General features: G+C 36.4%; 3 protein-coding genes and 3 pseudogenes across 11 annotated transcripts; 2 read left to right on the forward strand and 4 right to left on the reverse strand.

The window, feature by feature from the left end:
- Nucleotides 1-59,836: 59,836 nt before the first annotated feature.
- Nucleotides 59,837-133,789, forward strand: TMC5 (transmembrane channel like 5). Of its 3 annotated transcripts, XM_074200249.1 has the most exons (23): nt 59,837-60,629; nt 61,323-61,486; nt 64,458-64,526; nt 69,434-69,526; nt 71,616-71,715; nt 75,838-75,925; nt 78,337-78,585; nt 81,142-81,293; nt 83,846-83,990; nt 87,211-87,366; nt 94,402-94,553; nt 96,748-96,826; nt 99,676-99,773; nt 101,983-102,078; nt 103,309-103,384; nt 103,754-103,887; nt 107,498-107,671; nt 113,901-113,979; nt 115,630-115,725; nt 119,323-119,388; nt 119,469-119,531; nt 129,934-129,976; nt 133,396-133,789. In XM_074200249.1, exons 1-23 carry the CDS (start codon nt 59,908-59,910, stop codon nt 133,482-133,484), a joined length of 3,183 nt encoding a protein of 1,060 aa, XP_074056350.1. In that variant the 5' UTR covers nt 59,837-59,907; the 3' UTR covers nt 133,485-133,789. The 3 variants fall into 3 exon arrangements, with proteins under 3 accessions (XP_074056350.1, XP_074056351.1, XP_074056352.1); XM_074200250.1 differs by lacking the exons at nt 59,837-60,629; nt 61,323-61,486; nt 64,458-64,526 and adding an exon at nt 66,238-66,858; XM_074200251.1 differs by lacking the exons at nt 59,837-60,629; nt 61,323-61,486; nt 64,458-64,526 and adding an exon at nt 66,238-66,780.
- Nucleotides 133,790-135,057: 1,268 nt separating this feature from the next.
- LOC141498829 (cytochrome c, somatic pseudogene) lies at nt 135,058-135,444 on the reverse strand (annotated as a pseudogene).
- A 4,316-nt stretch (nt 135,445-139,760) lies between these two features.
- Nucleotides 139,761-144,172, reverse strand: LOC141497616 (protein C1orf43 homolog pseudogene; annotated as a pseudogene).
- An 832-nt stretch (nt 144,173-145,004) lies between these two features.
- Nucleotides 145,005-166,673, reverse strand: GDE1 (glycerophosphodiester phosphodiesterase 1). The gene is made up of 6 exons (XM_074200354.1): nt 166,332-166,673; nt 154,435-154,610; nt 151,922-152,027; nt 149,764-149,856; nt 146,572-146,783; nt 145,005-145,954 (listed from the first exon to the last, which is right to left on the reverse strand). The coding sequence occupies exons 1-6, from the start codon at nt 166,590-166,592 to the stop codon at nt 145,807-145,809; spliced, it is 996 nt and encodes a 331-aa protein (XP_074056455.1). The 5' UTR covers nt 166,593-166,673; the 3' UTR covers nt 145,005-145,806.
- Nucleotides 166,674-168,788: 2,115 nt separating this feature from the next.
- Nucleotides 168,789-213,991, forward strand: CCP110 (centriolar coiled-coil protein 110). Of its 7 annotated transcripts, none has more exons than XM_074208373.1 (16): nt 168,789-169,020; nt 173,214-173,369; nt 178,358-178,486; nt 194,732-196,379; nt 197,286-197,416; nt 199,478-199,655; nt 200,248-200,390; nt 200,618-200,734; nt 201,324-201,425; nt 202,301-202,417; nt 203,208-203,281; nt 203,817-203,909; nt 208,757-208,816; nt 209,369-209,454; nt 210,446-210,581; nt 212,042-213,991. In XM_074208373.1, exons 2-15 carry the CDS (start codon nt 173,229-173,231, stop codon nt 210,532-210,534), a joined length of 3,108 nt encoding a protein of 1,035 aa, XP_074064474.1. In that variant the 5' UTR covers nt 168,789-169,020; nt 173,214-173,228; the 3' UTR covers nt 210,535-210,581; nt 212,042-213,991. The 7 variants fall into 7 exon arrangements, with proteins under 7 accessions (XP_074064474.1, XP_074064476.1, XP_074064477.1 ...); XM_074208375.1 differs by having other exon boundaries at nt 168,790-169,020; nt 203,847-203,909; nt 212,042-213,989; XM_074208374.1 differs by lacking the exon at nt 168,789-169,020 and adding an exon at nt 169,167-169,227.
- LOC141503177 (adenylate kinase isoenzyme 6-like) lies at nt 207,998-208,497 on the reverse strand (annotated as a pseudogene).
- Nucleotides 213,992-215,286: the final 1,295 nt, after the last annotated feature.

Genomic DNA, 215,286 nt, shown 5'->3' on the forward strand with positions numbered 1-215,286 from the left:
TTGCCTGAAGTAAGAACTCTCAGTAAGATGGTTTTCTCCTTACTTTTCGAAAACTACAATGCACATTATCTTCGCTGTTAGAATTGAAATCTGTCTCGAAGTTTCTACATTATAAAGTTGGCATGGTTGGTGTGTCAAAAAGTATCCTCTTTGAAGATGTGCATATCATCACCTTAGCTAGTTTACACCTGTAGTTTCACAAGTTTCCTGCCACGTAAGTAGCAAGGTTACCCCCCCCCCCGCCCCATTGTAGTTTTTTTTTTCCTTCCCTTTTTAATTCACAGCTCAAATAATCTCCCGACCTCTTTCACTTGGAAACCAAATTAGACACCTACTCTTAGAGCCTCCAAAACTACCATACTTGCGAGCAGAATAAAATCCATCACTTTAGGTAAATGCTGTTCTGTCCTAGCTAATGGAGAGTTGTTTTGTAAAACCTTTCCAGGGATGGAAGTCTTCTTTAGAAGGAAATAAATATTCAAATATTGCCAGGCATTGTACTAAGTGCTTTACAATTATTAATTATCTCCTTTAATTAGTCCTGGGAGGTAGGTGATATTATTAGCCTCATTTTATAGGCTCACAGAAGTTAAGTGACTTGCTCAGGGTCATACATTTTGCCGTGGCATGCTAGATTTTTTTTAGATTTTTCAAGGCAGTGGGGTTAAGTGGCTTGCCAAAGGCCACACAGCTAGGTAATTATTAAGTGTCTGAGGTCGGATTTGAACCCAGATACTCCTGACTCCAAGGCCGGTGCTCTATTCACTATGTCACCTAGCCGCCCCGGCATGCTAGATTTTAATTCAGTTCTTCCTAACTCCAAGTCCAGCTTCCAATCCATAGAACAACCCATCTTTCTCTGCATTGGGAAGAAAGACTCCTTGTATTGTTTCTAATGAGGATGGGTATGAGAAAATAGAGAAAAACTGGGGTATCTATTGTAGGATACCAATTTGATGTCTCTTGCCTCTCTCAACTGATGAAAAATAGCTAGAGTTTGATGGTGGTAAAGCAACTGATATGGTTATCTGGCTGCTTTGCAAGGGATGACTTAGTCATTTTAAACAAGGAAACGACTTTAAAAAAATCATCATTTCCTTTCTCCGGGTCTCAATTTTCCCATTTGGAAAAATGAGAAAAATGATAATACCTACATGGTCTTCTTTTAAGTTACCTCATAAGTCTGTGATGAGAAAAAAAGGCCATGGGCTCTTCTTACTGTTGATTGTTTCCCAGTGAGTTGTTTTTGTTTTTGCAAGGCAAATGGGGTTAAGTGACTTGCCCAAGGCCACACAGCTAGGTAATCATTAAGTGTCTGAGTTCAGATCTGAACTTAGATCCTCCTGACTCCAGGGCTTGTGCTCTATCCACAGCACCACCTTGCTATCCCTCAAAGGTGAGGGGTAAAGTCTTCCCAGATTCTGTAGCTAATTTAGACTGTAGTGAAAATGTGATGGAAGGGGTGGCTAGGTGGCGCAGTGGATAGAGCACCACCCCTGGAGTCAGGAGTACCTGAGTTCAAATCTGGACGCAGACACTTAATGATTACCTAGCTGTGTGGCCTTGGGCAAGCCACTTAACCCCATTGCCTTGCAAAAAAAACTGAAAAAAAATGTGATGGAATTAAACAAAGGGAAAACAAACTGTACCAATAACAACAACAAAATGTACCTTTAAGTTCATTTTCATTTTTTTTTTTAGGTTTTTTGCAAGGCAAATGGGGTTAAGTGGCTTGCCCAAGGCCACACAGCTAGGTAATTATTAAGTGTCTGAGACGGGATTTGAACCCAAGTACTCCTGACTCCAGGGCCCATGCTCTATCCATTTGCCACCTAGCTGCCCATTAAGTTCATTTTCTACTATTTCATTGAGCATGTGTCATTGTTGAAAAAAATTGTCCTTTTGCTTAAATAATGAAAATTAGCTCAGCTAGGGCATTCTGGAAAGAGGTTAGGTTCTTTATGTTCTATGACTACAAGTTGTGCTACTAACCCAGACCACTTTGCATACTTAGAAGGGGGAGGAGAGAGGAGGAGAGGAAAATGCAACCAAAGAAGAATTACAGTATTATATGATTTAAAACTAAAAAACCTCAGAGATTATTCTTCTTCTTCCACATGTATGCACTTGCAATCTGCTCTCATACTTGAGATACACTCCTTCTTCATCTTCATATTTAAAGTCCTCATCTTCCTTCAAATGCTCAGCCCAGATGATGCTTCCTCTTTGCAGCTCTTCCTGATCCCTCCAGTTGCTTAGTTTTTCTCCCTCTTAAAATTCCTATTTCCTTCAGAGACCAGCTTAAACACCACCATCATCATGCAGACTTTTCTAGTTCCTTCTTCCCCTTTTAGTGCTCCTCCCCAAATACTTTTCATTTCCTTTGTCTGTCTAGGCATACATCATTTTATTGCTTCAAAGATAATGCATTTTTTTTTAACAAATTGAATGTTCATGGCAACTATGACACAAGCAAGCCAATGGACACCATTTTCCAACAGCATAGACTTATATCTTGTCTCTATGTTACATTTTGGCAATTTTCACAATATTTCAAAATTTTTCATTATTATTACATCTGTTATGATCTTTGATCAGTGAGTTTTGATATTGCTATTGTAATTGTTTAGAGGTGCCAGCACCACACCTAGAGAAGACAGAGAACTTATTTTATAAGTTCTGACTATTCCATCATTGGCCAATTCCCCATCTCCTCTTCTCAGGCCTCCCTATTCCCTAAGACACAACGATATAGAAATTAGGCCAGTTAATAATCCTACAATGATCTTTAGGAGTTCAAGTAAAAGAGTGGCAAATTACATTGTTTTCTTATTTTAAGAAATTGCTACAGCTATTCCACCCATCAGCAACCACTACCCTCATCAGGCAACAGTCATCAATATCAAGGAAACATCCTCCAATAGCAAAAAGATTGTGACCTGAAGGTTCAGATGATGGCTAGCATTTTTTAGCAATAAAATTTAAATTTAGGTATGTACTTTTTTAAGGTATAATATTATTGTACATTTAATAGACTTCAGTATAGTGCATAAATAATTTTTATATGCGCTGGAAAACTAAAGGATTCTCATGACTCACTTTATTTAGATATTTGATTAATCATGATGGTCTAGAACCAAACCCACAAGATCATCTCCCAAGTTATGACTGTACTTATTTGCCCACATATACTTCTGGGATCAAATGCAAGATTTATCATTTATTATTTATTATTTATTATTTCTTTTCTTTTCTTTTTCTTCCTTCTCTCTCTCCTCTTCTTTCCTTTTTTTCTTCCTTTCTTCTTTTCTCCTCTCCTCCTTCCTTCTTTCTCTCCTTCCTTCCTTCCTCCCTTCCATCTCTTTCTTTCCCTGAATGTGCAACTAGCACAGTGACCTGTACCTAGTTAATAGACACTTAAATAGAGTTCCACAAATGCTGCATATGGCTTAAAAGTGTAATTTTTTTTGTCATATTGGCTCTCCCAAGAGACTATGTACTTCTTGAGGTTCGGGTCCTTGTGTTTTTTGGGGCTTTTGTTTGTTTTTTGCCTTTCTTTGTATCTCCAGCTTTTAAGCACAGAATGATCACTTACTACATGCTTCTTGACTGGATTCTCAGTAATACAACAATCCAAGCCAATTCCAAAGGATTCCTGAAAAATGCTATCCATCTCCAGAGAAAGAGTTGATGGGGATTAACACATATTGAAGCATACTATTTTTACTGTATTTTTTTTCACGATTTTCTTTTCTTAGCCTTAGTTTTCTTTCACAACATGATTAATATGGAAATATATTTTATTTGATTGTATATGTATAAATTATATCAAATTGCATACTATCACAGGGAAGGTAGAGAGACGAAGACAAAATTTAAAATTAGAAAACTAATGTTAAAAATGGTTTTTATCTGTTATTGGGAGAAAATAAGATATCATTCAACCCCCCCAAAAAAAATTAATACATGAAATTAATACTTGAAAATCTCATTCTGAACCTATCATTTATCACCTCTCTGTGAGAAGGAAGATTAATTCCTGGTTTTGTAGAAAAAATGATTGGTTATTGCATTGATAAAAGTTATTTTAATTGAATTTAATCCAATATCTCCTAAATCTCCACAGCCAGACTCTCCTTGGTACAAATGCAAATATTTGGGCCCTAGTGATAATATATTCTGACCAATAATTTTCAAAATTGGAGCAAAATAAGATCAGAACTGTGCATAAAGTGCCTCAGTCTAGAGAGAAGAGAAGGTACTCACAAAATCTTTTTTTTTTTTTTAGGTTTCTGCAAGGCAAATAGGGTTAAATGGCTTACCCAAGGCCACACAGCTAGGTAATTATTAAGTGTCTGAGACCAGATTTGAACCCAAGTATGCCTGACTCCAGGGCCAGTGCTTTATCAACTTCGCCACCTAGCCAACCCCTCACAAAATCTTTTTAATCTGCCTTCCTTTCTGCATTCATTTAGCTACTACTGTTCTTTAGGTGCATTTCAATTTTACCTTTACCTTACCTAGCTTCTCAGTTGAGGACTCTTCAACTTACCAATATTCCTTAACAGTTAAAAGAAGATGCTTTATTTTTTTTCCTGTATACTCTTTTTTTATATATTTTTTAAAATTTAATATTTATTTATTCTTATTTTGTACAATGTTTTGTTATACATTAATAAAATATTCTTGTTTAAGAGTAAACAAAATACCCCCTCCCCCAAAAGAATATAGAGTAGCTTGAGTGATAAAGTAAAGGGGAGAGAAAAAAATTAAAATTGAAATTAAAAAAATTATAGAAATAATTGTGTAGCAGTGGACAGAGCACCAGCCCTGGAGCCAGTAGCACCTGAGCCCATATCCGGCCCTGTACACCCAACAATCACCCAGCAGTGTGACATGCAAGCCACCCCAACCCCACTGCCCTGCAAAAACCAAAAAAAAAAAAAAGACAAAAAAAGACCCAAACTAAAATAAAATAGTAATAATAGTAGGGGCAGCTGGGTGGTGGACAGAGCACTGGTCCTTGAGCCAGGAGCACCTGGGTCCAAATCCGGCCTCAGAAACCCAACAATCACCCTGCTATGTGGCCCCAGGCAGGCCACCCAGCCCCATTTGCCCTTCACCCCCCCCCCAAAAAAAAATAATAACAATAAAAAATGTGCTTCACTCTGTGTTCCAACACCACCAACTCTGTCATGGATGTATCACATTCTTTATGATAAGTCCATCACAAAAGTTACTTCCATATTTTTCCACCGTTGCCATTGCTGATAGCAACTCTCTCCTTTCATACTTCTCCACTACCTTGTACTATATTTTCTCTCTCCTTTTACTCTGACTCTGCTGTAGGGGAGCTGAGTGGCACAGCAGACAGATCCCCAGTCCTGGGGCCAAGAGGCCCCGGGCCCCCATACCACCCCATGGGCCCAGCATCTACCTGGCCCTATGGTCCCGGACAGGCCATCCAATCCCAGCCCCTTGCAGGAAATAAAAAAGAAAATGTGTTATATCTGACCACTCTCCCCCCATGGTCCATCCTCTCCTCCATCACTCACATCACCCCCCCTTCCCCCTGTCCCCCACTTCTTACTCCAGATGTCTATACCCCATTGAGTATATATGCTGTTTCCTCCCCTAGCCACCTCTGATGGGAGCAAAGATTCCCTCATTCCCCCTTGCCTTCCCCCCTTCCATATCATTGCAATAGCTCATTGTAATGGAGAAAAATGTTATTATATGAAATATCTTGGCCTATTCCCGCTCTCCTTTTTCTTTCTCCCATTACATTTCCCTTTTATCTATTGACTCCATTTTTACACCACAATATATCTTCAAATTCAGTTTTCTCCTGTGCTTCATCCATAAAAGCTCCTCCTACCGGCTCTGTTAATTGAGAAGGTTCATATGAGTATTATCAGTGTCACTTTTTCTATACAGGAATACATGCAGTTCATCATCATTAAGTCCCTCATATTTTCCCCTTCTCCTCCAATCTCTTAGCTTCACCTGAGTCCTGTATTTGAAGATCAAACCTTCTGTTCAGCTCTGGCCATTCCAACAGGAATATTTCAAATTCCCCTGGTTCATTGAAAGTCCATCTTTTTCCCTGGAAGAGGACATTCAGTTTTTTTTTTGTTTTTGTTTTTTTTGTAAGGCAAACGGGGTTAAGTGGCTTGCCCAAGGCCACACAGCTAGGTAATTATTAAGTGTCTGAGACAGGATTTTAACCCAGGTACTCCTGACTCCAGGGCCGGTGCTTATCCACTGCGCCACCTAGCCATCCCTGAGGACATTCAGTTTTGCTGGGTAGTTGATTCTCGGTTGTATTCTAAGCTCTTTTGCCTTGCGGTATATTATATTCCAAGACCTATAAGCTTTTAATGTAGTTACTGCTAAGTCCTATGAGATCCTGATTCCAGCTCCACATTATTTGAATTGTATCCTTCTGGCTGCTTGTAATATTTTCTCTTTGACTTGGGAGTTCTGGAATTTGGTTATAATATTCCTGGGGGTTGGTTTTTTGGGATCTCTTTCTGGGGGGGGTGGGGAATCTGTGGATTCTCTCCATTTCTATTTTGCCCTCTGCTTCTAGGATATCAGGGCAATTTTCCTGTAGTAATTCTTTGAAAATGATGTCAAGGCTCTTTTCCTGGTCATGACTTTCAGGTATTCCAATAATTTTTAAATTATCTTTCCTAAATCTGTTTTTTATATTGGTTGTTTTTTCAATGAGATGTTTCACATTTTCTTCTAATTTTTCATTCTTTTGGTTTTGAAGTATTGAGTCCTGATTTCTGGCAAATTCATCAATCTCCCTGAATTCTATTCTTTGTCTGAAGGATTTGTTCTCCTCAGAGAGTTTTCTTATCTCTTTTTCCATCTGGCCAATTTTGCTTTTTAAAGCATTCTTCTCCTCAATAACTTTTTGAACTGTTTTATCCATTTGACCTAAGCTGGTTTTTAGCATACCATTTTCTTCAGCAATTTTTTGGATTTCCTTGACTAAGCTGCTGACTTCATTTTCATGTTTTTCCTGCATCTCTCTCATTTCTTTTCCCAGTTTTTCCTTCTAACTCCCTCATTTGATTTTCAAAGTCTTTTTTGAGCTCTGCCATGGCCTGAGCCCGATTTCTGTTTTTCCTTGGAGTCTTTAGATGCAGTATCTTGTGCCTCCTCATCTTCAGACTGAGTGTTTTGATCCTTCTTGGGCTCACAGGCAAAATATTTCTCAATGGTTTTCTTCTTGTTTCTCTGCTTGCTCATTTTCCCAGCCTAAGTCTGTTTTGGGCGTGTTTCCTGAGCCTTTGGGACACTCCCACAAGGATCTCAGTGTGTGTGAGGCTCTGTCTTCCCTCCTGGTCTGTGAATGACCATAAGTGCCCTCCCCTGCCACAGGGCTGAGGGGGGGGGGGGGCCCTGCTGTTCTATGGGGGGGCCTAGACTGTGATCAGGATCTGAATGTGGTCAGAGCCCCAGAGTCCTGTTCCAGGGGTAGAGGACAGAGCTCTGCAGTCTCTCTCTCTCTCTCTTCACTCTCCTCCCTAGGTTCAGTGGGCTCATGCCCAGGGAGCTCCTGCTTACCGTCTCTGCCTGCTTATGTTTCTTGGATTTGGACTGCCTTGGCCATGCTGCTTGCTGTGTGCCCTGAGGGCTGGGCTTCTTGTGCTCACTCTGGCAGAGGTCCCCTGCTGTTCCCCCAATTTGTGCTTGGTGCTCCCCAGTGTGTAAGTCAGCAAACTTCCTGGCTGCTGTGAGCTGCAGCTCCCAGCACCCTGGGGCTACCTCCAGGAGGCTGAAGTGCTTTCACTCTGGGGCCACTCCTCTGGCGGGCCGCCCCTCCGACCCCGGGGAGCAGAGCCTTTCTGCTCTCTCCCAGGTTACCTGGAGTAGGAGAGCTGCCTCATTGGGGCCCTCTGTGGGTTCTGTCTCTCGAAAATTTAGTTAGAGTCCTTAGTTTATAAATTTTATGAGAGAGTGCCTAAGACACGATCCTCTTTTGTCGCCATCTTGGCCCTGCCCCCTCGATGCTTTATTTTTTGAAAATTATTTATATCTTTTTGTTTTTATAAAAGCTAAATTTCTCCTAACATTTCTCTTCTTATCCATCTCTCAGAGAATCATTTGAGATAACATAGAATATTAAAAGAGACAGACAGAGAGACAAAGTCAGACACAAAGACACAGGGAGAAAGGGGGACAAAACAGCAAAAAAAGTATATTTTATGTTCCATTATCCAGAGACTTCCTACCTTGAAAAGTCCTTTGACTTTTCCTTTTGGGCCACCAGGTCGTACCTTAGTTCCAAGGTCTTGGTTGGCCCCACATGGACACGGCCAGGCCATCGTGTTCAATAATGAGAGCTCAACCATGAGAGATGCGTAACAGATTTTGTTAACAGGATACTACATCTCTACATCTCTAACTCACATAGTTGAGTAAGGGTATAATATAAGCCTAGTCCCCCTGTTATCAGCATTCCTCATCTCCAGGCACTGGGAAAGAGTAATGGGCATGCCACAAAAGGTGTGTATACTGGCTTAAACAGGATGAAGATGATAAGGACCAAAGCTCCTTCCTGAGTTCAGAACACTCTGGTATGGACATTCCTGTTGTCCCTGGTCTCATGACTCTCAGGATGAACTCCTCATGGCCATGTACTGTCTATTAACCCCTTACACTACCTCTGCAAAGGAGTGAAATGGGATGTGTTTTCTTATGTCTCTTCTTTGGGTCAGGTTGTTTTTGTTTTGTTTTGTTTTTTTGTCATTCTGCAACATTCATTTAAAAAAAAACAAGTTGTTATTTAAATTTTCCATTTCTTACATTACGATAGTATCTCATGTATCTCACCTTCTCTTACTCTCATAGAGCCAACCTATATGAAAACTAGTATTTTTTGGAGAAGAAAAAGAGGGGAATAAAAAATCAGTACAACTAATTGATACATTAAAAAATTCCCCTTACTTCCCTAAAGGGATAGGTTGGGGGATCTTTTCCCATATCTTTCCATTTGATTTCCACTTGATCTTTATAATTTTGTTTCATTTACTTTTGATTTTTTTTTGGTGTATTGTTCTTCCCATTTTAAATTGTAGTTACTGGGTATATTGTGTTCTTGGTTCTGCTTATTTCACTCTTCATCAGTTCATAGAGATTTTGCCATGTTTCTCTATATTCATTACACAAATAATTTCTCACATCAAAGTAATATTCCATTACACTTATTTACCACAATTTGTTTAATCCAATTACAGGAAATTTACTTTGTTTCTAAGTCTTTTGCTACATAAAAATTGCTGCTATAAATATTTTGGAGTAATTTTTTTTCTTATCAATAGCTTCCTTGGGGTATAAGCTCATTAATAGGATCCTCTGGTTCAAAGGGTATGGTCAATATAGTCACTTTAATATGCATAATTTCAAAGTTCTTTCCAAAATGATTGGATTATTTCATAATTCCATCTCTGGGCCAAAACCTATGAGCATGCAAATATTTTCTAAGTGATTTAGTAACAGTCCAGCAGCCATGTCAAAAAATATGAAAAACAGCTCTTAAATTTCTGAAGTCAAATTTATTGGGGCAAAATTTTGAAATGCAGTCTACTGGATCTTGGTCTCAAGGTGGATGCTAATTTATTCCTTGAGTACTTCTAATTAGGAAATATTCTTTTACAGAAAATTTTTCGAACAAATTTTTTTTTTCTCAACTCTCCCCTCCATTGTAAGATTAAAAAAAAAAAGCTTTTTAAGAAGGTAGGGGGGAGATGAGAGAGGGAGAAGAGAAGGAAACTAGCATTTGTTAAGTGCCTGTTATATGCTTTACATATATCATCTTTTTTGATCCTTACAACAATCTTATAAGGTAGGTGCTATTACCCTATCTTTTTATGGTAGAAGAAATTGAAGCAGACAAAGGTTAAATATTTTTCCAAGGTCACACATCCAGGAAATAACTGAGACTAGACTCAAATTCAAGTCTTTTATTTATTTTTTAATTTAAAAAATTTATTTATTTATTTTTTTAGGAATTTTTTTGTTTTGATTTCTAATTGTCTCCTCTCTAACCCCTTTCCCATCCACTGAAAAAAAGAAAAGAATCAGAATGTCAATTACACATGTGAAATAACACAAAACCTACTTACATATTATGCACACTACCAAAATAAAAAGCAAAAAAAGTAAAAGAAAGGTAGAAAATTATACTTCAATTTGCAATCAGAAACTCACAACTTGCTCATTCCAGCCCTAGCAATATATCCACTGTGCCTAGCTGCTTAATAACGACTCATAGTATGCAAAGGAAATTTATACATTGGCCCTTGCTCATTCTGCACCCTGAGTCTATCACCCTTCTGTTAGGGGGCAGGTAGCATGTTTCATCACTGGTCCTCCAAAATTAGTGTTGTCATTGTATGCATCCTAGTTCTTAAGTCTTTCAAAGTTTTAAATTTTTACAATGTTGTTCCTCACTTTGCATTAGTACATATGTCTTCCCAAGTCTCTCTGAAACTTTCTCTTTCCATCATTTCACACATCCCAGTACATTCCTATACCATAATTTGTCCAGCCATTCCTTAATTGATAGACTTCCCCTTAGTTTCTTTTTCTTTGCAATTATGAAAAAAGCTGTTACCAATATTTTTTTGCACAAGTGGGCCCTTTTCCTCTTTCTTTGATCTTTTTGGTATAAAGATCCAGTATTGGTATTTCATTAAATTAAAGGCTATATATGGTATATTCTTGTGGGACATAGTTCAAATTACTTTCCAGAAAGTCAAGGCTGATGGGTTGGGGAAGGCACGGGTGGGGGGGGAGGAGGAAGATGTTATACAAGGTCTATTGAGTCTCTAGCTTCAGCTCTGCTGCCAATCTCACCAGTGACTAGAATAGAGGTCCATAAAGAAAGGAGTGCCCCAAGGTAAAAAAAAAACTTTTGCTTTTATTTAGAACAAACCTCAGCTTTTCATGGAGGCTAAAAAGTTTAAAAACATCTTTTCCCTGATATTTATGCATCATAGAACATGTATCACTCAAGGTCAGAAGCTATGTTTACATTTAAATTTATTTTCATTACTTTTAAATATCTTGAACCTGGGTTTGAGAAGACATTCTCATCTGCCTACCAGCCTAGGGTAGCAGATTAGTTCTTCAAATTGATTGACTAACCCAATTGATGGACTCCCTAGTTTCATTTCAACTATGAAAGGAGCTTCTATCAATATTTTTGAACCTAGCACATGTTGTTATTGTTTTTCAGTGATATCCTACTCTTTATGACCTCACTTGGGATTTTCTTGGCAGAATTACTGGAGTGGTTTGCCATTTTCTTCTCCAGATCATTTTAGAGATGAGGAAATTGAGACACGCAGGGTAAAGTGATTTGTCCAAGATTTCATAGCTTAGGTTTGAGCCTGAGTTTGAACTCACAAAAATGAGATCTTCTTGAATCCAGGTCCAGCATATCTAGTGCATCATCTAGTTGCCCCCTTGCACTTAGTAGTTTCTTTTTTTTTTTGGCAAGACAAATGGGGTTAAGTGGTTTGCCCAAGGCCACACAGCTAGGTAATTATTGTCTGAGAACCAATTTGAACCCAGGTACTCCTGACTCCAGGGCCGGTGCTTTATCCACTGTGCCACCTAGCCGCCCCTAGTAGGTTCTTTTTCAAAAAAATTTTTTTAAATTTTTTTTAAGACAATGGGATTAAGTGACTTGCTTGAGGTCACACAGCTGGGCAATTATTAACTGTCTGGATTTGAATTCAGGTCCTCCTGACTACAGGGCCAGTGCTCTATCCACTGTACCACCTAGCTGCCCCACTTAATAGGTTCTTAAAAAATATTTATTGACTGACTGACAGTCACTATCTTAATTCAGGCCCACCTCTCACCTGGACTATTACCATAGTTTCCAAAGTGGTCTTGCTACTTCCAATCCATTCTCCACACGGCTGCCAAAATGATATATTTTTTTTGCAAGGCATATGGGGTTAAGTGGCTTGCCCGAGGCCACACAGCTAGGGTAATTATTAAGTGTCTGAGGTCGTATTTGAACCCAAGTACTCCTGACTCCAAGGCTGGTGCTTTATCCACTACACCACCTAGCTACCCCATAAAATGATATATCTAAAACACAGATTTAATCATGCTTCTTTTCTATCCAAAAAGTTTCAGTACTTCCCTGCTGCTTCTAGGATAATTCTTCTGTCTGATTTAAAGCCCTTCACAGTTTGGCTCTTCTCTGCCTTTCCACATTACGAATTATACACTCTCACACTCTATGATCAAAGCCTTCCTTCTTCCATCTGTTCTCCATGTCCAAAAACTTTTTCTCCCTGATCTTCTCCTCAAAGATTTCTAAATAATATGACACTACAGAAATCTCAGGAAATTTTTGTTGGTCACACCATTCTATGATGGTATTACTTTCTACTCATTCTTTCTATTTACATTCAAGTCATTTTGTTCAGGCTCTTCCTCCAGGGTAAAATGAAAAGACAACTTCCTTATTGCATCTAAGAAATCATATCCACAATGGTCCTTCAGAGGACTTTGGTCTTTTCATCATGCTGATGCTGTTATCCTTTGTTCTCATATCTCACTTCCTATTTGTTATCTCGTACTCTGAATTCTACCCTTGTGTTTATCACTAGAGTCATGAGAAAAAAGGGACCTGTTGAACCCAAGTGTCCTGACCCCTTGATCAATGTTCTTTCTATCCTATTATATAGGAATACAGCACAGTGGATAGAGAGCAGGGCTCAAAGCCAAGAAGACCTTTGTTGGTGCAGATTGTCAGATCTGGAGTCAGAAAGACTGAATTCAGATTTGGCCTAAGATATTTATTGAGTGTGTGGACAAGTCACTGGACTTGTATGCCTCAGTGTCTTCATCTTTCAAATGAGGATAATACTGCACCCACCTTTCAGGGATGTTGTGAGGATCAAATGAGATATTTGTAAAGTACCTGGTACACAGTAGACCCTATTTGAATGTTAGTTATTATTATCCAGACCTCCCCCAACATAGAATGATTGAGATCCTGAGCAAATTGTATTGTTTTAACCCTCAGTGCTCTAGTTCTAAGGTGTCAAATTCAATTAAAAAAGAGTCATGAAAATATACATGAGGATCTGTATGAGCCATTCATTGACACAAAACCAGAGTATCAACATTATCCATGTTCTACAGTATTTTGGGGCAGTTAGGTGGTGCTGTGGTTAGAGTGCCAGCCCTGGAGTCAGGAAGATTTCCTTTTTAAATTCAGTCTCAGATACTAGTTGTGTGACTCTAGGCAAGTCTCTTAATTCTGTTTGCCTTGGTTTCCCCATTTGCAAAATGAGCTGCAGAAGGAAATGACAAACCATTCCAGTATCTTTGTCAAGAACCTCCCCCAATAATAGAGTAAAAAAAAGTTGGACATAATCAGCAAAAAATTTTATTTTTATTTGTATTTTTTCTTTTTTGGCTTTTGCAAGGCAATGGGGCTAAGTGACTTGTCCAAGGTCACACAGCTAGGTAATTATTAAGTGTCTGAGTCCGGATTTGAACTCAGGTCCTCCTGACTCCAGGGCTGGTGCTCTATTTCCCAATTTCATTTTAATTTGCTTCTGATAGTCTGCAGACTGATTGTAGATTTGACACCTCTGTTCTAGACAGTTCTCAGGATTATAAATTGTAGAGAAGGAATCACATGTATTGGAAAAGGGAGCTTCTCTAAGGGTTCTTTTACGAATGAAATCCTAGGGGCTCTGCCTCTTCTCCCCAACTTACAAAAAGAGATTTTCTCAGTAACTAAAGTAAATATCTAAAAAATTTACTATGTTTCTTTCGTGAAATATAAACTTGACAAGTTAGATTAAGTATTAATCATTTAAATTGATCTGTTTGAGGCATGGAAGTACAAAGGGAAGGGCACTTGTCCTGAGTATGAATGGGTATAAAAGGAAGGAAACAAACTTTTTACTAAGCATGTCCTCCTGGTTAGGCATTGGGTGGCTCTACAAAAGTGATCTGTAGTTCTCATAAAAACTCTGAGAAGTAGTGCTGTTACTAACTACATTTTATAGCATAGGAAGTTCTGGGGTCAGACAACTGATAAGGGTCTAGGAAATCAGGTCTGGACCCAACATTTATCCACTGTGCAACCTAGCCTTAATTAAAAGACCTAGGGGGAATCTGGGAATCTTGGCTACCACCACCACCACCACCACCACCACCACCACTACCATTACTACTACTACTACTACTACTACTACTACTACTACTACTACTACTACTACTACTACCACCAACACCACCACCACCACTACCACTACCACCACTACATTACCACTACTACTATTACTACATTCAACTGCTATCACCATCACTTCTACTACTCCTACTCTTTTTTTCTCTTCTGCTACTACTATTTTCTCTGTGTCAAAGATTGTACTAAGTGCTTTACTGGGCCTTAGTGCTCCATCCATTGTACTATTAAAGAACCTGGCTCATATCCCATTCTTTACATCTAGTTTTTAAAAAGCACATATTTTTAATTTGTTGAATTATGTAGCATTGGAATTGCTTGACTGAATTTTTTATAATTTTTTTCCTTCTTTCTCATTAATCATAAAATAGTACATATTACCCAATGTGAGAGAACTTGGCTCCTTGGGAATTACTCTCCTTTTTTTGAAGACTTGGTTTTTGTTTCATTTCCCTGTTTTTATCACTTCTGTGAATTAAAGGCCTCTCCACTTATCTATTTATCAGGGAAGACAGATAATAGCTTGGGTAATAATTAAACCAAAATTACAGCTATGTGAATAGTAAAACCAGTAAAATAATTAAAAGTGACCTTACATACACTGTATTTTCATAGTCAAAAGTTAGAACCAGTGGTGGCTAGGTGGCACAGTGGATAGAGCATCAGCCCTGGAGTCAGGAGTACCTGAGTTCAAATCAGGCCTCAGACACTTAATAATTACCTAGCTGTGTGGCCTTGGGCAAGTCACTTAACCCCATTTGCCTTGTAAAAAAAAAAGTTAGAACTATTTGTGACCAACTGGACAGGAGTTTATACCTGTATGTGTATTAGAATTGGCAGGAGTCATTTTTCTATGAAGCCTTTGTTTTTCATAGTTTTCTGAGATCAGAAAAATGGATGAAAATGAGGAAAAATGATTGGATGCTTCCAGATTTATTTTAAGTCAATGTTCTTATGCCCTAAGAAAGACAGAGAATCATGCATAGAGTGTAAAAAGACCTTATTCATTCCTTTCATTTAACACATGAGTAAGTCTTTTGCCAGGTAAGAAAGTATCATCCAGTTCAATGATTAGAAGCAGGAGTGGGAAGTTCTTTCCTCTCTTTTAAGATTAGTTCATTTAATCCCAAAACAGGTTCAGTATTTTCTTCCTTAAGAGTGAGGCCTGGGAAAAGGAGGTATGAGAAGAGATAGTTAAGGCAAAGTATAGGACAGAACTTCACACCCCCAAGGAATTTGGGGATAGATTTCAGTGATTTCATAATTTTAAAAATATATATTTTTATCATTGTATTTTAATAGAATTGCTTTCCTTTGTCATCTTATGTATTTTAGTGCTATGTATTTGTAATTCAATGTATTTTAATTTTATGCATTTCAAAACATTCTGTGAAAGGGTTCATAGACTTTACCAGATTGGCCAAGGAGTCTATGACATAAAAATTGTGGGGGGTGGCTAGTCGGTGCAGTGGATAAAGCACCGGCCCTGGAGTCAGGAGTACCTGAGTTCAAATCCGACCTCAGACACTTACTAATTACTTATCTGTGTGGCCTTGGGCAAGCCACTTAACCCCATTTGCCTTGAAAAAACCTTAAAAAATGCTAGAGTGAAAAATGTGGAGTACCCCTGTAAAATTTCTTTTATCACAACTTTTCAGTTGTGTCCCAAGTAAGCTCCTCTTAGGCTTTGCCTCCAACTCCCACCCTGAGGGTGGTTCTGCAGTAGTGTCCTCACAGTATCCTCTCCAGGAGACACACACACACACACACACACACACACACACACACACACACACACACACACAAGCAAACATGAGCGCACGATGAGCAGAGTGCTAGGCTTGGAATCATGAGTTTAAATGCAGCCTCAAACACTGATTGACCTTAGGCAAGTTACTTAATCATTTTTGCCTCAGTTCTGCATTTGTAAAATTAGTTGGAGAAGGAAATAGCAAACCACTCCAGTGTTTTTGCCAAGAAAACCCTTAAAAAGGGCTCATGAAAAATTGGATAGAACTGAACAACAGCAAAGCTCCCTAACCAGAACTCTTAAGATAAAGATGAACCTGAGCATCATCATAATAATTTGGTTAAGAGGGAAAACCTCTTAATTCAATATCTATTAATTGCATACTTTGATCAAGTTCCTGGGTATCAATAGCAGATCGATCTCTTCACTTCTGTTTTGTAACCTGGTACTCACTAGATTGATAGATAAGTCTTTGGTTTCCCAGAATGGGGCCCTATTCTTGCTTCTGAGCATCAGAATAGAAGCTTTGGTCATGAAAATGTTTATTTATTTATTTATTTTACTGGCTGGTACTTTGTGCAACTGCTTTTACTTGTTTTTTCCAGGATGCAGTTCTCCATGTTCAATGTTTCAATCAACAAATTCAATATGCTTGTTTAGAGCCTCTAAGAAAATGATGTGACTCTAAATGTTCATTACGTGAATTTAAATTGTTGCTGACTTTTTAAAAAAGTTTATTTTTTATTTAAGACAATGAGATTAAGTGACTTGGCCAGGGTCACACAACTAAGTAATTATTAAGTGTCTGAGGTCAAATTTGAACTTACTTATCCTTCCATAACTTCTCTAACATTGACTAGTGTCATTTTTTGTCATCTCTGTCAATTTGCAGGGTATGAGGTGAAGCTGTCAGATTGTTTTGAATTGCTTTTTTAAAATTTTTAATGATTTGACATTTTCATGAGGTTGTTTATACTTTATAATTCTTTTGAAATCTATTTGTTCATATCCTTTGACCTTTTATCTATTGGAGAATGGTTATTAGTTATACACATACACATACACATACCTTGGATAATAAATACTTACCAGAAAAATTTGACACAAGATTTTTTCCTATTCAACCACTTCTCTTATTATCCTATATTCATTGATGTAATCTAAGCAGAAGTTTTTCAGTTTCAGGTAATCAAAACTATCCATTTTATCATTTGTAATTGCCTCTATATCTGTAGTTAAGAATAAATTTCTTACATATACCTGTGAGAGACACATGATCTGTTTCTCTTCTAATCGAATAATCCAATTTGATCTTTAATATTAAGATCATTTATCCATTTAGAATATTCTGTGCTGTGTGTTATAAGTTGTAAGGCTAAGCCTAATTTCTACCAGAATGAATTCCAGTTTTTAGTCTTTATCATATAGGGAGTTTTTACTATGGAACTTAAGTTTTACACTATATCAAATACTAGATTATTGAGGTCTATTGTTTCTGAATCTCCAAAGTCTGATCTGTTCCATTGATCTATTCTCCATTTTAAAAATTATTTATTTTTTCTGCAAGGCAATGGGGTTAAGTGACTTGCCTAAGGTCACACAGATAAGTAAGTATTAAGTGTGTGTGAGGCCGATTTTGAACTCAGGTCCTCCTGACTCCAGGCAGTATTCTATTCACTGTACCACCTTAGCTGTCCCCATTCTCCATTTTTAAACTAATATCAGATGTTTTTGATGACTGCTGATTTATAATATAGTTTATAGTTTAATATAATATTAATATTAATAATATTAATATAGTTTATAGTTTTAATATAATTTTATGTCTAGAAGTGTTATTCCTCCATCCATCCTTTCATCATTTCCCTTGATATTCTGGAACTTTTGTTTTTCCAAATTATTTTAATTATTTGATCAAACTCTGTAAAGTATCCTAAGGGCAGCTAAGTGGTGCTTTGACTAGAATACCCAACCTGAAGTCAAGATAAATTTGACCTCAGACACTTAATAGTGACGTGGCCCTTGGCAAAGCACTTAACCCTGTTTGTCTCAGTTCCTTGGCTATAAAATGAGTTGGACAAGGAAATAGCAAACCATTCCAGTATCTTTGCCAAGAAAATTCCGAATGGGAGTTAGACATGATTAATTGTTAACCAACAGCAACAATTTTAAAATATCCTATTGATAAAAGTATAAGTATAAATTAATCAGTAAAAGTATAAATTAAATTTGACAGTATTGTCACTTTTTATTATAATCACACAACCTAGCCATGAACTAATCAGAAATCTGGCCATTTCTAATATCACCCCCTCACCACTATTTCTTGCACATAATTACTTTTCTCTCTGGTTAATAAATGTTTGTTAACTGACTACTCCAAAGCTACCACCTTAGTTAAGACTCTTATCACCTCTCTCATAGACCATTGCAATAGGTTCCTAATTGATCTCCATGCCTCAATTCTCTCATTTCTCCAATCTGACTTCCACACAGCTCTCAATATAATTTTCTTTAAGCATAGTTATAACTATGTCACTCTCCTTCTCAATGAATTCTAATACTTCCCTACTAACACTAGGTTCATGTATCATCCCCTCTGTTTTGTTTTCTTTTAAAGTCCTTTACAACCTGGGCCCAGACTCTATTCCTAAACCTTACTAGATGATGTACCCCTTTCCACATTCTAAGTAAATTGGACTCCATTCTCCAAAGGAAACATCCCATCTCCTTTTTCTGCACCCTTGTATTGACTGTGCTCCCTGCCTAGAATATACTCCTTTGTCATTTGTATTTCATAAAATCCCTGATTTCCTTAAGCATCACCTTCTTTATGAAACCCTTCCTGATTTCCCCAGTGCCAGTGTTCTCCTTCCCTTGTATTTATTTTAAGTTTATTCTGTCTATACTGATATATGGGCATACTATTTTCTTCAATAGAATATAAACTCTTTGAAAGAGTGTTTTCTCTTTTATCTCTATATTCTGGGTGTTTAAAACAGTGTCTAGAATTCAGTGCTTAATTAATGATTGTTTTTAAGAAAAATTATTGTTCTTTTTTCTTTTTAAATCACCTATTTCCCTCTGTATCCCTCTCCCACCACACTCCCTGAAAGCCATCTCTTATAACTAAGAATTTTTTTAAAAAATAAAAAAAATCAGTAAAACCAATCTGTCTGTCTGTCAATCAATCTATCTATCAATTTATCTTTAAATCTTTGAGTTTATGTAATGATCCATACCTAAGGATATCACACATCTGCAAAAGAGTCAGGAAGGTATCCTCTCAAATCTTGTTTTTGGAGTCAAACTTTTTTTTAGTAATTTTGCACCATTCATTTTTGATCATTTTGAGATTATTGTTCTTTCTACTTACATTGTTGTATTCATTGTGCTTATTATTTTCTTGTCTCTTACTTCATTCTGCATTAGTTCAACCTTTCCATGCTTCTCTTTATTCTTATTGAATTATTGGTTGATTTTCCTGCATTGTATAAAGTTTGAACTCTTGAATTGTTTATAGGTCAAATCTTCAGTTCTTTGCAATTTTTAGAAAATCATTTTCATGCTTTTGCTATAAAATGATATACATGATGCTTTGTATGTCTTTGTATCTAACATAAAAAACTTTGATTTTGCTCATTCTTATTATTTTATATACAGGTTTTTTATATTTATACAGATTGAAAATAATCCACATTTTGCCCTATAGTTTATTATTTTTAAAGTTATCAGTTCTCTTGTATATAACCTATAGAAAAATTAGAAATTATGGACTCATATTGAGTCTTATTTAGTTGGCCCTTGATTTAGTTGGAAAAAAATTTTGTTTCACAAGGAAGTGGTTTTTTACTGTCTTTCCAGTAAAGAATAAACTTGATTAGCAAAATTAACTTTTGTTCATTTCTTTCATTTTATGGTTCTCAATGTTCTTGCCAGCTCCTAGTGAAAGAGTTGGAAAAGGGAGATAAGAGAATAATTATCTATATATTAAAGGGTAAGGTCAATGGTCTAATCAGCTCATATTCAAAGACAGACTTGGATACTGTGAGCTCCACTCAAGTTAGATCAGTTTGGTCTTACTCTTCCTGTTAGACAGAAACTGAGATGGTAGGGCTGATGGAGATTTTTGATGGTTAGTAGGAACAGAATGGCAGCAAAGCTTGGCAGTCATATTTCCACTGTCTCATTGATTTGTGGAAAAAATGGTTCTGTATTTTGACCATGAAACCCAAACCAAGGTACCAACTCAACTACTGCTGCCTCTCTCATATTTTGGTCTTAAGTCACTCTTAAATATTTCTAACTTTTTTAAAGGAAAAGAAATCTGTTCAAGATTACAACTCTATTTAAATGGTCTATTTTCAGGTAACAATCACCAATGAGTAACATCATGACTAGTCCTCTTCAAGAAGCGCATCGGGGCAGTTAGGCTGCCCAGTGATAGAGCACTGGCCCTGGAGTCAGGAGGGCCTGAGTTCAAATTTGACTTCAGCTCTTAAAAAAAATTACCTAGCTGTGTGATCTTGGGCAAGTCACTTAACCCCATTGCCTTAAATAATTAAAAATTTTTTAAAAAGAAGTACATCAGAATAGCTATGGACATGGTATTAAAGTCCACAGTGATCATCCTATAGATATTAATATGAAAAAGAAATCAATGAAGCTGTTTTTGGTTAATATGTTCTAATTTTTAGTACTCTATATTTTTTAATCAGCATTCTTATATCATTCGTTTTCTCTAGTTGAGTTGTGATGAGTTTTGAGTTGAGGCCTATTGTGTGTAACTACACTCTTTTTGTTGTATTTGTGGGATTTGATCAATATTGTTGCTAAATGTTTTTCAGTGTATGACAATAATCATCCAACAGGGTCAAACTCAAATAAAAAGAATAAATAATGATTAATAAATAGCTATTATTATTGTTAGTTTTTACTATTAACATCCTCTGTCACTTTTTAAAATCTCAACACAGAGCTCATCCATCAAATCTTAATTTGTAGCATTTGCTGTTTTCTGAGTTATTAATGTTCATTTTGAAAATATAAAAATCAGATCAATTCCAAGCTGGTATGAGTTGGCTTTAGTGCACCTATGGTAGATGTGCATCTACCCTGGAACTTCCACCACCTCTGCCTTGTAAAGCTAGATTAAGCACAGCAGGAAGGAACTGAAAGTCTGTGTTAATTTTGGATCAAGGAAATGGACAAAAACTCATCCTTAGTAGCTAGATAGTGCAATGGACAGAATCCTGGCACTTGAGTTCAAATCCAGCCTCAGATACTTAACTAGCTGTGTGACAAGGCATTTATCATCTGTCTACTTCAGTTTCCTTGGTAAAGTTTATTTCTTTATTTTCTTTTTCTTGATGGTAAAAATGATAACACTGTGTCCAAGTCAAGGCACAATGGGTTCCACTGTGACTGATCAAAGTAATCAAACTCAGACTCTCCCACAGACTGGGCACAAATAGTCCATATGGACATTTGGAGTGAAGAGGTCTCTAAATTTACACATCTCACATTTAGCAAACTTATCTGATTAACTGGTTTAAAAAAGAATGGAAGACTATGAAGTATCTACAATCAATTCAAACATCAAGAATATACAAATAACTTTCAAAAAATTCACAAGAGCAACTGTTATCTGATAACAGAAGATAAGAGAATAACTATCTAATACTATAGGCTCAATAGACTCATATTAAAAGAAAGACTGGTATAGTGAGCCCCAATCAAGTTAGACCAGTTTGGTTGTATTCTTCCTTTTGGACAGAAATTGAGGTGGTAGGACTGTTAGAAATTTTTAGAGATTTTTAATGTCAGTAAGGACAGGATGGCAGCAAAGTTTGCCACTGAATAAATGATCGAAATGTAGAAAACATTTATAAAAAAGGGAAATGCAAATTTTAAGTTGAAAAACTCTTCAACATCAATACAGATCAGAGTATCACCTTACACTTTTTTCAATATCTTCCTAAAGCTCTTTGAGGATGACTTTTTAAAAAAATATATTTCTTTGCCAATTTGACAGTAAATCAATGCCCATTTTAAGGTGCTTAACTCTTCCCCATTTTGTTTGCAAAACCAGTTCTAGAAAATCTGCTTAAGGGCAACTAGGTGGCGTAATGGATAGAGAACAGTCCTGGAGTCAGGAGGACCTGAGTTCAAATTTGACCTCAGACATTTTTTTTTTTTTTTTAGTTTTTGCAAGGCAATGGGGTTAAGTGGCTTGCCCAAGGACACACAGTTAGGTAATTATTATGTGTCTGAAGCCAGATTTGGACTCAAGTACTCCTGACTCCAGGGCTGATGCTCTTTCCACTGCACCACCTATTCACCCAGGCTTCAGACTCTTAATAATTATCTAGCTGTGTCACCTTGGGCAAAGACACTCAACCCCATTGCTTTACAAAAACAAAGGAACAAAACCTGCTTATTATCTGTCTAGTTAGCATGCAAGTAACTTTAAATTGTTTACAATAGACATTAGGGAAGCATAAGAAAGGTTTAAAAGATCAAAGATTTAGAACTGGAAGGGGACTCAGAGGTCATTTACACCAGCCTTCTCATTTTGCAGTTGAGGAAACTGAGGACAATAGAGATGAAATGATGAGTAAGGTCAAATAATCAGTAAGGAATAGGACAGGGTAGGGCAAGAAATGGAGTAGTATTGAATATTTTAGAGAAAGATTCATGAGGAAATGTGAGAAGCATGGTGAAACTCATTTGGATAGTGATTAATGGAAGCAGAAACAGAGGCATTATTGTCACCACAAAATATTATGGATTATCCAAACAGAAAGAGGAAATAAATGTAGTAAACAGAACACAAGCTTGGCCCAGAGGCATGCTATATTAGAGATGTAAATCTTCAGTTATCCAGACCAGAGCATTTTCTCTGTTTCCTTCTATGCCTGTCTGTCTGTCTCTTACTCCCCCCCTCCCTTCTCTCTCTCTCTCTCTCTCTCTCTCTCTCTCTCTCTCTCTCTCTGTGTGTGTGTGTGTGCCTCTCTCTCTCTCTCTGTCTTTCTGTCTTTCTGTCTTTGTCTATCTGTTTCTCTCCTTTTCTCCTCCTCTCCCCAAAGTTGGATAGCTAATAATTTTTTCACTTGATTTAATGATTTCATCCTCCATAAGTTTCTCTTGAACAAGGAAGCATTGATTGTTGAAATAGAAAAGAGGCAGGGTGGTGGCAAAGATCAGTTTGTATCTGAGATTATGATGGTCTGGATATTTTCTTCTATCATTGATTTCTTCTGCAATTTACAGTCTAAAAGAGATTCTTAGGAGCACTAAGAGGTATTTGCCTGGGATCAAATAACCAACACTCATCAACAGGCAAATTTCAGCCTGGGTCTTCTTGTCTCAAAGACCAGCTCTCTATCTACTACTTTAGCATTGCCTCTCAAATGTAAGTTGTTGTTGTAGTTATGATTAATAATATATTATTATGTGCACATATGTATAATATACAGAGAGATATATTGTACATGCACAAATATAACATAGCACTAATAACTATTATCATTTTTCATCTAGTTTGATGTTGCTTAGAGAGAAATCTCTTATCTAGGGACAGGTTGATCTTTTGCTTTTGGTCTTTTATAAGCAGTGCTATAGTCAGTGTTCTTTGAATGGAAAAAATGATCTCTTTTGTAATTAAACAAAAATATTTAGATATAAACTCATTTTTCAAAGGTTCTATGAAAGCACATTCAGTAAACACTTGGAGTAGGCAGAAAGACTGAGATGATGTTTTTGTTGTTGTTCAACCATGTCTGATTTTTCATAACTCCATATTGGAGTAGTTTGCCATTTTGTTCTCCTGCTCATTTTACAGATGAAAATGCTAAATTTAAAGAGAGTTAAGTAGCTTTTCCAAGGTTATCCAATTAATAAGTGTCTGAGACTGGATTTGAACTCAAGTCTTTCTGATGACATGCCCAGTGCTCTTGCCACTGTACCACCTAAGTACCCTGGGATGATGTACCTCATCCTATTGCCATATGGTCTTGATTTCTTTCACTAAGTTTCTGCTTTTCATTCTGAATGATGGAGAAATTTGGAAATGATGTATATTCTATAAGGTAATACCTATTTTTAAAAGTTCTTAAATTTTTATGGATTAAATTTTTATGTCTGAGTAATAATGGGTAGCAATAGGGAAGGCTAAGTGGCATAGTGGATAGTGCACTGGCTCTGGAGTCAGGAGATCTGAGTTCAAATCCAGCCTCAGACACTTAATAATTATCTAGCTGTGTGACCTCGGGCAAGTCGCCTAGCCCCATTGCCTTGCAAAAACAAAACAAAAACCAATAATGAGTAGCAATCTTATGTGTGAAAATGCTCTGATTACAGTTACAGTTTATTTGTTGAATTCTCAGCAATATTTTAAGGTCCATATTTGTCATGGGCATTTGCTTCTGATAATTTATTAAATTAAGGTGGTAGATTTCTGATATGTAGTTCTGTCCTATTTGTGTCTTTCAAGGTATTCATTCAGTAAGTGCTAAATTTTTGTAAACTGCAGTGATATGTTGCAGTGTCTACCATTTCTTTGTTCATCTATTAATTAACACTCTTGAATACTAAAGAATAGTCCTCTGTCATTTCTGATGTCAATGACCAATTATGAATTGTTCCCTTCCAATAAACAAATCCATGTAATTCTACTTATTTGAAAATTTATTTTTTGATATATTGATGGTTGAAGTCATATGAAGGTCAGAGGACCTTTCATGTTTCACCCTTCCATCTTTTTCATTTTATAGACTTCATCTTGAGCTAAATTTATATTTATATTTAACTTAAATTTATATTTATTTATTTATATTTAACAAATTTCATTTTATATATATATATATATATATATATATATATATATATATCTTTTGTTGGCCATTACTCTTCTTCTATGAAATGGTGAATATCTGGTGTTATTCTAACACAGTAGCTAGTTGGGGACCTCTACACTACAAGGCCTGACTACTTTTATCAATCTCTGACTTTTTTAGTGATAGGCTAATAAGCATTTAACAATTGACTTACTTAAAAAAAGTGCCATACTTTTAAGTTAAATAATATTAATGTTTTCTCCATCAATTTTATAAGACAGTGTTATCAGTATATCAATGTTTTTCTCATCCCTTTCTTAATTCTAGATAACAGACAAAAACAATAAATCTAACTCTGATTTGTTCAGGTTGGTTCTTTTTTGAAGGGTAAATTCTCACAGTGAAAATTTAACTTGTGGGGGCCAGTAGAAGCAATATTCAACACACCATAAGTTTACCCATAAGTTTGCCCTAGGTTTGTTGCTCTGGAGTTACATTCCAGGGCTCCATTTTCATTTCCACCTTAGATTCCTGAAAAGCAATTCAATTTTTGGCTTTAACCTAAGAGGTCTTTTCAAGTAAGAGAAGAGTCAGAAAAAAAAAATACCTAGGTAAGGATTCAGTTCTGAATAAGAGGCAGTTTTAATCCCCACAGAAAGGGAGCTAAGTGAGAAAGACTTACAGGAAGGTTACAGTCAGTTGACCATGCAAGCTCCTTGGAATATTTGCAGCATGGCTGCTTATTCAGTATTTTATATTTCACCTCTCTTAAGGCTGATCAACATTCAAGGGGCTCTTATTTTGCCTATGACTTTTCTTTGAGTAGACAATTCTTTGCCTGACAGTCAACTGCTTTATCAAAATGGTGAAGCTCTTCTGGAATTCATAAAACCTAGAGGTCAGCAAGGACAGCTCTGAGAATTGGGTATTGCCTTTTTTTTTTAATTTAAATTTTCCTTTTTTCCAATTACATTTATAGTTTTCAACATTAATTTTGTATAAGATTTTTGAATTTCACATTTTTCTACCTCCCATGGATCCCTTTCAGGGGTACCTGGGTTCAAATCCAGTCTCAAACACTTAATAAAACCTAAAAAAAAAAAATCTGATATAGGTTTATACATGGTCCAGAGAGCCAATGGATTTTAAGAAAAAGAGCAAAATACCATTTTAAAGGATCTCAACAAGATGTTAGCTGTGCATATGTTAAAAGTATCTAAGAGTATTTGAATTACATTTTTGTAGAAATTACATTTTGTAGAAATAACTTTGTTTGACTCTCTGATTTTTAAAATTAACGAACACAAGATAGGGAGATATATGTACAGTGGAGTGTTTATCTTTGATATTCTGTTCAGGTGTAACTAGAATGCATAAAAGAAGGCAACAAAAGAAGGAAGAAAGAAAAAATATAGGAAGGAAGGAAGGAAGGAAGGAAGGAAGGAAGGAAGGAAGGAAAGGAAGGAGGGAAGAAAGGAAGAAAGAAAGAAAGAAAGAAAGAAAGAAAGAAAGAAAGAAAGAAAGAAAGAAAGAAAGAAAGAAAGAAAGAAAGAAAGAAAACACAGTAAACAGTTGTCATATGCTAGGCACCGGGCTAAGGTCTAGAAAAACAAAAAATAAAGGTGAAAGTCCTTTCCCTGAAGATTAGGGGGAGATAAAAACTATAGAAAGATGATGACCAAGGAAGTTCTTTTGAACTTGGAAGTCCTAGGGATGGTGTATTCTGGTAAGGAGGGGAGGAAAAAAAAAAGAGAACTTTCAGAATAAAGACCTTGGAAAGTTATTTAGCAGGTTATTGCAATAGATAAGCTGAGAGTTGACACAGTACTTAATTAGTGTGAGTATGGTTTGGATTAAGAGAAGGACAAGAAAGTTATTTAGGAGGTTATTGCAATAGATAAGGTGAGAGTTGACACAGTACTTAATTAGTGTGAGTATGGTTTGGATTAAGAGAAGGACAAGAAAGTTATTTAGGAGGTTATTGCAATAGATAAGGTGAGAGTTGACACAGTACTTAATTAGTGTGAGTATGGTTTGGATTAAGAGAAGGACAAGAAAGCTATTTAGGAGGTTATTGCAATAAATAAGGTGAGAGTTGACACAGTACTTAATTAGGGTGAGTATGGTTTGGATTAAGAGAAGGACAAGAACAAAGATCATCAAGATAAAATTGACAAGATTTGGAAACTGAGGTGAGGGAAAGTGAAGAGTTGAGGAAGACTCCAAGAATATAAATCTGGAAGTTTCAAAGAATGGTAGTGTCCACAATAGAAATAGGGAAGGTTGGAAGAGAGATTGGATAACTTCATTTCGAAAATCCAATGAGATATTCAATTAAAAATGGACAATAGGCAATTGGTAATAAGGATTACAAATCACTATGTAATTAGAAGCCTTCAGAATGCCAACCAGGGGTGGCTAGGTGGCGTAGTGGATAAAGCACCGGCCTTGGAGTCAGGAGTACCTGGGCTCAAATCTGGTCTCAGACACTTAATAATTACCTAGCTGTGTGGCCCTGGGCAAGCCACTTAATCCCATTTGCCTTGAAAAAAAAAAAACAACCTGAAAACAAAATAAAACAAAAAAACAGAATGCCAACCAATTCAAGTCCAAATACTTTAACCTGGCATTCAAGGATTTGCAAAATTTCGAGGGGATTTTTTCAGTCCACTCCCACTACTCCTCTACAACAACCACAGACTCCAATCAGATGTAATATACCTTGTGGTTTCCTACTTTTGCTCATGGTGTTCTTTTCACCATTACATTTCATTCCTCCCAAATATTTCAATATCCTCAAGATCTAACCTCACTGTGGATTTTTCATTTCTCTTAAGAACTCCTAAATCTTGATATTGGTATTACTTATCATATATTGCTTTGTAATGATGTTTTATATGTGTCTTTTCCATTACTAGATTGCAGGATCCCTATGGTCATAGACATTGTCCTCCATCTTCCTTAATTACTGAAGTCAAGTTAAGACCTGGGAAAGACTAGCTTAAAAAGGTCGTCTCCCACTGCATCTGGGATCATCTTTAGTTGTCCTAATCCATGTCAGGTCACTGGACCCAGATGGTCTGTGACTTTGCACAGTCTTGCCTCACTTAAATCCAATTCACTTTCATGTCATGATATCACTTCCCTGATGTGATCCTCTTCCAGAACAAAGGATAAAGGACAATAACCCATAGCACCTAGATCAGTGCCTTTGCTCAGAGTAGGACTCAATAAATTTTCAGAAACTATAAATGAATAAATCAAAATTATGATATAATTCTGTTTTGTTGTGGATTCTATTTACATTTTAAAACTCATTGTGTTTAATGTTTTCCTGGGTTTGCTTACTTCACTTTGCCTAAGTTCATAAAAGTCTTTCCATATTTATCTGTATTCATGATATTAATAATTTCTTTTGGCACAATAATATTATATTAATTTCTATGCCACAGTCCTCTTAGCCATTCCTCAATCAATGGGTATTTACTTCATTTATAGCTCTTTGTTGCCACAAAAAGTGCTGCTTTAAATATTTAAGTATATACGGGCCCTTTCTTTATCACTGCTTTTCTTAGGAGTACCTACTTATCAGTGGGATCTCTGGGTTCAAGGACATAGACATTTAAACATGCAGAGCTAGATATGGAGAATCCTTGATTAATAGATTTAGAAGATATCAAATTTAACAACTTGGGAAACCTGTTTGGAAATGATAAGTATAAGGAACTGGGTAACCTTAACCAGATCATCAAAGGAATTCTAACTCTTAAAGCAAATTCTAAAGGAAAACACAAATTTTCTCATTAAACAGGTACAAACAAAGGGCAGAAATTTTTTTTGCTTAATGCTTTTATTCAAGGATAACACAAAATACTAATTCTTTTATAAGCACCTGATATTTAATCTTGTTATGCTATCAGAGATAAGGCTTGATAGACTAATGGTCTTGATAGATCATTCACTTTTCCTTAGGCAGTACAGAGAAATTTCTTAGTTCTTTTTCTCTATTTCTTCTTACCTTTTCAGCTCCACCTTTCTTTTAGCCAGCCATTGTGTGTTGGTTTTTTGTTTGTTAGAAAATTTGTTGTGAAGTCAATGGTAGTAGTTATAGAATTCTATGTCTCAATTATGAAAATACTTGCAGAGCTTTTTGACACTCCCTGAACATACACACACACACACACACACACACACACACACACACACACACATACTTAAATGAAACTAATACACAGGTTTATAGTGAGGATAAAAAACTTTAATAACTTCAAACCAATATAAATATTATCTTTTATTAGAACAGAGAACCATCTACTCATAGTTAGATGGTGCAGTGAATCAGGTGCTCTGCTTAGAGTAAGGAAGACCCGTGTTCAAATCTACCCTCAATATACTTCTCAGTATCAATTTCCTCATTTATAAAGTAGGGAAAATAATACTTGCCCTACCTCACTGGGAGATGTGACATTGATAAATAATCAAGCCCTGATTTTTAGTTTCTGAAATGTAAATGTTCACACTGAAAATTTAACAAATGGCTCGCCTGAAATGGTTCCAAATGACTTCAACAGAACCTTGGAGCTATGACGAAAGTACCTTGCAAAATTCAATATGCTATATAATTTGGTGCCATTATCATCATACATGCACTACATCATATCAGTATATATGCACATCATATCAGCACTATTCCAGGGAAAAGTGGAAATGAGGCATGAGATATATGTTCTCTACTCTTGGGAAGTTTCTAATTTCATTAGGAAGGTAAGGTTTATATGTAGAAATATATTATACATTAGAAAACAAGACATTCAATTCAATAAACTCATTTATTAAAAATGTATCTTTTGTTTTTTTATTTTACATTTTAGGATATTTAGTGGATCATTTCTTGTAACAAAGATATTAAAATAAAGGGAAAAAACAACTTATCAAAACTTACTAATACACCCACTCTTTCTGACAGCATATACAATATTCCACAGTCACAATATACCACATATAAATGATAGATTTTATTCTAAGTGGTGGGGAGGAACCCTATCAAGGAGACAATGAAAGTTCCTAGGTGAAGCAAAAGGTTTATACCGGATCATATTGGCCAAGGTATGGTGGCCTAATTGAAGGAACATTAATTAGAGTCATTAGTAGCTGGACACTTATCCTGTGTCTATCATTGAACTGAAAAGTAATAATGACAGTAACTAACATTTATGTGGTTCATTAAATGTTCAAAATGCTTTACATTTTTCATTTGACCTTCACCACAAACCTGTGAAGTAAGTGCAATTTTACAGATGAAGAAATCCAGACTGGGTAACAGTTAAATGAATTACACAGCTTGTAAGTGTATGAGATAGGTTTTAAACTTGTGTTCTTGACTCTCAGTCAATCCATTAGTCTAAAATTTCCTCTAAATCAAATGAAAGAAAAAAAAAAACACTGCCCAACTCATTCTTACAACTGTGAGAAATATGAGGAAGAGACTTTGTAAACTTTAAAGTTCAATGCAAACTTTTGCTTTTTTGTTGTTTTGTTTTTATAGGTAACATGGGATCAAATCCCTGTTGATGAATGACAGACAAAAAAATGTATATAGACTTGATCTCACAGACAAAAGATTGTATAGGGTCTGTCAACAGAAATAACATCAAATTAGAATCTCCTTAACCTCCAAATACTTGATCTAAGATTCCATTACTTTACCTCTCTGAATAATACTAACCACCACCCTTCTCTTCCACCCTTAGTAATTGTTTTGTTTTATTGTTCAGTTGTATCTGATTCTCCAATACTCCATTTGGGATTTTCTTGTTTGCCATTTCCTTCTTCAGCTCATTTTACAGATGAAGAAATTAAGGTAAAACAGAGTTAAATGCCTTGAGCAGGATGACATAGCTAGGAAGTATCTGAGGTTGGATTTGAACTCATGAAGATGAATCTTCCTGCCTCTATGCACTTTGGCACTACCAACCCATCCAAGTCGAATTACTGCAGTTTTGGAAATGAGTGCCCTTAAACTTCCTTGTTAGTGATTACCTCCTAGTCATCCTAGATGGGTTCAAAGAACTTTAAGTATCCTCTTGCAATTCCTACTCCTTAGCTTCATTGTTAATAAATTTGTAAGAAAACGAGAGGATGGTGAGCAAGGAACCTCGTTTCCTCACTTGCCTTAGAAAGTATGGATTTTTAGTTTCTGGAGTATAACAATTTTGGTTTGGTCGTGTGAATCAATAGCTCCGCTTGGGGTTGAATCTAAAAGTGACCTAAACTTATTAATTTGCAGTTCTTACCTTAGAGATGAAAAGGGTTTTATTTCCTTGTTGCTGTTATTGTTTGAACTGTAACTTAAGAAGGAAAGTAGGTTTTATTTCTGTATTGTGAAACATAAATTGTGATGCAGTTGGTGCTTTCTCAATCACTCTCTTGGACTTCAGGTATCAAGTGTCTCTGTTTAAGAGATTAAAGAATATGAAATCAAATTTGGCAAGTAACTAACACAAGATCACAAGATATGGCATTACATCAAAAGTAGAGTCAGAATTTTTGTTTCTGAGATTTTTAACTAAAATACCAACTGCGTCCTTTAGTTTTCTACTAACAGTTATTGATAAAAATAAAGTATTAAATTTGGATTTAGCACAGAAAGCGATTAGGCAAAGGTGTAGCAAGATATTAATACTATTGCTTAGTAACAAGATAAAGAAAGAGAAACAAGTTGGGTAGATGATTAAAGAACTTTGAAAATGAACAAATTAATCTATAAAAAGAAACCAGTAAAAAGAAACAATGATTTTTTAAAAATAAATTAAAAATAAATATTAAAATATTTTAGAAATTAAATTTGTTTTATTGATATCTTTTGTTTTTAAATCACCACTTTCACTGTTTCCTTCTTTTTTCCCTTTCTAGAAAGTCAAAATTTGACATAATGAATTTTTTTAAGAGGAAGAAAGAAGAAAAAAATTACACAAAACTGACCAACATATCAAAAAGGTCTGAATTTATATGCAGTATACCTCCTTTTGCAATGAAACAAGGAACATATCTTCTACCTTGATTATAATTTCACATCATTCACTTCTTATTTTCATTGTTATCATTGTATATATTGTTTTCTTGATTCTGCTTACTTTTGCTTTATATTCATTCAAATATATTTTCAGATCTTCTCCTTAGTCAATATAGTTACTCATTTCCTACATTATCTAACTATGTAATACAATATATTATTACTTTACATTCATGTCCTACAAAAGTATTGTGATAAATATTTTCACATATGGGGTTCTCCTCTGTGAGATATTTACATGTAATATTCTTTTTGACTCTTTTCTGACTCTGTCCAGTGGTACCACTATCTTCTTACTCAACCAAATTTGAAACCTTGGAATCACCTTTAACTCATCCTTGTTTCAATGGAGGGCATTATCTTCTTAATCACACCCAGTTTTATAACCTTGAAGTTAGCCTAGATCTTTTCTCTTCCTCACTATCCCATATCTAATTTGTTGCCAAGTCTTGTCTACCTCCAAAGCACATCTGGGGGGGGGGCCATGCCTTTCTCTTTACTCCCAGGACCTTTAATTCAAATTCTTAGCACACTGCTTCTACCCTATGGAAATAATTACCAAATGACCTCTGTCTTTTTACTGTTTCCCCTCTCCTCCACATAACTGCTCAATAAGTTTCCTAAGACAAAGGCCCCCTTATACTCAAAAAACTTTGAAGTTTTCTAATGTCTCTATGATAAAATATGGATTCCTCAACCTAGAATTTAAGATACTTAACAATCTAGATTCTACCTATCCCTCCAGACTTTCTTTCATATTATTTCAAAGATTATATTTCACTCAAAGACTACTAGCTATGCTCTAAATTTGACTCCTACAGAAAACATCTTGGATAATAAATTATATACTATCTGAATCCACTATTTATCTTTCTCCTTTACTTTTTTTGAGCTTCTGAAATTTTGATTCCCTGGGATTTATGGTGTTTACCAAATACCCTTCCCTTGTCTTTTTTTCATTCCTTCCCCAGGACCCTTCCCTTTATGCCCAGGACAGCCTTTGAGAGGAATCCTTCTTCATTTGACAAGTTTGCTACCTCATGGGGGAAATAGGATAAATAGTGCAATCTGGTTATTTATTACTATCTTTTATTTATGTGATGGCATCCCCTAATTAGAAAGTGAACTAATTCAATTCATTTTTTCTATTTATATCCTTCAAGCTTAGCTGAACATAGTTAACACTTGATAAAATGTTTTTTTCAAGTGGTCACTCTCATTCCTCTCCTTTGGCCTTTCAGTCTCCAATCAACCCCATTTCCAGCCCCTATGAACCTCAAAAAATGCAGCCACATAGAGTATAGTCCCTACTACAGGCAGCACTACTGTTTGAGCAGAATCTTGTCTCCGTTATTCCCACCCTCATCATCTGCAAAGAGATTTATTTTAATCTATTTGCTAATTAACTCTTTAATTCTGCCCTCTCCTTTTTTTACCCCATAAGGAAAAAATGTCTCACTTCTTCACGGAATATTTAAGTGTCAGGAAATAGTTTTAGAAGTAGCTCCTGGCCACTGGTGGTTTGAGAAACCAACCTGAAAATTGTGAATAAAGTATCCTGGGTGAAGATATCATGTTAAAGTGGTGTCAGTAAGTATGAGTTTAGGATTATTTAGGGAAATAAAATTAATTGGAGTTCACTCTCAGTGGGGAAAATACCAACAGGTACAGAAATTTTAGAACTGTGAAATTTGGGAATCTTCTTCCTGGGAGAGGAAGTAGGTATGGATCTTTACACTGTTTGGACTGGTTATTTAGAATCTAATAATGTCCACCACACTCCCTTAACACACATGGATATTGATTGGACACCAGTGCAGAGTGAACAGTACTGAAAGATTTTTAAATAATATTTTGTCTAATTCAGTGTATCTGAGCTCTTCTGGGATTGTTGCTATAGAATGTTCCCCACAAACAGGGAGAAGTGTGTGACCTGGGAGACAGAACCCTAGAAGTGAACAATTTTTTTTTTAGGTTTTTTGCAAGGCAAATGGGGTTAAGTGGCTTGCCCAAGGCCACACAGCTAGGTAATTATTAAGTGTCTGAGACGGGATTTGAACCCAGGTACTCCTGACTCCAGGGCCCGTGCTCTATCCACTGTGCCACCTAGCTGCCCCGAAGTGAATAATTTTTATATACTTTCTATAAGTAGGTATAGGTGTGTGTGTGTATCTATTTTTTTTTTACGTTTTTGCAAGACAATGGGGTTAAGTGGCTTGCCCAAGGCCACACAGCTAGATAATTATTAAGGGTATGAGGTCAGATTTCAACTCAGGTACTCCTGACTCCAAGGCTGGTGTTCTTATCCACTGCGCCACCTAGCCGCCCCTAAGTGTATCTATTTTACAAAAAAATTAATTCCTTATTTTTCTTATTTATAGTGATTGTGTATATCTTTTAAGCTCATTTTATTCAATATCTTTTAAAACCACTGACTTTTATCTTCTTGTCATTGATCTGTAATATTTTGATTTTAATGTAATTAATATCTCCCATGATGATTTTCTATTTATTTTTCTAAGCCTGTGAGCTTTTCCTTTATAAATATAACTGCTATTTTATTTGATGCACAGATTTGAAAAACCTTATAGTCTTATTTTAAATATAACATGCTTTTCTTTATCATTCTGTGATTTAAGAATCAAAATCAACATTGTTAGATGTCATCAGTGAAGTATCTGTTTTTCATGAACTCACTATAACCTGATGAATTTTGGTCCAATCTTTCAATTTTTTTTTATAATAGAGTATTTTTCTAAAACAAAAGCAAAATAAACAAAGTGTATGTTAGCTAGATGAAATAGTGCATAGAGAGCTGGGACTAGAGTTAGCAAGACTCATCTTTCTGAACTCAAATCTAGCCTCAGACCTTTACTAACTGTGTGGCTCTGGGAAAAATCACTAAATGAGCTGGATAAGGAAGTGGTAAACCATTCCAGTATTTTTGTCAAAAAAACCCCAAGAGTAATCAGGTATGAATAAAACAATTCAATAACAACAATATAGGTCAGAAATCCAGAGCAACTAAGAGTGCTTCTATGCTAAATCTGACATCTCAAGGCTCCTGGACTTTATTTTAGTTTGCAATGTGAGCTTTAAAATTCCTGAACACCAGCACATCCCCATTCTTATTAAGATCTGAAATATAACTTCCTGTGACTAGTCTTTGAAGCATGATGTTTCCTGTCCGAATGTCTTTTTCTCAGAAAATGTTATCCGATGTATTAATTTTAAAACATATAAAAGATTGAAGTTGCCTGTTGAAGCATATGTATTTGTGATGTATAATTGATATTATATTGCTTCCTTCTCAGTGGCTGGGGGAGGAAGTGGGAGGAAGGAAAAGTATATGGAACTCAAAATTTAAAAAGAAAAGCATTTTATTTTATTTATTTATTTTTTGAGTTTTTTGCAAGGCAAACAGGGTTAAGTGGCTTGCCCAAGGCCACACAGTTAGGTAATTATTAATGTCTGAGACTGGATTTGAACCCAGGTACTCCTGACTCCAGGGCTGATGCTTTTATCCACTATGCCACCTAGCCGCCCCCTAAGAAAAGCATTTTAAAGTAAACAGTAAAATATTTTTTCTAAGGAAAGTGTATTCATTTGTGGGAGAAAGTGTTCCACATTTATAAAGAAAATGCCTTGCTGTTTCTACTAAGGCATGCCATCAAATGCTATTAATGCAAATTAATTGTGTCTTCTGCATGACCAACATGTCAGTCACATGGTGGTGGGGAGCAACAGAGAAACTTTATGAACTAATGATATCCATCCCACTCATATACAGCAATCAAGACATATATTGAGCTGTTCACAAGAGTTGTCTCTGGCATTTTCTCCCTGAGATCTCCCAATCATTTTCTGACACTTCCCAATGTTGAAAGACTGAAAGAGCAACTATCCAACCCTTATTCTTTTAGTTTATGGCTATTTAAAATTTTCTCAATTAAAAATTAGATGTTAGTTTGTTAGATTTTATTTCTTAATCCTTTCTACAATCTTTTTGTTTAATTGGGAATTCAGTCCAATTATATTTAATGTTACAGTTCTATTTTTTTAATTCAAAATATTTGGCTTTTAAAAATTCATCCTTGATAGTCATCATATACAAATAAGGAAAGAAAAAGAGAATTACATATAATACTATAATGTGTCACAAATAGCTTTGTAGAAGATAAATAAAATTTAACACAATAGTGACACCACTGTCCTTCTTGTCCATGTTCCCTTCTGAACTTCTTTATGTTATTTTGTTAATATGTTTCTTTGATTTTTTCCTTCCTTTTGTTATTTTTCCTATCATTACTACTTCCTCTGTAATATAGTATTCACATGTTCACAAGTAAATACCCTCCCTTGTAACAGATATGCTCAAGCCCCCCCAAATTATATTGAATTGTTGTATTGAACTTGTCTGAAAATGTCTCATTCTTTATCTAAAGCCCACCCTAAAATGGTAAACATTTCATCATTAGTCATCTAGAGATGGGACCATTGTATTGGTCTTTCAAATTTGTCACCTTTTCAGTGTAAACCAATATGTAAACTGGTCTTTAGGTTGTTCTTCATTCTGTATCAGTTTATACAAGGCTTCGAAGATTTCTCTGAATACATTCCTTATCACTCAATTATATGCAATCACATTAAGGTACCATAATTCATTCAGCCAGCCCCTGATTGATGGGTACCTACTTTGTTTCTAGTTTTTTGCAACTACAAAATATTTTTGTTTATATAGGTTCTTTTTGTCTTTGATCTCTTTAGAGTATAAGTTGTGTATAACTGGGTCAAGGTTACTTTTTTTGCATTTGAATTTCTTTTTTTTTTTAGGTTTTTGCCAGGCAAATGGGGTTAAGTGGCTTGCCCAAGGCCCCATAGCTAGGTAATTATTAAGTGTCTGAGACCGGATTTGAACCCAGGTACTCCTGACTCCAAGGCCGGTGCTTTATCCACTGCGCCACCTAGCCACCCCTGAATTTCTTTTTAAAATTTCTAAACTGACTTCCAGATTGATTGGACCACTCTACTGCTCCACCAACAATGAATGCATTAGCCTTCCTACAGATCTTCTAAACAACTGTCATTTTCTTCAGCATCTTTACCCAACTAACAGATGTGAGGTAGAACCTTGGAGCTGTTTCAATTTGCACTTCTCTTATAATTTAATTCTCCTACTGTGAGTGATTTGGAGCATTTTTTTCATGTGTTTGTTGATAGTTTGCATTTCGCCTTGAGAATTGCCAGTTAGTAGCCTCTGACCATTCATAAATGACTCAGATCTGATGAAGAATAAATAGGACCTGGTATCTGAGGCTCTTTTCCTGTAAGGGAAGAACCTGAAGTAAGAGAATCTTGTCCTTTAGAAAAGAGATTGGTGTCTGAGGTTTTATAGGTGGACTGATTCCAAGTAAACAAAAGGAGATTTTCTTCATTTCAGTTTATGTGTAATGAAATTCTATAGTTTTGTTGTAGTGACAAATGGATGGGGGTAGATTAGAGACACAAAGGAAGGGAAAGAAAAGTCCAAGGCCCTTCAGATAATGGCACAGACTATAATTCTTTTATCCCTTGAGACTGCCTTACCTGCTGTCCTTCTTTCTTTCTTTTCTTTTCTTTTTTTTTGGGGGGATTTTGCTAGGCCATGAGGTTGAGTTGTTGAAGGTCACATAGTCAGGTAATTATGAAATGTCTGAGTTGGATTTGAACTCAGGTCCTTCTGACTAGAGGGCTGATGCTCTAATCACTGCATAACCTAGCTGCCTCCCCAGCTGTTGACCTTTCAATCTTCTTTTCCCATTTAAAATCTTTTCTGTAATAGGAATTTAGCTAATAAAATATTATGAATAGTCTTACATTTAGTTAAATAATTTATTCCAATTTAAGAGTGTATATTGTTCGGAGTATTTATTATCATCAGCTTTGAAGGTTCCTTTTCCCTTCAAAAACTTGAAATTTGCATTTTTAATTTTTTTGTAAATTCTATAAAGAATTTTTAATTCTTAAATATCCACTAATTTCATAAAGAACTTTTGATGCTCAAACAACTATTTCATATCTTGAAATCATATTTTGATTTGCTAGAAATATTCTAGATTAATGACTCATTTTTTTTCTTTAATAAATTTTTCTTTTCTTTTTTTTTTTTTTTTGCAAGGCAAACAGGCTAAGTGGCTCGCCCAAGGCCACACAGCTAAGGTAATTCTTAAGTGTCTGAGACCGGATTTGAAACCAGGTACTCCTGACTCCAGGGCCGATGCTTTATCCACTACACCACCTAGCCACCCCTCTTTAATAAATTTTTAATTGATCTTTTGAATCACTATAACACCCACCCTCCCCGTCATCCTATATGACAAAATTTTTTTTAGTATAAAAGAGAAAGAGAAAAATTAGCATAATTAATCAACACATAGAAAAAGTAAAAAATGTATTCAATGTGAAGTACTTGTTGAACTCCTACTTCCAAAAAGGAGTAAGCCAGGGATGTCTTACATTTCTTTTTTTCAAGTAATACTTATCCTTTAAAATTTTTGCTACATTCATTTTTTATCTGTGAGTGTGTGTGCCCACTTCAAACTTTTCTTTCCATTTGCACTGTTGTAAACAATGTATATATTGGGTTCTTGACTCTCCTTACTTCATTCTGCATTAGTTCTAGATCTTTCCACACTTGTCTGTTTTCATCATATCTGTTGTTTCTTTTTTAAATTTTTTCATGCTTGTTATTTCTTACAGCAAATATTCTAATTAAATCTTGTACCACAGTTTATTTAGCCATTCTCCAATCAATGGGTGGCTCATTTTTTTAAAATATTATATTGTAGTTAATGTTATATTGTAATCCTGCATTTTCAGTGGTTTCTAGTTTTCATGGAAAGAAGGGAAACCTGATTGGCACTTTTTAAATATATATATGAAAGACTGAATATTTTTCCTTGTCATTGAGTGTGGTTATTTTTTAAATTATAAAGATTTTATTTATTTTGAGTTTTACAATTTTTCCCTAATCTTACTTCCTTCCTCCCCACCCCCCACAGAAGGCAATTTGCCGGTCTTTACATTGTTTCCATGGTATACATTGATCCAAAATTGAATGTGATGAGAGAGAAATCATATCCTAAGGAAGAAACATAAAGTATAAGAGATAGCAAGATCAGACAATAAGATATCAGTTTTTTTTCCCCCTAAATTTAAGGTAATAGTCCTTGGTCTTTGTTCAAACTCCACAGTTGTTTCTCTGGATACAGATGGTATTCTCCATTGCAGACAGCCCCAGATTGTCCCTGATTGTTGCACTGATGGAATGAGAGAGTCCATCAAGGTTGATCATCGCCCCCATGTTGCTGTTAGGGTGTACAGTGTTTTTCTGGTTCTGCTCATCTCACTCAGCATCAGTTCATGAAAATCCTTCCAGGCTTCCCTGAATTCCCATTCCTCCTGGTTTCTAATAGAACAATAGTATTCCATGCCTTGTCATTGAGGTTTTTTTGGTTTGTTTTTGGTCTTTTGGTTTTTTCTTTTTTAGTTTTTTGCAAGGCAGATGGGGTTAAGTGGCTTGCCCAAGGCCACACAGGTAGGTAATTATTAAGTGTCTGAGACAGGATTTGAACCCAGGTACGCCTGACTCCAAGGCTGGTGCTTTATCCACTACACCACCTAGCTGCCCCTGTCATTGAGTTTTAAAAATTTAATGATAACCCCCAAAAATTTAATTTTAAGTTGAAGCTGAACCATTTTAATACCTTGTTGCCATTTCTTTTATAACTTTGTAAAAGAATTTTTTTTTAACTGTAATTTATTCTTTAATGTCTTTTAGGAATTCCTCTTAACTTTAAAGCCTTCTCTCTTTTATTTATTTCCTTTTATCTTGTATATAGCTAGCTTGTACCTACTTGTTTGGATGTTGTCCCCCCCCCCCCCCATTAGACTGTATGCACCTTGAGAAAGGAATTGTCCTTTGCCCCTTTTTTCATCCCCACTGCTTAGCACATAGTAAACAATTGATAAATGTTTTCTGTCCGACTTTATTGACTATCCTTCTCTTTACTTGATCTAGTATCTAAAACCATGAGTTTTAGTGGCATTCTTTCTAAATCTTTTTCCCTCTGGCTTATTTTCTGGGCTTGTTTTCTTCTTTCCACTATTTTTTTTTTTTGGCAAGGCAATGGGATTATGTGATTTGTCCGAGGTTACACAGCTAGGTATTTATTAAGCGTCTGAGACCACTTCTGAACTCAGTTCCTCCTGACTACAAGGACAGTGCTCTATCTACTACACCACCTAACTCCCCTGCAACTATTTAAAAAAAAATCATTTTGCCTTCTACCATATTAATTCCACTTAATTCTGTTAAAGGACATTTTCATGATTTCTATTATGTTGTTCAGTCTGACTCTTGAAATTTGGAGTTTTCTTGGCAAAGATACTGCAATAGATTGCCATTTCCTTCTCCAGCTCATTTTACAGATGAGGAAACTGAGACAAATATAGTTAAGGGAAACTTGCCCAGGGCCACACAACTAGTTCTCAGATCAGATTTGAACTCAGGAAAATTAATCTTCCTGACTTCAGACTCAGCACTCTAATACACTAGGCCACCTAGCTGCCTCTTTTACATAGAGATAATTATAACCACTATATTTATGATTTTATAATTATTTTATTCTAGTCATTTTTAGTCTTATTAAATGTTTAACAATAAACATTAATACAACCAATTAAATATGCTTAGTACTGCTTTAATTTAGTGTGATTAATGTCAACACTTAACGAATCAATAATTTTTCAGTCTCTCTCCCTCTAAATCTTTCCCAGGATTCTTAGTCCATTCAATTTTCCTCTTTATATGGTCATGGTGACTATTGTATTCTTTTAATTCTGCTTTTTATCACTTTATTATTTCATTATAGGTTCTACAGATTTATTTTTTAATATACTTGTTCATCTTAATTATATTATAGGTTATCATTACATTAATGTATGATAATCAATTTGACCATTATTATTATTACCTTCATTCTCTTTCTGAATGTCTCTGTCTCTATTACAGACATAGATACACACACACACACACACAGCACTTTAGTCTTCCCCATCTATTGGTGTCTTCCCTGCTACCTGCAGATATATTTAAGTCTCTTTATCTTTAAAAAGCAAAAAACAAAAACAACAAAAAAAAATCACCATATCCTACCATACCCTTTTTTATTTCTTGGCATTCAACCTCAGTATCAACTTATTCTGACTTTTGTCACCCTTAATACTATTTTTATTTGATCATGCCATGTGTTTGCTGTATTTATCTTCCATTATCTCTTCTTTCTTCCACCTTTAATCACACTTTTATTATTGTCAAGTTATAATAATCAGATTTTTTTCTATTTTTGTCCTTGGAGTTTTATGCCTTAGAGATCAGCTCTTGATAAAGTTTTTCATGCTATTCTTGTGGAGAAGGTAGAGAGAGCTGTGAGCTAGACAGTAAACAAATTAGAGAGATGGAGAAACATTTGGATATCTGGGCATAATTGTTGTTAATAGTTCTTGTCAATGTGTACAAAAGAATGCTCCAGTGGATCTGTTCTTGGCTCTGTGTTATTTAACATTTTTGTCAATGGAAGAATATGATGACCCGTGCCTGGAATCTCTGCTAACCAGGAAGATTGAAACCAGCAAAGCTCTGGAGCTTACATTCATCATTGATATGGGGAGTCCTCAGGAACAAGGCACCATCATGATGCCTAAGGAACAACTAGTTCAAGTTGGAAACAGGGCAGTCAAAATTTCCTTACTGATTGGGAGTAGATTCCAGTCTGTTGAGTAGTCACTGTATTCCCATTCAATGTGAGATAGAAGAATGAGTGGTGAAAAACTACTTTTGTCATTAACTTGAATAAAGGCATCAAAGAAAGACATGTCCATCAAACTTACAAATGACACAGATTCTAAGATGAAGTTCAGCTGAAATACATCTTATGTTTTCTACTTGGTTACAAAAGGATCAATTTCTCTAGTACAAGCTGGAAAATTTATGAATAGTTTGTTTGATAAAGACCAGGTAGTTTTAGTGAACTAAAAGTGCAATACTGGTCAGCAGTGCTGATATGATAGTCACAAAAGCTAATACAATATTGGACTGTATTAATCTTCAAGGAATAGGGAGGAGTCAATCCCACTGTACTCTGCCCTCATGAGACCTAATCTGACTGTAGAGTTTCATTTTGTGTCATAGTTTAAGAAACACTGATAAGATGGAAAGTTCTCAGAAGAGACCAATCAGGATGCAGAAGGTCTTGAATTTATGTCATATGATGATTGATTAAAGGAACTGGAAATGTTTAGTCTGGAAAAGAGGAGACTTCAGAAGAACATGTTCATTTTATTCAAGCATTGGAAGAGCTGCATTGTAGAATGATTGGGAGTATTGTTTGGCTTCAGAGGGAAGAACTAGGAACAATGGATGGATATGGCAAAGAGGTAAATTGAGGCTAGATATTGGGGAAAATTTAAAGCTTTTCAAATAGAGAATGTGTAGACTCCACAAGTAGATTTCCCTACTTTGGAAGTTTTCACGTAGAAGGGGATGCCTTTCACATATGGGTTAAATTTGATAGTTTGAGATTCATTTCCAGTTGCCAAATGTGATTCTGTAAACTTTCCATGTTTTTTACTGTCATCCCCTATAGAATTTTTAAACCAGTGGATTCTCCCTTTGGTTTCTTTTCCTGAATTTGAAATCTATTCTCTCAAAATTTTGGTTCTATGTGAGACTATGCCATGTTTTCCTCTCCTTGTTTCTTTGAGGAGGATGATACACTGTGTTGTAGGCAAACAGTATTATTGGTTTATTTCCTGAACATGCCCTGAATGGACTTCGCGTTAGAAATGTATTTTTTTTTCACTTGGGGCAAAGCAGAGGTTTGGTTAGGAGGATACTGGGTTGAAATCCTTTGGGGACAGAAGCCAGGCTGAGATATACTGCTATGAACTATGTAAATCCTGGGGAGAGATGGTCTTAGAGGGGTCTTTAGGAACAAAGCTCAGGTAGGGAGAATTGATTTTTATGATCAAGGTGTTGCCTGAAGAAACAGGGTATTTCACTGAATAGAGACCTCTGGCAATAGGCCACTAGTGATCTCAGGAGGCAAGAGGTGCTTCATTTGTCCGGGTGCTAATAAGCTTCAATTGACTAGGAGCTGCCAAAGCCCAACAAGGTCTCTAGAGCATTATATCACTGCCTATTACTCATCTCTCAGTGGCAGTGAGAATGTGGGGTTAGGGATGACCATTTTCCCACCCTGACTAGAGTCTCCTTCCAACCAGGTTCCTTACCTCCTTTTTTTTTGCAAGGTAATGGGATTAAGTGATTTGCCCAAGGTCACACAGTTAGGTAATTATTAAGTGTCTGAAGGGGGATTTGATCTCAGGGCCTTCTGATTCTACTGCTGATGCCACCTAACTGGCCCCCCTTACCTCTTTAAAAAAAAAAACTCAGGTTTTTTTGTAAAAACAATTTTTAACATTCATTTTAAAAACTTCGAATTCAAAATTCTCTCCCCTCCTCCTTCCCAACCCACCACTCTCCAAATTGAGAAGGCAAGCAATTTGATACAGGTTATATAAATATAAAGATATATAGGGATTGCAAAACATTTCCATATTAGTCATGTTATGAAAAAAAAAAGACAGGGGGCGGCTAGGTGGTTCAGTGAATAGAGTACTGACCCTGGAGTCAGGAGTACCTGAGTTCAAATCTGGCCTCAGACACTTAATAATTACTTAGCTGTGTGGCCTTGGGCAAGATACTTAATCCCATTGCCTTGTTAAAAAAAAAAAAAAACCTAAAAAAACGACGCAAAAAAATCTTCAAGAAAAATGCAGTAAATAAAGTATACTTCAATCTGAATTCAGACATCATCAGTTCTTTCTCTCTGGATGGATAATTTTTTTTCATCATTAAGTCTTTCAGAGCTATCTTGGATCATTGTATTGTTGAGAATAGCTAAGTCATTCACAACTAATCAATCATCTTACGATGTCATTGCATTTCACTTTCAGTCCAGGGTTGGGTTTTTTTTTTTTGAGAGAATATTGCTCTTTTCTTAGCACAATAATATTCCATCATAATCACATATCACAATTTATTAAACCACATGGGCATCCCCTTAATTTCCAAATCTTTGCCACTAGAAAAGAGCTGCTATAAACATGTTTATACATATAAGTCCTTTTTCTTTTTATTCTTTAAATCTCTTTTTGGATGTAGATCTAGTAGTGCTATTGCTAGGTCAAAGAGTATGCAAGGGTTTTTAGCCTTTTGGGCATAGCTCCTAATTGCTTTACAGAATTTTTTTAATCAATTTGCAACTTCACCAAATGTGCATTAATATCTCATTTTCCCTATATCCCCTTCAATATTTGCCATTTCCCTTTTTTGATCCTATTAACCAATCTAATAGATATGAGGTAGTACCTCACAATTGTTTTAATTTTCATTTTGCCAATCAATAATGGGTTAGAGCATTTGATTAGTTAGATAGCTTTGATTATTTATATGAAAACTATTCATAACTTTTGATCATTAATCAGTTAGAGAATGGCTCTTATTTTCATAAATTTGACTTGATTCTCTATATTGTTTGAGAAATGAGGTCTTTATCAGAGAAACACTTCAAAATTTTTTTCAGTTACTATTACTAACTGTATTTCCCCTATCCTATTTCTCCCTCTGTTATGGATTAGTGCTTCTGACTGTTCCCTCCCCAAATCTGTCCTCCCTTCTTACCCTCCCCCTTATCCCCTTCCCCTCCTATTTTCCTGTAGTGTAAAATAGATTTCTATACCATAATGAGTGGTTATGTTATTCCTTCTTTTAGTCAATCCTGCTAAGATTAAGGTTCAATTCCTTTTCATTTTAGCATTTTCTTGTCACTTTTATGTAAATAATTTCCTTCATTCTACCTCTCCCTTTCCATTTCTCCCACTACATTCCTCTTACTCTTTAAGTTTATAGTCAGCTCACACCTGTGCCCCCTGCTATATATATTCCCTCTAACTGCCCTAATAATGAGAAAGTTCTTATGAGTTACTAATGTCATCTTCCCATGTAGAAATTTAAACAGTTTGACCTTATTAAGTCCCTTATGATTTTCCATTCCTATTTATCTTTTTCTACCCCTCTTGATTTTGTTTTTGAAACTCAAATTTTCTCTTCAACTCTGGTCTTTTTCACAAAGAATACTAAGAAGTCTTTTTCCCCCTGAAAGATTATACTCAAGTGTTGCTGCTTGGTGATTCTTGGTTGTAATCCTAGCTCCTTTGTTCTCTGAAATATCACATTCCAAGCCCTCCAATCCTTTAATGTAGAAGTTGCTAAATATTTGTTGTCCTGACTGTGACTCCTCAAGACTGGAATTGTTTCTGTTGCTTGCAGTGTTTTCACCTTGACCTAGAAGCTCTGGAATTTGGCTACAATATTCCAAAGTTTTCATTTTGGAATCTTTTTCAGGAGTTCACTTTTTTTAATCTTTTGGTTCTAGGATATCAGGGTGGTTTTCCTTGATAATTTTCTGAAAAATATCTTGACCCTTTTTTTTAATCATGACTTTTAGATGGTCTAATTTTTAAAATTATCTCTCCAAGAACTATTTTCAAGGTTAGTTGCTTTTTCAATGAGATTATTTCACATTTCCTTCTGTTTTTTCACTATTTTGTTTTTGTTTCATTGTTCCTTGATTTTTTTTCAAAAAGTCATTAGCTTCCACTAACTCAATTTTAATTTTTTTTTTAGGTTTTTGCAAGGCAAATGGGGTTAAGTGGCTTGACCAAGGCCACACAGCTAGGTAATTATTAAGTGTCTGAGGCTGGATTTGAACTCAGGCATTCCTGACTCCAGGGCGGGTGCTCTGTCTTCTGTGCCACCTAGCCGCCCCTCAATTCTAATTTTTAAGCAACTATTTTCTTCAGTGAGCTTTTGTATCTCCTTTTCTATTTGTTCAATTCTACTTTTTTTATTCAATATTTACTCTCATTTTGTACAATTAATGTTATTTTTACATTAGTAAAATATTCTTGTTTAAGAGTAAACGAAATACTTCCCTCCCCCCATAAATATAGATTTGCTTCAGTGATAAACTAAAGGGGAGAGAAAAAAATTAAAATTAAAAAAATAGTAGTAATAATTGTAGGTATGGCCAGGTGGCGCAATGGACGGAGCACCAGCCCTGGAGCCACGAGCACCTGAGCCCACATCCAGCCCCATACACCCAATAATCACCCAACTGTGGGATATGCAAACCATCTAAACCCCACTGCCCTGCAAACCCCCCCCCCAAAAAAAGACCCAAAATAAAATAAATAGTAATAATAGTAGGGGTGGCTGGGTGGTGGACAGAGCATTGGCCCTTGAGCCAGGAGCACCCGGGTCCAAATCTGGCCTCAGACACCCAAAGATCCCCCTGCTATGTGGCCCCAGGCAGGCTACCCAGCCCCATTTGCCCTGCACCCCCCCAAAAATAATAATAATAATAAAAAATATGCTTTAGTCTTTGTTCCAACACCACCCACACTGTCATGGGTGGATCACATTCTTTAGGATAAGTCCATGGCAAAAGTTAATTCCATATTTTTCCACCTTTGCCATTGCTGATTGCAACTCCCTCCTTTCGTATTTTCCCACTACCATGTACTATATTTTTCTCTCTCCTTTCACTCTGACTCTGCTGTAGGGTAGCTGAGTGGCAGCAGACAGATCTCTGGCCCTGGGGCCAAGAGGCCCCGAGCCCACATACCACCCTTTAGGCCCAGCATCCACCTGGCCCTATGGTCCCGGACAGGCCATCCAATCCCAGCCCCTTGCAAGAAGTAAAAAAGAAAATGTGTTATATCTGACCACTCTTCCCCCATGGTCCATCCTCTCCTCCATCATTCACATCCCCACACCTTCCCCCTGTCCCACCCTTCTTACTACAGTTGTCTATACCCCATTGAGTATATTTGCTGTTTCCTCTCCTAACCACCTCTGATGAGAGCGAAGTTTCCCTCATTCCCCCTTGCCTTCCCCCCTTCCATATCATTGCAATAGCGCATTATAATAAAGAAAAATATTATTATATGAAATATCTTGGCCTATTCCTCCTCTCCTTTTTCTTTCTCCCATTACATTTCCCTTTTTTTTCCTATTGACTCCATTTTTTACACCATATTTTACCTTTGAATTCAGCTTTCTCCTGTGCTTCAACTATAAAAGCTCCCTCGACCTGCTCTATTAACTGAGAAGGTTCATATGAGTACTATCAGTGTCATTTTTCTATACAGGAATACATGCAGTTCATCATCATTAAGTCCCTTATATTTTCCCCTTCTCCTCCAATCTCTATGCTTCACCCGAGTCCTGTATCTGAAGATCAAACCTTCTGTTCAGCTCTGGCCATTCCAACAGGAACATTTGAAATTCCCCTGGTTCATTGAAAGTCCATCTTTTTCCCTGGAAGAGGACATTCAGCCTTGCTGGGTAGTTGATTCTCGGTTGCCTTCCGGTATATTATATTCCAAGCCCTATGAGCTTCCAATGTAGTTGCTGCTAAGTCCTGTGTGATCCTGACTGTAGCTCCACAATATTTGAACTGTGTCCTTCTGGCTGCTTATAATATTTTCTCTTTGACTTGGGAGTTCTGGAATTTGCCTGTAATATTCCTAGGGGTTGGTTTTTTGGGATCTCTTTCTCGAGGGGATCGGTGGATTCTCTCCATTTCTATTTTGCCCTCTTCTTCCAGAATATCAGGGCAATTTTCCTGTAGTAATTCTTTTAAAATGATGTCAAGGGGCAGCTAGGTGGCGTAGTGAATAAAACACTGGCCTTGGAGTCAGGAGTACCTGGGTTCAAATCCAGTCTCAGACACTTAATAATTACCTAGCTGTGTGGCCTTGGGCAAGCCACTTAACCCCATTTGCCTTGCAAAAACCTAAAAAAAAATGATGTCAAGGCTCTTTTCTTGATCATGACTTTCAGGTATTCCAATAATTTTTAAATTATCTTTCCTAAGTCTGTTTTCCATATCAGTTGTTTTTTCAATGTGATATTTCACATTTTCTTCTAATTTTTCATTTTTTTGGTTTTGAAGTATTGATTCCTGATTTCTGGCAAATTCATCAATCTCCCTGAATTCTATTCTTTGTCTGAAGGATTTGTTCTCCTCAGAGAGTTTTCTTATCTCTTTTTCCATCTGGCCCATTCTGCTTTTTAAAGCAGTCTTCTCCATAACTTTTTGAACTGTTTTATCCATTTGACCTAAGCTGGTTTTTAGCATGCTATTTTCTTCAGCATTCTTTTTGGATTTCCTTGACTAGGCTGCTGACTTCATTTTCATATTTTTCCTGCATCTCTCTCCTTTCTTTTCCCAGTTTTTCTTCTAACTCCGTCATTTGATTTTCAAAGTCTTTTTTGAGCTCTGTCATAGCCTGAGCCCAATTTCTGTTTTTCTTGGAGTCTTTAGATGCAGGAGCTTGTGCTTCCTCATCTTCAGACTGAGTATTTTGATCCTTCTTAGGCTCATTTGCAAAATATTTCTCAATTGTGTTCCTCTTTTTTCTCTGCTTGCTCATTTTTCCCAGCCTGCACCTGTTTTGGGGGTGCTTCCTGATCTTTTGGGATACTCCCACAAGGGTCTCAGTGTGTGAGGCTCTGCCCTCCTTCCTGGTCTGTGAATGACCATATGCGCCCCCCCTCTTCCATGGGGCTGAGATGGGGGGGGCTGTTGCTCTTCTGGGGGGGCCTAGACTGGGATCAGGATCTGGATGTGGTCAGAGCCCCAGATTCCTGTTCCAGGGACAGAGGACAGAGCTCTGCAGTCTCTCTCTTCACTCCCCTCCCTCAGCTCAATGGGCTCATGCCCTGGGGGCTCCTGCTTACCAGCTCCACCTGCTTCTGTTCCTGGATCTGGGCTGTGGAAAGACCAGGTTGTGTGCCCTGAGGGCTGGGCTCCATGTGCTCGATCTGGCAGAGGTCCCCGCTGTTGCCCTACTTTGTGCCCGGTGCTCCCCGGGGTGCAGCTCAGGAGACTCCCCTGCTGCTGTGAGCTGCGGCTCCCAGTGCCCTGGGGCTGCCTCCAGGAGGCTGAAGTTCTTTCGCTCTGGCGGGCCACCCCTCTGGCAGGCCTCCCCTCCGACCCCGGGGATCAGAGCCTTTCTGCTCTTTTCCAGGTTACCTTGAGTAGGAGAACTGCCTCACTGGGTCCCTCTGTGGATTCTGTCTCTCGAAAGTTTAGTTAGAGTCCTTAGCTTATGAGTTTTATCAGAGAGCACCTAAGACTCGATCCTTTCTTGTCTCTATCTTGGCTCTGCCCACCTCAATTCTACTTTTTTTTTTAGTTTTTTTTTTGCAAGGCAAATGGAGTTAAGTGGCTTGCCCAAGGCCACACAGCTAGGTAATTATTAAGTGTCTGAGACAGGATTTGAACCCAGGTACTCCTGACTCCAAGGCCAGTGCTTTATCCACTGTGCCACCTAGCCGCCCTTCAATTCTACTTTTTAAGGAGTTTTTCCTTCAATGAATTTTTGTGCTTCATTTTCCATTTGGCCAATTCTACTTTTCAAAGCATTCTTCTTTCATTGGCATTTTATACCTCTTTTAATATTTGGTCTAGTTTGTTTCTTCCTTCAGCAGTTATTTTCTTCAGTATCTTTGATGATAACTAATTTTTCATGATTTTCTCACATCACTCTCATTTCTCTCTTCCCAAAATTTCCTCTACCTCTCTTACTTGATTTTTAGAATCCTTTTTGGACTCTTCCATGGCTAAGACCAATTTATATATTTTTTGAAGGCTTTGAATATAGGAGCTTTGATTTTGTTTTCTTCTTTTAAATATGTGTTTTACCTTCCTTGTCACCATAATAAGTTTCTAGGGGAGGCTAGGTGGCACAGTGGATAAAGCACCTGCCCTGGAGTCAGGAGTACCTGGGTTCGAATTTGGTCTCAGTCACTTAATAATTACCTAGCTGTGTGGCCTTGGGCAAGCCACTTAACCCCATTTGCCTTGCAAAAACCTAAAAAAATAAAATAAAATTCTAGTCAGAATTTTTCTGTTTGCTCATTTTCCTAGCCTTTTTCTTGACTTTAATGCTTTGTTAAACTAGGGCTCTGCTTCTAGGGTGGAGGGCATACTGTCCCAAGCTCTATAAGTTTTCAATTCTTCCAAAATGGCATTATCTAAGGAAAGGTCTACTATTCTCCTCGCCTGTGATCTTGTTTCTGCGCAACTACAAGTACACTTTTCTACTCTGGAACTGTGAGGAGGGTCCCTGAACAGTCACAAGTTTTGGTGAGCTGTTGTTCCTCCTTGCCCTGGTACCATCACACAGAACTGTTATCCAGATCCCAATATGAGCAAAATAACAGATTCCTGCCTCAGTGCTAGCAAAGAGACCCCTATACTCTCCTTCTGACCAGTTGTTTGATTCCCTTACTTTCTTGGACTGAGAGCTCTGGAAGCAGCAGCCTCTATCACTGCTGTTGATGATACTGATTCAATGACTCTTAAATCCTCTTCTTGGGTTTTCTGGATCTGTATCTTTGCTGGTACCATCTTCATTGGACTGTGCTCCTCTCTAACCCTGGTGTGACAGATCTTCCCTACTGACCTTCCACGTTGTCATTGACTGGAAAATCATTGCACCTCATCTTTTTGTGAGTTCTGTTGCTCTAGAACTTGTTTTATGTTGTTATTTAAAAGTCTTTAGAAGGATATGGGGAGAGGTCAGGGGAGTTGCTTTTTCTGCACCATCTTTGCTCTGCTCCACTCCTTACTTCCTTTTCCTTTTTTCCCAAAATCTACTTTGCCTCTACCTTGGGATGGGGGGAGAGGAAGCAGGAGAAAGAGGTAGTGGAAGGAGGAAGAGATTCCCCATGGCTGGTAGAAAATCTTTTGCCTGCTTAAGGAATACATCTAAGGGGAGAAGGATACCACTCCTCCCATGTGAGCACCTAAGGAAAAGTGACCATCTTACTGACCCTGGTGAGTACTCTATTTAGTGCCCTGGAATAGCCTTCACCTCAAAGTTCTATCTGACCAATTCCTCCTGAGAGAGGAAGGAGGAAGAGTAGGAGGAGTAATCACAATTTTTTAATAATTAAGGTCTATATATATATATATTTCTTTTGTAGGTTTCCTTATTAAGGTCTCTCTATATAATATAATATGATATGATATAATATAACATGACATAATATAATATAATGTAATGTAATATAATATAACATACATATATATACATATAAATATTTCTTTTGTAGATTTTCATCTTTGAATTCCCCAATTCCTTGTACACTCCCTAGTAGAAGATGCTCAAAAAATTCTTATTGGTTGATTAATTGATCCTCCTACCTACTGTATACATTATTATGTCCTTTTTACAGTGAAAGTTGTAAAATGAGGATCAAGTGAAAGAATGACTTACTTAGGATCACACAGCAATCCTAGTATTTTTCCTACTATACTATAATTTCACCCCCCCCCCCTTTTTTTTAACTCTCATTGTGTTTTAGACCAGTAATTCTTGGGATAGAGGTTTTCTATTATTACTTCTCTGTCTCAGTGTTCTCCTCTGGGTAAAACCTGGAAACTTCAGAACCTGGCATTCTTTTTCCCCTCCATTTTTTAAATATTTTAATTTAAAGTCTTGAGTTCCAAATTCTATCTTTCCCCTGAGATGATAAATTAAAAATATTTTGTCCATGTATAATTATGTGAAACATTTTTATATTAGTAATTTTGTAATAAGAAGACTCAAATAAAAGGAAAAAAGTGAAAATAGTATAGTTTAATCTGTATGCTATCAATATCAATTCTTTTTTTCTGGAGGCAGATAGTATCATTCATCATTTGCCTTTTTGGATTGCCTTGAATCATTATATTGCTGAGAATAGCTAAGTCATTTATAGTTCTTCATTAAACAATACTGTTGTTACTTTGTATGGCATTCTTCTGGTTCTGTTCACTTCACATGCATCAAGAACCTCTTGTTCTTAAGGGTATATATGTACCTTTACAAGTAGTCAGGCACACAAGGCTTCAAAGCTTAGAATGATTTTATTTATGTTATAAAGGACAAAGGTAGGATTCATATCCAAGTCCATAGGGTCAAAAGATATTCATCCATCCATTTGAGTTCCCCCATACCTATTCTCTCTGATTGATGTTTTTCCATGAATCTTTACCCTCTGCTATTGCTACCTTCTCCATTTGAGAGAGCCTTCCTGAGTCTTCTTCACTGTCCCACTAATTACCATATCCCTATATTGATGGTTTTCAAATCTACTTTTTTTGCCTTAATCTCTCTACCAACTTTTAATCTTAAATCTTACACTGCCTTTCAGACATCTCAATCTGGATGTCCAGTAGACATCTTAAAATCAACATATTCTATCATATGCTATTATCTTTCCCTCTACTCTTCCTTCCCTCTTACCTTGCCCATTATGGTTGAGGGTAATAGTATCAAACACCTTCACTGAGGATGAACATGGCCTCAAGTTCAGCTACTGCACTGATGGCAAATTCTTCAACTTGAAAAGACTACAAGCCAAGACCAGAGTAGAGGGAGTGTTGGGGCATGATCTTCTGTTTGTAGATGGATTGATTCTCTGTTGCTTGTGCTAATTTTGGTCTAGCAATTAACACCAAGAAAACCTCAAACAGCACCACACCATCCATATGTGGAAACATTGATTACAGCAAATGGAGAAGTTTTGAGTACTATGGACAAGTTCACTTACCTTGGTATTATCTTTTCCAAGGAGGTACACATTGCTAGTGGAGTGGATAGAGCTAGCTCAGTATTTGGGAGGCTCCAAAAGAAAATGGGGGAGAGAAGTGTTAGATTGACTACCAAAATGAAGGTCTACAGAGCTGTTGTGCTGACCTCATGGCTACATGCCTGTGAAACCTGGACAGTCTACCAGCACCATGTCAGGAAACTGAATCTCTTCCATTTAAAGTGTCTCAGGAAGATTCTGAAGATCACCTGAAGGAGAAGATACCAGACTCTGAGGTCCTTTCATAAGCTAAACTGCCTAGCATTCCAACATTTCTTCTAGAGAGTGCAACTATGATGGGTTGGTATGTTGTTAGAATGCCAGACATACATTTGCCAAAAAAACTATTTTACAGAGAACTCTCACAAGGACAAGTACTCACAAGGGAGTCAGAAGAAGCAATTCTGTGACACCCTGAAGGTCTCATTGAAGAACTTTAGAATTGACTATACAGCATGGGAGACACTGGTTCAGGAATGCCCAGCATGGTGTGCCCTCATCAGTGAGGGTGCTGCACTCTATGAGGAAGGCAGAATTGAAGCAGCTCAAAGGAAACATGATGTAAGTTTAGAATACCCACCCCAGGTGTTCACATGGACTATTTGTGCCTAACCTGTGGCAGAACTTCCCAAATTCATATTGGTCTGATCAGCCACAGTTGGAGACACTGCAATTTGTCTCAAACATAGTGATGTCATTTTGGTGTTCTTCTATAATGAAGGATAAGAACCAATCAAAAGAGTATGCTCCCAGGCCCTCAGACTCACAACCTAGGAATCATTCTGGACTCCTATCCATCTCTTTCCTCCCATGTACAAACTATTGCCAAGGTCTATTGATTTCACCTAGCAATATCTTTAGAATATACTGCTTTCTCTTTGACATGGTCATGGGTCTGGTATAAGCCCTCATCATCTCCTGACCTGATTATTGCAAAAGCTTTCTTTTGGGCCTCCAATTCATTTTTCATTCAGTTATCTATATGATTTTTTAAAAATGTAGGTCTGATCCTGTCACCCTCCAACTTAATAAACTCCACCTTTAGGATCAAATATGAAATCCTCTGCTTGATACTCAAAAGTGCTTCATAATCCAGCCTACATTTCCAGTCTTCCTGAACCTTTCTCTCTATCACATAATCTTCTATTAAGTGACAACTGGCCTTGGGCAGTTCTGTAATCTAGACACTTTTGTTTCTGGATTCTGGAACTTCTCAGGCATTCCCTATGTCTGGAATGCTCTCACTAGTCATTCATGCCTACTGCCTTCCCTGTCTTCCTTTAAATCCCACCTAAAATCCCATCTTTTACAGAAAGCCTTCCCCATTCTCTCAGTTCTAAGACCTCAGTCTCTAATTATTTCCCATTTAGACTATATTTAGCTTGTTTGTACAGATTTGTTTGTTTGTTGTCTCAACTGTTAGATAGTAAACTCCTTGGGGGTAGGCACTGTCTTTTCTTTGTCTTTGTATTCTCAGTGCTCAGCAGTGTAGGTATACTAGGTATATAGTAGGTGTTTAATAAAAGTCAATTGATTGTCTTCAGCTCCCAGCAAGCAAGTTCTCAAAACTCCACTTGCTGTTTGATTCTCCTCCAGCAGATGGTGATAGTCCCTAGCACTCAAGGGATGGACCCACAGAAAAACCATATTGGAAACTTTGCTATCCCTTTTGAAATTCTTTATGCCACTAGGGCATCGTGAGTCTCTGACTGACCTCAAGATAAGAAGCATGGAGAGCCTCCTCAGATGTAGGGAGGGATGTAGAGGAGGAACAGAGGAGTCTCCTTGCCAGCCAAATTGTTGAAGGGTTGTCAGTGTCCTTGAAATTCAGTGTTTGAGGGCAAGGCACTGCTTGCCTCACCCCAGTTGTGTCCTTTGTCAGCTATAGAAACCTCCTACAGTTTATAAACAGGACCCAAAGGCCCATCCTCCAAAAGGAGGATATCTATGGGGCCTATAGAACACATACTTCTCTCTTAATTTTATACTTAAAGGTTTGGTTTCTGTTTTATGCATCAGGTCATCTCGTAGTGAGTTTATAGCCAATTTTCTCCTGGCTCCATATTCCTCCAAAGTGTCTAGCACCTTCCAGAGATTTGTTTGTGGTTTGGAAAAGTAGTCAGGTGTGCACTGATAAGCCTAGCTTCGGGGAGGGCAAAGGGGAAAATGAATTCAGAAACTCACTTTTAAACTTAATCTGCATTATTAGCACTTTTGAAAGTTCCTAGACTGTAAAGCCCATCAAGGAAACAGTAAATCCTAATTTGTAGTGCCTCCCCATTTCCTAAGTGTAAATGTTTATAATGAAAATATATGCAGCCTTTCACCTGTATGAACAATTATACTTCATAAATTAGCAAATGGGGGCAGCTAGGTGTCGCAGTGGATAGAGTACTGACCCTGGAATCAGGAGCCAGAAAAAAAATGGAAACAAATTAGCAAATGCCACCCATCAGGGCTTGATTTGGTTTTGTTGAATGCCTAAACTTTGAAAAGTATTAATAATGCAAATTAAACTTAAAGCTAAGACTTATAAACATTCCCTCATCCAGAACATACATTGTTAAACATTTACCAGCACATTCCAGTAAACCTTTTCCCACTTCTTTTTCTATCTTCCAACTTCCTGTTGGTCAAGAAAGTCAAACCTTTCAAAATACTCTAGGGCCATTCTTTTTTTCTTTTTTGCAAGGCAAGGTGGTTAAGAGGCTTGCCCAAGGCCACACAGCTAGGTAATTATTAAGTGTCTGAGGTCGGATTTGAACTCAGGTACTCCTGACTCCAGGGCCAATGCTCTACATCCACTGTACCACCTAGCTGCCCCTCTAAGGCTTTAAGAGATTTAAAAGGGAGAGGATGAGGGTCCTCAGGTGAGTCAGAGAAAAGCAAAATCTGGCATGCCATCTTTATTGAACTTTCATAGTTTATCCTGGTATAGACATATCTTGGAGGTTCTGTTCCAGATCACGTCAATGAAGTAATTATTGTAAAAAAGTGAGTCAGAGGAATGTTTTGTTTTCTCAGAGCATATATTTACACTATCTATAGTCCATTAAGAGTGCAATAGTATTATGCCTAAAAATATATGTGCCTTAATTAATACTTTATTGCTAAAAAATCCTAACCTTTATCTGAGCCTTCATTGTCATACATAATCTTCTTGTAGGAGGAGGATCTTTACTCGGAGTTGGTGGCTGCTGACTGATCAGAGTGGTGGTCTTGCTTTTGGCCTATCCTGACTTTGCTTTCTCACTAAGGTCAATTATTTCTAGTTTTTGATTTAAAGTGAGAGATGTGGGACTCTTCCTTTCACTTGAACACTTAGAGACTATTGCAGTGTTGTAAATTAGCCTAATTTCAATTGTGACTCTAAGAATAAGGAGGCCAGAGGAAAGGGAGAGAGAAGGCGGGAAGCCAGGGGAGGAAGCAGTTGGAATATGATTAGCATTTATTGATTAAGTTCATTGTCATATATATGGATCTATTTGGTGTTTGATGCAAAGTTCATTGACCACAAATCACCATGACAGAAATAATAATATTGATAAAATTTGAAATATTGCTAGATATCACAAAAATATGACACAGAGACAAGATGGGAACACATACCACTTGGAAAAACTGTACCAATAAGACATTCAATGCAAGGTTGTCAGAAACCTTTCAATTTGTAAAAAGCAAACCCCAAAATATCCCATAAATATGCATTATCTAAAAATGAGGTATGCGTATTCTTAATTGGGTTTAATTACTCCTAGGTCCTATTACCTTTTCAAAAATGTAGAAATAATTCTCCTTTACTAAAATCTTCCCTTCCTCTTCCTCTCCCCCTCCAGGTTAGTCTAACTCATGTGACTGGCCTTCTCTTTTTCATTATTTGATTTAGTTTAGACGCATAATATTATTTTCCTTACTGATATAAGTGGTGCTGTCTTTTACTTATGTATGTCCATATGAGTCTCTAGAAATGGCTCACAGGGAGACAAGAATAGAGATCCTCCATCCACCATTCTCAGAGGGGAATTACTTTGTTCTAATAGAGAAGCAAGGGGTTGGGGCATCTGTGTGTGTGTGTGTGTGTGTGTGTGTGTGTGTTGAGCATTATGCCAGGCAAAGTGGTTGGGAACTACTAAACTGTGCAAGAAATAATCCCTGTCCTGAGGGTGTTTACAATTTTATTTCTCTGCATAGCAATTTCCTCCATGCAGAGGTTATATTGGTTATATTCCAGTAGGCTCATATCAGCTGCCCCCTGGTTTTCTCTCTCTTCCCTCTTTGAATTAACATAATTGACCTGCAGCTCCATCTTGCTGTTGAGTATGAAGATAGATGCATTAAAACTGTTCTTTTGTTCTTAGGAGAGAATAACTAGCCCAGAAAATTTGCATCCTGCTTTTCCTTGATTTTCAATGCTCTCCTTTTCAGAGATTATATTTATTGTTCTCCAAGTCCCTAAGAGAGTATCCATTGTCCCAGTTCTTGAACTCTTTGTACTTGAGTCCTGAAAGGCTTAATGCAGGTGGAAACTAGGGTGGAGAGGTTGGGAGGTGGGAGAATCTTTCTCATGTGCCTCTTGTCTCTCAGAGATGCTATTGAGTCTGCACTTTTTCGTCTACTGAAGTTTCATGTTTTTTCAGGAATCCAGTTAAGACTAATAATCATTCTTGGAACTAGTTGCCATAGTAACAACAGCAATGATACATAATAATAATAATATAACATTATATAGAACTTTAAAGTTTGCAAAGTATATTACATATTTAGCTCATTTCTCATGATCACTCTGGGGGAGAGATACAATTTTAATCCTCATTTTACAGATGAGAGAGGGGTGAAGTGACTTGCCCAAAGTTACATAGCTAATGTATTTTAAGGTAGGATTTGAACTTGGAACTTCCTGACTCCCTCAATTCATGGTACAACCTAGCTGCCAGGATCTCTTTTTAATTTTTAAATTTTATTTAAGGCAGTGCCGTTAAATGGTGTGCCTACAGTCACACATCTAGGTAATTATTAAGTGTCTAATTTCAGATTTGAACTGAGGTCCTCCTGACTCCAGGGCTGGTGCTATATTCACTGTACCACCTAGCTGCCCCCTGGCTCTCTTCTTGAAGAACATATTTGTGATCTCTACCATGAATTTTCTCTGTAGTTTCTGCAAGTTCTTTTTCACTCTAATTTTTTCTACTGAAATATTTTTTCTCTGTAGTATTTTTCATTAACCATCATTTTCTCTCTTTCTCTTCCACCCTCTTCACTGAAAAGAAAAATAATCCTATATATATACTCAAGAAAAACAAATTCCCTTCTTGTGTATATCCAAAAATATCATTCTGAATCTGAGTTCCTTTCTGGGGGGGGGGGTAGACACTTGCTTCAGCATCAGTCTTTTGGATTCATGAAAGTTCATTGCATTGATCAAGAGTTCTAAAGTCTTTCCAAATTGGTTGTCTCTATAATATTTTTAATTTTATAAATCGTTTTCCTGTGAACCACACTTTGCAACATATTTTATTTAAACCATCTTCACCTATGAATCACTTTGCAATGAAGTCAAATAGGTTATCTATCTATTGATTTAATTTGGAGGTTGACTTTGAGTTCTTTACATAAATTTTCCACCCCATTATCCTCTGCAATAAATATTGGCCCCCAAATTGGCAACTGCATTATCATGGTCTTCTGTTTTTTAGACTTTTGCAAGGCAAATGGGGTTAAGTGGCTTGCCCACTTAGGTAGGTAATTATTAAGTGTCTGAGGCCGAATTTGAACTCAAGTACTCCTGTCTCCAGGGCCGGTGCTCTATCCACTGCACCACCTAGCAGCCCTATCATGGTCTTTTTTGCAAATACTTATCATGAGATGATTACATATCTATTTAAATGATGTCTTTTGTTGATTCTGAAATGATGCTTTTTTAGAGATAAAATCAATTCTACAAACCTGTTTCTATTTGCACTTGTGAATCAATCTTTGGTTTACAAAAGCAACTTTGTCATTTGGTTTCATTTAGAGGTGAGATTATCAAAACTGATTTGATCCATTTTCTAGACCACTGTGTCTCCTGGACATATATCTCATATGTAGAATACCAACAGGTATGCTAATGTGTATAGCTAACCTAAAATCTGTGACTCTAAGCACTCTGTATTCTTTTGTCCACCACTCTTCCTGATATCACTGAAGAAGTTAAAGGAAGGCACATGGGACTGAAACCCACCTTTGTTTCTTGGGATTTTCATGACCAAAGAAGTCTAATAAAAAATGACCAGACTTGGAGTGATGAGTCTTTCTATATTTATTGGCTAGGACCATGGAAAGCAGATATATTCTTTTTTTTTTAGGTTATTTTTGCAAGGCAATGGAGTTAAGTGACTTGCCCAAGGTCACACAGCTAGGTAATTATTAAGTGTCTGAGGCTGGATTTGAACTCAGGTACTCTTGACTCCAGGGCCAATGTTCTATCCACTGCATCACCTAGCCACCCAAAAGCAGATGTATTCTGTAGTTGGGATTATCTTCAAAGCTTTTCTATCATGGTAGAATCTGCTTGAACTTGTGCTTTTACTGCCATAACCTTAAAAACTCCACAACACTAGACTGGGGAGTAGGTTCCTGTAGAATAGAATTTTGTAGAAAAATATGTACACAATCAAATACAAGGTAATTTGAGAAGTACAAAAGAATTAACAAATGGGGGGTCTGGTAGAGTTCCAGGAAAGGCTTAGGGGAGCAGGTGGTGTTTCAGGTAGATTTTGAAGGGAAGCTAAGGATTCTAAAAGGCAGAGATGTATAGGAAGGTGGAACATCCTGTACAAAGGAACAGAAGTAGGGGATGCACTTAGAAAAATCTCAGAGTATTCACTGAACAATTATGGAATTTAAATGAATCCAGTTACCAGGTACTTAAAGCCTTCTGGTTCTTTCCTAGTTCTTTCCTTGTCTTTCTAGCTGATACTTTGATAAAGTGATTTAGGGCTCTCTTGAATTCTTTCCTGTTTTATGGAGAATGCTTGTCTGATTCATATAGAGTCTATATTGTCAGTGAGAGAAAATAAAACTGGGTTTCCTTTCTCACTCTCTCTTTTTATCTTTCTTTTTCCAGATATAGAAGTAATAACCATTGACTGAGAAAGATCTTGGTTTAATAAAGTGTTATTACAGCATTGTAAAGAATCATTCTCCAACATGTCTGCCTTCTATAGAAAACAAGGATATGAAGAAGATCCTGATTACCCAGACTTCCCCAACTCCCGGGTAAACCTAGCCTCCCAGAATAGTCTAGATTATCCATATTCCAGGAAGAATTTCAACAACCTGAAATCCAAAGACGATGCAAAGTATTCAGGCACTCACAATTATTCTGACTATCCTGATACACTGAATAGTCCAGATTATCCTGGAGTTGAGGACTACTTAGACAGTCCAGGCATCAGGAATCAGCAGGGATATCCAGGATCTCATACAAATCCAGCCTTTTCAAGATCCCAGAGGACTTCTGACTACCCAGGCCCTGGGAATAATTCCCACTATTCAAGATCCAAGCACAGCCCAGACTCCTTGGGCTTCCAGATGGTTCCAGACTATGCTGGGGCTCAGAATTACCAAGACTTCAAACAGGATTCAGATATAGGTCTTGGGAACAATGCATACAGATCAAGTTCCAAGCACCATCTAGACAACTCAGTTTCTCTGGGAATTCCAGGTCATTTGAGAGACAAAGACTCCAGGAACAATCTAGACTCTGAAAGAACCAGAAATAATCAGAGCTATCCAGGATTTGGAATTCCAGACTATCCGGGTGCTGAAGATAACCTGGATGCTCCAGATAATTGGGGGGATGCATATAGCTCAGATAGTCAGAATAATCGTGACTTCTTCTACTCAGAGAACCAGAATATGGGCAGAAGGTAAGTGTAAGAGCCTGATCAGATTCTAAAGTCATTGGAAAACACTTATCAATAAGAAAGAAAGAGAAAATCAACAAAATGGGCATGTATCTAAAAAGAATCTGGAAAAAACAAGTTAAAAAAGACCTTAAAATAGAAATTCTAAAAATCAAAGGACAGGTGAAGAAAACTAAAATTTTTTAAATATAAGAAATACAACTAAAAACTAGTTTTTTTTGGAAAAGAAAACAATAAAATAGTTTAACTATTAGCTGACTTGATTTAGAAAATGCAAAGAAGAATACTTAATTACTAGCATCAAAAATGAAAAAAAGGTTAATTTACAACTCACAAAGCAATTATTGGGAACCATTTTGTTCAACTTTATGCCAATAAAACTGACAATAAATTCTGTGGGACTGAGCAAAATTATTTGACTTCAGTCAAATACATCCACTTATATAGCCATATAATAGGGTCATTTTTATACCCACAAGATGGACTTCTTAAGAATCCTTTTCCTCAGAGTGAGCATCTAAAATTTTTATCAGTCATGCCTTTCAATCTACATGAGACTCAAGCCAGGAAGGCAGATGAACCCTTCCCCCAACCCCCCAAGAAAATGTGCTTCTTCTTCAGTACATTTATTAATTTTATCAAATCATAATATAGGACGGGTAATGAGGGTAGTCATCATTCTGGGCTTTCTCTCAGGTTGAGCAATAGAGCCCTTCAGAGTCATCCTTCCTTCCATCGGACCTCAGGTTCTACTGGAAGAGGTAATCAAGGTTACCCAGAATCCTTCCAAATGATGTCAAGAAAGCCTACATCTGCATATAGCGAACACCTTGTGCCAGATCCTGATGGTGGTGGATACAGTAAGTATTTGTCAAATTTAGGATCGTGGCGTACTAAGAAATTTAACATATTGTCCTCAGGGAGGACACTGTTGAATACTAGTAACTTACAAATGTATTATTATTTTCATCATCTTAGTTTAATATAATTTAGTTGTATTCAATTAGCCAACAAATACTTATTATTGACTGCCTTCTGTATGAAGATTGTGGTAAAAGGCACTCCAGTAAAGATACAAATGAGGTAAGATCTAGCCATCTCCCCAGCTGTGTGGTGCAATGCATGGGGTACTAGTTTTGGAGTCCAAAAAGAACTAAGTGGGGCAGCTAGGTGGTGCAGTGGATAAAGCACCAGCCCTGGAGAGTCAGTAGTACCTGGGTTCAAATCCAGTCTCAGACACTAAAATAATTACCTAGCTGTGTGGCCTTGGGCAAGCCACTCAACCCCATTTGCCTTGCAAAAACCTAAAAAACAAAACAAAAAAACCCAAAACAAAACAAAAAGAACTAAGTTCAAAACTGACCTTATAAGCACTTACTTGCTACAAAACCCTAAAAGATCATGTTAGTTTGATCTGCCTCAGTTTTTTCACCTAATATTCATCTATTCCTATAAAATGGGAATAATAATGACACCTACCTCCCAGGGTTTATATGAGGATAAAATAAAAATATTTATAAGATAATTTTCAAATCTTAAATCAGCAGTTCCAATCAGGAATCCATGAGATCAAAACGCTTTTTATAATAATGCTTATAAGATGTTATTTACTTATTAAAACACTCCTCCCTTTTTCAACTACATGTCTATTTGACCAGATTTTCTTGATAAACATCAACCAACAATATATGATAACATATCATAACAAGTGAGTGCAGAATTAGTTATAAGATTTCAGTTGCCTTCCTTTATCGGACATTAAAGATTTGCAAAAAATAAAATAATACTACTATTCTTGCTAAATTTTTTTTTGAAAATATAGATATTTTCATTAAAATTTATGTTAACATATAAGGGGTTTGTTATTTAGTTTCAGAACTTATCAGCTTTCATTTTTAATACAATAAATGTTGATATATATTATCCATATAAACAAATTCTTTGGGACCCTGAATAATTTTAAGAGTGGAAAGGGAACTTGAGAGTAAAAAAATTGAGACTCACTACATAAACTACTATGTAAATGCTAGTTATTATAGTCTAAATAGGAAGATGAAATAGACACCTTGAAAAGTCATTTCAAGAAGGATTACAGTGATTATATTCAATAATGTTTCTTAAATGAATTACAAAATATCATAGTACATCATTTTCATCTTTCTTGCCAACTCATAATAAGCATGTACAAGGCACTCTGGAGGTCCTGTGGATGAGGAAACAAAAATGTACAAGACAGTCCTTTCCCTTTCAAAGCTTAAAATTGAATGGAGAAGACATCTAAATGTAGAAACAAGAATAGTGGGGCAGCTAGTTGGCTTAGTGGATAGAGCACTGGCCTTGGAGTCAGGAGGACCTGAGTTCAAATTTGAACTCAGATACTTAATACTTACTTAGCTGTGGGACCTTGGTCAAGCCTTGCAAAAAACAACAACAAAAAAAAATAGAAACAAGAATAGCTCCCTCTTATCACAGAATAGGACCTCCTTCAGAAAAGAAAAATTTTGTTTTAGTCTGGTCCAATCTAGGAAGTCCACATTCCTAGAAATAAAGAACATCATAGTTGAATGGGAGTGAATGAAGGAAGCATTTGAAGAAGGTGAAGAAGTTTCAAGGAACAGAAAAGGGAGTAAGGGAAAGAAATTTTTCCTTTCTTTTCATTTTTTAAAAATGTAAGTTATTATAAATATAATTTCAAACAAGAAAATTCATTAAACTTTTATTTACAATAATTTGATCTTGGAAAATGACATTTTAACATAGAAGCTCTAAAAGTTCTATCTCCCTTCTTTATCTTTTGTCCATTGGCCCCTGTGTGTATATTTTCTTTTTATTTACTTATCTCTGATCTCTATAACGACCTCTAGTTTCCCATTTTCAAACTACCTTTTGAATAGCTTGAATTGATGTCCCAATCTTAAATTCAATATGTCTACTAGAATTCATACTTTTCCCCTAAACCCTCTTGTCTTCCTAACTTTCCTATTATTGTAGAAGCCACCACTATCCTCCCAGGCACCCAGGCTCACACCCTGTGTCAGCCTCAACTCTTCTCCTATCTTATCTTCCATAACCAACCTGTTATCATGATCTGTCGATTTTTACCTTCCCATTATTGATCCCATATGTCTTTTCTCTTTTGACACTGTCCGAGCCCTGTGTAGACCCACATCTCTTCACACCTGGACTACAAGTCTCTCTCCATTCAGTCTATTCTCCACTCATCTATCAAAGTGATCTTCCCAAAGTGTAGGTCTGACAGTGTCTAGTGCATTCCATCCTGTTCAATCAACTCCAGTGGCTCCCTATCATCTCCACAATAAACAACATACTCTGTTTGTTGTTCAAAGCCCTTTATAATAACTTTCTCCCTCCCTACTTTTCCAGTCTTCTTAAATGGCCAAAATTTTCCCATCCACCCTCATGTTTTGTGATCCAGTGGATTTTGTGATCCTCTGAATTTTATTTCATGCATTTAAAAACAACATTCTGAGAAGGTGTCCCTAGGCTTCACCACTGTCACAGGGTTGCATGACACACACAAAAAAGGTAAGAATACTGGATCTAGTACACCTCCTTTATTTCATAAAGGGATGAACTAAACCCAGGAAATGAAGATAAATGCTATAGCATTTATTAGAATCTTAGAGAGAATTCATTTCCTAAAAGATTAGCCTTAAGTTTGAAAATTATTCACTAATTTTTATATTTAACATCAGTAGTTTTTTGCTATTGTCCCATTGACATCAATTACTTACTTAACAGAATTGTACCTAAAACATACATATCATTCATGTGATAGCATTTTTTTTCCTTTATTCTCCACACTAACAGGAAATTTTGCTTATGAGGCTGAAAGCAGTCTAGATGGAAATTCTAGAAATCAGCACTTGGGAAGAGAAGGTAAGCATGTTGGAGATATAAATATGTTTCAAATAGGAAATGACCAAACAATTAAAAACTGGAATTGGATTTTAAACTTATTTTAATCAGGCCATCTCTAGTTGTCCCTAGACTTTGATGACTCTGGAGGAGAAAGTGAGGCTGATGACTTTGTGAAACTCTGCCCCTTTTAAATTCAGTTCACTCAAAAGTCAAGACATTGTCCTCATGATGTTATCAGTCCTTTTCAAGAATGAATGATAGGGGCTGCTGGGTCATGCAGTGGATAAAGCACCAGCCCTGGAGTCAGGAGTACCTGGGTTCAGATCCGGTCTCAGACACTTAATAATCACCTAGCTGTGTAGCCTTGGGCAAGTCACTTAACCTCATTTGCTTTGCAAAAAAAACCTAAAAAAAAAATAAAAAAAATAAAAAGAATGAATGATAAACAGTGATTTAAAGCCACTGATGAACATTCAGTTCAGCTAGTATATTTTTTTAGGTTTTTTTTTTTTGCAAGACAATGGGATTAAGTGGTTTGCCCAAGGCCACACAGCTAGGTAATTATTAAGTATTTGAGGCCGGATTTGAACTCAGGTACTCCTGACTCCAGGGCCAGTGCTCTATCCACTGCATCACCTAGTCGCCCCCTCAGCTGGTGTATTTTTACAAAGAAGATTATTGACCAGAAGGTATTGGGCCTCAAATATTAGGTCTACATAAGATAGTGAAGAATGATCAGAAGGGGTGTGTTAATGGAAGGTTTGGCTTTATGAATTGGTAGCAATTTATAAGCCTATGCTACAGTCACAGGTTCATAAAAATTGGTCATAATGGTAAAACTATGTTGCATGACTTGAGGTGACCCAAGGACCTGCCCCAGCTTCCTGTGACCAAAAACATCTCATTCATCTGCCTGCTACAACTGAAGTGATGATTATTAACCTTAAGAACAGAGATTTTTAACTGAATCAAGACAATACATTACATGAAAAAGAATAATTAATCATGAAATAAGTTACATGATAAATTCTTTAGAACATAATATATCAGAGATCATTTTTGGTAATTTGGGGATGTGGGCAGAGTGTATCAATACATCCCTTTAAAACTATCATTATGAAATGCCTCCTAGTTTTACTGCAAATAGTATAACTGATGATATATTTTTTTAATCATGTAACCTTTGTACTTTCTCTCCTAGCTTTCTTGATTTCCTTCAAGCCTCATCTAAAGTTCTACCTTCTAGAAGAAGTCTTTCTCGGTCTTTCTATACCTTTTAATATAATTTTTCTTTTCAGTTCCAAATTCTCTGCCTCCCTCCATCTCCTTCCCATACAGAAGGCAAGAAACATGATACCTATTATGTATATATGATGTCTTCCAGAATGTATTTCCACAATAGCCAAGTCTTTTCTCTCAATCTTAGTACCTTCCTTGTCTCCAATTTGGTCTGTATATTTCCTATTCGTTTAAAACATTTTAAAATTTCCTGCATGTGGTTTCTTCCCTTAGACCATGAGCTCCTTGAGAGTCTAGACTATCTTTTTGCCTTATCTTGTACTCATATCTCAGCATAGTGCCAGGCACATAATAGGCACTTAACAATTGTAAGATGACTTACTATTAGAAATAGTTTATAAGTTCTATCTTCTGTTTCTAGAATCCTGTAGTGTATAATGAAGAATTCTGTTTCAGACTTTCTTCCCTAGATACTATGAAGTATCCTGAAAGAAGGCCAGCTCATGGTTGTTGGTCTTTGGAGCCATTTTAATTTTCTGAATTGTTTTTAATATTATTTTTTACCGTTTGGTAAAATATAGATGATTTAAACTTCTTTGATACTGTAACTTTATCTGGGAGTAAAATTGAAGGAACTGAGTGCTAGCCCTGATAGAGCAGAGGATCAGAGCCCAGAGAGAAAAAATGTTTTCTGAGTTTTTTGGAAAGAAGAAAGAGAGGAAGGTTGTAGAGAAAAGACCTAAGAAAAGAAGTCATAGAGATCATGCCGAGTGCCTTATAAATGTCGAAGATCTTAGTCCAACAACCAGCATGCCAGAATCTCTTTTACATAGTTCATCCCCAAACAAATGGCAGAGAAAAATTATTAACTTTGAGGATATGGACGTTGAAATGACAGAGACTGAGCCTCCGAAAGTTCCAGTCTCCAAAAAGGGGAGTCGGTTAAGCAGGATTTCAAATTCCATCTCAGTATCTTTTTCTCAAGCTTTGCACATTCATGATCACTCAAATGAATGTTGTACAAATTCACTAGGTAATGCTACCCTGCAGGACTTGGAGGGATATCTGAGAATGAAGGGGAACGTCCTCTACTGGAACCTGTGCCGTAAGGGTACAGTTCCTTTGCTTTATTCAGTTCATGAGACAAATTCATCATTGTAAATTCTGTAAGAGACCTCAAAGGAAGGAATATCAAAATAAGAGAGGAAGGAGGAGGGTTCTTGATAAGTTTGGGTACAATAATTAACTTCCTCTATTGTAATGCAGTAGAAAGATCATTGGAATTAGTAGAACAAATGAGGGTTTGAGTTTAAATTCTAGTGCTTCACCTTTTTAGACCTGTTTCCTCATTTATATAATAGAACTAAATGGCTTTCAAGATCCTTGCCTACTTCAAATCTATGGTTTTAATTCTCAATCTGACTCTGTCTTTGAATCTGTCTGTCCTTCCTCTCTCTCTGTCTCTCTCTCTGTCTCTGTCTCTCTCTGTCTCTGTGTCTCTGTCTCTCTCTGTCTCTGTCTCTCTGTCTCTCTGTCTCTCTCTCTGTTTCTCTGTCTCCTTTCTCTTTCTGTGTCTTCCTTCCTTCCTTCCTTTCCTTCCTTCCTTCCTTCCTTCCTTCCTTCCTTCCTTCCTTCCTTCCTTCCTTCCTTCCTTCCTTCCTTCCTTCCCTCTCTGACTTGGAATCTGTCCATACCTCCCTCTCTGTCTTTGACTCTCACTGTTTCTCTCTCTCTTTTTCTTCTCTTTCTCTCAATGTCTTCTCTCTCTCTCTCTCTCTCTCTCTCTCTCTCTCTCTCTCTCTCTCTCTCTCCATATATATTGCCAACATGGACATATATATATATATATATATATATATATATATATATATATACATATATGTCTATCTTTCTATCTACCTGTCTATCTATCACCTATCTAAACAAAGAAAGAACTATATCTATAAACTATACATCTAAAGAAACAAATAAGTATACTTAAAAATGTATAGAAACAAATATATCAATATGTCTATAGATATCTATAAACAAAAACTATATGCCTGTCTATAGATAGATATACACACATAATGTGTATACGGAGACAGATATACACATATTTGTGTTTAGACATAAAATGTATATATATTCTGTGTATATATACACTCTGAATTATTTTTACTTATTTCAAGGTGTGGTAGTAGATTATTTTTTTAATTTCAAAATTTATTTCAATTTATTTCAATTTTAAACTCAGAAGAAACATATATGTGTATGAGTGTTAGGTATGGGTATATATATATATATATATATGTATATTATATGTGTGTGTATACATATATACACAGTATCTATCCCATATGGTATTACTTCTAGTTTTAGAAGTTATTGGCAAGAATGGAATTTAATTTTTTAGACAATATCTCTATAGAGGAAAATGTGTGTGTCATATAGTATTTTTAGATATAATTTATAATCAAATCCTGCCTATGTGTTCACATGCATATATATTTTACTTCAGGATTGAGTATTTTTGCTTTGTTATTGAACTCCAGAACTAAAAGTTGTTAAACTCCAAACCTCTCCTGCCAGAGGAATCCATAATTAATTCAGAAAACCAGGCACCTGTGAATGCAGTGTGATGAAGAGAAAGACCACTTAAATTAAAAGGTCTTGAGTTCTACTCCAGGCTCCACCATTCTGCTTCTGGGATGCTCTGGGAAAATTTCTTTAATCTCTCTGCTTCTTTGATTTTTGTTGTTGTTGTTGTTGTTAAAAGGGGAATGAAGGAGATTATCTCCAAGGTTTGCTCTAGCTCAAACATTTTATAGTACCACGACTAAGATATGTAAATAATAAGATATAGACCAGTTCCATTAATACCACCCCAATTCCTAAAAAACCATTCTCCTAAATATTATGAGTTCTATCCAAATCAATATTGGAACCAGTCAAGACTTTATCAAGACAGAGTCTTGAGGACTGGCTCTGGCTTTCTTCCTGGGTAAATAACCTGGGAAAACAGAACCCTGGATCATTTAGAGATATATCCATATCATAGTTAGCAATGAGAGAATAGATTAGGGTGTGGCTTAAGATGAGCAGAAGATAAATTTTATAGAAGATTAATTATAGAAGATAAATTTAAGGGTCAGTTGAGTTGAGGAAAGAAGAAAAGGATATAGGTCAAGCATATACTATGATTCTCCTTTCCCAATTTTTCAAAATCTATAAACCAGAACAGAACCAGTCTTCCTGGGTAGAAGTCACATGTACAAAACCTATATATTTTGAGAAAAGTATTTTCATCATTTTATTATTGACTAATTTTTTTGGGGGGGAGGGAGGTTTAACAATTCTAAAATGTTGAGAAAAGTAGTAGGTATTTTTAATAATTGGGATTCTTTCCTATTGATAAAATTCTACAATTTAATAATACATATAAAATAATACATTAAATTAAAATTCATCAAGCTTAACAACAAAATATTGATTAAATAAGGGCGGCTAGGTGGTGCAGTGGATAAAGCACCGGCCCTGGAGTCAGCAGTACCTGGGTTCAAATCTGGCCTCAGACACTTAATAATTACCTAGCTGTGTAGCCTTGGGCAAGTCACTTAACCTCATTTGCATTGCAAAAACCTAAAAAAAATGTTGATTAAATTGTTATTAATAATCTGGATAGTTATTTACATCTCTTTTTACAGTTAATACTTTTGGATGGAGAAGAAACTGGCATGAAGATGGCCTTCAGGCTTGCAATCCTACTTTTGTGACTATTGCAGACAAAAACAAGCAGGGTAGGTTTCTGTGAACTGATTCATCAAGGTGAAGAGAAGAGAATCATTTAGAAAATGATTTCAGGAACACATTAAAATTCTGAAGCATGCTTTCTCTTGGTATGCTTTGATAGATTTCCTTTTCAAAGGCAAGGAACTTGCTACCAATGTCCAAATGTCTAGCTTACTATCAGGATGGTCTCTGATTTGTTTTTCTGAACTATTATGCTCTAGGCCCAAGCTAGACGTTGCAGGAAAGCATTTTGGGATTCATATTGTTCCAAGTGTCATTTTGTTGATGAGTTTAGAAGTCAGTCCATTGGTCTAGAAGTTTCATGTCTGCCTAGAATTTATGCATTGGATGCTATGAAAAACAAGATCTGTTTGGATATGTTTTATCACAGATTTTTGGTTTTGGTTTTGGCAAGGCAATGGAATTAAATGACTTGCCCAAGGCTACACAGCTAGGTAATTATTAAGTGTCTGAGACCAGATTTGAACTCAGGTCCTCCTGACTCCAGGGTCGGTGCTCTATCCACTATGCCACCTAGCTGCTTTTATCATAGATTCTTTCCTTTTTTTTTTTGCAAGGCAATGGGCTTAAGTGGCTTGCCCAGGGCCACACAGCTAGGTAATTATTAAATGTCTGAGGCTGGATTTGAACCCAGGTACTCCTGACTCCAGGGTCAGTGCTCTATCCACTGTGCCACTTAGCTGCCCTGTCATAGATTCTTAATAAATAATAGGTGCTTAATAAATGCTAGTGAATTGATTTAGTGATCCTGATTTAAAAAGTTGCCTAGCAGAGTTATAACTAGCAATTTTGGAGTAAACATCATCAAAGGCAAGCAACACTGAATATATCTAAAATCAACATTCTCATTGCTTATTTGAAAATAATACAAGAGGGCAGATAAATGGTACAGTGGATGGATAGTTGTGTGACCTTGGGCAAGTCACTTAACCCCATTGCTTTGCCAAAACAAACAAAAAGAATAATTAAGAACAATTCAATTAATTAGGTAGGGAGACTGAGGGACACAAATCTGAGGGGCAGTTATCAACTATAGGATTTTCATAAGAAAAACAGATTCTTAATATTCTTTAAAATTAATGTTAAGAATTTTACCAGCCAGGGAAAGCAGAGCCAGAATGGAAAGAAATTCAGTTATTATGATGCCCCTCTGGGGAGAAAATAGACAAGAATATCTGGTGGCTTATTAATTTTGCTCATTGTTCTTGCCTATTAGTTGCTAAACTCAATTGTTTCTAACTTCTATTGGAGTAAAGGTTCTGTCAAAATATAAATATTACAAAGTTTGCATGATCTTTTAACATTATCACTTTCAATGTTGTCCCCCCATACATTTTCCTTGGTGTAAATCCCTAGTAATGGCTTTGTTGTAGAAAATAGATAATTTTTCTAAGTCCCTTCCAGTCCTAAGACAATGCAATTCAACAGAAGACTAAAACTAAAATTACAAAGATGAGAAATTTAACCAAAAACATTGTCTACCTTTATTCTCCTTGGAGATTCCAACTGAACAAAATGTAAAATCTTTTCAGGTTCATTTTAGAGAAATATTTTGATGTTCTAGCTCAATAATTTCAGAAAATATATAAACTGAGTTTCAGTTCTGGCTAATTGAACAGATTTTTTGAGAATCTTTAATTTATAGTTTGGTTAAAAAAGAATACATTAATTATACAAACATTTTTAAGTTAACTGTATTATATCCTTTGTTAAAGGGACTGGAAGAGTTAGTGAAGAATGAGGCTCAAGGACTGCCATCATAAAGTTTAGAGTCTAGTAGAAGATCAAAATGTGGGCAAATAACATAAATTAAAATGTTCTAACTACCTGAGAGGAGTATGAAAACAGTGCTCTGAGTTTGGAGTTAATATTAAATTCGATTGTGGAGTTCAGTAATTGATTATGATTTATTTTGTTGTATGATTCTGAATTTTTTTGAGTACTTGACTCCAATCCATTGGAGCCATTCTCATTTCTTACAACTCTCCTATGATGTGGTTCTTTTAGATGTTGTTTTATAGGAGATTGTTTATTTTTGTAAACTAAGTGAAATTTTTTTGTGTGACCCCAATACAGAGGAAAAGTTGGTTGCATCTCTTATAAAGTTAACAAGTAAAGACAGAGCCAAAATCATCCGGAATAAGCCAGTGCCCCTGCAGGAAAAGAGGAAAATTAGGTAAGTATTGAGGCTTTTTCTTCTATCCTTAGTTGAATATGAATTTCTAAGATGTACTTCAGATACATCTTTTTTTGTCTTAATAGTATTTTTTCAATTACATGTAAAAATAGTTTTGGGGGTGGCTAGGTGGAGCAGTAGATAGAGCACCAGCCCTGGAAGTCACAAGTATCTGAGTTCAAATCTGGGCTCAGACACTTAATAATTACCTAGCTGTGTGGCCTTGGGCAAGCCACTTAATCCCATTTGCCTTGCAAAAACCTTAAAAAAAAAAGATATTTTTCAACAATCATTTTTACAAGATTTTGAGTTCCAAATTTTTCTTCCTCCCCCCTTTCCTTCCTTACCTCCCCAAGACCTCAAGCAATCTTATTTCAGCTGCATCTTAAGAGGATAAGAAAAATTCCTAGTCCAGGAATCCCATAAGAATCATGGGGAAGAGATATTCATATTTTACACTAAAATTCTCATGTTTGATGTCCATTATGAAATTGAAGAGAGCTAACTTCAAGGTCGAGTTTCTGCTACTGTTTGGCCTAGAGTAAATCACTTTACTTTTCATGGGCTTGGTTGCCTCATCTATAAAGTAATAAGGAAGGATGAACTAGAGTATTATAGAAATTTTTTCTTTTTTTAAATTCTGAACTTAAATCAAGTATTTATAGTATACTTTAGGATTTGTCAAAGTCCTTTCAAGTCTTATATTCCATTCCTACAATTAGATAACATCCCTGAGTTGAGCATGACTTTTAGTTTCAGCTTCCCAGGGCTATTTATTTATTTTTATTTTTGTTTTTTCTTATTTGGCAAGGCAATAGGGTTAAATAACTTATCCAAGGTCACATAGCTAGGTAGTTCCAGAGGTATTTAAAGCATGAGTACGAATTCTTTCTTAATAGTTTTTAATTAAAAAATAGTAGAATTTTTTTAACAAACCCTAGTTAGCACCAGTTCCTTTTTGAACTTGATACTAAGATTGGTAATACAATTTAAAGAGAATGATTGGAGATGTTTTGTTTTGGTTTGGTTTTTGATGAAGACACAAGTCTAGCTGCAGGATTCTCCCTTTTTTAGAATATATGATGGTGTATGATGTAGGACTGGGATAAGGTGAAGTTCCCATATTTTGGGCAGGAAATTGCCACTTGTCTAGGCATTAGTAAGCTGCTGAGTTGTAGCATTTTTTGACAGCCAGATATTTTTCTTAATTCATTCATTTCAGATGATTTTTGCTTTTTTCAACTACAATTACTACCTGATATAATGCAACTTCTTGTCTTTTTTAACAAGGGAAAACAGTCAAGTTAGAATCCAACCAGCATCTTTAGTATATATAAACCAGCCAGCACCCTGAAGCCATCTGTTAGTAGATGCAAAATTCTTTACCAAGGTGAATTAAGTATGTTGTATCAATAATCCTCTCGAAGTAATATTGAGCATTGCATTTAATCCAAGTTTAGCTGTTCATGGCCTGATCATGAGAACTATTGAACACATTGTTTTCCTTCAAGTACCTAGAGGTTGATGAGATGACCAGTCTGACTGGTGAAACAAAACAAAACAAAATATAAAATGTCTCTTGTTGGCTGCTTTATTCATGCAATAACCAAGACAGAGTCACACAAAATAGTATAGAAAGGGCAGGCATTCACATAGTTTTTAGACTAGAAGTATTTATTTGTTGATATACTAAAATCCTTGTTTACTTATCTGCAACTATTTGCATTCTCAATATCAGTGAAACAAAAATACACAAGGAAGTTGTAACTAAATGAAAAAGAAAATGGTTTATGAGTTTTTTCTTTGAAAGAAGAAATAAAGATTTCATAGTATACACAAATGCAACAAAAAACATGCCAAAAAAAAGAAAGGAAACAACATGCCATGAAATATTTGACTCCCCTTGAGTTCTTGTGAACAGGATAAGCAAAAAGACCAATATAAAGATAGAGTTTATATATAAATGGCTGTTGAAGAGAATGAAAAAGCAGACATGTTTTATGGAAACTCAACAAAATCCTTCAATCTATTCAACATATACATTGACACTGACTTTAATGTGACAGTCACAGAAGAAAAACATTTGTTGCAAAGAAAATTATGAGATTAAGAATTGAAAGCAATCCAAGGATGGTAGAAGATACTAAGAATTCTTATATTATGAATACTTTATTTTAAAAAGAGAGATAGAAGGCATTTCCCCTGTTAAGTACTCAACATAATAAAAAATAAAAACATTTGTTGACAGGGGCAAGTTAGGTGGTGCAGTGGATAGAGCACCAATCCTGGAGCCAGGAGGACCTGATTTCAAATCTGACCTCAGACACTTAATAATTGCCTAGCTGTGTGACCTTGGGCAAGTCACTTAACACCATTGCCTTAAATAAATAAAATTAAAAAATGTTTAATTTCACAATAAATATGTTACAGAAAAAGACAGTTGGTGATATTAGATCAACATTACTTCACAAAAATATGAAGATCTTTGGAGGGGAAAATAATATCTTAGAAAATCTTGGTAAGAGAATCAGCTAAGCTAAATTGCTTCAAGAGGATTTAGAGATAGTAGAGGGAGAAGTGTAATGAATAGACAAATAATAGAACTGCCAACATTTCTGTAGAAACCTCTGGAGCTATGTATGATGAATTTCATTTGGCATATCACCAAAAATGACATGCATGCAAGAAGTGGCATAAAAAGATATTCAGGATATGTATAATTAAAAAAGGAGGTGATCAGGGGCGGCTAGGTGGAGTAGTGGATAAAGCACCAGCCTTGGAATCAGGAGTACCTGGGTTCAAATCTGGTCTCAAGACACTTAATAATTACCTAGCTGTGTGGCCTTGGGCAAGCCACTTAACCCTGTTTGCCTTGCAAAAACCTAAAAAAAAAAATTTAAAAAAAAGGAGGTGATCAGTCAGATAGTGAGAACTAGAGAAAAATATGTACAGTCTGAGAGATGCCAAATTACCTAGAGAATGAGGAAAGCTCTCAGCACACTGGGTAGATCAATAGGGGACTTCTAGAATAATATGGGGGAAAAAATAACACAGGATGACAAAAAAAAATGGGTTTGTGATCTGCCCTATGATTGGTTAATCCATAGTAGTAAAACAATGAAATTGGTAAAGTAAATGAAGAATAAACACACATAACCAAGGATTATTACCTTTAATTTAAAAAAAAATACTGATATTTTACTGTCTGATTTTACTATCTCTTATACTTTGTTTCTTCCTTAAGGATATGATTTCTCTCTCATCACATTCAATTTGGATCACTGTATACCATGGAAACAATGTAAAGACTGATAAATTGCCTTCTGTGGGGGGTGGGGGGAGGGAAGTAAGATCAGGGGAAAAACTGTAAAACTCATAACAAATAAAATCTTTATAAAAAAAGAATAAACACACATAAAAAAGCAATCATTTCATCTAAAGCTTCAAAACAATATACTGGAATCATAGACCTTAGAAATGGTATGGATCTTTTTTTTTTTAGATTTTTTCAAGGCAATGGGTTCAAGTGGCTTGCCCAAGGCCACATGGCTGGGTAATTATTAAGTGGTTGGATTTGAACCCAGGTACTCCTGACTCCAAGGCCACTGCTCTATTCACTGTGCCACCTAGCTGCCCCAAGTATGGATCTTTTTAAAAATATTTTTATTTATTTGTTATTTTTCCAATTATATGTAGAGATAATTTTCAGCATTCATTTCTGTAAAATTTTCTACTTCTCACTCTTCTTTCTCCCCATCCCAGGACAGCAAGTAATTTGACATAGGTTGTAAATGTACAATTCCATATTAGTCACACTGTGAGCAAAGAATCAGAACAAAAAGGGGAAAAGCAAATGATGGGAAAAGCAAAAAACAAAATTAAAAAGATGAAAATAGTATGCTTTGATCTGCATTCAGATTACATAGTTCTTTGGGACATGGATGGCATTTTCATCATAGGTCTTTTAGAATTGTCTTTGATTGCTATATTGCTGAGAAGAGCTAAGTAGAGATGGTATGGATCTCTTTAACTCATGTAATTTTTCTCCTTTTCAAGAAGCTAATATATTACTAACAAGGGTGACTTGCTTAGTTTATAACTCTCTTCTTCCATTTCACATAGGAAAAAAGTGAATGCAGAGAAGCAGAAATCTACTAACTCTACAATTCCATTAAATTGTTGTGCTCAATGCATGAATGCAGCAACCTTGGTAAGCCTGCTTTTGCCTCACCAGTCTATTTATTTATTTATTTTTATTTTAGGTTTTTGCAAGGCAATGGGGTTAAGTGGCTTGCCCAAGGCCACGCAACTAGGTAATTATTAAGTGTCGGAGACCAGATTTGAATCCAGGTACTCTCCAGGGCCAGTACCAGTCTATTTATTGGGGAAGAGAGAACTGAGGAGGAGGAGGAGGGGAAGAGGCTGATGAATAAAAGGTACAAGGAAGGAGATATCCAGTAAAGGGAGTTGCCAAAGAAAAACTATCCTGATTTCCCTTTGAGAGTCAGTAGGCTATAGGAGAAAGATCAGCCACTTAGAGTCAAGCGAACTCTGTCAAGTCACTGCTGTCCCTGAGCTTCAGTTTCTTTATTTATAAAATGGGACAAGATACCTGAAGTATTAGTCTACTGACCATACTAATCAAAGTATAGTTATTGGAGAAGATCAAATGAAATAATGTATATGAATTGCTCTGTACATCTCAATGCATTACACAAATATTGTTTGGAAACAATCTATTATTTCCATTTAGGAATGTAGAAATTGGAATGTATCAAATAGAAAAATAGGAATGGTTCAAATCACTTTCAATGTATTTACAATACTGGAGTTGGAGTAAAAGGATATACAACAGATTTATCTATTTATTTGGGGGGGGGAGTTTTTTTTTTGCAAGGCAATAGGGTTAAGTGATTTACCCAAGGTCACATAGCTAGGTAATTATTAAGTGTCTGAGTTTGGATCTGAACTCAGGTCCTCCTAACTCCAGGGCCAGTACTCTATCCACTGGGTCACTTAGCTGTTCCCATTATTTATTTATTTATTTTTGGCTCAACAAACTTTGTTGTACATAGCTAACATTCATCTAGAGCTTTATTTTTACAAATCACTTTTTTTTTAGGTTTTTGCAAGGCAAATGGGGTTAAGTGGCTTGCCCATGGCCATACAGCTAGGTAATTATTAAGTGTCTGAGACTGGATTCAAACCCAGGTACTCCTGACTCCAGGGCTGGTGCTCTATCCACTGCACTGCCTAGCCACTCCCTACAAATCACTTTCAATAGGATATCTCATTTATTTCCCAAACTAATACTATGATAGAAGGTTCCAAAAAAGATATCACTTCCAACTTGAGAGATGAGGAACCTGAGACCCAGATAAGTTATGACTTGCCTGGGATCACTCAAAAATGGTAATTGAAAGAGCTCCAATTTCAGCATAAATTCAGGGATGTCACTTGTTCTACCTAAAATCATAGAACTTGAAAAGACTTTAGAGAGGATATGATCTGAATTTAGAAGGAACCTTAGAAATCACTGACACCACTTGTATGACTTGATGCTAGGTGAGAACCAGAAGAATATTATATACACTATTGACAACATGGGGTAATGATCAAACTTGATGGACTCGTTCATTCCAACAGTGCAGTAATCAGGGACAATTTTAGAGGATCTGTGATGGAGAATACCATCTGTATCCAGAGAAGAGACCAAAGCATATTATCTTCAGTTTTTAAAAGTTGCCTATGTATTGTGTCATCTTGTTATCTCTGTTTTCTTTCTTTTTTTGGATCTGATTCTTCTCTCACAACATATCCAGTTTAGATGTATGCTTATCATGGATGCACATGTAAAGCCTATATCATATTGCATTCTGCTGGGGGGGGAAGGAATGGAAGGAGGAAGAAAAACTGTAAAATTCAAAACCTTGCCAAAAAAAGATTGGTAGAAACTACTGCTGTATATAATTGGAAAAAAAATAAATATTTATGTAATAATTTTAAAAAATCATCTATTTTCCAGGATTATTATGAGGATAAAATGACATAACATTTATAAAACATGTTTAAGACCTTTAAGAGTAAAAAATGATAGATGTTTCAAATTTTTTTTAAAAAAGAAATCATCAAGAACAAATCTTTCAGGGTGGCTATGTGGCACAGTGGATAGAGCACCAGCCCTGGAGTCAGGAGAACCTGAGTTCAAATCCAGCCTAAGACACTTAATAATTACCTAGTTGTGTGGCCTTGGGCAAGCCACTTAACTCCACTGCCTTGCCAAAAAAAACCTAAAAAAAAAAAAGAGAAAGATAACAAATTTTTCTTGTAGATGAAGAAATTGAGGCTTAGAGAAGAGATTTGTCCAAAGTCAAATACAAAGTCAAATTAACAGCACCTGAATTCTGGTCTTCTTGATGCAAAAGGTATTAAGATTATGCCCAGACAGGTATAGCTACTGTGTCTCTCTCTTAATGAAATTCAGGATCAAATTCACTATTTTGACCACCGTATCACAGTTTTGTTTCATGATGAATTTGTAATCTACCAAAACCCCCAGTTCTCTTCTAGATAAAATGTTATCTATCTTATCACTTGTTTTGTTTTTTTTTTTAATTCTAGTACTTCCGGCATTTTAAAAACATCATGTCAGAATTTTTCCAGTCACTGCAGGTGTGGCAGAGGACCCTCAAGATCATTGGTAGCAAATTTGGAACAAGTGTACTTTCCTACTTCAGTTTTCTGACATGGCTCCTCAAGTTTAATGTATTTTCATTTATAGTGAACTTTAGCTTCATCATCATCCCTCAGCTCACAGAGTTGAAGCCAAATGATCTTTCCTTCACCAGTCTGGAGCTTCTTACTGGAGCAGTATGTATTTAAACAACATTCTGATTTATAAGCTGTGTTTGGTGGGATTAAATATTTTTATCCCCTAAGCCTAAACTCAAACAAATGTGACAGATCATTTGTGATTCCAGGTGTAACAACTGGGCAACTCCCCAGAGAAATGCACATGGAAGAGTCTGAAGCAGGGAAGAAAAGGTGGGGAGGAAAAAGAGGAGGGAAGGAGAAGGAGGAGAAGAGGAGGGAGGGAAGGAGGAGGAGGAGGAAAAAAGAAAATAATGATGATGATGATGAAAATTGTTGGGGGGGAAGACCTTCAGGGTATGTCAGTGATTAAGGTAGGTGAGAAAGAAAATAAACAAGGACCTTATTTTGCATAGCCAAAAAAAATCAATCTGGGAAGGGGAAGATCCTTTGGGTTTCTGAGCAAAACAGAAACACTTGCTGTTTGAATGATCAATATGGATCTATTTTTAACATGGTTATAAATGTAGAACCTAAAATAGATTGCTTTTTTAAGGGGGGAGGGAAGGGAGGGAGAGAGAAAAATATAAGACTCAAAACCTTGCAAAAAAAATGAATAGAACACCAACCCAGGGGTCTGGAGGACCTGAATTCAAATCCAGTCTCAGACACTTAATAAATACTTAGCTGTGTGACCTTGGGAAAGTCACTTAACCCCATTGCCTTGCAAAAGAAGAAAATTTTATGTCAAACAAATGTATTTATTTTTCATACATTTATTATCTATTCCTTCCACTATCCTTCCCCAATTGAACAACCACAAAACCAAAAAAAGGAAGGAAGGAAGGAAGGAAGGAAGGAAGGAAGGAAGGAAGGAAGGAAGGAAGGAAGGAAGGGGAGAGAAAGAAGGAAAGAGAAAAAGAGAAAGAAAGAAAAGAAAAAAGTCCTAATCATAGACATTTGTTGTTCAGCAGAGCAAACTTTCAGACTGACTATGTGCCAAAATGTAAATCTCTTTGTTTTTTATCACTTCTCTGACAGAAGACGTGTTTCATCTTTTGATTTCTGGATTGCTAGTTTATCATTGCATTGAGAAGATTTCTAAAGTTTTTCAGAGTTGTTTTTCTCTATTATATTGTTGCTATAGTATATTTTTTTCTCTTAATTATGTTTATTTTACTAGGCAATCAGAAATCTCTCCAATTTTCTCTAAAACTGTCTCTTTAATCATTTATTAGGGCACACAAAATTCTATTACATTCATATACACTGCATATTACTGCATATACTGCAATTTATTTATCCATTTCCCAATGGGACACACCCTCTGGACTTCCATTTTTTTCAACTGCTAGAAATAATTTCATATATGGATATACATATAGATAGAAATATGTAAATCTCTATCTATCCATCTTTTTTTTTAGGTTTTTGCAAGGCAAACAGGGTTAAGTGGCTTGCCCAAGGCCACACAGCTAGGTGATTGCTAAGTGTCTGAGACCAGATTTCAACCCAGGTACTCCTGACTCCAGGGCTGGTGCTTTATCCATTATGCCACCTAGCAGCCCCTCTATCCATCTATCTTATCTACCTGCTTATCTACCTATCCATCAAGACAAAGACAGATTTCTTTTTCTCTTCCTTTGATCTCTTTGGGGTATAGTCCTACTAAGAGAATATTTGGGTCAAATGGTATTCACAATTTAATGACTTTTGAGGCATACTTCTGAATACCCAGTTTGTTTTTGACAAAAGTCCACATTTTGAGGACTTGCTAAGTGTCTATTCTCATATTAAATGATGTGTGAGTGATTGAGTAGCAAAATATAAGAAAAATTAAAGATGTAGTCTTTGTCTTTAGATATCACAAAACATGTCTAAAGCTATTTAAAGATAATTACAAAGAAATAGAAATATATATAATCATAAGCACAAATTAATACAGAAGCACTGGAATAATAGAGAATAAAGCAATAAGGACTTAGGGAACTTGAACTTTGAGCTTATTACTTTCCTTACTCCAGTACAGAAACATCTTTTCTATCATTGATATAGAATAATAGTTTTGTAACCAATAAGAACCAAGTGGTTGTCCAATGCACTTTATATGTGTTAGGGGAAAATTTCTTAATCTATTCTCTAACTTAGTCCTTAGTCCAGTCAAGTCAACAAGCATTTGAGTTAAGTACTTACTGCTTGCCAGGCACTGTGCAAGGGGACAAAAAGGGGAACACTGTGTTGGAGACAAAAAAAGATAGAGAAAAAACAGTTCCTGGACTCAAAGAGGTCATAGTCCAATAGAAACTTAGCTTGACTTAATTAGAGTTGATTTAAATATTTTTCTTAAGGGGGCGAGAATGGGGGTGGGGAAATCAAGTTCCCAAAGTCTGTTCATCATACAAGTCTTTAGGTTTTTATTTTCAGTGACAACTGGATTCCTTTGTAGCCAAAGCTTCATAATAACAAAAGTTTCTTTAGGTTTTGGAGCTGTGGAAGGGTAGGAGAGGGTGGACATTTAAAAAGCCCAGTTGCCCAATTTCCTGCCAAACTGAAAAGAAACCAGTCCAAACTACTCAGTTCACTGTCTCATTTCAAGGTTCTCTTCTTTTCTTTCAGGGTTATTTTGGAGAAACAGTATTGTACTATGGCTTTTATACCAATTCAACTATTAAGCATAAAGGAATCAGCTCCTCTTACAACATGCAACTGGCATATATTTTCACGATTGGACTGTATTTGGTCATCTGCTTCTTTTGCTTACTCTATAGGTAAGGCATTTCTGCATCTTTATGTTCAAAGCTTCCTCTCACACTTGGAAAAAAATTCAAGAACACATTATTATATAGGATGTCTAAGATGTGTGCTCTGAACCACTTTCAGTAGCCTAGAACTTAAAATGTCAGTTCAGAGTAAAAAAAATAAAACATTTCCCTGTTTTCATATCTTCTTTTTACTTTAATATTTAAATTTTAAAAAATATTTTATTCTTTTTTAATATATTCCTCCCATCCTTTTTCCTATTTAAAAATATTAAAACAAATCTTTTCAAAGGAAAAAACCTGCATGGCAAAACTTGACAGTCAAGCATTATATTTTGATCCTACTTTTCATCATCTTTTGAAAAGGAAAGAAATATAGAATCTGGATCATATAAGTTCAGTTAAACAAAACAAGTTCTTATTATTGGTCACTTCCAAAGTGTTTCTTATTCTGCATATTTATCCATCAAATTTCACCATTTGATTTTTTAAAAATTATTTCTTGTTCCCTCCCTTTTCCTCCCTTCAGCCCACAGAGAATGTCAAGAAATACAGTACCCACTATACATACGCAATATATATTTTCATAGTAACCATGTTGCCAAAAAAAACCTCTGAAACACAAAAAAAATTAAATAAAATATATTTCTGGTTCACACTCATCTCTAGAGTTAGTATCTTTCATCATGAGTCCTTTGGAATTGTTATTGATCAGAGTAGCTAATTCTTTTACAATTGATTATAATAGCAAAATTGATGGTACTGTGTAAACTATTTTGGTTTTGCTCATTTCACTTTACTTCAATTTATATATCTTCCCAATTTTTTTTTCCTGAAGTCATCCCCTTCATTTCTTATAGCACAATTGTATTCCACTACAGTTATATATCACAACTTGTTGAGCCCTTCCCTAATTAATGAGTATTCCCTTAGTTTTCAATTCTTTGCCACCACAAAAACCTGCTATCAATGTGTTTGTGCTCTTGGGTGCTTTTCCTCTTTTTAAAAATTTTTTGATCTCTGTAAAGTTTCACCACTTATTATTCACCATTTCACCTACTTTAGGGTGGTGGTGGGGGAATGAAAGAGGAAGAAGTGTATTCTGTAAGATTAGCTTGAACTGTTGAATCTTTTCTTTTAAAAAGACTTGCAAGGGGCAGCTAGGATAGAGCTAGGTCCTGGAATTGAGAGAATCTGATCAAATCCAATCCCAGATACTTGATACTTTGCTGTGTGACTGTGGGCAAGTCACTTAACCCCATTACTTTGTAAAAACTAAAAAAAAAAAGGTTTGCAAAATACTTTCTTTCCATCTGTATGATAGTAGAAATTATTTTGACCTCCCCTGTCAGTTTCCTGATTTTCATAAAGAGAGGATTGGACTACATGGTCTCTGACATCCCTACCAACTTGAAATCCTAGAAAAGTAGATATATAATACATACTGTGTGGTGTGGTGAATTCCTGGTATGGGAGCTGTCTTTTAACCAGCCTGACTTACTGAGTCAATCCTATAGAATTTCTTAAGCTATGCAGAGACTAAGGGACTTGCCAAGTCCACTTGTCTAAGTTAAAATTTATAACTTTTTGGGGGAAGAGATAGTCAAGCAAGAGAGGTGAGAAGGCTCTGGAAGCTGCCTACCTCAGAAACCTTGCCAAAGTCAATTCCTGGGCTTCATCTGGGGTGGGTAATTTTGTCCTCTTCTCCCACACATACGATGGCATTACCTTACAAGGTAAACTTTATGACAAAATTGTTAGGATAATACAGTATAAGAGGTACCTACTCTAAATTCTCATGATATTTTGTTTATATCCCTTTTGTACTTAAATACCCTTTGCTTTGTATTATAGTTACATATGTACCTTATTAGACTGTAAGCTCCTTGAGAGCAAGTACTGATTTATTCATCAGTGCAAGGGCCCTCTTCCAGAACAGTGGTCTGGATAGGCTTTTTTTTATGTTAAATTGAATTGAACCAAATATAGTTGGCACACTTCCTTTCCCCAATAGAGGTACATATCTATTCCATGGCATCACTTATATATGTAAACAACTACTCTGGGGGTTCTGCCAGTTAAAATGTTTTTTCAGAAAATCTTTTAAAAGTGAATGAAAAGGGGCAGCTAGGTGGCACAATGGATAAAGCACCAACCCTGGAGTCAGGAGTACCTGGGTTCAAATCTGGTCTCAGACACTTAATAATTACCTAGCTGTGTGGCCTTGAGCAAGCCACTTAACCCCATTGCCTTGCAAAAAAAAAAAGTGAATGAGAAGTAGGCAACCCTAAGGTGAGAGAGTTCTGAAAGAAATGCTATCATTCTCTTCTAGATAAGGGATTTGAAAGAAATACCTTCATCTCACCTTACACACACATACACACACACACACACACACACACACACACAGACACGTGTGTGTCTATATATATATATATATATATATATATATATATGTATATATGAATTTTTTCTATTTTTGTTCTTTATTTCTCCCATTGCATCAAGCTCCAGCATTTTGGTAGAAATTACATTCGATGTATTTTTTGTGCCTCTTATAGCATGGCCTGTTCTTTCCGGAATAACTTCATTAACCCCCACATCTACTCCAGAGGGACTGCTAAACTTGTCTTTTCCTGGGACTTCACCATAACCCAAGAGAAAGCTGTGAAGTTGAAGCAAAGAAACCTTACCACTGAACTCAAGGTATAGTTAAAACCTTCTAAGCAAATCCTCCCTCCTTCCACCTCTCATTTATCTGTAACTTTTCCTGCATGATGTCTTATGACTTAAGCCTCTCATGCTTGGTCTCTATGGTACTGATGGTTGTCAGCAGCTTTTACAACCATCATGCTCCATTCTTCTGATTTTTCATAGACTTGTACAAAAGTGGCTTAGTATTCTTGTTGTTTGTGGTCATTTTTCAGGTATGCTCAACTCTCATAACCCCATTTGGGATTTCTTGGCAAAGAAACTGTAGTGGATTGTCATTTCTTTCTCCAGTTCATTTTATAAATGAGAAGTTGAGGTAAACAAGATTAAGTAGACCAGGTCTCACCTCACAGCTAGTGTCTAGGAGAGTTGGATATGACTGAAAAATGACCACAAACAACCAAAAAATGCTAAGCCATTTTTTGTACACTTCCCGATGCCATGATCTTTTTCAAGAAAGAAGGACAAACAACAATTACAATAATCCATTGCACCACATAGTACATTTTAAAACACCTCTAATTTTCTTTACTGCCTGTGAGTGATAGTTGCTAAGGTCTAGGCAGCTACCAACTAATTTTCTTGTGATCAGGAAGATAAAAACAACATTGTTTAAGATATCTGCCTATCTTCTGATCAAATCTCAACTACTCAATTGTATGATTTAGATGGCTCTTCCCCTAAAAAAACAGGTATCATTACATCCATGCCTGCCTATCAGATTGTAAAAGAAAAATACTTCATCCATTAGAGTCAGTATTTTAAAAAATAGATCATGAAATTCTATTATGCACATTGGCTCTAGTTAGTGAAATTTTTGATTCAGACATTTACGTTTAGAACTGCTTCATTCATCTGTTTATTACAGATGTTGGGGGATGTAGGTGTAGAACATCTCTTTAAAGGATCAGACCAAAGGAACCCACATTTGGGATGGATCTATATTCCAAAATTCTTATATAGATCTTATTAAAGGCTGTCCTTTCATTCAATCCTACTCATTCACATCTGGACATGCTACCCAAGCAGTCCTTTTATCATAGGGTATTATATCTATGAAGAGGTCTGCATTACTTTGTTTACTTTGCCCTTCTTAGATTTTAGACTAAGGTGAAACTTAGATGGATGAAATTTACAACTCTGTATAGGATTTTGGAGATAGGAAAAAAGGTTATATTTAGGGCTAATATCTGGAAATATTAGCCTAGGATATCCCATAGATGATTTTAGATTATAATAGAAAAGGTTTAGATGGATTGGGAAGTGATTGGCATGAAAATAAAATGAATTCACCAAGAAATACTTGAATTTCTTTAAAAAAGAAATTATCTAAGCTTAATAACCATTAACAAAAATGTTCAAACAGCACAAGGAATAAAAAGAATGCATGGGATTATAATCTTTAAACAATGTATGGGGTGGCTAGGTGGTGCAGTGGATAGAGCACCAGCCCTGGAGTCAGGAGTACCTGGGTTCAAATCTGGCCTTAGACACAAGGCCATGTGGCCTTGGGCAAGCCTCTTAACCCCATTGCCTTGAAAAATCTAAAACAACACCACCAACAACAAAAAAATGTATAATAATCCAAAAGGAAGAGAATTTAATATTTATATGACTAATATAATTGTTTCTCTAGTTTTTTCTAATCTCTTTTTTAGATTATGTTGCTATTTTCATATGCACATATATTGCTATGATTTCTTATTTTGTGGAAATCAGTTTATATTTTATGTTGATTTTCTTCATCTATGTTGAAAAGCATTCATTTTCTTCGTCCTTTACTCCTGCCACAAATGGGGCTTTTCTTTCCAATTTACCTTCCTTTTTTCTCTACCACAGGCTTTGACCTCCTTAGAACCTATATAGGTTATTTGACCACTCATATCTTCTATATGAGATGGAAGTCTCACCACAGTCTGGTGAGATGGAAGACCATCAGACCTCTTTTCTTTTCTGACACTGAATGACAGAGTCCTCTAAAGACACAGCATGTGCCTGCCTCTCTTCCCTCCACACCTCAGCACTTTAATCTGACCAATTAATATAAGAACTCTTTAATCTAGTCATCTTCTTAGTCACTGCCCTCTGGCTGGATTCTTAGGACTTCTAGGTTTTTCATTGATCCTGTGGCTGAACTTTCTTTTATGAGTTATTATCTCCTAGTTAGAGTGTCTATTCCTTTTGAGAGCAGAAACTGATCTTTCTTTTTTAATTAAAAAAACCCATATAGATTAAAAGAAAAGCAAGCTATATATAAATATGGACCTATTGTTTCTTGTTTGGACCTCTTTTTTTCTGCTCTACTTTGTATATGGAAGTTTCTATTTCATTTCTTTTTTGTAAAGTAAAGAGAAAATTTTTTTAAAGAAAAAAGAAGTTTGGGAACATGTGGTTGTGCTTTCACCCCATCCTTAAACCCCTTTTTAGATTCCAAAATTGAAAAGAACATTACAGATCATCTGATGCAAACTCCCTTACTTTATCTTATAATCCCTTCTAAATTTTTCAGTTCACAAGCATTTATTTTCTCTTCCTCCCATTTCCCCAAGTCAATGAAAAAAAGAAAATAAAGGGAAAAATTTGAAACAAATATGCATAGTCAAGTCAAACAAATTCCTGTGTCCAAAAATGCTTGTCTTGTTCTGCCTCTTGAATATCTCATCTTTCTGTTTCAGGAAGCATGATTTGTTTTTTCTGTTTGCATTCCCAATATTTAGTACAGTACCTTCAAGTACTTCATTTCAGAAATGATTTTCATTTTTAAAATAAGTTTTTTATTGATCTTTTTTTGTTCTTATACCACCATAGCTATCCCAAATATTCTTTTCATTTATTTTCACATTCATTTCTGAACATGGCTGTGTAGGAATTTTTTTGCCAGATTATGTAGAGCAATATTGAGGAATTTTAAAAAATAGTGGAGAATTGCAAGGGACACACTGATTTTTCTTAATGCCATTTTAAATTTTTAAAAAATTATTCTTAAGTAATCATTTTTTCTTCTCCCTTTCTGTCTGGCTATATAATTTAATAATTTCCTTTCCAATCTTTCTTTATTCTCTGAGCACAATATCTGATTCTTTTACTCTCCTTAGCTTATTTGGTTCCTGGAAAACTGTTTCCTCTTGTCTTCTGGATATGGGAATGACTTGTCTCTTGGGGAGGCTATTTGTTGCTAACATGATAGACCCACCTGAATTTCTTTTGATTGCAGGAAAATCTGTCAGAAATCCGGCATGAGAAGGTGATTGTACCTCTCAAACAGAGGTTATCTCATCTTGGCGTCCACCTGGCAGCCTGGATAGTTTCCACAGGGGTGGCTATTGCCTGCTGTGCAGCTGTTTATTGCCTAGCTTTTAATAACATGAAGGTAACTTCTGAGAAGGGGGAAAAGACAACATTAGATACAGGGAAGAAGGAGTACCAAGCTAGGGATGAGGACATTGGAGTTTTAATTCTGACTCTGTCATTAGCTAGCTGAGCATTAGCAAGTTTCTTGATTTCTTTCTGTTTCAGTTTCTTGGCTTGTAAAATAGAGATAATGAGGCGAGGCATGTGGCACACACCTGTAATCCCTGCCCCAGGTAAACTTGAGAATGGATTGCATGAACTCAGGAGTCCACACTAGCCCCCAATACCTTTATGCTGAGTCCTTTAGAGTGGAGGGGAGAAGAGTACCTGGCTACCTAAGGAAGGGTCAAGTTCCCATTTGGAACAGCAATAGGGTGGGTCAATGAATGACTACTGCACTTCCAGCCTAGATGAGATAGGCAGATTCAGTCTCAAGAACACCAGTTAATTTGGATTAATAAATAAGTACCTGCCCTATGAGCTGTTGCAAGACTCCCATAGATCAAACAAAGAGAGTGAGAGAATACAAAAGATGAATGGAAAAACTATTTATTAAGTGTTTCCTATATACCATTCACTCCACTAAGTATTGGGGATACAAATTAATTAATTAGTCAATCCCTGCTCTCAAGGGAATCTGATATATAGGAGGTTACAGCAGAGAGTCATTTAAAAATGCCCTGTGATCTTTAGGGGATGTGAACACATGTGCTGAGTATAAAGCATTGAAAAATACAAAGGATGCTATTATTAATAATAATAAAAAACCCATTCTTATTCCTCTGAAGAAGAGAAATCTTATAAATCCCCTTTTGGGGAGTTACATTCATTTCAGGGCCTGTGATTATGGAGAAAAATGTTTCATAAAATTCCCATTTCCTTCTTGATAATCAATACAGTGAAGGTACTTGGGGATTTGGGAAAAGTTCCTGTAGAAGGTGAGATTTTAGCTGAGATTTGTAGGAAGTCAAAGAAGTCAGGAGGTGGAGATGAGGAAAGAGAGCATTCCAGGCATGGGGGTCAGTCAGTGAAAAATGCCCAGAACTGAGAGATAGCAGTGTCTTGTTTTACCTTATTACCCCTCCCCCCCCAATAAAATCCAAGAAGACCAAAAAGGTATGAGGTAACCATGCTATGGAAGGCTTTAAACACCGAATGGAGAGTTTTATAGTTGATTCTTGGAAGTAATAGTGAAATATTGAAGTAGGGTGGTGATAGTCATTCCAGTATTTTAGGAAGATCACTTTGGCAGTTGAGGAAAATGTGAACTGGAATGAGGAAAGACTTGAGGCAGGCAATCCCACTAGCACACTATTGCCCTAGGATAGGCAAGAGGTGATGTGGTCTTGCACTAGCAAGGTGGCCGTGTCAGAGAAGAGAAGGGGGCATATAATTGACAGGTCTTGGCAAAAGGTTGGATATGGGGAATGAAAGATAGTAAGGAATTGAGAGTTACACCTAGGTTGTAAATTTAGGAGACTAAAAGAATTACTTTAGAAGTGATTTACTAAGAATAATTACTTCTCTATTGCTCAACAGTAATAGAGAAGATAAGAAGAGGGAAGGTTTTGATGGGAAAGATATTGAGTTCAGTTCTGGACCTTTCAAATCTAAGATATTTCCAGAACACGTACTTTGAGAAATCTAGTACACAATTGGAGATGTAAGACTCGAGGTCAGCAGAGAGGTTAGGGTTGGATAAGCAGATTTGAGAATTATCAGCATAAAAATGATAATTGAAACCATGAGCTGATGAGATGACCAGGTGAAATAGTATAGACAGAGAAGAAAGCCTAGAACAGAACCCTGAAGGAGACTCAACATTAGTGGGTATGACTGATGAAGATCCACTAAAGGAGACTAGAAGAAGTGGTCAAATAGGTCAAAGAGAGTCAGGAGAGTAGTAGTGTCATGAAAACCTAAAAAGAAGAGAATATCTTGAAAAGGATGATTGAGGGTGGCAAAGGCTGTAGAGAAGTCAAGAAGGAGAATTGAGAAAAGACCATTAGATTTGGCAATTTAAACATCAGTGGTAACTTTGGAGAGATTAAGTTGAACAATAAATTTGCCATCCTGAAGAGAGCAAGAGGATAAAAATGGAGATATCTATTGAACATAGAGTGATGATAGGAGCTACCTATTGCAGATAGGATATATGAGATTACAGCTCTTTGTGGATAGATCCAGTGTTTTTGAGTCAGGGGTATGTTTGTAGATAATAGGTAATGACAGATTGAAGATAAATGAAAGATTGAGGGTGACAGAGGGGGGAAATGGGAAAATTGGGGTAGAATGTGATTACATATACATGTGAAAAAATTGAGGAGAAATGCTACCTTATAATGTAAGACAGAATTGAATGAGGAGATAGTGGTAGAAGGCATCTGAATGATATGGGATGAAGATTAGAGAAGGAGTTCATAATGAACAGTTTCAATTTTTTCAGTGAAATATGAGACAAGGCACTGAGGGCAGGGTAGTGGAAAGGAGGGAGGTGGAAAATGTGTAACTTATAAATATGCAGGTGGATGAATGTTGAAAGAACTTTCATGACATGTAGTTGGAAAAATAAAAATAAAAAAGAAATATGAGTAAAGGTTATCAATTGAGAGTTGAGGGGGAAGGGAAGCTAGGGGTGATTTGAGGAGATTTTAAAAAGTTTGAAAGAGCACCTGAAAGAGTGGGTAATCATTTAGGGAGGTATAAAAGGATTGTCTTGTCAGTGAAGATCAAGTCAAGATTAGGTAACATAAATTTGCAGTGGAGCCAATCATAATGATTTTGGGGTTTTCTCTGGCTCCAATCAGCAGCACAAGAAGAGGAAAGGTAGCATAATAGGAGTAATCAAGAACTGAAATTTGAAAGATCTTGATAGGATAAGAGGATGAGGGATTTGAGAGAAGAGGATAGTATATGCTAAAACTGGCTTACTAAGATGAGGAAAGGAAGGAGAGTGTAGCCAGTGTAGTGGTGATAGCCTGGAAAAGAACTAAGGACTTAAGGGAACTAAAGGTCATGGTGAAGAAAAAGAGCAGGATTAATATCAAATTACATTAAAAGGCAGAGGGAGAGATGGAATTATAATAGACTGTGATCAAAGAAGAGAATTTCAGAGTTCATAAATATGGATATGGTGCATCTGAGGGAGATGGCAAGATCTCGATAGTTGAGGATAGGACCATTTGTATAGTTGAGGTGGCATGGAGGTGTTAACAAATTGAAGAACTGACAGTTTAAGGGTTTGAGGGATCATCACATTGTATATTGAAGTCTCCAAGTATGACAGCAGGAGTTGAGGAGGTAAGAAACACTGAGTGTGGCACTGAATTCATTGGAGGAAAAAAAGGGAGTATCTAGAAGGTCAGTAGGTAATGTTTACTAGGATTTTAATTGGGTAGTAGATATGGATTATGTAAACCTCAAAGGAGAAGTGGTTACTGGGTGATAGAGGATAGAGGAAGAGCATGGAAGTGACAGTTGGGAGCAAGACATTTCAGCTCCTCTACCTTGACCAGTGAGTACAAGAACAAATGAAATTGTAAGCCATTACTGCAAAGGGTGATCAGGGAAGCTGTGTCATCAGAAAGACTTCAGGTGAGAGGCAGAAGATTAAAAAGAAGGGAAGAGATTTAAAATGAAAGCAAATTTGCTATCTACAGAGCAAGTATTCAAGAAATCACTTTGAAAGAAGGGATGTTTAGTTTTAGAGGGAAATATTTTCAGGGTGCATTGTGAAGAATGAGTATAAGAGTGGACATTGGGAGATAAAGAAAAAAATTTGAATAATGACAAGAAAAATCATTGGAAGGGAAGTGGGATTTCTTTAATCATTGATGAATGAGTTCAGATGGGTTATTAACCCACTCACCATCAATTAATAAGCATTTATTAAAGCACATATTCCAGACATAGTGCTAGTTGATGATAACACAAGTGCAAAAAACTGAAACTGTCTCTGCCCTTAAGGAACTTCTATATAGAAATATTCTATATATTCTACAACACAAGAGCCCTCTACTCAAATAATACCAGAAATAATTTATTTCCAAATTCTCAAAACTCAAAAGACTTCCACAGTATCTCTATTCCCCTATGTACATCAGCCATCTATCAGTCAGCCATGACAGAGGCCATTTTAACAATGAATTCATTAAAAACCTACAGTTTTCTGAAAATGTTTATAGTGACACTCCAATGATGTTTGAAATATAGCCGCCTATCAGTCAGCAATGACAGAGGTCATTTTTAACAATGAATTCATTCAGGCAATATCTAGAAGTTGTTTAAGAGGCAAGGTCTGAAGCAGGATCACTCACTGTACAGCACTGAAATTGCAGGGAGGTGTTGACAGGAAAGCCCATGGGGCTGAAAGAAAACATATTTTGTAATAGTGTCTGGAAAGGGAGAGGGTGTCAGGAAAGGAGAGAAGTTTGTCAATCCTGTCATTGACTCTGACCACAGGAATGTTTGAAAAGGAGGGAAGGGAAGGAAACAAACAATAATTATTATAAATATTATCTCAATTCTCACAACAACTCCAGGAAAGATGCTAAGATGATACCCATTTTACAACTATGGAAACTGAGGCAGGCAAATTAAGTGACTTGCCCAGTGTCTCATAGAAAGTAAGTGTCTGAGGTGAGATTTGAAGTCAGGTCGTCCTGACTCCTGAACCAAGACTCTATCCACTGAACCACTTTGCAACCTCTATATTTGAGCTCATGTATAAAATGTTTTCTTGAAAAGGAATAGACAGCATGAATGAACATAGTTGCTTTGTACCAGGAATGTGCTTGTGAATGTGGATTTAATTGAAATTTAAATCAGGAGATGACTTCTAATCTCTGTTTTGCTGCTAACTAGCTATGTTAGGCAGTCTCATCTCCTATTCTCCTCTATTACTGTATGATTTCTCAGTTACTTTAGTATAGTGTCTCTCAAATGGTGCCCCAAGTTATTTTTTAAATGACTCTTATGTTGTTTGTTAATAGTCATTAAAATGTTAATTTTAGAGGATTTTACCAAGAAAGGTGTTGACAAGAAGTTTCATTTAAACTGAAGAGTTCAACCATTAAGGGAAAATTAAAAACACTGGTTTGTTGAATAGAAGCCCTTCAGTGACCCTATTCTTCATGACCCCATGGACAATAACACACCAAATACTGTCCATAGGGTGTACTTGGCAAAGATACCGGAATAATTTGCCATTTCCATCTCCAGTGCACTAAGACAAACAAATCTTAAATAATTTGCCCAAGGTCAGTAAGTGTCTAAGGCTAGACCTGAACTCACATGTTCCTGATTCCAAGCCCAGTCCTCTATCCCTAGAATTACCTTAGTTGCCCCTGGGAAGTCAGGAAGACCTGGTTTCAAATTCTGCTTCAGATACCTATTAGCTTTGTCATCTTGAATAAGTTATTTAATATCTCTGTAGCTCAGTTTCCTTATCTATAAATGAGATGTAACTTCTAAAACTTAATTTATTTTTTCAATATCATGTAAACAAAAGTTTTATAACATTTATTTTTTCTTTATTTTGAGTTTCAAATTCTTTCCTACCCTTGAGAAGACAAATAATTAAATATACATTGCACATGTGTAGTCATGCAAAACATTTCCATATTAGCCATGTTACAAAAGAAAATACAGTCCAAAAAAAGAATAATAAAGGAAAATTTTAAAGTATGTTTCAATCTGCATCCATACTCCATCAGTTTTTTTTCTCTAGAGTCAAATAGCATTTTTCAACATGAGTCCTTTGGAATTGTCTTATTATCATTGCACTGCTGAGAATACTCAGTTGATTATTGTATACTGTTGCTATTGCTTTGTACACTGTTCTCCTGGTTCTGTTCGTTTGAGGAGACAGAACTTGATGAATTCTATAGTTCCTTCTAAGTTAAGTGACTTGCCTAAGGTCACATAGCCAATTTGCTTCAGAAGTGGGACTTGAACTCATATTTTTCTGGTTTTGGAGCTGATTCTCCAACCACTATATTTAGGCAGTTATGGGTTGCTCAGGAGGACTAGCTCTTTTGTGTGAGGGCTTGCTGAGCCTGTTACAGGGCTCCTCAGTCATCTTTAATCTCCACCTGTCAACCAATTTTCAACTGTGGTTCCAAGAAGCTATAGCATGCACAACAGCCACACACCCCAGTAAACCATCTTGATAGACAGGCTAAACCAGGTTGAGGGTAATCAAGAGGCTTGTCTGTGAGTTGGGGAGGTGTCTACCCCAAATAGGTGAAGAATGTCCCTGGCAGAGTAGATGGATGAGAATTATTTGTTACAATGGCTATGATGGTGTTATGAATTGCTTATTGCTAATCAGACACTGAAGACTCCAGGGTCACCCACTGCATCCCCACCAGTAGTACTGACTTTTGTCAGTACTGGGTTGAATGACTCAGGAAGAGAGAGTGAGGCTAAAGAATTTTGCAACTCTACCTCAAGTAGATCCAATTTGCATGCAAATCAAGACATCACCCCTGATGTCATTGTTCCTTTTTGACATGAAGGACAAACAATAACAACCATTCTTTTGATATGAATCATTAATCATTGCTTCAGGTATTATCATAGATGAGAATCTAGGCTATGTCCCCTTAGATGGGAGATCCTGGCAGCCCTCTCATAGTGGTGATACTCACCAAGACCCTCCAGCATCTGGGGGTAACTTTCCCAGTTTTTGATTTCCTCCTGCTGATTCCTTTTCTCTTTTCCTTAAGACTGGTGTGAGAAGTAGATGAGTCTAATGACTTTTCTCAGTTTCCTCTTTTGTGAAATTGAGGATAATCAGAGTTCTTATCTAATGAGGTTGTTGTGAGGAGCAAAAGAAGCAAGACAAATTAAGTTGTGTAAATGCCAGAATTTCCTAGAATTTAGCTTTTGGGGGACTTTCTTACTCCAGATCAATGACTGGAGTAGTAGGGAGTTGGAGGGTATAGTATAGATTTGACTGGGCTGCTTTTCCTTCTTGCTTTGATATGGTAAGACTCAACCAAGTGAACCACTGAATAGTGATCAATTTTTTGATTTTCTTCTCTGACCACAGTTTCTGTCAGAACACAGAAACCAGGCAGCCACTCTATTGCTACCTTTCGTGGTGTGTTGCATCAATCTATTCGTACCACTATTTTACTCTTCCTTTGGGTTGGTGGAAAAGTTTGAAATTCCTCGACATCAGGTTTTAGTTATCATTACCAGGTAAGTCACAACTTCCAGTCTTGCTGCTTACCTTGAGGGTAGAGTAGGATGGGATAGAGGGTGAGACAGAGGGAAGGCCATGGAATGATCTCAAGTCTGTCATCCACTATGATCTTGCTTATCTTGAAGGGTGGAGAAAAGGACCTGGGTAAACAATCATGAACCCCATTCCCACCCCACTTTTCTAGAGTAGGTCTCTAGATTCCTTAGGCTATAAAGATATTTACCCAACCTTTAATGTAAAAAAGACTTCTTAAGTTCAGTACCTAACCACCTCACTTAAATTTCTAAATTTCTAAATGAGACAGCTAAATATGAATTGGATAAAGTGATGGGCCTGGAGTCAGGGACACCTGAATTCAAATCCAGATATTTAGCTAAACTGGACAAATAAATCACTTAACCTCAGTCTGTCTCAGCTTTCTTAACTATAAAATGGTGATCATAATAGCACCTACCTCTCAGAGTTGCAAGGATCAAATGAGATACTATTTGTAAAGCACTTCCCTAAAGGAAAGAAAATGAAGAGTTTGCTGGGGGGGGGGGTGTTGTAAGAGTGGGGGCAATGAGAGATCCTGATGAGCTATCGTTATAATTTAGCTGTAGGTTAAACAGAATGGGTCCCATGTAGATCATCCTTTAAGGAACTGATGATCAGAGGCAGATAAATGGTACAGTAGACAAGAGTGCTTTTAGCCTGGAATAAAAAGACTCATTTTCCTGAGTCTTGTGACCCTAGGCAAGTCACTTAGCTGGAGCTGGAAAAGAAAATTGCAAACCACTCTAGTATCTCTGCCAAGGAAACCCCAAATGAGGTCATGGAGAGAGACATGACTGAACAACCAAGGTGGGAATTGAGAAGTCCCAATATTGTTCTCCTTTCTTCCTATTGAAGTTTCATAATTGTTCCATCATTTTTTAGTGGTCCTGTGATTTTTATGATGTAATAAATTCTTAATAAAGAATTCCTACTATCCATAAAGACCAATCTGCTCAGCAACTTATATAGTCTTAGAATATTGACCAAGACCCTGAGAGATTGAATTGCTAGGTCACTGCCCACTTAGAGGTGGGATCTATGTTTGGTGTGCATGCTGGCTTTCATTCTTTGCAGTGGTTTTCACATTGTGTAGCCCTTTTTGGTTGCCTATAAGACCCAGGTTATTTGTCCCTTTTATCTCTCCAAGGGTAGAGGAACTAGGAACTGCCCAGTATTTCAGTATTTGGCTTCCTAACATCACTGGTTTAGGCCATTGGTACAGTACAATGGCCATTGTTCTGTTAGAATCTTGGGATAGGGCAACTAGGTGACACAGTTGATAGAGCACCAACCCTGGAGTCAGGAGGACCTGAGTTCAAATCCTGTCTCAGACACTTAATAATTGCCTAGCTGTGTAACCTTGGGCATATCACTTAATCCCATTGCCTTACATAAATAAAAATTTAAAAAAAAAGAATCCTAGGTATTGAGGTGAAATCATGGATATGATGGAAGAGTTTAGCTCCTTCAGTTTACTTTAATACTCTACTTCTGTTAGCTGTTGACCAAAATTCAATGGCTTCCTTCGGTCAAAAATAACTTGGAAAAATGCCTTTTTTTTTCAAAGTTCTCAGAACTCTCTTTTTCCAAGTTTTGACAAATTTTTGTTGGTAAGGGTTTTTTTTTTAACATAACACAAATATCAACACACAAACAAACCCAAAGTAAAATATGCTTCTAAAAAACAGTTAAAGGGGCAGCTAGGATGGTACAATGTATAGAGCAACAGCCCTGAAGTCAGGAGGATCCGAGATCAAATGCAGCTTCAGACAATTAACAATTACCTAGCTGTGTGATCTTGAGCAAGTCGCCTAATCCAATTGCCTTGCAAAAACCCCAAAACCAAAACAAAACCAAAACATAAAAACAATTAAGCTAGAAAATACAAAAGAATTATTATGACTGATTGTGCAAGTCACCTTATACAGTAAAAATTTATCATTTGTTGATAATACTATATGTTTTAGGCTAATAGTCAACTAACACTGATTAAGCCCATACTATGTGCAAAGAAGTATGTGAACTTTAGAAGGAATACCTCAGTGAGATCCATGAGCCATTTAGAGCATTGAATCACCTTTAACAGGTGTAGAAAAAGGTGAATGAACTTGTTTCAAAAGGAGTAACATGATTGCTTTCTCTTTCGGCCTTTAGGAATATATTTCTGAAAATATCCATCATTGGAATTCTTTGTTACTATTGGCTCAACTCTGTGGCAGTGTCTGGTCAAGAGGTGAGGTTCTAAACTGTTGGCTGATTTTGTGTCTTGCTTACTTAAACCTTTGATGGCTAGGCAGGAAATGAGCATCCCAGTAGTTACATAAATAAACAATATTTAGCACCTACTATGTGAGAAGGCATTGTGCTAAGTGATGAGACTAAAAACAAAAATAAAGAAAGAGTCCTTGGGGTGGCTAGGTGGTGTAGTGGATAAAGCACTGGCCTTGGAGTCAGGAGTACCTGGGTCCAAATTCGGTCTCAGGCACTTAATAATTACCTAGCTGTGTGGGTAAGCCATTGGGTAAGCCACTTAATCCCATTGCCTTGCAAAAAAAAAAAAAAAAAAGGAAGAAAGAGTCCTTGCTTTCAAAAAAGCTCACAGTCTATTGATGAAGACAATAAGCAAAGAACTATATAGAAGCAAGTTATTTAGAGATTACATTGGAGATCATCTAAGAGGAAATGAAGGCATAAAAGAAGCATAGAGAAAAACTTCTTGTAGGAGGTAGGATTTTAGCTGAAAAGTAAACAAGGAAAGTTGGGGGGGAGAGAGAGAGAGAGAGAGAGAGAGAGAGAGAGAGAGAGAGAGAGAGAGAGAGAGAGAGAGAGAGAGAGAATATGTTGTGTTTTGACAGTGAGGTTCTAGAAGCAAATACAATTTTATTAGGGAACAGAAGAGATAATTCAGAATATGACAGGTGGTTAGCACAGCTCTAGAAAAATGATGAGTTATCAAAACCTATAACCCTGATAAGATGATCACCCCAATGAAAAAGGAATTCTTTTCTCTTCTTTCCTCTAATCTTCATTCCAAGTTAATTCAAAAATATTTTTGTTTAGACTTTTCTCATTGGATTGCCACCAATTTTTAATAATTACCCTAATTTAAGCAAAAAAAAGCACAGATAATTTACTCATAATCCTCTAAATTAATTTTTGTCACTTAACTAATTGATCAGTATTCTTTCCACACTTACCTTAGAGCTGTTCACAATAGGTTGGAATTTAATCTTTCATTTCTCTTCTGAGGAGGTATTAAACCAGACTTTTTGACCCATCTTGTTGGAAGAACGTGAGCTTGGGGACCTGTATAATTTTACAAAGTAGATAATCTACCCCAGGTCATTTTGGAACTTCCTGTACTGAACTGTGTAATTGTGTTTATCAAGTGCCTTCTCTCTCAATTTTCCTCCTCATCTCAAAATATGAGATGATTATAAATGAATTGTAGAATCTTGTTTAATACATCGAGACTTCTATACCAACTGAGAGCTGTCCCCTTCAAAGTAGACACACACACACACACACACACACACACACACACACACACACACACACACAGAGATATGGCTAGATATTAGATAGACAGACAGACAGAAAGATAAATGGATGGATAGATGGATGCTTATTTCGTGTGTGTGTGTGTGTGTGTGTGTGTGTGTGTGTGTGTGTGTGTGTGTGTATGAGTGTATACAAAGCCTTTATTTGATGCATACTGTTTCATTTGTCTCAGTGCAGGTGATTATGATTTAGGTCAGTAACATTAACTAACATTTTGCTATTTATTGGGTCCCCAACAATTAGAGCAACCCAACTTCAAATGTTCTGTTTTGCACAAAAAGCATGATACAGAATTCATTCCTTCAGGAAGTACTCAGTGAGTTAGGTACTGGAGGGTCTCCCTCCCCAGGTCACCTCTGGAAGGTGAAAGGGGCATATAGCTAATGGAGGTCTCCCTCAAGTAAGGAAACACATGGGAGAGTTAAAACTAGGACAGGTAGTGTCCCTGAAGTTTAGGTAATGAACCAGAAAACCTTGAAAAAGTTTAGAGAAAATTAAAGTGGAGAAATTCCAAAGGCCAAGTAGTCAATGGTCTTAGCCAGATAAGTGTTCGGTTGTGGACCTTATTGTTAATATGAGAAAGGAAGAGATTTTTTAAAAATAATTTTTTAAGGTTTTTTTTTTTTTGCAAGGCAATGGGATTAAATGGCTTGCCCAAGGCCACACAGCTAGGTAGTAAGTGTCTGAGACCAGATTTGAACCCAGGTACTTCTGACTTCAGGGCCAGTGCTCTATCCACTGCACCATCTAGCTGCCCCCAGAGCTTTTGGTTGTTTTAAAAAAAGTTACTCCAACCCCAAAAGACACAGATTTGCCAGAATTGAAGACTGTTGAAAAGAACATGCCACAGATTTTCATGATAGTTTCTTAGGAGGTACCTTGTTCCTCATGTATTTTGAACACTAGAATAAGTGCATGACCTATCAAGGTAATTTGCAAAAAGGACAGTACTTTTCTAAGTATATAAATTGTATTTGTTGTCATATCGTCCCAAAAGAAGAGAAACCTTCGTTTCCTGGAATGCCTTAAGGATAACTATAGATGGCAGGCGGGATAGATGGAAGCACCCTGGAAAGACCCCCCCTGAAATTCTCACCTTATTCTGAGTTGATGTGATAAATGTTTTATGTAAGAAATGTATCTCTGGGAGCTTTTATCTGCACACCATAGCTCCATTTAATTGTGGAAAGCAAAGCCTAAATGGGATTGACAAGGCTGAAACTGGTAAGGTATGTACGATTAGGGAAAGAAGAGAACAGAGATAATTTTAGAGCATAGGATGCTGCTGAGGGCAGGCCTGGGTTAAGAAGGGATGGTACATGAATTATTAGAAAAGGGAAAGAATGGAAGAGAATGGAGGGTCACTAAAGACAAACCTTGTTTTCTCCTCAATTTTCCTGAAGATTTATATACTCTGAGGTTGTGAATATTGGACTTTGTGATTTCCATGTGTCAGAAAAGGGCAATTTAGAAGAACATTACTGAACTCATTGACTTTCTTTGTTTTGTTTTGTTTTTTAGTGCTGGGAAACTGTTGTTGGCCAGGATATTTACCGACTCCTTATGATGAATTTTTTGTTTACTTTGTTTGACTCCCTTTTGGGGGAGTTTTTAAGAAGGTAAATCTATGTATCTTTTTGGAAAATGGGGGATGGAAATGGAAACCCTTTGCACAGAAATGAATCAGGAAGTAAATGTTTCCCTACATGTCTTCCCTACAAGCATACAGTTTGAAATCTTTACATTTCCCTTTTGCTTTTTCCCCCCTCCCTTGTTAAACATATTTGCTTATTTGTTCCAAATTAATCTATTTTATAACCCTAGTGCCATAAATATATCATCACAGGAAATTAGTTTAAATCATGGGTATGATGGGACCAGCTCTAACCGACTTTCAGATCCAATTGTTAAATTTTCAGTAAGAACATTTATACCTCAGAAATCAGCAGTTACTAACAAATCAGAGCTTGATTTATTGTTTTGTTGCTCATCTATACTTTAGAAAGTGTTGATAATGCAAATCAACTTTAAAAGTATATGTATGTTATTTTCCCCAAGAGAACTTGGCTATTAAATTTTTATTCTAATTTCAATCAGTCATAACATAGAGAAGATCATAGCTCTAGGACTGGCAGCAACTACAGAAGGTTTATAGTCTAACCATTTCATTTTATTAATGGAGAAACTGGGGTCCCAGGAGGTAAATTGACTTACCCAAGGTCAAACAATTTGTAAGCATCATTGATAGGATTGGAAACCACAATCAATGCTCTGCCTCCATTTATCAAATAGTTTGGAGTTTCTAGTTTAAGAACTATCTCCCTTTCTAGACATATTGCAACAGCTAGAAGAAGGTCAAGGAAGGGAGATGTGCTTAATCTTGATACTACTAGACTAGGGATATCAAACTCAAATAGAAATGGAAGATGTTAACATAATGATTCCTGTAGACTGCCTTGTAACTTAGAAAACTACCTATTAACATTATCTATGTTCTATAGCTTTCTATTTATTTTGTTAAATATTTTTCCATTTACATTTTAATCTGGTTAGGCCCAACTCAGGAGTGCTGCCACAAGTGTTTGCTACCTCTGGCCAAACCAATTTTAGGAGGTCAGATGCTGGATTCATTTTGTATCTGAAAGGGATTGTGAAACTTGTCCATCTGCTTATGATAAAGAAGAATAATATCCCAGTCTAGAATGTAGAACTGTGGGGGAAAGAAGCAGCACTGAGCTTGTAGTCAGTATATCCTGATTTTAGTTCTAGATTTGATGGGAAATAATAATGCGTCTCCTGCCTACCTCATAGGTTTAGCATAGATAAGGAAATGATTTTGAAATGATTCCACAAATGTAATATAGTGGTGCCAACTTTATAATAGGGCCAAAAATTAGTCCATTTTCAAAGGATGTTAATTTTGAGTTCTTTTGATTGGATAAGATAGGAAGGTCTAACTCTTTATATTCATATATATGAAATATTATAAGTTTCTTTACCTAGTTTTAAACTTAACTCATCTCTGGGTTACATATTGATCTATTATGTATAAGAAGGTCAGATGAAATGTCTCTGTTGATAATTTTTATTAAATGTTCATTATTTGGAAATTATACTGTACATAATACAGAGTTACTATGAAAGAAATGTTTTGTTTTGTTTTTTAAATAGTTCTTTGCCCTTCTCCAGGACCCTCAGACCTTCATTAAAAAAGAAAGAGATCTATCTAGCTTCATAGGTACAGATTCTTGCCAAATTTTAACCCCTGATTTTTGGGGGTCCTGGTGACAAATTTTAAGATGCCTAATGTAGGAAAATTCTATTGAACTTGATACCATTAATTATGAATTTATGGGAAAGGTATTTTGGTTTGGACTTAAAGTCTGGAGGGAAGGAAAGATTTACCAAGTAAATAAGAAAAATATTTAGCCAATTTAAGAAAATAAACTTTTTGAGTTAGCACTTTGCCTTAAGAATTTAGAAAGTCTTTTCCTTAAAAGACACAGAGGATGTGTCTAAGGCAGGATTTGTCTTCTTAGCCACTACACCACCTAGGTGCCGATATCATAGAATTAATAAGTATCTGAGGCAGGATTTGAAACCCAAGTCTTCTTGACTTTTAAATCCAATACTCTTCACTCTGTTGCTCCTAACATGAGAAAACAGCAAAATTATTTATCTTCCACATACTCCATAATTTATATTTAACCAATTTGCACAAGACTTTTCATCTTTATTCTGAATTAGTTGAGGTGGAGAGCTAGATATCTTTTTTTTCTTCTTGGAGTTTCTGGTCTCTTGCGGATTCTTCACTTTGTCATTTTACAGCATTGTTGGGACCAAATTAATCAAAAGCCTTGGTGTGCCTGAGTTTGACATTGCCAGGAATGTTTTGGAACTAATCTATGCGCAGACTCTGCTATGGTAAGTATGAGGGGAAGGGGAGTATTGGGAGGAGGCATCACTTAGATCAAGAGCAATCCCTGTTCTTTGTCAGATCCCATGGAATCCACATCACCATCCATATCTTATTGAACACAATGTCAAAATTAGATTAATCTAATAATCTTTATATATATATAGTAATCTTATTATAGATAAATATACAATCTATTAATCTTAATAATTGATAATATATTAATATACCTACTAAATAACATATGCATCATAACTTTTCAGAAATAAAAGGTACCTTAGAGGTCACTTAGTACAACCTGAAGTTGGAACTTTGTTACATCATTTCTGATTAATATTCAACTAATCTCTATTTGAAAAACTCCTGAAGATAAGTTATTTCCCAAGATAATCCCAAATTATTTTGGATCTATTCATTGTTGAGATTTTTTTTCCTCATGCCAAATCAGAATCATCCTTTTAGCCACTTTCTGTTCATTCCTTCTATTCCTGCCCTCTAGATCAGACCTGCTTCCCTCCTCCCCAACAAAATCTGTAAGTGTTAATTAAGTACATATTATATGCTAGGTACCAATATAGTTCTTCTTCCACATGATCACTTTTCAGATGAAGATACTAGATGCAAAGATGCATCTAAATCTTCCCCTAAATCTTCTTCTCTCTAGGCTTCCCATACATTCTAATTTTTGACAATCTAGGTGGGTCTTTCTGTTTGTTTTTGCTCCTAAATGAAGTGGAAAGTCTACTTGATATCTTTTTTTTTTGCAAGACAGTGGGGTTAAGTGACTTGCCCAAGGCCACACAGCTAGGTAATTATTAAGGGTCTGAGGCTGGATTTGAACTCAAGTCCTCCTGACTACAGGGTCGTTGCTATCCACTGTGCCACCTAGCTGCCCCTTTAATAACTTTTAATATGGTATTTTTTGAAATGCTCTACTAAATGGGAATTGCCACTGTTTTGATTTCTGACCTTGAGAAAATTAAGAGGATCTCAGTTCAAATTCCCACTCAGTTCTTAGCAGCTGCATGACCCTAGGCAAGTCATTTGAACTCTCTGATCCTGTTTCCTTATTTGTATAATAGAAATTATAATAGAATTGAGTAAGTTAATAGGAGACTCAGATGAGATAATAAAAGTATTTTGTAAATCTTGAAATTCTCTATAAATGTTAACTTTTTATTATAGGAGTTATATTATAGTATATTATAGAAAAGTAATTACCATCTTTCTCTCTGCAGGATTGGCATCTTCTTCTCTCCTCTACTGCCCTTCATCCACATGATCACCCTCTTGATCATGTTTTATGTCAAAAAAGTAAGTGATATAATGGAACTCATCAGTGAAACCAGTGGTTTAGTCTTGTGCTTGAAGGAAGTAAAGGCATCTCTCAAAGCTGCATTTATTTATACATTAGAAAGAAGAGGGTAGGGGGTGGCTAGGTGGTGCAGTGGATAGAACACCGACCCTGGAGTTAGGAGTACCTGAGTTCAAAGTCGACCTCAGACATTTAACAATTACCTAGCTGTGTGGTCTTGGGCAAGCCACTTACCCCCATTGCCTTGCCAAAAAAAAAAAAAGAAGAAAGAAGAGGGTGGAGAGAAGGGGAAGCAATGGGGCACCTAAAGTTGAAATTTCAAAGGCACATAAAGAAATTGATGTGAGATTGGACTGATCTTCCTTCAGGTCAGTTTAATGATGAACTGTCAGCCTCCAAGCAAAGCCTGGCGTGCCTCTCAGATGATGACTCTTTTTATCTTCCTACTGTTTTTCCCATCTTTTACTGGGGTGCTCTGTGTCCTAGCTATCACTGTCTGGAGGTAAGAGATGACTCTGATTATGGATGTTTTAATGCCATTTGGGGAAGATTTGGGAAGGGAGTGAGGGGGAGAGAATCTAAGCAATGCTAATATTTCCTTACTAACTAACACTGAAATATTTTCAGCAAAAAGTTGTGACTTTAAAAAAAAATCAGGCCTAAGATTAGGGACCTTTCAGTGAATAAACTACCTGAGGGTACAGATGGGTACCCATCATTTCAGTTTTTCATCTTAGAGAATAATCTAGAACATTAAGAGATTAAGTGATCTGCCAGAATGTGTTAGAAACAGAACTTGAACCCAGGTTTTCCTGCCTCTGAGGCCAACTCTTTATACATAGTTTTTTCTATAATATTTTTCCCCAATTACATGTTAAGACAGTTTTAAATATTTTTTTAAAGTTTTGAGTTCTCAATTCCATCCTTCCATCTCTCCTTCCCCTATCCTTGCCCTCCTAAGATGTAAGTAATTCAATATAGGTTATATACCTCAATATTTTTAAAAAAACAACATTTTATTGTTTCCCAATTATATAGATAATTTTTAATATTCAATTTTCTTAAGTTTTGAGTTCTAAATGTTCTCCCTTCCTCTCTCTCTCTCCTCTTTATCTTTAAGTTAAACACTTTGATCTAGGTTCATAACATTTTTTAAAGGATAAGAGTAGGAAAGAGAAATGTACCTCATTTATTAATTAACAAATAAAACTTAAAATTACCCACATTAACTTTCAGTTTCAAAGTTTTAACTATTTTTTTTAACCCCAATGGTGCCAGATCCTTCATCTGTTCTCTGTTGCCAAGTCAGGTAATGTTTTATATTCTCTCTTTGATGTGTTTCCAGGAATGAATGAAATATATTCAAGAAAAATGGATAGAATAGATGTGATCTAGCTTACTATCTATGTGACCTTAAGCAAGTTACTTTACTTCCCTGAGCCTCAGTTACTTCATCTATTAAATGAGAATAAAATTCCTATTTCTACCTACCTTAAAGCTCTATGAAGCAAAGGCTGTTTAACCTATAAAGTGTTCATATATATATAATATACATACATATTATATATATATATGAGTGTGTGTGTATATATGTAAGAATTAGTAATAATAAAAAAGGACAAAAAAGAGATCAATTTTGTGAATCACAGTAATGGGCAATCCTAGAACTAGATTACTTTCAAGTTGAGCCCTAGTAGTTTATTCACATTGGATTTGCAAAAGGTAAAATAGAGGCGGGGAGGCTTTTACTTAGAAAAATACTTAAGGGGGCTGCTAGGTGGCATAGTGGATAAAAGCACCGGCCCTGGAGTCAGGAGTACCTGGATTCAAATCTGGTCTCAGACACTTGGGCAAGCCACTTAACCCCATTGCCTTGCAAAAACCTAAAAAAAAAAAAAATACTTAGGTCTAAGGACATAATCTATATTTTTACCCTTAATTGAATCTTAAACATATAAGCAGAAGAACAACATATGCTATAACATAAATATTATAAAATTTAATAACTATGGACTTCTATAAATTAATGAAGAATAATTTATACAAAGACAACAACATTGTAAAAACAAACCACCTTAAAAGCTGTTAGAACTACAATTACTACAATGATCATTCATGATTCCAGATGCCATTGTGGAAATATATTTTGTTTGGCCATGCATATTTATTACAAGAAATTTATTTGTTTTTTTCTCCCCTTTCTCTTGTCCCAGTGGGATGGGAAATAGGGAGAAGAGTAAATAGATTTCTGTTATGTATTTATTTATTTATTTTAATTTATTTTAAAAATAAATAAAGAGTTAAGGAGGGGGTGCAGATGTGAAAGTCTGTATGCAGACTTTGCAAACTTTCAAAAGCTACACAAATATCAGATACTATTATTTTTATTGATATATTAGAGAACCTAATTTATCTCCAGTTTCCTTTAGGAGACCTTTGCTTGAACCAGGAGAACATTATATACATTAACAGTAACATTGTGTGATGACCAACTATGATAGACTTAGGTCCTCTTAGCATTTCAAACATCAATGACCTCAGATGAGGGCACTGTTACAAGTTTTGCATAACTGTCTTACTCCAAGACTTCAAAAAGTTGGAATAATTTGCACATATATGTAATGTAAAATGACCACATCAATAAAAATAAGTAAAATCAGCATGGTATAATTGAAAAGAGCATTGAACCTGAAGTTCTAAGACTGGATTTAGAAGTGACTCTACTCCTTTAATACTGCATGTTCTCTCGTGCGGCTAGGTGGCGTAGTGGATAAAGCACCGGCCTTGGAGTCAGGAGTACCTGGATTCAAATCTGGTCTCAGACACTTAATAATTGCCTAGCTGTGTGGCCTTGGGCAAGCCACTTAACCCCATTTGCCTTGCAAAAACCTAAAAAAAAAAAAATACTGTATGTTCTCTCATTCATCATTTGTAAGGCTGGGATGAATAATACTTGTTCTGTCTCTCCTAAGAAGAAAGGGGGGAAGGGAACAAGCATTTTTTTTTTAATTTTTAAATTTTTATTTATTTATTTTTAAATTTTACAATTTTCCCCTAATCTCACTTCCCTCCCCCACCCCTCACAGAAGGCAGTCTGATAGTCTTTACATTGTTTCCATGCTATACATTGATCTAAATTGAATGTGTTGACAGAGAAATGATATCCTTAAGGAAAAAAAATAAAATATAAGAGATAGCAAAGTTACATAATAAGATAACACTTTTTTTTAAATTAAAGGTGACAGTCTTTGGTCTTTGTTCAAACTCCACAATTCTTTCTCTGGATACAGATGGTATTCTCCATCACGGATAGCCCAAAATTGTCCCTGTTTGTTTTACTGATGGAATGAGCAAGTTCATTAAGATTGATCATCATCCCCCCTGTTGCTATTATGGTGCACCATGTTATTCTGGTTCTGCTTATCTTGCTCAGCATGTCATGCAAATCCTTCCAGGCTTCTCTGAATTCCCATCCCTCCTGGTTTCTAATAGAACAATAGTGCTCCATAATGATGTACCACAATTTGTTCAGCCATTCCCCAATTGACGGATATTCACTCAATTTCCAATTCTTTGCCAACACAGAGTTGCTTTGAATATTTTTGTAGGAACAAGCATTTTTTGAGCAGACTCTTGGCAGTTTTCAAATATTATCTCCTTTGTCCCAATATGAACCCTGGGAGGGGGATTGTTATTATGATCCTCATTTTACACTTGAGGAAACTGAGCACACAGATTAAGGGTCTTGCTCAGGGTACCATGGCACACAGCTAATAATGACCATGGTCATTTGAACTCAGACCTTTTTGAATCTAGGTTCAGTACTCTATCTACTGTGCTATCTAGTTGAGTAGAGAGGACGGGAGTGTTTTGTAAAGAGTAAAATACTACAAACATATTAAATGCTATTTATTATTATAAATATTATTATTATTATTATTATCATTACTAGATTAGGAGAACTCTTAACGTATTCATCGGAGTCCATGACTGAGAAATTTCTTTGATTTCAGACTTACAGAACAATAAAGTCAAATATCAATAAAATAATGAGGAGAGTGAGATCAGGGAAGACACAATCATTTTCTACCTCATTTTCCCTTTCTGCTCAGGTTGAAACCTTCAGCTCAATGTGGTCCTTTCCAAGGCCTACCTTCCATTATCCATGCAATCTATGGATGGATTGAGATACTTAGCAGCAGACCTAGCTATTTATGGGTAGTGTGGATTTATCGGAATCTCATCGGAAGTGTGCATTTCTTCTTTATCCTCACCCTCATTGTCTTGTAAGTAGAACAACAAAGTAAAATAAGGGGGGAAAAATTAAGACTTTGGGGACAGGAATGTGGGGGGGAGGGAAATCTCTTACTGAAGAATCTATAGAAAAAAACACATTTAGAGAAAAACTATGGAGTTTGAATACACAACAAATCATACTATTTTCACTTTTTAACATTTGTTTTTTTTTCTCATGCTCCCCCCCACCTTTTGTTCTGATTCTTCTTTTACAATGTGACTAATAAGTTTAGTGGAAAGAGCAAAGGACAGGCATTAGTAGGGGCTTCTCATCCTAACTAAACCTCTAACCAACTCCATAATCCTCAGCAAACTAGTTAACATTTCTGTAGCACATAATTGGAATTATCCCCTATTTCTTATTGTTGCTGTTGTTCAATCACGTCTGATGTTTTTGACCCTTTGGATACTAAGGTGTTTGTCATTTTCTTCTCCAGTGTATTAAGACAAACTGAAACTAAATGACTTGCCAAGAGTCACACAGCTAGTTGAGTGTCTGAGGCAAGATTTGAGCATAGGTTTTCCTGAAGCCAGACCCAGGATTCTACTCACTGAGTCATCTAGTTGCCTCTGTACCTCACAAAAAAAAATGGAAATGATATTGCCTGCCCTTATCCAATTAGTTAAAGAGACAGAATGAGATCCTGGATTTCTTGGAAAGTACTTTAAAAAGTTAAACATGCTATACAAGTCCCAGTTGGTTTTTCTTTTTCATTATTAGTAAAGTGTTATCATGGCTTGGTCATCATATTGATCAATGCAAGTCAGATAATAAAACTTTCAAAAGCTACACAAATATCAGATTCTATTATTTTTATTGATATATTCAAGAACCTAATTTATCTCCAGTCCCCTTTTAGGAGACCGTTGCTTGAACCAGGAGAAAATTGCATACCTTAACAGCAACATTGTGTGATGACCAATTATAATAGACTTAGGTCCTCTTAGCAGTTCAATGATCAAAGATAATTCTAAAAGACTTGTGAAAAAAATTGTCATTTACATCCAAAGAAAAACCTATGGAATTTGAATACACACCAAAGCATATAATTTTTACTTTTTAAACTTTATGTTTTTTCTTCCTCATATTTTTTTCCCTTTAGTTCTGAGTCTTTTTTCACAACATGACTAATATGGAAATGTGCTGAACATTATTGTACACGTATAGCCTATATCAAATTAATTGTTTGTCATGGAGGGAGGACAATGAAGGGAGGGAGGTAGAAAATGGGCAACTCAAAATCTCACAAAAATGAATGTTGAAAACTATCTTTACATTTAATTGGAAAAAAATTAAAGAAAACTTTAAAGAGAAAAAAGAAGAAAAGAGCCATTTTTTTGAGAGGTAGTTAAAGTTAATTGACTTGCCCAGGGTCACATAGTAAGTATCTGAGGTCAAATTTGAGCTCAGATCTTCTTGACTCTAGGACTCTAGCCATTACGCCACCTAGCTGCCCCTAATAGTTTGGTATATTCGAGACATTTCTTTCTGTCTCTGATCTCCTTGGAATGTGCATTCAGTAGTATGAGAACTGAGTTTAAAAGGTTGAGCACTCATTGTTTTTTAGCTACATTAACCAATTTGATATTCAAAAAGCACTTGCTATGTTCTATATAATGTATTAAGTGCTGGGGATACAAAGAAAAAAAAAAGCAAAAACAATACTTATCCTCAAAAAGTTCCTATTCTGATGGAAGAAACAATAAGTATATTGATAGGTAATAGAAAATACATAGGAAGTACATAGAAAGTAACTTTAGAGAAGAAAGTAACCATTCTTGGTGCTTCCTTCTGGGTAGTGTTTGAGTTGAATCTTAAAGAACTCAGGGATTCTAAGAAAAGGGCCTGAAGAAGAAGAGTAGTCCAAGCATGGGGTAAAAGTCAATGCAAAGCCACATGGGTGAGAGATGGAGTGTTCACTGATAGACTGGAACTCAGATTGTGGTGATGTCTCATACTTTTGCATATTTGTCTAAGCACTTTGACTTCATTTTTTATAGAATTCTCACAAAAACTGCAAGGTCAGATTGATCTCTGTTTTATAGATATGGATACTGAGTTGCAAAGATTAATTGATTTAAAACTTTTAATGATGTCATCAGCACCACCATCATGGCTAACATATATTTAACCCTTTAAAATTTGCAAAATGCTTTAGAATTATTATCTCATGTGATCCTCAGAATAATCCTGGTAGGTAGAGTTATTATTTTATCATCATCATCATCATCATCATTATTAATATCCCCATTTTACTGGTGGAGTAGCTGATACAGACTGTTTAAGTGACTTGCCCAAGATCATACAGCTAGTTAGCTAGTAAGATTTGAAATTAAATTTTCTAATTACGAGTCCAGTACTGTAGCCATTATGCTACCCAGCTCTGTGGTCAGATAGCAGCTGACCTATTGGCTTAGATTCTATATTCTGTATTTTAAGAGGACATTGAAAAACTGATAGGTGTTTGATAATGGCAACCAGAATGATGAGATTTCTGAAAACTGTGCCATGTGAACAATGATTGAAGGAACTCTGAGAATTTGCTTGGAGGAAAGGAAGCTAAGGGATAACATGATAACTCTTCAGGTATTTGAAGGGCTACCATGTGAAGGATAAATAGATTGACTTATCTTGTGCTGCCCCAGGATAAAATGAGGACAAATCAGTATAGGGCCCTGGGAGATGTGTTCTATCTCAAAGAACTTTCTAAAAAGTTAGGACTATCCAATAATGGAATGAAGTAAATTGAGAGTTTTCTATCACTGGAAATGTTGAAGTAGAATTGGAAGAATGTTGTGTAGGAAATGTGTGCATTTTGAGGTCAGCTTTTATGGTCCAAAACTTTGTGGATAAATGTCAAAGGTAATAAAATCCAAGTTGTTTATACTTCCCTGCTATGAATTTTCTATACCTTATATCAAATCATTTTGACTGTAATACTTTCTAATAGCATTATGGCTAGGGACTAAAGAACTCTCAGAAGAAGAAACTTCCCTACTAACACATCAAAAACTTCCTTGCAACTTACAGCCTTAGAGAATTGTTTAGGAAGGTTAATAACTTGCCCAGTATCACACAGGCAGGACTATCTGAATTCAAAGTCACTTCTCCCTATGTTCCCTGTCATTCCTCATGCCTCAGCAGTATTACCATTAAAAATTTTTTAATTCAATTATATTTGATTTTTAACCCCAAATTCTCTCCTTTCCTTAAAGAAGGCAAGCAAAACATAAACCATTATAAATATATACAAAGAAAACATTTCCAATTAGCCTCATAAAATTGTGTATGTGTATGTATGTGTCTGTATACACTCCATTCTGAATCCCTCCATTTTATCTCCATTCTGAATTCATTATCTGTCTACCTGGAGGTGGGTTGCATTTGAGTGTTCTAGAATTCTTTCAAAGCAATAGTATTATTAAGAACTCTAATGGTAGTGCCTATGACTTGAATCTATGCTGTCAAACTTATTCCCAGAGTCAGTCATACTTTGACTCTCCTCTTTGAGTGTTTTCCATGGGCATAAAGAAAAGTAAAATGAAAATTGCAGTATATTTAAGATCAATGCATTTAAATCCTCTTCAGAAACTTACCTGATTGAATAATCCTGAGTAGGTTGAGAAAATTGAGGCTAACAGGATTAAGTATATCACTTGGTTGCCCCATAAAGAACTCCAAGGAGCACATAAATAGTACATATGATTCTTCTTTCCTTTTCAGTGATCCCCATCTACCCTTTAAGGGCTTATGTAAACAACAAATTCATAGTGCCATCCTGTGATTTAGAAAACTCTAGAAAGAGAAACAAATCTGAGGTTCCTAAGAAAGAAACCCCCCCCCAACATTCTGAGATCCATATAGCATCCATTTCATTCCTAAAATCCATATAGCATCCAACTTTATGGTACTAGCCAAAGAACCTGGATTCCTTCTTGGAAGTGATATATATTTCAGGTTGCTAGATGGGCCTCTTCCCAGCATTCCAGTAAATGTCACTATTACCCTCAGAGAACTTATACCACCTCACAGTAAGAACAGAGAGCAAAGTTGAGATCTTTTGCTCCCTCACATTATGACTTTAATCCTTTGATGTTTTTAGTTCTCCAGGGGTCTCATGCTAATTATTTTTTTCTCCTGAAAAAGTTAATGAGGCTCAAAGAACTCTTTGGAAGACGAGATTTTGGAATGCTCAAATCTGGGGTTTTTTAGAAAGGCAACTATGTGACTAGCCCACCTGGGGTTCCTATTTTCTCCTGGTAGAAACTTAGATTATGGAATTATGATGCCTAGGTAATCTCTTCTTTATCATGGAGGCTAGGATTCAGGAATTCCCACCACATGTTTCCCCTCCCCAGAGCTGCTAACTCTCGGCTTAGAAAGTCAAGTCACATCTTCAAGGCTAGGGCTAAAAACTAGAGGTCTACTTACTTGCTTTCTCAGATGGATGTATATTTAAGTTCCTTGAACCTTTGCCCTACACTTCTGGCAGAGGGAATTTCCCTTTTCCCCATCCTCAGTACCTTTGACTTTTCTTAGCTTTGCCCTTTTCTGGTTTGTCCCCTGATATAAGTTCAGCCAAAAGATATAATTCAGATTCAAAAGACTGAACAAATCAAATCATCTTTATTGCCCAGGAGATACTTTTAATCTCCAGGAGGTTGTCAGGGGCATCCTATTAGAGAAAGATACTAGAAAGGTTAGTAGATCCAACCCTAGTTCTGGAGTCAGGAAGATCCAAGGTCAAATTTGGTTTCAGATATATTCTAGCTATTTGACCCTGTGTGAGTTCCTTAATATCATTTGCCCTTAGCACCTAGCTCTCAGAGTAGTGAGAATCAAATGAGATAATTTTTGTAAACCTAAAATGTTATAAATGTTAGCCAGCACCTCCATTATACCAATTTTATCCCAAATAAAGCAGCTATAAACTTCTCTAGTTGATCAAGTAATTGTCCTTGATCCACCTCCTATACACACAACTATTGCTAACCATACCTGAGGTGTAAAACAAAGCATAACTGTTTTCCTATACCACCAGAAAGCAGATATTCTTTCCTTTTCAATATATATATTGTTTTTAAGACAATCAAAAATTAAAAAGTTCTGTGATTCAGGGGTTTCAGAATTTACTGCCACTGGTGTCAAAGCAAAAAAGAAGGAAGCAAAGAAATAAGTATTTATTACAAATAGAAAGACAAACCTTGCTTCAAATTGTTCATATTCTAAACAATGCACAAAAGAGCTTCAAAAAGAAGGTAAAGGCACCTGGTACAGGGACATGGTTATAAAGTTCAAAATATCAAGTTCAGAGGAAGGAAATAAAAGTTGACCAGATTAGGTTTCAAGAGAAGCTCACCAATAGGAGAACTGATCTAGCAGAAGGATCTTCCAGGTTGAGAAGACCACAGCTATGGTGTTATGTTCTAAGGCAAGGAAGCAGAGCTGCTGAGAGATGTTCTAGGGAAAGGCAATAGCTGTGGCATGGGTTTGAAGTCCAGAGGTCAAAAGTCAGATGGATTTGATAAGGTGTCACAGTGAATAGAGCACCCAGTCTGGAGTGAGGAAGATCTGAGTTCAAATTCAGTATTAGACACTGACTAGTTTTGTGACCCTGGGCAAATTACTTAACCTTGTTTGACTCAGTTTCCTCAGTTTTAAAATGAGCTAGAGAAGGAAATGGTAAATCACTTCAGTATCTTTGCCAAGAAACATCTGAATAACAACACTAGAAGCAGAGAACAGAGGGCTCTGATATAATCAAGATGCTGATTCGTGATACGTGATAACCAGATTCCCTTGGTGTTCTTTGTGATCCAAATTTTAAGGGTCTTGGTTCCTGATGTCTTAAAAATGCAGTAAATCAAGTGATAGACTTGGAATTAGGAAGTCTCAGTCTGGCTCAGATACTTAATAGCTGTGTGACCCTGGGCAAGTCACTTAACTTTGATGGCCTCAGTTTTCTCATCTATAAAATGGAAATAATAATAACCTTGTTTTGAGGATCTAAGGAAATAACATACATAAAGTGATTTGAAAACCTTAGATTATTGTGTGGAAGTCTTCTTTTCCCCCGTCATATTGAGAATATAGTAGCAATCCCAGCATGAGAGAAAAAAATAGAGTATTTCTTGGGGGGGTATAAGCTCTATTGTACTTCCTTGCTTGTTTTGTTAATTCAATCCCTGTGAGAATTATTTTATTTTCTTTTTTTAAAGGATTATTACGTATCTTTACTGGCAGATAATTGAAGGAAGGAAGATCATGATCAAACTCCTACATGAACAGATCATCAATGCAAGTTTCTTACTACTGTTGTTCTTTTTTTCTCTTTTAAACTTGAACATTATCATAGAAATATTCTATGGGTACCATTTATTCACTGAGTCCTGCTAAAACTAGGAGTTTTTGAACTTAAAATGTGCATATTATACACACATGTATGTTTATATAAACATGTGAATGTATATATAACTATATCTCAAAATATTTTTATAATCTCATGTATATATTTTATATATTTAAAAAGTTATTCTGTGAAGGGACATATAGGCTTCACCAAAGTGCCAAAGGAGTCCATGAAATAAAAAAGAACTCCTCTGTTTAAAAACCCAAAGAGTAAGTATATGTATGCTCCTAGGAAAGATAGAAAAAAAATTTAACATTTCCTAATTATATAAATGTCATGTTGGTTATTTTTGGACAAAAATTCTACATGACATACATGTGGATAAGTCACTAATACACTGGGGTTTGGTAGCAAGATAGATTCATTTCCTCCATCATGTGTCCCAGCATCATCATCATACAGCTGTCATCACTGTGAATGAGTTTCTGTATAAGTGAGACAATTGTTAAATAATATTCTAAGAAACTTGGATCTAATGTTCTGAGTGATAGAACTCAGCAAAATTTGAGTTTTCTCCTGTTCAGACAAAAAGCATGGACATACGTGACTAGGTGTAGCTACTTCGAATCAAAGAAATTTAATATTTGAAGGGGCCTCCAAAACTATTCATTATAATGCATATATGAATCATCTGCATGTCTTAAACATGTGATTGATCTACAATTACTGCTTTAAGGATCAAACTACAAAGAATGCCTTCAAACATGCCTTGCCTACAGAATCACTGACCTGAAAGCTATGAGAGTCACTAATCACTTGCATAGGGCATTGTGCCAGGGCTCAATTAAAAATACACACACACACACACACACACACACACACACACACGCACCTACTTGGAAAAAGGTTTTCTAGACATGATGATCTGACAAGTTTATTTCATTAATGTCACTGGTTGATTGATGCCCTGTATCGAGTAGATGAAATAGAGAATGCTTATATTGATTTTAATGGATAAGGAGATGCAGGACCAGGCCAAGCTCTTTGGGGAGTGGTTGGAGAAGGGACATTCCATGAAAATGATTCAGGAAGGGTGGATCTAGGATTTATGAGGGCACCTAGAGTAGCTAATAGAACGGGGAAGGAGATATGAAGAGAGATGCAAAAAAAAAAAAACAAGGATGCAGAAGACAACTTCATATTTGTCATAATTTTGCCCAAGGGGTCCAGGAAATCTAAGTCTCTTTCTGACATTAAGACCAAAATACAATAACTTTCTAGATTCAGAGGGGATAGATCTTATGTATGTGTGTGTATATGTGTGTGTGTGTTTGTGTGTATGTGTGTGTGTGTGTGTGTGTGTGTGTGTGTGTGTGTGTGTGTATGGCTCATTAGAGAAAGAAGAGAAAATGAGTTAGTCAAAATTTATATTAATTCTTTTCACACCAAGAAAAAATATAGTGACATTTTTCATCCAACTTTTCTAATCCTCTCTCCAAACTGAGTGCTATAATGAGGAATGAAAATCAAACTACTTCCTCTTTTTAAGTCTTCCCTCACTGTTCCCCATAGCTTCATACCACTTTTATTTTGAACAGGAGGGAAAAGACAAAATGTTTCTCGTGGAGAAGCTCCAGGAGTCCCAGAAGAAACGAAATAGTATCTCACTCATTCAAGAAATGAGAGAACAAGAGGTGAGTTTTAAGTCCTAATGCTGAATCCAGGCTTCTTCTAAGGGGTACTTCCCTTTCAATCTCAAAATGATGTAGTTATGTAGTTATGGAAAAAAGGCATGAATTCTAGTCCCAAGTAAGTCACAGAATACCTGGGTGACTTCTGTGCAAACCACTTCTATTCTCCAAATCCTATCTTTCTGCTCTGTTTTTCTTGCCCTAATTCCATCAAGAGATATTATAAGTACTGATAAATGAAATAACATAGATGTCACATTTATTTTATTAATAAGGCTGGTATGCTTACTAATAAAAGAGGTTAGTAGCACTTTTGAATGCCAAAGATGCTTCATGGTGGTGGGTTCACAGTTTATATCTTAGAAGAGTAAGTATTTCTGAGGATGGTAATTAACTCTGGCTAACAATAAATGAGAGATTAAATATTATAATGAGAGGCTATATTTAATGAAGGTCTTAGGCTGAAGTGTCTTGGATCACCAAGTCTTAGTCAATTTCCTGTCTGACAAAAGAGAGAGTCTACATTTTCCCAGTCCTGCCTGCACAAATACAATAAGTAGGAATTAGTCTCCAATAATCTAAACTTAGAATTTCTTTAGATCTCAGCCTGGGTAAGTCTTTGTCCATTTGTCTCAATGGTTGATTTCTGGATTTTGCTTTTCTCATTGCCTCCCTTACACATATAGATGTGTATATATATATATATATATATATATATATATATATATATATATATATTTGTATCTATATATCTATATAAATATAGATAGATAGAGATATAAATGATAGAGATAGAGATACACATACACATACACATACACATACACATACACGTACACGTACACATACACATAGATAGACTAACCCAGGGAAAGAGTCAGTTTATTGCTTATTCCCTACTATCATTTCCATGGTCTTCACCAGTTGCCATCAATCAGCAATGGTATACATTTAAAGTAGGTTACCTACCACATATGTATATGCATATGTAGTATAATACAATCTATGCATATGTAGTTTGATTCAAATAAATATATGTATATATATGTATATATATATATATATACATATATATATATATACATATATATATATATACCCACACACGTAAGGGTGTGTGTGTGTGTGTGTGTGTGTGTGTGTGTGTGTGTGTAACCTCAGACACTTATCAGTTATGTGACCCTGAGGAAGTCACTTAACCCTGTTTGCCTCAGTTTCTTCATCTGGAAAATAAGCCAGAGAAGGAAATGATAAATCATTCCAGTAGCTTTGTCAAGAAAACCCCAGATGAGGTCATGAAAAGCTGAACATGACTGAAACAACTGAATAATAGCAACAAATGAAACAGAGAGAAGGAGGGGAGGGGGGAAATTATAAATATATATATTTAGATATATAGCTATAGATATATCTATCTTTGAACACTCTTACCCCTAAGTTTATCAACTTGCTCAGCTCCTATGGCCTATATTTTTATTCTGTCTCTCCCACCTACAATATTATCTATCTACATACCTTATATCTCCCCATCTACTAATATTGTGTCAACTATATGATCTTAATCTATGAAATTCTATTTTCCTATCATAAGCTCCTATCCTTCCATCTCTCCTGCTGCCTCACTCCTCCTAAACCTATTCTTCCCCCACAGGATGACTGCCTATCCTTCCTTACCTCTGTTTTCTCTTTCCATCACCTCTGCTCTAGCCCACTTTCCCCTTCTTTATAGTCTTGATCTCATCATTTACCATTTCAACCATAGAGAATCCTCTGCTTTCACTGATGATTCTAACATTTACCAGTTCTACTATATAGTATCCTCTACCTTCACTAATGACTCCAACATTTACCAATTCAACGATACAGTATCTTCTCCTTGTCTCTTTGAAGCAGCAAGGTGGCAATGGATAGAACACTAGAGTTAGGAAGACCCAGGTTCAAATCCAAGCTCAGAAATTTGGTAGCTGTGTGATCCTGGGCAAGTTATTTAACCTCTGTCTGCCTCCATTTCTTCAACTGTAAAATTGGGAAGATCAACTGTGATAATATTTGTAAAGTATTTAACATAGTGTCTGGTATAAGGTTGGCACTTAATAAATGAGTATTCTTCTCCCTCTTTGTCCTACCACTTCTCATTCCCTATCAGTCTTCAATTCTAGATCTCCACCATCTTCCTTCTCCCCTCCCACTGCCATATCAATTTGAGTGCACTACAAAACACATATCTAATCAATAGAATCCTTAGTATTATGTGGTAGGCCTAGCATTCTTTGGCTCCAAATTCCACTTCTCTAAATGACTCTTCCTTTCTCCACTTTCCTTTCAAATTCTTTTATTTCATTCACATTCCTCTGTTTTATCAATTCCATCTCTTATTTTCCAGAGACAATGGAGGTCATCATCTTGAGCTTCCTCATTTCTACCCTTCAAAATCTCTAAACATTCTCATTTAGTAGATTTTTACTAGACTTTGAGAGGCAGATGACCTTTCTTGTCAAGACTAACTCCCTCTATTTGTATTCTTGGTCTCATTTAAGAGAATACCTCCAGGAACCTGAATCATATTCATTCCTTTTCTCATCTTCAATTATTCCCTTTAATCTAGTTGCTTCTCTGCTTTATATAACTACAGCCCATTCAAGCTCTTGTCCTTGATCTTACCTCCTTTTATCTACAAAGATTCTAGAGAGAACTATTCTTATTACTTCTACTTCCTCACTATTCAATTATTTCTCAATCCATAATAATCGGGCTTAACAATATTGCTCCACTAAAATAATTCTCTCCAAGGTAATCAGTGATCTAATTGCAGTGGATGAAAAGTATCTCCAATATTTTAAGCATGGTGCAGTTATTCTGAATGGAACTTTTCTATTATTTCCTCTTCTATTTTATTATTCACTATATAGAAATGCTATTGATTTTTATGAGTTTGTTTTATGTGGTTCTATTGCACTCAATCAACTATTTTTTAATAGAATCTCTAGAATTTTCTAAGTAAAACATCATCTCATACTCAAATAAATCTGGTTTTGTCTTCTTTTTGCCTGTTTATGCCTTAATATGTCTATTATTATCAGTGTAAAATACCTCCATATCTTCTTCCCTTCTTTGCAAAGACAGGGTACTATGCCTATAGTGTTGCCTATAGCATCAGACTGGGTTGCTTAATTTAACTGAATCACTTTTTCATTCTTCTCTCTCTCTCTCTCTCTCTTCCCCCCCCCCCCCTTTGTTTTAAGGATGACTCCCTGGATGGAAGAGGGGAAGAGATGTAGTGATACAAAAACAAAGATGCCAATGAAATTACTTTTTAAAAGTCAAGGACTTAGGGGCAGCTAGGTGAAATAGTGGATAGAGTACTGGCTCTGGAGTCAGGAGTATCTGAGTTCAAATCCAGCCTCAGACACTTAATAATTACCTAGCTGTGTGGCCTTGGGCAAGCCACTTAACCCCATTACCTTGCAAAAAAAAAAGGAAAAAAGTTAGAGACCTAAAATCCATGGTCATTATTATTCCCATGAAATAAATCAGAATAAGTCTTAAAAATTTTAATGGTAGGTGATTTGAGTTTTGACATGTCTTTTTGGCTCTCTGTAGATGGAGAGTAGAAGTAACCAGGATATATCAATAGATCTGCCAAGAAGAAGCAGAACTTCTCTCAGGGTAAGATATTTTCCCCCAGTCACAGAGGAAGATTCCAGGCTATGATTTGGGATCTAACATGAATATTCTTCTATCCATAGGTGGAACCTGGGACTGGCCTGGATAGATCATCCACAGATATGACAAGCAGAATTTCTCTTAGGGTAAGAGGTTGAATGGACAAGCTTAAGCCATTGTACCTACCTCTCACCTTTTTTTTCTTTTATTAAAGATTTTGAGTTTTACAATTTTTCCCCCAATCTTACTTCCCTCCCCCCACTCCCCCACATAAAGCACTCTGTCAGTCTTTACTTCGTTACTTTGTTTCCGTGTTGTACATTGATCCAAATTGAGTGTGATGAGAGAGAAAGCATATCTTTAAGGAAGAAAAAAAAGTATAAGAGATAAGATCAGACAATAAGATGTGGTTTTTTTCCTAAATTAAAGGGACTAGGGGCAGCTAGGTGGCACAGTGGATAAAGTACCAGCCTTGGAGTCAGGAGTACCTGGGTTCAAATCCGGTCTCAGACACTTAATAATTACCTAGCTGTGTGGCCTTGGGCAAGCCACTTAACCCCATTTCCCTTGCAAAAACCTAAAAAAATAAAATAAAATAAAAAATAAAGAGACTAGTCCTTGAACTTTGTTCAAACTCCATGGCTCTTTATCTGAATACAGATGGTATTCTTCATTGCACAGCCCAAAATTGTCCCTGATTGTTGCACTGATGGAACGAGCAAGTCCATCAAGGTTGGACATCACCCTCATGTTGCTGTTAGGGTGTACAGTGTTTTTCTGGTTCTGCTCATCTCACTCAGCATGAGTTCATGAGAATCCCTCCAGGTTTCCCTGAATTTCCATCCCTCCTGGTTTCTAATAGAACAATAGTGTTCCATAACATACATATACCACGTTTGCTAAGCCATTCCTCAGTTGAAGGACATTTACTTGATTTCCAATTCTTTGCCACCACAAACAGGGCTGCTATGAATATTTTTTGTATTTCACCCTTTTTCATCATCTCTTCAAGGTATAGACCCAGTAGTGGTATTGCTGGGTCAAAGGGAATGCTCATTTTTGTTGCCCTTTGGGCATAGTTCCAGAAAGGTTGGATGAGTTCACAGCTCCACCAACAGTGTAATAGTGTCCCAGATTTCCCACATCCCTTCCAACATTGATCATTATCCTTTCTGGTCATATTGGCCAGTCTGAGAGGTGTGAGGTGGTACCTCAGAGAAGCTTTAATTTGCATTTCTCTAATAATTAATGATTTAGAGCAACTTTTCATATGGCTATGGTTTGCTTTGATCTCATCTGTAAATTGCTTTTGCATATCCTTTCATCATTTGTCAATTGGGGAGTGGCTTATTTTTTTAAAAATATGACTGAGTTCTCTGTATATTTTAGAAATGAGTCCTTTGTCAGAAGCACTTTGTCCTTAGTTGTAAAGATTGTTTCCCAATTTACTACATTTCTTTTGCTCTTGGTTATAGTGGGTTTTATCTGTGCAAAAAGTTTTTTAATTTAATGTAACTGAAATCATCTAGTTTGTTTTTGGTGATGTTCTCCTTTTCTTCCTTAGTCATAAACTGCTCCCCTTTCCATAGATCTGACAGGTAAACTAGTCCTTGATCTTCTAATTTGCTTATAGTATTGTTTTTTATGTCTAAATCCTATAACCATTTGGATCTTATCTTGGTAAAGGGTGTGAGGTGTTGGTCTAATCTAAGTTTCTTCCATACTAACTTCCAATTTTCCCAGCAGTTTTTATCAAAGAGAGTTTTTAATCCCAATAGCTGGACTCTGGGTTTATCAAACAGCAGATTTCTATAATCATTTCCTGCTATTGCACCTAGTCTATTCTACTGGTCCACCACTCTATTTCTTAGTCAATACTAAACAGTTCTGATGACTGATGCTTTATAATATAATTTTAGATCAGGTAGCTAAGCACCCTTCTTTTGCACTTTTTTCATTAAATTCCTAGAAATTTTTGACTTTTTATTTCTCCATATGAATTTACTTACAACTTTTTCTAACTCATTAAAGTAATTTTTTGGAAGTTTGATTGGTAGGGCACTAAACAGGTAATTTAGTTTTAGTGGAATTGTCATTTTTATTATATTAGCTCTACCTATCCATGAGCAGTTGATATTTGCCCAGTTTTTTAAATCTGATTTAATTTGTGTGAGAAGTGTTTTATAATTGTTTTTAAAAAAGTTTCTGAGTCTGTCTTGGCAAATAGACTCCCAGGTATTTTATATTGTCTGAGGTTACTTTGGGTTTTTTTTGTTTGTTTTTTTGCAAGGCAAATGGGGTTAAGTGGCTTGCCCAAGGCCATACAGCTAGGCAATTATTAAGTGTCTGAGACTGGATTTGAACCCAGGTACTCTGGACTCCAGGGCTGGTGCTTTATCCACTGTGCCACCTAGCTGCCCCCTTCCTGCTGTATCTTGCTAGACATATTTAGAAAAGTTGAGAATTTATGAGGGTTTATTTTATAACCTGCAATTTTGCCAAAATTGCTAATTGTTTCCAGTAGTTTTTTGGATGATTTCTTGGTATTCTCTAGGGAGACCATCATGTCATCTGCAAAGAGCGAGAATTTTGTCTCTTCCTTCCCAATTCTAATTCCTTCAATTTCTTTTTCTTCTCTAATTTCAGAAGCTAACATTTCTAATATGATATTGAATAGTAGTGGTAATAATGGGCATCCTTATTTCACCTCTGATCTTATTGGGAATGCCTCTAGCCTTTCCCCATTGAATATAATGCTTGTTGATGGTTTCAGATAGATACTGCTAATTATTCTAAAAAGCAGTCCATTTATTCCTACACTCTCTAGTGTTTTTAATAGGAATGGGTGCTGTATTTTGTCAAAAAGCTTTTTCAACATCTATGGATATGATCATATAATTTCTTATAGGTTTGTTGTTTATATAATTGAGTATACTAACAGTTTTCCTAATATCGAACCAACCCTGCATTCCTGGGATAAATCCTACTTGATCGTAATGTATTATCCCAGTGATAACTTGTAATTGTTTTGCTAAGATTTTATTTAAGATTTTTGCATCTATATTCATTAGGGAGATAGGTCTATAATTTTCCTTCTCTGTTTTAACTCTTCCCGGTTTAGGAATCAACACCATATTGGTTTCATAGAAAGAGTTAGGCAGAGTTCCATTTTTCTCTATTTTTTCCAAAGAGTTTATATAGAATTGGAACCAATTGTTCTTTAAATGCTTGGTAGAATCCACTTGTGAATCCATCAGGCCCTGGAGATTTTTTTCTTAGGGAGTTCAATAATGGTTTGTTGAATTTCTTTTTCTGAAATAGGGTTGATTAGGTATTTAATATCCTCTTCATTTAACCTGGTCAACTTATATTTTTGTAAATATTCATCCATTTCACTTAGATCATCAAATTTATTGGCATAGAGTTGGGCAAAATAATTTCAAATTATTACTTTAATTTCCTCCTCATTGGTGGTGAGTTCACCTTTTTCATTTATGATACTAGCAATTTGCTTTCTTCTTTCTTTTTTTTAATCAAATTTACCAGAGGTTTATCAATTTTATTGGTTTTTTCATAAAACCAACTTTTGCCTACTCTCACCTCTTAAAGAAGGGCTGGTTTACTACTTATGGATGTTGCCAAAGGGATTCCTAGGCTAAATAACCTCTGAGGTCCTTTTCCATTAAAAGTTTTGTATATGAAAACTCTTGCCCTAAGTTACAAAGCAAGTAAGTGCAGTCAATAAAATCAGTTTGTCCCCATGGTAGCCAAAGACACTGAACCTCTGGAACCTATGATAAGTATTTTGAAAAAAAAAAAGGCGAATTTGAGAGTGAAAATCAAATCTGATTGATCAACAAGAGAATAAATAGGAAATGGGCCATAAATCAAAATAAGAGTTTTATGGTAAATGACTTGGATCAACCAAATCTAGACTTTAGGAGGCTTAGAAATTTCCATGTCATCTGTCTGACAAAATGGAGAGTCAATACTTCCTGGTTAGGAGTAAACACAAAGAGCAGGAATGGACTCAGTAGTCTAAAATTAGAATTTTTTTCCTATCTGATTAGATCTTAACCTGGGTTAAATATTTTAGAGATTTCCCACACTAGATGTGAGATGTAGATTTCCCACACTAGATGAGGAAGTAGAAATGTTCGTTTCTCTCTACATATTTCCTTACACAGAATCTAAGTTTGGGGATGTCAAGGGGAATTCCCATGAGTCTTAGGAAACTCCTAGAATTATGGAGTAGGAAACAGCAGGTCTAATTAGCAAGTTCATCCAAACTCACATTCACTAAACAGGTTGGACAGGGGAAGATGTGTTGTTGGCTGACGAGTGGCACTAGAGTATTGTCCAAGGCTGAGGAGGATTATATAGAGGATAGAATGGGATCAAAATTATCTCCTTTCTCCTGGTAACTCTTAGTTTAGGCTATTGGGCAAGACTGAGTAAAGTGTAGAGGAAGTACCTAAGGAACAGGAGGCCCAAGACCTGAAATGCTAAGTTTGGTTTCCTCAAGGAAAGATTCAGATAGTAAAGGAACTGGGATTGTTTTGATCCTTTATGGGGTGCCCCAGAGTATGTGGGCCAAGGGCCTATATTCCTCCATTTGCTAAGACCATGCCAGTCTTCGTGTTAACAATAGGAATATGAGAGTTATTAAAAGCATGTTTCCTTCAAAGAATCCTATAATTTTAAGTTGAAAAGACCGTCATCATCCAATTAACATCCATTTAACAGCAATTCTCCAGAGTGGGACAAGAAAGACAAAAGATAGTCCATGTCCTGGTGGTGTTTACAGTCTAATGGTGGAGTCATTATGTAAAAAATTATGACCAAATTAGCTAAATATTGAACAAAGAATAAAAACAGTTATCCTTTCCTCATCCAACCCTTTACCATCCCTACTACCCTGAGTAATCTGGAAAATTCTTGTAAAATTTTTTAAGTTTTCCCCACTACCCTTCATACTAGAGAAAATATATCAATGATTATGGGATTAAAAGACAAAATATGGTTATTGTTATACAATATTATACATATATTTTATGCATTTCTGAGTTACTAAACTTTTTCTGTATCATCTACTTGTCTTTGAGTATTGGATATGGCTTTTGTAAAACTCTCAAAATGGGAAAATTACTTGTAAATCAACAATGGAGAGGCACTAGAATTAAGAAGGACAGAGAAGGTAGATGATACAAAGATATAAATGAAATTTAAAATCATATACATTCATTTAATGGACATTAATTTTGAGACTTCAAGACATAGAATATTATAGTCTGAACTAGGAAGTATGTAAAAGAACTGGAATAAAGAATGTTATTTTTAGAAATGTTTGCATGGACTTTTTGCCCCCTCCCTGCCTCTCCTGAGAGATCCAGCCACTGGCAGAACTTACCCTCCCCTCAGTTTGATGAGTGGCACTTACTATAACAATTGTAATGAGTTTAAGTTATTGGAAAAGGAGCCTGAGTCAGGAAAATCTAAATTCTAATCCAACTTTTTACTAATTGCATGACATTGGGCATGTCACTTATCTTATGTCTCAGGTTTCTCAAATGTAAATAGGTGTGATGATGATAGTACTTACCTCCCAGTACACTAAGAAGATCAAATAAGATAATATTTTTTAAGTTCTTAGAGTAATATTTGGTACATAATAGGTACTATATAAATGCTAGTGGTTATCATTATTATTATTATTACTATTATTGTTATTATTATTATTATTATTATTATTAGTTTGTAAATTCTCCAAATGAGTAATCCAGTCAGCCAAACTGAGAAGGTAGGAGGAAGGAGGTAGAGAAGAAAAACTATACCCATTACCTTGTCCCCAAGGAGATTTATTAAAGACTAGAGATTCAAGTGAAATACTGGAAGTCCTCAAATCCATGTCCAAATTGAAATGATGTTATGGCAGTGTCCTCAGATTTGGGATGGTGTAGCTATTCCAAAGAATGATTCTCTAGTTTTCCTTTTTTTGTAAAGAAAATCATATTTCTGATGTTTAAAAAATACTCTCCTTTTGAAGGTTTGAGTGTAGTGATTGTTGGAGATCAAGGTGTAATATGTCATTTCACTTCTGGATCTATGCTTTGGGCTCTTTGAACAAAGCATTATGTTGAGGGGATAACAGTTTGAGAATGTTCCCTGATTCAAGGTGCTATGGGGCCTTCTGGATTCAGATAGACATTTTATTTATGAGTTTATTGTTAGGAAAAGATGGGGAGACCTTGACTGGCTTTAATGATAAAAGCAAAAAACAAGGAAAAACTAGGAACATTAATAGGATACATGCCAGTTATCTGACAAGTGACCTTGAAGGGCCTTGAGTTTTTCTCTCAAGTGACTATTAAAGGTTTCATAGAGGTGCTTATATATTTTTCTTTTCCCTTGAGTTTCTACAGATGAAATGCTAAATCAGATACTTTATTCTAGACCAGGCATGATTCAGGTCACTAGTTAAGGTTCAGGAAAAATGTTGAGGTTCCAGATGTAGGCCATTTCTTGAAAGAATTCAGACTTGAGTTTTCTCCAAGTCTGGTGAAGGCATTTATTTGGGGGTATCATATGGGCTGGTTTCCAAAAGGGAGAAAACAACTCAAATGAGGAGAGCATGAGCTTTTATAGATGGCAAAGATATAGGAAGATAAGGTACCTAGGGACATATAGAGAAGGGGGCTAGTTCAAAGACTTAATCCTTTTAGACTAGGGCAAGGATTTACTATCTTGTTTACAAGGGGTTTATTTTGTACCTGGGAGCAGGGATTTTCTGAATCCTTGTCAGGGACAAGGTCCTTCACTGAGTGTCTTTTTTTTATGATTTTTTTTTTTTTAGTTTTTGCATGGCAGTGGGTTAAGTGACTTGTCCAAGTTCACATAGGTAATTATTAAGTGTCTGAGGTCAGATATGAACTCAGGTCCTCCTGACTCCAGAGTCAGTGTTCTATCCACTGGGCCACCTAGCTGCCCCCTTCACTGGGTTTCAATGAACTCATCAGAGTAGTTCTGGTTTGGAACTGGAACTTAATGACTCATTCATAGACTTGGTGACCATCATCCTGGGAAGCAGTTCCTATAGAGAAGGGACCAGTCATCCCTACTTGCTTCCAATTAAATGCTACTCACTGGCATGTGAGCCAACAGGGACCCTTGGAGTAAATTCATGAAGTAGTATATGCCAAGCAAGTCAAACTACCACTATTACCTTTACCACCATCTCCCCTCAGAACCCAAGAGCTTTGAGATTAGTAGTGTCTCACTGGCAACGAGACTTGTTTTCAGCCCAGTCCTCAAAGCCATCTTTGAGGTTAGAAATCACTGTGGAGAAAGGGCTCAGTCTCCCTATCAGCACTAGCAACAGTTGCTGATCAGCTGCCACCAACAGGCCCAAAAGAATGAGAACCCTAATCTTTTTGAACCCCTCATCTTTTAGACTAACTTCACAGCTGTCATTCTGGAAGTAACTTCTTTGTCTGTTTATTTTTTAAAGCATTTTATTTTTTTTCCAGCTATGTGTAAACATAATTTTCAACATTTATTTTTTAAAAATTTTGAGATTTAAATTATCTCCCTACCATCTTCCCCTCTCCCTTTCCCAAAAAAGGTAAGAATTTTAAATAGATTATATATATATATATATATACAATCATGTAAAACATATTTCCATATTTGCCATTTTAAGTATATAGATATAAATAAATACACATATAAAATTTTTATTTTATCATTCCCTGGTTACATGTGAAAACAAATTTTAACGTTCATTTCTAAAACTTTGAGTTCTGAATTCTCCCTTCCTCTCTTCTTCCCCTCCCCCTTCATAGAGAAAGCAAGTAATTTGATAAAGGTTAAAGTTGTACAATTATGCAAAACATTTCCATAATAATCATATTGTGAAAGAAAATATAAACATCCTCCAAAAAAAAAAGCCTCAAGAAAAATAAAGTTTTAAAAAAAAACATGCTTCACAATCTGTATTCAGACACTTTCAGTTCTCTTTCTGAGGATGGATAGCATTCTTTATCATAAATCCCTCAGCATTATCTTGGGTCACAGCACTGCTAAGAAAAGCTAAGTCACTCCCAGCTAATTATCCTACATTATTGTTGTTACTTTGTATATAGAACATTTCTTTCATCTGCTCAGGTGAGTCCAGATTTTACTGAAAGCATCCTGCTCATCATTTCTTATAGCAAAATAGCATTTCATTATAATCATACACTACAATTTGTTCAGCCATTCCCCAACTGATGAGAATTCCTTGCCAACAGAAGAGAATTTTATAACTATCCTTATACATATAGGTTCTTTTCATCCCTATTTTTCATTTTTTCTGGAATACAGAACTAGTAATGACATTGCTAGATAAAAGGGTAAGCATGGTTTTATAACCCTTTGGGCATAGTTCCAAATTGCTTCACAGAATGGTTGAATCATGTCACAACCCCTCCAACTGTGTCTCATTTCCCCCTATATCCCTCTCTAACATGTCATCCTCCCTTTCTGTCCTATTAGCCAAATAATAGGTATAAGATAGTATCTCAGAATCGTTTAATTTGCATTTCTCCAATCAATAGTGAACTAGAACATTTTTTAAAATATGGTCCTAGAAACTCATCCAAAAATTGTTCATATCTTTTGTCATTTATCAATTGGAGAGTGGGTCTTATTTCTTTAAATAGATTTGCCTCTGTTTTCTATGTTTAAAATATGAGGTCTTTATCAGAGAAACTTATTTTAATATTTTTTCCCAATATTACTATTGCTAATTATATTGCCCTCTATCCTATTCTCTACATCCATTTATTCTGTTTTCTCCCCTTTTATGCTGTCAGAACTCAAAATGTGTTTTGCTTCTGACTACCTCCTCCTACAATCTGCCTTCCTTTCCACCCCCATTTCCTAGTTCTACTTTGCTCTGAATTAAGATAGGTTTCTATACCCAATTGAGTGTCTGTTATTCCCTCTGAGCCAATTCTGATGAGAGTAAGGCTCACTCACTTCCCCTCACCTCTCCCTCTCTTCAATCCACTGAAAAAGTAGATTTTTCTTGCCTCTTTTATTTGAAATAAGTTATTCCATTTAACTTTCCCCTTTCCCTTTCTCCCAGTACATTTCTCTCTCACCCCTTAAATCCATCTTTTTAATATATTATCCTTCATATTCAACTCCCACTTGTGTCCTGTCTCATATATGCTCTAACTGCCCTAATATATGAGAAAGCTTGTATGAATTATCAGTATCATCTTCTTTGAAGTTATCTTAAGCTGTAAAATTATTTCACTTTACCTTTTTGTGGGTTCTGCCACTCTAGAATTTGTTTAGCATTATTATTTAAAGGTATTGAGAGGAGTTTCAGGGAGAGCTAGGTAAGTCTGCTCTAAAGCAACTCCTTTGAAACCATCCCCACCAAATATCAAACAATTGCAATTTATAGAGTAGGTAAATCAGATTATCTAAAGCATTTTAATGAGAGGGAAAGATGGGAGGGAGCATGTGCCGGATAGGTCAAACCACTGCTACCACCACCATCAGTCGCAGAACCATCTCTTCTTAGACCCTAATGAAATCAGTTTAGGACTTTGAATTCAAAAACTTTTGAAATAGTAATGCTTCCAGCTCAGCATTGGTGCATCACACTAATCGTAACATCATCATTTACTATTTACCCCACACTATTATCATCTTTCTTCATCAAACCTGTCACCAGATTCTGCCAAAAATACCAAATATTGTAGGTTAGATTCATACTAAGTTTAAATGAAAATCAAAAAATTTAATCATTGAGGCAAAAATGTTTTTAAAAAATCCTCTTTTACTAAAAACAAAAACTCAGCAATGATATACATTTACACATATGACTCTCAGGATCCTTGTACATGGGGACAAATCCGGGTAGCTAACAATAGACCACACAGGAATGAAAAGTCCAAAGAGATCATTTATATGGGATTTATGAAAAAGTGAACCTCAATACATTTAACAACATTTTGGATTTTCATAACTAAGGGTTACAAATATCCTTTAAATCATTAATACTATGCAGCCTAGTCAGTCATTTTTAGGGTCTAAGACCCGGACAGTGTATAACATCCCAAAACTATACAGACTGAGGACCAGTTTCTAGACCTTGCTTTTACTTTCATTAGTCAGATTTTCTCAATGGAGGAATATGATTTGGGGCCCAACTAAGGCTGTCAGATCTTCTGAAAAATGGTAATAATGATAGTTATACCACCTCACAAAGCTATTGTATAAATATGAGCTATTACTTTTAATAATACAAAGTTGCTGAATTCTCTTATCAATATAATAAGAACTATTGAATTATGGTCTCTGAGATTTGGAAGACATTTATGATAATGTGTTCTCCTTACTGTATCTTTCATGATTTTTTTTTGGTTTGGCATTGCACTTAAGAAGTAATGAATATAAATAATGCACCAGGAGGAAGGGTCTCAGCTCTCTTCTTCTTCACAAAACTGATTGTAAAAAGTATTGTAAAATTCTTGTTTTTTATTCTCTTTTCAGAATCAAAATTGTGTGCTTGTGGAAGAACCTTACTTAAACTATGGTAAGTAACTGAACTACCAGTTTGTCAAAAACAAGGGACTAGCTAGATATTTCTAAGGACAAGTATGAATTGTGTCTGAGTCTAAGATCACTTGCACATTGGAAAGTCATATGACCTTGTTAGACTTCAGTTCCTTCAATAGTAAAATGAGGGGCTTAGACTAGAGAACTTTTGAGATCCCTTATGGAATTGAGGTTGCACATGGATAGAGTTCAGGACTGAAGTTAGGAAGATTTATTTTCATATGTTCAAATCTGGCCGCATTTACTTACTAGCTATGTGACCCCAGGCAAGTCATTTAAACCTGTTTGCCTTTGCCTCCATATCCTTATAAGCTGGAGAAGGAAATGGTCAAGTTACTCCAGTATCATTGCTCAAAAAAACCCAAATTGGGGTCAACAAAGAGTTGGATATGACTGAAATGCATGAACCACAAGATCCCTTCTAGTTCTAAAACTATGGTTTCCTTGGACAGTGTGTGAATTTCAAGGGACCCATGTGCTTGTGTCAGGGAGTCAAAGAAGGGAGTTTTTATTTTTCACTTTCAAGGGCAGAAAAATAGGAGAGAAGGTAGGCCCAAGGAACAATTCAAGTCTAGTGTTGATGGCTTCACCTAGAAAAGAGTTAGGGAACATTTGCCTACCATATAAGGCCTTGGGAAATTAAATTAACTGCAGGCAGGACTCGAAATTCAATAAATCTAGGAACATTTTAGGGATGAATTAATTAAATGTTTGATCAAGTATAACATACCTTTGAATGATGCTCTAAATATCCAAATGTCTCTTGGCAGGAAAAAGATTCCCACCCATGACCTAGACTTCATCAAGTCTTCTCTCTTTTTTTCTTAGTGCTTATAATTACAAGTGATGGTTTAATATTGTTTTAACTTGATAATCTATCAAATTGGCAAAGATGATGAAAAATTGACAACAATATACACTGAGACAGACACACCAATATACTGCTAATTGGTTTAGTTCTTCTGGAAAACCATTTGTAATTATGGAAGACACTGGATTGTTAGTAATCTTTGGTCCTAGCCCTTCCACTATTAGGCATATTCCTCAAAGAGATCAGTGTCAGAAATATGGGAATAGGAATGGTCACTGGAATTAAGATTTCAGTGGTAAAGAGAAGTACCAAGTGGAGAAGTACCTTTTACCAAGGTAGATTAGCACCTTCTCTACAATTTATAGATTTAGAATTGCCTGAGACATTAGGAGACGTGCAGGCTCATACAGCCAGTATATATTAGGAGCAAGACTTGAAAATTTATCTTCCTGGCTTCAAAGCTAGCTCTATCCAATATGCAAAAAAAAGAAAAGGATTATATACTCCTTTTAGTCCTCTTACAAAAGAGAGGGACAATTGTGGTTCATTTGGATGAGGAAATTACCAACTCTGACTCAGGGAGGTAAGAAAGGTTTAGACTTTAATTCACAAGTTACACAAATAATTTACAAATTACTACAAAAAGTTCACAATATAGGTTCTCTGGATAAGCAGCTAGATAGTGAGTTTCAATACAGCTGGGAGCTCAAGGGAAAGAGACACCTTAAGAAGGGCTAAAGTGAAGGCAGGAAACCATTGATCCCTAATGAGGGAGAGAAATCATATGGGAAGCAAAGTAGAGATCTGGGGGAGAATAGCAAAGGATATAGTCAAGAAAGGAAAGGGGGAAAAGGGAAAGGGAGAGAAAAATCCAGGAGCTAGTGACTGGACTTTAGATCAACATAGATCCAGCCACATAGAACTGGGACCATAATAGGTCCAGCAACGTGGAGATGGGAATCACATGGGTCCAGCCTGGAGAAAGGAAGGGGGAAAGAAACAAGTCCCCAGCTGCCCAGTTGAGCCACATAGAAAAAAAAAACGATGAGGGAGTGATGGCTCCCTAAGTTCTGTGATGGGAGGAGTAAGGGCAGTATTTAAGGAGCAGTTTAACATCTGGTATAGGGGTGGTTTTTCACTGGGCATGCCGTGGAGGAGTGGCTTAATACCTGATTCAAGGTGTTATCCACTGTGCATATGGATCAATTATTGCCTACTGAGCATGCTTAGAGTCTCTTATTATTGTTCAGTTATTGCCCCCCAGGGTATGATGACCTAGGTCAGATAGTGACCACTCCCCAGGACCAATCAAAGGGATGCCTGGAGGGAGTTTCTAAAGGCCACTATAGAATCTGAAACTTAACAGTACAGGAAAATTTTAAATTTTTTCCCATTACAAAAGGGTAACTTTTTCTGTGCTCAGTTTCCCCACTTCACTGTAATAAATCAAACTTTTAAGAAGGAAAAGGCACCTTTAATTGAGATAATAAGGGTTGCCAGAATGTGAACTCTGATTTCTCCAGGTGTATGCTCTCAACCCTTCAATCAGAAGTAAGCTTCAACTCTGCCTCCCCTACCACCCCTCACTGCAGGTCCCTGAACAAAAAACTTAGGTTTTTTATACTTTGTGGAGAAAACAAGAGGGGGAGGTCACATGGGAAACACTGAGTAATCCCCCAGTAAGTGAGAATTCCATGAGTCTGGCCTTAAAAATAATATTAAATTAAATGTGTCAACCTTCAGAGTTTTCCCTATTAAGAGACAAATGTTAACCTCCAGAGTTTGACCTCAAGAAAAAGCAAAATGGAATTAAGTTAACATACTTATTAGTTAATATTTCTCTAAGTTTGTTGATTAGCATGTTGGGCATCCTCCACCCCCCACCACACCCCACCTAGCTAGAGAGCAAACCCCAAAGTCCAGATCTGAAAAAAAAACACCTCAGACTAATACAATCAAAGGAGTGGGGGTGGGGGGAGGAGTTCAATTCAATATGAGGCAACTCTGGATGGGGCTGAGGAGCTGACCTCAGGCATTTTTTTTTAAAAGGAATGCCTTATCAGTTATGCTAAAGACTTCCAAGAAATGAATCTTTCCCCCTCAGGGATGTCAGCATACCCTAGGATCCCAGAAACAAAGTGATTAGAGGTCATAAAGACCTCCCCAAAGCAAAGTGAATCTTTTTTCCATCCAGGTGGTTGGTGAACTCAGTGACCCTTGATACATTGTGATTTGTTTTTAGAGGCCAAGTCAAGAAAATTTACCTCATTCTGGTTATTGTCCTTCTTGGGTAACATATCATAACCATAAATTTTAGAGGCGCAAGGTTCTCTGTGACTAGCCTAAGTCAGTCTCTGCTTATAGAGATAGATCCCTAAAACCATTTCTGGCAAATTCTATCAGAAATATAAGCCCAACCAGATGTCATACCTTGTTTGCCTTGGTGGTCTTTGTTACCAGGGAGGGATTCAAATAGTGGCGAAGAAGGGGATGCAGTTTAGGAAAAACATGTGTGGTACAAAAGCAAAAGATAGTAAAACTTCAAAAAAGGGGAAAAAAATTAATGGTGCTTTTGTTAAACCCAGATACAAGACAACACACAGGAATAATAGAGGAAGATTCTTCTGAAGCCCTAAGGATTGCCATGATGGCTAGAAGACTGTCAGAAATGTAGAGATGAAGAAAGTGCAGTTCACAATCTGAGCTTCTTACCAGAAGAGGGATATCAGCCCACTTGCTGGATGTTTGATATTGGAAAACTGGGATTGTCAGCAATACAGTAATACTAAAGTAAAATTGAAAAATTCTATTCAGTTTCTTCTGACTCTGCTCATTTTTAACTGAGACAAAGCAAGTTTTTGGTTTTCTAATAAAGACATATTTAAACTTGCACTTTAGGGCAAGTGATGAAACAACTTGAAAATTATATATGTGAGCCTCAATAAATGTCAGTGGGAATTGTCAACCTGAATTTTAATAAAAGTCAATCAATACAACACAATGAGATATTTAATAAGGAAAAGTGATGTTATAAATGGTTCAAGAATACTTAGTCCTGAGTGATTAAAATGGTTTTTATTAAGATATCTTAACAAAAATGGCACACCTCTCTCAAGGTGGGTGAGGAATCTCAAAAATGGAAGAAGTTTTATGCAATTTGAAAGGCTTTGTTTCTGTTCCTTCATGCCAATCATAGGCTAGGGTCACAATCTAATCGATACATTGGTCCCCATACATTTCCACCACTCTGCTCATTGTACTAATGAGCAAGAACAGCTACCTCCTTGAGCTTGTGCAAAGGAGAAGGTCAAAACCTAGGTTAATTTAAAATAGGTGGGGCATACTTTCCCAGAGGTTGTCTCAGTTTTTGATCAGATTGAGGGTAAATCTTTTGACTTTAACTTAATACCTTAATGGTGGGCAATAATATAGGCAGAACCTAAACTAAAAATCCTCTCTTTTAAGTTTTTTTTTATATTCACAAATGTTTAATTGCTGAATCAAATTTTGGGGGTGACCATGGATGCACTAATGGCACATCTCCATACAACTGAATCCTCCAAGTGCATTAAATTTTAAATATGGCTACAGATGTAGTACCAATGGTACATCCCTAAACTGGACGCTCCAAGTGAATATACCACTGCTATTCACATACTAAGAACATGTCTGTAATCTTTCAATTCAACAGGTCTGGAAACCAGGTACTTAGCAAGTCAAGAGATCCTATCTCCAACTGAATTCCTTCAGTGATGGGATGACCTTTACTCAGTCCTTAGACAGTACACTGAAATGCCTTTCAACAAGTTAAAGGCAGTATTTAATGAAATCAATGTAATTTAAGTTACTTATGCACAAAGTTAGGGAACTTAATTTGGACTCAATAGGATTGGCCTTTGGACAGGCTGGGGTCTAACTCCCCCCCCAGAACAATTCCCCCACCCCCCCAAAACCTGTAACAGGTAAAAGTCATATGAAATTATTAAGTAGGCTTTCCCCATAGTTTGGTGAAAGAAGCCAGATTTAATTAAAACTTTTCTAAGACGTGGGGCATGGGCACCTAGCCCTTGCTTTAAAAAAAAAGTTGCCTAAATTTTTTAAAAATAAACATTCAAGTGTGACAGCTTGTTTGTGACCGAAACAGAGAGAAGGGATATTTCTTATCTAACCCCAAGCCTACCTAATCTGCATAATTTCTCTATTAGAACAGTCATTCATGATCGAAATGCTCAGGTCCATGAGACCAATTAAATAGGGCCTTTATGGTACACATACAAAAAGGAAAGGAGTCTCCTGGGCTGCTTCTGACAATAAATAAGGTGGCGGTTGGTGGCCTTCTTCAGGTAGGCTATCAAGTCGGCCCTCTCGCCCTTCTTCTTGATGCCCATGAAGATCATCTTGGTGCCCGGGATGTACTTCTTGGGGTTCTCCAGGTACTCCATCAAGGTGTCCTCGCCCCAGGTGATGCCTTTTTTCTTGTTAGCCTCGGTGTAGGAGAAGCCAGCAGCCTGCCCCGTCTTTCGGCCCAACAGCCCGTGCAGGTTGGGGCCGCTCTTGTGCTTGCCGCCCTTCTCCACCGTGTGGCACTGGGCGCACTTCTGCACGAAGATCTTGCCCTTCTCCATGTCTCCCATGGCGGCCTAGTCCTTGCTTGGCCGGGCGCTGCCTCTCCTCCCTTTAAGTTCTTGTGGAACCTAAATACCCACATATTCCTCACAGTGAGTTGTAATTCAGAGTAATAGACTGTAAGTGCAGAGGAGATCTAGGAGGAGGTCTGGGAACAGGGTTTATATAGAGCAATAAAGTAATTAGAATGACTAGGCTGCAAGTGGGACAGGCTATACTTAACACAGTTTACCATTTCAACTGATAAGTTGTGTTGCATAATAAATAAAGAAATCTTTCTCTAAAGAAAGATTGGGAATTTTAGGAGGGGAGAGTTCCAGAGATTTATAAAATAATCTTAGGCTCAAGAAAGCATGGGTGGAAATAAAACAAAAATTTATTTAAAAGGTTACAAGATATAAGGAAAGGCTAGAGAGAGAGAGAGAAAGAGATATAAAAGTACAGCCAAGTAACCTTAGCTGGGCCATTGTCAGAGAAGACTGAGCTGGAGTCCAGCTCAGGTTTTTATGTTTTGCCTCTCATCCAGAGGGTAAAAGGTGAACACCCTTCCCCTATACTCAACCTGGAATTAGAGGGTAAAGCCCAAGATCAGGATACAAAGTTTACATTAAACAATGGTGCTTTAAGAATGGAGAGGGTCCCTAGCCAAGATTACAATTATTTGTTACAATCATAATTCTCTACTTCAAGTCAATTTACATCTCAAGAGTCAATTTACATCTCCACCCAAATTCTTTATGTTACATTCAAATCCTCTTCATCTTCCCCTGCATCAAGACATCAGCAGGGGCTGCTAGGTGTCACAGTGGAAAGAGCATAGCCCTGAAGTCAGGAGTCCCTGAGTTCAAATCCGGCCTCAGACACTTAATAATTACCTACCTGTGTGGCCTTGGGCAAGCCACTTAACTCCATTTGCCTTGCAAAAATCTAAAAAAAAAGACAAAAAAAGACATCAGCAGCTGGAAAAGTAGGGGGGACCTGAAGTGGTGGCACCAGTCTCATATCTTCTCCAGCCCGGTCCTCCTCCTTCCACAAAGAGAAAATTATGGGGGGTTTTTTTGTTTGTTTTTTTTACCAAGGTGCTGAGAAGAAAATGCAATACTGACTCCATGTCCATTTGATTAAGATGAGGTCCAAGCCATTCAAGGGTATTACAAAGGTCAGCAAGTAGAAATGTGGCTCAGATTTATAGAATATATCTACAATGATCTTGTATAGCTGCCAGAGTGGGCATTCATCTCAATAAGATGGATAGTGTATATGGCTAGCACAGAACAAAGATTGGACAAAAAAAAGACCATAAAACCAAATCTTATATAATAATGTGAGGACAATCTGCAAAAAACAAGGAAGGGTTCTGAGTTTTGACCTGTGAAAATAAATGTATTAACTTTCCCAGAGCTTGTCCTAATCAGGGACAAAAATTACTAGAAGTTTTCCCAATTGATAAATGGTCAAAAGATATAAACAGACAGTTTTCAAATGAAGAAGTTAAATCTATATATTATATGAAAAAAAATGCTCCAAATCATTATTGATTAGAGAAATGCAAATTAAAACAAGGTATCATCTCACACCTATCAGACTGGCCAAGATGAGAAAAAGACAAAAATGATCAATGTTGAAGTGGTTGTGGGAGGACTGAGACATCAATTCTTTGCTGGTGGAGTTGTGAACGGATCCAACCTTTCTGGAGAGTAATATGGAGTTATGCCCAAAGATCAATAAAACTGTTCATACCCTTTGACTCAGCAATTCCAATTCTAAGTCTATATCCAGAAGAAATGATAAAAAAGGGAAAAGTCCTACATGTTCCAAAATATTCATAGCAGCTCTTTTTGTAGTGGAAAAGAATTAGAATGTCCATCAATTGGATATAACTAAACAAGTTATGGTACATGAATACTATGGAATACTATTGTTCTAAAAGAAACCATAAATGGTCGGACTCTAGAGAAGCATGATGCTGAGTGAAGGGAATAGTAGCAAGAGAACAATGTACTCATCAACAACATTATGAGCTGAACAAACTTGATGAAAGCAACTCCTCTCTGCAGTTCAGGGACCTGGGACAACTGTATTAGACTGGCTATGGACTATGTTATCCCCATTCAGAGGAAGAAAAACAAAATGAAATAAAACACACACATTCAAAAAAACCTCAACTCTTCAGAATCTGATGAACACTTCATAAAAATGATCTCTTATGTATCTTTCCCTTAATTCTAATTCCTTATACTGAAAATAAGTAATAATGATGCAGAGAAAACTTTGTTCAATTTGTAAAGGGAATCTTCCTTTATCATCTAATTTAGGTCACACCTGAGGGCCTGACCTTCAACTTGGATTGCATGGCTTTTCTGGGGCAGCCAGGAAGCACAGGTCCTGGAAGACCACTCAAAAGAGACCCCTCCCCAAAAGGCAAGATCTCCAATGAGGGACTTGGGTCAGTCCCAGGTCACCACCCCCTCCCATGGATTCTGGGAGAGAAGGGGGAAGGTGGCACTTTGACCTTCAAGGCTCTTGTGGAATCCTGGCCACCTGGCCTGGCCAAAATTTAATCAGCAATCCACATGGTCTTCTCTTAAAGCTCTTTCTAACTTTTCTATCCCTTTCTTAATATGCTGTAACTTCCCGAGCCTGAGTCATGATTCCTCTGGGGCAGAATTGAACCCAAGACAGAAATCAGTGGCTACATCTGTAAACATGTTTATCAAAATATGTATGTATAATGCTAACCTGATTTTGCTGTCTGGGGGGGGGTGGTTGGAAATTTTGGAACTAAAAATATACATATGCATATGGATGAAAATAAATAATGAAAAGTTACTAGAGGTTTTGTCTATTAAGAAAGAGCAAAACAGAATTAGGTTAATATACACATTTACTGATATTTCTCTAAAATAAGAATTACACAAGCACGGGTGTGTATATGGGGTGCTATCTGGAGAATCAAACCCTCCCCCAAAATGGAATCCTATGGTAGGGTTTTTAGTTTTAATTATCAGAAGGTGAATTTTCCAACATTACAATTGGCTAATGGTAGCTCCCCAATCCAGGATAGGGCTAGGGCAACCCAGGAAGAGGGAAAGAGCCTAAAATCATACATTCCAGTAAAAGGAATTGGCTATCATTTGCAAAAGACCTTTAAAGCATGAAGATAGAGGCTATCTTGATGGGATTAAGAAGACCAGCCATTGTTCTATTTATAATTGAGGGTCTCACCTCAGTCTGATCTCCATTTGGATGTTTCCTCCAATCATTATTGCAACCTACCCAAATTTCTGGCAAATCCTCCCATACATGAAGTAGAGGGGATCCATCTCATCTGCTTAGAGGGCCTTCTTTAATTTTTCCCAGCAATGATACAAGTGCAGTCTTCTTTTTTGCCAAGCAGCAGGTAGTTTGGGAAACATACTCTTTATAGGGTAAAAGCAGGGTGTTGTGATCTCCATGGGGACCAAGAGTCATTTGGGGATACTATGGGGGTTAAGATTTGTTTTCTCAATTAAGTTTTATTTCTTCTGGAAACAATACTTAATTGGGCTCAACTGGTAAAAGGGGAACTCAAGAAATCATGCAGCTCTCTGACCTAGGATAGTAAGGCCATAGATTTTAATTCACAGGTTTATGCACAAAAGTTACAAATAAATTCAGAGTTCTTTAAGGAGGCAACAGGAAAGTGATTTTTAAAAAAATAGAAACTGTGAAATTAAGAGAGAGGAAGATAGGAAAAACAGCCAGAGGCTGAGAATAACAGCCTAGCAGAGATGGGACAGAGCTTTTTAAAGGGAGTTTAGCATGCTGTGTGGGAAGAGTGGTACCATAAAGGGACTAAAGAGTGACTTGACATATAAGATGATGTCCCTGCAAATATCTGAAGAGGTTTTCTTTAGTTCAGAGTTGTATTTTAACCTTAAGGAACTTGTAATAACTTGGAGGCACCAGTTTCAGAATTTTTGTTAGCACAAGGAATTTTAGCCTCATGGATCCTAACTTGGAGGTGCCAGTTTTGCTTCGAGTCATAGTCTTTGTTAGTACAATGTAGAATGGAGAAATATTAATGGTTTTAAGGATTAACTTTTAACAGTTAATTGAGGAGGAGCCCTTGTTAGGTATATTCCTTGCTAATGGAAGGGGATTTGTCTTGTCAGCATATGGTCAATTCAGAAAAGGATTCTAACATTTATCTGAATTACATTTTTTTTAGGTTTTTGCAAGGCAAATGGGGTTTAAGTGCCTTGCCCAAGGCCACACAGCTAGGTAATTATTAAGTGTCTGATACCAGATTTGAACCCAGGTACTCCTGACTCCAGGGCCGGTGCTTCATCCACTGCGCCACCTAACTGCCCCCCTTGTTTCTAATATAGAAAAAGAAAAAAGATTACAGTATTTCTCTACCAACATTTCCATTTATCTATAGAATATTTGGATACCCCAATGCCAACTCAAATTTATTCAGAATTAGACTGCTGTTCCCCTCCCCAAATGATTTTTTGTATTAATTTAAAAGCACCATATTATTTTCCTTTTCTAAATTATATATTTTAAACTTAAGGATCTCAACAAAATATGAACATATACTAAAGAGCATTCAAACGTGAAGCCATAAACTGTTTTAAAAGATGTGTATATTTAGTTTAAAAATAAGCTATCTCATTTGCTTCTATGTCTCTGAAATGTTTTTACGGATCTAGTTGTTTACAGTTAGGCTCATTGTATACATCGATTCTTCTTTCCCTATGCTGTATTATTTAAATACCAATGTCTTCATTTTTTCCATTCCATTTGTTTTATTTTTGATCTAGACTTGGGGCTTTATCATTGTTGTAAACTCCAAACCAGGAAGGTCCCCTTTACCCACACATATCTTCACTGATAGCCTACCTTTTAATTTTGGTTGCTAGGGGGACAGGAAATGAACCCTGATTTTTTAATAATTGTAAAATAGCCAGTAAACTATCTATTCTATGATACTAACAAAGGACTCATTTCTAAAATATACAGAGAACTGAGTCTTTTTTTTTTTTTAGATTTTTCAAGGCAACGGGGTTAAGTGGCTTGCCCAAGGCCACATGGCTAGGTAATTATTAAGTGTCTGAGGTCGGATTTGAACCCAGGTACTCCTGACTCCAAAGGCCGGTGCTCTATCCACTGCGCCACATAGCTGCCCTGAGTCATATTTTTTTTCCAGCTGTTTTATTAAATAACCATTTTATAAAGAAAGACTAGTACAGTGACTTCTTGGGGAGGCAGGGGAAGGAGAATATGGAATTAGTGGCTATATCACATCAGTTCCTCTAAGTCTCATCTTGATTGCAAGGCAGTACACTAAACACAACACAAATTTGAATAGGGTTTGTTTTAAGTATAACACCCTAGCTCCTGTCCACCTTTTTTCACACCACAATTTTAAATAATATGTCCATGGGCTAGAGTCCCCATCCAAGTAGGTAAGATATGGTTTCCACTTCTAACATAAGTGCCCCCTCTCCTACCCCCACTAACCTATTTAGAATAAATCTGCTTTTGGGAGAGGTCAAAAAATAATTATGATCAATAATAAAATGGGTAAGGAGGAAGTGACACAGAAGAAAAATATGTGGATTCAACTCCATAAAAATGCTTTTGGAGAGGGAGATTCCCAAGGGCTTCATGGAACTTCAAGTTCTACAACAGATAAAGGGATAAGCTAAGGAAGGATTTCCAAGAACACATTTCAAAAAATTCTGAGCATAATAAGGATAATACTGCTGTCTCCTGCCCTGGAGAAATCCCTGGGTACTAAGACTGGAATCTCATAGCAGAACCATATTGACTTTGGCTATCCCCAAATTCAGTCAGAGAGTGCTCTCTAGGGTGTTGTAGTTATCCTTAAAACTCTTCAGCTCTAGGAAGTGCTTAGCTCTTTTACTTTTCTGACTGGAGGGCAGATAAGTGACTTGGATAGTTGTTGGGGAGGAAACTTCAGGAGACTGTGTTAGATCCTTAGCTGCTGACTAGTGTTGTGGCTGGGAACTTCCACCTCGAACTTTGACAACTCACGAAGCAGCCAGTTCACTCAGTGCTTCCTGATAGTATATTCAGTCTGGCCAGAGACACCAGTTCCATATCGAGCTGTTTCATAGCCATCTAGCAAGGTTTCAATGAGAGCTTTGTGGACAACCTTGAAGGGGATACTTGTGTTTTGAAGCTCCAGCAGATAGGTGTGGAAATTCTTGCCCATCAGAGAATGAGGATGGAATGGTATCTCAGAGGCAGGAATGGCATCCAATGCTTTCATTCTGTACAAGTAGTTGTAGCAATGTTGATTTCCTGGTGTCTCCAGATGCAAAAGTCTGGCATCATTCTCTTCAAGAAGCTGGGGTTCATACCTTACATCCTGGACCTTGGATAGTCGGATGTCAATCTCTTCCTTCAGATCCTTGGGAGCATTGTGTCCCACAGGGACATGAGGACCTCTTCCAGACTTCATAGCAAAGCGCATGATCTGCCTCTTCACAAAAATGAACAGCAGCACAAACACCAAGCTCCCATAGGCCATCACCAGCACCAGGTTCACCCCAGCCAGCCAGTTACTGCTGGACGCCAGGGTCTCCCTCCAGCTTGGTTAGCTCGGGCTCCTTAGCAGCAATGGCCCTAGAGCTCCAGGATTGGCCCTGGACATTTCCTTATGGGGGAAGCCAAAGCCCGGTTCTGTTGGAAAACATGGCGGCCTGGGAGAGTGAGGGACACTGGGACTCGGGGGGAGGAATCCAGGAAGGGAAGCCCAAGTCATATTTTTAAAATAAAAAGCCATTCCCCAATTGACAAATGGTCAAAGGATATGCAAAGGCAATTTACAGATGACATCAAAGCAATCCATAGCCATATGAAAAATTGCTGTAAATCATTTGAGAAATGCAAATTAAAGCTTCTCTGAGGTACCACCTCACACCTCTCAGACTGGCCAATATGACCAGAAAGGATAATGATCCTTGTTGGAAGGGTTGTGGGAAATCTGGGACACTATTACACTGTTGGTGGAGCTGTGAACTCATCCAACCTTTCTGGAGAGAAATTTGGAACTATGCCCAAAGGGCAACAAAAATGAGCATTCCCTTTGATCCAGCAATACCACTACTGGGTCTATACCCTGAAGAGATGATGAAAAAGGGTAAAAACATCACTTGTACAAAAATATTTATAGCAGCCCTGTTTGTGGTGGCAAAGAATTGGAAATCAAGTAAATGTCCTTCAAATGGGGAATGGCTTAGCAAACTGTGGTATATGTATGTCATGGAACACTATTGTTCTATTAGAAACCAGAAGGGATGGGAATTCAGGGAAGCCTGGAGGGATTTGAATGAACTGATGCTGAGTGAGATGAGCAGAACCAGAAAAAACACTGTACACACTAACAGCAACATGGGGGTGATATTCAACCTTGATGGACTTGCTTGTTCCATCAGTGCAGCAACCAGGGACAATTTGGGACTGTCTGCAATGGAGAATGGAGAGCAGTGGAACTATTCCCTTTAATTTAGAAAAAAAACCCAGATCTTATTGTCTGATCTTGTTATCTTATACTTCTTGTTTCTTCTTTAAGGATGTGATTTCTCTCTCATCACTCAATTTGGATCGACGTATGACATGGAAACAAAATAAAGACTGACAGATTGCTCTCCGTGGGGGAGGGAAGCAAGATTTGGAGAGAAATTGTAAAACTCAAAACTTGAATAAAATCTTCAATGGAGCACCATTGTTCTATAAGAAACCATGAGTGGTCAGGCTCTAGAGAAGCATGGAACTGATGTTGAGCAAAGGGAATAGAACCAAGAGAACATTGTGCACATTAACAACACTGTGAGTTGATCAACCTTGATGGATGCAGCTCCTCTTAGCAGATGAGCACTTCACTTATACCATTTTAGACTCCACTTTTTCTGTTTTATTTGTTACAGTGCACACACATTCACCATGCACTTACCTCATTTTCCTGTGCAATACTAATTTTCAGTTTTCTAGAAATTGTTGGGTTCTAATCCTCACAGCCATGTGACACTGGTATGCTATTGTTAATAAAAAAGATGAGCCTTTGTTGGTGGGAAAGGTTTGACATAATTAAAGGAACTTAGTGGTTTCTTGAAAGTAATTTAGTCTCTTTTAATTCTAGCCCCAATTTGTTCCTCTCGGATCAGTAAATAATAAATATCAAATGCTTACCTCGGAACAGGGCCTGTTACACATTCAGGCACGTGCTTAATCTCCATTTAATTAGGTTTTTCCTGTGTGCAAGAGTTAGACCAAATGTGTAATCAGTTCTGGATCTCTTCTGGGAGACTTTGTGCAAACAGGTTTTGTTCCATAAACAGGAACCTCATCTAAAGGGAACTTTAATTTCTATCACAATGGCATTTAAGGATGAAAATGGAAGGGCAACAAATAGGAATTAAAATAATCTGCATTTTTATATTACTTTCACCATCAATGTCATTTGACCCATCACACTTAGATTCTGCCCTCACAGTACTAAATATGCTTATTGGATATATAAATTGGAATAGAGAATAAGAAAAGTAGCTGGATCGAAACAAGTGAGACTAGTGCTGGAGGCAGCACAACAATGAAGACAAGGAACTGATTTCCCAACCTATCTGAAGGGAGGGATGCCAAAAATTTTGAAGAGTCTACCAAAAATAATTTTTTTTTTAGGTTTTTGCAAGGCAAATGGGGTTAAGTGGCTTGCCCAAGGCCACACAGCTAGCTAATTATTAAGTGTCTAAGGCTGGATTTGAACCCAGGTACTCCTGACTCCAGGGCCGGTGCTCTATCCACTGCATCACCTAGCCGCCCCCCAAAATAATTCTTAACTCTTTCATATAATACCCTGCTAAAGTTATACTTTATTGCTTCATCATTCCCTATTTTGGGCCAATAGGAAACAAATACTAAGTTAGAGAGGTTTTGGATATTTGAGCTCAGAACACAGCGTATCTGGGTAACTAAGTGGTACAATGGATAGAATACTAAACCTGAAATCAGAAGACTCATCTTCCTATATTCAAATCCAACCTCAGAACCTTAATGTGTGAGCTGGGTAGGTCACTTCTGTAAAATGAGCTAGAGAAGGAAATGGCAAACTACTCTAGTTAAAAAGGGGGGGGGGAGGTGGTTTATCTAATGCCCAAAGACCAATTTGCTTAAGTCAATCACAAATATTTTTGGACAAAGGCACTTATGAAAACGATCTAGTAAAGTTTATGATCTGCATCACTGGAGAGTACCCCACTAATGAAATCCCTGATATACTGAAGTGGTCCTCAGATACTTTTTTAATAGGCCTTTGATTCTCAAAAGTGTTCTCAACTTTGAGTGTTAGAGTTAATGTCTAAGAGCTGGACTGCCAGATTTACTGATTGAAGTCAAAGAGAAAAATCTGAAATGATTTAGGTGCAAGACAATAGGCAGCAGGTCAATTGGACTGGCAAAAGAAGTTATATTTAGTTCTAGTTTTATAGTATCCAGCACAGAATAAAGCTTTGGAAAATAACAATTTTCATCCATAAGAATGGCTCATTTCTTTTTTTTTCAGGAGAAAACTTAGTGGGAGGGTCAAAAGAAATATTATGAAGAATTCCTAGAGATATTATAAAATTTAATTCACTTGTAGTAGTAATGGAAGCCAGATGTTAGGAATTCATGAGGTATAAAAGATTGTCATTTGCTTTAGTCACTGGGTAGTACAGTTCCATCTAACTGTATCAATCTACCTATTCTGCTATAAATGCTAACAATCAATTGGGACCGCCTTATATTACCATGAAAAAGTAAACTCTGTTTATTATATTACATCCAGTATCTTCCTCAAATTGTTTATTACTTAGGTTGTTGTATGTTTAATAAATGTTTTAACAATTTTATTAGTATGGTTTCCAAATCTGACTTCCATAATACATTGTTCAACATGGCCAAATACAAATAATGGAAGAATACGTTAAGTTGTGAAAAGTAAGAAAAGTCTAGTCTGAGTCAACATGCATTTTGCATACATTTGCAGTAATTTTTTTTTATACGTACAAATTACATGAATCTGTGCTTATCACTGCTGAATCTGTAGATAACTCAGCTGGATTAGGGGCAAGCAATGGCAAACCTCCTCACAAACCCAGTTCCCCAAGATCAGCCATGACAAACTCAAGCACACTATGGAGTTTGGTGCCAACCACATCATTCTACTCTGATTCAAATTAAAATGCAATTTCTGGCTAATACTTCTGTGAACCATCTGATCCTTGAGAATTCAGGGCTACTTCCAGGTATTTAGATTTCCCTGATTAAGGATAGTTGAGGTTCCTGAAATCGGAGTCCCTGTGCAAAAGGGTAGTGGTCTAGAAATGAGGGTCACAGTCTTCTAACATGCTGTCAGTAATATAGTTGGAGTTTAGATGGCTTTCGTAGAATCTTTTCTCGTCGTAAGTATTCACAGTCCAAGCAACAACATGAATCCCTTTAGCTGACCACCTCTTCAAATAGGCCCTGGGAGAAAGGGATAGAGAGAAACACAGAGTCAGCTTATAAGGATATTAGCTAGTTACCTGTAGAACAGCTACAAGGATTACCTACAATAAACAAGGTACAGAGAAATGCTTGGGAATATAAAATAAAGATAAAACAGGCTATAACTACAAAGGGAAGAGTTATAATCTGTTAAGTGCAATAAGACTGCTGAACATGTAATCAATAGAAATATATAATTTCATATTTGTGTAAAGGTAGTTCAGAGAGGTAAAAGAACAGAGATTCCCTGGAGGAAGATTGTAGAAGGAAGGATACAAAGGAAGGATGCCACTACACCTCACAACTTCAATCTCTTCACTTCTCCCCAGTTTTTTAAAACAAATGAGCCATTCTTTTAAAACAAGGTTGATGAAACATGAGAAAAATCTTTCTTATTTCATAAAAGCATCAAAGCAGAGGCAGTTAGGTGGCACAGTGGATAGAGCACTGGCTCTGGAGTCAGGAGGACCTGAGTTCAAATCTGGCCTCAGACCTTGGGCAAGGCACTTAACACCCCATTGCCTTACAAAAATAATTAAATAAAAAGGCACCAAAGCAGAGTAATGGGAAATGATAAATTTTTTTTTCCAACTTACGTAGATACAAAATCCTTCTGCATAAGGAAAGCTGAAATTCCACAAAGGTACCATAAGATATTATGCAAACTCCAATCTAGGAGAACATCCAGCAGCATATGTAAAAAATGCTTCCAGAGAGAATCATAGCGTCGTTTCCCATCTCCAAAATAGCTAAGGCTCCAAGGTCTATGGGTTAAAGCTGTCACAACATTACGGTCTGCCTGCCTCATCTGAAAGAAAATTTTATAGAATAATGAGTGAAGTCACAAAGGAAAAAGTTTTAAATTACTAACTTTAGATTTGGTGAATGTACTCAACACAACAGATAATGCAATGTGAAAGATGGATTAATATTTTTTGATTAAAACATTCCCAAGAATTCAATAAGCCTCTGCAGTGGAAGGCTGCACTTCTCTGGTTGATATCCTACTACCACTCCTTCTTGATCTTCCTACCAACTTACCTACTAAGTAAATCAAAAATTGTTAGTTGTGTACAGAACTCAAGTTTCCTTGATGTAAAATGAGAGGGGGCTGATGGTGATAAACAGAACTATCAAATTCAAACAGAAATGGGTGCCATTACTTATGATAAAGAAAGCTATCCACCCAAAGAAAAAGCTGATGGTGTCTGAATACGGACTGAATGAAGCACACTGTTTTATTTTTTCCTATTTCATTTTCCCTGAGGTTTCTTTCTGTGTTTGTGTGTGTGTGTATGGGGGTTATGTTTACTTTTTTTACAATATGACTATTGTTGTCATGTATGAAACCTAAAGCAAGTAACTGGCTTGTTCAACGCAAGGAGTGGGACAGGAGGAAGGGAAAGAATTTGGAACTCAAAATTTTGGAAGTAAATGTTGAGGATTTGGTTTTGTATGTAGTTGGGGTTAAAATAAATGTAAAGAGAAAGAAAAGAAATGGGTGCCACTAAACTGTACATAGGATCTCTATAGGCCTCATCTTGAATTAGTTTTAAACTGAAATTATTACCTATGTTCAATTATATTCTTATTTATCTTGTTAAATATTTCCCAAATATATCTTAATCTGATTCGGGTTGCACTCAGCAATATTGGAGGTCACAAGCATACCTGCTGTGGGTTTGAAACTTCTGGTTGGATAGATGAGCTTGGGAATCCCTTTCTTTGGGCTGAAAACTTTTCAGTATATTGCATGAAATGATACTAGCTTCTCATAAAGAATCCTTTTTTAGAAAAAAATTTAAAATGACTATAAGGTAGTTTCACTATTTTAATAATATGAGGATTAAAATGTTAAAATGTATATTAAGGTAGATTCTGGCCAGACTCCTAATTGATTCCCTATCTCTCTGCAATGTGTCCTAGAACCTATTGCTCTTATCTTCAGCAGATTTCTGCTCAACCATTCTCTTCAAATCTTTGTAGGTTGATTTCCAACTTCATAAGACAACTGAAACTTTTCTCAAAATTATTAGCAATCTCTTGCCAAATCCATTGGTTTGTTTTTAATCCTCATCTATCTCAACCTATGATCAAATGAGATGATTAGCACAGTGCCTGGCATAGACGGTAGGCACTTAAGACCCCCCCCCCCAACTCCCAATCTACCGAACCTGGTATTATTGACCATTCTTTCCTGCTAGACAATTTTCTCCTCTTTGAGTTATGGCATTAATCTCTTCTGGATCTTCTGTCTTTATGAACAATTTTCTATACCTGCTTTGCTGGCTTATCATTCATATCATTCCCTCTTACAATGGGTTCTGCAAATATTCTTCAGCCTCCATCCTAGGCTCTTTTCTCTTTCTACATACTCTCTTGCTTTCTTCATCAACTCAACCATGGAATTATCATCTCTCTCTGCATTTGACTCTCGGGGTCAATATATATTCAGCCTATATCCTGAGTTTCAGTCCCCCCCCTTCACCTAATGACATTTCAAACTGCTAGTCTTGGAAACATCTTAAATTCAACACATCCAAGGCAGAATTCAATTTTCCTTCTCTCCAGACCCACTCTTCTTTTTTTTTTTTTAGTTTTTTGCAAGGTAAACGGGGTTAAGTGGCTTGCCCAAGGTCACACAGCTAGGTAATTATTTTAGTGTCTGAGCCCGGATTTGAACCCAGGTACTCCTGACTCCAGGGCCGGTGCTTTATCCACTGTGCCACCTAGCTGCCCCTCCCACTCTTCTTCTAAACTTACTTATTTCTACCAAAGGCACCACCATTCTTCCAGTCTCCCAGATTCATAATCTCATAATCTTCCTTTCTCATTCTCCACCTTCACCATATATTTCTATTCCAGTTGACAAACCATGTTTCTATGCCCATAACATTTTACCCATTTAATTTGTTTGATCTCACACAGTTACTACCTTAATTCAGGCCCTCACCACTTCTCAACTACATTATGGAAATAATCTCCAAATTGGTACCTTACAAAGTCTCTACCCATTTCAGTCTTTTCTCCATTCTGTTACAAAGTGATTTTCCTTTAGCACAGCTCTAACCTTTCAATCTTATACTTAATAAATTCCATGGCCAAATATAAAACATGTATTTACCTTTAAGAGATTTTCAAAAACTAGCTCAATGGATATTATTCCCTTCCTGCACTCTGCAATCTGATCTAGCCAAAGTGTCCTACTGTTCCTTACAAGAGATTCACCATCTCCAATCTCCAGGCCTATGTACTGGTTGTCTCTGAAATGTACTTACTTCTTATATCTATCTCACATAATCTTTCTTACATAACAAAGTTTGCTTTGCAGAATGAAACTTTTCATATGCATTTATAATTTTTATATTTATTTTCTGTAAACATGTATGTCCTTGCTGTTTGACCTGTTAGGACCCAACTTTCTTGATTGGATTATAGCAACTTAAATAATCCTGACTTTTAACATCATCTAGCAAAGTAATTGACACATGTAAGAGTTTAATGAATCCTTATTGTCTGATTGGTTGATTCATCTGGGAAAAGTTTAATACTAAAAATGTGAACGTTAATCTTCATATAGATCTTGGTTAGTGATGCCCCATTCCATAATCAAAGACCAAGCCCTTAATTCATTTTAGGAAAAATAGTACTATTTATCACAAAAGAGGCAAAAGAGCTGGTGAAAAGATATATAAAGATTATCAAATGCTACTACTTCATTTCAACTTGGTACCTATATTGACACATCAATATTGTCATCACAGATGTAAAAAAAAATTATATTTCACCTTATAGATAACTTCTGGCATGAAAGAGCAGACAATACTGCTGTTGTATAACTTAGGAAATTCCAGATACATATGCTTTAGAGCAACAGCAGCCTACAGAGAAGAAAATGAGAGAGTAATATGTACAAAGCCATTTAAAAATATATCAGTCAACAAGAATTTATTAATCATGTTCTATCTATGGCAATGCCAAATAAATTCAGAGAGGTTATTACATGGGGGTGGGAGAAAAGGCACCAGAATAAGATGCTGAAAGAAATACAGTAAAATCTCAAATATTAAAACTCACATCACAAAGGGTAGAAGCTGTGGCATTGTTACTTTGTTTTCTACTTCTTTGTTGGTAGTCTCACCTTTTCATTGTATAGTGGGATGATCTTAGAAGGTAAGGTTTGAAATTCCTTCCCCCATATCCTGTTTTTTAGCCTTTAGGAAAGTTCCTTTAAGCTAAAATATTTTCTAAACCTTTCCAAAATTCTAGAAGAGCTATCAGATAGGAAAATAGGGAGATCAGAGAATAGGGAGTTCTCAGTCAGGAGTCCAAGTATGAGAAAGAAGGCATGGATGGCACAGCATAAAGAATACTGAGAATCAGGCTCTCAATTCTTCTCTGTGACCTTGAGGAAATCACCTTCTCTCTCTGAGCCTCTTCTCTTCATCTGCAAAATGAGACTTGATAATCTCCAAAGAAGATCCATTCTAGTTCTAATTTCCTGTAAGAAGTGATTTCATCTATCTCTAACACCAAGAAAATTAGAGATGAATGAGATGAGAAGGGAAGTCCTTCTCAAACTTTTCATATAGATACTATATGGCTTTATTATTTTATTTGAAATAGTGGATATTTCCAGAATATCAGTCTTGGAACATTCAAAATATAAATGTGAATGATAACTGTGTTTCACATAAATGATTTAGAAATGAGCCACATCTCTTCTTTCACCAGTGAATGAAAACTACATTTAATAGATAAAATTTTTTTAATCCCTTGATGAGTTTAAATTCTGAATGCTGTTTTATTTTCCTTTGATAGCTCAATTTTTATGTATGTCCAAGTCACAAATACAACCAGGCACTGTCCTTGGTACATAAATCAGACTTGAAACACTTTGGTACATATATACCTTTTTTTTAAAACTACTACAAAAATGTTTTATGAACTATATCATCAAGAACTTTTCAATGTTATCACTAAATGTTTCTATTCTAATTTACTGTTACTGGAAATAGAGGTATCCCATTATAGCTCTGAATATTGGAGGATGAAGGAAGAAAAGGGAAGAGACTCAAGGGGATCCTGAATGAGTAGCCGAACCTCTCTTCTTCCATCAAACTAGGAACTCATAAAGATCCTGTTTCCATTTGCATCCTTCACAGAATCGACTGCTCTTTTCCACAGTACATGGGAATGGAACGAGGGCTTGCCTCTGCGTTTGTATAGTACCTCTTGTTTTGTTCAAAAGGGGAGGAAACAAAACAACCATCCCTGCATCCCACTTTATGGATATACCTTATTTTACAAAATAGATATATTCTTGAAATGTTGTCTATAAATTGAAGGCATGTGTTCTCAATGATTTTCATTACAATGTGCCTATGTTTTCATGGGTAAAATATTTGATTCTAGGATATAAAACTTAAAGAGTGTAACAAAACTTTTAAAAAGCAACAAGAATATACCATATCAATTATACCTGTTTAAATTTTGTCAGCCAAAAGCAAATGCTTACACACAGGGCACCAGAAGCTTACAGTTCTTAGTTTTAAAGTGATTTATTTGAACAAATTTTTCTAGTTTATATTTACTTAACTAGGTCCAGTCCCTAGATAAAATGATCATTTTAAGAGATATAAATCAGTAATCTTTTGTATGTTTTTGCTGGTAAAAACAGACCTTTTCTCCTGGGTTTCAAAATATGCTAGAATATTTGGATTTTTCCACTGGGAGGTAATTAAGAACTATCAAATAATGCATTTACTAAATTTATTAACCTATGAATTTATGTTTCTTTATGATGAGATTTCTTTAAGCAGGATATACCTATATTAAAGAAATACAGTTAATACAAAATCATATTTATAGTAATTAATTTGAAAATCACTGGTGGCTAAAATAGATTTTTTTTTAAAAGTGAAGGTCCATGGCATAAAACTGTACCATAGCTGCATGGCTCTTGACATCAAAGTAGATTGTGAGGTTATGAGCTAGACATTCCATAATGGCTTCCTTCAGAGTAGGTATCTTTTCACCAGGGAAATTATACCTATAAAATGGAAGGAAAATAAGGGAGAAGATCACAGGAAAAGAAGAGAAAGACAAAAGTTCAGTTAAACAGATCTCTCCTCTCTCTTGCAAGATAAGCTTGTAGTACAAGGAAACAGCACCAACCCTTATTCTGCTCAACCATGTACAATTAAAGAGAATTTTTAAGCAAAATGAATGAAATTGCAACTACAGAATATCATAAACAAAAGTATCACTAAGTTAAAATTTGTGTAACATACTTTAGTTTTGTAAATCTGTGCTTGGTAATCTACAAACTAAGGAAGTATATGTTATTTTCAAAGAAATCTAAGGCTACAAACCACACAACTGTGGCTTCTGACCGAATGTCCCAATAAGCAGGAGATAAATCACTTTTAAAAGTTGTAGCTTTCAACCATTTAAGAATAACTTCTACATATCGATTTTTTAAGAATTTATTATTTTATTACAAGGGTAGTAGTAGTCTATCAAATATACATTTGCAACCCTTGGTATTTAACAGAGCCAATTACTGGGGTATCTATGCAGTGAATTCATAAGCATCTCTAGAATCAACTTGAAAATTAGTTTTCATCAGATTAAACACCTAAGGTCTTCTCACTAAAGTCTTTTGGGCTATAGATAAGATCTGTCAGACTATATATTCTATAATCATAGCACTGAGGAACAAAAACCCACTGTTACACCATGATATGTAAGATTTCAGTGCAGAAAGGTCAACAATACTTTCAGAGTTAAGACTAATAATGAAAATGAAGGTCAATCACTATCTTAATCCTCCCTTACTCAAGAGGGTGAAAAACTCAATTCTGTAAATATATTAAAAAAAGATCAAAACAAAATAACACCTCACCTCTAAGAGGTTCCCTAGCCCATTTCACATTCATAACAAAGCAATAAAATAATCTGACTACAGTGAGTAGTTAGTGGTCAGAATAGTGAACACAAGTAACCAGTTTAAGAATTGTGCTTTCTTAAAAACCCTAAAAAAATATTAATAGGGGTGGCTAGGTGGCACAGTAGATAGAGCACCAGCCCTGGAGTCAAGAGTACCTGAGTTAAAATCTAGCCTCAGACACTTAATAATTACCTAGCTGTGTGGCCTTGGGCAAGCCACTTAACCCCATTGCCTTGCAAAAAATAAAAAATAAAAAAAAATTAAGAATTGTACTTTCTATTCTTATTTAAATTCTTTTTTTGTGCCTTCAATAAATATCTACAACTGGATTAATGGGCTCTATGTATGCTAGGAAAACATATTTAGGGTATTCCTGTGCAAAGATAAAAAAACAACATGGCAATACTTGGCTCGAGACATTAGGCCTATTTAATACTTTCATGAATTTTAACATGAATGATTAATGCTTATCCTTCATTTTCGAAGGAGACCACAACATCAGGAAGGTGATGCCATGATAAGCACATGAGTTAGATTTGAGTGAGGGGGAGAAGCTGTGTTAAGTCACCAGACTTACTTTATGCTACAGAGCCATCTGGGTTTAGTGGCCAGATATGAATCTGGATGACTGGGGGTGACCCTAGATGTGAGGCAGTCAGGGTTAAGTGACATGCCCAAGATCACACAGATAGTAAGAGTCAAGTGTCTGAGATTGAATTTGAACTTCTGTCCTCCTGACTCCAAGGCCAGTGCTCTATTCACTGCACCACCTAGCTGCATGTGATTAAATTATTGATGAAAGATGCTTTATAAATTTGTCAATGACAGTAAGTCAAGAAGAATGGATACTTTAAAAATATTTTAATTATATTTTATTATTTGGAGAATGAGAAAATAGGAATATAATGATGTTAATTTGGGAACAATGTAAAGTAATTACCAAGGAGGTAAAAAGAATTCCACAAACTAAAAATAAAACTTGCTGGCTTACTGCAAGTCAAATAAAAGATAATCTTGGGATCTTACAATTGATACTAAACACTAGCAATAAATTTAAATGTTAAAAAATTTATGCATCGGGAAAAAATAACTAAGAGCATATATAAAAACAATATGTTGCTGCAATACTAATATATTTGGCACTGATCTGATCTATAGAAATGCCTTAGATGCAATTTTTAGCCTGAAAATTATTGATAATCTAAGTTTTAAAAATAAATTACTTTAAATATAGGAGTTAATAAATAAAATTATTAACATGTTGGGAAACAAATATAAAAAGTTTAAAGGAACTGTTGCAATCATTTGACATAAATGACAGGGAGCAGATAAACTTATAAATGAGTGCCCTACTTCTATCATTGTTAACATGCTACAAAGCAGTAGGGTACATTTACCAGGGAGACTTTTAAGGTCACTTCCAGATTTTGACAGTTATCTGATAGGTTATCTTCCATCAATCTCCAAGCCAATTAAAAAGACAGCTTAAAGGTAAAATCAGACTTACTTGAATCTGTGGTTTGCTGCTGGATTAAGCATCCTAACTTCAGCAAATGTTAAGTCACTCAACCGGCCTGTTCCGTCAGTAGTCCTGTCTACAGTGTCATCATGCATCAGGACAGGAATGCCATCTGCAGTAAATTCAATGTCCAGCTCCACACCTGTGGCTCCATTCTTAGCTGCCTTAACAACAACAACAAAAAAAATAACAATATTAATGTCAAATGGCCACAGTTGTTATTTTTCAGTCTGCTCACTAAACCAGGCTAACAGGGCCCCAGGCCCACACAAAAATAGGTATTTGATAGGGAAGGAATTCAGGGGACACCTTTGTCATGGAACCTAGTCCATTCTAAAATATTGATCAGATTAACCAGCAGTCCCCTATCTATTTTTCTCTGTCAGAGAGAGGTAAGAATGGAAAGAAGGAAGGCCAATTCAGGTCACAAAATATAGAGCCAGCCTGGAACAGGATCGAGGCTTTGGTCCAAAAACTGGTGCAGGCAGTACTCGCTTCATTTTTTGGCACTATATTTTAGGAAGAGTTTGACAAGCTGGAGGGTTGAATCCAAGGAGGTAACCAGGTGAAGGGATCTGATGTCATAACCTTGCTGTAGAAACTCCCTTATAAGGCTATTTAGCCTAGAAAAGAAAACTTAGAGATAGATATGATGGTTCTCTTTAAAAGTATTTGAAAACATGTCCTTTAGAAGTGTTATTAGGTCTTTTCTGTTTTGATCTTTAGAACTTTGGAAAATAACTGGAAGCTAGATAAATGGCTGTTTAAGCTTTTTGTATGGACAAATTCCCTAATAATTAGATCCATCCAAAAGCAAATGAGTGACCCCAAGAGGCAGTGATAATAAATTAGTAATATAGTACTTTAATTTCACAGTTTTCCTCAAAACAATTCTGGTGAGCTAGTAGGCAGTGTATTAAGTATTATTATCCTAATTTTACAGATGACAAAACTGAGGGTCAAAGATAAAGATTGCACATGATATCACCATCTACAGTTACCATGCTACTTGTTTTAAAATAGTATTGACTGGGATTTATAGCCAGGTCTCTCCTAATTCCAACACTTAGAAAGCTTGTCATAATACTCAAGTAAATTTCATAATAAAACAATCCTCTTTTCAACCATAAGTAGTGAGTTAGTCATATTACATTATGATTAAATACCAGCACAGTACTTCCCAATTCAATCTTGAAGCCAAATGAAAGATGAAGAATATAATTTAATGGGCAATTGTACCTCATACCTTTGAGATTCTGAAGGATCTAAATAAAAGATTATATTCAGTGCTTGAAAAAAAACTATTTAAAAGTCAAATTTCTTGCTAGCCAGTTGTGCAAAATGTTCTAACTTCTTAGCTGGCATCAAAAAAGACCAACCTTTCTTATACCTTATACTCTGTATTAAGGACCAGAGATTACAGTATAAAATTGGGGAAAGGAGAGGGATTTGAAAATTGAAACATTAGATGAATTGTTACTTTGCTAGTAATGGATAAAACTTAAAGAGATACAAAAGAGAGGAACAGACAAGATGGTGGCATAGAGGCAGGAATTCTCAGAAGCTCTTCCCCAGAACAGTCCAAATGCCATAAAATTGTGACTAACCAAATTTTAAGAAAATTGATTCATTCAGCTCTTATAAACTATAAAATCTATCTTTTATAGTCCCATTTAGAATAACAAAGAACCTCGAATTTTGGTGATGATAATATGTACTAGTCAAGGTAAGGAGATAATATATTACATATAAATGTAATACATATAAAGATTACCATAGAAGGCCAATTCCTGTGGGATGAGTATAATTGTTTCCAAACCGTCTCAGGAGAAGGAAGGAGTTGTGGGTTGAATTAAACCAAGAACTTTTAGTTTACTAAAGATCAAAACTAGATACTAAATTTTAGCCTACAGTATAACTGATTCGAGGACAACTCTTTATCAAGTTTAAAGAACATTTTATTCATTTAAATTAAACCAGGCTCCTCAGTGTTGTAGCATATTCTGTAGATAGAGAAGATCTAGATTCACTTCAAAGTTTTATTAGTCAACTTTACTGCTAAAACAAGACAAACAAAAACTTCCTGTTTTTAAAAGAACAGTCTTCACAATGAAAATTAACCTACTCTGAGATCATGTCTAATAAGTCCTAATGTTTAGATATAATTTTAAAAGATTAATTATCACACAGAATGAAAGAAAAAATGAAGAAATGGGGAATCTTAGTCAATGTGAATTTATTAAAAGCAGGAAATATGGATTGGAGTAGTTACTGAAAAGGTAGGAAAATAGAAAAGTGACATACAGGACTTGAATTTTCTCAGATTATGTTTTTAAAATGGCTGGCAATTATGCTTGTCATTAATGACTCACAAATGTTTATATATCAGTTCTGTTTATATATCCTTTTTGTTTAATGTAGTAACTCTGCTTAATCCCCAAGGTTGACAATTAGCCAGCTCATTCCATCTGCACATCCAGGATGAGCCAATTTTCTTTTGTTTACCTCATTACCTTCAACACCCAGATGTTTCTAGGTGACAGTCTTTAATTTTGTTTGTTAGTTATACTGAATATAGCTTATTTAATAGTTTTTAATTTATTTATAGCCAATAGTTTAGCTAAAGGTTGTAAAGCAAAAAAAAAAAAATAGCTAATTGTCTTGAGAAGGCTACATTATAATTTATCATAGGCCTTACTCCTCTGGGTCATCAGAATGCCTGTTTCTTATGATTTCCATACTAACTTAGTATTTCTTTTTTATTATTAAAGATTTTATTTGAATTTTACAATTTTCCCCCAATCTTACTCCCCCCCCCACAGAAAGCAATCTGTCAGTCTAGTATTTCTTTCTTTCTTTTAAATTTATTTTTATTCTCATTTTGTACAAAATTTTTTTAACATTAATAAAATATTCTTGTTTACAAGTAAACAAAATACCCCTCCCCCCATGAATATAGATAGACTTGCTTGGGTGAAAAAAGTAAAGGGGAGAGAAAAAAAATTAAAATTAAAAAAATAATAGTAATAATTGTAGGTATGGCCAGGTGGCGCAATGGACAAAGCACCAGCCCTGGAGCCACGAGCACCCGAGCCCACATCCAGCCCCGTTGACCCAACAATCACCCAGCCATGTGACATGCAAGCCACCCTATCCCCACTGCCCTGCAAAAACCAAAAAGAAGAAAAGGAAAAAAAAAGACCCAAAATAAAATAAAATAGTAATAATAGTAGGGGTGGCTGGGTGGCAGACAGAGCATTGGCCCTTGAGCAAGGAGCACCCGGGTCCAAATCTGGCCCCAGACACCCAAAGATCACCCTGCTATGTGACCCCAGGCAGGCCACCCAGACCCACTTGCCCTGCACCCTCCCCCAAATAATAATAACAAAAAATGTGCTTCAGTCTTTGTTCCAACACCAACTCTGTCACGGGTGGATCACATTCTTTATGATAAGTCCATCACAAAAGTTACTTCCATATTTTTCCAACGTTGCCATTGTTGATTGCAACTCCCTCCTTTCTTATTTCCCCACTACCATGTACTATATTTTCTCTCTCCTTTCACTCTGACTCTGCTGTAGGGTCGCTGAGTGGTACAGCAGACAGATCCCTGGTCCTGGGGCCAAGAAGCCCTGAGCCCCCATACCACTCCTTAGGCCCAGCATCCACCTGGCCCTATGATCCTGGACAGGCCTTCCAATCCCAGCCCCTTGTAAGAAGTAAAAAAAGAAAATGTGTTATATCTGACCAGTCTCCCCACCATGGTCCATCCTCTCCTCCTTTATTCACATCCCCACCCCTTCCCCCTGCTCCCCCCTCCTTCTTACTCCAGTTGTCTATACCCCATTGAGTATATTTGCTGTTTCCTCTCCTAGCCATCTCTGATGAGAGCAAAGGTTCCCTCATTCCCCCTTGCCTCCCCTCTTCCATATCATTGCAATAGCTCATTGTAATGAAAAAAATCTTATTATGTGAAATATCTTGGACTAATCCCCCTCTCCTTTTTCTTTCTTCCATTCCATTTCCCTTTTTTTCTATTGACTCTATTTTTACACCATATTTTATCTTCGAATTCAGCTTTCTCCTGTGCTTCAACTATAAAAGCTCCCTCTACCTGCTCTATTAACTGAGATGGTTCATATGAATATTATCAGTGTCATTTTTCTATACATGCAGTTCATCCTCATTAAGTCCCTCAAATTTCCCCCCTCTCCTCCAATCTCCATGCTTCACCTGAGTCCTGTATCTGAAGATCAAACCTTCTGTTCAGCTCTGGCTATTCCAAAAGGAACTTTTGAAATTCCCCTGGTTCATTGAAAGTCCATCTTTCCCTGGAAGAGGATATTCAGCCTTGCTGGGTAGTTCATTCTTGGCTGCATTCTAAGCTCTTTTGCCTTCCGGTATATTGTATTCCAAGCCCTACAAGCTTCCAATGTAGTTGCTGCTAAGTCCTGTGTGATCCTGACTGCTGCTCCATGATATTTGAACTGTGTCCTTCTGGCTGCTTGTAATATTTTCTCTTTGACTTGGGAGTTCTGGAACTTGGCTATAATATTCCTGGAGGTTGGTTTTTTGGGATCTCTTTCTAGGTGGATTCTCTCCATTTCTATTTTGCCCTCTGCTTCTAGAATATCAGGGCAATTTTCCTGTAGTAATTCTTTGAAAATGATGTCAAGGCTCTTTTCCTGATCATGACCTTCAGGTATTCCAATAATTTTTAAATTATCTTTCCTAAGTCTGTTTTCCATATCAGTTGTTTTCTCAATGAGATATTTCACATTTTCTTCTAATTTTTCATTTTTTTTTGGTTTTGAAGTATTGATTCCTGATTTCTGGTAAATTCATCAATCTCCCTGAATTCTATTCTTTGTCTGAAGCATTTGTTCTCCTCAGAGTTTTCTTATCTCTTTTTCCATCTGGCCAATTTTGTTTTTTAAAGCATTCTTCTCCTCAATCACTTTTTGAACTGTTTTATCCATTTGACCTAAGCTGGTTTTTAGCATGCTATTTTCTTCAGCGTTTTTTTGGATTTCCTTGACTAAGCTGCTGACTTCATTTTCATGTTTTTCCTGCATCTCTCTCCTTTCTTTTCCCAGTTTTTCTTCCAACTCCCTCATTTGATTTTCAAAGTCTTTTTTGAGCTCTGTCAGAGCCTGAGCCCAATTTCTGTTTATCTTGTAGTCTTTAGATGCAGGACCTTGTGCTTCCTCATCTTCAGACTGAGTATTTTGATCCTTCTTGGGCTCATTTGCAAAATATTTTGTAATAGTCTTCCTTTTGTTTCTCTGCTTGCTCATTTTCCCAGCCTAAGCCTGTTTTTTGGGGTGCTTCCTGAGCTTTTGGGGCACTCCCACAAGGGTCTCAGTGTGTGAGGCTCTGTCCTTCCTCCTGGTCTGTGAATAACCATATGTGCCTCCCCCTCTGCCTCGGGGCTGAGGTGGGGGGGGCTTGCTGTTCTATGGGGGGGCCTAGAGTAGGATCAGGATCTGAATGGGGTCAGAGCCCCAGAGTCCTGTTCCAGAGGCAGAGGGCAGAGCTCTGCAGTCTCTCTCTCTTCACTCCCCTCCCTCAGCTCAATGGGCTCATGCTCTGGAGGCTCCTGCTTACCAGCTCAGCCTGCTTCTGTTTCCTGGATCAGGGCTGGGGAAAGACCATGCTGCTTGCTGTGTGCTCTGAGGGCTGGGCTCCACCTGCTCTGGCAGAGGTCCCCCAGCTGTTCCCCGACTTTGTGCTCGGGGTGCAGCTCAGGAGACTCCCCTGCTGCTGTGAGCCCTGGCTCCCAGCGCCTTGGGGCTGCCTCAGGGAGGCTGAAGTTCTTTCGCTAGGGCCACCCCTCTGGCAGGCCGCCCCTCCGACCCTGGGGAGCAGAGCCTTTCTGCTCTTTTCCAGGTTACCTTGAGTAGGAGCACTGCCTCACTGGGTCCCTCTGTGGGTTCTGTCTCTTGAAAGTTTAGTTAGAGTCCTTAGCTTATGAGTTTTATCAGAGAGCTCCTAAGACTAGATCCCTTAGTGTCACCATCTTGGCTCCACCCCCTTCTAGTATTTATTTCTTAAAAGCTTCTTTATGACTGAAATTTTCCTAGACATTTTTCTCCAACACAATTATATTTCACTCTTTATAAATAATATTTTGCATAAATGATGACGTTATTTTAACTGGGAACTCTAAAAGGTACTTTTATTACTGGTTGATTTTTTCTGACTCAGTTAACTTAACACCTGGTGTCAATCAGTTCAACTAGAGGTATAATGTTAACACCTATGTACATAGTGCTCTGTTCCTATCACTGAACAGATGTTGTCCTTATTACCTTAGAAACATGAGGTGCGATTTAACTTTTATTCATTTTTCCTTATTAAGGTCATCTTAATTTATCCACAATGCAGAAAATAAAAAGGAAAAAACTAAATTTCAACATTAAGAACTGAGAAAGGGGCAGCTAGGTGAAGCAGTGGATTGAACAATGGCCCTGGAGTAAGGAGGACTTGAGTCCAAATCTGACCTCAGACACTTAAAAATTACCTAGCTATGTGACCTTAGACAAGTCACTTAATGCCACTGCCTTGCTGAGAAAAAAAAAAGAATTTACAGATCAGTAGAAATGAACAATTACTTGCACCTTAGCCCAGTTAAACATGAGCACCAAAAAAATTCTATTCATATTTCATGAATAAGTTTGTTATTTGTATTTGGTATTTTTAAAGAACTTCTACTGCTTTTCAAGTTATACTGTTTTATATACATGTTGAAATTTTTTAAATGTTTGCTACAATTAATTATATTGTAGCTCTATTTTCATGGCCTACTTAAGATTCAGAACTTGAAAAAGATCTTGTCCAAGCTCTTCATTTTGGAGTGAAAAAACTATGTAACTATCTCTGAGGTTGAATAGAAAATAAGTGACAAAGTTTTGCTTTGAAGTCCAACTGTCTTATTTCAAATCCAATGCTTTTCCAGTCATAACACCCTGTCTTCACTTTGTGACTTCATGGGAAAAAAAAAATCTTTTCAAAAGCCCTTCTCAGCACAAACTAGTTCAGTATTATATATATATAGAAACCACTCAATCTTCAAATGAAGGGAAAATATCATTTAGGAGCTCATTATTACCTCAAATATATGAAAAAAATTCTTAATTCTACACACCTTTGTTGCTTTTTACTAGGCTTGGCAATGGCAGTTAACATATAGTGTGAAGTGTCACCAGGCAGTACAGGTCTGCCCATGCTCTTTCCGTGCTTAAAAAATGCTATTGCTTTTAAAATATCCCCATTTGAAATTTAAAACCTTTCAAAATCTCATTCTGGCCTATCTTTCCAAATTTCTTTTTGATCACCCCACTGCACATACCCTACATGCTAACACTCTATCTTTGCTTTGGAGCTTCTCTGTGAGGACTGCATTTATTCTTCAGAGCCCCCTTTTGGGATGGTACCACATCCTATTGGAAGTCTTGTCTAATTCTCCTATTGTCAGTGCTTTTCTCCTTCCTTAAAGGTTGTTGTATTTACTTATTTTGTTGTGTTGTAAAGTGCATGTTGTAGCTCCTGAAGGATATTTTTCATTGCAAGAGACCCTATCTCATTTAAATATTTAATTTATTCATTTAAATTGAATGGAAAGTAATTAAAAGACAATGATATCAGAATGGCGATTCTATTAAGCCCAAAGAGCAATTAAAAATGTGCCATATCCTTTGATCCAGCAATACCACTCTTGGGTCTGTATCTTGAAGAGATCATGAAAAGGGGTAAAAATTCCACATATACAAAAATAGCAACTCTTTTATGTAGCAGCAAAGAATTGGAAATTGAGGGAATGTCCAAAAGAATTGTGATATATGTATGTGATGGGACACTATTGTTCTATAAAAAATCATGAGGGATCAGATTTCAGAAAAGCCTTGGAGAGAGTTAAATGAACTGATACTGAGTGAAATGAGTAGAACCAGAAGAACGTTATACAAACAACGTGACGTTATCATCAACCATGACAGACTTGTTCATTTCAGCAGTTAAAAGACAATTTTAAAAGACTTGTGATGTTTTTCCATCTATACCCAGAGAAGAAACTGTGAAGTTTAAATGAAGACCAAAGTTTATTACCTTCAATTTTTAAAAATTGTCTTATGTATTATGTAATTTTGTTGTATCTAATGTTTTCTTTCTTCCATTTGAATCTGATTCTTCTCACAACACATTCAATTTCAATTAATGTTTAGCCTGGTTATAAATGTAATGTCTATATTAGATTGCTTTCTGTCAGGGGCAAGGGGGAGGAAGGGAGAAAAACTGTAAAACTCAAAGCTTTGCCAAAAAAAAAAAAGATTGTTAAAAACTACCATTGTAAGTCAATGAAAATATAAATAAAATTAGAATGGTGATTTCAAGAAATTGAAGGTTTACTCTGGTTTTATTAGTTTTTGAATTTTTTAGATCTCTGAAAAATCTATTTTGTACATTTTATTCAACTACTTTGTCCTCCTGAATGAGTTATCTAGTCCTTTTCAGGTTGCAGTTGCTCATACATTTCTTTTTTTCTTTCCTTTTTTTTTTTAAAGGTTTTTGCAAGGCAATGCAATGGGGTTAAGTGGCTTGCTTAAGGCCACACAACTAGGTAATAATTATTAAGTGTTTGAGGCAGGATTTGAACGCAGGTACTCCTGACTCCAGGGCCAGTGCTTTATTCACTGTGCCACCTAGTGGCCCCTGAAAAACTACTTTCAACAAAATATTAAGAATATTGGGCTTCTTTTTTCTGAAACATACATTAAAGCAATTTTCTCTCTTAGAAAATTGAAATCACAACTATAAACAATATAAACATCTGTACTACAAAAATCAATTGACAAATATTTACCAAATATCTACTCTATGCCTAGCATTGACCTATATACACTTCTAGACAGTTTATGTTAAATATTTGGAAGGTGAAACTTGTTGATAACATTTATCCTTAAGAAAATTGTTGGGGTAGCTAGGTGGCACAGTGGATAGAGCACTAGTCCTGGAGTCAGGTGGACCTGAGTTCAAATTTGACCTCAGGACACTTAATAATTACTAGTTGTGTGACCTTAGGCAAGTCACTTAACCCCCACTGCCTTGCCAAAAAGCAAAAAAACAATGAAAATTAAGTCCTATCATTTTTCTCTCCATTACTTTCTTTGATGGTTCAAAGATCACTGATTGACGTAGAAAATGTTGCCTATTTCATTAGATGTGGAAAGAATTCACATAAAGGCTACAGGAAGTTGAAAAGACACTCAATCTTTCTACAAATCATTAGCATATATTCAAAGTGGGAGGTGGGGAAGGAGGGAAAATATAAGAATTCCAATTCTGCTGATGACTACTAAGCTCAAGTTTTCCTCTCACTTTTGTATTTCTGCTCTTCCTAGTAGTCTCTTGACTTCTTTTTTGCTGGGCTCAGAGTGAAGTCCTTTAAATCACAAAGATACCTTGTAGCAGGAAAAAGAGACAGAGTGATGCAAATCAAGGAAAACTGAACAGGACAGAGATAGCCAGGCATTAAGAATAGATGAATTTCAATTCAGGAAGACCTGAGTTCAAAATCTGCCACACAAGCTGTGTGTTCTTGGGATACTCAATACTAATCTTTTTTTTCTATCTCAGTTCTCTCATGTATAAAATCAGGAAAAAAAGCAGGGTTGTCTTGAAGATAAAATTAAATAAAATCTATAAAATGTTTTCAAACCTTGAATTAAAGGTCATTCATTATCTAGTCCAACTCCCTACATTAAACAACAGAGTCCTTGGAATGTTTAAGTGATTTTTTTTTTGCCCAAGGACATAATACTCCACTAACTCCACCAGATCACCTGAATGCCAAAGTCTGATGCCCTATCTATACATTCCACTTATAGTATCTTGAGTCAAATCAGGAAACTTCATAATAATGAGACTAGGATTTTAAGGGTCATAGGAATTCACCATAGGGAGAGGGAAGCTATGGAATCGAACTACCACAGAGGTTATGCTGCCTATTTGTCTGGAATAGGGGTTCTTAACCTGGAGTCCCTGAATTTTTTTTAATATTTTGATAATTTTTTCAATATAATTGGTTTCCTTTGCATTCCTTGATGTTAAATTCTTTAACAAACATTAAAATACCACACTGTTCACACCCCGCCCTTCTAAAACAGACTGCCAAAAGGATTCACGACCCCCCACAAAAAAGGTTAAGACTCCTGGACTAGAGGACAGAAGTAGGTTAGTAATAGTTCACATTTATATAGCACTGTTAAAGTTTTGGTCTTGTATGACTCTTTGTGACTCCATCTGGGGTTTTCTTTTTCTTTTTTTAAATTAAAGACAGTTAAGTTTTTTTTTTGGCAGGGCAATGGGGTTAAGTGATTTGCCCAAGGTCACAGAGACATTTAAGGTCATATATAAACTCAGGTCCTCTGGACTCCAGGGTCAATGCTCTATCCACTGCACTACCTATCTGCCTTCAAGACAGTAAGTTTTGATATGCATTTTAATCCTTCTCTGGATATGGATGATGTTTTCCATCACAAGCCTTTTAGAATTGTCTCTGATTACTGTACAGCTGAAATGAAACTAGTCACTCATAGTTGATCACCACTCAGTGTTGCTGCTAGTATGTACAATGTTCTTCTGGTTCTGCTCACTTCATTCTCACCATCAGTTCTTGCAAGTCTTTTCTGAAGTTCCGTATTCATTTGGGATTTTCTTAGCAAAGATACTGTAGCGGTTTGCCATTTCTTTCCTCAGTTCATTTCACAACTGAGGAAACTGAATCAAAGAGGGTAAAATGACTTGCTCAGGGTCACATAGCTACTAAGTGCCTCAAGGACTCAGGATTTAGAGTCTTCCTAATTGCAGGCCCAGCAGTCTGTATTCATTGCGTCACTTAGTGGCTCAACAGTGCTAACTTATACACAATCATAGTGGATGCTCACAGTTACCTGCTGGAACTGGAGCTATCACCTCCACCTATCCCACTCCCTCCTTTTACAAATGGGAAAACTAAAGTAGCCAGAGATGAAGACATTGGTGCCGAGTCAAGCAATTAGAAAGTAACTGAGGCTCATTCACTTAACCACCCAGCTGTCTTTAATGATTTGATAAAATTCACATCGATAAGGCACTGGAATATTTGTAAAGTGTTACCTAGAATCAAGCATCGTGCTCAAAGCTACCCTATGGAACTGAGGCTACCATCTCCCCCGGCCCCAATTTTGCAAAAGGGGGAAAATGAGGTTAACTGGATGTGTGACCTGAAGTTCCTGACTCCCGGTCCGGCATTCATTGCCACTGGGCCACTTAGCGGCCTTTCATAATTGATAACACTTCCAAACTTGCCAGCAGACTTGACCTTCATGGGCTACTTTATGCCCCTCAGTCCCCTTCCCATCTGACAGAGGAAGAATCCGAGCTTCCGCGAGTTCTGCCAGGGCCCGTGGGGAGACTCATTTCTGCGGGGCTGCACAGGTGTGAGGGGAGACCCTGGGGGGGGGCAGGGGAGGGGGACGGGCAGGGGCAGAGGAGGGAGACGGGCAGGGGAGGGGGGCAGGCAGGGGGGCGGAGGGGCAGAGGAGGGAGACGGGCAGGGGAGGGGGGCAGGCAGGGGGGCGGAGGGGCAGGGGAGGGGGACGGGCAGGGGGGGACGGGCAGGGGGCGGAGGGGCAGGGGAGGGGGACGGGCAGGGGGGCGGAGGGGCAGGGGAGGGGGACGGGCAGGGGGGGCGGAGGGGCAGGGGAGGGGGACGGGCAGGGGGGCGGAGGGGCAGGGGAGGGGGACGGGCAGGGGGGGACGGGCAGGGGGCGGAGGGGCAGGGGAGGGGGACGGGCAGGGGGCGGAGGGGCAGGGGGGCGGAGGGCCAGGGGCTGCCCGTTGCCTACCTCCCGTATGGCTGCCAGCGTGTTCTCGGGGGCGTCGTGGCCGCCGCCGCGGTGGGCGATGGCGGAGATGCGGCCGCGGGGCTTGAGCACCTGCAGGGCCCGGAGGCTGGGCACCTGCTCGAAGCTGAGGAGGCGCAGCAGCAGGTAGAAGCTGAAGGTGAAGAGGCAGGCGTTGAAGGGGCTGCGGCTCAGGAGCATCAGCAGCAAGAAGAGGAAGGAGAAGGAGGCCAGCAGGCCGCCCTGCTCCTCCCACAGCCACATGTCGGGCCGGCGCCGGCGCCCGCAGCCTCCGGGCGGAGTCCCGGACCCGCCGGGCTCCGCGGGGGGAGGGGGAGAGAGAGAGAGAGAGAAGGGGAAGGGAGAGGCGCCGGCCGCGGGGCGATGCCAGCCGGCCGGCCGGGCGGGCAGCGGCGCGCACAATAGCCGGCCGCCGGACGTCCGGGAAGGGAGCTTCCTGTCGACCAATCAGCGCCTCGCAGCTCCGCGGCCCTCAGGGCGGGGCCGCTGCCATAGCAACAGGGCCTAGCTTGGCCACTCGACTTGCAGAACTTCCCTCCGACTCCGCGGAAGTTCGCGGGCTTTCCTTTGCTCCCCGCATTCTGTAGCAGGGCCGCTAGGTGGCGCAGTGGCTCAGGCACAGGATTTGACCCCCCCCCCCCCCGCAAGTTTCTTTCTTTTCTTTTCTTTTTTTTTTAGTTTTTTTTTTGCAAGGCAATGGGGTTAAGTGGCTTGCCCAAGGCCACACAGCCAGGTCATTATGAAGTGTCTGAGGTCGGATTTGAACCCAGGTACTCCTGACTCCAGGGCCGGTGCTTTATCTACTTGATAATGAAACTCGATAATAAAAGCACCTCTCCTTCGGTGTTGTTGTGAGGATCATATGAAACTCTATTTGTAAAGCAACTTGCAAACACTAAAGCACTGAAGTGAAATGATTTATGATTAAAGATATGGGCAATGTGCAATCACTGACCATAAAGGCACTGAAACTTCCTAAATGAATGAAGTGATTAGAGCAGTTTTGGAAGAGAGATTCTTTGGAAGCAGGGCATCCATCACAGAGGAGTTAAGAGATCCGGGTTGAAGGCCTGTTTTGCCTTCTTCTATGGCTCTTACATTTTTTAATTAAATCCTCTTCCACCCTGCAATTCTAAGGATGTTCTAAAGCTTGAAGTTATCTGTAATATTTATCTATATTATCAAATTTCAATCCCAATTGTTTACAGAAAGGACCCTGGTGAATATAGGCTTTTCCTTAGAAGACATAAGACACTTGTTTTACACCCCCATTTGTAAACACATTTCCCTTGTTCTTAGAACAGAACTTGGCTTCAAGTACTGGCTTTTCCATTCACTAAATGAACATTCTGTGTATATCCTTGATCACATTACTCTCTGGAGTAATTTCCTCATTATTAGTAAAATAACTGCTTTCTCCTTGTCACTTACCTTATAGCATCGACCTTGGGCAAATCATTTAAATACTTTGGGTCTCTCTGAGAAACAGGAAATACATACATAGATAGACTTAAGCCCAGAGTAGCCAAGTCGGTTTTTTTTTTGGCAAGGCAATGGGGTTAAGTGGCTTGCCCGAGGCTACACAGCTAGGTAATTATTAAATGTCTGAGGTCGCATTTGAACTCAGGTCCTCCAGACTCCAGGGCGGGTGCTCTATCCACTGCCTCACCTAGCCGCCCCCAAGTCGGTGTTTTTCAAGTAAAGTACTAAAGAGATCAGATTAATTTGTTAGGCAGCATTGTAAAATCTCTTTCAGTTTTGACTTGTTTTAACAGATGACTTAGTTAATAGAGACTTCTCGCTTCTGCCAACTTGCTTTTTTGTATTTTGTTTTTCCAAGTACATGCAGCGAGTAGTTTTTACCAATCTTTTTTTGCAAGGTTTTGAGTTTTGTATTTTTCTCCCTTTCTCCCTTCCCCCCTCTTCTCCCCCTATCAGAAAACAATCAGATATAGCCTCTACATTTATAACCAAGCTGAAGGTCCATATTGATCATGTTGTGAGAGAAGAATCAAATCCAAACGGAAGAAAGAAAAGAGAAAAAAATGACATAATACAAAATACAACTTTTAAAAATTGAATTTAATAAACTTTGTCTTGATTTAAACTCACATTTCCTTCTCTGGATATGGTTGGCATTTTCCACTAGAAGTCTTTTAAAACTGTTTTTGATTATTGTACTGCTGAAAGGCACAAGTCCATCGTTTGTGATCGTTGCCCCATGTTGCTGTTGTCAGATATAATGTTTCTCGGTTTTCCTACTTTCACTCCGCATCCTTTAGAGGGAGGGGAGGAGAGGGTGCGGAGGGCAACTGCTCGTGCAATCCTGGAAATCAGAGACGACGCGCTAGGCCTTTCGGGAGTTGTAGTTTCTAGTCGGGTAGCCCCGGAACGGAAGCTGTGGGCCTACTCCCGCCCTCCGGCACCGGAAGTGCCCTGCCTGGAAGGCGGGGTGAAAGCGGCGGCGGCGGTTGCCAGGTGCCGGCGTTGCCGCCTTGAGACCCATAATATGGCGGGGAGGAGGAGGAGGAGACGGCGGCGGAGCGGGCTGCTCTCTGCAGATGTAGCCTGATCCCTTTGTCTCCTCCTGCGGTCGTGGAGGAAGAAAGAGAGAGAGAGAGAGAGAGAGAGTCGGAAGGGAAGGGCACTGGGGGTTGCGGAAGGGCATTAGGTGGGTGCTTGGGGTGCGGGGAGGAGGCAGCGCCCGCGCGGAAGGGGCAGCCCCAGGGAGCCCTCGTCTACACTGCCTGGCTCGGGGGGCGGGGGAGACTGGGGTGCATTCCTGGTAAGTCGAGGGATGATGATGGATGATGAGGGATGATGATGGGGTTAATGGAACTGCGGGCGCCGCCTGGACCGAGCTGGATGCTTTGTGGGGGTAGGTGGGGTTGGGTGGGGCAGGGGGAGCCCCGCGGCGCCGTGGGTTGCCGCTACACACCTGATTTAAACCAGGGGGGAAAAAGACCACAAAAACCGACGCTCGATTCTTTTCTATGCCGGGAATTGCTTGTATGCCTTCCTGAGCGCTTGGGAGAGGCGGATGACCCTCTCTTTGCTTTTCTCTTGCGGAATGGGCATCAGGCATTCTTGAGCGTTTAACTCGTTTGTAGCAAAAGATTCAAGTCTTAAATTCAGCTAGTGTTCGCCGAGTTCCTGGTCAGACATTAGGCATTTAAAGACAAAAATGAAAAAAAAAGTGGTCCTGCCTTTAAGGAGTTTAATTTCTACTAGGTAAAACAATATATAAAACAAATGAGTAAATGTATGATAATTTGAGTATGGAGAGATCCTAGTGGCTAAGTGGTAGACCAATCTAGAGGTATTGGCCCTGAAAGGGTGATACGATTTCCTTAGACTGGGCTGAGAATAGTGAATTGGGTAGGGAAGATTTTACCTGCTTTGAAAGCTGAAATTAGGAAAGATTTTATTCATTTTGAGTTTTACAATTTTCCTCCCAGTCTTGCTTCCCTCCCCTCACCCCCCACAGAAGGCATTCTGTAAGGCAACGTTGTACATTGATCCAAATTGAATGTGATGAGAAATCATATCCATAAGGAAGAAAAATAAAGTATGTGATAGTAAAAATTACATAATAGAATTTTTTTTCTAATTTGATGGTAATAGTCTTTGGTCTTTGTTCAAAGTTCATAATTCTGAAAGCTGAAATTAGAATGCTAAGATCAGGAAATAGCAAAAAGAAAACGCTAGATTGGCTGGAAAGTAAGAATCTTGAAAGTGAAGAGATTAAAAATGAGTCTAGAAAAGTAGACTGGAACCAGATTGTGAAGAACTTTAAAGGCCAGACTGAGAAATTTATATTTGGACCTGGAGGCAGTAGGCAGCCAGCTGAATATTTTTGAGTAGGAGATTGATGTAATCTCAAACTTATGTACTAGGAATATTAATTTTGCTTCTATTTGGTAGATGAATTGGAAGGGGGAGAGACTGGAATTATGGAAACCAGTTATTGTTGTAAAAGATTATGAGAGCTGATTCATTTGAATGGAGGGGGACAGATAGGAAGGATGATAGTTGAGCTGGTAGAATTGATAAGAGTTATTAACTTCTTTGAATATAGGGAACAAGGGAGATAGGAATAAAAATGAGTTCTCTGAAGTTGTGGACCAAATGGATAATTAAATTCTGTTGGCCTAGATTGCCATAGTAACTGTCTCATTTTGCATCGTTGTATCTGAAATTTTCAGAGATTTGAAACAAAGGGAATATTAGATTACTAGAGTGCTGAATTAATAATGAATGGGATCCTAAACTATTGGCTAAAGGAAAGGGCTGACCACCCAATTATGTCTAAATCATGAGCAGCCATACAAGAAGAAATCAATCGAGTTATACAGTTGGGGTGGTTTTGTGGTCTTTATGTAAAACTTATTAACAGTGGATTGTGATGTGAGTAATTCAGCATCCACCTGTTTAATCATATGTAACATAGATTACTCACTTGTTAAATGGTTGACATTCAGAGGTACTAATTTGCCATGAGAGGATTGCCAAAGAGATTGTCCTTCTATAAATTCTTCTGTTCCTGTATGAATGTTTGAGTTTCTTTTTTGAAGGAAATGGGAATCATTGATTGATGTTTCTTTAGATCAAATTGATCTAGCAGATACAATATTCCCATTTCTAAATCACTTTTGCATTTTGCAAGAGACCCTCTCTAAATAAAACTTGAAACTATATGTTTGATATGTAGTATTGTTAGGGTATTTTGTTTCCAAGATTCTCAGGAAACAAACTTGTAGAACTTGGCAGTTAGTTGACAGAGGCAAAATGGAATATCAAGTTTAGCTTATTGTGTTAGGAAGTACAGTTATTAGATACAGTGCATAATAAAATATTGGAAAATAGATGCTTTTCTATTTAATTAAAACTTTTTTAGTATTCACACTGAAACAAGGATCATTTAAGTTTTCTTGCTTTTCTTCTGGGAAGAGAAGAATTCTTTAAGTGGAGTCAGGAAAACCTGGGTTCAAATCAATCAGCAATATTTATTAAACCTTTACTGTGATCTAAGCATTGTGTCACAGGGAATGTAAATACACAAAGAATGAAACCTTAAATTAGCTGTGTGACTTTGGGTAAGTCACTTAAATGATTTGCACCTCTCTTCATTTGTAAAATGATTCTAAAACCTCATAGGGCTGTTGTGAAAAGCAAATGGGGATGTAAACATTTTGCAAACCTTAAAGCACTATATAAAGGTTAGCTCTTGTTATCTGATGTTTTAATGAGAATTTCAATGTGTCCAGTGTTGTACATAAGTATGCAGATTGTCTCAATGAAGCAAAACTCATTGGAAAAAACTGACATCAAAATTTTGTGATACCATTTGAATTTCTCTTGGAAGATTTTTCAAGGTCAAATTCGTGTTAATAATTAGAATGACTGAAGAAGTCTTATTAGTATGAATAAAGGAGAAATTTAGATAAGGAAACTAAATTTCATTTTTCCATTCATTTTATTTTAATTTCAAGAATTCTTTATTTTTGTTTCCAGCTGAATGTTAGTCGTTAGGGCTCTGAACACTTTAGTTTTAAATAACTAGCCATGTGACCCCTGGAAAAATCACTTCCCCTCTTTGGTTTTTTCACCTGCTAAATGAGGGACTAATCTAGATTATCTTCAGTTTCTTCCAGTTTTAAAATCCCATTAAGTTTTAAAACTTCTCTGTTCTGGAGTGTCTTTGTTAAATAGTGACTTGAAAGTCAGTACTTAAATATCTTTTTTATTTGGTTTCCTTATAATGGGATATATCTATACTGAGAATATTTACATCTTAAAAAATTTTCCATTTTTTTAATTTAGTAAACTTTAAAAAATTTTTTCACACTCCAAGGGCATCCAACAATTTTTTGATTGATACGAATGTGAATTACATAGGTAGTTTCTTTCTGGTTACTTTTATACATACCATTACAAAGAAATAGTAGCATTACTAAGAGAATTATGCTCTTTTTGTCATCATTAAAATTTTCAGTAATAAAAGTACTTTAATACACAGTCATGGAGTGTTTGCATTTCTTACATTCATACATTAGAAAGGACCATGGCCAGAGTCATAGAATAAAGCATATTCTTAATATATAGTCTTATCTCATTGATATTAGCTTATCTGACTATTATTTTTTAAAAGGGAAAGTTTTATTGACATGGTTAGGTATAGTTTTTTTTTCTATATTATGTCCCAAATGCCTCTAGCATTTTGGGTGAATTTTGGGGAATGAATTCAAGGGATAAATACATAGATAAAATTTGTATATGTATGTTATACAGTTTATGTCATTAGAGGCAACATCAAAATTTATGAGTTCAAAGATCGTTTTTTTTCATATTTGACAGGTCTAATTATGTGGGTATCAAAGAGATTCTCCTGTCCCCCCCCCATTTAATGCTAGATTCCTTTTGTACTTAAAGTCATTCTGATTTTTAAAAATTTGGGTTCATGGAGTGGCTAGGTGGATAGAGCACTGGCCCTGGAGTCAGGAGTACCTGAATTCAAATCTGGCCTCAGATACTTAATAATTACCTAGCTGTGTGGCCTCGGGCAAGCGACTTGACCCCATTTGCCTTGCAAAACCCTTTAAAAAAATCCGGGTTCATACCTATAAACGTGTCATTTACACGAAGTGCAGTACACCTTTATATGCCCTCATCTATTTGACTTAGTCACTATGTAAGTATTAAATTCATGTATTTAGTTCTCTGAATAAACAATTTAAATAGCAAGCACTGTGAACTTGAGAGAGATATTTCTTTACAATAAGTAAATTTACAAATACCTTACAGTATATTTTCAAGTTTTTTAGTTTTTTCTAAAAAATATTAATATTATTTCTATTCTTGCAGCTTAATTGTCTGATAATGGAGGATTATGAGAAGTTTTGTGAGAAAAGTCTTGCCAGAATCCAAGGAGAGTCACTATCTGGAGAAACTTTTCCACCCGGTCAACCTGAAAACATTTCACTCATTCGTTTCCATGGAGTTGCTGTGCTTTCTCCATTGGTAAAATTACTTTATTTCCAATTGATAGCTAGGTTATATTTTTTTCTACCTAAATAATTTCTGTTGCTAACATTAATATTTTAGATAAATGAAGTCAGTTGGCTTTTTCTTATTAGTCCCATCCTTTCACACTAACCGGGGAGAGGGAAGTCTGTTTTTAATATATAAATTCATTCTTGTAGTGGAAATTTGGAATTATACTTAGATGGATGGCCTCGGAGTCAGAAAATTGGTTCATTTCCTGCCAGACACATGCTAGCTACATTAATGCTACATTAATTTATTAAGCTCTTTGTTCTAACTACTAGACTTAAAACTAGAGATACAAAGAAAGACAAAAATATAGTCCCTGTTCAAGAAGTTTGAATTCTAATGGAGGAGAGAACATTCAAGAAAATATACAAGAAGGATAGATAGATATCTAGCTATCTAGATAAATATAGATAGATAGAAAGTATTCTTAAAAGGCAGATAGTAACTTTAGGGGTTGAGTGAGATTAGGAAAGCCTTTTTAAAAAAAAAGGTGGCTTTTCATTTGAGTCTTGAAGGAAGCCAAGAGGTACAGAGTCTGGGGATGGAGGGCCATGGGGAGGGGAAACAACAAGAAAGCTATTGTTTTTGGACTATAGAGTACAGTGCGGTGTAAAAAAAAATGATTAAGAACTCTGGGAAGATAGGAAGGAACTAGGTTGTGAAGAGCTTTTAAAAGTCAGAGGATTTTATAGTAACCCCTAGAGGTGGTAGAGCTTCAGTGGAATTAATTGAATAGGAGTTGACATAGTGTTATGCTTTAGTAATGTCCTTTTTGCAGTTCAGATTACAGGTGGATAAGGGCAGACCCACCAGCAGGCTATTACTATAGTATAGGTGTGAAATGATGAGGACCTTTACCAGGGTGATAGTTCTGTGAGTAGAGAGAAAGGGAAATATACAGAGATGTTGTGGAGGTAAAATGAACAGGACTTGACAACAGATAAGGATATATATGGTGAGTGTGAGGGAGGAGTTAAAGATAGTACTTTGACTGTATTGTAGCCCTGGGTACAGCTTTGACAGTAATAGGGAAGAGGAGGTTTGTGGGAAAAGATGAATTCTGTTCTAGATGTGTCAAGTTTGTGATGTCTATAGAACATGCAGTTTGAGATATCCAAGAGGCAGTTGGTTGGAGTTTAGGAAAGAAACTTGGGCTGGATATAAAGATCTGGAAATTATTTTCAGAGAGATCATAAAACCCATTAGAGTGGTAAGATCGCCAGTCAAGACTGGATTAAGAAAAGAAGGTTTAGGGCAGCACATTGGGGACCCCTATGGTCAGTAGTTGACCTGGATGAGGAATCAGCAGAGGGGAAAACCAGAGGAAAGAACTGTTTGAAAAATTTAGAGTGGAAAGGGTGTCTAGGAGAAATAATTGATGGTCAGTGACAAAGAACACACAGAAAGCGGTCAAGAAGGATGAAGAGAGGAAAGTTTAATGAGTGTTGTCATTAAGAAATCATTGGGGGCAGCTAGGTGGCACAGTGGATAGAGTGGCTTTCAAGTGGGTTTTTTTCAAGTGGCTTTTTCAGTGGCTTTCAAGTCAGGAGTACCTGGGTTCAAATCCGACCTCAGACACTTAATAATAATAATAATAATGATGATAATAATAATAATAATAACAATAACAACAACAACAACAATAATAATAATAATAATAATAATAATAATAATAATAATAATAATAATTACCTAGCTGTCTGGCCTTGGGCATCCCACTTAACCCCATTTGCCTTGCAAAAAAACCTAAAAAAATAAAATAAAAGAAATCATTGGTAATTTTGGAGAGAGCAGTTTCAGTTTAAATGATGAGTTCAGAATATATGAAAGTGACAGAGAAAATGGAGGCATGGATTATATGGAAATAGATTTTCCTAGGAGTCTATTTTTCTAATTTTAAATTTATTTTTATTAAAGATATTATTTGAGTTTTACATTTTTCCCCCATCTTGCTTCCCTCCCCCCCTCCCCCCCCCAGAAAGCACTCTGTCAGTCTTTACTTTGTTTCCATGTTGTACCTTGATCCAAATTGGGTGTGATGAGAGAGAAATCATATCCTTAAAGAGAAGAGAAGTCTAAGAGGTAACAAGATCAGACAATAAGCTATCTGTTTTTTTCCTAAATTAAAGGGAATAGTCCTTGCACTTTGTTCAAACTCCACAGCTCCTTATCTGGATACAGATGGTACTCTCCTTTGCAGACTGCCCAAAATTGTTCCCGATTGTTGCACTGATAGAATGAGCAAGTCCTTCAAGGTTGAACATCACTCCCATGTTGCTGTTAGGGTGTACAGTGTTTTTCTGGTTCTGCTCATCTCACTCAGCATCAGTTCATGCAAATCCCTCCAGGTTTCCCTGAAATCCCGTCCCTCCTGGTTTCTAATAGAACAATAATGTTCCATGACATACATATACCACAGTTTGCTAAGCCATTCCCCAATTGAAGGACATTTACTGGATTTCCAATTCTTTGCCACCACAAACAGGGCTGCTATAAATATTTTTGTACAAGTAATGTTTTTACCCTTTTTCCTCATCTCTTCAGGGTATAGACCCAGTAGTGGTATTGCTGGGTCAAAGGGTATGCACATTTTTGTTGCCCTTTGGGCATAGTTCCAAATGGAGTCTATTTTGTAAATGGAAGAGAGTTAGAAAATGACAGCTAGGAGCGAGGGTCTTGTAAAGATGAAGGAACCATGAAGTTTATTTAGGCAGCAGGGAAATAGTAGATGGGAAGAAAATGAAGATTAATGGAGAGGAGATATGTTAGAGGGAATAATCTTCTGAGGAAGGTGAGATGAAATGTGAACATATGGGCAGTTAAAGGGATTTACTTTGACAAGGAGAAGGGTCACCTCTTCCTGTAAGACTGGTGAAGGAGATGTTGGGAAAGATATCACTTTACCTTATTGGCCTCAGTTTCCTCATCTGGAAGCTGGAAAAAGGAAATAACAAACCACTTCAGAAAATTCCCAAAGGGGCAACGAAGAGTCAGATACAATAGAAAATGATTAAACAACAAATGAAGGGGGCAGTTTGGTGGCTGCTAGGTGGTGGAGTGGATAAAGCACTGGCTCTGGAGTCAGGAGTACCTAGGTTCAAATCTGGTCTACCTAGCTGTGTGGCCTTGGGCAAGCCACTTAACCCCATTTGCCTTGCAAAATCCTAAAAGAAAAAAAATGAAGCAAAGTTTTCTGTTGCTAAAAAGGGGCAAAGGGTTCAGTGAGATTCTTGAAAAAAGAATGGAAATGTTTGGAGTAGCCATTGTGGTAAATGGGTGGGATTTTGTGTGTGAATTAATTAGGAAAGTATAAAGGATACAGTGAGGGTCCCAGTTGAGTTCATGTAACATAAATCTGTGGTGGATGCCATCAGCCTAGTTTTGTGACTTTCTCCCAACCCAGTTTAGTAGCCAGGAATAGAGCAAAGATGGCAAAGTGTATGTGTATCCCAAGATTGGGGTTTGGCAAAGAATGATTGGCAATAGGATAGTGGGGCAAAGGATTTGAATGTAGAAGACAGCATATAGTTGAATTGATTCATTCAGTGGTTGGGATAGGGCAGAAAGAAGAGGGTAGCTAGTTTAGGGTTGACAGCCAGGAAAGAACTGAAAGATGGAGAAATGAGAGACTATTATAAAGGTAAAGAACAGTAAATAACAGTATAAGGGACATAAGGTAGAAAGAAACTATCATCGTACCTAGCCCACTATTCAAACTTTCCTTCTTTGGATTGAGCTTTCAATCAGTCATCCTCAGTTTTTCATTACTTCTTCCCAAGATATGCATTCTGTCAGTTCTACTTTAACAGCATCTTGTATTTTCCTAGTAGATAGCTTGTCTCCCTCTGCATCCAGGGTCATCTTCAGTCTTCCTGATCCATATCTGGCCAGTGGACCTAGATGGCCCTGGAGAAGAAAGTGAGACTGATGACTCTGTACAGCACCCCCTCACTTAAATCCAACTCATTTGCAGCCATGTCATCACCTCCCTGATATCATAGTCTTCTAGAATGAAGGACAAACAAAAACAATTTCATTGTATCCTCAGTATTTTGCATATAGTAAGCACACAGTAAATGCTTTCTCATTCATTTTATTCTTTCTTTTAATGTTTTTATGTATAGTTTTTGTTCTGCACACTTCATGCTGCATTAGTTTTATTTGTTTTCCCATTCATCTCTGAATTCTTCATGTTTATTAATTCATATTGTATGATAATATTCCATTACTTTCATTACATTCATATACTCTGGTTTGTTTAACCAAAAACAAATAAAATATTGTCTTGAATTTTTTGGTCTCTATTGGACTTTCTCTCTTTGACTTGGAAATAGACAATTTAGTGGCATGCTTTTTGGCCTGAAGGATTGAACATTTTAGAAAATTTCTTGTTAGAATGGTTGGTTTAATTTACAATTTCATAAAAATTGTTTCTTATTTTTTACTTCCTTTCCGGCATTGACTATTTACATCTTTTGTCAACTTAACTAAATTTTGGGGGGTATTTAGTGAAGTCTCATAGTTGTTTTAATTTAAAACTTGTAGCTTTTAATTTTATTTCAGATCCCATACCATTTTATTGAAGCCTACAAATATAAAGAACTAGAAATAATTTTCTCTTGGAATGATGACAAAGAGGATCTTTTTTTTTTAATCAGGACTATTTATAGTTTATTTTTAAGGTAAAAATGAGTAAAACATTTGACAGAGTGAATAAAAACTGATGGGTTTAACTGATATTTAACTGAACAGGAATTTACTGCTTTTTCAGTGATGAAAAATGATTATCTGGTTCATTTAAGAGCATTTGATAAAAATGAACAAGTTTTCACAGATTTTTTTGGTCACTTAACCATTGCTTTTGTTACTAACTGGGTTTTAAAGTTTCTTACTGATCATACATTATTTTTGCTACTAAAAAAAATAATTTACTAAATAATTTGCTGTTTTCACAGCTCTGTGTTGAGAGAAGAAAAGAAATGCAACAAGAGAAGCAAAAAGCACTTGATATAGAAGCACGAAAACAGATTAGTAGGAAGAAAGCCTTACTGAATCGAGTCCAGGAGATTCTGGAAAATGTTCAGGTGTGTTTAGAGCCTCATTAGTTTTGATAAAGAAGTTAATTCCCTAAGACATTTTTTCATAATTCCTAGGTTGTTAATGATCTACTTTGTTTATTGTTTTGTTTGAGGAGTCACAGTCTGTCAGTTTTTTTTTCTTGTCTGTACAAAAAATGTGGTTGTTTCTAAGTGATGACTGATGACTAGTACTTAGATCAGTGGCTGTTTAGACAAGGGCCCTTTACGTGATTATAATAGCTATTGTTTGGGTTTTCTTACTATTTAAAAACACCCAATTGTTAGTTACAAATTCCTGAATTTATTTACTCTGGTTTACTTTTATTCTTATTGTGACTTCATTTTCATTCTCTGTTAAGGTAAAATAATCTATAGAAATTCATTTTAAATAAAATTATGCTCCTGTGTATCCATGGACAGTTTTCATTAATATAAATGAAGTAGAAAATAGAATTATCTACTTATAACTGAGGGCTAAGTGGTTTGCTTTGTTTACCATTTGCAATTATTAATATTAAAACTGAATTAAAACTTGAATAAACCATGTAAACAAGTTCTAAAAATGAAATAAAGGCTCTCACATTGAAAAAAACAAATGCAGCAGCTGCCAGCATATTCAGTACCATAATGCTGTTGGTTACGTATTTTGTTGTTTTCTTAATCCCCAGGGTTTGTGGTTGGTCCTGTGTAATTACACACTCCAGTTGATATTAGCATCATGTTTTAGGACATTACCAGGTAACTGTTAAACTCACTGATGTTTATCTCAGCTGAGTTTCATAACACTGATAACCCAGTCAGTGTACATCATAAATTCTTAAACCATAAACCATATATTTATATATATAATCAGTTGTCATGTAAGCTGCATAGTTAATAGTTCATATAATTAAAAAGAAAATTGTTATTATTTTCAAAAGATTACCAAAATAAATTGCATGTTAAAGATAGGATTATTAGAGTTAGAGAATAATTTCTTTTAAAGGAATCTTTGAAATATTGGCACTTAAGATTACTTTTATGAATTATGTAGGTATAGATATTTTATGGAAATGGACAAATTTTTTAAGTTATCTATTCAAAACTTCATGTCAGCTTCAGTAATCATTTGGGATAAAACTTGATCATTGTGATTACTCTTTCAAAAAAAACTATATTGTTTAGAACTACATAAATCATCTATGATTTTAGTGAGCAGGTAGAGAATTTGCTCTTATTATGGTAAAGTATAGTCTGTGTGTCCTGGGCTGGGAGCTAGAAGACCTGGGTTCTTTCCAGGGCTAACTTTAAAGACCTTTAACTTTGGGGCCTGGAACAAAATCAGTTCACTTCTGTGGATATCAGTTTTCTCATTAGTAAAATGGTGGGAGGAGTGGTGTAAAAATTAAAGAATTTCCTTAGGTCCTTTCTAGCTCTGATGATCTAAGAATGGATATAGTTATTTTTCTTTCTATGTATGGAAACAAGGTGTTATTGTTGTGCTGTTTACTACTAACTGCCTAGAAACCATATGTCTAGGGATTTGCAAGGTAAGAGGGGAGTATGCATTGTCCTATTTTAGACACCCTGCCTTTAAGATGGGTGGCAGCATCCCTTTTATTGTCAGGCTTTCTTAATATCAGAAAATATACTAGTTAAATTCTGCCAGTTATGCATCTGCATTTTTCCAGAGGAAAATATCTAGGACACAAGATGTTATTTTAATGTGTTCTGTGAAAGTTTTCTTGCATTTACGTTTTCCTCATTTTTATTATAGTTTACTATTTTATTTGCATATGTTCTCGACTTACCTTTTTATCCACAAATACCTTTTTTAGTTCAAGGGTTCTTAATTTGAGATTCATGAACTCATTTTTTTCTTATGTATTATGTATACATCTTATGTATTATGTATTTAAAAACATTATTCTGAGATCATAGGATTCAATAGAATGCCAAAGAGCTGTATGACACCAAATAGCTTAAGGTAGTGTGTTTTTGAATACTGTTAGATTATGGTTTAGCATTGTTTGCCCTAAGTAAATTTGTGCTTATATCATTTTTAATACTTAAATGTTATTAAACATTGAATAAGCATCTGTTAAGTCTACTTAATTAATATTGAGAATAACAACAACAGACTTTACATAGAATTTTAAGAATATTATCTTATTTGAGCCTCACAACAACCCTGAGAGGTCAGGGCTTTTAATGCTTTCATTTTACAGATTAGGAAACTTGAGGCAGAGTGAAAGTCACTTCCTTAGAGTCACTCAACTAGAAAGTTTCTTGTTTTGTTTTGTTTTTGTTTTTGCAAGGCAATAGGGTTAAGTGGCTTGCCTGAGGCTACACAGCTAGGTAATTATTAAGTATCTGAGGCCGGATTTGAACTCAAGTCCTCCTGACTTCAGGGCTGGTGCTCTATCCACTGCACCACCTAGTTGCCCCAACTAGAAGGTTTCTAGGGCAGGATTTGAATTCAAGTCTTCTTGACTATAGCTCTAGTGTTTTCTATTCATCATGTAGCCAACTGCCTCAATAACAATTTATAGAATGCTTGAAGTCAGATTTGTTATAAAGAATCAGTAGTCAAGGATTCCCCCTTTTTTTTGTTTTTTTGCTAAGCAATGGGGTTAAGTGACTTGCCCAAGGTCACACAAGTGTCTGAGACTGGATTTCAGCCCAGGTCCTTCTGACTTTAGGGTTGGTGCTCTATCTAATGGACCATCTCGCTGCCCCACATCCCCTTTTTTTTTTAACATCAAGTTACTTTATATGTTTCTTATAGGGCATCACTTTTTTAACCATTAATACTTTGTTTTACTTTGGTATATCAATATGGTAATGATCATGGGAAGAAATAATTAGTATGATAACCTAGTCATCACAAAATTGAAAAATTTGAAATTAGTAAGAAGCATTTATCTTAGATAACACAGATTATTTTCCTTCTATAGAAGAATTTAATTATACATAATATGTAGACATATAATATAGATTTACATGAATTTACATAAGACTTTTCATCTTCTTCTTTAAACAATCTAACCTGATAGCTAGAATCCTCTATGTATTAGATTAAGATCCAGGTGCTTCAGGCTGTCTTCTAAACTAGAAATGTTCTTCAAGGTTCTCCCCAGTTCTTTCTCCTTATGCTTTCTCTCTTCTGATAATGTCATTAGCTCACGTGGGTTTTACTGTCATCTCTGTCTGGGATCTATATATACAAACTGAGTATATTCTCTGAACTCTAGTTCTACATCATCAAGTATTTATTGGACACTTTAAACTCTGTGTCCCAGAGTCATCTTAAATACCATTTCTAAAACTGGACTTGTTATGTTTCCCTCCAAACCGTCGGCTCTTCAGACTTTTTTTCTGTCAAAGGCACCATCATCCTTCAAGTCTTCCAGGTTAATAACCTTGGCATTATCCTAGACTTCTCACTCTTGTTTACCCCATCCAATCATTTGCCAAACCTTGTCATTTCTTACAAAATTTATCATCTTTTTCTTCCTCTCATATAATTGTCATTTTAGTTCACTCACTCCTAAATTACTCCAATGTTCCCTTATTAGTTTCCTGCCTCAAGCCTTTCCCTACTCCAGTCCATTTTACACACTACTGCCAAAGTAATTTTCCTTAATCCCAGATATGACAGAGTGGTTTCTATACTCAGGAAATTGCAGTGGCTCCCTATTACCTCTAGAATCAAACATAAGCTCCACTGTTTCACTTAAGAAGCCCTTCACAATCTGACCCTTATCTATCCTTTTGGCTTTATTGAATGTTGTTCTTCCTTCTATATGCTACCATCCAGTCAAATTAGCCTTTCTTTTCCTTTCCCATGATTCTCCACTTCTCACAGGCCTGAAATAAACTCCCTCCTTATCTCTAGTTCCTAGAGTACCTTTCTTTTTATGAAAAATTTTTTTTATTTAAGGGACTTGGGGTTAAGTGACTCGCCCAAGGTCACACAGCTAGGCAATTATTAAATGTCTGAGGCTGGATTTAAACTCAGGTACTCCTGACTCCAGGACCAGTGCTCTATCCACGGTGCCACTTAGCTGCACCCTCTTCTTTTTTTTTTAAATGTTATTTTATTTTAGTTTTTTCCAATTACTTGCAAAGATAGTTTTCAACATTCATGTTTTTGTAAGATTTTCAATTCCACATTTTTCTACCTCCCTTCCCTTCTACCTTCTCACAACAGCAAGTAATCTGATACAGGTTATCCATGTATATTCATGTTTACTGTATTGCCATATTAGTCATGTTGTAAAAGAAGAATCAGAACTAAATGGGGGGTGCGGAACCATGGGAAAGAAAAAAACAAAACCAGTTTTAAAAAGTGAAAATAGTCTGCTTTGGTCTGCATTCTGACTCCACAGATTTTTATTTTGGTTTATTTATTTTATATTATTATAATCTTGTTATAAGAGTAAACATACCCTCCCCCCTATTGCTCCCCAAGAAAATGAGAAACCTCAAGAATAATGAGGGAGAAAAAAAAAGTACTTCAATCTGTGTTTAGATTCCAATGTCTCTGTCTGTGTCTCTGGGATGAGTTTCCTTCTTTATTGTAAGTCCACCAGAGAAGTTGCTTCAATATTTTTCCCACAGTTGCTATTACTAGTTTATTCCTCCCCACTCTCATTTATTCTGTTCTCTCTCTCCTTTCATCCTATACCTGTCCAAAAGTGTGTTTTATCTGAATACCCTCTCCCAAAATCTTCCCTCTCTTCTATCACCTATTCCCCCCTTCCCTCCCCCATTCCTCCTTATCCCATCCCTTTCTTCTCATTTTTCTCTCCATACCCTATTAAGTGTGTATGTTGTTTCTTCTTTGAGCCATTTCTGATGAGAATGAAGGTTCACTCATTCCCCCTTGTCTTCCCCTGTTACATTATCTTGTAAAAGCTTTATCTTGACTCTTTTGTGAAATATCTTAGCCCTTTCTTTCTCCTTTCCCTTCCTCCTAGTACTTTATCACACATTGATTCTATCTTATTACCATCAAATTCAGCTCCTTCCTGTACCTTGTCTATATATACTCCTTCTAGCTGCTCTTCTGAATGAGAAAGTTCATATGAGTTATCAGTATCTTCTTCCCATGCAGGAATACAAACAGTTTGACATCATTAAGTTCCACATAATTAGTCCTTCTTGTCCATCCCCTCTATGGTTCACCTAAGTCCTGTACTTGGAGATCAAACTTTCTGTTCAGCTTTGGTTGTTTAAATAGGAAAATTTGAAAATCCTTTGTTTCATTGAAAATTCATTTTTTCTCCTGAGAGAGAATGTTCAGTTTTGCTAGGTAGTTGATTCTTGGCTGTAAACCAAGATCTTTTGCCTTCCAGCATATCATATTCCAAGTCCTACAAGCACTTAATGTAAATGCTGCCAAATCCTGTGTAATCTCGACTATGGAGCCATGGTAGTTGAATTGTTTGTTTCTGGCAGCTTTTAGTATTTTTCTCTTTGACTTGGGAGTTTGGAATTTGGCTATAGTAGTCCTAGATCTCTTTCAGGAGGTGACCAGTAAATTCCTTGGATTTCTATATTACCTTCTGCTTCTAGGATCTCAAGGCAGTTTTGCTGTTTTATTTTATTTTATTTTTTTTAGTTTATAGTTTTACAAGGCAATGGGGTTAAGTGACTTGCCCAAGGCCACACAACTAGGTAATTATTAAGTGTCTGAGGCTGGATTTGAACTCAGGTACTCCTGACTCCAGGGCTGGTGCTGTATCCACTGCGCCACCTAGCCGCCCCTTGCTGTATTATTTCTTGAAAAATGAAGTCTAGGCTCTTTTCCTGGTCATGACTTTCAGGTAGCCCAATAATTTTTAAATTATTTCTACTGGATCTGTTTTTGAGGTTGTTTTTCCAATGAGATATTTCACATTTTCTTCTAATTTTTGGCTTTTTTGGAAGAGTTTTATTTCTTCCTGATTTCTCGCAAAGTCATTAGCTTCCTTTAGTTCCATTCTGCATTTGAAGGGGTTATTTTCTTCAGAGAGCTTCTTTTATCTCCTTTTCCAGCTGGCCAATTCTGCTTTTAAGGCATTCTTCTCATTTGCCTTTTGTTTTGCTTTCTCCATTTGGCCTAAACTGGGTTTTCTTTTTAAGATTTTATTTATTTTGAGTTTTACAGTTTTTTCCCTGATCTTACTTCCCTCCCCCCCCACGCTCCACAGAAGGCAGTTTGTCAGTCTTTATATTGTTTTCATGGTATACCTTGATCCAAATTGAATGTGATGAGAGAGAAATCATATCCTTAAGAAAGAAACATAAAGTGTAAGAAATAGCAAGATCAGACAATGAGGTATCAGGTTTTTTTCCTAAATTAAAGGTAATTGTCCTTGGTCTTTGTTAAAACTCCACAATGGTTTCTCTGGATACAGATGGTATTCTCCATTGCAGAGAACCCCAAATTGTCCCTGATTGTTGCACTGATGGGATGAGAAAGTCCATCAAGATTGATTACCACCCCCATGTTGCTGTTAGAGTGTTTGGTGTTTTTCTGGTTCTGTTCATCTCACTCAGCATCAGTTCATGCAAATCCCTCCAGGCTTCCCTGAATTCCCATCCCTCCTAGTATCCATGACATATATATATATATATATATCAGTTTGCTAAGCTATTCCCCAATTGAATGACATTTACTTGATTTCTAATTCTTTGCCACCACAAACAAGGCTGCTATGAATATTTTTGTACAAGTGTTGTTTTTACCCTTTTTTCATCTCTCTTCAGGGTATAGACCAAATAGTGGTGTTGCTGGATCAAAGGGTATGCATATTTTTTTTTTGCCTTTTGGGCATAGTTCCAAATTTCTCTCCACAAAGGTTGGATGAGTTCACAGCTCCACCAACAATGTAATAGTGTCCCAGATTTCCCACAACCCTTCCAACAATGCTCACTATCCTTTCTGGTCATATTGGCCAGTCTGAGACAGGTGAGGTGGTACCTCAGAGAAGCTTTAATTTGCATTTCTCTAATAAGTAATGATTTAGAGCATTTTTTCATATGAATATGGATTGTTTTGATCTTCTCATCTGTAAATTGCCTTTGCATATCCTTTGACCATTTGTCAATTGGGAAATGGCTTTTTTTAAAGAATATGACTCAGTTCTCTGTATATTTTAGAAATGAGTCCTTTGTCATAAACATTAGTTGTAAAGATTGTTTCCCAGTTTACTACATTGCTTTTGATCTTGGTTACAATGGTTTTATCTGTGCAAATTTAATGTAATTGAAATCCTCTAGTTTGTTTTTAGTGATATTCTCCATCTCTTCCTTAGTCACAAACTGCTTCCCTTTCCATAGATCAGACAGGTAAACTAGTCCTTGATCTTCTAGTTTGCTTATAGTATTGTTTTTTTATGTTTAAATCCTGTATCCATTTGGATCTTTTCTTGGTAAAGGGTGTGAGGTATTGGCCTAATCTAAGTTTCTTCCATACTACCATTTTTCCCAGCAGTTTTTTATCAAAGAGAAACTTTTTATCCCAATAGCTGGACTCTTGTGGTTTATCAAACAACAGATTACTATAATCATCTCCTGCTATTGCACCTAGTCTTTTCCACTGATTCACTACTCTATTTCTTAGCCAATACCAGACAGTTTTGATGACTGATGCTTTATAATATAATTTTAGATCAGGTAGGGCTAAGCTACCTTCTTTTGCACTCTTTTTCATTGAATCCCTTGAAATTCTTGACTTTCTATTTCTCCATATCAATTTACTTCCAACTTTTTCTAACTCATTAATTTTTTTTGGAGTTTTGATTGGTAGGGCACTAAACAGATAGTTTAGTTTTTGGTAGAATTGGCATTTTTATTATATTAGCTCTACCCATCTATAAACAGTTGATGTTTGGCCAGTTATTTAAATCTGTTTTAATTCGTTTGTGAAGTATTTTATAATTGTTTTTAAAAATGGACACCCAGTTATTTTATATTGTTTGAGGTTACTTTGAATGGGATTTCTCTTTCTAGCTCTTCCTGATATATCTTGCTAGTCATATACAGAAAAGTTGAGGATTTATGACAGTTTATTTTAAAATTTCTAATTGTTTCCCAGTAGTTTTTTAGATAATTTCTTGGGCTTCTCTAGGTAGACCATCATGTCATCTGCAAAGAGTGAGAGTTTTGTCTCTTCCGTCCCAATTCTAATTCCTTCAATTTCTTTTTCTTCTCTAATTACTGAAGCTAACATTTCTAATACGATATTGGATAGTAATGGTGCTAATGGGCATCCTTGTTTCACCCTTAATATTACTGGGAATCCCTGTAGCCTCTTCCCATTGAATATAATACTTGTTGATGGTTTCAGATAGATACTGCTAATTATTCTAAGGAACAGTCCATTTATTCCTACACTCTCTAGTGTTTTTAGTAGGAATGGGTGCTGTATTTTGTTAAAAGCCTTTTCAACATCTATTGATATGAACATATAATTTCTGATAAGTTTGTGGATATAATTGATTATACTAACAGTTTTCCTAATATTAAACCAACTCTGCATTCCTGAAATGAATTCTACTTGGTCAAAATGTATGATCCTAATGATAACTTGTTGTAATGTATTATCCTAGTGACAACTTGTAACCTTTTTCCTAAGATTTTATTTAAGATTTTTGCATGTATATTCATCAGGGAGATAGGTCTATGATTTTCTTTCACTGTTTTAACTCTTCCTGGTTTAGGTATCACCACCATACTGGTTTCATAGAGTTAGGCAGAGCTCCATCTTCCCGTTTTTCCTAAGAGTTTATATAGAATTGGGACCAATTGTTCCTTAAATGTTTGATGGCATTCACTTGAAAATCTTTCAGGCCCTGGAGATTTTTTTCTTAGGGAGTTCATGATGGCTTGTTGAATTTATTTTTCTGTGATAGGGTTATTTAGGTACTTAATCTCCTCGTCATTTAACCTGGGCAACTTATATTTTTGTAAATATTTTTCCATTTCACTTAGATTGTCAAATTTATTGGCATAGAGTTGGGCAAAATAATTTTGAATTATTACTTTAATTTCCTCCTCATTAGTGGTGAGTTCACCTTTTTCATTTATGATACTAGCAATTTGGTTTTCTTCTTTTTTTAATCAAATTGACCAGAGGTTTATCAATTTTATTGTTTTTTTCATAAAACCAACTTTTGGTTTTATTTATTAATTCAGTAGTGTTTTTGCTTTCGATTTTATTAATTTCTCCTTTAATTTTTAAAATTTCTAATTTGGTATCTAAGTGGGGATTTTTAATTTGTTCTTTCTCTAATATTTTTGGTTGTATATTTAGTTCATTGATTTCCTCTTTCTCTAATTTATTCATGTAAGCATTTAAATATATATTATATCCACTGACAGCCTCTTTGAGTGAATCCCATGGATTTTGGTATGTTGTTTCATTATTGTCATTATCTAGGATGAAATAATTAATTCTTTCTATAATTTGTTGTTGATCTGCTTATTCTTCAAAATGAGGCTATTCAGTTTCCAGTTAGTTTGGATCTATATCTCCCTGGCCCAATATTGCATATGATTTTTATTGTATTGTGATCTGTGAAAGATGTATTCACTATTTCTGCAGTTGATCATTAGGTTTTTATGCCCTAGTACATGGTCAATTTTTGTATAAGTGCCATGTACTTCAGAGAAAAATTTTATCATTCGATTTATCTAGATCTGACAGCGGGAGATTTCAGTTTTGCTGTCTATGTCTTCATGTAGTTCTCTCAGCTTCTCCTCTTAAGAATTTGGATGCTGTCCCATTGGGTGCATATTTATATATTCAGTATTGAAATCCCTTTATTGTCTATGGTAAGTTTTAAGAGGATTTAGTTTCCTTCCTTATCTCTTTTAATGGTATCTATTTTTGTTACTGCTTTGTCTGAGATAAGGATTGCTACCCCTGCTTTTTTCACTTCAGCTGAAGCAAAAGCTCTAACCTTTTACCTCTCTGCTTCAAATGAGTTTCTTGTAAGCAGCATATTCTAGGATTCTGGTTTTTACTCCACTCTGCTATTTGCTTATGTTTTAAGGGAGAGGTCATCCCATTCACATTCAAAGTTGTAATTACTAATTCTTAATTTCCCTCCATGCTATCTTCCCTCTGTTTATATTTTTCCCCTTTTACTCCCCTTTATCCATATTCCGTAGTATTTTGTTTCTGAATACCACCACTTTTAGTGTGTTTGCCTTCCTGTATCCACCCCTCCTCTTTCTTTCCCCTTTCTCTTTTTCCCTTCCCTTCCTTTTTTCTTTTTTCTCCCCCTCCCTTTCTCCACCCACCCCTCCCCTTTTCCCCTTTTAATACTTCAAAGGTAAGATTTTTTTAAGTTAACTGAGTATGTGTGTAAGTTAACTTTAAGCCAAATCTGATGAGAGGAGGATTTAAATGTTTCTCATCTCCTCCCTTCTTCCCTTCTATTACCATAGGTCTTTTGTACCTCTTAATGTAATGAAATTTACCCCATTCAATCATCTCCCTCTTCCCATCTCCTTCCTGTCCCCCCTTTTTAAGGAGGAGGTGTTTTTAAATCATTCTATCTGAATAATAGAAAATTCTGAGTTTCCATCACTTCTAGCTAAGTATATTCTATCTGATAGTGTTAGAGTTCTTGAGAGTTATTAGAGTCTTCTTCCAAGTAGGGTTATAGCCAGTTTCATCCCATTGGATAAAAGTCTCGTGGATAAGTCATGAGTGTCCATCACTTCTGACTCAGTATATTCCCTCTGTTAGAGTTACAATTCTCAAGAGTTGTGAAAATCTTTTTCCCCATGCTGGGATATAGGCCAGTTTCATCTTATTAGCAGTTTTTTTCCTTTACTTCCCCCCCCTTTTTTTAACCTTTTCATGTGTCTCTTGAACCTCCTTTTTGATGTCCAAATTTCCTATTTAGCTCTGGTCTTTTCATCAGGAATTTTTGGAATTCTTCCATTTCATTAAATGTCCATCTTTTCCCCTGAAAAAGGAGGCTCAGCTTTGCGGGATAGTGGATTCTTGGCTGCATTCTATGCTTTGAGCTTCGGAATATCTCATTCCAGGCCCTTCAATGCCTTAATGTTGATGCAGCCAGGTCCTGCATAATCCTTACTGTGGCTTCTTGGTATTTAAATTGTTTCTTTCTGGCTGCTTGCAGGATTTTTTCTTTTATCTGATAGTTCTGTAATTTGGCCACAACATTCATTGGTGTTTTCATTTTATGATCTCTTTCTGGAGGGGATCGATCTATTCTTCCAATAATTACTTTGCCCTCTGGTTCCATATCGGGGCAATTTTCCATCACTAGATCCGGTAATATTGAGTCCAGGATTTTTTCTCTTCAGTCTTTTCAGGAAGTCCAATAATTCTCAGGTTGTTGAGGTCAGTGGTTTTGCTGATGAGGTATTTTGTATTTTCTTTTACTTTTTCTATTTTTTGTTTTGTTTAACAGGCTCTTGCTGTTTCATGAAGTCATTAGTTTCTGTAGACTCCATTCTTTTTTTTAGAGAGGGGTTTTCTTCATTTACCTTTTGCAACTCCTTTAACAATTTGTCAATTCTATTTTTGAAAGAGCTTTCCTTTTTACCAATTGAGGTTTTGAGAGAATTATTTTCTTTTTGCATTTTCTCAATTGGGGATCTTAGAGAGTTATTCCCATTTGTATTTGTCCAATTGTATTTTCCAATGATTTGTTTTCTTGTTACAAGGTGTTAATCTTCTCTTGGGTTTCTTTTCCCAGATTTTCCAGTTGATTTTTAAATTCCTTCCTTATTTCTTAAAGGAAGTCTTTCTGTGCTGGAGAGCAGATCATATTCTCCTAAGAGGTTCTAGGTCTCTCTGAGTTAGGGTCTTTTCCTTCCAAGAATTTTTCTATGAATCCTATAAATTCTATGAATGCTGATCTTTCTTCATTTTGATAAGACCTTGAGTTTGGGAGGGTCTGGTTCACAGGGATTTGGTGTTGGGATCCCTAGAAGCTGAACTCACTGAGGGCAATATCTCCAGCTGGCTAGTAGGGGGTGTTAGAGGATTTACTGACTGAGCATAAATTCACCAGCTGGCCAATAGGGGCTGCTGGTTGCTTTCTCTGGAGTGTCTGTGACCTTGATTGAGGTCTTCTCCCTTGGCCTGGAGGGAGTGATTGAAGCTGTTAAACATTTTTGTCTTCAGTCAGTGCTAGGCTTTACCCTGGGGTGAGGTCATGTTTAACAGCTTCAATAGTAGTAGGGGTGGCTGGGTGGCAGATAGAGCATTGGACCTTGAGCTAGGAGCACCCGGGTCCAAACCTGGCCTCAGACACCCAAAGATCACCCTGCTATGCAGCCCTAGGCAGGCCACCCATCCCCATTTGCCCTGCACCCCCCCAAATAATAATAATAATAATAATAATAATAATAATAATAATAATAATAATAATAATAATAATAATAATAAACATCCTTGGGTCTTTGTTCCAACACGCACAACTCTGTCATGGGTGGATCACATTCTTTATGAGAAGTCCATCACAAAAGTTACTTCCATATTTTTCCACTGTTGCCATTGCTGATCGCAACTCCCTCCTTTCGTATTTCTCCACCAGCATGTACTATATTTTCTTTCTCCTTTCACTCTGACTCTGCTGTAGGGTAGCTGAGTGGTGCAGCAGATAAATCCCCAGCTCTGGGGCCAAGAGGCCCTGAGCCCCCATACCACCCCTTATGCTCAGCATCCACCTGGCCCTATGGTCCCGGACAGGCCTTCCATTCCCAGCCACTTGCAAGAAGTAATAAAGAAAATATGTTATATCTGACCACTCTCCCCCATGGTTCCATCCTGTCCTCCATCACTCATATCCCCCCCTTCCCGCTGTCCCCCCCTTTTACTCCAGATGCTTATACCCTGTTGAGTATATATGCTGTTTCCTCTCCTAACCACTTCTGATGAGAGCGAAGATTCCCTCATTCCCCCTTGCCTTTTCCCCTTTCATATCATTGCAATAGCTCATTGTAATAAAGAAAAATCTTATTATATGAAATATCTTGGCCTATTCCCCCTCTCCTTTTTGTTTCTCCCATTACATTTCCCCTTTTTCTATTGACTCCATTTTTACCCTGTATTTTATCTTCAAATTCAACTTTCTCCTGTGCTTCAATTATAAAAGCTCCCTCTACCTGCTCTATTAACTGATAAGGTTCATATGAGTATTATCAGTGTCATTTTTCTATGCAGGAATACATGCAGTTCATCATCAAGTCCTTCATATTTCCCCCCTCTCCTCCAATCTCCATGCTTTAACTGAGTCCTGTATCTGAAGATCAAACCTTCTGTTCAGCTCTGGCCATTCCAACAGGAACATTTGAAATTCCCTGGTTCATTGAAAGTCCATCTTTTTCCCTGGAAGAGGACATTCAGCCTTGCTGGGTAGTTGATTCTCGGTTGCATTCTAAGCTCTTTTGCCTTCTGGTATATTATATTCCAGGCTCTATGTGCTTTTAATTTAGTTGCTGCTAAGTCCTGTGTGATCCTGATTGCAACTCCACGATATTTGAACTGTGTCCTTCTAGCTGCTTGTAATATTTTCTCTTTGACTTGGGAGTTCTGGAACTTGGCTATAATATTCCTAGGGGTTGGTTTTTTGGGATCTCTTTCTCGGTGGGGGGGGATCGGTGGATTCTCTCCATTTCTATTTTGCCCTCTGCTTCTAGAATATCAGGGCAATTTTCCTGTAGTAATTCTTTGAAAATGATGTCAAGGCTCAAGGCTCTTTTCCTGATCATGACTTTCAGGTATTCCAATAATTTTTAAATTATCTTTCCTAAGTCAAATTAAATTAAAGTTAAATTATCTTTCCATATCAGTTGTTTTTTTCAATGAGATGTTTCACATTTTCTTCTAATTTTTCATTTTTTTTAGTTTTGAAGTATTGAGTCCTGGTTTCTCGTAAATTCATCAGTCTCCCTGAGTTCAATTCTTTGTCTGAAGGATTTGTTCTCCTCAGACTGTTTTCTTATCTCTTTCCATCTGGCCAATTTTGCTTTTTTTAAAGCATTGTTCTCCTCAAAAGCTTTTTGAACTGTTTTATCCATTTGACCTAAGCTGGTTTTTAGCATGCTATTTTCTTCAGCATTTTTTTGGATTTCTTTGACTAGGCTGCTGACTTCATTTTCATGTTTTTCCTGCATCTCTCATATTTCTTTTCCCAGTTTTTCTTCTAACTCCGTCATTTGATTTTCAAAGTCTTTTTTGAGCTCTGTCATAGCCTGAGCCCAATTTCTGTTTATCTTGGAGTCTTTAGATGCAGGAGCTTGTGCTTCCTCATCTTCAGACTGAGTATTTTGATCCTTCTTGGGCTCATATGCAAAATATTTCTCAATTGTGTTCCTCTTTTTTCTCTGCTTGCTCATTTTCCCAGCCTAAGCCTGTTTTTGTGGTGCTTCCTGATCTTTTGGGACACTCCACAAGGGTCTCAGTGTGTGAGGCTCTGTCCTCCCTCCTGGTCTGTGAATGACCATATGTGCCCCCCTGCCCTGCCACGGGGCTGAGGTGGAGGGGCCCTGCTGTTCTATTGGGGGGGGGCGGCCTAGACTGCGATCAGGATCTGAATGTGGTCAGAGCCCCAGAGTCCTGTTCCAGGGACAGAGCTCTGCAGTCTCTGTCTCTCTTCACTCCCTCCCTAGGTTCAGTGGGCTCATGGCCTGGGGGCTCCTGCTTACTGGCTCTGGCTGCTTCTGTTTCCTGGAACTCAGCTGAGCTGGCCATGCTTCTCTGTGTGCCCTGAGGGCTGGGCTGCATGTTCTCGTGCTTGCTCTGGCAGAGGTCCCCCAGTTGTTCCCCCAATTTGTGCCTGGTGCTCTCGGGGTATAGCTCAGGAAACTCCCCTGGCTGTGAGCCAGCCCCTGCTGCTGTGAGCCAGTGCCCTGGGGCTGCCTCCAGGAGGCTGAAGTTCTTTTGCTCTGGGGGGACTCTGCTCTGGCGGGCCACCCCTCTGGCAGGCTGCCCCTCTGACCCTGGGGAGCAGAGCCTTTTCTGCTCTTTTCCAGGTTACCTTGAGTAGGAGAACTGCCTCACTGGGTCCCTCTGTGGGTTCTGTCTCTCGAAAATTTAATTAGAGTCCTTAGCTTATGAGTTTTATGAGAGAGCGCCTAAGACAGGATCTGTTCTTGTTGCCATCTTGGCTCCAAGAGCTGCTATTTTTATACATGTGGGTCTTTTCCCCTTTTTTATGTATTCTTTGACATACAGATCTAATAGTACGATTACTGGATCCAAGAGTATGCACAATTTTATTGCCCTTTGGGCATATTTCCAAATTGCTCTCTGGAATAGTTGGATAAGTTCACAACTTCACTAATAGTGCATTAGTGTCCCAGTTTTCCCACATCCCCTCCAATATTGATCATTTTCCTTTTTTGCCATTTTAGCCATTTTGAGGTAGTAAGTCAGAGTTGATCATTTTTTCATATAACTATAGATTGCTTTCATTACTTCATCTGAAAACTACCTGATCATAGCCTTTAAACATTTATCAGTTGAGGAGTGACTTCTATTCTTATAAATTTAAATTGGTTGTCTATATATCTATATCTATATATATCTATATCTATATCTATATATATATCTATATCTATATCTATATATATATACATATTTTAGATATGAGTCCTTTATCAGAAGCACTAGCTGTCAGTTTATCAGAAATACTGTCTGTGAAAATTGTCTTCCAGCTTTCTGCTTTCCTTCTAATCTTGGTTGCATTGGTTTTATTTATGTAAAACTTTTAAATTTAATATGAAAATTATCCATTTTGCATTCTGTCTCTTGTATGGTTAAAAACTTCTCTCTCCATAGATCAGACAGATAAATTATTCCTTGTTTTCATTTGGCTTCTAGTATAACCCTTTATGTCAAAATCCTGTACCCAATTTCAATTTTATCTTGATATCGGGTGCATGATATTGGTCTATGCCTACTTTCTGCCACACAATTTTCCAGTCCTTTCTTCCTTTAAGGTACAACTTAAGCTCTGTCTTTTGCATAAAACCTTTTCTTATCCACCTGACTGCTTGTACCCTCCCTCTCAAACTTCCTTGTATTTACCCACACTCATATATACACACATATGTATTTGTATTTGTAATGCATATATATGTATATATACTTTTTTGTTTCTCCCTTTAGAACTTAAGATTCTTCTTAGTAGGGATTAGTTCATTCTCCGGTTTCAGTTGGATAACATTTATAAAACTTAAATGGAATTATTCTATAACTAAGATAATCAATTTCCAAATTTCCCTTTGCAGGTCAGAAAAGCGCCAAATATAAGTGATTTTGATCAGTGGGAACCTGAGGCAGTTTACCTTAATTCTGAAATCAGAGACTTGGATGTTCCCAGTATACTTCCAAATGATAATTTGCCAAGTCTTACAATAAAGGTTGAAGAGACTAGTGAAATTTTGCCTTCCGATACCCTAGCCCAAGTAAAACTGAATGGGACAGATTCAGATAAAAGTATAGAAACATGCATTTCTATCAAACAAAGGGAAAACCCTATTTCTAACCTGGTTGGAAATGAAACTTCTCCAGAGACATCTTCAGATACCTCACATGAGACACTGATTGTAGATGAGACCCCCAAAAGAGATGGAGAATTGGAGTGTTCCCTCATGCCAGAAGCCACCTCAGATCCTTATATGATGAGCCTTCAGAATCTTATGAAAAAGTCAAAGGAATACATAGAACGAGAACAAACTCGGCGCAGCATGAAAAATACCTCGAAGAACATCACTGAGAGCCATTTGGACAAAGAGAACAATGTTATTAAGATGAGTGTCTCTGAGCAAGAGAATGCAAGGTTTATAAGCAAAAGTTGTAGTTCAGTTTCACTTGATAAGCCAAGCCTTAATAAATCAAATATTCTTCTCCAAAGTGCTACCACCCACATGAGCAGCATGAATGCTTTAGTTTTAGCCAGCTTCTCCAAAGTGGACATACCTGTGCGAAGGGGTACACCAACTCTTCTGGATTCGGATGAAGATGAAGATTTTAAAGTCACTTCCACTTTTGATCCTGAAAGTAGTATTGTCAAAAGTTTTACAGGTTCCTATGCCAAGTTACCTAGTCCAGAGCCAAGTGTGAGTCCTAAAATGCATCGGAGGCGACCCAAGACTTCATCAACAGGTCATATACTTATAAATAACCCAGTAAATGCCTATGAATTGAGTCCCAAAGAAAAAGGAAGGGCCATGGATTTAATCATACAAGATGTCAAAGACAAAACAAATATACCTGAGTCTGTGCCAAAATTTCCTAATGATTTAACTGAAGTTTGTCCTAGCAAAGTTCATATTGTCAATAAAAATGCTTCTGAAACTGGAAGTGAAGTATCAGTCTTAGGTAAATCAAATGAAAGTCTACCAAACAGTTCTATCAATCAGTTAGAAAACAAAGTCATTCCTATAACTGCTACAATGGAAGGTCAAATAGCATCTGATGCTAGAGAGCCTCACCAAACTGACAATAATTGTACTATACTTCCAAAATTGCATGAGCCATATGCAACTAGTCAGTGTATAGTAAGTCAGAAGTGTGGAATAATGAATGTAATCAAGCCAGCTAGTATGTTAGAAAAAAACTGCAATTTGCAAGTAGAACTGAATAAATCTTATGATGTGCAAAATCCATCTCCACTACTGATGCAATGCCAGAATAAAAGACAGCAGATGGATACACCAAATGGATCCTGTGGAAGTGAACAAGTTATGGAAAACAGCTTTGAGAAGGTTAAGCGGAGACTTGATTTAGATATTGATGGTTTGCAAAAAGAAAACAGTCCTTATATTCTAACAGCTGGAACAGCTGAACAGGAGAGACGGTGGATACAGGAAAAAAGATTTTCTGTGGGATCTGTCTACATTAACAAGAATGAGATGTTAGAAATTAGTTTCAAAGGTAAGGTACTCTAGAGCTTTCATGCATCTACTACTAAACACATACCAAATGGCAATTTTATCATAGTATCTTTAGTTTAAATTTTGAAGGAAACAGTTGTTTTAATCCATGCATCATGATTGTGGATTGAATCCATCTGGCAAAATATCGTACCATTGTAATTTGATGAGTTTTTCTTTATTCATATAGACTTTATTAGATTATGAAACTTTAGATGCCCATTTGAGGTCCATGCCATGTCCATACCATATTGATAGAGATGAGATATTCCTAATGATGAAATAAAACTCTTACATAGACCATGTTCTATTGATCTGAATCTGTTACACTGATTTATGAACTTACATTTGAGCTGTAGTTGCTGTTTTCTGTGCTGTTCATTGATAGATTTGCAAGGACATTTTTAACATCCAATTATTAGAGAAAGATATTATAAATAGGAAGTGTCCTTGGGAACCCCATACTCAAGACTTTGCACTTTTGAAATAACATATTGAAAAAAATCAACATAGAATCCAGAGAACAGAAAGAAGAGATAAGGGAATAAGTTCAGGTGATTCCACCTTTTATGTGTAATGCAAAATTGATGGAGTCTTTATCTTCTAGTGAACTTATGTAAGACAGAATTATGATGGCATGTGTTTTGCTTTTATTCTGGCAATGATAGAAAGCAAAAAATGATCATAAGTAAAGTATTATGGGTCTTTATTAGGTAGCAAATATGGAGTGCAGTAGTGAAATTAAGAAGTGCTAGAATGTGGAGATTACATATATTTGGAACAAACTTTTTGTATAATTTCAGAAGACCTAACACTTAGTGCAATGATGTAAATAAATTTGACATTGTTAATGTCATATTTTAAAATGCAATAAGTTTTCCAAAAAGCACATTTTTTTTTTTTGCAGAAGGAGAAGAGATGCTAAAAAATAAGATGTTGGCTTTTGAAGAAATGAGAAAGAGACTTGAAGAACAGCATGCTCAGCAGTTGTCAATACTTATAGCTGAGCAGGAGAAAGAACAAGAGAAATTACAAAAGGTGAGGAATTATGATACATGTTGTTGGGATGTTAAGTGAAATTTAGCACTTCATTTATAATTAGTGTTTTATAAAATGTGAATTGTAAAAGTGCTAGTTGATTTGGGCACATTTTTAGTATTTTTGTGGAAAGATAGCTGTATGTGAAATGATTTTATATCTGAGAAGGAAAGAATTTTCTATCATGTCAAAAGCATAGTTTGCTTACTACTTACTTAGTCCAACCTTATTTCTGCCATTATTAAATAAGGAAATAGCTCTGATACCCAAGTGTGGTGTGCTAGAGAACCTGGGATGTCAAAAGTCTTTGCTAGAAGAGAAAAAGCAGGTAGAGGACTCTTGACAGTGTCAGAGAAAAATAATCACTACAAAGTGATGAATTGTTTAATGGTAATTCTAAAAATCATCTACTAATTATCCTTTTTCACAGATCTAATTTTTGTTTCATTCACACATCTCTCAAATTTTATGTAGCCATCCCTAATCTCTTCCTTAACTTAGGTGCTGTAACTCCAACTGGTTTCTGAACATTTCTATTCTTCACCATCTCAGATTCAGCATGTTCAAAATAGAACTTGTTAATTCCCCATAACCTCCAAGTTTCCTTATGTCTCTTGGAGGCATCCTGCTCATTCTTCTCTTTTCCCTATGTGCCACATACTTTTTGCTCCACACTGTTCCTCTTCCCCCACTCCCTAATCTAATCACAGGCTATAAACCCTGTCTATTTTGTTTCCATACCTTAAAATCTAGAATAAGACATTTTTGGACTTGTAGGAATTTGTTTTGCTCAATTATGTATTTATCATGAGGATGTTGTTTCTCTTTTATTTAAAAAAAAATTGTTGTGGAGTGAGAATGAAAGATAGTAAATGCATATAAATAGTTCTTCCTCCACATTATCTCTGAAATTGAGCTCCACTCTCCATCTGCGTAGCTATCATCTTAGTTATTTCTCCCTCTCACTTGGACTATTGTAATAGCTTTTTTTTTTGTTAATAGCTTTTTTTTAAAAATGTTTTTGCAAGGCAAATGAGGTTAAGTGGTTTGCCCAAGGCCACACAGCTAGGTAATTATTAAGTGTCTGAGACCGGATTTGAACCAGGTACTCCTGATTCCAGGGCTAGTGCTTTATCCACTGTGCCACCTAGCTGCCCTTTTATAATAGCTTCTTTTTTTTAAGTTTTTTTAGTTGTTTTTTTTTTTGTAAGGCAAACAGGGTTGATTGGCTTGCCCAAGGCCACACAGCTAGGTAATTATTAAGTGTCTAAGTCCAGATTTGAACCCAGGTACTCCTGACTCCAGGGCCGGTGCTTTATCCACTACACCACCTAGCCGCCCTCCCATAATAGCTTCTTAACAGGTCTCTTTGCTTCCAGTGTTTCTTCTCTCCACTTCACACACACAACTGTCAATGTAATCTTCCAAGCAACAAGTATGACTATGATACTGCCTTGCAACAAAACATTCAAAATTTCCCTGTTCCTTCTAGAATAAAATAAAAGCTTCTCAGTTTCGAATTCAAGATCCAACATATTCTGACTTCATTATACCTTTCCAGCCTTATTTTTTATCACTTGCTTTTATGAATTTGATTGTTTCCTCTCCTCAGTATTCCATCTCAGTAAAGCTGCAGGAGGAAATTTGTATTTCCTTCTCATCTCAATCTCCATCTCCCAGAGTTTTTATTTTCTTTAAAGATTCACCTCAGGAAGAAACTTTTCATGTCTCATTTCCTTCATACACACTTTATACTATTCTTCTCTCCTCAGACTTTGTATTTATTTACCTGTGTACATTCTTCATTCTCCTTTCCCAACTGTCCCAAAAGAATGCAAGGATCTTGGGTGAAGTTGTTTTTGCCTTTGAATCCTTAACTCCTAGAACAGGGCTTTAAATATAAGTGCCCAATAAATACTTGTTGTATTCAATTTACTTTAAATACACTGAAATTGTCAAATCTATATCAGAGGGAAAATGGACTTCATCGTATGAATAGATTAATTTATAAAGGAAATGTATTTGAATATGAGAGCTGGCATATTGACCATTATTCTGCAGGAAATAGAAGAACAGGAGAGAATATTAAAGGAGAAGAAGGAAATTACAGCAGAAACATCTGAAATGAATCTTAACAATGCAGTGGAATTAGAATGGAGAAAAATAAGTGACAATGGCTTACTAGAAACAATGCTATCACAAGTGGACACTCTCCATATTACAAATTCAAATAGTTCTGGTAAATATTTAAAGCCGTTTCCTTTCTTTAATATTCTCCTACTTTACTTGATACAGAAAGTGGTAGATAGACTTTTAAGAAATATTATTAGATGATTGCTTTCCCCGATTACTTCCATCTGCCAACTGCTTGGTAACCAGTAATGAATGAAATGCTGGCAATGATCCAGATGCTTCTAAACAGGTGTTTGAATGAAGAGTAATCACTTTAGTGAGGGAAGTATGCTAGCCTGTTCATTCTTGTGGCAGGTGACATATGGCAAATAGAAACAAAATATGTCATCTTCAGATTTCTCTTACACCATATCTAACTCCCTGACTTCTTATGATTGCTTTTCCAAGTCTTTTATTTTCAAGTGATGCTATTATTTGTGTGTATGCCTATTTAAAGTTCCATCTGTTGCATCAGCTTAAAAGTAAGATAAAAACACTACATATGATTCAGGATTTAGGGGGCTATTATTAATGACAATATCGAAGCTTATAAAGTGTGATTATTACCCACAATAATCTATAGTAGTTAGTGCTGGTAAATGTATACTGTTTATGCAGAAGTAATCATCTTATTTTTTTTTTTTTTATCTTTTCTCTAGGTTTTACAAATTCTACTCTACAACATAGCTTTGGTTCTACAAGTGAAGTACTACCATTCTACCTCTGGGGATCATCAACTAGTAGTATGCCTAAAATCCCAGTAACAAGGCCTCTTGGAAGGGGTAAACCTAGATGGTCTCAGGTTAGTAAAATTTATTTTTGTGTATATATACACACACATATTACATTATTCTGTCAGGTTCTGCAAATGAATATGAATACTTTGACAGTACCTGTTTTAAATTTAAATTATGTAAAATTAAAACTGTACAAATTGTAAAAAAAGCAAAAAAAATTTGTTTCACTATCTCATTACAAGCTAAAAACTATAATATAAAATCTTTAAAAGTTTATCCTTATTTCTTAAAGGTTTTTAGTGTAGAAGTACAAGCAAAATTTGACAAAGTAACTGCAGTGGCAAAAGGATTTCTTACTCGTAGGCTTCTACAGACAGAAAAGGTGAAACATCTCCGGCAAACAGTAAAAGTAAGAACATTGATATAACATTTTTAATTTTATGTATTTTCCCCTTTTTCTTTTTTCTCTCCTTTATCTTCTGTCAACTTCTACAAATTGGAAGATTAGATTAGAACTTAGATGAAGTAATTTTGAAGTAATTAATATAGGCAACTATTTGTGTGTTCTTGCTAAGAGAATTCATTTATTCTACAATCTCAAATTAGGTGTTGCATTGTGTTCTTTATATAAAGAATTCATTATAAACATAATTTAACTTATATTGATAATTTTCTTGACAAATTTGGGGCAAATTAAGGTATAATTCTTCATATGGTAAAATGAAACTTAATGATTTAAATGTTACAGATGAAAGAAATAGGAAAAGGAGGACTTCATAAATCCCATGAATTTTTTTAAAATTTTATTTATTTAAGACAGTGGGGTAATTGACTTGCCTAAGGTTATATAGCTAAGTAATTAAGTGTCTGAGAGTGGATTTGAACTCAAGTCCTCTGGTGCTCTATGCCTTGCTCTACTTTACCTACCCCTAATCGCATGAATTTTTATAAAGATTCCTTTTTTAAAAATTGCTTGATTTTTTTTTTTTTTTTTACAGGATACTATGGAGTTCATTAGAAGTTTTCAGTCAGAAGCTCCATTAAAAAGAGGATCTGTTTCAGCACAAGATGCTTCTCTCCAAGAAAGAGTGTTAGCTCAGGTAATTGTATATGTGCATGTATTAGGCATAATTTCAGAGTAGACCTCACATACCATCATCCTGATGAGGTATGTTTTGCAATAACATGATTAATTTTTTATAGTCAAACTTTACAGTGATGTAGCAAAATTTTATAGGAACTGATTCCAGGAGACACAACTCCTGACTTTCCTCTGATTGGTGGGGACATGAAGCAGTCTGCTTAAAGTTGTAATATTGGGACTCTGGGGCAGCCACCCAGGAACTCTGGGCTCCTGTCCCTCAATCTTCTGTGGGACTGCTGCTCCAAAATGAAAGGAGAGCTGGTTAAGTATTAAGAGATAAAGAGGACAGTAGGATGAAGTTTGGGGACAGGAATATCATTTAAGGGAATCCCCTTTCCTTTCTCCTCTTCTCATCCCTGATCCCATATACCTAGACAAATATCGATGATGCAGAAGGCCACATATGCCATCCTGCTTGCCAGGGATTACACTACAATTTCTGGAGTGAGGATCAAGGATATTTGTGTGAAACTAAGTTTTACCTTTATAAGTGTTATATAGTCTCAGATCTCTGTAGCCTTCTTAGTCTAAATTCTTACTGCCAAGAATGAACTCACACATAACTCAGTTCTCTTAAATAGCTTTAATGTCTGTAATATGTTTTCATGGAACCGATCATTATATTCTATTTATTTTTCTGAAATTTACTTTGTTGAATTAGAATTTCAGTTCACTTCAACATCTTTATCTGCTGATTTCTGTGAATAAAGAAAATGTAGTACTAACTTTGGAAATGTTTTAAAATATTCTTAAAACATATGCTACTAAGTTATTATTTAACCTGATTTTTTAAAAAAGGAAGATACAATTTCTTTTTTGTTTCAAAAATAGCTTCGAGCTGCCTTATTTGATATTCACGACATATTCTTTTTAATGGATGCAACAGAGAGAATGTCCATTTTACGTCATGATCGAGAAGTGCGGAAAGAAAAAATGCTTAGGCAAATGGTATGTTTAATGCAATTAATGTAACATTTTATATAATGAATTCACTCTGTATTTTAATATTACTTAATTTCTCATTGAATGGCATCTAACCAGGTATAGGCTGTAGTTCAGAAAGCCAGCTATATTGGTACCTGTAGAAATGCAATGGAATACACAGAATAGCCCTTTTACCTATTAGTACTGGAAAGCTTTATAACCTGATTTTGATAGGCTTCCTTTTATGACTGGAAAAACTGATTGATTTTTCTAATCATCACTTGCCAAATAATTTTTACACTTGCAACTAATTTGAAGAGTTGAGCAAAAGTCAGACCCAATTAACTCTGAAAAGGCATCATTTTAAACAACAATTCTGTGTTTGATTTCCAATAAACTTGTCCATTTGGTTGATAAAAGCTGGAACAAAAATGTAAATCCAGGGCAGCTAGGTGGCACGGTGGATAGAGCACTGGCCTTGGAGTCAGGAATACCTGAGTTCAAATCTGGCATCAGACACTTAATAATTACCTAGCTGTGTGGCCTTGGGCAAGCCACTTAACCCCATTTGCCTTGCAAAAAAAAACACCCTAAAAAAAATGTAAATCATATTTTTTGTAGTGGGCATATGGAAGTAAAAATTTTTAAAACCATTCACCAAAATAAGTTAACCAGCATACTAATTTCCAAGAAAGATTATGTCAGCTACATGTAACTTCTTTCAATGAAAATTGATAGATTCCTAGATATAATAACATAAATGCTTAATTGGTCCTATCACATGTGTATTTATGTATATATTTTCTTTATAAAGGATAAAATGAAGAACCCACGAGTATCTCTTTCAGCTGCAACACAGAAATCTCTGGATAGGAAGAAGTACTTGAAGTAAGTATTGACATATCTTTTTTTTTTTCAGTTCAATGGTTCTCCATTATTCCCCCCTTGTTCTTTCTACTTAAGGAATTAAGGACCAATGGCTTTCCCCAATTGACTAAAAATAATTTTCATTGATCCTTAGCATTTCTATTAAAATAAGATTGTGAAATCTGAATCCATCTTTTATGGATTATTTTTTTTCTGGCTTGTGTTTGTTGGATTTTCCTTGTCTTTATGTTTATATATAACTAATTTGGAGATCAGAACATTAGTATTAGTATTCAAAATCAGCTTATTATTAAAGTGATTGATCCCTCCTTGGATGACTTAGCTTTTAGACACATTCTGCTTGTGAGTTCTGAGAGTAAAAAAAAGAAGTTAAAAAAGTAATGACTGTATTTCAGGAAATGGTCATAGAAGATGGTACTAATTAATTTTTAAAGATATTCTATTAGAAAAAGATTTTCTCTTCAGTTTAAATAGTTTTGGCCTGAAGATACTATACCTTTATCTCTGATTTTATATGCATATTTTTTCTTTTAAGTATACTCTGTGTCCTAATTTTCTTGCTCAGAGCTGCTGAAATGGGAATGCCAAATAAGAAAATTCTCATCAGACAAAAGCCTTCTGAAACAAGGTGAGTGACTAAAGCTATTCCTAAAATAAATTATTTTCTCCTGTGAGAGGAGTTGTATTTTATGCTTCCTTCCTTTTCTCTCTTTTTCTCCTTTCTATCCTTCCTTTTTTTCTTCCTCTAATTCTTCCCTATGGCTTCCTTCTTGCTCTCCTTACTTCCCTCCTGTCTTCCTGCCTTTCATTAGCAGAATATTACCTGCCAACATAAAGGATTACAGATTTGGCAAATATATAAGGATGGTATCATATACTCATGCTACCATTCAGAGCTATTAGATAATAACAAGAACATAATGAGGATATGCTTGCAGGGAAATGCTGCCTGTGATGAAAATTTTAGTCATTTGTGCCATGACTTAAATTTAGGTTCCAGACTTGCTTTTGATATAACCCTTTTTACTGCCTTGGGAAAGCCACTTAAAAGTTTCTAACTTGTTTTCCCTTATTGTAAAATGAGAAAATATATTTTATCACTTTTGAGATTTTGGGTTTTTTTAAAGCACTATATTAGTGCTGTATTAGTGCAGAAAAACAAGGGATTAATGCTAATTTTAGTCAATCTTTTGCATTATGCAGTTTTCCATAGACCTTCTCTATTAGTCTTAGTATCTGCCACATTTGACACAGGTCCTCCCATATTCAGTAAAAATTGTTTGGGCATGTCCAAGGAAAATCTATCACACAATTAGGTCTTAATATTTTTCTTGTTTTTCTATTTTTATTTTTTTAATTTACACTTTTCATTTATTTGTACATTACTAAAATAGTCTTGTTGTGCTCATAATCTCCCCTCCCCCCACACAAATAAAAAACCCCTACAAGAAATAAAGTGAGAGAAAGAGAGAAAAATAAATGTGCTTCAGTCTGTGTTCTGATACCATCAGCTCTGTCTCTGAGGTGGATCACCTTCTTTATCATAAGTTCATCAGAGAAGTTACTTCCACAGTTGATATTGCTGATTGTAATTCCCTCCATTCATTTCTCCCCACTACCAATTATTATATTTTCTCTCTCCTTCACTCTGTCCCTCATCAGAAGTGTGCTTTGGGACAGCTGAGTGGCACAGCAGACAGAACACTGGCCCTGGGGTCAAAAGGCCCCAAGCCAACATCCCACCCCAGAGACCCAGCACCCACCCTCCCCATGGTCCCGGACAGGCCACCCAATTTATGTTGTTTCCTTTCTGAGCCATTTCCAATGAGAATGAAGGCTCTCTCAATCCCCCTTACCTTTCCTGCTTCCACCGTATTGCAAATGTATTTATTGACTCTTTTATATGAAATATCTTAGTCTATTCTATCTCTCCATTACTTTCTCCCAGTACATTCCCTTTTTGCCCATTGACTCCATTTTTACAATATATTATATCTTCAAATTTGGCTCTCTCCTGTGCCTTGACTATAAAAGCTCTTTATAACTGCTTTAATAAATGAGAAGGTTCATATGAGTAGTATCACTATCATCTTCCCATGCAGGAATTCATGCAGTTCATCATCATTAAATCCCTCATAACTTACCCTTCGTGTCCATGCTTTCCATGCTTCACCTGAGTCCTGTACTTGAAGATCAGACTTTCTGTTCAGCTCTGGTCGTTTGAATACAAACATTAGAAATTCCCATTTCATTGAATGTCCATCTTTTCCCCTTAAAGAGGGTGTTCAATTTTGCTGAGTAGCTGATTCTTGCATTGCATTCCAAGCTCTTGCCTTCAGGAATATTATATTCCAAGCCCTATGAGCCCTTAATGTGGATGTTGCTAAATCCTGGGTAATCCTGACTGCATCACCACAATATTTGAATTGTTTTGTTCTGGCTGCTTTTGTAGTATTTACTCTTTGACTTGAGAGTTCTGGAACTTGTCTGTAATATTCCTGGGGGTTTATTGTTTTTTGGATCTCTTTCAGTAGGAGATCAGTGGATTCTCTCAATTTCTATTTTGCTCTCTTTCTAGGATATCAGGACAATTTTCCTGTAGAAATTCTTTAAAAATGAAGTCAAGGCTCTTTTCCTGATCATGACTTTCAGATAGCCCAATAATTTTTAAATGTTTCTCCTAGATCTGTTTTCCAGATCCATTGTTTTTTTCAATGAGATATTTCACTTTTTTTTTTGTTTTTTCATTCTTTTGATTTTGTTTTATTGTCATGATTCCTCACAAAGTCATCAGCTTCCTTTAGCTCCATTCTACATTTGAAAGATTTGTTTTCTTTAGAGAGCTTTTTTATCTACTTTTCCATCTGGCCAATTCTGCTTTTGAAGCTATTTTTCTCCTCATTAAGTTTTTGAACTGTTTTTTCCATTTGACCTAAACTAGTTTTCAGTATATTATTTTCTTTAGCTTTTTTTTGGATCTCCTTGACTAAGCTGTTGACTTGGTTTTCATGTTTTTCCTGCATCTCCCTCATTTCCCTTCCTACTTTTTCTTCTATGTCCTTTACTTGATTTTCAAAATCTTTTTTTGAGCTCTGAAATAACCCAAGACCAACATCTTTATTTTTTGGAGTATTTAGATGCAGAAGCTGGAGTTTTCTCATCTTCTGATTCATGTTTTGGTTCTCCAAGGGACCAAAGTAATTGTCCATGGTCAGGTTCCATTTTTTTTTCTGTTTACTCATTTTCCCAGCCTGTCTCTGGTTTGGGGTGCTTCCTGAGCTTTTGAGTATTATTGGGACACCCCTGCAAGGACCCAAGTTCGATCATGGTCTTAGGGGAGGTTCTGACTGCTTTTTCTGCCTGTGCTCTGGTCTGTGGATGGCAATAGGGGCTTCCATACTGTGACCAGAATCTGAATATGGACAAAGCTCAAGAATCCTGTCTCAGGGCCAGAGGAGAGACCTCGACAGTTCCCCCCACCCCCTTCCCTTCCGTGGGCTGGTTGCAACTGCAGGTGGCTTTGTGCCTGCTTCTGTTTCCTAGGATCTGGGCTGCACTGTGCTGAGGGCCAATCTGGCTCCCACTCAATCTGGTAGAGGTTTCTCCACTGATTTTCCAAATTGTGCTTGGTGTTCCCTGGGTTGCCAGGTCAGGAAACTGTTTCTGTTGCTGGGAGCCATAATCCAGGTATCTAAGGAGCAATAGCTGGAAGACTGGAGCTCTTTCACTCTGGTACGATAATCCTGGCTGCATTGCCATCCCCTCCACCCCCTGTGGAACAAAGTTTTCTCACAATTTTTGAGGTTACCTTGGGCTAGAGAATTGCTTCAGTGGATCTTTCTGTGGGTTCTGTCTCTTGTAAATTTAGTTAGAGCCATACTTTTAAGGTTTTGGAATTTTTTTTTTATATTTTAAAATTTTATCTAATAATTACCACCACCTCTATGGTAGAAAAGCATTATAACATGAATTTTCATGGAACTTACTTAGCAAGACTGAAATTAGTCAACCAATAAATTTATATTTACAGTTTCCATGGTACACAGAAGACTTGCTATTTCCCATCTATATATGGAAAATGTGATCAACTTACTCTTCCTGAAGAGATAAATATCAGTGCTAGTATCAGCAGTGATTTTTTTAGGCAAAAGAGCTCAGTGAACAGACTAAACAACCACTAAAAATATAAAAAAAAAATGCTATTTTCTTAAAAGCCTCATCATTTACTTTGTGACTATCCTAATTTATAACCAACTTCAAGATTAAAAAAAAAACCCAAACATTCACCAGCAATAGAACACTTAAAGTAATGTCGATAGCTTTATCCTTAAGCTCTTTTATTTACAAAGTCAGCAGTTCTTCCTAGTCTTCATTTTTTCTTTTTCATGTCAATTATTAGATTTCCATCTAGTTTCTCAAATTTGCTTACTCTTTAGCAGGTAACCAAAATAAATGAGAATGTTGAATAGATATAAACTTTTAAAATCCTTAATATCTTCTTTGTTTATTTGAGGGTTTCTCAGTTTTCTCATGGAGAAAAAAAATTTAGTCATAACTCAATCTTATATATATTATCCACCTGCCACTTGTACAACACAATTCTGGATAGTAAAATTTGGTGTATGTTGTCTTAATTTCCTATTGCATAAGGAGGAAGAAGTCATCAAGAAAATAATTTGTAGAAAACCTTGAAAATCCATGCTTTGTCTTCAAAGTTCAATTATCTTTCATCCACTGTTCAATCCATTTCATTATCTGATCTAAATTACTCTCTAGTTCTTCTGGCACATTGCTTGGCAGCTTGTACACTATTTCATGCTTATAGGAGGCCATGGCTTCTTCATAAAGAATTTGGAAAATTTCACACTGTATATTGTCCTGTAGTTTCTTTACACTGTATCCCCTCTTTTCAAGTCTTGAATATAACACAGAATTATCTGTTTGAAGCAAAAAACTATATGAAACCATCGTTCAGGAAAGAAGTCACAGCCATTGTAATCAAAAATAATTCCACCTTTGGTCATTTTATTTTCTAACTCATCAACTACTCTGTCTTCATCCAAAATAGGACATTCGTATTCTTCATCAAAGCCATCATATAACTGTCCTTCTTGTGCTAAATCACCCACATTAATGTATGTCAGTCCTGTTCTTGATGCAAGTTCTTTGCCTAGTGTGGTCTTTCCAACCCCTGGTGTACCTGTGAGCAGGATGTTGGGCAAGCCTCATGGCGGCTGCGGTGCCAACTCTGCCCCGGCACTGGCCCCTCGCGAGGGAGTGGCAGGCAGGGCAGGCCGGCTAGGAGCTGAGGGCATTTTGGAATATTTTTGAGAGAGCTCCTAGGATAGCTCCTATGTCACCATCTTTGCTCTGCCCCCAAATTTTTCTTTAAGAAACCTGACATTTGAAAGATAAAAGTCATTTAATTTGTTTGATTTAATTTTTAGTAAACTATCTTATTTTCTTTGTTAACAGAGTACTTCAGCCAAGTCAAGGACAGAATGCCCCTGTTCATAGGTCACTTTGTAGACAAGGGTAAGAGTCCTATGTACATTTGTTTATATTTGAATATGTTTAAAATAAAAGACAACTTTGAGAGAAAATTATTTCTAACATATGATAAATGTTGCAAATCCTTTAAAATGTGATCTTTTTTTTGGTAACTGAAGTTTGTTTAAATTTTTTCAGATTTCTTTTCATCCTAGAAAGCAATTTTGAAAGTAAATTGGGCATACTGTTGTGTATTGTGTTTTCATTATCATTTTTTGCCATGTTTTTTGCATTACTTCATTCAGTTTTGGTTTTGTTAACAACAATGAAATAATAGCCATATGAACAGCATTACAACTAGATGGGTATAGATCAGCATAATTAAAGTGATGAGGTACAAGCAATCGCTTTATGTAGTTGTGGAATGTGGATTATATTTTCATCAAGAATAAGTATAGCTTTCTAAAGGGTTTCTGACTGCTACTGTTTTCCCTTTTTCAGATACTCCTACTGAACAGTGTGATGCTTGTTTTCTTTGTAAAATTACAGCATTTAGACTTTAATGTGTGGCTTATTAACTTTTCTATATTTAATTAGCACCCCTAAGACATCAGTGAAGGGGGTTGAGCAAAATAGAGAGAAGTCCTCAGACAACAGAATGCGTAACAGAGTGCGTGTTTCAGGTGTGTAGAAAATGAGTTTCTGAATCTCATTTAATTGGGAAAAAAGTGAGTAAGATGCTCATATCCAGATCATTTAAGTGGAATATTTTGTTTTTCTCTTTCTTGCCACTATTAATTTAGGCATATATATATTAAATAATTCTTTTTCAAAGGAATATGTTTGCAATTTAGTGGTATTGAGAGAGTGGTGGAGAGTTAAGGATATACGGTTTTTGGAAACATATCTTTCCATAAACTACCATATAAACTCTGCAGTTCAGAAAAAAGTATGAAACCTGAATTATATTGCCCCCATCAAAAATGAATACAAGGCAATAACAGTGTTGTGCTAAGTTGCCTGAAATCAATCTTGTTTTGTTATGGGGAAGTGTATGATCTTGAAAGTTTGGTACTATAGTGTATGGTAACTATAAATAAGGAGATAATTGTTCTCTCCCCACCTCCTCATACTGCCAGATCATTTGGGAGGAGATTTTTTTCTTTTCTCCTTGATTTCTTATATAAAACAGAAATTCCAGTTAGTTTTTCTCAGTTTTATTACAGGGGACCTGTTTTAGAATTTTATTTTTTAAATGGTGGCAAGAAGACAAATACAATATTCAGATGAATCAAAGAGCTTGTAAATCTGTTTCTATTAAATATTTAGTTCTTACTAACATAATATTTGGGAACTATTCACTAAAATTATTTGTGCTACTATTGAAAATAACTTTATTGACACAAAAAAGTTAATTCTATATGCAATGTGGATTACAACTTTAAATTAATATTAATTCTCTAATATAAAATTTAACATAGTCACAGAATTTTCATTATTTAGGAATAAAATACAACATCAAAGTTAAGAAAAAATAAACTGTATATAGATTTTTCCCCGTGTTACCTTATTAAATATGAGTTTAACATTAAGTATTTTAAGAGATCATAGGTTTGTGAGATGAATGCTAAATTTATAAGTATGTAACTGATCATAGAATATTACATTTGGAAGGGATCTCAGAGAGATCACTTCATTTTTCGGATGAGGAAACTGGGACCCAGAGAGGGAAGATGGCATATCCAAAGTCACACAATTACTAGAATCAGGCTTTGAACCCGGGCCTGTTGACTCTACTGTACCATGCTTTGTGAGTATAACTCTTAATAGAGCATGTGTGGTATCAGCTACTTTAAAAGAGCTATTTAAAAATTATATGATTTATATTAAGTGGGGTTACTTTAAATGGGATTACATATTGAATAGTACATTTCCCTCAAGTGCTTTCAGAATCTTAATAGTTTAAGTGATGACTAAAATCAGGAAAAATTTTACAAAATGACTAATGTAAGTTCTGCTGTTTTTTAAAAGCCATGGCACTTGCCAGAGTCTCTCTAAAAACATTTTAGTTCTTTCCAGGATCCAAGAGGCAAAAATCTTGATAAATTCTAGACCATTTAGATTTCTTAGAAATAGGGAAGTACGTATACCATAAGATTTCTAGGTATTTCCAGATTGTAGTGTATAATTTGTGTGTGTGTGTGTGTGTGTGTGTGTGTGTGTGTGTTTTAATCAAAAATTCCAGCTGACCACAATGAATTTTTTTCCTATGTTGTATTTTCCCCTCTCATTTCATTTCTAAATGTTCAACTGTCACTTTTGATTCATCATATTTGTGATATGTACTTAATGTCACCTAATTAAGAACATATCAGTCAATACTCAACAGTATATATTTTGATATATGTCACTGAACTTATTGTCTACCATAAAGTATTTACAAACATATGAATTTGTATCATGACCAAATTACAGATGAGTCCTCACCCTTGAAGTGCAAAATTAACATGCTCTTAATCATATACTAAAATTAATTTTAACTTTTCTTATTTGTTCTCAGTAGCTTGTTCTATAAACAGTATTGAAATATGACTTGATTCATATATGATCTGTGAATTTATATATACTAGGATCCATGCAGTTCTCTTTAAGATAACCTTTCCCTGTTTACAATTTTTATTTCCTGAAATAGTTTATTCTGATTTTAATTCATGTTGACTTGGTCTGCATGGGGAATGTATGCTTTATTTTGTCATTATAGAATGTTTCATTGTATTTATTATATTTATAAGATAGAAATTGAAATCTCAAATGGAAAAGTTCTATAGTAAAAATTATGAAGCTAATGAGGGATTTTTAATGAACTTCATCCAGATTGAAATCAGTTATTTCATATACATCAAAGACATATCATTTCATTACTGCAGGAACTCCCATTGGGAAAATTCCTTCCATGCATGTGGATTTCAAACCCCTGGATAACTTACATAAGGACATAGAGAATTATTTGAGGCTGAGAGGTTACATAACTTGCCGTAATCACAAAACTCTTAAGTGTCAGAGGTGGGATTTGAACTTGGGTCTTCCTGACTCCAGGAATTAGTCCCAGTTGCCATGGCAGGCTGCTTCTCCCCATCTTCTAAGGTTTCAAAATACTATCAAAGAATCCTTTTAGTTATTTTTACTTAATTTGATAGTTTTTGTTGTACAATATAATTCAAAAGGTAATGATTTGCAGAAAAAAAATAACTGATTTTACTTTATTTTTAGGAGCATATGCAGGAAAAACCCAAAGAAAGCAGCCAAATGTTGCGACAATTTAAGAAGACAGCATTCCTTAGGATAAAATAATGTAGTTGTACTCATGTTCTTGTCTCTGCTCAAGAAAGTGAAGTGGAAGTTTGAGGATTATTCAGTAATGTGGAGATATCTTACTCTATCCATTTTTTCTCAGTAATATTAGGTTTAGGTGAAGAAAAACTTATTACAGAAAAAAATACTTCAAGTCTGTGCTTTATGGAGTCACAATTTCAATATTCATGTGTAGAGAGGCTTGCAAATGATATATATATATTTTCAAGATTTTTAAGGGCATTTGAACTATTTTTTTTGTGAAAAGATTGAAAAGATGTGGCAAAAATGCTCATCAGACCAGAAAATACATACATTTTACTTAAAAGAAATTTATTTGTACAACTGTATTTGGTAAACAAATTAAATGATACCTTGTTTCAGGGGAGAATAATGTAGAAGTATATTTTGTTGGTTTTTTTTTAATTTTTTAAAAAAAATTTCATTAGATTCTCAGTGGGGTTGAGTCCCAATTTGTAAATTTTAGTATGGACTAACAGGTACTTACATAAACTAAAACTCTGGTTTAGGGAGCATAAATTGGGTGAAAATTAGCATGGAATTAAAGTTTGAAATATTGTTTTTGTTCACATATGCCTAATTGTTATTCTACTGAACACCTGTTTGCCAACAATAGAAATATTAAATTTACAAATATGTTACTAATACTTGTTAAAGCATTTTCATAGGATTGTACCCTTTATGGAGAAAGAATTTTTTGAGAAGACAGCACAATCTTCTTGAATATATATATCATATTTAGGAATGAACTAACTTCATAGTAGTTAAAAAAATCTGCAAGCTATTGCATGCAATTATATTTTATATTTGGGCAGAAAATTTTTTTTCCCATTGGTCTTGCTCCTTTATGACATTCTGCTTTTTCTAGGATGCTTAATTTTGGAGAGAATAAAGGGCTATATTTAATAAATCCAAATTTTCAAATAAGGTTTATTTTTAATGTATGAGTTAATATGTGATCTGTATGTATTCATACGTCACATACTTTAGTGTTTTTATATACACATAAAAGTGAAATTAAAAATATTTCCCAGAATATCAGTAGCCAAAAAAAATTTTTTTTGAGAGAATTTCATTTGTTTTTTATCATGATATTTTGGAATCTTAAGGAAAAGGTTTTGTGCTTCTCTCATATGTAAAAGTGGATCTTTAATCTTTCAAACAAGAATTCTAAAGAGAAATAATATTGAATTTTAGAGAGAATACTGGTAATTTTGTAAAACAGAGTCTACTTAAGTAAAGCTGGTTTTCTCCAATTTTCTGCTTCATTTAAAAATCGCTTCTTGCCTCCAACTATAAAGAGAAAACAGTTACTCTGGGAATAAACTTAATTATCATTCTTGGGATTTTTACATAATTTATTGCCTGAATGAAGCAGAAATTTATAGGAGAGCCAGCAAAATGCCCTAGTTAGATTTCTTATTAATAAATGAAACATATCAAATTGTTTACTATTTAAATGTGATAAACCTTGTTTTATAAAATCAGAACCTCAGGATTTTGCTTATTACTGTAGGTCTCTCCCTTGATAAAGATGGATTTATTGTTTTGTGTGCAGCAGTGCTAATTAGCAAGATAAGCAATATGTTTTAGAGAAACTTAAGCAGTTGTAGAATAAAGTTGAAAACTTTGATTATCTTTTAATTTTAAAAAGTTCGTGTGTTACTTTACTGTCATCTACAAATATTATTTTCCATGGATTTTTCTCTTAAAATGTGCCAGATACCTTTTTTTGTGCTTTGGATGGATTTTTATTTATGTATACTATTTTTATTGTGTTTATTTTTAAATTTTGAATGGAATGCCCATTGGTTTAAATTATATTTATTTTTGTATTTATAGTAATTTTAACCAGCTTTGCTTCTAGGAGCAAAATAAACTTTTCATCCTTCAAGCTCTAGTTTGTTCTTTTATTTGGGGGAAAATGAGAAAAGAAGATGCCACTTTAAGGGGTTGCTGTAAAAATTTTTTTCAAAACTTTGCAAACCATCAAATTGCAAATATTGTACTTTAAAAATTAGAATTATCTTTTAATCAGCTATACACAGTGGGAAAGACTGAGTATGAGTTAGAGTGCAAGGATCTGGGTTCCATTCCTGATTCTTTTACTTCCCTGTGTTTCTTTGGAGATCTCTCTTCACTTTTCTGGGCCTCAGTTTCTTCTTCTTTATCTATAAAAGGAAGAGGTTGGACTAGATACCCTCAGTGGTCCTTGTCAGCTGGAAGTTAATGCCAAAGCATCATATGGGATTTGAGCTTGAATTATTTGTGTTTTCCCTGGAATTGCTAGTGGTCTCATCAGTTAAAATTGCCACATCTGCAACATGAAATTGTTTCCCATCAGTAAGGGCAACATTTAAGGAATATTATCACGCTCCAGTATTTCAGGATAATTTGGTAGTGAAGCATGGGTTCTCAAAGGTAATACAAACAGAAGGAAGAAGAGCTTCAGGGAGGGGTTAAATTTGTCTATTGGTTCTAGTATTAGTCTAAGTTTAAAAAGAAAAACTTATCCACTAAAAGGTTGACCAACAGGTGTTTTTTTTTAAATTTGGAGATTATTAAAATGTGATGGAATTGTAATCACTGTTTGTGAATGAATTATACTTATCAGATTTTTTGAAGTATAACTGAGGGGAAAAGAAATTGAGGTAAGACTAAAATACCATGGGGGCAGCTAGGTGGTGAAGTGGATAGAGCATTGACCCTAGAGTCATGAGGACCTCAGTTCAAAAGTGGTCTCACTTAACAATTACCCAGCTGTGTGACCTTGGGCAAGTCACTTCACCCTATTACCTTAAATAAAAATAAAAAAATAATAAAATACTAAAACTTGGAGAGTTTCCCTGGTAGACAATGAGTATAAATGGTAGCTTGTAGAGTTCTGAAAATGCTTATTACCATATGTAATGCTATTGAAACTACTTGGTTAGTTCTTTTATTTACTCATTCTACCTTGGGTTCTACCCATTCAACCTTCATTTATTTTTCATCTGGAAATGTGGTTCTTACCTTGTGGCTTATATTTGTCTCAGTAAATTGGTGAAATTGATTTGAAAAACTACCTTCTATAATAAATTTTCCCAATCTTATTTTGTCAATGAGATTATCTCCTAGATATGTATTGCTTATACATAGTTGTT

The sequence above is a fragment of the Macrotis lagotis genome, chromosome X (assembly GCF_037893015.1).
Source record: "Macrotis lagotis isolate mMagLag1 chromosome X, bilby.v1.9.chrom.fasta, whole genome shotgun sequence".
Classification (NCBI taxonomy): domain Eukaryota; kingdom Metazoa; phylum Chordata; class Mammalia; order Peramelemorphia; family Peramelidae; genus Macrotis; species Macrotis lagotis.

Coding starts and splice junctions, on each gene's coding strand:
- CCP110 (XM_074208373.1), top strand. CDS start 173,229: ATGGAGGATTATGAGAAGTTTTGTGAGAAAAGTCTTGCCAGAATCCAA. Junction 197,417..199,477: donor AACAAGAGAAATTACAAAAG/GTGAGGAATTAT, acceptor ATTATTCTGCAG/GAAATAGAAGAACAGGAGAG. Junction 200,391..200,617: donor GTAAACCTAGATGGTCTCAG/GTTAGTAAAATT, acceptor TATTTCTTAAAG/GTTTTTAGTGTAGAAGTACA.
- GDE1 (XM_074200354.1), bottom strand. CDS start 166,592: ATGTGGCTGTGGGAGGAGCAGGGCGGCCTGCTGGCCTCCTTCTCCTTC. Junction 154,611..166,331: donor CGCTGGCAGCCATACGGGAG/GTAGGCAACGGG, acceptor GTTGTTGTTAAG/GCAGCTAAGAATGGAGCCAC. Junction 145,955..146,571: donor CAGAAGGATTTTGTATCTAC/GTAAGTTGGAAA, acceptor CCTTTCTCCCAG/GGCCTATTTGAAGAGGTGGT.
- TMC5 (XM_074200249.1), top strand. CDS start 59,908: ATGTCTGCCTTCTATAGAAAACAAGGATATGAAGAAGATCCTGATTAC. Junction 75,926..78,336: donor GCATGAATGCAGCAACCTTG/GTAAGCCTGCTT, acceptor TTTTAATTCTAG/TACTTCCGGCATTTTAAAAA. Junction 81,294..83,845: donor TTCTTTTGCTTACTCTATAG/GTAAGGCATTTC, acceptor TGCCTCTTATAG/CATGGCCTGTTCTTTCCGGA.